Genomic DNA, 288,358 nt, shown 5'->3' on the forward strand with positions numbered 1-288,358 from the left:
ATATTTACGGGAGATCTTTTGGTGGAGTAATATGAAGAAGGAAATTGTTGGACACGTGGAGCAGTGTTTGAGATGCCAGCGGGTTAAAGCTAAGCATCAGAGACCGACAAAACCATTGATACCACTTCACATCCCTGAATGGAAGTGGGAACATATTTCTATGGATTTCATCACAAGATTATCGCCGACACTTCATGGACAAAATGCCATCTGGGTAGTCGTTGACCAATTGATGAAGACGGCCCATTTTCTTCTAATCAGAGTTAACTACTGCAGAGACCCGGAAGATTTAAAATATGAAATTAAAGAAGGAAAGGAAATTTTCAAGAGTAATTCATATGGCTTCGTCGTCGATTGCCCTGGACTCGTCAACGAACTGCCTTCTGTGACTTGTCGACGAGGACACGTGTCTTATCGATGAAGAGCTACCGAGAGGGGAAAATTTTAGACCTTTGGTTCGTTGATGAACTCATTACCGTCGTCAACAAACTCCCTTCATACGTTCATTGACGAGTCCACGTATCTCTTCAATGAAGCCACATGGCTAGCCACCTATATATACACAAAAAGTTGGATTTTGGCGAAAGAAAACAGTCTCTTCTCTCTCTCTCTCTAGAATTTAGTTCCCCTCACTTCTCTCTACGATTTCGGCCCCGATTTTCCCTATTTTGACGATCAGAAGTTACCACGATGATCCTGGGGAAATTCTCTACAACTTAGCCGCAGCAGCATTTTGGTTTGAGAAGTTCAGGCACCATCCCAAAATCAGGGTAAGTTGGTTATTTTAGAATTTTCTTCGTTATCAGGCTTTTCTGAACTCAGATCTTGTGTTAGATGAAATTATACTGAAGTTTGAGTTGATTAAACTAGGGTGTTGTGATTTCAGAGTTTGAGTTTCCAAACACCACAGGCATGGGTTGAGGATCCCAGTGGGTGTTTTCTTGAGATCTCAGGTAACATTGATAAAAATTAGTAGTTTATAATTTTATGGATAAAAGAAATATGTGAGCTTGGCGAAAAGGCGAGTATAGTTATTGTTCTGAGTTTGGGTTGATTGAATTAGGGAATGTACATTGTTTCAGGGTATTGGAGTTTGGTACGCTGTGGGCATAAGAAAAGTGGGAGTCAGGCTTCCCAGTCAATTAGGTAAGGGAAATATGCTATGCCAATTAAATCAGAAATTTTTACTAGTAAAGTGTAGTATATATTTACTAGTTTCCAGAGTAAGAAATTATACAGTTTTATATATTATAGTTAATGAGTTTTATTTATTTGTGTGGCATGAGAAGTTTTAGTATAAAACAGAATTCTATACAACTTTCACAGAATTATGATTACATAGTTTTATAGAATTAAGATACACAGATTATATGGTTTATTTACAAAACTATGGCTATTCAATGTTTTAAAAAATTATGATTTACACAGTATATTCAGATATTATAGTTTATTCAGATATACAGTTTTCATAGTACCATGATATACAGATTACAAAACCATGATAAACAGATAATACAAAACCATAACATATAGATATTACAGTTTATATAGATTAGTTTATTTCAGTGTTATGGTTAATATAGTTTTACATAATCATGGTTATTACAGCTGAACAGAATCATAGTAAACCAATAAGATATATAGCAGTATTATATAGTATCAGACCTTGATGGATTAGATCAAATTACAGAGCATGATACCGTAGCTAATTCAGTACAGAGTGTAACCATATATTTCAGATAGTGTGTGAATTTTATGAGTAGTCGATCGTGCCTAGGGAGAGCTTGCAGACTCCCCAGTAGTCCGGGTTGAGGCGGTCGATCTAACGATAAAGGTTTCAGTTCACTTATCTTGGCAAGCGAACCAGTGTTAAGTCCCGTCTACGGGCCACACAATCCTGTCATAAGGGGTTAAATCATGACACATAACCATCCAAAGAAGTTTTCACAGTTTTATATATATAGATTTACAGAAAACAACAGTTATATTTAGAGATACTAAAACTATGACTAAATAGAAAGTTTAGAAACAATTGTATTTTAAGTCACGTAGGTGTGAGTTATATTGTATTTTATTTTACATGTTATGTAAACTCAGTTGTCACACACTGGTAATAGCATATTTCGTCTTACTGAAAGTTGTCTTATCCTAGTAATTTAACATATTACAGGTGATCCAGCTAGACGAGCAGATCAGGCTCGAAGATAGAGGGGATATTCTTGTTGCCCTGTTTATAGGGTAAGTGTTTTTTAGGGATGTATTTATTAGTAGACTCTAGATGATCTGGTGGATAATACTAGAGAGATATGTATATAAATGTTTTGTGAAATACTAAATTTTGGTATTGTAATTATGGTTGTATGATTTTATGTTTTCCGCTGCATAGGTGTGTTTTCTTATGAACAAGGATTCGTTGGTGCCCACTTTGGGACTGAGAAGTTATAGTAGATGTTATCAGAGATATCAGCATAATATGATTGTATAGCACAAAAATAATAATAATGATAGTAATGGTAGGAATTTTTGGGTCGTTACAACTACTCTATGAGTAGATTGGCGGAGATGTACATGTAGAAGATAGTTAGACTGCATGGCGTGCCAGTGTTTATCGTATCTAATCGGGACCCATGGTTCACATCACAATTCTGGAAGGGTTTACAAGGAGCCTTGGGTTCTCAATTGACATTCAGTACAACATTTCATCTTCAGATCGATGGACAGAAAGAGAGGACTATATAGATATTAGAAGATATGTTGCGGGCCTTTGTATTGGACTTTGGTGGTAGTTGGATCCAGTATATACCACCCGTTGAGTTTTCTTATAACAACAGCTACCAGGCCAGTATTGGGATGGCACCGTACAAAGCATTGTATGGTCATAGGTGCTAATCTCTGTTAAAATGGGACAAGACTAGTGAAAGACAGATTATGGGGCCAGAGATTGTTCAACAAACTTTTGAGAAAATCAGACTCATTCGAGACAGAATCAAAGCAGCTCAGAGTCGACAAAAAAGTTATGCAGAAACTTGCCAGTGAGAGCTGGAGTTTGGTGTAGGAGATCACGTGTTCTTAGGAGTTGCACCAAGGAAAGGAGTTATGAGATTAGGGAAGACGGGCAAGTTGAGCCCTAGGTATATTGATTCGTTTGAGATACTCGAAAGAATTAGTCGAGTTGCCTACAAGGTGGCAGTACCTATGGCTCTATCAAGGATCCATGACGTATTCCACGTGTCTATGTTGAGGAAGTATGTCCCAAATCCTTCGCACATGATCAGTTATGAATCACTAGAACTCCAAGATACCCAATCATATGAAGAGGTGTCGATTCAGATTCTGGATCGGAAAGGACAGGAATTACGCACTAAAAGGATCCCATTGGTAAAAGTATTATTGCACAATCACGCAGTCGAGGAAACTTTATAAGAGTTGGGGGGATAAAATGCCTCAAAGATAACCACACTTGTTCTGTGTGACCCAATGTTGAACTAATAAAGGTAAAGGTAAATAATTGTTTTTGACTTTTGTCATCTACAGTGTGAGGTAGTTGGTTATAAGTTAGTGTTTTTGGTTCTAGGTTATGAACTGTTTTAGGAGAGTTTTCTTTTTATGTGATTGATTGTAATCTCCCAAGACCTCTATTGTAACGACGGTATTCCTTTTTCATAAGTGAGGGCAATTAATAAAGATTTGGTGGTTTGTTTTTTAATTGATGATATAAGTGATGATTAACAAATTTCGAGCACGAAATTTTTTTAAGAAGGGGAGGATGTAGAGACCCAAAAAAGGAAAAAAAATAAAAATAAATAATGAAAATGGTAAAGAAAAAGAGGGAAGTGGGTTTGGCACAGGCCAAACCGACGACGGTTTTCTGAGCTCAGGAAAAATCGTCGATGATTTTGAATTACTTGACCCTCAGTAAGGGTCAAACGGTAAAAATCAAGTTGGTTAAAAACAAAACCATCAACGGTTTCAAAAAAATCGCCAACAGTTTTGTCTGGGACAGTGGCTTATAAATGGGGCAGTAGCACATTTTGTTTGGGATTTTAATCACTCTCTCTCTCTCTTTCCTCCTCCTAGGATTGCGAAGCTTTGCTTCTCTCTTTTCAATTTTTTTCAAAACCATTTGCTTGATTGAAGATCAGATGCCATTTCTAAGGCTTAGCAGCGATCCTCACCAATTTAATCGGAGTATATTAGCGGTTTGGAGGTCCTAGGCTCCACTCCAAAGTTAAGGTAAGGAGAATGAATATTGTAAGTTGTTTTTAAAGATTAATTGGTTAAACTAAGATACGAGAACCTAGGAATGTTATAGGGGTAGTTATCCCAAAATAAAACTGATTAAACTAAGGTATATGAATATAGGGTTTTGTATGAAGGCCGCGGGCACTGTTTTAGGATCCTTGTAGGCATTTCTCTAGAAATCAGGTAAAGGGAATGAATTATGTTAGGCATTTTGGAAATTAACTAATTAATTTAAAGCATGAGAATATGAAAATATTGTATATGATTTCCTAAAGTATCAGGCATTTGAAAAATACTAGTTTGGATTATCATATATTTTTCTAGGCAATTATAATATTATGGAATATTTACGGGAGTTCTTTTGGTGAAATAATATGAAGAAGGAAATTATTGGATACGTGGAGCAGTGTTTGAGATGCCTATAGGTTAAAGCTGAGCATTAGAGACCGGCGAGACCATTGCAACCACTTCACATCCCTGAATGGAAGTGGCAACATATTTCTATTGATTTCGTCACACAGTTACCGCTGGCACTTCATGGACAGTACGCCATCTGGGTAGTCGTTGACTGATTGACAAAGACTGCCCATTTTCTTCCAATCAGAGTTAACTACTCTATGAGTAGATTGGTAAAGATATACATGCAAGAGATAGTTAGACTGCATGGTGCGCCAGTGTCCACCGTATCTGATCAGGACCCACGGTTCACATCATAATTCTGAAAGAGTTTACAAGGAGCCTTGGGTTCTCAATTGACATTTAGTACAATATTTCATCCTCAAACAAATGGACGGACAGAAAGGACTACACATAGAATGCCCCAAGCCTCTAAGTGGGCCCGGAGTGCTACTAATCCATTTATTTACCTGATAATCCACATTCCAATGTCATGTACGCAGCGAAAAACATAAATATAATCTCCCAAAAATATAATACCAGAGTTTTCTAAATCTATCTACCAATCATAATAAATTAATCATCCACCTGTATTCAAATATATACATATCTACAAAAACATAACCTACACGTCTAGTATTCACCACACCAGTATGTTTCACATCCATTCGTAAAATCTAGAAGACTTAAAACATAGAACAAAAAAACATGAATTTATACATCACAAAATTAACATTAAAATATACCATTTTCACATTTTATTTCCCAAAAATGGTATAAAATATCGAGCTCTCTAAGCTCGATCTCAAGGAAATCCTAAAAAAGATAAATTCATATTCAGGTGAGACACATCTCGATAAGGGAAGAAATAATATATTAAAACAGTGTGTGACTAACATGAGGTTCATAAATATCATTTTAATAAAATTTGCAAAATGTTATCATAAACACTAAAATCATTCTGTGAATCAAACACATGCAAAATATTTAACCCCACGAGATTACCCAAGGATAAGGGTGATTACCCGCCCATACAAGTAGCACCCCTCTGCTCTGATACATTTGGCAACCTAAGGGTCGCTACTGACACATACCGAGGCACTCACCTTACTCAGTAAGCCCTAGAGTATTAGATTGATCACGTACTCACACAGTTCAAACAAAGGTTTACCAATGAAGGCCCCAAGGATAGGGAAATCTACCCGCCCATGCAACTAGGTTCCCTCTGCCCTATTACATTATGCAACTACTGCCACATCTGAAGTTACTAGAGCACTCACCTTTCTCAGTAAACCCTCAGGCGAAGAGTACGCCTCACCCAATCATAACATGTTCTACAAGTATAGATACTTCTAGTATCATAATACATTGTTCTTTCTGTTATTATTCAACCATTCACCTACATTCATGTTCATAACTTTAACATTTCATTTCATTTCACTTTAAGTGACTCTTTTCCATTTTACATTGTTCACATTTCACATTTCACATTTCACACTTCACACTTCATTTTCATTTCATTCATTTCTATTTTCATTTCATTTCGTTATATACCGAGCATCTTTCAGCTTTTTTACCCAGCATCTTTCAGCTGTTTTACCCAACATCTTTCAGCTATTTTACCCAATATTTTTCAGCTATTTTACCCAACATCTTTCAGCTCTTTTACCCAACATCTTTAAGTTGTTTTACCCAGCATATTTCGCTGTTTACATGGTTGCATTAACACATACGAGTAGCACAGTTCATATCATATTTCATTTTCAATGCAGTACTTACTTAACCTGCATCTCATACATTTAACATATATTTGCGCAAAACTTACATTTACTCATGCCACACAATTTAGTAATAAAATTCATATACTGCTTATAAAATAAGTCAACCAACATTTAATGTTTATATACTGAAATATATTTCATTTCTTATATAATTATCCTGAAAATATTTTCCACTTTCATCAGTTTATTTTCGCATATGCATGTCTAATAAACAGCCACAAACTCGAAAAAACAAAATTTAAATAGTTGGCATTTTAAACACATACCAAAACATACACACGTATATATAACACAATTTATTTTCCATCAAATTCATAAAAATTCTGGTTTAATATATATATTTCCCCTTACATGGTTTCTTGAACTACGCCAACAAGGACCCCAAAAAATACCTACGGCGCTCACCCGAGCCCTCAATCAAAAATCCTAATTTCATTAAATTAACCCTAAATAAAATATTATTTTAATATTTTCTAAGCCCATAAATTCTAAATAAATAATTATACCCTTAAATATAGCCAATTTACCTAATTTTTCAAATCTCACATCGCTTTGGAGTGGGGCCTAGAAAACCCCAGTTGGAAATTTACTCACATCAAAATGACAACGATCACGACTAGAACCCTGTGGTGGTGCCTGATCGTCGATTTAATAGCATATTTAACGAGAAATTAAGGATTTAGAGGAAACATACCTTTCCCCATGAGTGGTGCCTACACCGCTCCCACGATAAATCCGCCCAAGAAAAATGTCGATGGCGGAGCTAGGAACCCAACAGTACCTTCCGTCTCCCGATCAATTGAATATACGCCGAGAAATTAGGAAAGAGAGAGACGGAGACGGAGGAGTGGCGAGACGCTGGCGAGCGTTTTGCCTCTACAATTGAGATTTGAGATTTCAATCACAAATCTCCTCCAGCAGCTTCGTAAAGAAGCCTTCTAATATATATATATATATCATTATTCCAATTTTTTTACTATCTTATTTCTTTATTTAATAATGTTTAATTAATTAATAATTACTTTTTTTTCATACAATTTCTTTTTATTTGTTTATTTAATACATTAATTTAATAATGTTTAACTAATTAATTGATTAATAATTTTTAATTAATTAATAATGTTTTTTTATTTAATAACTCCTTTTTTTCCGAGTTATTACAATACATATATTAGAAGATATGTCGCGGGCCTATGTATTGGACTTTGGTGGTAGTTGGATCCCATATATGCCACTGGTTGAGTTTTCTTATAACAACAGCTATCAGACCAGTATTGGGATGGCATCGTATGAAGCATTGTATGGTCACAGGGGCTGATCTCTGTTATACTGGGACAAGACTGGTGAAAGACAGATTATGGGGCCAAAAATTGTTCAACAGGCTTCTGAGAAAATCAGACTCATTCGAGATAGAATCAAAGCAGTTCAGAGTCGACAGAAAAGTTATGTAGACACTCGCCAGCTAGAGCTGGAGTTTGGTGTAAGAGATCACGTGTTCTTGAGAGTTGCACCAAAGAAATGAGTGATGAGATTTTGGAAGACGGGTAAGCTAAGCCCTAGGTATATTGGGTCGTTTGAGATATTGGAAAGAATTGGTCTAGTTGCCTACAGGGTGGCATTACCTCTAGCTCTGTCTAGGATCTATGACATATTCCACATAATGCTGAGGAAGCACATCCAAGATCCTTCACATGTGATCAGTTATGAATCACTGGAACTTCAAGAACCCTATCATATGAAGAGGTGCCAATTCAGATTCTGGACCGAAAGGAATAGGATTTATGCACTAAAAGGATCCCATTGGTAAAAGTATTATGGCGTAATCACACAGTCGAGGAAACTTCATGAGAGTTGGGGGATAAAATGTGTTGGAGATATCCACACCTGTTCAGTGCGACCCAACGTTGAACTGAAAAAGGTAAAGGTAAATAATTGTTTTTGACTTTTGTCGTGTACAGTGTGAGGTAGTTGGTCATAAGTTAGTGTTTTTGGTCTAGGTTATGAAGGGTTCTAATAGAGTTTTCTTTTGATGTGATTGATTGTAATCTCACAAGACCTCTATTGTAACCACAGTATTCCTTTATCATAAGTGAGGACAATTAATAAAGATTCAGTGATTTGTTTCTCAATTGGTGATATAAGTAATGATTAACACATTTCGAGGATGAAATTTTTATAAGGAGTGGAGGATGTAGAGACCCGAAAAAGGAAAAATAATAATAATAAATAATGAAAATGGTAAAGAAAAAGAGGGAAGTGGGTTTGGCACAGGCCAAACCGACAACGGTTTTCTGTGCTCAGGAAAAATAGTCGACGATTTTGAGTTATCGAGGCTCAGTAAGGGTTAAACGGTAACAATCAGGTTGGTTAAAAACCAAACCGTTGACAGTTTTAGGAAAACCATTGATGGTTTTGTCTGGGACAGTGGCTTATAAATAGGGCAGCAGCTCTTTTTTTTTTTTGGAATTTTAATCACACTCTCTCTCCTCTCTCCAAGGGCTGAGAAGCTCTGCTTCTCTCTTTTCAACTTATGTCGAACCATTTGCCTGATTGATGATCAGATGCTCTTTCTAAGGCCCAGCAGCGACCCTCATCAATTTAATTGGAGCATATTAACCGTTTGGGGGTCCTAGGCACCACTCCAAAGTTGAGGTAAGGAGAATGAATAATTCAAGTTGTTTTTAGAGATTAATCGGTTAAACTAAGATACGAGAGCCTAGGAATGTTACAGGGGTAGTTATCCCAAAATTAAACTAATTAAACTAAAGTATGTGAATACAAGGTATTGTACGAACGTCGCAAGCACTATTTTAGGACCCCAGCAGGCATTTCTCCAGAAAATAGGTAAAGGGAATAAATTATGTCAAGCATTTTGGAAATTAACTGATTAATTTAAAGCATGAGAATATGAAAATATTGTTTATGATTTCTTGATATTTCAAGAATTTGAAAAATACTAGTTTGGATTATCATATATTTTTTTGGGCAATTATAATATTATGGACTATTTACGAGAGTTCTTTTGGTGGAATAAGACGAAGAAGGAATTTGTTGGATACGTGGAGCAGTGTTTGAGATGCAACTAGGTTAAAGCTGAGCATCGGAGATCAGCGGGACTTTTGCAACCACTTCACATCCCTAAATGGAAGTGGAAACATATTTCAATGGATTTCATCACATGGTTACCACTGGCACTTCATAGACAGGACGCCATCTGGGTAGTCGTTGACCGATTGACGAAGATTGCCCATTTTCTTCTAATTAGAGTTAACTACTCTATGAGTAAATTGACAGAGATATACATGTAGTAGATAGTTAGAATGCATGGCACACTAGTGTCCATCGTATTTGATCAGTACCCACGATTCACATAATAATTCTGGAAAGAGTTTATAAGGAGCCTTGGGTTCTCAGCTGGCATTCAGTACACCATTTCATCCTCAGACCGATGGATGGACAAAGAGGACTGTATAGATATTAGAAGATATGTTGCAAGCCTGTGTATTGGACTTTGGTGGTAGTTGGATCCAGTATATGCCACTGGTTGAGTTTTCTTATAACAACAGCTACTAGGCCAGTATTGGGATGGCACCGTATGAAGCATTGTATGGTTGAAGGGGCCGATCTCTGTTATACTAGGACGATATTGGTGAAAGAAAGATTATGGTGTCAGAGATTGTTCAATAGACTTATGGGAAAATCAGACTCATTCGAGACAGAATCAAAGAAGCTCAGAGTCGACAGAAAAGTTATGCAGACACTCGCTAGAGAGAGCTGGAGTTTGGTGTAGGAGATCACGTGTTCTTGAGAGTTGCACCAATGAAATGAATAATGAGATTTGGAAAGAAGGGTAATCTAAGCCCTAGGTATAGGGGGCCATTTGAGATACTAGAAAGAATTGGTCCAGTTGCCTACAAGGTGGCATTACCTCCGTCTCTGTCTAGGATCCATAATGTATTCCATGTGTCTACATTGAGGAAGTACATCCTAGATCCTTCGCACGTGATCAGTTATGAATCACTGGAACTCCAAGATACCCTTTCATATGAAGAGGGTTTGCATGTCTTTGTTGACTTCGCATATTTCATCTTGTCATTTATGATGCTAACACACACTGTGCTCTGATACCAACTGTCATGGACCCCCAATTTAGACTCATCTAAGGGGTTATGCGGGACTCGTCGAGGCTCTCCCTCAACAAGGTCAACAAATAATCACTCGTTCAAATCTGCAAGCGTAAGCTTCACATAAGTCTCATCAACCGCTCATAATCGTGAAATATCAATATAGGCACCGATGGATAAGGCAGGCAAGAAACATTCATGCTTAACGATAACATAAAGACCACTTATTTTATTCAAATAAGAGAACACAATACAAGCCATGACACAAGTAATTTTATATTCATTTACAAATCCCTAGAGAAAACATGTAAAGCCATCTCTCTTCCCCATTAAATCCCCATTACATTGTGACCCCCTAATACCATGCCTTTGTCCTCTCATTCTCTCGAAAAATGGCCATGCATGCATCATGACCATGTCAACTACCACCGTTTAGTTGGACAAGAATTTTGACACCATCATCGGAGTTGAATAGTTTCCCTATCTATTTTTCGAACTCCACACTCTTCACCTCTCCTCTCTCTCTCTCTCTCTCTCTCTCTCTCTCTCTCTCTCTCTCTCTCTCTCTCTCTCTCTCTACTTTGCTCTTGTTACTACCAAGTAGCCATCACACCCTGCCCAATGCTTGCTCAAGCATTTGCGCCGCTGGCCATCCTCAGCTTACTTTTGCCACAAGCCACTTCTCCTTGGTCCCTATATTCTTCTTGCTCTCTTTCTTTTACGTCATTCCTCTCTTTCTTCTAGATTCTCTCTCCTCTCTTACTCCTTTCTAGCTTTCTTTCTAGCTTTCAAAAAACTCAAACAAGTGAAACCCTAGGAGATGATGAATCTAAGACTATCAAACACACACACACACACACACACACACGTACAAAAAATAATATTTTTAAAAGAAAAAATTCAACTTTAGGCATCTATGAAATATTATTAAAATAGAAAGAAACTATCAAACTCCATCACCTAATTAGTACAATGTCAACAACATAATCTCATCTTGCTAAAATTATATTTCATGTTATTCTAACAAGATTCTAACCACAATTAGAGCAAAGCAATTAGTGATTTACACTATCCATATACTACCATATATAGCATAAAAATTACACTTTTATGAATGTTGGTTTTATAGAAGTTTACATCTAAAAATAAGGATACCTTTGTCAACAAATTGATTTACAATTACATCTTATAGGAGCTTTGGCCTTTCTTTGGATATTTTTATCCACAAAATGATTTCCACTATTCATAGTATTATATATAGTATAGACAAGGCTTTTCTATTTGACCAATGAAATAAATAAATAAATAACTAAGAAGGAAATTTTCACTATTCATAGTTTTATATGTAGTATACACTAGGCTTTTCTATTTGACCAATGAAATAAATAAATAAATAAATAAAAACCAAGAATGTAAGGTTTTCCTTTTGTATATAAAGAGTTGATTTTTCTATGTTCCCTCCTTATCTTTTTTTTTTCTTTATCTTGGGAATAGTGGAATATTGTGATTTAGGAAACTTGTACTATAACTTTATGTAGTAGCCTCTTTTATATTATGGTAACTTCGCATAGAGTCTTAGTTTCCATTTTCTGATAGGTTATTATAACTAGTGTTTCTGTTTTTTTTTTGGTTAAGGGTAAGTTACAATTTTCCCATTGCTTATGTAACTTATTTTTTGTTATGGCATGTGTTGGGTTCCTCTTGTCGGATTAGTAAAAAGGTGCTCATTATTTCATGAATTTTAATATCGTTAGGTTTCTTGTTTAATCTTGAAAAAAAAACTTAAAAATTTTCATTTGAAAAATCGGGACAAGATCGCTTAAACGAGAAAGTAAAGTGGATAAATTGAAACCTTATCAAGCAATGAACAATCTTTCTGATGCAGAGGATCAACCAATAAGGTTGCAACTGCAGAGCATACTTATGAAAATAAAGAAAAGAATTGTGAATCAAACAAACTCGTTATTGTATTTTAAAGCTTACTTAAGTTTGATCGAATTTTACATGACAGAAATCCTAAGGACGAAGTATGAGAGAGAGAGAGAGAGAGAGAGAGAGAGAGAGAGGGAGAGAGAGAGAGAGAGTTGAGTGGAGCTCGAAGCTTAGGTTTTCCCTAGAGGAAATTAAACCCCATACTTGGTGCGAGTTTACAATGGAAATGAAATACATATTTATAGACTCAAGGCTCAGACTTCAAACCATTTGAGAGTAAAGAAAAGAATTGTAAATCAAACAAACTCTTTATTGTATAATTATTTTGACTAATTAATTGATCAAGATCATTATTTACTGGTGTAACTTCTTTTTATGGTGAGGCTATAACTTTTGTTCCTTTGTAATCAATTTTGAAAGAATTTGTTGGCGGATGTGTTGATGATATATAATTATTGTCTAACAACTTCCAATGCTTTTTGTTATTATGAATAACATTAACATTTTGTCTATCTTTTAAATATTTAAAAAATAGAATATCCTTTTGAACCTTTTGCATTTCTTCTAACCATTCAACTTTTATTTTCTCCCTTTCTTCTTTATTATTTTTTGCAAAGAATTAATCTCGATTCTTTTTATTAAGTTTATTTTTGTAATCTTCTCTAAGGACTTGATTAATGGAGATTTTTACTTGAGTGTGCCATTTATGGATATTGACTTTTTCAATTTTATTTGAGGGTTTTCCCAAGTTCTTCTTTGAATGAATCTTCAGTTTTCATATCCAATTTTTCTTTTATTGATGATATTTCATTTGTCACGCCCCGAACCTGCCAAGTGGGGCCTGGGGTATGATGTGATCCAATCACTTGTGTCTGATACCAAAACCTCAATCACGCAGCGAAAAAATAAATAAACATCCTTAATAATATACCAGAGTTCCATATAAACATCCAAAAAAACTAAAAACATAAACCCAAAAATACATCAAAGATCAGTACCCTCTCACAAAAATGCTATGCCAATAAACCCAGCCCCGAGCTCGCTAAGCTCGATCACGTGGAGGTCCTGAAAAAGATGAATTGTATAAGGGGTGAGACACATCTCAATAAGACGAAATAGATTAATACTAGTGTGTGGCTATCATGAGTTTAGTGTATACAAAATATCATCAGTTGTTAATTAACCACAGTTATAAAATCATTCTCAAACCATACCCACTCACACACACAATTATTTATAAGTGAAAGTTCCCGAGGATAGGGGAGATTACATGCCCATACATGTAGCTCCCCTATGCTCTAATATGTTATGCAACATGGTATGGCTACAACCGATACCTATCAAGGCTCTCGTCTTTCTCAGCAAACCCTTAGGCGGAGAGTTTACTTCGCCCCAAATACATATAATACTACTATACACACACACACATACACACACAATTATTTGTAAGAGAAAGTTCCCGAGGATAAGGGAGATTACATGCCCATACATGTAGCTCCCCTCTGTTCTAATACGTTATGCAACCTTGTATGGTTATAACTGATACTTATCAGAGCACTCACCTTTCTCAGCAAGCACTCGGGCGGAGAGTTTACTTTACCCCAAATACATATAATACTACTTATTTAATACATTTAATTTTTTGTTACTTTACTCTATATATTGTTATCATTGTAAAACTCAACTCTTCATAATCTCTGTTTTCATATGCTCTGTTCTCCTATCACAAACTCTGTTATCACATTTCACATCCTCTGTCTTTATATATTTTGTATTCACATACACTATTCTGTACTTATATGCACTGTTCTGTTCATACTCTATTATCACATTCCACATCCTGTATCTTCATATATTCTATACTCACATACATTGTTTTGTATTTTACATGCACTGTTCTATTATACTTTGTTATCACATTTCACATCCTCTGTCTTCATATATTCTATATTCACATACACTGTTTTGTATTTTACATGCACTGTTCTATTATACTCTAGTCAAATCTATAGATATAAATTTAGAACTCACTGCCAGATGGATAAAAACCGACATGCTTCCCCCCATGACGGGTTGTGTGGCCCGTAGGCTAGACTTAACCGTGGTCGGCCCACCAGAGTCAAATGAATTCCTAACTCTTCAGTCTGTTAGTCCGATTGACTTTCCTATGCTGGTGTAGACTTTAGGGGGAACTCTACCCTTCACATCTCAATCGACTATTCAATACCAACACTCTCTCTAAGATGTGTGGTTGCACTAAGCTCTCCATAACTCTCGCAACGGTACCGTGCGTACTATGGTCCACTGGAGTTCTCAAACCAAACATTGCAATTTAACATTAATATTCTGCTCTGAATAAACAATTCCAAATGCAGTATAATCCCAACACATTTTAGTATTTCCACATGTTAGACAGATTTCATAACTCAACACAATATTTTCATTTTTCCTCATGCCACATAATTTGAATAATACACATATTTATAAAACTTCTTAAATAATAAGTCAATCAGTGTTTATTATCTGCTTTTCTAAAAATATAGGTTAAAATATCTCCACAATTTATCATCTACTCAAAATAAGCATTAATAAGCAAAATGAAGATAATTAACTCTACTCACTTTGACCAATTTTTAGAAAATGTAAAATAATTCCAACCAATCATTTCTACTAGTCAATTAATCCAAAAAATTCATTACTTAAATCCTGTAACCTTTTTCTTTATTTTAATCAGTTCATTTTCAAAAATAATAGTTATTAACACAACCCTAAGCTTACAAACCTCAATTTAAACGGTTGGCTTTCAAAACTTGCATGATAATCATATACATACACATATAATTTCAATTTTAACTAGTAGAATTTACAAAACAACTGGCTTAATTTATTCCCCTTACCTTATTCACGGAGACTGTGCCTGTAAGATTCCTAAATCGACGCCGACGGCGTTTAGAGCACAATCCTTGTAACCACATATTTCAGTATAATCAGCTAAGTCCTTGAATAATAATTATTTTAATATCCCTAAGCTCTCACACTCCCGTTAACCAATTAAATTCTAAAAACGAGGGTATGATCTACTTCTCATATTTAAATTTAATCTCTAATATATTAAAAATGAATACTAATACAATCAAATCCTCGCATTTTAATCTAATTCTAAAATATTCCCAGAATTCTAATTTAATACAATCCCCGCAATGTAACTTAATTCCAAAATGTTCCTCAAAAATTCTATTTAATCAAATTCCTACAGTTTAATTTAATCTCAGGAATATCTCCAAAATATCCAATACAATCAAATCTTATAGTTTAATTTAATCCTAAGAATATTTCCAAAAATCCAATATAATCCATTCCCTACAATTTAACTTATTCCCAAAACACTCCCAAAATCTGATATAATTAAATACTACAATTTAATAATTAAATACTACAATTTAATAGGTTAAATTTTTAAAATAACCCACATAATTTGTACGCCTCACCTTAGCCTCGAAGTGGTGCCTAGAAAGTCCACTTCAAAAATCAACTCCACTAGATTTGTAAAGAAACGCTCCTAAATCATTGTGGTGGTTTCTGATTGTCAATTTGACTAAAGATTGGGGATAAATTGAAGAGAGAGAGTGGGTTTACCTTATCTCAAGAGTAGTGCCCACGACACTCCTACAACAAGTCCACTCTGGTTAAAATGTCGGTGGCGGAGAATGGAACCCAAGGGTATTTTCCATTTTTTTATTGGTGCACGTTTGACCGAGAAAATTGAGGATGGAGAGTGAGCTTACGGGGGAGAGAGAATGGCAAGAGAGAAGGAGAGAGAGAGAGAGAAAGTCGTCCAAATGTGAAATCTTCTGGAGGTCTCTGATTTCAAGAACAAAGAAAACATTTTATCCTCAAGCTTCTTCCATTAAAATATAATATATTATATTACTTACATATATATATATATATATATATATATATATATAACCATCATATTACTCAATTTAATTAATTCAATTTAAAAATATTTAATTAATTTATTTATTAAAAATTAATCTTAAATTTTTTTTCCCGAATTACTACATCATTTTCGATTTCTATTCCTTTAAATTGAATATAGTTATTTTGTCGCTGAAGTTCTATAATTTGAGTTTTTATTTCTTTTATTTCTCTTTGAAGATCTTGGATACTTACTGGTCTTTCTTCTTCAACTTTTTTATATTTCTTTGAGGTTGTATGTAATAAATATTTTTGGTTTTTCTTCTTGGGTTGTTGTCTTTTTTATTTTTCTAAATATTTTTTGTATATGGATATTCAACTTCATCTATTAATTCAAGTATAATTTCTTTATCTTTTGAAATTACATTGATTGTCTTAATATTGCAAACACAAAGACCAAGGCATTCATAATCTTGTTCTGACTGTTCCGAATCCGAATAATATTGAGAACTAACCATTACAACGATTGAATTAATGTCTTTACAATCACTAATAATAACTAAATAAATAGTTTTTCTAATTATTAACAATAATTGAATTAAGAATTTATGTAGCCATTAATAATTATTTAACTAGTAATCTTCACAGTTGTAATTGAATTACTTTATCAAATAATAAATTAATTAATTAATATTCTAATGCCATCCCATATATAAATTCAATAAATTAAATTACAAAATAAGTAATATTTTAAAACCCCCATAACACAATAATTATTATCTTGAAACTTTCGCATAAATTTATAATTTAATTTATCTAACCATTACAATGACTGGATTAATGCTTTTACAATCACTAATAATAACTAAATTAATAATTTCCCTAATTATTAACAATAATTGAATTAATAAGTCATGTAGCCTGTTGGCTTTTTGAGTCCGATCCCCGGTTTTGATAATGACAAACCGCAAGTTACTCATGTGTGTTTCTAGTGGTTGAATAGGTTATAATTTACCACACACATAATAGGTGTAGATACCGAAGAATTATGTCATTTAAATAATAAAAGAGAGAAAAAAAGGAAATTGTAAAAGGGGTCACAGCCGGTCCTCGTCGATGAATGCGAATTATTGGGATCATCGACGAGGACACATGTCACGTCGACGAGGAGTTACCAAGAGGGCTATTTCAGGCGTGAAATTTGTCGACGAAGGTTATGAGTTCATCAACGAAATCCCTTTTTGACCTCATCAACGAAGTGATGTGTCTCGTCGACAAAGGCCAGTGTATAAGTATGCCAAATTCGGATTTCAGCGAGGAAAATGGCATGCAAACCCTCCTCTTTCTCTCTCTTCGTCCCCCCACTCCTTCTCTCTAAGATTTTGGGTCTGTTGTTCATCGGATCGACGATTTGAAGCCGCCATGCTACTCTTGGGGAAGTTCTCTTCAAGTTTGTTGGAGCAGATCATTGGCAGGGCTAACTTGGACTCCATCCCAAGTTTAGGATAAGGCTTTACGTTGAGTATTTGGCTTTCCTACAATTGTAGAAAATGTAGCATTTGAAGAAATACTGAAGTTTTGTTCAAGGCAATGTTGTTTTCAGGGTATTCAACAAGGAAACCTGCGGATGCAGGACTTGTTATTTTGTGGGCTTTTCATAAGTCAGGTAAGGGGATAAACTAAGTCAGGATTTCATGAAAATGCATTTACTAATTTACAGCATTTAATTCAGATAAATATGTATATTGTAGAATTATGTTCGGAGTAATGTTGTTGATCATAAATATGGATTTCATGTATAATGTCAGAAATATGATTTTAGAACAAATTTTAAGTTCTGATTATTACCTCTTTTGTGTGGCATGAGTAAAATTTACCATGGAAATTATGATGATAAAATATTATGTTTACAAAATAAGTATGTTATTACTGCTTTGAGGAAAATATTAAAATGATACATGGATTTTTCAAACTAAGGAATTTATACGATAAGTCGGCGTAAGGGCCGAGGATATTATATGATATGTCGGTGTAAAGGCCGAGGTTTTATATGAAATACCGGCGTAAGGGCCGAAGGTTTTTATGATATGCTATACCGGCGTAAGGGCCGTGATTTACCAGATACAAAATGCCGGCGTAAGGGCCGTGGGTTTTATATGACATGTTATGCAAAGTTTTATGAAGATATTAACATGGCAGATATTATTATGAAATAGTCATGTATCATTATGTGGAAATATATTATATGTTATCATAACCTGGTTGGTTTGGTTTAGGCTTTCACGAAGCACGGTACCGTAGCTATATGATCACGATCTTGTTTATGTTAGTGCTACCGTTTGCCGTAAGGGGCAGTGGGAGATCGACAGTCGATGTGGTTTATTGTAGTTTAGGCGGCCCTATGGTGTTCGGACCAGGAGGGGCAGACCCATCGTACTTATAGACTTATGTTGATCTAGCGTGGTCGGTTAGCCATTGCTAGGTCCCGCCTTTGAGCCGCATAACCCAGTCATGTGGGGGTAAGACATGACACCAGCTAGCTATCTATTTAGAGTGTTTTCTATGTACAGTTATATGAGATGATTTATATGTATAGAAATTCAGTATGTTATACCATGTTATGATAAATTACACTTTTCCCAAATATGATACAAACAGTTTTATCAAGTTTGATTTATGTACTGTTATACATATAACATGAAAATACTCATGTTGTCACACACTAATATTAGTTTATTTCCCTTACTGAGAGGTGTCTCACCCCAGCTATATAAATATTTCAGGAGCCCTAGATAAAAAAGCGGATAGCGTTCCGTAGCATTAGAGTTCAATTGTTCTACCCTGCCTGAAGGGTAAGTCATTTTGCTAGGGTCTGACAAAATTTTGGGTGGTGACTCTAGGCCACTTTTGGATATTTTGGGATACGTGTATGTACATGATAGTGATAGTAAAACTTTGGTATTGTGTTGGTTGGATAATTTGATATGTATATGAACTTTGGAAAGATAGAAAACCAAATATATCCTACTTTCATGTATTCGGTTGCAAATATTTTATTTTAAATACTAAAAATGACCTAGGAAAATTTGATGCAAAGTCAGATGAAGGTATTTTCTTAGGTTATTCTACAAATAGTAAAGCCTATAGGATTTATAATAAAAAAACTTCTACAATTATGGAATCAATTCATATAACCTTTGATGAATTAAATTATTATAACATAAAAAATATGAATGATGAAAAAGAAGTCACTCCACAAAAGGAAGAAGTTCTTAAAATAAAAGAAGAAAAGGATAATGATGCATTAAATGAAAACCTTTCAGAGAAACTGAAACTTCCTAAAGAGTGGAAATATGACAAAAATCACCCAAAAGAACAAATTCTTGGTGAAACATCAAAACGACTAACTACTAGAGCCTCACTAAAAAATGTTTGCAATCATTATGCTTTCTTATCCCAACATGAACCAAAAAATATTGAAGATGCCTTAAATGATGACTTTTGGATTATAACTATGCAAGAGGAATTAAATCAATTCGAAAGAAGTCAAGTATGGGAACTAATACCAAAACCCAAAGATAAATCAATTATAGGAACAAAATGGGTGTTTAGAAATAAAAAGGATGAAAACGGAGTAGTTGTGAGAAATAAAGCTAGGTTAGTGGCACAAGGATACAATCAAGAAGAGGGAATTGATTATGATGAAACTTTTGCACCAGTGGCAAGGATGGAAACCATTAGGATGCTCTTAGCCTATGCAGCCCATAAGGACTTTAAGTTATATCAAATGGTTGTGAAGAGTGCATTTCTGAGTGGATATATAAACGAAGAAGTATATGTCAAACAACCACCAGGGTTTGAAAATTTTAAAAATCGAAACCATGTATTCAAATTGAAAAAAGCTCTTTATGGGTTGAAATAAGCTCCAAGAGCTTGGTATGAGAGATTAAGTAAATTCTTACTTAAAAATGAATTTACAATAGGAAAAGTTGATAGTACCTTATTCATTAAAACTAAAAACAAAGATTTGTTACTAGTTCAAATATATGTGGATAATATTTTATTTCGAGCTACAAATAAAGATCTATGTAAAGAATTTGCCACATGTATGCAAAAAGAGTTTGAGATGAGTATGATGGGAGAATTAAATTACTTTCTTGGATTACAAATCAAACAAGCAAAAATGGAATCTTCATAAATCAAACTAAATACATTAAAGACATGTTAAAAAAGTTTGATATCGAAGAAAGTAAACCTATAGGAACTCATATGAGTACTTCAACTAGTCTTGACAAAGATGAAAAAGGGAAATAAGTTGATACTAAGCATTATCGAGGAATGATAGGAAGCCTACTCTATTTAACAGCAAGTAGGCCAGATATCATGTTTAGTGTATGTATGTGTGCAAGATCTCAGACAGCTTCAAAGGAATCACATCAAACAGCAATCAAAAGAATCCTTAGGTATCTCCTAGGTACACTTGAACTAGGATTATGGTATCCAAAGGAATCTAAATTTGAAATGATTAGTTATTCAGATGCAGACTTTGCTGGATGCAAAATAGATAGAAAAAGTACAAGTGGAACATGTCATTTTCTAGGACATTCTTTAGTTTCATGGTCTTCAATGAAACAAAATTTTGTAGCATTATCTACAGCAGAAGCAGAATACATTGCTACAGGAAATTGTTGTGCTCAAACATTATATATGAAACAACAGTTAAAAGATTTTCAAATACAATATCAAACTATCCCTATCAAATGTGATAACACAAGTGCTATTAATATTTCAAAAAATCCAGTGTCTCACTCAAGAACAAAACACATTGATATAAGACATCATTTCTTGAGAGATCATGTACAAAATGAAGATATAGTACTGGAATTTGTAAATACACATGATCAATTAGCATATATTTTTACAAAACCTTTGTCAGAAGAAAGATTCATATTTATAAAAAGAGAACTGGGCATGTTTCACAATCGTGAAGTAATTTAGGAATTATTATGGTTGGCAGGCGACTGCCTGGCTACTGTCTTTCAAAATTCCACAAAGACAGGTGCCTACCACATTCAAGCAGGCGATTGCCTCGTGGTGAGTAGGGTTAAAAACCCTATTTTAAGTCATTTCAAAACCCACCAGGCACCTAACCATTCATTTTTCTCTCTAACCTTTCATCTCCATCACTTTCCATACACAAATCCTGCTTAAAGCATCTTGCAACCTAGCATCAAATCCTTCCTCCACAAAAACCGAGCTTAACTTAAAGTTTCCTTGATTTTCTTCTTCATCTAAACATGCCTAGATCAAAATCCGTTGGTGTTAAAGGATCCTCCTCTTCCATAAGAATAAACAACGATGAGGTGGAGAAATGGTTGGTCACTCCACACGCCAAGCACCTTTACCGAAATCAAATTACTTCAGCAGAACCAATATTAGGTAAGGTACTCGATGTAACGTTCTTCAATTCTAATTTCCCCGAAATCTTGGAACTTTTCAAGAACATTGGATGGGATAAGTTTATCACCTACCAAGCTAAAGGCTATTATCCTAATGTTGTACGTATTTTTTACGCAAACATGGAGCGATGCAAAAATGGAATCAAAACAAATTTGCTTGGGAAAGACATCCATCTAAATCCCATATCTTTGGGAAAGATTCTTCGAATTAAGCCAGGGGATTTTGAGATTCATATTATTGAGAAGCAATGGATTATGGCTTAAGGTTTTACACCACAAGAGTTTTTGCCACTGGTTATGACTGCCACTCCAGTAAACTTTGGTCATCCTCCTCTTTATAAGCAGCTTAGTTTGAAAGCCCTCACTTTGCACAAGCTTATTACAAACAACATTTTAACACGATCTGGTTCTCACAATCACATTTCATTTCTGGACTGTTTTGTAATGTGGTGCATTCTGAAAGGGAAGAAAATGGATCTTCCAAGTTTGATCATACAGTGGATTATCATGAAAGTTAATGCTCCCCATGTTGTCCGACCATATACGGGAATATTGAATATGGTTTTCGCTCATTTTAATGTTTTAACTCCATCATTCAATTTTACAAGTAAGACGTACTATGATATCTTTTCTAACACTATTCTAAAACATATAGGCTATAAAAATTCTCCTCAAGGGTGGTTCTGTAAACGACATAGGAATGTCCCATTTGCACCACCACCTTCTTCATCATTTATTTCCACACCTTCAGTTCGGCTTGATCCAGATACTCCATCATGGTTTGTTCCATTTTTAACCATTATATGACATTTAGTGATGGTATGAGATCTGGTCTTGGTACTTTGCAAGAAAAGGTTACATCCATAGAAACTCACTGTTCACAAATTGATAAATGGGTTGAAAAGATTGAGCAATAGTTAGCTAGCTCCTCTAAAGGAAAATCTCCTATGAGTATCAGCTCTGCCATATCTAGTGAGGATGAATCTGGAGAACAAGAAGAAGGAGAAAATGACAGTGAACAAGAGGAAGGAAATAATGAATCAGAAGAACAACAAGAAGAAGATGATGAAAGTGAAAATATGGAAGCCTCTGACTTATGTATTTTACCTATCACTTTTATGTGTTTTTATGTATTTAAGTTTTATTGGCTACGTTATCTTTGGTGTTCTAAAACTAGTACTTTGACTTGTAGCATTTCTCTGTTTTTGTCTCTCTTTCTCCTTTTTGATTGATGTCCAAAGGGGGAGAAAATGTTTAAGAGAAAGTTGTGAGTGCAAAAATATGATGGGGGTTTGTAAACCTTTATTATGATTTGTGTCTTTTAAGAGAAATGTTTAAGAGGAAGTTTTTTATGGATGGATGTTTCTTTGTACTTATATGCATAACTTACACCTTTAAATATATCATGCATACTGATAGGGGGAGCCATAAAAATTAAAAGCTTATTATTTTTGCTCTCGATTTGTCATCATCAAAAAGAGGGAGATTGTTCGCCTAATAAGGCTTTCAATGATTATTTTGATGATAACAAATCAAATGATATGTTTAATATGTTTCAAGCAAAAGTTTTTCAGAAAAACAGTAAAACTCAAGTGCAAAAGGAAGATTATGAATTACGAAGGATTCTTGAAGAATACAAAGTAAAGCCTATGGACTATAAAAAGCATGAAGAACAAAGTTATACTGTGAAAAGCTCAAAGGAAAGATTGCAACCACAAAGCTGATGGAAAAATAAGTTTGAAGACTAAAAGAGTTATATTAAGGATATTCTAATTGTAAGTACTTCAAGGTTAAACTCAAATATAAAGTGGTTTGAAGCTCATAGAAAATCAAAAATATTTTTTTTCCTAAAGAATATATAATTTTTTTTAAGAAGAGAAGATTTTTTTTTTTAATGAAGAGCCAGGCGACTGCCATGATGAGGCAGGCGACTACCACATTAAGAAAATGATTTCTCAAAAAGTTAATAGCTAAACAGGCGACTGGCTAACCAGCCAAGCGCCTATGTGAACAAGCCAGGCGACTGCCTACATTCTGTGTTGAGAGTGCCTTGTGACAGGTGACTGCCACTCGAACGTTGGCATTAATTCTCTCAACGGGAAGATTTTTTTAAATCACATTTTTGAACATATTTATTTCAAAATATTTGGAAATAAATTTTAGGAATCTTTGGGAGTTAACATCTATAAATAGTCAAAAGCTTCAAAAGTTTGAAACTATGATTATAGAGGCAATATTGAAAGGTTTTTGAAATTAAGCAATTCTCAAAAGCCTTCAGATCCACCAATCTTCAAAGTTCTCAGATCCAGCAATCTTCAAAGTTTTTAGATCAAGCAACTTTTCAAAGGTTTTTAGATCAAGTGATCTTCAAGTATTCAAATTTCTCAAAAGATCTAAAACTCTCTTGTGCTTAAAAATTCTGATCTAATATTGATTTATATTTGAAGCAAAGCTTTCAAAAATCAGAATCTTTCATCTTTATTTGAAAAATTATTTGGTAATTCATACTAAATTCTGAGCTTCAAATTTCTTATATTTGAATTACCTTGAAGTATAAGTGAGCTGATCATTGTACTAATTTACTCTGTTGTGAGAGTTCTCTTTTGTACACAAATTTCTTTATCATCATTCTTAAACGATTTAGAGTTGTTGAATCGTTGGACCAAACAAGAGTTTATTGTTTGTAGAGGCGGGCTCTAGCCTAACATAAGGAGTGGTTGTAAATAGGTATTGTTCCACCAGGTAAAGGAACTGATATAGTGGAATCCTTTGGTGTTTTGCCAAAGGTAAGGACGTAGGCTGTGTTGAAGCCGAACCTTGCAAAAATTCTTGTCTCTTTCTCTCTACTTTATTTTACATTCTTTACTTGCAATTGTTATAAGATTTATAAGTGCAGGTTGTAGGTTCTTAATTGAGAAAGAAACAGAGGTACTTGATTAATAGAAAGTACGTTTTGATTAATTGTTTGCGGAAACCCAAAAAGGGAGTACGTTGGTTAATCTACGGAAATCTTAATCAAGTAAAGTGAATACTAAGAGACTACAAGGAAATCAACAAAAGCTTAAATATTTTTTATTGATTGATCTCATTGATTAAATTGTAATTTTAAATTTCAGATTTCTTAAGTGTGGTTATTGTTCATATATATCTTGATTTCTGGGTTTTTAAAATCAGAAAGTTTAAAAATCACTAATTTATAAAAAGAATCCAATTCACCCCCTCCCCCCTCTTGGGAAGCTATTCCTCATTTTAGAAAGGATTTGAGGTTTTGTTCTACATGTTAGAGACAGGACTTCTGTTAAGGTTTTTGTGTCTTTCCTAGGGTGAAGATCTCAGGAAAGCCATAGTGAACTATTTGCAAGTTGTGTTCTATAGTGTAGGACCGAATTTTGAAATAAGATAAGGATGTCAAGATAGAGGATTATGTTAGACGCATAAATTATAAGGAATAGGGTTTATAAATCATGTTTATTGTTTTTCAGGATGGACCCTGGAGGAGGTGGTGCCTATGTGAGCGGTAGTGACTGTGTAGGGCCCTCGAGTGCAGGCGGGATTAATTCAAATGCAGTACTACGCAGCGTAGCTGAGTAGGTTATAGCTGAGATCGTTAGGAGCTCCAAAGAGCAGGGAGGCCCGTCTGCAGGCCGTGGGTGCACGACAGAGAAATTTACCAAGATGAATCCTCCAACATTTTTAGGAGGAGCTGATCCTGCAGCCGCCGAGAATTTGATGCAAGAGATCGAGAAAGTTATGGCGGTATTACAGTGTATGGAGGAGCAAAGGGTTCTCTTCGCCACCTATAAACTGACAAGGGAGGTCTAGAGGTGGTGGACTATGGTGAAACTTCTGGAGAAGCAGAGGACGATGCCGATAGTTATGGCGTGGGACCGATTTAAAGAATTATTCTTTGACATATATTTCTTAACCACAATCACGAAAGTTAAAGTGAAAGAGTTCCTAAATCTGAAGCAGGGACAGCAGTCGGTCCAGCAGTATGCGGCGCAGTTTTTAGAGCTTTCCCGCTTTGCTCTGTATATTTTCTTGATGAAGTAAAGAAAGCGAGATAGTTTGAAAGAGAATTGAGGAGAGGCATATACAAGCAGGTGGTAGAAGTGAAGATACAGGACTTTACTGAGTAAGTTGACAGAGCAGCCTTGGCCGAGGCTAGTGAGCATATGGAAGTAGAGGAGCAAGGACAAAAGAAGAGATCTGCGCCTTCAGGCTTCCAGCAGGGACCTAGGCAGGGTCAGTGAAGGAGAGAAAACTATGGCAGAGGACAGAGGCAGGAGACTAGAGGTCATGAGGTTCAGGTGGTGTAAAATTTTCCTATCTATCAGACTTGTGGGAAGAGACACTTGGGAGAGTGTCAAGTGGGAAGAGTTGTCTGCTATCGTTACGGTAGATAGGGACATTTGGTAAGAGATTGCCCTACACCACCAGATACCGCTCCTGCTCCCAGACCGTACTGAGTAGGCTATCAAGCACCCCGTGGTGGCCAACAAAGGAATGTAGCTCTAGTGAGGGTCTATGCTTTGACGCCTGTGGATGTTGAGACAGTTGGCGATGTGGTGATAGGTATGATTAACATGTTTTCAATTAAAGTTATTGTATTATTTGATTCAGGAGCCACACACTCGTTTGTGTCTATAGAGTGTATTAGACTATGTGGGGCAGAAACTCTGTTGTTAGATACCAAACTATTAATCACTACACAAACAGGGTCAGTAGTAAGGTGTAGTAGAGTGCTCCAAGGTTGTCCAGTTGATATTCGGGGGAAAATCTTGCCAGCTGATTTGATAGTATTGGATATGCACGAGTTTGAAGTAATTTTTGGTATAGACTGGTTGACTGCCAATTACGCCAGCATAAACTGTCGTTTGAAAGAAGTAATATTCAGACCTCTAGAAAGATCAGAATTCAAGTTCATAGGGTTGCGTGTACAATCCCCGCCTCAGCTTGTATCAGCCATACAGGTGAGGAGATTATTCCTGGATGGTTGTTAGGGGTTTATGGCTTTTGTAAAGGAGGTGTCAGAAAATGAATTGAAGTTGGGCAATACACCAGTGGTTAAGGATTTCCAAGACGTTTTTCTAGAAGATCTACCTAGGTTACCTCCCGACCGCGAAGTAGATTTTGCTATTGATCTACTTCCCAGGACGGCACCTATTTCTAAAGCTCCTTACTAAATGGCTCTAGCCGAGTTGGGAGAGCTAAAGGATCAATTGCAAGACTTGTTGGATAAGGGTTTTATTCAGCCCAATGTATCACCATAGGGAGCTTTAGTGTTGTTTGTAAAGAAAAAGGATAGGTTTATGAGGATATGTATAGATTACAGGGAAATTAATAAGGTGACGATCAAGAATAGGTATCCTCTACCCCGTATAGATGATTTATTTTATCAGCTTCAGGGTACACAGGTCTATTCCAAGATTGACCTCAGATCAGGCTACCATCAGGTGAAAGTAAAAGCAAAAGACGTCTCGAAGACAGCTTTCAGAACCAGATATAGGCATTATAAATTCCTCGTTATGTCGTTTGGTTTGATGAATGCTCCTAATGTATTCATGGATTTGATGAATAGAGTTTTTCACCAGTATTTGGACCAGTTTGTTATAATTTTCATTGATGATTTACTAGTCTATTTGAGGAGTTTTGAGGAGCATGAGACGCATTTATGACTAGTACTTCAGACGCTAGGGGAAAAGAAGTTGTATGCCAAGTTTAGTAAATGTGAATTTTGGCTAGAGAAAATGTCATTTATGGGGCATGTCATTTCAGGTGATGGTATTTCAGTGGATCCTAGCAAGATTAAGACAGTGTTGAATTGGGAAAGGCTGAAAAGCGTTCAGGAAATTATGAGTTTCTTGGGACTAGCAGGTTATTACTGTCGGTTTGTCGAGGGGTTTTCAGCTTTATCAGGACCTCTCACACGGCTGACCTGGAAGAATGCCAAGTTTGAATGGGATGAGGATTGCGAGCAGAGCTTCTAGGAACTGAAACAAAGGCTTGCCACTACACCAATGTTGATCATTCCATTAGGGGGTGATGGTTACGTAATTTATACTGACGCATCTTTTAAAGGGTTCGGCTGTGTATTGATGCAACATGGTAAAGTTGTAGCTTATGCCTCCCGACAGTTGAAAGAATATGAAAATAACTACCCTACCCACTATCTGGAATTGGCTACAGTGGTGCATGCGTTAAAGATTTGGAGGCATTACTTGTACAATGAGAGATGCGAGATATTCTCCGATCACAAAAGTTTGAAGTACTTCTTCACTCAAAAGGAGCTAAACATGAGATAGAGACGGTGGTTAGAACTTATTAAATATTATGACTACACTATTAGTTACCACCTAAGGAAGACAAACGTGGTAGTTGATGCTCTGAGTAGGAAATCAGTAAGACCAACACTGGCAACTATGGAGGTTCAGCATCTGATTCAGATGGATCTAGAGAGACTCGGTGTAGAGTTGGTAGAAAGTGATCCTCAGACATTTATTGCTAGCCTGGTAGTACAGCCTACTCTATAAAAAAGGATTAAGACAACTCAGAGAGACTACACAAAATTAACAGACCTGATAGCCAAGGTGCAGGACGGATAGGTAGATGAATTCAGTATTTATGGTGATGGGGCCTTGAGGTTTCGTTCTAGGTTGTGTGTGCCTGCAGATATGGACATCAAGACGACGATCTTAGAGGAGGCTCACAAGTCCTTATATACGGTTCATCTAGGTAGTATTAAAATGTATAGGGATCTGCGAGGGTCTTACTGGTAGAGCGGCTTGAAGAGGGAAATTGTCGAGTTTGTATAACAGTGTTTGATGTGCCAGCAGGTAAATGCTAAGCACCAAAGGCTAGCGGGCCATTTGCAGCCTTTTTACATCTCAGAGTAGAAGTGGGATCATATATCTATGGATTTTGTGGTAGATTTTCCACCGGCATCGTATGGTCAGAACGCTACTTGGGTGGTCATTGACAGATTAACGAAGATCGCTCATTTCATCCCTATTAAAGTCAATTACTCCATGGATAGACTAGCGGAATTACATATTCAGGAGATTGTACGATCACATGGAGTTCCAGTGTCTATTGTATTAGACTGAGACCCACGATTCACGTCACGGTTTTGGAGGAGCTTTCAAGAGGCTCTGGGGTCTCAGTTATCTTTCAGCACGGCGTTCCATCCTCAGATGGACAGCCAGACTGAGAGGATGATTCATATATTAGAAGATATGTTACAAGCGTGCGTGCTAGATTTTAGGGGTAGTTGGACCCAGTATATGCCACTAGTAGAGTTTGCATATAATAACAGCTACCAAGCCAGTATTGGCATGACACCTTACGAGGCACTCTATGGTAGGAGATGTCGTTCTCCTTTAAACTAGGATGAGTGGCGAATTGTGAGACCAGAGTTAGTAAAGCAAGCAAATGATAAGGTTCGGCTCATTAGAAATAGAATCAATGCAGCTCAGAGCCGACAGAAGAGTTACGCCAATACCCACCACAGGAAATTGAAGTTTGATATTGGCACTTATGTGTTTTTGAAAATAGCTCCATTAAAAAGGGTTATGAGATTTGGGAAGAAAGGTAAACATAACCCTAGGTTCATTGGCCCATTCAAGATTCTAGCAAAAGTGGGGTTGGTTGCCTACAGGCTAGCTTTACCACCTGTGTTGTCTAGGATACATGACATATTTCATGTTTCCATGTTGAGGAAATATGTCCCAGACCCTTTTCACGTAATCAAATATGGTGAATTAGAACTCAGTGATTCACTAGTTTATGAGGAGGTACCAGTACAGATTCAGAACAGAAAATAACAGGAATTATGTAATAAGAAGATTTCTCTAGTGAAAGTCCTGTAGAGAAATCACACAATAGAAGAAGTTTCTTGGGAGCTTGAGGAACAGATAAGGCAGAAATATCCGCATTTATTCAGTGGGGTTCAATTATAATCAAAAAAGTGTAAATTGTTAGGAAATGTTTCTTTTGTAGGTTAGTCAGTATATGCAGTAGTTTAGTTAGTAAGTAGTATTTTAGTTTTGGGAGAATTTTATTTTATATATGTAATCTCCTAGAACTCTGAATGTAACCACGATATTCCTCCGTCATAAGTGAGGGTAAGTAATAAAATAAGTAGACTGTTTGTCTTTAGGGAATGGCGAATCATATGGATCGTAAATACCGAGGACAAAATTTTTATGAGAGGAGAATGTAGAGACCGAAGAATTATGGCATTTAAATAATAAAAGAGGGAGAAAAAGGAAATTATAAAGGGGGTCACAATAGGCGTTCATCGACAAAGTGGCTTGTCGGGATCGTTGATGGGGACACGTGTCTCATCGACGAGGAGTTACTGAGAAGGCTATTTCAGGACCACTAATTCTTCGACGAAGGTTGTGAGTTCATCGACGAAATCCCTTCTTGACCTCGTAAACGAAGGTCAGTGTATAAGTATGCCAAATTCGGATTTCAGCGAGAAAAATGGCATGCAAACCCTCCTCTTTCTCTCTCTTCGTCCCCTCACTCCTTCTCTCTAAGATTTTGGGTCCGTTCTTCGTCGAATCAACGATCTGAAGCCGCCACACTACTCCTAGGGAAGTTCTCTTCAAGTCTGTTGGAGTAGATCGTTGGTGGGGCTAACTTTGACTCCATTCCCAGTTTAGGGTAAGGTTTTATGTTGAGTATTTGGCTTTCCTTCAATTGTAGAAAAGCTAGCATTTGAAGAAATACTGAAGTTTTGTTCAGGGCAATTTTGTTTTCAGGGTGTTGAACGGGGAACCCTGCGAGTGCAAGACTAGTTATTTTGTGGGTTTTTTCATAAGTCAGGTAAGGGGATAAACTAAGTCAGGATTTCATGAAAATGTATTTACTAATTTACAACATTTAATTTCAGATAAATATGTATATTGTAGAATTATGTTGGGAGTAATGTTGTTGATCAGAAATATGGATTTCCTTTATAATATTAGAAATTTGATTTTAGAACATATTTTATGTTCTGATTATTACCTCTTTTGTGTGACATGAGTAATATTTACCATGGAAATTATAATGATAAAATATTATGTTTACAAAATAAGTATGTTATTACTGCTTTGAGAAAAATATTAAAATGATACATGGATTTTTCAAACTAAGGAATTTATATGATATGTCGACGTAAGGGCTTAGGATTTTATATGATATGTCGACATAAGGACCGAGGTTTTATATAAAATACTGGCGTAAGAGCCAAAGGTTTTTATGATATGCTATACTAGCGTAAGGGCCGTGATTTATAAGATACAAAATGCCGGCGTAAGGGTCGTGAGTTTTATATGACATGTTATGCAAAGTTTTATGAAGATATTAACATGATAGATATTATTATGAAATAGTCATGTATCATTATTTGGAAATATATTACATGTTATCAGTAGCTGGTTGACTTGGTTTAGGCTTTCGCGAAGCATGGTACCGTAGCTATATGATCACGATCATATTTATGTTAATGCTACCACTTGCCATAAGGGGTAGTGGAAGATCAACAGTCAATGTGGTTTATTGTAGTGCAGGCGTCCCTCTGGTGTCCGGACCAAGAGGGGTAGACTCATCGTACTTACATACTTATGTTGATCTAGCATGGTCGCCCAGCCATTGCTAGATCCCGCAGTGGGGCCGCACAACCCAGTCATGTGGGGGTAAGACATGACACCAGCCAGCTATCCTTCCAGGGTGTTTTCTATGTACAATTATATGAGATGATTTATATGTATAGAAATTCAGTATGTTATACCATGTTATGATAAATTACACTTTTCCCAGATATAATACAGACATATTTATCAAGTTTGATTTATGTATTGTTATACATATAACACGAAAATACTCATGTTGCCACAAAATGATATTAGTTTATTTCCCTTATTGAGAGTTGTCTCACCCAAGCTATATGAATATTTCAAGAGCCTTGGATAGAAGAGCGGATAGAGCTTGGCAGCGTTAGAGTTCAGCTGTTCTACTCTGTCTGAAGGGTAAGTCATTTTGCTAAGGTCTGACAGAATTTTGGGTGGTGACCCTAGGCCACTTTTGGATATTTTGGGATACGTGTATGTATATGATAGTGATAGTAAAACTTTGGTATTGTGTTGGTTGGATAATTTGATACATATATGATTTTACGTTTCCTGCTGCTTAGGTATCTGTGTTGTATTTCAAGTATATCCCTGGTACCCATGGGTCCATGTTGATTATGATTTGTCAGGATTGTTATATTGGATATTATTATGGAAAAAAATTTTTGGTAAACTAGGTAGGTCTTTACAAGAGGTCTAAGATGGAAGTCAGACAAAGCTCAAAGAACACATTATTTGGCATATTCCATGAAGATGAAAGAGCAAAAGAGGAAGAAGAAGAAATGTTTTCAGTTGTATATGCTTTTAATTTTTCTATTTTGGTCTGTAATAATGCATACATCTTTCATGATATATTTTAAATGCTCAGATGACCGTAGATTGGCCATAGGGAACCAAATGACTGTAGGGCACCCCGAACCTCCCTAGGGTCAACAGTTTGACCCTTCGATCGACCGACCATAAATGTAAAGCAACGCTCTGGTCGACCGAACGGACACGTGTTAAGTCCCAACATGCTGGTCCACCGAACCACCAAGTTCAAAAGAACTTAATCGACCGATGATCATAAAGTTCGATCAACCAAACTTAGTCTGGTCGATCGAACCTCCAAGGGTTCAAAATCGCCTAGTCGACCGAACTTGGCAACCTGGTCTACCGAACCATGAAATTGGTCGACCGACCCTCTTGGGTTGCTTGAGTTTTACAAGGTTAAAACACTATTATTTTTTATTAACCTCAATTAAACTTTTATGAAAATTCCCAATAGGTCCTTAACGGTTATATTTCTCAAAATCTTTATATATACTCCCTTCATTTGTTTAAATTGTAACTTTGATTAGCAAAGTTCTCTCTCAAATCATTTAGTTAATCAAAGTTTCCCCAACTACATTTTCATTTCAAACATCATTTTGGGGCAAATATTTTTACTCTGCAATAACTCTCTTTTATTTATTTCTTGAAAATCATTTTTACAAGAGTGTTTATTTGGGCATTTTGTTTTCATTCAAAGCTCTATACTCTCATTTACGTTTTACTTTGAAAATTATCTTAAGAGTAAGTTTTGAGATTTCTCCACATATTTCCATGGTAAATATGTTGTTGGAGAAATATAGTTTTGCATTCATGCTCAATGAAAAATCTTTATAGTGTAAAAATAATTTTAAAACACCCATACTCTATTGAGCATTTATTTCATATCTTTTGAGAGTGGATGTTTTATGAGCTTAATGTGTACATCTCTGCTTGCATGTTTTAGAAGCAATTTTCATGTACAAAAATGTTTTCCATGTACTGGTTGGGTTCAGCCCATTAATTGAACTAGGGAGTTTCAGCCCCGTAAGTGAGACCGGTTCGATTCAGCCTGAAAATTGAATTGGAGAGTCTCAGCCCCGTAAGTGAGACAAGTTCGGCTCAGCCTAATAATTGAGTTGAGGTTTTCCTAGCCCTATAAGGAGAGGATGTAAATGGCTTCTGCTTCGTCTGTTTAAGTGAGTAGGTATAGTGTAATCCTTAGGGGGTATGCCCAAGGCGGGGACGTAGGCTGATTTGGTCGAACCTCGATAACAAATCTTGCGTTTCTCTCTCTCCCTTATGTGTATGTCTATTTATTTATTGTTATATTTAGTTGCATGCACACATTTACTTTGAATGAGATATGCATGTTTACATGAACCAAATAGCTTAATCTTTTTACATACACGCGTTTAATATTGAATGAGATATAATCGGCGAAACATTTAAATTAATTGAAAAGTTTTAAATGTCCAATTCACCCCCTCTCTTGGAATCACACCAAAGTCAGCATAGTCATTAATAACATTTGAATCAATAATCTTTACAATTTTAATTGAATTGCTTTATGAAAGAATAAGTAAATTAATTAATATTTTAAAGCCATCCCATAAATAAATTAAATAAATAAATTTATAAAATAATAAACAAAATAATTAATATTTCAAAACCCCAATAACACAATAATTATTATTTTGAAACCTTCGCACAAACGTATAGTTTAATTTATCTAACCATTACAAGACTGAATTAATGTCTTTACAATCACTACTAATAACTAAATAAATAGTTTCTCTAATTATTAACAATAATTGAATAAATAATTTATGTAGCCATTAATAATAATTAATTGAATAAATAATCTTTACAATTGTATTTTTTTTATCAGTAAATGTAATTTTATAGATCAAAAAGTATATGTACAAGACTCAAACATACCCAAGCATGAGGAGGCAAAGCTCCAAAACAAGTAACAACCAAGCATTACAATCAATAAACGGATTAATATTTTAAATTTTTTTACAATTTTTTAAGTTTAGTTTTTAATATTAAAATATTTCATTTTTTATAATATGGTCCAAAATTAGCCAGTGTCATAATCAGTAATTGAATTCGGATTGCTAATCTCAAAACTCAGCTGGCCTATGCTTGTCATACCACCAACGAGATATCTCCACGTCTACCCCATGATGTGTCTACAAAACTAATATACGTAATTCGTCAAAATACCCCTAATATTTTACCAAAAAGACAGAAAAGTCCATATTACAGATATGTTTTTATGAATTCTATCATAATTTTACCTATGGGCTTCTAAATCTTCTAAACTCGGGAGTCTCTTTTGTTGTCTAGTTTCATTAGTTAAAAATGAGATAGACTTATTAACAACTTTGACAAGATATTCCTCATGAATTTCTATTGAACCCTTTTGTTTAATGATTTGAAATTCTATTCTGGACATTTTCTAGATTTTTTTTGGATCTTGTTTAGGTAAATCTTTACCGCTCCAATTTGCTAGTCTTTTTTCAATCTTTCCTAATGAAATTTGAGTTTCTTTTTTGTATGATTGATTGCTTGAAATAGAATAGATTTTCCACTTTACTTTCTTGTTTAAGCGATCTTGCCCCCGATTTGGTATCAGAGCCAGTTACTGTTCATCATCTTCTTCCTTTTTCTGGAAAATTGCATGTTTTAATTTTACTAAGTGTTGGTCAACCTGTGGAAATCCAATGGTCAGCCCATTAAGCCAAGAGAGTGTCTAGGGTGGTCCCGGTAAGTGGTCTCGATTAGAAAATTAAAATTTGTAAAACTAAGAAATTTTAAGAAAGATAATGGATAAATTGATTAAAAATATTAAACGAACAGGAAAATTTTTAAAATAAATTAAAATGGATCAAAGAGAATCTACTTTAAGCAATAAATCAAATAAAAAATAAATTCAAATTTCATTAGGAAAGATTGAAAAAAGACTAGAAAATTGGAACGGTAAAGATTTACCTAAACAAGATCCAAAATAAATTTGGAAAATGTCCAGAACAGAATCTCAAATCATTAAACAAAATGGTTTAATAGAAATTCATGAGGAATATCTTGTCAAAGTTGCTAATAAGTCTATCTCATTAGTAACTAATGAAGTTAGACAACAAAAGCGACTCCTGAGTTTAGAAGATTTAGAAACTCATATGTCAAACTATGATAGAATTCATATCGGAATTGTCAAGTAGGACTATTCCCTCTTACAAGAGCTGGTCTTAATAAGCCAGTATGTGTCTTACTCAGAGACACCAGACATCATGAGTTCAATGATTCCTTATTAGGAATGTTGAAATCAAACATAACTGAAGGTCTAATATATTTTGAATGTTATCCAAATATTAGAGCAAACTTTTGTGCTGAATCAGTATACAAACTTTTAACATTAGACATTCAAACAAAAAATTACAAGCTAATAATGAACGTACATCGTTAGTATCTCAACCAAAGAAACTTCTTTGGCATGAGAATCAAATTGGGGGAGAATGAGAATTTAATGAGTTAAGTGAAAATAATGATGAAAAAATTCAATCAATTCAAAAGACAATGGCTACAAGTATTATTCAAGATCCAAGTGGAAATGTAAAAATCAATTTTCGAACCAAAAGTAGAAGTCTAGGACAATCAAGTTCAAGATAGTCTGAAGATTTAGGCAGAAAAAGTATTTCAAGAGTTTATACAGAACCAAAAAAATTCTACAAACTTAAAGAGGTTAACTTTGAACCAAAAATCCCACAACGATATTATCAAGAAGATTTTGAAGAATCAATTTCTCCAACAATGTCTCAAGCATTAGATGAAGATCAAAGAAAAGTTTTAAGAGAAAGTCAAAGAAAGAATTTATTAACCATAAGCAAGAAATTTGAACCAAATATGGAAATTTTTAGAGAAGATTTTAAGCATAAATTGAATCAAAAGAATAAAGATGAATTTTTCAAAAGATATAATAAAGAAGAAAGAGAAAAAATAAAAATGGATTGGTTAGAAGAAATGCAAAAAATCCAAAAGAATATTTTATTTTTCAAATATTTAAAGGACAGGCAAGCAGTCAATGTTATTCATAATAATAAAAAAAATTGGAAGCTTTTAGATAATAATTATCTATCTTCAATACATCTGCGTACAAATTCAATTAGCATAGACTATAAAGGAAGCAAGGCCATAGCCTCACCGTACAAATAAGACAAAAAAACAAACAATGAAATCGATCAAATAATAAGTCAAAATAATTATACAAATCAAATACTACAAACAATTGCAAATTAATCTACAAGAATTGAAAATCTCTTGGAAGAATCAATAGATATCGAATTTAATTCTACTTTTGAAAAAAGGAGAATCAAGTAAACAAGTTAAGAAGCAAGAACCTATTTTTAAACCATTTTCAATCAAAGATATTAATTTTAGTTTTGAAACCCAAAATGATCAAATCACAAGAAAGATAGAAGAAATTTTAGAAAAACATAAAAACATTAATACTTTAACAAAAGAAGAAGCTATTCATAATTTAGAAATGAATTTTAAAGGAGAAAGTGATTTTGAAGTAAACAAAATTAATAATTCATGGAAAAACAAAAATGTCAGAACTTATTACAAGAAACCAACACCTCCAAGTTTATTATTTGAAGATGAACCTTTAAAATCATAAAGAAGTTTTAGTGGCAATTCTTTACATGAGTGGAATCTTGATGGGTTTACGGAATATCAAATAGTTCAATTAGTTCAACAAATGACTTTGGCAACCACTATCTTCAAATTAAATAATCCAAAAGTTGAAGAACCTACAATAGCAAGTATTATTGTTCAAGGATTTAATAGATCACTTAAAACTTTGTGGGATAATTATCTCACTCCAAATGAAAGAAATGAAATTTATACTGCAGTAAAAATAGAGGAAGTCAATGGTCAACCAACTCAAGTTAGTGATGCTATTTGAGCATTGCTTTGGTCAATATTCAAAGCATTCATAGGAGAACCAAACAATGTTGTAGAGAAAAATAGTGTTATTTTGGTCAATTTAACTTGTCTAAAACTATCTGATTTTTCATGGTATAAAGATATCTTTCTTGTAAAAGTTTTACTAAGACCAAATGGTAGAAGTGGTTTTTGGAAAGGAAAGTTCGTAGGAGGATTACCAAAATTATTTGCTCAAAGAGTTAGAGACAGAATTAAAGATACTTTAGGAACAAATTATGCAACGATCACTTATGGTCAAATAATCAATGCTATTAATCATGAGGGTTTAAAATTATGCAATGAATTGAAAATACAATCTCAAATGAAAAATAAATTCAAAAGAAATAAAAGTGAATTAGGAGATTTCTGTACTCGGTACGAGTATGAAAAAATCCAAGCACCATCAAAAAAGCATAAGCATCATAAGTCTCACCATAGAAAACCTTGTAAAAGATATTATAAAAATTATGATAAAAACTATCATAGACGAAAAAAGAAAAATTACTCAAAACCATCAAAAGATAAGTATAAACCAAAATATAAAGATAAAAGAGAGGTTACTTGTTTCAAATGTGGTAAAAGGGGACATTATAGTAAAGATTGTAGAGTTAAGAAAGAAATTAATGAATTAAAATGTAGTAATACTCTTAGAGACAAATGCTTTCACTAATTACAAATAGTGAATTAAAACATCTGAATCAGAAATATCTTCTGAATTAGAAAAATGATTTATTAATGAGTTTCAAGGAAGTTCATTAGATTATTCAAAAGAAGAATCATTATCTGAAGAAGAATCATGTAATGAAGATGTAGGATTTTGATTTTGTAACAAATGTTCAAAGTCAATAAATGTTATTTCAAAAGAAAGTGAGGTCATGTTAGAAATGATAGAACATATAGATTACCCAAAAGTTAAAAATAAATATTTAACAAAACTAAATGAACAATTAACAAAATATGGAAAACCAAAATTTCAAAAGGGTTACAATATTACCGAGATTATTAACAGATATAGAGAAAAAGAAATTTTAGCCAACAGTACAAACAATCAACCCACTATACAAGACTTGCAACGAGAAGGTAATAATACAAAAGAAGAAATAAGTAAAATAAATATAGAAATGAATAATTTACAAATTAAGGTTAATTCATTTTGTGATAAAGGAATGGCCAAAATTGAATTTGAAGATGAAAAGGAAGATGAAACAAATGATTTTCAAGTTGATTTTGAGAGAGAAGCATTTTTAGGATATTTGTCAAAAGTTAATACACACAAATGGTATACAAAAGTTAAAATTGTAATTAATAAGACATTTGTTTTTGTTGCTTGTGCTTTATTGGACACTGGAGACGGCATGAACTATGTACAGGTAGGATTAATTCCAACACAATATTATGAAAAAACTACAACCCAATTGTATGGAGCAAACAATGCAAAATTGCAAATACAATACAAAATTTCAGACGTACATATCTATAATCAAAAGATTTGTTTAAAAACTACTTTCATACTTGTCAAAAATATGCAACAAGAAATTATAGTAGGAACACCATTTTTTACATTGATTTATCTATTTCAAGTTAATGAAGATGGTATTCATACACAAATAGGTGGTCAAGAGGTATTATTTGAGTTTATTGGTAAAATGAAAGAAAAAGGAAGTAAATACATTAAAAGATTTAGCAGACAAAATAATTAATTTAATAAGACAAAAAGAAAAACATATAAAGCAATTATCAAAAGAAATTTATCATAAAAAAATTGAAGAAAGAATTCAAACTCCATAAATCAAAAGTAAAATTTATCAATTTAAAGAAAAATTATAAAAAGAAGTTTTTTGGAATTTACCCAATGCTTTTTGGTAAAGAAAGAAACATCTCGTAAAGCTACCTTATACAAAAGATTTTACAGAAGACAAAATACCTACTAAAACTCAACCAATACAAATGAATCATGAATTACTTGAATACTGTAAAAAGGAGATTGAAGACTTTTTAGACAAAAAATTAATAAGGCAAAGTAAGTCTCCTTGGAGTTGTTCAACTTTTTATGTTCAAAATCAAGCTGAAATTGAAAGAGGAGCTCCCATATTAGTTATAAACTACAAACCTTTAAACAAAACTTTACAATGGATTAGGTATCCAATACCTAATAAAAATGATTTATTAAATAGGTTATGTAATGTTGCAATATTCTCAAAATTCGATAAGAAATCAGGATTTTGGAAAATTCAAATTGCTGCAAAAGACAAGTATAAAATTGCATTTAATGTTCCATTTGGACATTACGAATGGACGTAATGCCCTTTGGGCTAAAAAATGTACATTCAGAATTTCAAAATATTATGAATGAAATATTCAATCCTTATACAAAATTTACGATCATATACATTGATGATATCCTTATTACCCAAAATCAATAGAACAACATTTTAAACATCTTAACATTTTTCTTGAAGTTGTCAAAAGAAATGGTCTTGTGGTTTCCCAACCAAAGATTAAATTATTTCAAGTAAATATTAGATTTTTAGGCCATAATATTTATCAAAATACAATAACTCCAATACAAAGATCATTACAATTTGAAAACAAATTTTCAAATGAAATAAAGGATAAAAATCAACTTCAAAGATTTTTAGGATGCCTTAATTACGTGACAGATTTTATTCCAAATATTAGAATAATACTCAAACCATTATTCAAAAGATTATAAAAGAATCGACCAACATGGTCAGATGAACATACTCAAGTAATCATTAAGGTTAAAGTTTTAGTCAAAACTTTACCTTACCTTAGTCTTCCTAATCCAAAAGCATTTATAGTAGAAACAGATGCCTCTGATATCGGATTTGGAGGTATTCTCAAAAAACGATTAGGATCAAAAGAAACTTTAATTAGATTTCATTCAGGAGCTTGGTTAGGACCACAAGTCAACTATTCGACAATTAAAAAAGAGATTTTATCAATAGTTTTATACATTCAAAAATTTCAGGATGATTTATTTAACAATGAATTCTTACTTAAAGTTGATTGTAAAAGTGTAAAAGATATTTTATAAAAAGATGTCAAAAATCTTGTTTCAAAACAAATTTTTGTCTGATGGCAAGCCATACATTCAATTTTTGATTTTCAAATTAAATTTATTAAAGGAACTTCAAATTCAATTCCAGATTTTCTTACATAATATTTTTTACAGGGAAAGAATACCTCGACAAACAACCCGTGACTATTATTCAAAAGTCACCTGTAATAATCCCAAAAATGACTATACAAGATTAGTGGGGTAATTCCCAAAAAAATAAAATAAAAAAATTAATTAATTAATTAATTAACTAATTAAATTTATAAAAAGAAAAAAATAATAATTAAAATTTATTTTTATTTTTATTAATAAAATATAATATTATTAATATTAATTAACTATATTATTATTATTATTATTATTATTATTATAACTTACCTAAAGCTTCAAAGAAGCTTTAGGCAGGTTTCAGAAGGTGCAGGAGCCCCCACCCCCTTTTCTTTCTCTTTCTTCTGCGTAGTCTCTCTCTTTCCTCTCATTCTTTCTCCCTCTCTCCTCAATTCCATGACGGAGTCTCGCCCGATCGGAAATCAGAAGATACCACTAGACTCCATTCTCTGCTGTCGTCATTTCTATAGGAGCAGATTGACGAACGGACACCACCACGAGAAATTAAGGATGATTATCTACAAGTCTAGTGAGACGGAATTCTCGTGGGGTCGTCGTGGGCATAACCCCTGACGTCATTTCAACCGCTGCCGCCATTTGGTGGTAGGAGCAGCATAGGCGTATCTCCTAGAGGTAAGCTAATTTCTCCTTTTTTCTTAATTTCTTGCAAATTATAAGTCTGATTGACGAACGGACACCCCAAGGAGAATCTAAGGATGATTTTTTATAAGTATAGTGGGACGAAATTCTCGTAGGGTCGTCGTGGGCATAACCCCAAATTTGGGATAAGGGGGTCATTAAGGGGTTTATTTTTAATTAATTAGTATTAATTTAGAAATGTTAGAATATTGAGTATCTGAGGTTGAAATAGAATTTTTGGAATTTAGGGCCCGGGTGAGCTACATGCATAGTTCAGAAAATTAAGTGGGGGTGTTAAATATTAGTTTAAATATTAGTTTGGGATATATGGAGCTTAGGAAAAGTTAGATGAGTATTATTTTAGGGAAATGAATTAATTAATCTGGGGAAAATGTAAATTGTAAGATTTGAGTTTCGGGCGCTAAGGGCGTAGGATTTGGGGTTCTATTGAAACTCTTAATAAGTCAGGTAAGGGGAATAAATTATAGCAACATTTTTAGAATTACTGTTTAAATTAATATGTGAAAATGAGCATATGGTATTTTGCTTGAAAGTTATTATGATATAAATATTAGACAAATTGTGTGGCATTTGAGTAATATTAAATTGTGATGTTTTGGAGTGTGAAATTAATATATTGTGAATATTAGATGAAAATTGTATGGCACATGACATGTGTTGAAAAATGTGAAATATAACGATGGATATTTTATAAGAAAATATTGAAATGAGAATGATTGATGTGATTAGTGGAAAATAATGAAATGTGGTATTTGTATGTGAGTAGAAATGATTTGCATGAAAATTGAGATTTTGCGAATTACTGATATGAGTATTTTGAGAAATGTTGAAATACGTGAAACACGATACATATTATTATGAGATGATGAAATGTGCATAGAAAATAATGAGAATATTTATATTGAACTAAATTGAGATATATTGAAATATGATTGATGAAATGCCAATACCGCATAATAATTGCGGGAGTGGTATTCCTTTCCTACTGATGTCGTTGGGGAGGTATGCTCAGTAGAGAGATTGTGTATGTGAAGTTCCTACTGATGCCGTTGGGGAGGTATGCTCGGTAGGGAGATTGTGTGTGTAAAATTCCTACTGATGTCGTTGGGGAGGTATGCTCAGCATGGAAATTGTGTGGTGAAATTTCTACTGATGCCGTTGGGGAGGTATGCTCAGCATGAAAATTGTGTGGTGAAGTTCCTACTGATGTCATTGGGGAGGTATGCTCAATATGGAAATTGTGTGATGATGTTTCTACTGATGCCATTGGGGAGGTATGCTCAGTATGGAAATTGTGTTGTGAGGTTCCTACTGATACCATTGGGGAGGTATGCTTAGTATGAAAATCGTGAATTTGTTGAGAGTGGGAATTATGTGATCTATTGTATTATGTAAAGTACATAAATGTGAATTTATGTATATATAGATATGTAATGAGTTAGAATGAGAAATGATTATGAGAAATGAAAGAGTGTGTGTTTTATAAAATAAATAATTGAGGCGAAGTGAAAGTCTCCACCTGAGGGATTACTGAGTAAGACGAGTGCTCTGATAGGTATCAGATGTTGTCATACCTGATTGTATAACATGTTAGGGCAAAGGGAAATTACCTGTATAGGCGGGTGATCTTCCCTATTCTTAGGAACTTCGCGAGTAAATATGTGATGGAAATAATTGAATTTGAGAAATGATTTTTAAAAGCTTATAAAAGGTTGTTTTGTATATCTATATGATTATGAGAATATGTTTATCAGGGTATGTTTTTCGGATAAAATGTTGATTTGAAAAGTAAAGTGTATTATGACTGAACTCTTATGACCACACATTGTAAATAATTTATTCCTTCTTACTGAGATGTGTCTTACCCAAATTATCTAAAATTTTCAGGGAACAGGGATAGGCCAGGTGATAGAGCTCTGTGACCATAGGGAGTTAGGACCCTGACACACAGGGTGAGTTTTTGGACTAGGGGAGGTGTAATTTCCCTAGAGTTGGGTTGTTTTGAGTTTGTGATAATGATGTATATATATGTATGTAGATACTCTAGGTATTGTATTCTGGATGATATAAATATACTGTTTTCTGCTATTAGGTTGTAATAATGAAATAACTTTTTACTCGGTACCTAATGCGGGTCGAGTCATATAAATGGTAGTAGGGTTGTTGACGGGGCCAATCTATACATGTTGATTGATGACGAGTGGATATTTATTTATTATTGTAAAAAAAAAAATGTACGAAAATCGGGGCGTCACACCACCTCCTCAAAAGATGTCCCAATTCAAAACAGATATTCACCCCTTATCAAACATTTAATAGTTCAAACTCCTGTGTTCAAAGAAATTATGGAAGGACAGCAAAGTCCTTCTTCTTCGTCTCAAAAGAAGACTGCAAAATGTTATATTACAAAAGATATCGAAGATTTGTTTCCCATTGAACCCGAGTGGGATTCGTCTTCTCCTTTCAAAGTTATCAAAAATTATTTTTTTAGAGGATGTCCCTTTGACACTCATAACCCTCTAAAAGATAGAAAATTTTACGAATTAATCCTGATTGAAACAAATTATGTTTTCATAGATCATAACTATGATCTTCAAGATGTTTCAAAAGTCAACTTTTCAAAAATCAAAAGTTTGAAAATAATTACTCATTCCGATTGGGGTTAGCACTCACGCGTCTTAAGAAGGTTCACGGGAGTTTTTTGTCCTCAGAACTATGACTACAAAGATTACATTAATGCTTGGTTCAATACAATGTTCGTTCGAAATTACAGTTATTCATGGTTTATTCATTTTGATAAAAAAATTTTAAAAAGCTTTCCTAAATGGTTTTTATCCTGGTTCAAGTTATTTGGTCATGAAAACTGTATTTTTCCAGAAGCAATTCAAAATGATTTTGAACTATTTTAAAAGAATTTTCATCCTCTTCATGACCAGTATGATCCGTCTTTCAAGCTCCTACTTTTTTTGCTCATATTTCATGATTATCTGGATTTTTTGCTGGGATTATATAATTGTTTCCCTTGAAGAAAACTCAAAACATACTCAAGTAATCATTAAGGTTAAAGCTTTAGTCAAAACCTCACCTTACCTTAGCCTTCCTGATCCAAAAGCATTTATGAAAGAAAACATTTTATCTTGAAGTTTTTTCCATTAACATATAATATATTATATTACTTATATATATATATATATATATCATCATATTAATTAATTTAATTAATTCAACTTAAAAATATTTTATTAATTAATTAATTAATAATTAATCTTGTAGTTGAAGTTCATTAATTTGAATATAGTTATTTTGTAGTTGAAGTTCTTTAATTTGAGTTTTTATTTCTTTTTTTTTTCTTTGAAGATCTTGGATATTTACTGGTCTTTCTTCTTCGACTTTTTAATATTTCTTTGAGAACTAACCATTACAATGATTGAATTAATGTCTTTACAATCACTAATAATAACTAAATAAATAGTTTCTCTAATTATTAACAATAATTGAATAAATAATTTATGCAGCCATTAATAATAATTAATTGAATAAATAATCTTTACGTAATTGAATTCCCGCGCTGCCATGGAGGATCGCTCCTATGCCCGTCATACCACCAACGAGATATCTCCACGTCTACCCCATGACGTGTCTACAAAACTTATATACATAATTCGTCAAAATACCCCTAATATTTTACCAAAAAGACAGAAAAGTCCATATTTTCGAGGAAATCATACGTTTGGGTCACTCGTGGGTTTACTCCACTTCCAAGTCGTCCTGTTCAAGTTCAACGCGACGAAGCTACGGTCTCTGCCCAAAGCTTTAGCCAACGGTGACGAGAACACAGCCCATACCTAAGTCTTAAGCTCTGATCCGATTCTTTTCATCAATGGCCGATCTTGCATGACCTAGAATTCCCCGAAGCACGTTGCATTCTGCCTGGTTTTGGCAATGGATGGTCGTTTCAGATCTGTGTTCTGCGTCTTGTTCGTTCTGGTTTATGCGAGTGTTAGTGGGAGTTTGGTTTTTGGGGAGAATCGTCAGCCCAAGAACGTGCAGGTCGCGCTTCGTGCAAAGTGGGCTGGTACCCCACTAGTTTTAGAAGCTGGGTATGTTAGTTATTTCTTTGTTCTTTTCTTTTCCTATGTTGCTGGGTTTCGGCATTTGATTGCTTTGGTTTTATTTATTGTGAAGTTTCTTGTTTCATATTACATTTTACGTTAATTTCTACCTTGTTTTTATAATCATAGCAGTGGCACGCTGCCAGCTTCTATTGCCGCCATCAATTGGTGGGCTGTCTGAAAAAAATGTGTTAGTTGTAAAGACTCTAGAGACTAGAGAGTGTGACAATAAATAGTGACAAAATTGCTAAGTGGTGACGATAGTTTTCCTAGTAAGAAAAGTTGTGTTATGTGTTATGGCCTGTGCTTGTGCGGTAGAGAGAGAGAGAGAGACAGGAGAAAACAGAGAATGGAGGGAAAGAGAATCCAATTACAAGAAAAAGTTCAAATTGAGGAGTTTGCTGGCAACGGCTACATTGTAAATTTTCTGAAGGTCATAACACAAAAAACATCAGACAATCAGAATGAAAAGTGAAGAGTTTAAGAGACTACAATTTGGGTTTAAAATTTTGTGGAAACTGACTCCTACTTCCCTTGACTTTCCTGACATTCAGCGGCCCCCTCTATTGACATTTCTGAAATAACACTGCATTGAACTTCCCCTAAAATTAGCCAATTTTTTTTTTTTAGTTTTCCAACAATAGCAAATACCAATCACATCACTACATTTTTTGTTCAAAAGGATGATTTTTTTTTTTTTTATCACAATTTGACTTCTTGACCTAGAGAATGATAGGAATTAGGCCCGTTTCCCGTTAATGAAGAGTTCACTTTATGAAGGGTGAAGTTATTTTTTAGTCTTGGTCAATTGACTGAAGAAAATGATGGTTGGTGTGACCTCCTTTCTCAAAATGCATGTTCAAATTCTATATATGTTGCTCATTTCTGATGAATTTGCTGTCTCTAGATTGACAAGTCGAGTAGATGTGATTTTGCAAGCTTGATATTTATAATGTTTATGATCTTTTCATTTAGGAGCTTCCTTTGACAATGATGGGATTTGGGTTGGGATGGAGGAAATGGACTTAGTTTTTTATAAAAAAAAAAAAAAATTTGTTAGGAGACAAAAAGAGAATGCAACAAAGAAAACAAATGATAACTCTTCTTGTTCGAATCTAAACACATTACATAACTGTCTAGTCCCAAATATTCCCCCAAGTACTTCTCAGTGGATTTATACTCCCAAATAGTCTATCCTTGGTAATGGTTGTCCAACCATATTTCTTTGTTCATGTAAAGGTCTTCCATAGGGAATCCCCATTCCCTGTCTTTTTGTCTTAATTCTTAGTAAGATGCTGGGGACGTTTTTGAAGAAGATCTCCTCCATGGCTTCAAATTTGGGGGAAGTGGGGGATACAAATGGGTATATTTCCAGTTTTCCTTTTGTTAATTAAATACCATCACCTTTTGTAGTAGGGTGGAGTGTTATCAAATCCACCCTTAGAACTTAGATGTTTCCTTTGCCTTGAATTAGTCTTTGGCTTTACAGTTAAGGGTTAAAATCTAGTAATCTCCCCCAAGGCTTCCAATATGGCAGCTCACCCCTTAAGGTCTTACTCTTAATAAAGTCCAAATTCCTTTTTTCTTTATAATTATTAGAAAATGGTGTATATCATGATAAATAAGAAAGTAAATCTTCAGTTTGTACTGTTTAATTGCCCATTGTTACTTATGCATACATATAAGCTTTAGATAGTGAAATCAAACCTAGAAATGAAAATATAATTCCTTGTAGAAGACAAAAAAATTTATTTTTGGCATGATGCATGGTGCAATCGGGAAGTTCTCTGTGTTTTATTTCCTGCTCCAGTCAGCACCACCAAACCCATTCCTTTCCTTAGAAATGTGGATGATTGGGAACTCAACCAGTTCACAGACTTTGACAGTTTTCTCTACAGCTTTCAGCACCTTAATAGTACTAATCTTCCAATTTGGGCCTTAGATGAGAAGGGGGTCCTCATTGTTAGATCCTTCTACAGGAAGCTCTTTCATTTGGAGTCAAACAACTTTAATTTCCATTGGACTCAGATTTGGAAGACAGCTGCCCCCACGGGCCCCGCAAAACCTGCCTTTCTTGCCTGGGAGGCAACTCATGGCAAGATCTTGACTTTGGATAATCTGCAAAGGGGTCTGTTAGTTGCCAACAAATATCCCTTTTGCATGGTTGACATAGAATCAGTAGAGCACATTCTCCTTCATTGTACTTGGACCTGGAATCTTTGGAATATGGCGTTGACTCTGATTGGACAATGGTGGGTTATTACTAAATCTGCTAGGGGGGGGGGGGGGGTGGTACTTTGGGCCTGGAAAGGGATTTGGGCAACAAAAGAGAAGAGAAAGACTATGCTTCTCATTCCCCTTTCAATTTTCTTGTGCGTTTGGAAAGATAGGGATAGGAGAGTGTTTAAAAATTCAACCTGAGCACTCCATATCAGCAGTGAGCACTGGTTTACTGTGTTCAATAGCTGGCATAGTGGGACTGTTGTTAATGACTACAATGTAATCTTTGATTTTTGTGACACCCTTCAGGGTGCTTGACTTGCTTTACCACGGGCTGGCATCCCATTGAGCCTTTTCAATGAATTTTTCTTTACTTATAAAATAAAATTTCATTTAAACCGCATTCATTAAACACCTTACAATTCAAAACTTGCTCTTCAACTAAGAGAAGAAGTCCTTCAAAACTAAAATTTTCATTGGATTTTTATTCTATAAGAGAAGGTTTGAAAAGATAAACAAATTAAAATAGAGTAACTGAAACTCATTTGACAAAAGACCTGTTGGTAGGTTGTTTTTTTCTTAACGAAAATCTTCTTTTTTATTTTTTATTTTTTTTGGGGATGGGACGTTGGCTGTTGTGGAAAGGTGATGAGCTCAGCCAATGGAGGTTTAGGGAAGCAAGAGTGATGCAGCACAAGCAAGAGTTATTCTTTCTTTTCTAATTTTATTATATTTTCGTTTGTTCAATTTAGGATGTTTATATAAAGGTCATATCTTTGGAAATCTTGGATATTGTAATTGAGAAAGCAAGATTTTATTGCATTATTATTTAAGGATCTAGACTTTAGTTTATTTATTTATTTAAAATTAGTTTGCTTATCTTTTGAGAAATGTTTTAAAAGGCGCCTTTTATGCCTTTTTAGTTGTGGCTCACACATTTTGAATATGTGATTCTCAAGTTAGATTTGGCTAGAAAATTTTAACTCCATGTTTATGTGAATGGAATGTCATAATATGAGTTGATAACTTGATTTCTAAAACTCTTGAATCTCAACCTTTCCAAAATTATTGAGAGTTGTATCATAGATCTTGAAAATAATTTGAACTTTGTAATGTTATAGCTATCTTTTGTCATGATTTACATAGTGAATTCAAGTTAGAAATTTTTTAATGACCAACAAGTAGTTTGCAAATTATATTTAATCGCTTAATTTTTTCTTTATTTTTAAAAGATATATAATTTATTACATATTTTAATATAAATTTAAATTTCTCAAAAGGCTGACGCCCCAATGCCTTGAGGCTTGCGCCTTACCTTTTAAGGATTAAAACAGGCTTTTAAAACATTGCTTCTAAGCATTGAAGGCCTATACATAGACCTTTGTGTATTAGTTTTAGGGAGATTGGAAAGGAGAATTGCGGTTGGTAGACATTGGCCCTCCATCAAGTGGTGATTTGTAACATTTGTATTTGATAGGGTTTGCAATTTGAACTCAAATTGTCACATATGTCAATGTTTGACAGTATTGTCTCTGAGTTTCCACTTAAAACTTGCATACTGCGATAATTTCAACCTAAATCGCCTTGCATTTGCCACCACCTCCACCCCCACCACCATTCAACATTGACTTCTATTGTCCCTCAATGACTTCCAACAAGCTGCAAGAAAATTAAAAAGAAAATCGTGCAGTACCAGATCCTCCCCTCCAACCCTAAGTGAACCAACTGGGCATCAAAGCCTTTTTTGTTGCAATTTTTCCTAACATAAGCACCTCTTAATCTTCATCGTGAGCCTTACCGGTGTTTGTAAAGACCCTGCAGTTCGCAAACCTTTGTTGCATTTCTCAGCAACTCGTAACAGCTCATCATCGTGGCTCACAACTGCCTATTGCTGTCAGCCTCACTCCTGGACTCTTTGGAGCCGGTTTTGTTCACCACAATCACTTGAAACTTCACATCCGAATCTGTTTCTTTAGTCTCCAAGCATTAGATAGAGCTAGCCAAAACTCTGCATGTCATTGTTGAAATCATTTGCATACACTCCTGGATGAGTCATTGATGCGGGAACAACATCCCTCTTCATCAATCATTGATTCCACTCATTGATGCAATCTTGTTGCTTAGTGTCTTTGCCTATAGTATCGAACTATTAGGTTTGTGGAGTGTCGAATACAGCCCTAACTCTCAATCATGGGCGGATCCACATTTGCTTGAGCATGAGCTATTGCCCCCACTCAAATGACAAAAATCTGCTCATGTTGTATTTGTAAGCTAAAGCTGCAGATTTTTTTAGAACTACACCCACTCAACTTGCTGCTACACGGAGTCTAAGTCCAAATAAACAAAATTTGGGGGCCTATTTTTAAAAGATAAAAAAGAGGATAAGGAATCCAATGTAGTGAAAAGTTTTCTCTAATTTTTATTTTTTAAATTAGTACTCTAATGCTATGATTAAAATGATATTATAATAATGATTAAAAATGAATAAATATACAAAAAAATTATCATATAACATTTTTTTTTTTAAAATAATGTGTTCTGCCTAAGAGCCATAGCCCCCATTGACGCCAGGGTTTAGATCTGACACTACTCTCATTTGGTTTTGATCTAAGGAGGAGGAGAATTTTAGAGAATAGGACTAAAAAAGTTTTTTTTAGTCAGACCAAACCCTGTTTCAATTAGACCGAAATGGACTAGCCAAAGCCAAGAAAAAAAAAACATGATGCTTGAAATTGACCTTGGGAAGTTCTATTTTGAGATGAAAAACCTTGATTCTATGCTTGTTCTTTTATACTGATAGTTGATCCTAATTGCTGTGAATTAGAAGACAAGCCTTCTTTTCTGGCCATTGCAGAGGAGGTAATCTAACAAGAAGAGGTAGTTGAGGAAGTGACTTTTGAAATTGTATGACCACCGTCGGGAGCTTGAGGAAGCTACTATTGAGAATAAAGAATGTCAGGAGTCTGATCCTTAACTTGATTTAATTCATCATTCCAAGTAAACTTTCCAGCTACACCTTCATGAGTTTCTCCAACAACATTCATGTGTTGTTTTGAAGTCGACAAATTGCCATGGTTGTCTTCAAGCTTACTTGCACTATTTATTATTCATCCTTCAAATTTTTAAAATTCAAGGTTGAATTCTTTCTAATAAAGGGAAGAATGATGCAACACACGAGCAAGAGTTATTTTTTAGTTTCCTAATTTTATTGTATTTTTGTTTGTTTTATTTAGGGTATTTTTTTATTAGGGTCATATCTTCAACATTCTAGGATATAATTTATGTAGCAAGATTTTAGGGCGTTAGTATTAAGGAACTATTATTTTAATTTATTTTGGTTTCTTTGCGATTTTAGTTTATTTTGGAAACTAGTATTTTAGTTTATTTAGGTTTCTTAAATTACGTTCCTTGTCTTCCAAGCATTGTAAGGCTATAAATAGGCCCTTATATTAGAATGGGGAGTTAGCGTTGCTGGACGTTGTTCTTGCATCATGTCCCCATTGTCTGGCCCTTCTTGTTCACGTCCAAATTCAGCAAGATGAAATGATCAGATATGATGACTCAACAATAGGAGATAGCATAGACACGAACACTCTTTGGAATAGGTTAGTTAGTTTTGCTAAAAAGACAGTGAAAGAGGTTTTATGGGGTTGGTGGTGGGATCAAGACATCCTAAAAGCTGTGAAGCCAAAAAGGAATGTGGCTTAAGAATGGCAAAAATATGAAAATATGGAAAACCTTGAAGAATACGAAGAGGCAGTAAAAGATGCAGAAAAGACCCTTTGTAAAGCTAAATATAGAGCATATAATAATTTATAAAATAGACTAATACAAAAGAATGGGAGAAAGACATTATTAACTTGCTAGAGCTAGAGAAAGAAAGAAAGACATAATTAAACTTGCTAGAGCTAGAGAAAGAAAGAGCAAAGACTTAGGAAACATGAAATGCATTATGAATGATGATGATGGTGTTTTGGTTAAAGAAGAAGATAGAAAAGAAGGATGGCAAAGTTAGGTTAATATTTAATGAAAGCCATGTAGAAGACAAACTTAGAATTGACGAATGAGGAAAAGGCTATCAAATTGAGATTTATCTATAAAATTAGAGTTAATGAAGGTTGCATTAAAGATGAAAATTGGAAAATTTGTAGGACTTTATGACATCCAATTGAAGTTTTGGAATGCCTAGATGATAATGAAATTATTTGGTTATCTAAATTATTTAACACATTTATCTCTACTAGTCTACTATTAAATGAAGGAAGCTTAGGCAGCTCTCTATCATCCTAATTACTATATTTTCAAATCATGTGTGTATAATAAATTTAATAAATTACTTTTTAATTTAAAAATTTAGTCAAACCTTATGACTTCCTATTATCTTCTTAATTAACTCCTCCTTATCCCCTAAAAATAGTAAATTCTTAAAAATGTGTGAAAATTGAGATAAATCTTCTCATCTCTATATTTTCTCCTAATAATATTAAATTTAAAAAGGTGAGGTGCTCACATCTCAACTTGTAAGTACTAAGAAAATATAAGATGAGTGGAGGAAACACACTTCAATACTTGTATGCAAAAAGGTGATTGTTTTATTTGGTGCCCGACCTGGGGGGGGGGGAGGATAAGGTCTAGGAAGGATGTGCAGATGATATCCAAAGGAATGCTGATGATGAGGGGGATAAGCCTACTGGAAAGGGAAGGGGTTTTGAGAGGATTTATGCACGATGGAAGTCTACTATTAAGTCTATGTGACACCACCTCCTACTGAAGGTTTATATTTCAATGTTTGAGGAGGATGGAATGGGTAAGGAGCAGACAGCGAGGATGGGCTTTTGCCCACACCAGTAAATGAGGTTAATAGGGAGGACTTATAAGCTCAACAATTGTTGGATGGATTAGGATTGTGGCTATTGGTCCCGAAGGCAATGGAGGTTTGCTTTAATGGAGGTAAAAAAAGGAAGTTGAAGAAGCGACAGTGTGAATTAGAAAATTTGAAGTTCTTAGTGAATTAGGATGGCAAGGGCTTAAACAGGGGGTTTCTTATTTGAATTGTTACTTTTCTTTTCTCTTATTTTTTTGGCTTTTTTCTTGTTTATTTTATCTCGAGGATTGTTTATGCTCATTTAGATTGTAATCTCTTTTTCCTTTTCTAATGTATCTTCTTTTAGTATATCTTTGGTTGTAGTCAGGAAATTATTTTCAATTCCCATGGTTTTTTTAATGACATTATATGAGATAAATACCTTTCTTATAACTGATCACATGAAATCCTTGATTTTGAATTCGTATAAATTAAACTAAACTCTTTATTTTGTTTATTTATTTAATGTGAAAACATACTAATTTTCTTGGCCTTACTATTTATACCTGCGCTTTAGCTTACCTGAACACTTTTTCCAATTGTCTAGCATTGAATGACTCCCAGGATTATGTGACAGGGAATTGCTATCAAAAGAATGGAAAGACCTTTTTTGGGAGTTCATTGAGGCCTGGCTACATGCTGAGAATGAGAATGCTGATTCCAATTCAGCCAAGGACTGCTTAAAAAAATTTGTGACATATGGGCGCTCTCTTCTTAATGAACCTTTGGCATCAGTTTTTGAATTCTCTCTCATTCTTCGATCAGCATCTCCTAGATTAGTGTTGTACCGGCAACTTGCAGAAGAATCTCTAACTTCTTTCCCACTAGCTGATGATATTGCCATTGGGGAAATTTCAGAATCAAATGAAAATATGGGAGGAAAAAAGATTGATCCCCTGCTTGAGGGAGTTAACTCAAAAAATCCTGCTGGAAAATGCTGCTGGGTTGATACTGGTGGGGCTCTGTTTTTTAGCGCTACAGAGTTCCTTTTGTGGCTTCACAGCCCTATGGAATCGTAAGAGATTTAAAAAAAAAAAAATTATTTTCATATGGCTGTTATCAATTTCTGAATTCATTTTCATTGTCATATACTGTGCAGTTTGTATCCTTATCTGTTTCTACTTCTTATTTTCAGAGCCAGCGATTCATTTCAGCAGCCTGAACTTTTTGATTTTGATCATGTCCATTATGATTCAAGTATTGGAAGTCCAGTTGCCATTCTTTATGGAGCTCTTGGAACTGATTGCTTTAAGGAGTTTCATGTTATCCTAGTGGAAGCAGCAAAAAAGGTTTGGCACTAAGTGCTAAAGTATATTTTGTTCCCTCTTTCTGTTTATAGGCACACGTATATAATTGTCTGGTGTCACCAAGTTCAGTAACAGCTTTTTTGCTGGGCACCACATGAGGCCATAAAAGATGATCCCAATAGTTGGATTGCATCTCATGACAATGTTGCATTTTTATGTCAGATGGGCCTGGATTGGCACTGTCAAACTTAGAGTATTTTAAGAACATTAAAAAAATATAAGAATTAGAATTAAAATGTTGATTGGGCCCATCTGCAGATGGGAGCGAAATTCAATTAGCAAGCTATGGATATGGGGGGGCCTTTTATCCGATGGCTGGGATTATCATTTGTAACTGCATATAGGCCCCAAAGAAAAGATGTCACCGAAATTGGTGCATGTGCCACCAAACTTGGTGACACGTAGGTTACGTTTGGTTTGTGGACTGCCTATTCTCAGGAATAGATTAGTTTTAGTGGGTAAGTTACACTTAGTTATACAAGATATTATATTGTTACGATGAAGCAAATAACAATGTGAAATATTTTATTAGTCCATAATAAGGAATATACAAGGAATAACTATTCCCAAATTTCATCAGGGGGTTGTCTATTCCTTTTTTATTACATGTTGAATGAAGTAATTAGGAATATATAAGGAATAACTATTCTTTTGATTCCTAAAATTTAAACCATATTCCATCTTATTCCAGTGAGTAGCTATTCCATCAAACAAAATGAGTCGTTAGGTGCTAGCGGGCATTACTGTTTGTGCTCCCACACACAATAGCAGAACATGTTTTGTTTGCAGAATGTGATAGGGTGGCAATAGAATAGTTATTGTATAGCGATATAATGGTTGACAAAAAAGGTAGTATCACTTTTAGCGAATGACCATGCAAAAGTTGATGTTGTTCCAACCAACAAAGAATAGCATAAGAATATATTTGGAAATAGTCATTCATTGTATATTCCATACACCCAACTTTTGTATGGTTATTTATCTCGAACTTGTTTGTTTGTCTGCTCTTCGTTTTCTGTTTGTTTTGCAAACTATTATATATTCCTATTCCAAATCCCATTTCATTCTGCAAACCAAATGTAACATGAGATTAGCGAGTGAGCCAAGCCTTCTTATATGAGCAAACATTAATGGAGTCCACCTGCAATTCTAGTAAGGGATGCCCATAACTTATATTCTGCAAGCTAATCGAATTTGGATACCATTTGGTAACATATGGGATCCAAGAAAAATAGTCAAAATTAATGTGTTTTTAAAATTTAAGCAACATAGTCAAAATTAAAGTAAAAAAAAGGGCAGCCCGGTGCACAAAGCTCCTGCGTATGCAGGGGCCGGGGAAGGGGTGGACCACAATGACTTAAATTTTTGAAGGAGATGCTTCTCAACCATTTTTACTGGGTTAAGCTTCTTATCTAATTCTAATGGGATAGAACCTTTTCAGTTATATTACATGGACCTTATATATACTCCCTGATATACGACCGAATGACTTGCTCATAATAGCATGCCATATTTGTGTGTGCATGCATGCCTATAAAGCATACGATTACATGAAAATTTAGAATTAATCCATAGCATAGAACATACAATGAGTAATTGTTCCCGATTTTACTATGGGAATGTCGATTGTATGATGGAATAGCATAGAATTTTGCATGTGTGATTTTTTTATAAATTAATATATCCCTATATAATTTTTACTACATTCCGATCTTGCTTCATTCTATTCCTAAGAATAGAAATTCTGTGAACAAAATGTAACTATAGTATCTACTTTATCTTCTCTTGTCCATCACTATCATTTATTATTTTATTTTTAAATTTTATTTTGTCTTCTACATCCACCACCTTGTTCGTTTACCGTTCTCTTCCATTTTTTAATGCATATATCTAACAGTGATGCTACACGATGTGCAATTAACCACACATTAGACAAACAGCCCCTTAACCACTGGCACCAACCTTCACCAAAACCCTTTCTCACAGAAATTTTATCGAACAATCTCCGACTAACTCTGTCCTTGGCCTTCTCAAAATCCAATTGAAAAATGAAACCCCTCTTCTTTCTCCTACAAATATCCTCCACTTCATTTGCCACCAAAATAGCATCCATGAGTCGTCTACCCCCCCCCCCCCTCTCCCACAAAAGCACTCTTAGTTGTTAATATAGTCTTATCAAGCAGAGCATTCAGCCTATTGACTAAAACTTTGGTGATAATATGAACACTAGAAACTAGACTAATAGATCTGGTGTCCTTTACCTTAATGGATCTAGATTTCTTAGGCGTGAGAGTAACAAAAGTGAAATTAATGCTCTTACTAAGAATCCCATTCCCATAAAATTTGGCAAAGACTTTAAGCAAGTCATCCTTAATAAGATTCCAGCAATCTTGAAAGAAAGCTAAATTAAAGCCATCTGGACCTGGAGCCTTATTCCTCTCCATCCAAAAAACTGCCCCCTCAACTCCTCATCAAAAGGTCTCTCTAACAAAAGCATCTGATCCGTTACAATGAGGGAAAATATGATTAGTTCTTTTTTCCTCAGAATAAAGATCACGAAAAGAATTGTTGATCTCAAAGGCAATCCTACGTGGATCGGTAATAGTTCTTCCTCCCCCCACCTCCAACTCCCTAATCATATTTTCCCTCATTTTCCGTTAGCTAGACTATGGAAAAAACCAGTATTACAATCACCTTTTCTGACCCATTTAAATTTGTTCTTTTGCCTCCAGCTCCTCCTTTCTTTGAAAATCACCTCTTCCATTTCATTCTTTAGAGAGGTCCTTTTTTCCTTCCTCACTCTTTGAGAGATTAGTCTCCTTTTCCTTTCCATCCGAAAATTCCAGCTCACCTTAAATGCTGGATTTTTTAATTTTAACATCACGATACAGCTTTTTATTCCAAATTTCCAATTTCTCCTACTCCTTTTTATGTCCTCTTCGCCATAGCTCCTCACTAATGGCTTAAAAGAAGCTTGGTCCAGCCACGTATTCTCAAACATAAAAGGAGCAGGACCCCATGACACTCTACTTGATTCTAGCAAAATAGGGTAGTGATCAGAAGTAGGTGTTGGGAGAACAGTTTTGAGAACGGTTAGAGAATTTTGTCATCCCAATGACTACAAAACAGGAATCTATCCAGTTTACAAGCCACTGCCATAGCCGGTCCCCCAAAGACTTAGTAGCAGTACTCGAAGGAAGATCTCTCAGGCCACACTCCATAATAAACAAGTCAAATTGCTTCATACTAGCATCAACTCAGCTCCCCCACCCACACTCTCCTTTTTTTTTCTCCCCTAGAAACCCCACAGCATTAGAGTCACCCCCCACTACCCAACTAGGGGAGTAAGACCTAAAAATGTAATAAAGATCATTGCAGAAAAGTAGTCATAAGAGTTGGTCTAGGTCCATATACAGAGGATGCCCACCATTGTCCTCTCCCTTTCACTTTGAAAAGAATAGAAAGGGGAAATCCCTCGTTCAATCATCTCTATTTTAGTTTCCTGTATCATAACAATATCCAAGAAGTACTTAAACAAAACTTCCTTGATCATGCTCCTCTTCCTCACACCCCCTAAACATCTCACATTCCAATTGATAATATTCATATCTTAACACGCTTACCGCTCTTCCCCAGCCCCTTGCCACCCTTATAGTTAATAGAAGAGACCAAATTTTAATTCGTTTTGGACTTTCTTTTCTTCCTCTTGTAGGTCCTGCAGCTCAAACCCAAACTCTCCTCCTTATTGAAGGGTCCACTAGTTTCAGGCCCAGTATCTTAGGAGTTTGTGCGGGTTAAATCTTTAACTTTTCTCTGACCTCCCTCATACCTAAACCCACGGCCCTCCTCCCTACAAGAATCCTCCTTTTGGCATGAAGTATTAGAAACCAGAAGAGGCTGAGCTAGAAGGGGAAATATTCCATTACTAGTTCTGGAGAAACACAGATCCCCTGAAGAAGCGCATCTACCATTTCATCATTATAACCCCCAGCACCTAAGGAAGAAACATTCAAATTACTCACATGAAGGAGATCAAGATGGGTTAGAAGGCGAACACCCCTTACCATTTATGGCAATCAATTTATCTGAAAAATGATTAATAGAATCTTTACCTGCCTGCGTACACACAGGATCCTGATGACATTCTTTCTTCATTGCTGTGAGGTGTTTCCAATGAGTGCATTGCCTCAAGCCAATCAAATCATTGTCTCCATTCATTTCAAATAGTTGAAATAGACCCCTCTCGTTAGCAAGTTTGAACTCAGCTCTTAGCTGGTCAACTGACAGTTCCTTCTCTGATTCACACATACCGCTCATATCATCCTCCAAATCAAATGAAGAGTCAAAATCTGTTTCCTCTTTAAAAGTAGCCTTCTGATTCTCCTTAAAATCTGACTTTATAAGAGAACATTGGTCAGTCAAATTAGGTTGAAATCCCGTAAGCCAATCCAAGAGTTTCTGATTGAACTAGAGCTTTCCTCCCTGCTGTGAAAAGGATCATCAGTCGCTGAACCTTTACCATCTGCTCTGCCTTTCTTTTTAGTGACTGCAGCCTTCTGTCCATCATTACAAATCAGCCATCATGAACATGAATACCCTTCTCTCCTCCCTCAGTTCTGGTACGCTTCGTGCCAGCGGTTGGAGCACACCTGCTGGACTTTTAGAAGAAGAGGCCCTCTTCTTTTCGACCCACACCAGTTTGGTCTTAATATACCCTATGGACTTGAGCCTCTGAACATAAGGCCCACTTGTTTTCAGCCCTTTAAGCCCACTATGATTTTAAATTTGTTTATGGTAAAATGCTCTGGAATGCTCTGTAATGCTTTTCCAAAAGCAAAAGACCCAATTTTCTGGAATGCTCTTTAATGCTTTCCCAAAACTAGAAGTTTCAAGTCAATTCAATTAAGTACTCTCTTCCAAGGTATCACACATAAAATGTGATTTTGATATATAGATATTTCATATTTTGTATTTAATGCATATTTATATAAATATTTAAATACGTAATCATATATATGATATCATGGGTTTTCAAAACCATGCTATCTACCATCCTAGTTGAGAAGAAAATTTGTACTTTTATCTGGTCCATTCTTGAAAAGTTATTTGGGTGTTCTCTCTTCTTAAAGCACGCATTCATCGTTTTAAGATCTGGCATGGTCAAGTCTAAGATCGTATCACCAGACTTAATACCTCCATATCCATGTCCTCTATGTGTCCTCTCAATCCCTTTATTGGCCTTCCATTGTGACCATTCAAATGCGCTCTGAATATTTTCTCACTTCCTAATATATTTTTGTGTCTATACGCACAGAAAGAGAGAACAGAATGATGTTAAGCTTTCTTCTAACCGTTGTGTCAATTACCTTGACCCCTTTCCCAAGTGTGTGTACCCTGAGTTTTGAGTTGCTAAACTAATCTAGTAGCCTTTGCCCCCCCAAACTAGCTTCTTTACTTGCTCACATCCATAATAATGCGGGAACCCTCAAATATTTGATATGGTGCTTACAAGCTGTCATGTTGCTTCAGGGTGACTACCGAGCCCAGCCTTCTTTTCGATACTCCTAGGTGGTAAAAATGCAATATGTTGTAATATTAATTACCTCCAGTTTTTGGAAATTGGAAAGGTGTTGATCATTAGTTGGAGGATGTTCGGGATATTAGCAATTTAGATTCCAATCAAGTTTGTTGAGTAAAAAGTGTGTCTAGGACTGTAAATGGTTTGGAAGGTGGTGCGGAAAAGAGTAAAAAAGAAGAAATGTGGTCGGGAGAATTTTGATGATTGTCATTTTTATCTAATAAATTTGAAGGTAATAAGGTTTATGCATGTTGAAAGGCAGCTTGTTTGGGTGCTGAAATGAAGAAGATATTTGAAGGAAAAAGAGAAAATTTGGGTGACTTAACAACAAAGTTACTAAGGGGAGGTTCTAATGGAGATTTCAGTATTGGGGAAGTCTCTAATGCTGAGAAGAATGTTGGATGTAGGAATGAGAATAGTAACGGCATGGTGGTTAAGAAATGGGGTGATTTTTTAGACTCAGAAAGTGATGTTAATAGTGATTTTGATTGTAGTGGAGGTTTGTTGTTGGCTGAGATCTGAGAACAATACAGCTATATTTTTGATTCCTGTGACGAAATAGATTTATCTTATGGCCATCCATCTCTGTTGGAAGGTTTGGAGGGGGTTTTTATTTTTCATAATAATGGGTTGGTAAATAAATTTCTTTGTGCGGATGGAATTTTACCTACACCAGTGGAGGAGATTCTGAAGGAGGAGTTGGAAGCTCAAATTCTTTTGGATAAAATGGACTTAAAGTTGAGTGATATTGGAGGGAATGACGTGCACTTGGATGGTGGCAAAAGTTGAAAGGTGAAGGGGTAGAGGATATTAATGAATTTGTAGAGTTCGGTAAATTATGATGGAAAGGGTTTGAGAGGATGGTTTCTTTGTTAAATTTGTTTAGCTTTATTTTGGGATCTTGTGTTCTCTTTGTTTTCTTTTTGCCTTTTCCCTTTTGTAAGTGTCTTTTTGTGGTGGACTTCTTGTCCCCGCATGCTGTTACTTCTCGTCTTTCTATCTAACATATGTACTTTTGTTATAAAAAACACACACACACACAATACGTTGTTAGAAGGGGACAGCCTGTTGGAAAGTTTCCAAATTTATCCAGTCAAGTCTCCTTGATTATAGGAGAAATTTCTGTAATTATGTAAATATTCTTAGGAGATATTCTAGGATATATTCTTAGGAGATATTCTAGGAGATTTGTTAGCAATTGTCATTTTTTATTTTGTTATTCTTTCCTTTGTTATTCTTTCCTTTTAGATTATCCTTGTAGTCTATAAGACATTCAGATTGTACCATATTTTAAAATAATAAGAAATACTGTTTTCAATTCTTCTCCACTTCTAGATGGTATCAGAGCCTGGTTTTCTTTTCCTTTCGGCAGTCAGCCTCTAAAACCTAGGCCTTATTGCCTTAACCCTGTTCAGCCTCCATTATGTCTGAAATTTCCGAAACTTCCACCATGGCCAGACCTGAACCTGTGGTCAACACCAAAATTGAAAATAGTATTTCATATTATTTTAAAATAAGGTACAATCTGAATCTCTTATAGACTACAAGGATAATCTAAAAGGAAAGAATAACAAAAGGAAAGAATGACAATTACTAACAAATCTCCTAGAATATCTCCTAAGAATATACCCTATAATATCTCCTAAGAATATTTACATAATTACAGAAATTTCTCTAATAATCAAGGAGAGTTGATTGGATAAATTTGGAAACTTTCCAACACTCCCCCTCAAGCTGGTTTGAAGATGTCTTCCATAGCCAGATCAAATTTTCAAATTGCTTTCTGGTAGTCCTTTTGTAAGTATATCTGCTACTTGTTCAATAGTAGAGATATAGGGTAAACAAATCAGTCCACTGTCCAGATTCTCCTTTGTAAAATGCTTGTCGACCTCAACATGTTTTGTTCTATCATGAAGCACTGGATTGTGAGCAATGGGTATGGCAGATTTGTTATCGCAATACAGTCTCATAGGTAGTGGATTAGTGACTTTCAATTCTTCCAATAATTTTTTAATCCACAACACTTAACAAATTCCATGAGCAACTGCTCTAAATTCTGCCTCTGCGCTACTCCTAGCTACCACATTTTGTTTTTTGCTTCGCCATGTGACCAAATTTCCACCAACAAAGGCACAATAACCAGAAATAGATCTTCTATTGGTTATAATCCCAGCCCAATCTGCATCAGTGTATACCTCAACTTGTAGATGTCTATGGTCTTCAAACAATAGACCTTTTCTTGGAGTTCCCTTTAAATATCTCAGGATTCTATAAACTGCATCAAAGTGGTCAGGCCCTGGTGAGTGCATGAATTGGATTACCATACTGACAGCAAAGGCTATGTCAGGACGTGCATGTGATTGATAAAGTAGCCTTCCAACCAATCTTTGATACTTGTCTCTATTGGTTACTTCTTCAGGCTTGGCAGGTTGTAGTTTAAGATTAGGCTCTATAGGTGTCTCAGCTGCTTTACACCCTAGTAAACCTGTTTTTCCAAGCAAGTCAAGCTCATATTTCCTTTGTGAAACAAAAATACCGTTTCTTGACCTTGCAAATTCCATACCGAGAAAATGCTTCAAGTCACCCAAGTCTTTAATCTCAAATTCATTAGCAAGCATCTGTTTTAATTTCTCAAGTTCCTTGCTGTCATCACCTGTCAAGATAATATCATCAACATAGACAATTAGAATAGCAACCTTCCCTTCACTTGAGTGCTTATGGAACATGATGTGATCAGCTTGACCTTGGCTGTAACCATGACCCTTTACAGCCTTCCCAAAGCATTCAAACCAAGCTCTCAGAGATTGCTTGAGCCCATACGATGATTTTTTCAATTTACACACCTTATCTCTGCCAAGATTACCTTCAAAACCTGGTGGTAATTCCATAAACACTTCATCCTCTAGATCTCCATTTAAAAAAGCATTCTTTACATCCAACTGGTTTAAGGGCCAGTTAGAATGTACAGCTAAGGAGAGTAACACTCAGACTGAGTTTATCTTGGCCACTGGAGTTTCTTGATATTCAATTCTGTATTATATCTCTCAATATTGCCATCAGCCTTGCATTTAAACACCCACTTGCAACCTACAGTTTTCTTTTCCTTTGGTAAATCAACAATTTCCCAAGTACTGTTGTTCCGTAGTGCATTCATCTCTTCAAGAACTGCTAACTTCCTATCTAGATGACCCATAGCTCCTGAATGGTGCTTGGAAAAAAATAGGTGAGAAATATTGGATGTAAAGGCCTTATGATTATGAGAGAGTCTATGGTATGATAAATATTTGGCAATGGGGTGTGGTACAGGTTCTAACTCCTTTCCTAATGGCTATAGGTACATCAAGGTCAGTAGATTGATCAACTGGAAGTGTTAGGATTACCCGGGATTTCCAATTGACCAGTTTTTGGAGGTGATGATTGATTCTGCTCTGAAATTGTAGGATGATCCTTATTATTAGAATGATACCTGCCTCTAGTATAAACACGAAGCCCAGAAGAGGGATTATTCTGTAGCAATTCTCCCCCTGTTTGTGATTCCCTTATGCTTTGTACAAGCAGATTGGGATTTCCATTTTTTTCACTATTTAAAATTTCAGTTCCTTGAATGTTTTGTAGAGGGATGTCAATGTCAAAGAAAACATTAGGCATTGGTATAGAAGTTTGCTAAAACTGATCTTCACTACTCTCTCTCTCCCCCTGAAGATAGTTTTGGTTAAAGTAAGGCTGATTTTCAACAAAAACGACATCCAGCTTAAAGATAAGCCTCTCTTTGCCCCTCCTCACATCCTCTACTGCCTCGTTGGCCACCAAAACAATGTTCAAGATCTGTTTCTTTTATGAAGGCATTCTTGGTTGTGGCCATTGTATCTCTTAAAACCCCTCTCAACATCATAGATAAAATTTTAGACAAATATTTTTAAGTTTTAGTAACCATGCTAATAGGCTTGAAATCCCTCACCCTCATTGATCTCTCCTTTGGAATGAGGGTAAAACAGTTGAGATCACACCATTACCACCACCCCATTTCTATGGAATTCCTCAAAAGACCTCATAATGTCCTTTTGTAGCATCTCTTAATTCTCCTGAAAAAAGGCCATCATGAAATCATTAAGGGTTTTCTCCTTACCCATTTCAAACACTGTCTTAAACTTCAACTTTAAAAGGCTTCCCAAGCTACTGATTGGAATTTGTGTACTTCAGTTTTTTCATTAGTTTAAACCCCTTCCATCCTTAAACCAGACACTTCCCCCACCAAACCCTCACAAATGAGGGATGTGTCAACCACATGTTCTCTAATCTAAATGCTACGGGATTTCACTACCTCAAGTTGGGATCAAGGAGCATTGGACAAATGATTTGAGACAGATATCGCAATGGCCTACATTATGTTTTGAAGGAAGTGTTCCCACACGGTGAATAATAATGTATCAATATGTGAGGAAGCTTGTCTATCTCTTGATTTCCTATACTATCTAGGTAAATGGCTATGACTAAGAGGAATATCCTTGGGCCCATAGTCTCATATGAAGAAATGAAACCTCCTTATGCTACTAGTGTCCCGGGAGCCCCCATAGTGACATGGAAATCACCCCCAACCACTCACCGCAGGCTACACAAATTGAAAACACCAACTCTTCAAAAAAAGACACCATATTGAGGAAGAATTTGGACCATAAACAAATGTAAACCACCACACCTTAGAACCTCTACAGTTGAGCAAAACTGAAAGAGAGAAAGACCCTACTAAACAATCCTTCACAGAAGCTACCCTGGAGTCCCAAATTATAATTTGACCCCCTGAGACACTCGAAGAGGGGAGAACCATACAATTTCCCCCCCTCAATTCCTAGATGCTACGAATAAAATGTGTCAACTTCTTGATGCTTAGTCTCTTGTGGGAGTAGGATATCATGCTTATTCTTATTAATTAGCTCCTTTTAACCATTCTTCTCTTCCTACCTCCCCTTACAACCTTCACATTCCAAGACAAGTTCTTCATTTGAGACTCTTAGGGGCCTTGGACAACCCACATTCCTTCTCATAATTAACCAATGAAGCTAGTCATCCCAACTACCTAATCAATGTCTTAGATTTTTTCCTAACCTTAGGGGTCCTTTGCCCTTAGGCTAACTCTCTCCCCACTAGAGCTCACCAGAACCCAACTCATATAGGAGATCCTACGCATCTTGGTATTCCCTCTCATCGTCTAAAAGGTTCGCAAAACCCCTCATTGGCACTCCTTATGGCACAATGGTGATAAAAAAATTGTTTGGGAGAGCATCAAATTCTTGGAGAATTCTATCAAAAGAGACTTTGTTTACCTGGTGGGCCTCTGGTTGGTTGTTGCTGAGGCATTGACTCCAGACTTGGGTTGGAGATAGGGACCATGGAAAGCTGGGTTCCGATGGAGAAAGACCAGGTTCTATTTGATTTGAAACATCATTTGAACCTGTGCTTCCCTGAACAGAATTACCCCAATCTTTGTTAGACTCAGCTGCCATTTAGCCTCTGCAATCTGCCCCCTTTGTGCCTTGCAATTTGTTTGTTTACCTCATCTTTGACTTCATCCTTGTGCAGTCCTCTGACGGTTCAAGGTGTAGGTAGGCAGTTGCAAGTCTTAATCCTGTGAGATCCTCAGACTTCCTAGAACTTGATCTGCATCTCTTGATTGCCGTTGGCCACAATGCTTGAAGTGCCTATGGTTCTTTCCTGCTTTCTTGTTTACACATGCCCAAGTGGTCTGCCCTTGGGTGAGGCATCCTTATTGGACGTGGGAGCCCCCAGCATCAGTGCCGCTCTATAACTCAGATGAGCTTTTGTATGGGCCTCTTCCATCCGTTGTTGGGCTTCTCCTCTCCGTTGTTGAAGACCCCCTTAGCCCATCTTAATATTGGGCTTGATTGTCTTGTCAACCTGCGTGATCCCTTTATTGGGCCTGAATGCTTGAAGATCAGGCATACTTGTGCTGGCTAACTCATTCAAGTTTGAGTAACTTACCTGAAGTGGGTATTTGCCTTCTGTATCTGTACCCCTTGTGTCAGTTTTTCCATTGTCTGCAACTCCCCCTTCACGAACCACTGCCCTGGAAATTCTCCATTTCCGGTGATGCTGTGATTCAAATCTTGAAAAGACTGACCGTGTTCTGCCCTCATTCATGGAGCCACAGTCCCGGCACTGCGACATTTGTTGTGGGTTGGCTAGACTTCTCTCCTCTGCTTTCCTGTGTGCTGCTTCCCAAAATTTCTTTGAGCCCAATGCCTCTGCTCCATCTGGTAAGAATGTTCTCTGGATGGCCCCCTTAACAGGTATGTACTCTTTCCATCAATATGAATCACACAGAGGCATTAATTCTCAAGAGAACTAAGACGACATGGTTGGGCGCCTAAATGTCTTCACCCAAAGATTCAAAGCTTTTGAGAAAATAAACCATCGTATATCCTTTGACAGCCAGCGACGTTCCTCAACTGTGAATGTTATGGAGAAGAAGCCGCTCTTGGTTTTCTCTCTAATCCTCCAAGTACTCCCTTTTCATTCAACCAGGAACTATTTTCTATTGATCTAAACAGAGCTCTGTGCTTCATTGTCCCAATTTGGAATGATATTGGCTGGCTTTGAGATGCTGGGTTTGGAAGGATTCAGAGAGAGAAAAGCAATTCTGGTTATGTATTAGGGAAAAAGAACAAACATAGGAGGTAGTGATGTGAGGATCTTTGATGAGAGGTTCTTATTTAGGGATGAGTGTTGTAATAGAAGCAGTTCTGGTTGTGTAAAAGGGCAAAAATTACAGTAGAAGGATATGGTATGAGGAACTCTGGTGAAGGGTGCTGCATTAGGGATGATGTTGTCCAAGGCAAGATCACAAGGAATTGTACTTGGTTACTTGTGGATCTCCCCCCCCCCCCCGCGATTTTTGCCCATTGAATCCACCTTTAAAAATAACTTGACCATCAGCACCATCCATGACTTTGGAGGTTCACAGTGGAGTGTGAACATCTTTGGAGAAAGATTATTGTCACTAATTGTGGCACTGATCATAACAAGTGGGTTTGGAAATGTGGGCTGGGAGGAGTTCTTTGCTTTGATATTACATTTGATGCTGGTATACTCCTTCCCAGATCTTTTCAGCTTGGCCTGTCATAAGGACACTTTGGTGAGTCAGGATGTTGTTATATCGGATAACGGATGGTGTAGATTACCCTTCTGAAAGTATTGCTCAAGTATGGGAATTGGAAACCTTTTCTGATTTTTTTGACTGTCTACAGAATTTGGCTTTGCCAGGATGTTCATGACGAACATAAGTGGAAGTTGAGCGATAATGGTAATTACAAGGTACGATCATTAAATAAGATGCTGGAAAAATCAAACATTGCTGTTGGCTGATTAAACTTTCCTTGTAATGCTATCTAGAAATCAGTCGCTCCTACCCAATTTGCCTTCCTGGCTTGGGATGCTGCTCTGGGCAAAGTTTTAACCATAAATAATTTACAAGAGGGGGAATATTCTGGTTAATAGGTGTTTTTTGTGTTATGAAGCAGCTGAATAGTGTAAGTTTGAATTTGTTTATATTTTGGAATAGCGTGACTTTTTTTCTTGCATTGCTACTTGCTATAGGCTATAGCTCTCTGCAAATGGCTTGTTTTGGAATGTTTAGGATTGTTTATATAGAAGAGTTGGACTGCCTTACTGCAATAGAGCTGTGTTCTAGATATTTTTCTTTTCATTTTTTCATTGTCTTGTTGGAGGATGTCTTGTTCTTCATGCTGTATTTTCTTTTGTCATGCTTTTATTCTTATCCCTTTCAATAAAGTTCTTTGTTTATAAAAATTGTTAATGTTCTATTGTCATTTATTTGTTTATAAAAAAATTGTTAATGTTCTATTGTCATTAGTAAGCCTTTTTCCTGACAAAATGGAGCAAGATTTTTGATACAAAAGCTACATTTGTATTGAGTTGGGACTTGAGGAGATCTCTTGGGCTGTAACTGATTTGTTTAGTTGATTGGAGTCCTGTTGGATACTTGTATAGCTGTATGTTACAAGTGGTGGGAGTGTACATGTTAATATTACCAATTGTTCTTTCTTTTCCTTTGAAATAATCATAGGCATGAAAAATAGTGGGCTATTCTGTTGGTACTTATGTTAAAAAATTATTGCAATGCTTGCTGACTTAAAGAACTTCCAGGGAAAAGTTAAGTATGTTATTAGACCTGTATTGCCTTCTGGATGCGAAACAAAGTGTGGTCATTGTGGTGCCATTGGTACAAGAGATCCCCTAAATTTGGGTGGCTATGGTGTTGAACTTGCTTTAAAGAGTATGGAGTATAAGGCCATGGATGACAGTAAAATTGAGAAAGGTTAGTCATTTAATTCTTACATCATCTCATTTCAAACTGTGCTCAAACTTTAGAATGCTCTGCAAAAGTTTGCTGTATATCCGCATGGTCACTTTAGATTAGTGGTGAAATTTTCTGATGTTGTTTGTGCTGTTGTAGGTCTCAAAACATACTGTATTCTAAGTCCAAATTATGTATTATCTTATTAGTTTTTGTTAATTCTGTAAAAAAAAAAAAAAAGTGAATTAGTTTTTTTTGTTTTTACAGTGTGTCTGAAGTCCTCATATCCTTCTCAAAGATTTTTTGTTCATGTTTCACTTTGACCCATATATATTTTTTTCTATAAAAGAAAATGTTATTTACTAGATAAGAAGAAAAGTACAAGGAAGAGGACAAAGCACCCTCCAGAAGAAAACAAGAGCAGCTGAAAGAGAAAACAAACTTCAACTCAAAAGAGGTCTCCTATCATTCAGAATATCAGAGAAGCAGACACACTTGAAGAAACAAAAGCCCTGGACAAGAAGGATGCAAATAGTCCTCTCCCAAAGCAACTGCATAGGCATGAAGTTCCCCTTAGAGAGCTTTGCATTCCTCCCCAACCAGATCCACCAAATGGCACTAAAACCCCTACTTCCTCCTAAATTCCTAATAAGCAAGAATGCCTCCATAAGTATCTGGGCAAATCCATTGTTTTATTGCAAGTAACAAAATGATGTGAAAAGAGGTGAGAATGAGTCTCACCAATGGAAAAAAAAAAAAAAAACACAAATTACACATATTAGAGAAATAGATTATTTTATTTATTTTATTTTATTTTTTTATCGCATGAGAAATTTTGTGAGGAAGATGAATATAAACTAACGGAGGACAAGAAGTCCTTGAAGCTACAATGGATAAAAAAGGGAAAAAAAAAAAATGACTAAGACCAAAATTACTTATTAAAAAACCCCCTTCTTAACCCTTTCCCTCCATAATTAATGGAGCATTCAAATTATCTAACCCTATCTGCTCATTATTTTTATTGCCTTATTTTTTGATAGAAAAAGAAGATTTTATTCATTGTAAAAGAGGAGAGTAAGGGTCTCCTATAAAAAGAAGAAACCAAAATAGACTAGGGAACAATTGAAATGAAATGGCATTCCAATCTCTCTGAAGATCTGAGAAAGTTACACCTTTAAGACAGCCAGCTGCAAAAGACCAGAGAGAAGCCAAGTACTGAATTCTATCCCAAAGGAGTACCAGAACTCCTTTCTCTGAAAATATAGGAGCATTCCTTTCCCTCCAAATTCCTCATAAAACTGCAAAGATGCCACAATTCCACAAAACTGAACTATCACCACTCTTTCTGAAACCTGCAAAAGAGATGTAATGATTCCCCACCAAGTCCGGGCAAACCCAGTTCTCCCTCACAATAGCAAATAACTTATTCCAAATGTAGGTGTAGAGTCTCGCCAGATCTCCTGATCTGCGCTAGGTGTTAACCCAATTCAAAAGCCTTGCTCTTAGATGGAACTTTGGCAAATGAGTAGGAGAAGGTACAGGATTTAAAAACGCTAGAGGTATCTAAAGTCCAAAGTGTCCATTTTCTCTAGAAGAAGGAATTAAGGACTTGAGCAAATTATGATCAAAGATAGATCCTACTGAAGGAAAGTATGAATGGGTTGTTGGGATTGGGATTGCAAATAAATTGTGCCCCTTGTGAATTGTCATCTGTTCAGATCTTGGTTTGGTAAAGGTTTGTTTGCAGCTCATTCATCATGGTTAATGAGGCAAGTGCATGACTAATCTTTAAGCCTGTTTAATATACATTCAAAGTTTGAGCAAGAGTTAGGTTACACTCCACTGTTGGGATCCCCAAAAAAGAGTATGGACCCAATATTCTCCTAAAATTACCAAAAAAAGTTTTCCAAAGTACCTAGGACTAAGAACAGTGCGATGCAAATCTTTCCACTCCAAAAAAGAGCATGTTAGACAAGGCTTTAACACAGTACATATCTGGGTTCATGTTCTTTTCCTAGTTCATGTAGTTTTCCAAAAAAAATTATTTATAAACAAAATATCCTCTATGAATTGCAAATTATTTTGATTTTGAATATCATTTTACAAGACCCGAAAAAAAAAAGGAAGAAAGAAAAAAAAATACAACACTAAGTGTGCAAAGATCCCAAATCATATCTTGGTTTGAGGGCAGGACAACATTATAAATATGTTATACAATTTATACATGGCAATGTTAAATAAATATGTCATTTTGTTGAAATTTCTTGAATCATATTAAAAGCTCTTGAATAAAATTATTTGTAGAGAATGAGAATGAATCAATTGTATATTCAATTGTGTATTCTTTACATACTCGGGTCCCTATTTAACATGTACACATAGAATAAAATATGGAAAAACAAAAGAGGACACAACTTGTAGTTGAGATGTGTAGTTTAGCTTCGTTGGGGGGGGGGGGGGTCTCAATTTATAGCCTCTGGCTTGTGGCAAGATCTCATGGTAGGTGGTGGTGGTGGTGGCTCACCCACCGTGGTTGGTGGCAGAGGCTCACCTACCATGGTAGGTGGCTGTCATTCACCAATCGTGGCCGTCGTTCACACTATAGGGATTTCTACACTCCCCCTCAAGTTGGATCATAGATGTTGATCATATCCAACTTGCCAATGAAATCCTCAAAGAGTTGCCGAGGTAGTCCCTTGGTGAATGTGTCTGTATTCTGCTCCTTAGTAGGGACATATGTCATGCAAATAGTTCCTTCTTCCACCTTTTCTTTAATGAAGTGTCTGTTAACTTCCACATGTTTGGTTATGTCATGCTGGACAGGGTTGAGAGAGATACTGATAGCTGCCTTATTATCACAGTACAACTTGATAGGTTACTCTAACTCAGCATGTAGTTCTTCGAATACCCTCCACAGCCATAATCCTTCACATATTCCCTGAGCAACAGCTTTGAATTCTACCTCTGCACTACTCCTTGCTACAACATTTTGTTTCTTGCTTCTCCAAGTGACTAGATTTCCCTATACAAAGGTGCAGTATCCAGTCGTGGATCTTCCATCCTATGTAGAGCCAGCCCAATCAACATCAGTGAATATTGCCACTTCCTTTTGTTCACTTCGCTTGAACAATAAGCCTTTCCCTGAAGATCCCTTTAGATATCTTAGGATCCTGAAGGCTGCTTCCTAGTGTGCTTCTTTTGGAGATTGCATATGCTGACTTGCTAAACTAACTGCAAAAGCTATGTCTTGTCTGTTGTGTGATAGGTAGATTTGTTTGCCGACTAATCTTTGATATTTCTCCTTATCTACTGACTTCCCACATCTTTTGTTCTTTTTCTAGCTTCAATAGGTGTGTCGCCTGGTTTGCAACCTAGCATGCCTGTTTCGATCAGCAGATCAAGGGTGTATCTTCGTTGTGAAACACTAATTCCCTTCTTTGATCTAGCTACCTCCATCCCTAGAAAGTGTCGCATTTGCCCCAAATCCTTCACTTCGAATTCTGTGGCTAGAACTTTCTTCAATCTTCCCATTTCCTCAATGTCATCTTCAGTGAGGATAATGTCGTCTACAGACACAATTAGAACAGTCTTCCCATTTTTTTGTTTGAAAAACATAGTATGTTTGGACTGTCCTTGGCAGTATCCCTCTCCTTTTATCACCTTTGTAAATCTATCAAACCATGCCTTGGGAGATTGTTTGAGTCCGTATAAGGACTTTCTTAGTTTACAGACTTTGTTTTCCTCACCCCTTTTACTGAACCCAAGGGGTAATGTCATGTACACTTGTTCTTCTAGCTCACTATTTAGGAATGCATTTTTGATGTTGAGTTGTTGAAGTGGCCAGTCTAGATTGGTTTCCAGGGATAGGAGCACTCGGATAGTGTTCAACTTTGCCATGGGTGCAATGGTTTCTGTGTAATCAATACCATAGGTCTGAGTAAATCCTTTGCGACCAACCGGGCCTTGTATCTTTCAACTGTCCCATCTATTCGGTATTTTATAGTGAATACCCATTTGCAGCCTACTGGTCTCTTTCCACGTGGCAAATTCATATCTCCCATGTTCTATTCTTTTCCAAAGCCCTTATCTCCTCTATTACAGCCTCTCTCCATTTCGGAATTTCAAGTGCCTCCTCAATTTTCTTTGGAATTTTGACCCTGTCAAGGTTAGAAGTAAAGGCATGGTATCCTATGGACAAGGTATTGTAGGACACAAGTTTTTCAATTCAATGAAGGGTACATGAACGAGGATGTTTTCTGAGAGCAATGGGCAGATCAATATCATCAGATTTATTAGGAGTGGGTTTTATTACCTGTTCTTAGTTGTTGGGAGGTTCTTGGTTGGGCTCTTGGTTGCTCAGAGGTGCCACCAGTTCTGACTCTCTTGGTGCTTCGGGTATGAGTTTTTCATTACCACTTGGCTTTAGCCTTTGTGAGTAGACTAGTGTTTCCTTGTTATTCCATTGTTCTATCTCTGCCTCCGAGTTTAAGTTTCCTTCTGTGACTAGCAAGGAAGTGGAGGAGGATGGTAGATTGGTGAGAGGAAAGTCTAGGAAAAACATGTCACCATTGGAATTATTCCGAGTCTGAAATTGGCTCACATTCTCCCCCTAAATAGAAGACTTGGGATAGAATGGAGTTGTCTCGGAAAAGGTGACATCAAGGCTGATAAAGATACGACGAGAAATAGGTTCATAACACTTGTAACCTTTTTGGGATGGAGAATACCCAAGGAAGAGACACTTGGTGGCCCGAGGATCCAGCTTGGTGCGTTGGTGAGGATGGACATGCACAAAGGCAGTGCAGCCAAATAAACGAATAGGGAGATTGAAGTCTACTCGAGAGGTATGGAAAAATTTGAGAAGAGTGCCAAGGGGTGTAGCATAGGATAGAACACGACTGTGCATTTGATTGATAAGGTAAGTGGCTGTTAGAACAGCATCACCCCAAATCACCCCAAAACATTGTAGGCATGTGGGTAGTGAGCATTAAGGCTCATGCTACCTCAAGAATGTGTCTATTTTTGCGTTTAGCAACCCCATTTTGTTAAGGGGTGTCAATGCATGAACTTTGATAAATTATCCCTTTTTCTTGAAGGAAGAGACCCAAGGTGTGGTTGAAATATTTCGTGCCATTGTTAGTACGCAAGATTTGAATCTTGATGTGAAATTGTGTTTGGACCATGGCATAAAAGTTAATAAACACCGAATGTACTTCAGACTTATCTTTTAACAAGTAGACCCAACAAGTATGAGTAATGAATGTCACAAATCATTTTGTGTGGGTGCGATTAGAAATCCGGGAAGGTCCCCATACATCACTATGAATGATTGTGGAAGGTTTTGTGGGTCTGTATTTGGATTTTGGGAATGAAGTTCTATTTTTGCGAGTTCACACACTTCACATTGAACATCAAGAGACATTTTATTCAAACATAGTGAAGGAAATAAATGATGCATGTACTGAAAATTGGGGTGACCCAACCGAGAATGCCCTAACATTAGGTCACTTTTCTTAGGGATAGAGACAAAATTACTTTGACACTGATCACTCATTTTGGCTTCCTCGAAGTAGTAGATTTCCTAGTATTCCTTAGCAATACCAATCGTCGTCCTCGATGATAGGTCTTGAAAAACACAATGGGATGAAATAAATTTAGCCGAGCAATTGGAGTGTTTAGTGAGTTGGCTGACAGACAAAAGATTACAAGATAATTTTGGAACATGAAGAACAAACTCTAAAGTAATTGAGTTAAAAATCCGAATACTCCCTTTGCCGCAACAGGAGCAAGAGATCCGTCAGCAATTTTGACTCTTAGGTTACTAGCACATGAGGTATATGATAAGAAAAGGTGATAAGAGTTTTTCATATGGTCAGATGCTCCAGAATCTATAATCCAGGGTGTATGGTTACGAAAAGTGTATAGGGCCTGTGAGAAATTACCTTTGTGTGCCAAATTATCAGATGGAGTATTTTTTGGTGACTGACCCGAGGCTTGGAGAGCAGATAGCATCTCCATGATTTTCTGTAGTTGGTCATGGCTGGAGGTGCTGCTGCTGCCACTGTCAGAATGGTTGCTTGCCACTGTTGCCTCTCGGGTTGAGTCTCAGAACAAGCTTGATAGCCTTTGGTTTTGGTGCCCTGCCGTGGTTTCCAATCAACTGGCCTGCCATGAATCTGCTAACAATTATCCTTGGAATGGCCAGGATGTCGGCAATGTTCACACTAGAGGCGGCCCTTTGGTTGCTTTGTATTTGGCCCACTGTAGTTCCCACGGGATACAAATGTTGAGCCCTTTGGTACCGTGGCTGTAGCTTCCTTCAACATGACTTTGTACCTTGCCTCTTCACGTGTCACTTTAGCAAACCCTTCTCGAGTGGATGGTAGAGGACTGCGGCTGAGAATCCTTCCTTGTACATCATCTAAATCTCGATTAAGGCCTGCAAGGAACTCAAAAACTCTCTCCTTTTACAATCTCTTCTTGAACAACGCACTATCCTCAGCACAACGCCATTCTTCTTCGCTGCTTAAATCCAGTTCTTGCCATAGTGCCAACATCTCCATGTAATAGTCTGTTACCTCCCTCTCGCCTTGTTTCATCTGCCATAGGCGTGTCTTAAGTTCAAATACTTGGGAAGCATTCTCCTCGTCAGAGTAGGTTTCTCAGATTGCATCCCACACCTCTTTTGCTGTGGGTAGGAACATATATGTTTTCCCGATAATTGGCTTCATGGAGTTGATAAGCCATGAGGTAATCAAGGAATTCTCCGATCTCCATTGCTGGAGTGCCACAACATTCGTTGAATCAAGTTTCTTTGAGTCGCAGGTAAGATACCCGAGCTTTCCTTTGCTGTCGACTGCAAGTTTCATGGGCTAGGCCCATTCTCGAAAATTCTTCCCGTTGAGTTTTTCTACCGATAGTTGGACAGAAGAGCCATCTCGTCCATTCGAACTGATGATGGCATTGGTTCGGCTCGTTTGAGTCTCTGAGGTTGTCGACTCTCGACTGTTGATGGAGTTGTCCCCCATAGTTAGCTTGGTTTAGGAAAAAACCAGCTCTGATACCATGTAGAGAATGGGAATGAATCAATTGTATATTCAATTGTGTATTCTTTACATACTCGGGTCCCTATTCAACATTTACACAGAGAATAAAATATGGAAAAACAGAAGAGGACACAACTTGTAGTTGAGATGTGTAGTTTAGCTTCGGTGGGGGGGGGGGGGGGGAGGGGTCTCAATTTAGAGCCTTTGGCTTGTGGCAAGATCTCATGGTAGGTGGTGGTGGCTCACCCACCATGGTAGGTGGCCGTCATTCACCAACCATGGCCGTCGTTCACACTGTAGGGATTTCTACATTATCAATGGTATCGCAGATAATAAATTAAACACTAGAAAATGGCTCGCAAAAATCCATTCCCTTTCATTTCTAGGTCACTGGGGCTTCGGCCTGTTGCTATGGCAAGTGTGGGCTACGAAGGAAGAAGGTTGCAGAAGATCAGTCCAACCCTTGGATCTGAGAGTGGACAAAGTGGGTCGAGGTGAGTTTTATTTATGCCCAAGCTAACCCAAACTGGAATTGATTCTTGATATTTTCTTTGGCATTGGTGCAATGGTTCTTGGAGGGCGATGTTGGCAGCATTTGCAAGGTTGGGAAGGGATTTTGAATCATGTGGAGTAGCAGTATCAAGTTTTGACTTGCAATAATTTGATTAACGTAAATGGGGAAGTTAGGAGATGGATGGTGATGGTTTGTGCAGGAATTTCATGTGCAGACTAAAGAATTTCCTGTGATGGAAAAGGATTCTGGTAAAGGTGGTTTTGGCAAGGGAGTCTAGAGTAAAGCTCGATCATGGAGCCAGGTTTTGACGGCAGGAAGGAACCAGGCCTGTGTTCAATGTGGGTTTGACGTGTTGCTTGTTAAGGCTGATCATGCATCATCTCCTATTTCCCATTTGGAGGGGTTGACATTCACTCCAGAGGCACCTAGGGTTTCTATGGAAAGTGGGTGTGTGAGCAAGATGGAGTGGATTGGGCCAGGTCTTGTAAAAAGTAGGGCAGGTGAGTTCAAGCGGAATGGTGTGGGCTTGGAATGGGGTGGATTGGTTATTATTAATATTTCATTGGATTTTGGGTGGATTTTGTATGTAAAAGATTCTGTTTTGAGTCATGGGTAGAGTTTAGTGAGGCCCATAACAGGTGCAAGCAGCTGAATTTATATGAAGATGAATGAAAGGTCTAGCACCTCTCATAAGGTGGCTCCTCTTGCTTTGCATACGAAGGACTACTTAAATATTCTGAAAAATGGTGCTCCGTAATTTGAGATAGAATCAATTACAACTTCTTCATAGGTCTTGGTTGGCAGATTTCAGTAAAAGACAGGAACGGCTCAGAGAAATCTGGAAATTCTGCTGCTATATCTGCTTCCTTAGTTGGTGAAAATTGTGATCTTGATGCAAGATTGGCTAATGGCCAATGTGCATCTTTCAGTTTCTACTGATGGGGGCAGGGGTACAAATGTTAAAGCAGTTTGTGGGGATGATATGAGTAATCGGAGTAGAGATGAGGGAATTAGCTGTGATAAGGGAGGGGGCAGTATGGTTTATTCTTGCTTTGCAGGGTTGAAGGTATGTAAATGGCCAGAAGAGGGATTTGAGCAAAAAAGTTATTAAGGGTGAAAACAATGGGGAGATATGATGGAAGAAGAGAGTGATTGACGTTTTGTTTTTGGATGTATTTCAAGAACAGCAAGGCTATATGTCTGAAGTGTCTGATTTGCTTGGGACCGGTCATTTATGCCTCATCTCCAATAGAGGAATGGGAGGGAATTCCCTTTTTTTTTTTTTTTTTTTTTGAGTAGATGGACTGGGTAAAGAGCAGCAATGTAGGGATGTGATTTTGCCTATCCCTGTGGAGGAAATTAATGGTAAGGATGTTGAAGCCCATGTAATTTCTCTTTTTCCTTAATATATTTCTTTTTCTATAAAAAAAATAAAAAAATAAAAAAACAATGGTATCATTCATAGCTGAGAAGCTGAGATTGGTGAGGGCTGTTTAATAAACAAACTAAGCTTATGCTCAATATTATTGCTTGATATTGAGCAAGCCCAGCTTAGTAATCTAGATTATTGCTTGATATTGAGCAAGCCCAGCTTAGTAATCTAGATGTCTTCACTGGTCCATTGTGGTGTCTAAGCTGCAGTGGAGTAATATGTTTGGTTTATTGATGAGGTATGGTGCGCCCAACTAATGTGGAAGGTTTTCTAAGGATTAGGTTAATGGGTTTTAAGGAGCCAAGAAGAAGAGGATTGTGGGTTGTGATTGCTTGAGTGTTGTTTGGGACCTTTGGGTGTTTGTGGCTACATAGAAATGAAGGAATCTTTGAGGATAAAAATTTACTCATGTGGCTTTGCTTTGGGATCAAATTGTGTTCCTAGCCTTTTTATGTTACTTTATTTCAGGGTCATAGGGGCCTCTTTGGTTGATTCATGGTGTGATTGAAGGCTTACTTTGAGGTAATTGTTTTTTTTTTTTTTTCAGGGGATGCTTTGTCCTTCCCTTGCCTTTAGCAGGACACTTTATCCTCCACTTTTTGTTTTTCCTCCATGTTAATAAATCTTCTTTTTTCAATAAAATAATGATTAGAAGAATGATAAAAACAAGCCTCGAGTCCCGCGAGGTGGGGTTGGCTATATGAATCCTCTTGAACCATCTATGAGATCCAGGGCAATATCCACTGACAAATGGAGGATTGTCCAATCCTTACCTACTATCTCACTCCAAGTTATTCAAGGATATCCTCTCCCTCCTACTACCACAAACATTAGCTAGCTCAATCTTCCTAATTGGTGCTTTATTTGGCCTAGTACATGCCCAAGCCAAGTAACCACCCTTATCTTATCTTCTGTAGTGCAAAGCCTAACTTACCAGGAATGTCAAAATGTGTTCATTCCTTAATTTATCTTTTTGGTTATGTCATTCATCCTCCTTGGCATTCTTATTTCAAAAACTTCTACCTTTTGTATTTGTTGTTTTTTAGATGCCCAACTTTCTAATCCATATAGCATAGTTGCTCTAATAGTGATCCTATAAACATTCCTTTTAATTTTAAAGGTATTCTATGATCACACAACATGCCTAAAGTACTACTCCATTTTGCATAACCTGCTTTTATGGTTACACTTGTGTAATTTCTCCTTCAGTTTGCATAATAGATCCAAGGTATCAAAATCTATTAGTCCTAATTTTTTGACCATAAAGTTTAATATTTTCTTCAATATTCCTTTTAACCTGACTAAAATTACAATGATAAAAGATGGTTATTGGATATTGGAAATAACATAGAAACAACAGTCTTTTAGAGTAGGATGGCTAGTTCTATTAAAGAGATAGGGAGATTTTTGGTAAATTTAGAGGAAGATGCTTGACAAGTAGTGTGAGTTGGTGGTGGGATTAAGATGTCCAAAAAGTTGTTTATGACAAAAAGAATGCGTGTTAAGATCTACAAGAAATGCATAGACATGGAAAACTTTGAAAAGTATTGAGGCATGAAAAGATGCTAAAAAAGGTTGTTAGTGAAGCTAAACATAGAAAAAAAAGGATGTCCTTGGGCCACAAGGCGCTCCACTTATCGAGGGTAAAAGAAGGGGAAAAAACATTTGTAAACTTGGTAAAACTAGAGAAGAAAAGGGTAAAGATTTTGGAAATATAAATGTATAAAAAAATGAGGACAATAATACTTTAGTTAAAGAAGAAGATATAAAAGAAAGGTGGCAAACTTATTTTGATAAGCTATTTAATGAAAACTAAGTTGAAGGCTTAATTTTTTTTTGGATAATAAAAGAAGGTATATTAGATAGAGAAAGAGAAGTTACAACGAAAGAGGACTAGAAGTTCACTAAAAAAAAAAGTAAAATAAAAAAATGAAAATATAAAAAATAAAAAATAAAATTAGCAATTAAATGAGGTACCCCTTCTTCAATCCTTTTTTTTTTCATAATTCACCGAACTCTTCAAGTTAGCTAACTCCCTTTGACCCTTTTTAGCTATGTTTTTACCTTCGTCAAAACACATGTCATTTCCCCCACGATCACAAAACTTTAAATCCAGTTTATCCATGAGATCTTAAACTTCAAAATCCATCCTTGAAATCTCCTCCACTGGTGCTGGTAAAATACTGTCCTTGCACTGCAGCTCATTAACCAAATCATCATTTTCAAATATAGAGACCCCCTCCAATCCTTCCAAAGGGGATGGAGGTACATATAATAAATCCCTTAAAACGTCACTAGAATCAGGAACATGCTCATATTGTTCCCTAATTTTATCCAACAGTAATCCCTCACCACGATCAAACTCACAAAGACCATTGCTTTCATTATCTAATAAATCTCCCCATTTCATTACCTCCTTTCCTTTGCTGACCCTATCACAAGAATTGCCCATCTTTTTCTTGGCATTTATGTCTTCCACAATAACTAACTCTTCTAAATTCCTTTTTAAAAATATTTGGCACTGCCTCACTAGAGTGCTTTCTTCTTTCTTCTTTCTTCAGACAATTTTTTCATGTCCACACCTATCTGTGCAGTCTTCCGTCGAGTATAAACCTTGGGACCCTTAGATCCCTTTGCCTTAAGGTCTGAGGCATATGATTGTCCTACTGAAAACACCATCACATTTGTAATCCTTTGATGCAGCATCTTCTTGCTCCAGAAACTCCGGAATTGCTTGAAACAAAATTTTCCTTCATCGCCTCTTTCTCTTTAACCCTTTCAGTATTGTTGTTTTTTTATAATGAAGTTGAAAACCCTCGTCCATCAATAATCTGGTTAGAAACTGAGCATTGCAAGGTATGGTTTGTATTTGGAATTTGCTTGGAAGAGAGCATACCTGTTGAGTCCCTTGTCTGCCTACATCAATTAATGGTAGAATTTTGGGTTTGAAATGCAGGAAACTTCCAATCTTCCTCAATTTGACCTCCAACTACTGGTAGCTGCTGCTTCAGCTGGGAAGATCCTTCCATAACAGCTACACGCAAGTGCTCTCTTTTAAATCCATCACTGCCAGCCTGACATCGCTGGTCTTTAGAAACTCCATTGGAAGGATCCTCTTGGGTGTTTTTTGAGATCCAAACATTCCTTGAACATTTACACCAGCCTCTTGGGCCCAGTCCTCATTATTCAAATAATGGGCCTGTTTAAAGGAATGACCCATGTGATAATGACCCAAATAAGAAGAAACCTCCCTTGTTTCCAAAGAATGGCCCAATTCTTTTTTACCAAGACTATTGGGCCTGTTCAATAAGTTGGCCCAACTTAGTTAAAAAAAACTGCTCCTTTTTCAATTACTTGGCATAGGTCCAAGACGAATACAAAACTTCTTGATCCAATATTCTTTGCCTCGTCTTCCTTAAGCACAACCCTAGTCGCCTCTGCTAGCTTCCAAGCTCCTTGCGAAACCCTAGATACCTAGATTGTGTGGACACTCTTCTTTGATTGAACAGCTATGGTTTCTGGCAATGAAGCCCTACTGCTTCAGTGGCAACTCACACCCACTGCTGAAGTAGGTTTTGGCTTTCCCATTCTCCTCGCTTTGATTCCATGCTTGTACATGACTTTTTACCATCGGTAATTTTTCCTTCCATCACCACCTGACTCCACTGGGAGCCGAAAGACTTTCTTCACCTTTGCCTTAAATTTTGAATTGACAAATGAGCGAAAGACTAACAAGTTGAGATTTATCTGGAAAATTAGAGTAAATGAAGTTAAGTTTGCATTAATGAAAAATGGTGAAGCTATAGGAAGAGATGACATTGTAATTGAAGTTTGGAAATGCCTAGGTGATAATGGAATTACATGGTTTTCTGATTTATTAAAAAAAAACTAAAAATGCCATGGTGGAAAACCACTTTAATACCTATATACAAAAATAAAGGAGATAATCAAAATTGTAATGACTATCGTGAATTGAACTTATGAGTCAATTGATGAAACTTTGGAAAATAGTAAAAAGAACAAAGACTTAAGACGAGGGTTTTAGAGAATCAATTTGGTTTTATGTTGGAGAGATCAACTGCAGGAGCTATATATATTGTATTTTTTTTTGTAGGAAAAGAAAATTCATTAATAGGGAAACAATTTACAAGGAGGGAGAATAAGAAATCTCCCTAAAAAATCTGGAATAAACTAGAAAAAAACTGAAGCAACAAAAATAAAAAATCAAGCCAACCAGTTCTTGCAATCCCTATTTATATCCTGAAAGCTAGCTTCCCTGAAAATTCTAAACCCTACACTCCATAAAGAAGTCAAAAACTGAGTCTTTTCCCACACGAAAGATGAATTCAACTTCTGCCCAGAGAAAAAAAAAATGTCTGTTAAGTTCCAACTATAAACCCCAAAAGCTGCCCTATCTTTCCTTCTGCCAAAGCCAGCTAAAGAAGTGACTAACAAGTCTTCCACTGAACAGGGGCATACCCAACTCTCTTCCATAATACCGAAAAATTTATTCCAAATCCTCCATGTAAAGTCACAATGCAAAAAGGGATGGGAGGTTTTTTTGGAATTCCTATAACAGAGCATGCAAACATCTAGAGAAAGATCCTTCAAAGTTCTCCTAATCTGCAGCAAGTTGTTGGTATTAATTTTGTTAAGCACAACAAACCAAGTAAACACTTTAATTTTTGGGGGAACTTTAACCTTCCAAATAACAGGATAAAGATGGAAGGTAGAGTTTGAATAGGTCAAAAATTCAAAGAATGATTTACAAGAAAACACACCTGAATGATCCAAACACCAATAATGAACATCTCTACCCAAGGATAATCTGCAATTGTTCAGTATGGACAACAAGGAAGACTACTCCACCATCTCTCTATCATTTAGAGGTCTCTGAAATGAAAATTCCAAGAGGTCTTTTGTAGATTCTTCTATAGAAGCTATATATTTATTAGTAAGGTTAATGAACAAGTTTAGGACAAAGAAGACATATCGACACATGATTTTATTAACCTTGAGAATAGGGAATGTCTATGTTTTTTCCTACAAAAAAGGTGAGTATGCAGTGGTTATATGGATGCCATTAAGGATTTGTATGATAGTGTAATGACCAGTGTAGTCTAAGGAATCTTCAATTACAATACGTTCATCAAGGGCTGCTTTGAGTCCCTATTTTTTTGTGTTAGTGATGGATGAACTTCTGAGAACTTTACAAAATGAGGTTGCATGATATGTTGTTTGGCAAGTGACATTTTTTTGATTGATGAAACTATTGGTGGAGCAGAATCTATGTTAGAATTATGGAGTGAAGCTTTAAAATCTAGAGGTTTTAAGATAAGTAGGAATAAGATAAAATATTATTATGCTTTCTCCCTTTAGATTCTACCACCTTTGATCAATGTTTTATCTCCATTTTTTAATGCATATATCTAACATGAATAAAATTTCACCTAGAAAGAGATGAGGGATTGATTTTGAGAGGAGGGGAAAAATCTTTTTATTTCAACTTTCCTTGGTTTTTCATTGTAGCAGAAGAGCAAAACGTTAGAATGTATCAATGATAAATTTGAACTTGAAGACTTGGTAAAACCAGTGCTGAGTCCTGATGGATGAACAATATGATGACCTTTTGCAGAATCTGTTGAGATTAGTAATTGAAGCCCTTATCTAATCATGGGTTTGAACCATATCTGAATAGTTTGATGAACAGAAATTACCAGGTAGCTATTGTAGGAAATTTGGTGAGGAGAACTATGAATAGCTTGTGTTAAGAGGGAAATATCGTTTCAATCAACAAAAAAGAAAGTTTTATTTTCCATGAAAAAGGTAGATTTTGTGGATAACTGAGAAAACCAACTGTCATCTCATCTTCATCTCTCTGTTGTAGGAGGAAAGCTGACGATTATCGAAGAACTGAGGTTCGTCGTCTTTTAAAAAATATTAAATCCATGGAACCCCAACAACTTTGTCATTGTATGATTGCTAGTGGATGCCTTTGGTTGATTTATATCAATGGAAAGGATACCGGTTAAGGAGGTTATTTAGGTGTGTAGTGTATGAGGCAGAATAAAGGTGCTTGGTTGGAAGAAATTCTGGGAAGCTATGCTGGGATCAGTGAAGGAAAGTAACCTAAGTAATTACAAGCTGTAGCTGGTGCTTCAATTTGGTTCTTTAAATGTAGGCAGCAAACATAGGCATGAACAATAGTTTGCTTTTTTTTTTTTTTTTCTGCCTTTTTAATTTGAGAATTGAAGCTCTGTCTCTCCAACAACAAGCGAGTTTGGTAGGGAAAGGAGGATATACTGGAAAGCAAAGCTTGACCAAGCAGGCTGTGAGGGGATTTGAGAAGGGAGATTGGCTTTTGCTGTAGGAAAAATTTCAAATTTGAATTTTGATTCTGATGAAGCTACTCACAGGGTGTATAAGTGAAATACCCACTAGCTCAGGCCCAACATTGAGAAAACCTAGGGCAACATGGCAACCAACCCTGTGGAAATGATATTTTTAAGAATAAAATGAGGGAACTTCATGGGCTGCCAAAGGGGTGAGCTCAATTTACCTATAGGAAGACGCTCAAGGGGATCCAAATTATACGAAGTGTCTTTTCCAAGGCATAGACTTGCGCACAAAATGTGCAGGCGAAAAAGGGGAAGTCCAGTGGAAAATTAGTTGCGTCTCAAGGAAATACTTCAGATGGTATTTCAAAGTGCTGGATTTCAGAAGGGGGACTGATGTGTCCTGACTAGACTTTGCAAAGGCTGTTGGAGGTCTATAAGAAGTTGAAATTGGGGCTGGCAGCAGTGATAAAAAGCTACTGGGTCAAACGGAAGATCTACATGGGTGATGGATGAAGGTGTGAACTCTTCCATTTTAGCCTTAATCAAAGGAGAGAACTATGAGGGTAAGGGACTTCAGGCCCATAAGTCTAGCCACCATAGTAGTCAAATTGTGATTGAAATCGTGAATTGAAATTTCAATTTAGTGAATCATGAATCGTGAATTGAGAATTGAATCGAATAGTAAGGTTCTGTAAAAAATTTGAAAAATTGATTCCAAATGACATGCACTTATGTACAAAAAAATAAAATAGCAAAATACATTGAAATTTCAACAAAGATATATCAATCATGTTGTTAACTGGAATCACGCTTGCTGTTGAAGCAAGTTTTGTAGGTCTGACTCCAACCATGATCTATTTAACTCTACATATATTTATATAAAGGAAAAACTAGTTGTATACAAAAAGATTTACCATGATCTATCCATCCCATCTCTATCAAGTATCAAATTACATTAGTTTGCCACTGTTAGCCTTGGTGGCTACACCATCATTGTTTAAAGGGCGATCTTGGTGTCTATGGAAAGATTAGAAAAAATCCGACAACTTTCATGTTGATGGCTTTGACGGTTTCTGGAAAACCGTCGACGGTTTGCGTCAGAATTTCTGCCCTAACGACTATAAATGGCTAGTTTGCATAGTTTTTCATTGTTTTAAATTCCCAACGGCCATAAAACGGCTACTAGCCCATTTTATCCTATAAATACAAGTCCAAAGACTTGTTTTATTATCCGCTGTGGGGCACACATATATACTCCCGGGCTATGACGTCTAACAGCTACCAAACTATAAGTCTTAACACGTGTTATGAGATGTCATCTCCAAAAACAAAAATGATATTTAGAAGCTCACATCTCATATTCATAAAACAAAACAAACTAAACTCTAAACCAATTATAGAATATAGACTACTAATGTGCAATGTGGTGCTTCATCATTTATCATCTCATTCCCTTAATGTAAGTTCATCGCCGTTGCCATCGTCATCATCATCTTCATTGTCTACCACAATCATCTCTTCTTGTTCCTCTTCTTCTTTATCTCCTTCCTCATCATCAATCAGCTTTAACATCATCTTCTTCAACATTTTTGCCTATTCGTCGACAAATAAATCTCAGGTTTCTTGATCCTACATTATCATATAACATTATAAAATTATTAAGACATTTTTAAAGCTCCATCCTTCATTCATAAACTAATTACTTAGAGAGCAGCAAATTTTTCTTGCTATGCTTGACTCCTCCATTATCTTCAAAGCACTCATTCATTCATTCATGAAATGTCTCTGGTAGACAAAGGCCTTCCTTTTCAGTAATCCATTCATATATGACAAATAAATTGGATCATATGTCTCACCACTTTGTTGCATCATTGCTTTTCTTTGCTCTAGTTGAATGTTTTACTTAACAAAGACAAGAGCATTTAGTATTTATTGTTTCAACTGGTTCCTTTTCCTGGAGTGGACATAATGAAATGTGCTCCAATTTCTCTCACATCTTGTGGCATTACATGTGAGGTTAAGGACTCGTATTGCAAGTCTTTGAAGCTCCTTGCACTCCTCACTATAACTCTCCCACCATAAAGCTATACATATGATAAAAAAAAAAAATTAAATAAACATCATATCATATATATGGTTATGAACCAAAAAGGAAAAACTAATAATTGAAAAATTATCATAAAGGCAAGTACTAGTAGACAACTATCGGATTGATATAATACCAGGTTGTTTTTGTCTCTTGTTATGGTAGCCATGCTTAAACCGGACATCCCTTCGGCTTTTTTGAACTTCTCTAATTATTGATTGATCTTGATCCTTGTTTCAACATCTGGATGCATTTTTTCAATTGTGTTATATCGACTAATTTTGACTTCCATGTCTGCATTAAAGACATCACTATATTGCAACCTTCAAATAAAAGAAGTGATAAAGATAAATGCATAGTTAATAGGCTCACTGCTCACATAACATGTTGTCAAGTTTATTTAGTTTTTGGACACTGCAACTTACCCAGGATTAAGGAAATATCCTGTCACATGAAGTGGTCTATGGAGTTGCAAAGCCCATCTTGTATCAATGATGCTCCAAATACGATTATATCTGGTCTTTTGATGATTAAAGTTTTGGGCAATTTGTTTCTTTGCTTTATCCATGGCTTCATATAAATACCCCACTGCTGGTTTCGCATCAGCGTCAACAGGCCTCAAAACTTTCATAAATAGGCTCACACACTTCAAGCAATACTTTATTGCTTTCTAGAACTTATCATCACACAATAATATGACCTCCGCTTTCTTAGCTTTAAACCTCAAAGCATAGTGACACTTGACCCTCTCCTCTGATGCAGACATGGCTTGAAGAACAAGCTTGTTTTTCTATCAAAACTTTTCAATGTGAGAAAATATGTAGCAAACCTTGTAACCCCGACTCATCAAATTTTTTTTTTTCCTTGAAAACTCCCTAAACATGTTAAGCACCCATATGTGTCATAAGACACACACCTCCTTGGCCTTTTTAATTGTATTATGAAAGGTAGGGAAATATCCAATATCATGCAATTTTAAGTCAATGCAATGGGCTTTACATGATGACCAAAATATATGTTTCCTCTTCTCCATTAGCAGCTCACTGGCACACACATAAGTCAAGGCACTATATATCACCGTTTGAACCACATTTTCCCCTCCAATCTCTTCCACTAATGTGTGAAGCAATTTATACAATATAAGCATCCTTCACCACACTTGAAACTGTCTATTGATTTGAGAAAAACCGTGCCACTAGGACTATTAATAAGAAAATTTATGAGATGCCTTTGTTTAGTGTCAGTCCATCCATCCGACATCGAAGTACGTCTGTTCTTTACCCATTCTTTCTTATATTTTTCCATAATTTCTTTGACACTATCAACTTCTTTCTTCACAAATGTTCCTCTAGCCTTATGATGAGTTGGAAGCTTCAATCCCTTTCCATATTCCCCAACCATATTCATCATTGATGCAAATAATGGACTCTTCACCAAGTTGAATGGTAAAACATGTTCATATAAAAACCAGAAAATGCTTTGAACCACTGGCAACCTATTTTTCACCAATCCATTCAAGGTTTGTTGCTTAAACTCTTTTCCCTTAACTCCTTTACCCTTAGTTACAAAGGCATCCATGGTGCCTCTTCTTTGCCCTCATATAATTTGAACTTTTTTTTCTTGTTATTTGAACTCTTCTTGAAAAATTTCTTTTTCATTGTCAACATTCTTTGGTTTTACTCCTTCCAAAAGATTCACAAATTTTTCCCTCACCTCTTTTTGATACCTCTTACAAGGAGCAACTTTATCATGATCTCCCACAAGAGGATGCTTCATTTTAATTATGCCACCCCATATTTCAAGCCCACAATAGTTGCGCTTCAAGTGCATCCTAATATCATTGATTGAGGAACAATGATCCCAAGTAAGATCTTCACTCTTTGTGTTGGGAATAGGCTTAGCACTTGAACTAGAAGCCATCTTCCCACACTCCAACACTCAAATAAGCATAAACTTTCCAATTCAAATTTTAATTTTCAACCTATAAATAAACAATGAATAACATATTCAAAAAATGTAAGAAAATACTAAAGAAGTATAATATAAATGTATAATAGTATAACTATATTGCTAATTTATTATAACTCTATATTCTTTAATAATAATAGCATAATACTATAATGAATAATTGAGTATTATAAAATATTACAAAGTTCAATAGGCCATTATAATATTCTGTTAAAATGTATGATTTAACAATAAAAAATCATGTATATGTTTTCTTTGAAAAAAATAAGAGAATGAATCAAGAAAATATTAATAAAAAAACTTAACTTTGTGGGTTTTAAGACTGTATTTTATGAGTGTATTATCAATAGCAATAAAGATACTTTATTGTGTTTTATAAGTTTTTAATGCATAGGCTTACTCTAAAGCTTTAACAAAAATAAGAATAAAAAGTAAATTAAAACTATAAACAGAACTGATTAAAATATAAAAAATTAATAAAATATAAAAACACATAGGCAACCAAGTAAAGTTACATACCTACACTGTACAGACGAGTATTTTTTTTTCTCAGCCAGCTGCTGTTCTGGTTCTCTGCAGTCAAGTGCCAAGTCTTCTCCTGTCATGAGATTCACGACTGTTTCACCAATGGCAGAAAGGTTAGAGAATAAGAAAGCCCAGAAGAGATGGTCTCTGGTCTTTATTCTATGGCAGAACAGAAGGATAGAGTGAAACGGTTTGCACTCTGCAGTCCTTCAAAATTCAATAATCATGGCAGATGCAGAACACAGAGGAATGGCTGAAGGGAAGGCCAAAGGTCTTGTTTCTTCTTTCCTTGGGGACAGAAGCTACATAAAGGGCACAACTAACTAAATCATGCACAAAAAATGGGGTAATAATGGGTTTTTCTTGGGCTTTGAAGCAGTCGGAGGTGGACGTCTGCCGAGAGCATTGAATTGATGAAATTGAACAATTTGATTCAATTCATCGATTCATAACTTGAATCATTTAATTCTCTTTCGATTCAGCTACATATTTGATTTCCCTAATGATTCAACTCGATTTCCTTCCTATTAAATTCGAATCGTATGATTCTAACAACTGCACTAGCCTCTTGCCTTTACAAGATTCCTTTTAAGGTCTAATCTAAGAGGCTGAGAGAGGTTTTGAGGGACAGTCAAATTGTATACATTTTGCTGGTGGCCAATGAGGTGGTAGCAGATGTGAGGATGAGGGCAAGAGGGGCTAATTTTAATATGGATTTTGAGATTCTGAGAAAGCTTATGATATGGTGAAATGTTTTTTTTAAATAAATATTTATTTTTTTATTTTTTTTAATCTTCTATATTTTAAGAATAGAGGTGATGATAAGGAAAGACATTGGGGCCGTGTGGAAGAATTGGATTAGAGGCTGCGCATGAGATCACTTATTTTTTGGTTGTTGTTAGTGGTCAGCCTAGAGAGTGGTTCAACTATTCAAGGCTTTATGGGCTTAGGCATTCGGATTCATTGGCTTTGTTTTTGTTTACCCTAGTAGTGTATGTTTTGAGCAAGATGCTTTTGCACAGTTGCACACCCATAATATGAGGCTGATTAGAGGTCTTTTAGGGAGGGAGGAGGTGGAGTATCTTATCTATGATACTGAGATTTTCCTTGCGGACAATGTTGTGAATTTTTGGAAGGTTATTATTTTTTTGAACATTTTTGATATGATTTTGGTATTAGGTATCAATTTATCCAAAAGTAGGGAGGTGGGCATTAATTTGGAAGGCAAGGTTTTAGAGGGCTTTTAGGCTTTGGTACATTGCATTTCCTTAGATTTGCCACTTTCGTATCTTGGCCTCCCCTTTAATGGCAATTCTAACTTTTAGCCTTTATAAGACCCGGTAATACAAAGGGTTGGTTGGAGGTTGGAGGGATTGGAAATGGTGTATGCATCTCTTTTTTGAGTGCCCATGAGTGTTGCTAATCACCTCCATAGGTAGGTGGTAGTTAGATGACCTAAATTTGGAGGGAGACTGGGACTTGGTCATACGCTTTCTAAAAACATCCCTCTAATTGGTTAACGATTGAGGAGTTTCCTATTAAAGGTTAACTCCATGTGGCACAAGGTGATAAAAATTATGTGGTTTTCGGAGCATTTGCGAGGGTATTATGAATTATTGGTTGTCGATTAGGTGGGTGAAGGTGGAAAAGTTTCTAGAGTTAGGGTTGGGATGGAAAGGTAAGAGATTCTCTGTGTCCATTCCTGGCAGCACAAAGGGTGATGAATGGCGAAGATTTGCAAGTGTGTTTTGTGAGCTAGCTAAGGAGTTATAGAAAGATTTGGGTGGTGTACTTGCAAATTGTCATCTATGTATCAGATTGTGGAGTCACATGGTGCTGGAAGGCAATATAAGTGAAGGCAAGGGTGTCGACTGTGAAGCTCTTCATGGAAATCGAGGTATGGTGGCTGAAAGGGAAGAGAGGTATTGTAGGTATGGTGGTGTGTTTCAGACAAAGAACTCTGAGCTTTCAAAGATAGCAGTTGTTGCTAATCAACCAGAATTGTCCGAGAAGGAAGCTAGGGTTTTGGGGGGGGGGGGGGGATGCAAAGGGAAATGGACCGGGAGGAATTCTCTAGTATTGGACTTGGCCCAACTAATTGAAAAGAAATGCATCTTTTTTTTATATTAATTGGGCCATTTACTTGAGCAAGCCGAAGGCTTAGGTAAATCTGAATTGGGCTCTAATGAGGAGTCTAAGGGAGGACTTCATTCTTCTGGCTCCATATAGAAGGTTAATGTTGAGAGTCAGGATGCTGGTTGGGGAAATGGAGAACCTGTTAAGTCAGTGTCAGATCTCAAGAATGGGAAGGTCTAGATTTCAGTCCCTCGAGCTCAGGAAATGAGTTGTTTGTAGGAGGATGCTAGACTTTGTTCCCAGTCTCCAGGACTCCAAATTTCAAATCAGGCTGACAAACTTTGGAACATACGCAGAATATTAATAGTTCAGAGTTAGAGTTAGATCGTGGTGTTAAAAATGTAACCAGCCTCGAAGAGAGTTCAAAAGGTGGGGTGTTAAGATGTCAAAAACCAGGAGCTATTTTTGGGGAGATTGATGTTGTTTTGTGTCCAATCTCTGACAGATTTGACTGTAGTAAGGTGTATGTTTGTTGAAAGGCAGCTCGTATGGGTGCTGAGATGAGGAAGGTGTTTGAAGAGGAGAGAAAATTTGGGTGTAATAGGGACAAAGTTTTTAAAGAGAGATTCTAAAGGAGAACTTAGTATAATGGAAGATTCTCTTATAAAGAAGGAGGGTGGGTGTAGCCATGGGAAAGAAAAGAAAAGGAGGTAAAGAAATGGGGGGATTTTTCAGATTCAGAAAGTGATAATTTTAGTGAGTTTGACTATGGTGGGGGGGGGGGGGTGATTGTTGTTGGATGAGCTTAAAAAACAATATAGTTATCTGATTCTTGCGATGAAGTGGGGGATTTGTCTTATGTTCATCCTCCCCTGTTGGAAGGTTTGGAGGGAGTTTCGATTTTTGAAAACGATGGTTTGGTCAGTAATTTATAGTGTAGGGATGGAATTTTGCGTATTGTGGAGGAAAGTTGATAGCATTGGAGGAAATGAAGTTCGCTTGCATGGTGACAAAATTCATAAATTGAAGGGGCAAAGGAATCAGCAAATTTGAAGAGGTCAGTAAGTTATGGTGGGATGGGTTTGAAAAGGGGTTTCCTTGGTTAGTTTTGCCTAGTTTCATATCATGATCTTTTGTTTCTTGTTTCTTTTTTCTTTTTCTGTTTTTTTGGTGGACTCCCTTGTCTCGCATGTTGTAAGTTCTTTTTTCTCCATCTAATATACTTTCTTTTATTATAAAAAAAGTATAGTATGAGTTTTAATGGAATGGGTGGGATACTAGGGGAAGGGGCATTGTTTCTCATGCAAGTTGCTGGAAGTTCATTTCCTAGGCTTTTCTTTGTTTTTGTTTTCTTTTCTTTCGACTTAAGCATTTCGGACTAGTGGAACAGGGTTCACTTTTGGGCGTATGCTTGAGTGGGTGAGGGCTTCTTGGCGTTGATGGTGCATGGTTTTTGTCGTGTCCTTATTCTTGGTTGGTGACAACCCACTCCATCCAAAATTTGATGGAGGTACCAGCAGGCCTGGGGAAGTATTTATTTTGCTAGGCCATCATTTGAAAGCAAGTAATAAGCCAGTTAAAAGAGAATATTCATTAAAACAGAAGATACATGCATATATTTCATAGTGCAACCAAAAAGGTGTTAGGTTACGTTTATTTTGTGAAGTGACTATTCCTAGGAATTTTTGAGTTATATAGGTTAGTTACAATTAGTTATATAAAAAATTATGTTGAAAACTATAAAGCAAATAACAATGCGAAACTTTTATGAGTCCATAACAAGAAATAGACATGGAATAACTACTCCCATATTTCACAATGTGAACGTCTATTCCTTTCTTATTGCATGTTGAATGAGATAATGAGGAACATACAAAAAAAATAGCTGTTACCTACATTCCCAAAGTTTTCATTATATTTCATCTTATTTCAAGGAATAACTATTCTGTGAACCAAATGTAACCTTACTTTCATTTCCAAGCTCTTTACATTGGGTTTTACTTAATATCCAAAATTTTTCATAAAACATAGGCTTTATGTTTTCTTGCCTATGTGTAGTACATGTCAAAATGTCGCTGTCTCTTTGGAAAACTAAGTCAGTGGGGGCTTTCCTTGAGTCCAATTGAACCCAACATTGTTGTAGTAGGGTGTGCAACCACGAGCTTAATCTAGATTCTTAGTTCTCCCTTGTTGATTCAAGGATTTCACTATTTTAAGATGTGATTTCTTTATATGCATGCAAAATCATGTTGTGCATGAACACATCCCTTATTCTAAGCTATTTATTAATAGAGCACAATGGAATGGCGATCATGGTGGCAGTGGGGGTGGGGGTGGTCAAAGTAGTGGCAGTGAGTGAAGAGGAATTGAGGAGCTTTGTGAACAAGAGTGGGGGAGGTGCCTTTCTCCAAGAATAGGAAGACAATGTTGAAAATTATTGTAGTGAGAGCAGAGAGCTCATTGGAGGGAGCTACCAGTAGAAGAGAGAAAGGGGAGGAGAGGGAGTGAACTCATAAGGGAAGCACTGGGCTGTAACTGTGGTGAGTTGAGAGGTTCTTCCCCAAGTAGTCCAATAACGTGCTTTTGGGCTTTGTTGATGTTTATGATTTTAGTAGTCTAATCGATGGGTATTAACTTATTTGTTGAGGGTTATAATGGTTCTCTAAAAAAGACGGGAACGGAATGGTGATTCCCTTGGGTTAGAGGCAGAATCACCATTTCCAAAAGGAATTAGTATTCAGACCGAAATATGATACCATCCTTGATTCTGCACCAAATGCAGGAATTTGATTCCATTCATAAAACTTGATACTGTTCCAGCTCTAATTCCGCAAATCAAGCGGTGGGTTAGAGAACTCTATGGAGTGAGAGCTTGGACATGGATATGGAAAAGCTGGAAAGACTTTTTCACTTTTATCAACTTTGAAATGGGGAATGCGTCAATGGGGAAAATATTTATATTTGGCATGACAATTGGTTTGTCCTCATTCTGTTCAGCACAAGATTTCCCAATTTCTTCAACTTAGCCTATGACTAAAATGCTATGATGAGCATTCCGCTGCGACTGGGACACTGTGGTATTTATCTGGGACATTCCATTTGTGAGGAATTCCCACGATTGGGAGAGTGATAATTTTGCAAAATTTTTGGCAGCCTATATAAAATTCCTTTTCATAACAACGCCAATGAACCAAAGTTGATATTTGACAAGTATGGAGCTTTCCAGTCAGCTCATTCTGCTTTCCAGTCAGGACATCCCCAAAGAATCTTCCTCTGGATTACCACTCACTGGTGGGTTACAGGGTATACTGGTTTGTACTGGAACTATTATAGAAGGAAAAATATTTACTAATAAAATTAATATTAAATAAAAATAAAAATACTTGTCAGAAGCTGAGCCTCAAAGCCGATTTCGCGCCTACGGAGAACATTTCTCGGTGCTTGTAGTCACTGCGTGCATGACCTCCAGGATTACTCAGCTGGCTTGGTTTTGTGTGCATTCACAAACACTAAAGCTATAGAGGATGTAGTGTCATTTAATTACCCAACATAATATACATCTCAAAAGAGGATAGAAGATAGAGTTGTTTTAAAGAAGAAAAACGTATATTGAAATGAAGCTGGATCACAGTATATATAGGTAAAATTAAATATAACTTCCAGCATCATAAATACGAAACCGTTAAAGTAGTTTAATATTTTAAAACGTTAAAACTAATGTATTAAATTTAATGTATACTTAATTAAAATAAAAACTGATGATTGTTATATAATATTTATTAAACAGATATTTTTTTTAATTTGAAACTTCCAACATTAATATCCACAGTTTGCACATGATAGACACTTGCACAATTCTTGGCCTTTTTGACATATTGTGTTATAGGTGATTCTTTTTGTCTTAGTTAGCATATGTTTGTGTTTGGGGCTTCCACTTTGCACCTTTTAGTGAATTTTTTTTTTGCCAATAAAAAAAGAAGTATAATACCAAGTGTTCTAGCATAATACTTGTGAAAAAGCAGTATTGTCCCTTTTATCTGTTAGATTGCTAGATCCAGTGGGTTGAGCTTTCATTATGTGCCTATTGTTCGTAATTGATTAATGTTCCAGATTTTTCTTCATATCCATTGTTATTGTTAATTCCGTGTACAATGTAGTTTAATGAATATTAGAAGGTTAGACTGGCTTAAACTTATTATCAATTCACTGCGAATCTCAATTTTCTTTAAGCCGTAGGTTGTCGTGACATCTGTTGTTCAGCTTAGTGGTCAAATCTATATTTTCCAAAAAAAAAAAAGCACAATTAATTTGCTTAAAAATCGTGCTTTCCACAAATAATTTATTCTACATATGGAGTGGTCTTCGAGTAAGTATAGTTATACAGTTTATATTTTCTATGGATTTATCCCATGTATATTTCTGCATTGAGTTCTCTGTTTTAGATACAAAGCGTGATCTTTGGAATCTTCTCTTCTTTTTTCTGGTGGATGATTGTTAAGAATCTATTGTCTGGGTTGCAGGTGTGACTCTTGAAGATCCTCACACTGAAGATCTTAACCAAGATGTTAGAGGGTTCATATTTTCTCGAATTCTGGTTGGTCAATTTACTATTAAATTTGTTCAGATTGCTAACATCAAGTTACAACTACTTTAATGGGCTGTAGTCGCTTTAATGGGCTGTAGTCGCTATTATTACTGCTTTAATCTCTTTCAAACATATTTATTTATTTTTTCTTGTTTATATTTTGTGCTTTTTATTCTATAAAACTAAAGCTTTTCTTGGGATTATTTCAATAAAAAATTGGACAAGATCTTTGCTAGAGAGGGTTTTTGGGAAAGGCGGCATGGTTGCGTTAGGGCGTGTTTGTTGAATGCCATCTACTCAGTCATTAGTAATGGTGAACCTAACGAGTAATATAATATAGGGCTTCTAGAGTGGTAAGGTTAGAGGATCATCTTTCCTTTGTTAATTGTTCTTGTTCTTGTTGCTGAAACTTTGAGTAGATTGATGGATAGGGCAATGGATAGAGTTTATGTGAGAGGGATTGGGGTGCGTGGCAGTGGTGCGGTTTTGTCTCATATTCATACTATTTCCTTAAATGTTCAGAGTCTTTTTTGAATGTTTTCACAATTCTCTAACTTTCTGAGAAGATTTCAGGTTTAAAATAAATTTGGGTAAAAGTGTGATTTTCCTATCTGTGCTAGTAATTTTAGATCTTTGAAATATTATCCTCCTTAGCTGGGGTTTGATATCCTAGAGTGGCCCTTAACTTATTTAGGAGTTCCATTTTTGTGCCGTGGGGGGGGGGGGGGGGGGAGGCGAGGGTGTCTTATGCATTTGGATGGTTGGGACAGTGCTCTGTTCTCTCTAGGTGGTTGTATTACCTTTATTTTAGTTTGTATTTCTAGTATCCCTCTTTATTATTTGTCCATTTTTAGGTAAAATTGAGAAAGTAATACGATATTTTCATTGATCTGAGGTCACGGGACAAGAGGGATCATCTAATTAGTTGGGAGAGTGGGCTGGGGGGTAGGGTCTTGAGAAATTGGTGCCTAAAAACTCTGCCATTATGGCCATGAACCCACAAGATCAAACTTGCTCTGATACCAATTTGGTGCAAATAGGTGTAGGAATAGAAGAAAAATATGTGAATTTAGAATAATATTTTAACCACCTTGTTTGAGTCAAATGACTATCCAAACCTGAAAATAATAATAAGAATACTGATGCGAAATTCCAGTCCTGCATATAACGCAATTTCCAGGCAGAACGGCAACTTTATCTCAAATCAGTACCCAATACAGGGTGATGCTTCACAGAGAATTAAGAAAACAATCAAGAAATATCAAGCCTAGGACAAAATGGACCTTTACTTTATAGTTAGAGGTGCAAGCACATCAAATCCGCACTAGATCTTAACGAGCTACTTGTTTTTTGGCACTGTTTCAGACTGGAGATCAAACAGTAGCGGTTTTCTGCTAGCTTCTCGTGCATTTAGCAGCGATGGAGGGATTGGTAGACACTGTAGGGGTCTTATTGTCAGAACCTAAGCCTCCAAATTTTCACTAGCCTTGCTGGTCTGGACCTACTGTGCTTTGCGGAGAAATCTTCTAAAAGACAAAAAGAATTTCCTGGAAAAGTGACTAAAGGCTCCTACTCATATGCACAAGGCTTCCAAGAGAAGCCAACTCCCATTTTGCAGTTTGCCCATAAGCCCTTCTGAAAACCTCTTATCTTCTAAAGGCCCACCAAAAATAACTCCCATCACAAAGTTTCCTTTGAATAATATACTGACCCCAAAAAGCTAATTTATCCAAAATAGATCCTACAACATCAACAACAACAAAACCAAGCCTTAGTCCCACTAAGTGGGGTCGGCTATATGAATCCTTTTCCGCCAATTTATGCGATCATGGACCATTTCTTTTGATAGATTCAAAGATATTAAATCCTTACTCACTATCTCCTCTCAAGTTATTTTAGGTCTACCCCTACCCCTTCTACTGCCCCCCACAGTAACTAAGTCACTCTTCCTCACAGGTGCACTATAAGGCCTACGTTGCAAGTGTCCATACCATCTGAGTCGTCCTTCGTTTATCTTATCTTCTATAGGAGCTACACCTAACTTACCACGAATATGTTCATTCCTTAATTTATCTTTCAATGTTATACCACTCATCCATCTAAGCATCCTCATCTCGGCAACTTTTACTTTTTGGATATTGTGTTTCTTCGTCACCCAACATTCTGATCCATATAGCATAGCTGGTCTTATAGCTGTCCTATAAAACTTCCCTTTCAATTTTAAGGGTATTCTACGATCACATAGAACACTTGAAGAACTTCTCCATTTTACCCAACCTGCTTTAACTCTATGCATTACATCATCTTCAATTTCTCCTTCAGCTTGCATAATACATCCAAGGTATCGAAATCTACAAGTGCTATTTATTTTTTCATCATCAAGTTTAACTTTGTCTCCAATATTCCTCCTATCATTACTAAAATTACATTTCATATATTCTGTTTTATTTCTACTTATCTTAAAGCCTCTAGATTCCAAAGCTTCTCTCCATAATTCTAACTCAGCCTCTACTCCATCCCTAGTTTCGTCAATTAATACAATATCATCTGCAAACAACATACACCATGGAACCTCCTTTTGAATACTCTTAGTCAATTGGTCCATCACTAAAGCAAAAAGATAAGGACTCAAAGCAGATCCTTGATGTACACCTATGGCAATTGGAAATTCTCTAGTTTCTCCATTTATAGTCTTTACACTAGTCATTACTCCATCGTACATATCCTTAATGACATCGGTATACCTACAACATATACCCTTTTTTTCTAAAACCCACCATAGAACTTCCCTAGGTATCTTATCATATGCTTTCTCAAGGTCAATAAATATCATATGCAAGTCCCTCTTCTTTTCCCTAAACTTTTCCATTAATCTTCTTAAAAGATAAATAGCTTCTGTGGTAGATCTCCCAGGCATAAAACCAAATTGATTTTCTGAGATCTTAGTTTCTAACCTTAATCTTTGTTCAACTACTGTTTCCCATAGTTTCATCGTATGACTCATAAGTTTAATTCCACGATAGTTATTACAATTTTGAATATCTCTTTTATTTTTGTATATAGGTATTAAAGTACTTTTCCTCCATTCATCTGGCATTTTCTTAGTTTTTACAATTGTATTAAATAAATTAGTTAACCATATAATTCCGTTATCACCCAAGCATTTCCAAACTTCAATTGGGATGTTATCTGGTCCCATAGCTTTCCCATTTTTCATCTTTTTTAGTGCAAACTTAACTTCGTTAACTATATTTTTAGTCTTTTCCTCATTTGACAATTCTAAATTTAAGCCTTCTATTTGGTTTTCGTCAAACAACTTACTGAAGTAACTTCGTCATCTTTCTTTAATATCTTCGTCCTTAACCAAGACAGTATCATCCTCACTTTTTATGCATTTTACATTTCCTTAGTCCTTGTTCTTCCTTTCTCTAGCTTTAGCAAGTTTAAATATATCTCTTTCCCCTTCTTTTGTACCTAATCTATCATACAAACTATTAAATGATCTATATTTAGCTTCACTAACGGCCCTTTTTGCATCTTTTCTTGCCTCTTTATATTTTTCAAAGTTATCGCTGTTTCTACATTTTTGCCACGTTTTATACCAAATTCTTTTTGTCTTAATGATTTTTTGTACATCTTTATCCCACCACCAACTTTCTTTGCTATTTGAGAATCTTCCCCTTGATTCGCCTAAAATCTCTTTTGCTATCTTTTTAATAGAGCTAGCTAATCTATTCCAAAGAGTATTTGAATCTATCCCATCCTCTAAGGTCCAATCCCCATTTTTGATCATTTTATCTTTAAATTTTATAATATTTTCTCCTTTTAGGTTCCACCATTTAGTTCTCCTACACTGGTTTATTTTATCATTTTTCTTCCATTTTTTAATGCATATATCTAACACTAAGACTCTATGTTGTGTGGTTAGACTTTCACCTGGAATGACTTTACAATCCTTGCATGATACACGATCTACCCTCCTAGTTAAAAAAAAATCTATTTGACTTCTATTTTGTCCACTTTTAAAGGTTATTAAGTGTTCTTCTCTCTTCTTAAAGTAAGTATTCATATACTAAAATCATATGACATAGCAAAGTCTAAGATCATCTCCCCAGACTCATTTTTGTCTCCATATTCATATCCTCTATGTATCCTTTCATAATTTTTATTATCTCTTCCAACGTGTCCATTCAGATCTCCTCATATAAATATTTTCTCAGTCCCTGGTATGCCTTGTATAATACTATCCATATCTTCCCAAAATTGTCTCTTAAGATTTTCTGCTAAGCCAACTTGAGGAGCATAAGCACTAATGATATTTATTATCTCTTGTCCTAATACCATTTTGATTTTTATAATTCTATCCCTTACTCTAATTACATCCACAACGCTATCTTTTAAATTTTTGTCTATAATAATGCCTACTCCATTCTTATGTTTTTCTTTTCCAGTGTACCAAAGTTTAAACCTGATTTATCGATTTCTCTAGCTTTCTCCCCCACCCATTTAGTTTCTTGAAGGCAAATTATATTAATTCTTCTTCTAATCATTCTATCCACAATTTCCATGCTTTTACCTGTAAGTGTCCCTATATTCCAAGTTGCTAATCTAATCCTAGTTTCTTGAACTAACGTCTTTACCTGCCCACGTCCAGAATGATACAGGAACCCTCGCATATTTGACACCGTACCCGGGCGCCGACACGGTGCGTCGCTTCGAGGTGACGACCTAGCCCATCCTCGCCCACTTTTCGCTACACCCGGGTGGTTCAAGTGCAAAGCGTCGCTCGTAGGGGACGCCCCAGCAAATATTTCGCTACAAATTTTGCAAATTACAGAAACACCTCCTGCAACTATAAATAACAACATTTGATATAAACAAAAAATTACATAAAGATTGCAGACTTGCATCAGATCATCAGAAATGAGTCATCTCAAAAGGTCTTCTCATTTAGGAAGTTTTGACTTCTCACTTGTTCATTTAATCTATTTCACTTAAGAATGAATTTGCAACATATGTAACTGAGACTCATTGCTTCCATTTATACTCCAAAATTCTGTCAATATATTCCCTACATTTGAAAATTGTCCATAATGAATCAATAATATTCCATAAGTTTAAGATTTGAATTTTGTTGTAAGACAAGAAGCAAGCCCTTGGGAAGATCCTTGTTGGAGAATAATTAAGATGAATTGGATCAAGGGATTGTCGGGTTTAGTTAATATTTTATTATGTGTGTACTTTATTAGTATAGTATTATGTGAATTTGGGGGCTTTTTTGTAATATTTATGTATTATAATTTATAAGGGTATGCTTGTAATTTCATGTTGTTTTAGGGTTATATGTGTAATTCACGTATTAGAGGCTTTCTTATAAATAAGCTTTGTAGATTTAGGTTGATGAATTTGAATTTGAAGTGAAACGAGAGTTTCCCCCTTGGATCTCTTCTCTCCTCTCTTCCCTTTCTCTTTAATTTCTTCTCATCTCTCCCATGGCTGCAGATCCTTGATGCTGCCCCTGCGTCATTTGGTATCAATGTCCAACGATGATCTCATTCTTCCATTTCATTTCCTTCATCTTCTCCTTTCGCTCTTCGTCCTTCTATCCTCTCTTTCTGTAACTTTTCTATCTCCCTCCCTGCTTCTTCTTCCTTCTTTCTCTTTTTCTTTCCCTTAATTCTCTTTGCTCTCACTCAATCTTCTTCCTCTTTTTCTTTTCAATCCAGCCCTCTATTCCCCTTTGTGACCATCAAAATCCCGCAGAAGCCGCAGAAGCCGAAAACCAGCGTACTTGCACTGTTCTGCAACTTTTCAGAAAAATTACAATCATCCCCCTGTTTCAAAACACTAATTTCCAGACACTGCCTTGCAATAACACCACTGCCATCAGAAACAGACATCACTGAAAGGCTTACCTGCAAAGTTTCATTGCTGTCCGATAAAAAAAAAAGCTCCACATGCCGGATGAAGATTTCCCATCTGGCCCTTTTAAATCTCTCACTTCCTGTGCTTTTCTCATCACATCACCACCACCACCATTGCAATCCTCACCTCCTGTCTACCCTTGCCTGAATACTGCTGGAGGACCCTTGCTGGAGCCTCACATGCCCCACGTGCTGGCGACACGCGATTGGAACTTTGCCACTCTGTTATGTTATTTCTAGTGTTGCGAGGAATTGCCTGGCGATGATATTTGGGTTTCTTCGATGATATTTTGATCTGTGATGTGATATTTTGCTTGTAGACTTGATACACGCAACTTGCACTGTTCTGCAACTTTTCAGAAAAATTACAATCATCCCCCTATTTCAAAACTCTAATTTCCAGACACTGCCTTGCAATAACACCACAGCCATCAGAAACAGACATCACTGAAAGGCTTACCTGCAAAGTTTCATTGCTGTCCGATAAAAAAAAAAGCTCCACGTGCCGGCTGAAGATTCCCCAGCCGGCCCTTTTAAATCTCTCACTTCCTGTGCTTTTCTCATCACATCACCACCACCACCATTGCAATCCTCACCTCCTGTCTTCCCTTGCCTGAATACTGCTGGAGGACCCTTGCCGGAGCCTCACACGCCCCACGTGCTGGCAACATGCGAGAGGAGGAACTTTGCCACTCTGTTATGTTATTTCTAGTGTTGCGAGGAATTGCCTGGCCATGATATTTGGGTTGCTTCGATGATATTTTGATCTGTGATGTGATATTTTGCATGTAGACTTGATACTTTGCAAAAAAATGAGATAATTTGTTACAAAAAGCGAGAAATTGTTGCTGCCAGCAGTGGACATCAGTTTTTGTTGCTGCAATTTTTTGTGTTTTATAAGTGAATTTGTTTCATTTCTGCATGATACTCAGGATTAAAGGTGACTTGAAGATAGCATTTGAAAATTGAGAGTCAACTTGTGGTTTTACATGAATAGATTGGGAATTGTGACCAATTTGTGTTAAGGACTTTTGGTGATTTATAGTTGCAGATATGCAGTGGTATATGTATAAATCCAGCAATATGGTGACAAATTATTGGAAAAAGGAATGGCATGTATCATACCTTCAAGATTTTTTCACACCTTTCTCAAGTGTGGAGGAAGTGTTTGCCAAATCATCATTGATGTAAGATGCCCTATGAATATGGTTTCTACAAATGGATCACCTGTATGCAACTTCATCCAGAACCTCACCTAGAGCCTTATAAGATTTCTTGGATTGATAACAGTACCTTACATGTTTATGAAAGATGTATGGTTCCCATCCAAATGGGTGACTATTTTGATTTTGTTTGGTGTGATATCATACCCATGAAGATTGGTCACGTACTTCTTGGTGCTCCTTGGTTAAATTATTTGGGCGTGACTCTAGGACATGAGAATACATGTCTTCCATTATAATGGTAAGAAAATCATCTTGAAGCTTGCACTACCAACCAACCAAGACAAAGAATTTGTTAGAGTTTGTCAACTTGAAGACACTACACTACTATAGGGAAGGAAATGCATGTGTTTGAAGACATCCAACGTTTTTCAGACATTCCTATTGTAGAAGTTGTCATTCCCGATGAGTTCCTTGATGTCAATTCTCAATTCAAGTCAATGGTGCTGCCAATGTAGCATGGTTTCTTGTCTTACCCTAGTGCTTGATTTCAAAGAGCAATTTGTCGTCTTACTTATGATCCTAACATTTTAAAATTTGAGGCCTAATTTTTTCTAACTGGGGGAGATTCGACGTAGTAGAAGAAGCTAGCCCTTGGGAAGACCCTTGTTGGAGAATAATTAAGAAGAATTAGGTCAAGGAATTGTTGGGTTTGGTTGGTAGTTTGTTATGTGTTTAGTTTAATTAGTATTGTATTATGTGTATTTGGGGGCTTGTTTGTATTGTTTGTGTATTATAAGGTCTTTGTAACTTCATGTTGTTTTAGGGGTATATGTGTAATTCATGTATTAGAGGCTTTCTTATAAATAGTGTGTGAAAGCCATGTAGAAGTTAGGCTGATGAATTTTAATTTGAAGTGAAATGTGAGTTTTCTTTTTTGAATGAGTTATCCTCTTTTCCCCTTCCCTCTCTTCAGTTTCTTCTCTTCTCTACCAAGGCTGCAGATTCTTGATGCTGCCCTGCATCAAATTAATTTCCAGATAAGAAAAATTGGATCATTTAATTTTTGTAGATGTTCTCCCTTAAGAAAAGGAAAGGTATGGTTGCCTAGGAATAAACAAAGAAATTTTCTTCTTATCAAATTGCAGAAAATTTGAATTTAAAATCTTTCCAATTTATGGTATTAAATCACATTTGAGAAAGTTCTCAACTAGACCAAAAGATATAAATGTAAGTCATCTGAGTAAGAAAGGAGGACTAGAAAGGAGGATTTAAATGAAGTCTCCTTAGACCCTTAAGGAGGATTTAAATGAAGTCTGATTTATGAAGTGATGGAGGACCGTCTACATCCTATAGGCCACCCATTTGGCACACCTATTTTAGGTGTAGATTTTGGAAACTGTACTTGTATTAGGATCTCTTTTGTATTGTTTAGTGACTTTCTTTGGTATCTGTAGTTATATGTTTAGTTGGGGTTATTTTGTAAATATGTGTTGGTAATTGTAGTGGGTATGAATGCTGGACATTTAAGTTATTGTACAGTTGCCACTTGAAATCAGAATTGCTGCAGTTTCCCTCTCTCTCTGCCCCTCTCTCGCAGGTTCCCCTTCTGCCTCTCCCTTAATCCTTTCAATTTTTTTATCTCTGAATTTACAATTCTCTCTCTATCTCTGAATTCTAATACTCGTCCTACATCATGAAGATTAAAATAAAAAAAATGTACACTATATATTATTTAAAATATCAGTCAAAAGCACAAATAAAATAATGTTTCAATTGTGCATGGTAAAAATTTGCTTTGGCTGTGAGTTCAGATTGAGTAATCTCATGCAATTCTCTCCCCTAGTTCTCTCAATTCTCTCTTTATCGCTGAATTCTAATACTTGTCCTACATCATGACGATTAAAGTCAAAAAAAGAATGTAGACTATATTATTTCAAATTTTAGTAACAAGCACAATTAAAATAATGTTTCTATTATAAATAGTAAAAATTAGCTTTGACTGTCAGTTCAGATTGAGTAATCTCATGCAAATTATAGGGTGATGCATTTGCCGATACCAGAATGGGTAATTTCATCCTGCTGCCCATCAAGGCAATATTATTTGATTCAAAAAAACTATTTTAACGCATAAACATAACACATGTTTTGTTATCATCAGAATCAAATCCTTGGGTCAAAGGGCACAATTAATTTCTGTAAGCTGTGTTCATTCTGAAAGTGCAGATTTTAGGTCATGGTTACTGTTTTGTTTGAGATGAGTTTAATTGGTTCTAATTTTTATAAGATCAAGGAAAACAAGATAAATGTGCAAAATTTTGGAAGAATTTTAAAATGCGTTGTTATTTTGAAAGAAGCTTGAAAATGTATTATAATACTTGAGAAAATAGGAAAGAAAAAATAAATTAATGCAGATGTAAAGATGAACTCATCAATCAATAAATTGAAGATATTGGGGCTAATATGTTCCTGGCATGGTCGTTCCCTTTATCATCAGTGCGAATGTACTTGCTTTTACACTATAGTGCACATTTACGGTTTCTTTTGTGTTGGCATAGAGAGAATTCATTAAAGGGCAACAAGGAGGTGGCAGCCATGTACAACCTTGTATCAAAAGAAAAGAATCACCCATAATACAAGATGTAAAAAAGGTTTGGAATTGTGTTTCTATCATCTACAAACCAATATACCAACAAGTTTGTATGGTAGTCCTATCTTGATAATAGAGAGCAATGTCGCTGATCCTGCAATGGCTATTCTATTTCTTTCCTTCCACAAAATCCAACAAATTGCAAGGGAAATTAGATTTGAGGCTTTCCTTCTTTCCTTGCTTGACCGAATGCCTCTCCACGCTCAAATTTTGTTCTCCACTGTCTTAGCAGTTGCTGATGCCTGATCGGAGCTGTGATTAGATCCCAAGGTTTCTGGTCCTAGAAGAGCGCACGAGGATATGCTCAATAGACCAGCATCTTCCTCTCACAAAAAAAATATCTTTAGACCAGACGCAGACTACTTTTCTTAAGGTTGTTAATTGTGAGAATCTTCCCAAAAATTTCCTTTCAGATAGAAAAATTAGCCTTTGTTGGGGCAGGTGGCTACCAAATAGGTTTCCAGGGGAACTTGCTTCTGGTTTATGCAGGAGAGGTAAGTTTCCCATAGACAGAGCTGACGTTATAGCTGCCAGTCATTAGCAAAAAATTGTTTTTGTTTTTGTTTTTCAATTCAAGGAAACAAAAACCATGAATGATTCTGGTTGGGTAAATGAAAATACTGTCTCTTTTATGGAATTGTTTTTTTTTTTTTTTTGGAAATTTATAGGGGCTTGCAATTTCTAATAATGGTTGTTTCCTCTAGAAATAGTCCTGACTATGTGATCATTGTAGTTTAGATAAATTTAATTAGGTACAAGCTATGAACCTTGTATTGACAGGGCTAATAATTTTTTGCCTCTGTATGAAAAATAAACATGCAGGAACGCAAACCTGAGCTGGCGTCTGAGATAATGGCTTTTAGGGATTATCTTTTGTCGTCATCAATATCAGATACACTTGAAGTTTGGCAATTGAAGGGTACCTGTTGATATAGAACTTAATTTGTTTTCAAGGTTCTGTTTTGGATAGAATTCTGAAATGGGAATGTGGGCCAATTTTTGACAGATTTAGGACATCAAACTGCACAGAGGATAGTTCATGCCTCTGATCCTCTGCGGGTGATGCAGGAAATAAATCAGAATTTTCCTAGTGTGGTTTCTTCCTTATCCCGCATGAAGGTAGATCATCTCTCTAGATTTTTACTGGTTCAATGGAGTGTGTCAAATTTTTCAGAATATATTTTTATGTTATTGCGTCTCGTAATTAATGTGCATAAATTTTAACTTTTTTCAGCTCAATGATTCAGTTAAGGATGAAATAATTGTGAACCAGCGAATGATCCCTCCTGGGAAGTCCTTAATGGCACTGAATGGCGCTTTAGTCAATATTGATGATATTGACCTTTATATGTAATGATTTTTCTCCCCTTTTTCTAAACAATATCTTTTTTCTGTTTTTGGTACCCGTTTTCATGTGACAAATTACCCAATTTTTCTTAAATCTTCACTGTGAATCCATGTAGATATGAGGTTTGTGATTTTTGTCACTGTTGATATTATTTTTATTATTATGTTTTGCTTGAAATTTGATTGCTTGAGATTATATTTTTGTGTATCAATGATAAAATGTTGTGGGAATTCCATAGCCTCTTAATTTACATTGAAGCTTGGAAATTTTGTAGCGTGGGTTGGATATTTTAATGCTGGTAGTTTTTGCTGTTTATTGGCAATGATTTAAAAGACGAAGCATAAGGCGAGGCGTTTTAACCATTAAGAGGCTATGCTTAGGCCTCAAGGCGTTGAGTTGTAAGCCTTTTGAGAATTACTTTTTGATAAAAATGTGTAAATAAACAACACATATTTTTAAAAAATAAAGAAAAATTAGGAAAGACACAAATAAAATATAAAAAAGAAATTAAATATAATTCGTAAACTACTTGTTAGATTCACTTAAATTCATTACATATATCATGGCAAGAGATAGGTATAACTTTACAAAGTTCAAATTATTTTCAAGAGTTAAGATATAACACTCAATTAATTTGGAAAGGTTGAGGTTCAAGAGTTTTCGGAATCAACTTATATTACGACATTCCTTATATTTAAACAGGTGGTTAAAATTTTCTAATCAAATCTAACTTGAGAATCAAACTCCCAAGATGCATAATCCTCAACTTAAAAGGCGCAAAAGGTGCACCTTCTGTACAAATTTATAAGCCTCAATGTGTAATGCATTAGCCTTTTTGGGATTGGTATTTTAGATTGAGCCTTTTAAAACATTGTTTCTTTGTCAATTATTGGAAACTTTTGGTGGTTTTTGGTGCTTCTAGGTGAGTGATTGTGCATGGCTTGCATTTACAGTCACTACTAGCAGGGAAGATTTAGATAACATCATTTCTGGATCTGAACATGGTTTGGGCTGATTCCATATGCCTTATATAATTCAATTAGGTGGTGTTTGGTAATGGATAATTAACTGTAAGAATCAGAATTGGAATGGTTGATTATCATTCCTAACATTTGTTTTACGGTAATCTTTTTCCGATTCCCGTTCCATGCAAGAATGGGATTCCTCCTTTTACTTACATTTTGATTCCTGACTTTGATTCCTGATTTTTACTCTGGAATCAAATCCTAATTCCTGGGAAACACTATTTATTATAATATGATGATTTATATAATATAATATATATTACATAAATTTAAAAAATAAAATTAATATTATGATATCATTATTAATATTTAAAATATTATTATATATTTCAAAATAAATATTGAACCATCATTATTAATAATTTTTATTATATATAATAACATTATAACATATAAAAATTAATAGACCAATATTAGATGCTAAAATATTACAATATACTTATGGTATGATTATTGATTTATTATACTATTATTTATAATCATAAAAATAAAATAAAATAAAATATTATTATTATCATCAATTATAAGTACAAAATAATATTTAATCATATAGTATAAAAAAAATACTATTGTATATTAAATATATGCAGACACATATTATAATGTAATATTATATATAGTATAATAAAATATATATTATATAAATATAAAAAAATATTAATATTATGACATCATTAAATATAAATATATAATATATTATATATTATAATATAAACATATTTTAACCATTATTATTAATATTTACATTATATATATTATATAGTAATGTTATAACACATAAAAAGTAATAGAATAGTAGTAAATTATAAAATACTATGATGTAATTGTGTTATGATTATTTATTTATTATGTTATTATGTAGAACCTTAAAATAAGATTAAATTAATATTATTAAAATCAATAGTACAAATATACATTAGTAAATTTTACTAATTATATAATATGCAAAAAAAGAATAAAATACTATTGTGTAATAAAATATCATGCTATGGTAGTTGTTTTATTATACTGCTTATTAATATTATTAATATCATTAATACAAATATATAATAGTAAATTTTACTAATTATATAATATAAAAAAAGAATAAAGTACTATTGTGGAATAAAATATAATGCTATGGTGGTTGTTTTATTATTATAATTTTATATTAAATAATAAATTATGTTCTAGTGTTATAAAATACGATATTTTTATTTACATGTGATAATTTACATATTAAACTATAATACTTATAAAATATAAGATAAAATATACCAAACACTATAATACAATTTCGATTTCAATTCTGTGTAGAACCAAACGTGAGAGAGAAATCTAGCATTCCATTTCCGTTTCCAATGAATTCTGATTCCGATTCCAACTGCGAACCAGACACTACCTTAGTGGAACTGAAATATTTGCTCAACCTGCTTTCCATTTTATGCTGTTAACTGGTTTGTTTTGGGCCATGCAAACTAAGTCTAGTGTTCAAAATTTAATTCTTTGCACAAATAGTCCTAAGATAGCTTGTGCTCATAAAATAGAGGAAGGTTGAGTAGTTTACGGCCTATTATTAAATCCTCTTGGAACACAAACCCTGCAGGTGCTCTCTCCTAGCTGCATAGTTAATAATCTGAAAATCACTAGATAGCCCATGACAAATGCTGCCTAGGCATTTGGCCAATGGTCAACATGCCATGGCCATGTGAAGTGATCAAGGGGCTGATAAACCACCCTACCAGAAGACACCAACGTCCTAAGTGGAAGATTAAGGTAATACTCAATTTGATTCTCAAATTGCCATAATGTTAGATCCCTTTCCTAGCTTCTGCCCCTGGCAGTCTCATCTACTTTACTAAGTGGTAAGGACTCCTATCTTTCCTACTTAGAACTCTTAGCTCTGTGATCTGTAATTTTATTAATATTCCTATCAAAAAGTTACTTGATCATTGGCCACGTTCTTTTCGTTGTTCTTCTACCTGCATTTAGGAGGTCAGCATAGAAAGGTTTGGGGAAATTGACATGGAAGATTGGATGTATCTTCAACCTGTCTAGCAACTTGAATGTGTAGGCAACATTACCCCCTCATTTCTGTATTTCAAACGAGCATCATACTTGGGAATCAATCTTTTATGAACCATTTTACCGTAGATCTTGTTGCATATTTGTGGTGTTAATTTTGGCAACGCCATATCCACCTTATGGAATTGCGCATCTCTTCTTTTCTTTCCTGCATATGCCAACTGCCTTCACTGCCTTTGACAAAATGTCACTATCTTATTTAAAGATCTTCTGCTTGCTTTTAAGCAGGACATATGCTGCACATGCACCTCATGTGGAGCCAGAGGCTGAAAACTCAAAAGCAACTTGAACAGGATCATTCCAGAAGACATGCAGGTTATAACAAAATTAGGCTACATTGAATAAATCAACCCAATTTTTTTTAAACTTGCACTTGCATTGTGCCTCTGATACTCCTCAAGCCAAAGCATTCACCTTTTCTTTCTAACCATCTGTTTGGGGGTAATTGCTTGTAGAGAACTTCAATTTAGTCTTAAAGATGAACAAGTGAGCTAAAAGTTTCATGAACCTTGTGTCTATGTCACTCATAATATCCTCAAGTATCCAAAGTGTTTCACCACATGCTTGAAAAATAATTCTGCAGCCACCTTTGAAGGACAAGCATATGGCACTGCAGTGAAGACTGCATATTTTTAGAAAATCAATCTACCGCAACAAACATAGATGGCATATCCTTTGGAAGTCCCCAATGCAATCCATAGACAAGTTTCTCCGTAGGTTCTCAGATAGGTAAATATTGTACAAACCCTGCTTCCTTTTGCCTTTCTAATTTATCTTATTTGCAAACAAGGCATCTTTTGAAATAAGCTTCCACATCCTCCTCCATCTTAGGCCAATGGAAGGACTGTGCTAACAAAGCAAGTGTCTTTTCTTCTCTTGGATGCCTAGCCCCCTCTGCATTATGCACTTCCCTCAGAAACTCATTCTGCTGCTGTAAGAGGCATAAAATTTGCTACCGTTAGCTTACAATGAGCCATCCTCCAACTAGTAACAATGCGATGTACGTTGCCATTCTGCATCATTTGTTGGAATCTGTTATATTGAACATCAATCTTTGCAGCATCCTTGATCCGATCAACAAAGCTGCATTCTAACGCCAGGGATGCTATATAGGCTTCTATTTCTTTTCAAATGAGCGCCTTCCTCGTCTACAGACCACTTAAAATCAAACTCAGCCAAAACTATTGCTAGCAGACTTACTTTGGCATAAGCTTCTTCTGAGTTTTTAATTTAGTACTGCATGCAATAAGGCACTGCTGTAACCTGAGTCTGAAGGAGGTAATGTTTTCATGTGCGACAGTGCATCGTCAACTGCTTTCTTATTAGTGAAATACCATGTCTCAGCATCCTTCAGCTTTCTGCTTTCGAAGGCTATGAGATGGCCTTCTTGGACTAGGACACCCCTAGTTGCAGTATCAGAAGCATCAATATGCACATAGAGTGGCATATGCATTCAATTGTAACCCTCGTTATGAGGATACGGTCCGTATTCAGTTCATCAAAGGCATGCTCATACCTATTTCTTATCCTTTTTCAGTGAATCACTCAATGAAGCAACCTTTTTTTTGAATACCCTTGAATGAATTTCTTATTTAGCCAATTAGCCAACCCCACGAATGAAGGCAATTCAGCAACCTTTGAGGGTGAAGGCCAATCAAGAATGTCCATGGTTTCCTTCCACCCATTTTGACTTGCCCTTTGTGTACGCAGTTCCCCAAGGACATCACCTTATGGCAAAAAAAACTTCTTTTCCTTCTACACGCAATTGATTTTTCCCATTACTTGGTTAACACCTTTCTCAAATGCTACACATGGTCTTGCAAGGGATCACTATAAATTACTATATCATCTAGATATATAACCAGAAATGGCCAATGTAATCAATGAATATACCATATATTAAATTATAGAAAGTAGGAGGATTTTCCAAACGGAATGGCAACTTATAATATTCATCTCTAGTCATGCAGGCTGTTTTGCACTTGTGCCCCCTTCGCAATTTGCACTTGCCAATGCCCTAGCTGCCAATCAAGCTTTGTGAAGTAAGAGACTTTGAATGGCCGTTCAATGAGCCACTCCACATTTGGAACATGGAACTTATTCTTGATGCTGACCTTGCTTAACACTTGGTCTACGTACACTCTCAGAGAACTATCTTTTTTCTTTTGAAACAACATTGGGGCACCTTAGGGGCTTTGGAAGGTTGGGTGAGTCAATCCAACTGTTTCCTCAATTCAGCCAACCCTGAAGATCCCATCTTAGAAAAGGCTTGTTTAGTGGGTCTAGTGCCCAAAACCAATTTGACTTGAGGATTAGTTGCAAGTTGTGGTGGTAGAGATTTGGGAATGGATTGCATTAATGAATTTTGCAGTAAGTCATTGATCACATCAGGGACTTCCATTCCACCAACTAATCCATATTGGCTTCCTAAGATTAGCCAAGAATGTCGAATCCCCCTTTTGCAATCCAAATCGTACCAACTTTCTGCATTCCTTCCTCTTGCTTGGGTCTTTACATTTTTGGAACAAAACATAAGGCCTAGTGTCCTGCTCATGGGCACTAACTTGGCCTTAGCTTTCATGAAGAATTTGATGCCCAAGACAATATCAAAGTTGACCAACAGCAGAGTCATTCACTTACATCGTCCTTCCCCACAATCCAACTTTAGCCATTCCATGAATGGGCTTGGGTTCAGGGTTTACAACCTTGATCCAACCAAAATTCTGAGAGAATTCAAGCCCCAACCTTGTTATTCCCTTCTTGGTGACAAATTTATGAGTCATGTATGAATCCACCATTGCATCCACCCCAATCCCATTGATCTTCACCCGCGTGTACATGAGCCTCTTTTCCAGAAGAGGCTTCTTTTTGGTAAAAGCATTTAACAATTGCAACAGATTGAGACATGTGATGTTCCCTCACCATCAGAATCGCAATCTTTTGACTGTGAGGCTACCATAGCATTCAATTTCTCTCATTTGGGACAGTCACAGGCTTGATGAGCACCATTACATATGAAGCAACAATAATTTGGAATTTTGTGAAGCTTGCTTTCCCTTATTTGATTACTCCCCTCCACCTTGGATTTGCCCCCATTTTACCTTTTCCTTCCCCCTTGTCTTCCTTGGCCTTGCCTTTGTCTTCCTATGGCATGGCTTTGGAACTCTTGATTTTAGAATTGATTCTAAAATAAACGAACCTGTTATCTACAGCTATGGTTTTACGGAGGTCATTCACTCTCTGTCTCTGCAATTCCACCAGTGCCCAATGTTGAAACCTGAATAGAAGTTGAATAGCTTATGTTCCTTTGACTTGCTCTTGACATCTAGCATAAAAAACTAAAGTCCTTGACATAATCACAAACTGTGTCCGTATGCTTCAACAGTCTCAAAGGCATCTCTTGCAACTCATGCTGCGTTGCAAAGGAGGAATTGAGTTTTCAATTCCTTTAGTGTTCCTCACATTTCAGTTCGAGGCCTTCCTACATTGGCATCATCTTTGTTCTTGTGCACCACCCCAATTTAGCATCATGTGCCTAATACATTGAGGTAATTGCAACTCTTTCATTCTCTGGAATATGGGCAGCCTTGAAATATTGTTCCATATTCCACAAAAAATTCCCCAAGTTCTTTGCACTTTTAGTACCTTCAAGGAACATAGGTTCAGGAACTCAAACCTTGTGAGAAACTTCATCCCCGAGATCTTGAAGACATGGCCTACTTTACAATATTAAAACCAAGCCTTTCCTTATTTAGTCATCAAAGAGGGTATCTATCATGATCACAAGATCAGTATGCCTCTGTCACAAGTCAATCAATTCTTTGTTTGATCATTCACATTGCACTGCTAATGTAACCGCCTCATCCATGTATGGAAAACTAATAAAGCTTTCCAATCAATTAACTCTCTCCCACCAACTTAAAATTTCCATAAACAAACCAGGCTCTGCACCAATTGTCATCTTGGTCTAAAACTCTATACTACCTATGAATTTTTCCTGATCATCATGACACCATGTCCCACTTGGTTCAGTCAAATTTCTTGCAATCAAACTCTTTGATTTATGATCCTGCAGGTAGAGAGACAGAACAATATGCAGTACACAAATTATAGGACCAATACCTCCCAACCTTCAATCTTTTATTAAGATAAAAGAAATGCACTCTAAAGCATGTACGAACTTTACCAGAATTTCTTGGTGCTTCTGGTAAATAACATGTTTATTTAACACCGTTGACAAGCGTAACTGTCGAAGGATTGCAGTTGATTACCCCAACTGCATTCGCTGTGCTAGATGTTACCAACATGTGCCAACAAGGAACTAACTCTAATTCTTGTTGCACGGTTGGAGTACTGCCTTCATGTTGGAAACCCATGAAATTCCCTCAAACAAGGGAGTGCAAGTTGGCCATTACATAAAATTGGCAACTGCCTGCTCCGCTGATTAACATGTCAGCAAGCTGCCCATGTTTTGACCAAAGCACATGGTCTAAGAGTCAAATATCTGGGTTGTGCCTGGATTCCCCTCAATCATGTCATCTACCACACATGAGGATGTAGACACATGACATTTGATGCATTCGGCAAGTTACTGAGTTAACCACCCACCCATCCTGCAGCATAATCAAAACCGGTCACTCTAATAATGTGATTAGAGACCATGACCCCAACCATGTCCATCTCTAACCAATTTAAGTACCAACCGAGGCACCCCAACAACCAGGAATGAGAATCTTACGTGGTCCTTCCTAGGAGCATAGTTAACAATTCGAAACTACAATATAGCCCATGCTCTTGATGCTGCCTTGGCATATGGCCTAATGGTCTACATGCCCCTGCTGTGTCAGGTGGTCAAGGGTCTGACATGAGGCCATTCAGCTTTAAAATGTGGACAAGCAAATGCTGACCATTGATTTTTTTTTTCTTAAATTTAATTTGTCTTAAAATTTAGGTTGATGATGCTTTGATACCCATGTTGAAGAACCATGCAGACTAACAGCTTAAGCCATTATGCAAATGCCCAACAATAGGCTATCTTACAGTTGCAATATGGATTAGGTTGATCTGAGTTGTATCCTTTGCTAAATCAAATTGATTGATGAGGTGCTTCTGATTTATTCTTTGTAAAATATTACATTTGTTTCATGCTGAATTGTTTTAACTAAATGAATTGGATATATTGTGCACAGTGCACACATTACTTAAAAGGGTGATTCACACTTGAGCTTTTGCTGGCCAAAATTGTTCCTTAAATTTACGCCCAGATGTGAACAATAATTGCAACATCTGTTTTTGATGATACAATTATTTTGCCCTATAGGTTGGTTGATACGATCCATCAAGAGATATCGCTGGCTGACCAATTTTTGAAACTGAAGGTAAATCATACATACTCTTTACACAGCTCTTGCCATTCTTTTCTTCACAAGCATTTTTTAGTGGCTTGTTGTCCTTCGCATCAGACACTTTACTGTTATACTAGGGTTTGGTTTTATTGATCAGGCCATAGTTTCCTACTTTATAGACAGTCATTAGTTAGCTAGAGGTTGGCATTAGTAGCCCATTTGTACTTTTCTGGAAAAAAGTGCTTCTGAAAAAGTAGTTCTCTAATAAATGTAGTCTGGGATTACTTACTGTAAGTACTTTTTCTTTAAATTTTTTTTTTAGACAATTCTTATTTTCCTAAAAAAAAAAAGTAGTTTGGAAAAGTACTTTTTAAAATAAGTACTTGTTTAAGTGTAAACCAAACACTACTTATTGACACAAGTACTTATAAAAAGTACTTTTTTGAAAAAAGTACTTGCTTTTTAAGATATTCCAAACAGGGGCTAAACTAGTTTTCCTGATGCCAGCTTGAATCAAAACTTAGCTAATAACTAAGGGCTTGAATAGAATTGTAGCCAAGGTCTTAGATTTCGATTTCCACTCAAATTTCGAAGCTCCCAAAGTACAGAAATTTTGATGGAAATTTCAATTTCAATTTGAAAAAACAGCAGAAATCAGTAGTAAGACATAGAATTCTTTTATGAAACTTTAGAAATGGTTAATAGATATAATAATGCAAGTTTTAGGACTAACATATTACAAGTTAAATACATTTATGTTGTGTATGAGGTGGGAAAAAGGTGTAATATAATGTGTATCAAACATACTTGTAAGATAATGTGTGTTAAACATATTCAGTTAATACAAATGAAATTCATAAATCATTTAAATTTTATTTGCTATACAAATAGTGATAATTTAGACATGAATGGTCAAATAAAATGTTGTTCTAAGTTTATATGAATTTAAATATTATTTATTATATAAATAATGATAATTAGACATGAATGGTTAAACAAAATGTTGCTGTAAGTTTGTTTTTTCATATAATTTCAAAAGTGGTCCAATAATCTTTTGTTTTGATTAGAAAAAAAATTAAGAGAGAAATTTCACTTCACTCCAAAGTCTCATTTGAATTTCAAGAAAATTTCGTTCTATAGTTACATTTCGATAAGTTTCACTAAAATTTTTAGGTTTCAATAAATTTCGGATGATTCGTTGATATTTTGATGGAAATTATGTAAGATGGAAATTGACTTCCATTTTGATTTCGAGGGTGATGGAAACCAAAAATTTCGACAATTTCGTGGAAATTTAAGACCATGATTGTAGCTTAACTGCTGTGTGGACCTGTTGGCTCATCCAGATAGAAGTTCCTATCGTATCAATGCAGAAAGGGATTAGGGATGATTACTATTTTTATGATAATAAAAGAAATTCAACAATGAGAAAAAAGAGTAATACAAAATTTGGAGAATGAGTCATTTTTGTACTGCTATTTGATGTCCTTTTCTGTATAAATGAGTCTAATGTTGTATGTTTTGTCTAGATATTCATTCTGACCTATGCTATGTTTAAATATTTTTCCATTCTTTCTTTTTTGGTGTTTCCTCTATGCCTTAAGTGTTCAGGAGCAGAATCTGCATAAAATGCTTCATTGTAGCTTGCTTAGTTTTTGTTTCATCTGATCATATGCTTAAGAGGATATGACTTTGGAGACCCAAGCAGTTTGGTGATGATGCCCATAGTTCTTCATGGAGATAGGCCCAGCCCTGGAAGCCCTATGCATTGTTTAGAAAAGCACACAAAAATATTTTCATTTTCATCAAACTATCTTGAACAAAGAACACGTGTTTTAATTTTGGAAAATATTTCGTGAATTTTTATTGCTTGTATGGTGTTGTAATCACTTTGGAAGTAGTTTTCTAATTGAATTGAGAATTTTGTTTTATCCCTTTTCCATGTGCGTGTTCGTCCTGCACCAATTTGTATTAGAACTGCTACTGCAGCTGCCATTGCACCACCATCCCTGCCTTTGCAACTCAATCAAAATCACCTCTTCTCCACCCCCAATCAAAACCACCAATTAAGCCCTTAAATTTTCAACTTCTCCAGGTCATTTATCTCTCGTTGGATTGGGTTTTGATTTCTTGTGGTTTTCATTCCTTTAGAAATCTCGAATGACAGGGAAGTAGAGAAGTTAGATCATCTAATGGAGGTCCTTGTGCTTTTCATCCTTCATTTGAGGGTGGATGTGGGGATTTTGATTGGGCATAGTTTTGGTCTTTTAATGCATTCATTGAAAGATTCTTCTCTTCCTACCTTCTCTGGTCTTATCTAGGAAGCTAAGGTTTCTTGTATTCAAGACATTAACCAGGACTTTGATCCTTAATGGAATTATTTTTGATAGAAAAAGAAAGTTTATTGAATATATAAGAATAACTAATCGGTAATAGAACTAATACTAACTGTAGAATACATCTCATTCTTTATTGTGAGGTTGGTAGGCTTTTGTGGAGTTATTTGTTTGGTGTTCTTGGCAAGGCATGGGTGTGCCCAGCAAATGTGGAAATTTTTCTAATGATTCTGTTCTATAGGTTTGAGAGAAGGAAGAAGAAGAAAATTTTATGGAGATTTGCTTGTTCTGTATTCTTTTGTTGTGGATAGAAATAAGTGAAGATTTTGAGACATAAATGTGCTCTTCTTTTGCTTTGAGATAGAATAGTGTTTTTACTGTCCATTTAGGGTGTTTTTTTTTTTTTGATAATTTTACGAGTATTTCTTTGGGTGATTTGGAGAATGATTGGAAGGCTGTCTTGATGTAATCTGTGTTTTTTTTGGTTCGATGATGTTGAATGTATAGCTAGGAAAACTTGCGTGACACAGTTCTGAATGCTGGTATGGTTGGGTAAAATTGGGTATGGGTTATGCCAGCACGAAAGACCTTTTTTCTTAGGCCATGCTTGTATGCTAAAATTGAGCTTCAACTAGCTTTGTGACGCATGGAGGCAATTTATATATTTCCTATCTAATACCATTTTCTTTGTTTTCCTATGGCTGTCGTTTAAAAAAAAATATGTGTGCATATGTTCAAACTGAGAAGTAGATGTATGAAGTATGGTGTTTAGTTTATTTTATTCAATTTATATTTTTTATAATAGCCTCTAGATTAGCTGCATGCTAATGAACTTCAATATTAAAAAGTTTAGATTCCTCAAAGCACTGTGCGAAAACTTCTATCGACTATACCTCCTCCCGAGGCCAATATGTTTCGTGTGGATTTTCGATCAATGCATGTTCATTACCTCAATAATTTAGAGGAGGATGCAATGTACATGCGATGGCGGAGCAATATAAATGAGGTTTGTTATGTTTTATTCATTTATTGCTGTCTTTAGTTTGTTTCATGTTTGGACGAGTTCTTTTAAAAGCTCTGTTTCCCTGTATTTTATTGGTGTAGATTTTGATGCCAGTCTTTCCTGGACAACCACGTTACATTCGCAAGAATCTGTTCCATGCAGTTTATGTTCTTGATCCTGCTTCTGTTTGTGGACTTGAGGCAAGTTTTTTATTTTTATTTTTTTATTTGACTGCCAAATTTCCACAAACAAGGATGAATCCTTAAATTTTTTTGTTCTTGTTCAGAAATACCTCATGCAACTTTTCTTCCTTGGTATCTTGCAGTCTGTTGACATGGTTATTTCTTTCTATGAGAATAATTTTCCCATGAGGTTTGGGGTAATACTTTATTCTGCAAAGTTCATCGAGAAGATTGAAATGAACTCTGGTGAACCCCCATTAGATCCTCTGAAGAATGATAGTCCAATTGCCGAAGATATATCTAGTCTGGTACTAGCTTCTATTTATCTCACTCCAGTATTTTTGTTTTCCCTTCTTATTTCTCTTTTAGATATGTTTTTGTTATGTTATCAATGGAACTATATTACTATATAACTCTGTGCAAAGTGAAATTTTATAATAAATGCTTATTCATATGCTGGATTTTTTTTTTGACAAAGATGAAGCTGCTAGAGTGATTTTGTGATTACTGAAAAGCCCATATGTTCCATCTATTTTGGTCCTAGCGTCTCTCTCTCTCTCTCTCTCTCCCAATTATTTTTTTTCCTTTTTCTATTTTTTTTGTGTGAATGATTTCTTTTGTTATATCATCATTGGAACTATATACTATATAGTCATTTATAAAGTGATATTTTGTAATAATTTCTTTTTTTCTATGCTAGATTTGTGGATAAAGACGAGACTATCATAATGATTTTGTGATATCCAAGAAGTCATATTTTCTGTTCTACTGTTTGGGCTGTTATTATCAGTGATCTTCTTTTTCTTCCAGAAAATTGTTATGGCTTGTGTACTTAGCTCCATATGTATTTGTTTACATGCAATTTCTAGAGATTGAAGCTCTAAGTCTTTTCCTGCATTAAACTAGCATTTGCAATTTGCCCATGATGATTAGCCCAACGTCATGGGTAAAAAGTTATTTCTGCAGAACTGTACTTATTGATTCAACCTGCTGGAAGATGGATAAACGCCTGCTCAGTTGTTACTTGATGGCCCTTTCATTGTCACAAGAACCAATTATAGTTTTGAGAGTATCCTTGTCTATTTTAATGAAGGTTGACCTAGGAATGAATTTTTTAAAGTTGCTTTGTGGACTTACTAGGGGGAGGAGAGATTTCCATATAATTGCTCCATAATTTTTTGGTCTGGTCATTACGCTTGTGTGTGTCTCTCCTGTGTTCAGTGACATCATTTATTAGAAAATAATATTCTTGTTTGTGTTTAAAAAGAACAAAAAAGAGGCCAGAATAATGATTGGGATTGTTGAATGAAAGCTTTTATTGTGCCTAGCTTGCTGGCTTGCTGATTAAATTTGGGCTTTATCCTACAACTTATAAAATTTTAGAAATATGAAAAAACCTCAAAAATAAAAGTAAAATCTTGAATGCATTGACTAGGGTCTCTCATTATTGGATCAGGCTCAAATTCGATTACTGAGTTAAGAATAAGATGATCTTTCAATTTAATGGTATTTATTTATTTATTTGTAAATAAATGTCACCAAGTCACTAGTATTTCATTAAATGTGTGTGTTTGTATCTCTCCATATATATATATATATATATATATATATATATATAAATTGATAATAAAAGAAATATTAAGAAAGAGAATGTACAATCATAGGGAGGATCATGGTTTTAAATTGCGCTAGCGGGTAGGATAACATAACGGTAATGGGAGTAACGGGAAGTAGGAGTAGCGGATGTTACATAACGAGAAGCGGGTGTAACGGCTGTGAATTTTTTTGAAGCACGCACAACCTTGTGCATATTAGCGTACTTGCATATTTTAAGCTTTTAGCCTTTCGAAAGAGTTTTAGTGTATTTTGGATCCTTTAGTTCGAGTAACTAAGTTGTTTGGTAAGGGCAACAAGTTTACTTTTGTTTTTAACCACCACTAATAAAAAAATTACGTGTGTGTGCTTATTTATCCTTCTCATTGTTCTTATCTATGATAAATTCTTATGTGTGCTAAATTAATTAATAAAACAAAATACATTATACACTCCATTATTCTATTAGACACATAAGACATATGAATAATACAAATATAAAATAGCTAGAAAGGAAAGAAGGTTAAAGTTGAAAAATATAGAACATAAATATCACATTACTAATATTATCAAAATAAAATATTTTACTAACAAGTTAGTATTTTCAAATTGTTAATTAATGCATCTCTTGTGAGTATTTAAAGAAATAGTAGGTTTTGTATCATTGTCATCCTCATTATAATCTTTTCCCCCTCCCGCCACATGGTATATTGAGAATGATTTGTGAAAGAGAGGGAAAAAGTGAGAAAAAAAAGTTAAAAATAAATTAAATTTTTTGGTGTAACAGTCCTATAGCTATTATGTAATGGCCGTAGCGGCAGTCACAGTCTGTAATGGCCTCTACAGCCGTGATTTTTCTTCCCACCGATTTCATGGTGTGTAACGGTATCGGTAACCTAGAAAAACCATTACGTTGCGGCTGTTATTTAAAACCATGGGGAGGATACTAGATTCTCAAAAGGAAAAGAAAAAGCAAGAAGCAAAAGAAAAAAATAAAAATGAAAACAAAAATAAGACCTGCAATCAGCCAAGAAAAACCTCTTTTTAATCCCTTCTCATCAGAGTTCACCGAACACCTCAAATTAGCCAATTCCCTCTGACCCTTCCTAATCTTAGATTTACCTCCATCTAGCCTAACTTCATTTCCTCCTTGATTAAACAACATGAGGCCCAAGTTATCCTACAAACTCTAAGTTTGAAGGTCTTTCCCTTAAATTTCTTGAACTGGAGTAGGCAGAATTCCATTTTTTACCTTTTGTTCTTCTTCAAAAACTTCATCCTCAAAAATATTAATTCTATCTGAACCTTCTAAAGTAGGAGGGAGCACATAAGATAAATCCTTGAGGTGATTAGAAGAAGAACTGGCAAAAAAAAATCCATGCTAATCCCGAATATGATCCAAAAGTAATCCCCTTTCACATTCAAAATCACTATTTCCTATTCTATCATCATCCGATACATCCTTCCATCTCTTACTATGCTGTATTAGCCCTCTCATCGATTAGCTCCTCGACTATAATAAAACCATCTTTGGGATCTCTCTTAATAATTTATTTGTTTTCTCACCAAACAAATCTCGATTATCTTCAATATGTTTCCTCTTTTTAAAACCCATTTGCATTTCCTTATAGCAAATGTAAACATTTCGACTCAAATTATCCGAATTGGATCCCTTACCAACTGGATTTCTTTCTGAGCCAACAATATAGTCCTGATTTTCAACCTCACAACCATTAAGATTCTTATAAAAAAGAACCCTCACTTTAATCCTTGGAGTTCCACCTACATTGTTCTTCTCCTGAAGAGGAGAAACATCATTCTTTAAAATATTAGTAGAGTTTTAAAAACCAACGTTTCTGCTTCCATCTCCTTCTCTTTATTGTTTTTGAGTATCTACTTCTCTTCTCATGACCACCATGGATATTGTTAGAAGACAAGCGCAAGCTCTGAACCGAATGAAACACCATGTACCTTGTTCAAAGATCATCACAGCGCTGAATTGAACTCTTGCAGCTTCTGCTCTGAAGGAAGCTACCTCCTGTAGCCTCTCATGTTTTAAATAAAAGGGTTTCATTGTTTGTGAGGATCCGTAAAGGATTTTGGGCCTGCCCATTCATTTGGTCCATCTATAAATAACCCTGTTTATTTGCTTTCTCACTAACCAAACACAATATAGAGTCATAAGACTGTTATTGGGCCTCCTTAGCCAACAAGCCCAGCAGACATTTTAATAGGCTTTTATTGTTTTCAAACAACTGGCTAAAGTCTATATTAATTGACAATGACCAAGCCCAGGCCACTCTGATCTCAACTACTCAAGTCTATATTAATCAACTGGATCAAGTCGTCGTCATCCTGTTGTCGCTGCAGTAAACCCTAGCCGCCTTTGATCTCTACTGCTCAGCCATACCTGTTGCCCTTAGCGCCGCCAATTGCTTGTGCATAGCAGACTGATGGAACTCCTCTTGCATCTGCCCCCACAGTGAGCACACACCACCTCTGGAACACCCTTAGAAATCGAACAAACTCCACCAGCATCTATGCTTCCTGATACTACCTGACTCCAGGATCGATTCTCATTGATCTACTTACTGCCTACTTCATCAGCGCCTGACTGAAACAAGCTCGTCAGGGCAATGAATTCATCCCCAAATCGAGACCACCCATCACCTTTTGATCCTTTGGGGACAAAAATAGAATATCTTTTACTCCTCTATCCATGCCCTTATTCCAGGAACTTCACTGCCCTGGTCACATGAATCCCCATCCAATAATCAACATAACCCACTCAGAAGCTTCAAAAACCCTTACTCAACCTTCTAGCAAGAGACGAGAAACCCTGTGAGAACCATATTGCTGCAGCTGAAGAAATTCATACCCACCGATTGCATTGATGATTCTTCTCAAGAACTAATACAGCTCTGACCTTCTCCACTTTATCCAATTTTAGATTGAAGGATTTCCCTTCAATATGGATTGAACGAACCTCGACCGTCGATAATTAAGAGCACCATGGTAATGAGTGAAAGTGAGAAGGGTGACAGAGAATTCTTTGCGCAAGAGAGAATAGCATCACAAGAGTAATTACATACATACATGTATATATATCTATATGTATATAAATATCTATCTATCTATCTATATATATATATATATGAAAAAAATGTTTGCATTGAACTTATAACACCATGAGAACTTTGATTGCTGTAATGGCTGCAAATGGGCTGAGATCTAAGCATAAGGTGTCTAAGCTCAGCCCTTACAAAGCTCAGAAATTCACGATCAAGCTCAGTTCGTTTGCCTGTTTGGGCTTGAGCTTGGCCTTTGATTTTTGATTTTAGAATTCTGATTGGCTTTGCTTTTAAAAGAGCAAAAAGAGGAACCTGGTTGGGGTTCTGTTTTGCTGTAAGAAGACAAAAGGGTGCTTGTCTTCTTTAATGATGATCACAAGCTTGCACAAGGTATTTCCTTGTTTAAGCTCTATCTATCCATATAGAAAAGAAGAAATAAATTATCTAGCATTTTGATTAGATACTAGTTAAAATTGTGTTACTGCATTAGAAAAAAAGGATAGCTATACTGTTTCAGTATGCTTTAAAGGCAACTTCGGTACAATTTTGATGATCTCACAAAGATTCATTTTGAGTCAATTGACCACATTTCCCTCCCATCAATTGGTATTAGTTGAAGTAATGGAAATTCCCATATTGATAAGAAATGAGAGACAAAAGAAAAAAGAAATTATACATACGTGACTCCTGGATTACTAATTATACACTAATAATAAAAATAGAGAGACTAATTAGAGATAATTGTTATTATGAGTAAATTGAACATGCATCATGGTACTTTTATCAACTAACAGGAAAATAAATAAAAATTTAAATAATTAGTAAAATGACTTTTCCATGTCTTGGTATTTGCACTTTGTTCTTGAAAACAATGAATCAATTCTTGCCTAAGGAAACTGAAGAACCGTTGCTTTATGCAGTTTGATGGTGGGGTAAACCTTGGAGATGCTTTAGTGGGCAGAGGAGCTGTAGATGGCCAGAAAATGAGTGGCATGTGTAGGCCAAGTGCGGAGTACAAATCGAGCTGGAACATAGAGGCAGCTTTGCAAGAGTAAAAATCACCGAAGAAGATTTGACTATGAGAGCCTGAAATATTGACTGTAGATTTAGCATTTTGGTTGAGACTTGAGAGAGAGAGGCAGAGGGAGCTGGGGGAAAGTTGAACCCAAAAGTTTAGGAAATCAAAGAGTGAGTGAGAGACTTAAACACTCCAGCTCCGCCCTCCACCAAAAACACCCCCCCTCGGTTTGGGGAATGGAATTGAAATGGAAAAGGAATTGAGGAAGGAATGAAATAAAGGCAGGAATGGAATTGCTTTTGAAAAGCAACAACTGCATTTTCTTCATAACATGGAATGTCTCTAGGAATCGTAGTTTCGAAATACGCGACTGTAATAGTTTGAAAAATAAATCATTTTGCAAAAATACTGACAAAACAAAATTATTTATGTAATTTTTCAAATATATGACTTAAATTCAGCATTATTTATTATTGATTTTTTTTTTGCATTTTTTAGATCATAATAATTTTTTTTACATTATTTCTAATTATAAATAATATTCATTTTTGGATTTTCTTATTATTTTTCAGAACTAAACGATAATAAGAATAGTAATTTACTTTTGCCAGATCTTCAGAGGAATTGGAGGGGAGCATTATTGTAATCTCTTTTTATTTTTGTTTCTCTATGAGGATCTCTTGTCCTCCACTTCTTGTAAATTCTTCTTGAATTAATGAATTTTTTTTTCCATCTAGAAACAAAAATAGTAAACTTTTATTTTTTTTTTTGTTGTTTCTATCACTGTTATTTTTTCATCATTATTTTATTGTTGTTATTTATTTGTATAGTAATATTTTATTAGTGTAATTTTTTTCATTATTTTTGTAGTAATTATTTTTCTTATAATTATTATTATTTGTCGATTTTTATTAATATATTATTGTTGTTGTGTTGCTATTTATTATTATTATTATTATTATTATTGGTGGTTTTGGTACATTTAGGAGTCAATCAATTTATGCTTTCTTAAAATTTACTATTTTATTAAGATTATAATTATCTCTAAAAGGAAGAGGCAGGAATGGAATCACGATTCCTGCCTATAAGAGGGGGAATCACCATTGCATTGAATGGGGGAATCACCATTCATGCAAGAATGTGAGTCCACCCTAATTTACATGAACCAAAGATGGGAATGGAATAAGGATTAGAATTTTGATTCCATTCAAGCCTTGATTCCAAAAGCCAAATGGAGGCATATGGTTTCAATGTAGATCTCAGGGATAGACTATCCACAATAAAGACTTCAGATTAAATAAGCCCACGCTTGAGCAGCCAAGCCTTTTAGGCTAAGTAAGTCCACCACAATCTTCTGAGCCTTATTTGAGTCATGAAGAAGCTTAATCCGAGCCTAGTGAACATGTATCGAGCTTGTTACTGAGCTGGTCACAAGTTGAAACGATCCGAGCCCATTCATGTTTAGATTTGGCTTCTTTATTAAGTGATCCCTGAAATTGGGCTTTGGAATTAGTAATGAACGAGCCTGATTGAGCTTTTATAGAGCCAAGGTCCCAAGCCACTCTTGGCATGCATGTACACTTTAATGAATCTATTCTTTGGAGACGCAGCTGTGCAAGCTAGTTTTGTGCATACTCTATAACAGATTTATTTCTTTAGTGTTGATTTTCATTTACAGAATCTTTAAAAATGTGACATCTCTAATGTGGAAAGGGTCATGATAATGCATCAAATATATAGATGTTCCCATGTTAAAAACTTGTGTTCAGGTCTACTAAGATGTTATGTTGAACTTGTGGTAACAGAAAACTGAGACTTCTGAGGGCAATTTGTTGCTAACTGTTTTTTCCTTGGGTTCTTTATGCTTATTTATTTATTTATTTATTTTTTTGGGGGGGGGGGGGGGGGTGGGGTTGATAATGTTGCTAAGTTGGTGCTTGTTTGGGGGGGTCATGTTCCTCTAGAAGTAATAAGTGTATCCTTCACCTTCCTGCTCAACCTCTTCTTGTTTCTAATACTTTTTGCCAAAGGTAGGATTCTTGTAAGAGGGAGGGCTGTGGATTTAGCTCTGAGGGAGGTGAGAGAAATTTTAAAGACTTACATAAGCTCCTAGAAGACCTGGGCTTGAAACGAGTGGACCCCTTAGGCAAGTAGACGAGGTTGGGTTTGAGCTGCAGAACCTACATAGTAAGAAAAAGATAGTCCAAAAAAATTTAAGAATTTGGTCTGTTTTATTATCTATGAGGGTGTTAGGGGCTGGCTTGTGAAGGGTGGTGTGTTAAGTTATGAAGGCTATCAGTTGGGTGCCCCTTTAGGTGGGGTGTGAGGCATCCGCTTATTTAGGTGCCCCTTTTGGGGGGGGGGGGGGGGGGGGGTGGGTAACCCTAAATCTCTGGATTTTTGGAATCTGATAGTGAAAATGGTGGCGAAGCTGTAGATGGTTGGAAGGGGGTATTTTTTTCTCTCCAGGGTAGAATCACTCTAATTCAGGCCTGTATATCTAGTATCCTGTCATATTATCTGTCTATTTTGAAGATTTTAGTGGGGACTGCAAAATTAGATCGAGAAAATAATGAGAGATTTCTTGTTGTCTGGAGTTGGGCGTCTTTGGGATCATTTAGTAAGTGGGATGAGGTTTGCATGTCTAAATTGGAGGGAGGGCTAGGTCTTGGAAAATTGGTGTCTAAAAACATCTCTCCCTTAGCTAAATGGTTATAGCATTTTCCCTTAGTAGACCATTCCCTTTGGCATAGAGTGATTAGAAGTATGGGTTGGGTGAGAATGGGTTAGATACCAATGTTAGTTTGCGATGTTCATTGGAGAGTCCATGGAGATCTATCTCTTAAATTTATCCCTTATTCACTCCTCAAATTAAATTTTTCGTGGGGAGGGGTTCTCGGATTTTTTTTTCCCTCCTCTATATTCACTATTTGCAAGGGCAGAGCTCCCCTAAAAATTAAGGGTATCATTTGGCTGATTGTGCTTAATAAAATCAATACTAATAACCTGTTGCAGATCAGGAGACCTTTGAAGGCTTGTTCTCCAAATGTTTGTGTGCCCTGTTATTTGAATTCTGAAATTGTATCTCATCTTTTTTTTTTTTACACTGATTTTGCTTGGAAAATCTGGAGTAAATTATTTGGTGTGTTGGGAGAAAATTGGGTTTACACGGCATTGGTGGAGGGACTGTTGGTTATTTCTTTTGAGAGTTTTGGAAGAAGGAAGGATAGGGCTGTACTTTGGAATGCGGTATCTTTGCAGTGCTGTGGGGATTATGGTTGGAGCATAATGTGCAGATTTTTTGGGGAAAAAATTGAATGGCAGCTGGTGTGCTGGTTTCGGAAGTTCAACGTGAATGGAGGAATCTTTTGTTTTGATTTTTCCTAGTTTTTCTTTGATTTTTTAGTTTCTTTCTTCTGGTTTGTTCTAAAATTTTAACAGGAGATGTCGTATACTCCTCTTTGTAAATTCTACTCCTATTAACGAAATCTCTTCTTTTGATACATAGGCTATTGAGATTTCTTCCATGTTTTCTTAAGAGAAGAGAGTGACTATTTAGTGAACCATGTTTGTATTGCTCCATTGCCTCCATTGTTCTGTGACAGGGCTACGCCCGTGCAGACAAAATTTATTGATGCCTGTATTGAAAGGTAATTTTCTGAGGAGTTGAGTAGCGGAAGAGTCCTCTGTAGCTTTGGGGTTTAAGAAAGTGAGAATTCTTAGAGTAGACTTAGGACTGCTGTAATTTTGCTTCTGCTGCATAGTATTCTCAAGATTTACATCATCTCTAATTTTTAGAGATTTGAGAAGTAGTTTACTCCTTTAGATATGGTGATTGCTTAAACCTATCTTTTTCAAACGTAGGGTCTAATTTATCTTTGTACAGAGAGGAAGAAAGTCATTTGATGCACCTGTCACTCAGTCTTTTCAATGGCGTGGAAAGGAAAAAATAGAAGAGCATTTCAAGGAAAAATTTCACTCATCATTGTCAAAGGCAGATGCCTTTGGTTTTGGGGAATCTGGGGCCCAGGGCAGTTGAGGAAAATTTTGAGCATCATAAATTCTTTATTGATAATGGCAAAACACTGCATGCCTTCTTCTTGGTATTGGGGAGATTTTTGGCCTTTCTAGCCCAGAATGGGGCTCCCCTAGTGTGTTTAAATATGCTGGGAAAGAGGCAATTGGAAGATATTCAAAGAAGGCTTCCCTCTTATTGTGGTTCTTGACTGGAGGAATGGACTGAAGATTTGACTTGGTATGATAGAGATTGCAGACTTGACCGGGATATCAGCATAGAGATAAAATGCAGTAGTCTTGTTTTCCTGTCATTTGTATGGAAGGAAAAATTCTTACACTTGGATCAATTTGGATGGTGAGTGCTGATAACTTGGAGTTGGTTTTGAGGTTTGGAATCTTTGTTTTGAGCAGTGTTGCTGTGAATTTTACCCCATACAGACTATGTGACTAGATTCATGTTCCAATAACTTGTTTTCAATTTTTTATTTTAATTGCTATAGATGTACCATATTCATAATCATTCTGATGAATTCATGCTCTCACTGCTCTCTCTCTCTCTCTCTCTGTTTATATCCCCCTTCCCTCACTGCCCCATCAAAAAAAGAAATTCTTTTCCTTTTGCTCCTGTTAGTAATTTCTTTGTGCTAATGGAAACCGTTGATGACATTGTTTTGCAGATCATACGCCTTTTCATTTATATTAAGGACAATTATGGGACTCTCACAGCTTTCCAGTTTCTTAGCAATGTATGAAACTGGTACTTTTGTCTTTCTTATAGTTGTCTTGCTATATTGTTCTTGCTGGTTTTGTTTATGGTTCTGTTGTTATCACCTTTATTTTTTATTTTCTTTCTTGTTCTAAAATTATAATTTGCAATCAGTTGACATGCAACCATAAAACATGCTGCTATAAAACCAAATCATCATTTAAAACTCATGTATATGACAAAAGAGGTGTGGTTCAGTTCTGAAGTCTGTATGCTAGGTGGAAATACCTCAATTTCTTTACTACTATGTTAAGGAATTGGATATGGCAGTGGAGAAGGGAGATTACCATTATTCTTGAACTGAAACATTATCTACTCGTGCTGATTCTACATTATTATGTTTAAAGATAGTAGGCATATCACATTGGGACAGCAATAAATAATAAATCAGCCTTTAATAAGTTTTGTGTTGAACGCCAGGTTTTTGTTTATTTAGACACAAACTGCATGCACACACACACATGCTTCTTTTTTGTCCACTTTGTAGTTCTCAATTTGTAGCCTTCCAAAAAAAAAAAGAGAAAATTTTGGACAAGTAATTATTGTATATTTGTCTTAGAAATTAGTCTTCCACAGATAGCATAAATAAAAAAAAGACCATGTTTGACCATGCCATTTGTGTCGCCTGGAGGATTTGGAGTAATTTGTTTGGCTTATTTGGAGATAATTGAGTTGGTCACGGCTCGGTGGATGATTTATTGAATATTTAATTTATAGACTTTGTGAAGAGTAGGGATGGTTCAATCTTATGACCTTGTGGAATCTTTTCAATTTTATGGGGAATTTGTTTATAAAGGAAAGCGCATTTTTCTAGGAAGAAGACCACCTATCCTTTGCTTTGGAAAAGGATTCAGTATTTGGCATCTCTCTGATACGTTGCAGCTGGCTGTTTTGAATTGATATCTTTTTTGAATATGCAGTGTGTTGGAAGGCTATCTTATTCCGTAATTCTTTCCTTTTTTGTTTCCTTTTTCCTTTGGAGGGTGTCTTATTCTCCTTTTTGCTCTTTCTTTCCTCTTCAATAAAATCTCTCCTCTTTCTTTGAAAGATATGTTTAGAGAAATATTTGAAATTAGTAGTATAATTTAAATTGGTGATGTATTTGGGAAATGCTAGACATATGTTTTAAAAAGTGTCAGAGAAAGTTTATTGTATAAACGTTTCGTATTATTCTGATACCTATTTTAAAAATGATTAGAAACTGTGCTACGTATTCTGTTGTTAGGATAATGCTGGGGAAAATTTGCTTTGATTTTGGAAAGAAGCTTCCAATGCTTTTTGTCCATGAATTATATGAAATGGCTGTCAATCATTTGCGCCTACTTTTCTCAATGGCCCTAGTGGCATAATAATGTTTGTCTAGAAATACAGATGTTTAAATTTTTTTTTCTCCTTCTAGTCCACTGCTTCATTTCTCGTATCCATCTTGACAGTGAGCCTTAACTCAGTAGTAAGGGTGTTACACATTACATCCCCAAAAAATTCTCTCTCTCTCTCTCTCTCTCTCTCTCACAAATCTCCTCCTTTCCCCATGTCTCTCCCACAGAATTTTTCCAGGGCTGTGGTAGGAGATGAAAGGAGAGCTCACAAATGTTCAGTCCAGATCGGAGGGAAGACCTTGAATCTGAGGGTAGATAAAGTAGGTGAGGATATCTCTTTTTGTTGTGGAGCACAATCTGTCTTTTAATATGTGGTTGAGGTTGTCTTCAGTTGCTGCTATGTGGTTTTCTGATAGTTTGTGTCACTTTTGGAAGGTTGTGCAGGAGACTTGGGAAAGTTTTTGGAGTTAGGCTTGTTTAGAAAGAAGTAGGTTTTGTAGTGTTTGTTCCTGGTGGGTCAAAAGGGGATTGATGTCAATGTTTTGTTGAAGAATTTTGTGCATTGGCGAGGGATTGCCTTCCTACTGCTGGTGACGCAGGCGAAGGAAGTCAGCAAGGTAATCATTTGTGTACCTAGGTTGTGTTGGCAGAGAAGAATCACTTCACTGTGCATAGCAGTTCTTGTCCGGAGGCTATGATTCCCACAGCAATGCGGTCAGGGTTCACTCGGGGATGAGAGCCAGATGAAGATTGGGTGGAGTAGGCCTGGTTGTTTAATTATTGTTCTGGACCTGGCCAGTTAGTGGAAGGGAAAGGAGGGTCATTTATATCTCAGTTAGGCCAGTTAAATGAACAGGTCCTGAAACCAGAATGATGTTGGTATGGACCTGGGCTAGTGTCTGGATAGGGAGGCCCATTCATTTTCCAGTTGACCTAACAAGCCCAAAATTCTAATGCTAGTAGGTCCAGGCGGCATTTGCAATAGCCCATGTTTCTGATCAAACTTCAGGAGACCTTTGAAGGCCTCATATCCAGATGTTTGTGTGCTCTGTTATTTGAATTCTGAAATGGCATCAACCCCTTTTCTTTCTGTGTGATTTTACTTAGAGAATCTGGAATAAATTATTTGGTGTGTTGGGAGAAAATTGGGGTTTCCTGGCATTGGTGGAGGGACTGTTGGCTATTTCTTTTTAGGGTTTTGGAAGAAGGATAGGGCTGTTCTTTGGAAATCCAGTACTTTTGCTGTGTTGTGGGGATTATGGTTGGAGCCTATTGCATGGATTTTTACAGGGGAAAAAATTGAAGAGGCTGCTGGTTTGGGTGAAGATAAAATACTTGGCCTTTTAACGGTTTGTTGGCTTTGGATGTTTTAAGGGAGTTGGTTTTTTGGAAGTTCGTTTTTAGTTTCTTTCTTCTGGTTTGTTCCAGAATTTTGATGGGCAATGCCTTACTCTCATCCTTATAAATTCTTATCTTGTAAATGAAATCTCTTCTTTTGTTTTGTTTTGATTTTTTGTTTTTTTTGTTTTTGTTTTTGTTTTTTTTTTTCAAACGGGCCAGGGGACTTTTACATATTGGGGGTTCATGTAGTAGTCTCAGAAGGTTCAAACTGCAAGAGCTCTGGTGACAGGAATCCATGCAGGGAGCAGTGCGATTCACACAATTTTTCTAATGGTGGGAAGGCATCTTTAACTGACAAAAATGAGGTAATACTGAACAAGGGTCTTGAGCTGTGCAGGCAGAAAAGAGGCTAAGGGCTGCTGATTGGCCTAGTGGGTCATCTGGGGTTTGATCAATCTTCTCTTGATCAGTTGTCAAGAGAGCTTTCTGTGAAGGATGCTAGTTTGTGAAGAACTCAGGTGGAGCAGGAGTTTCAGCCGGTTGAATGTCAGGCTATGGAGCAAATTGGCAATGGTTTGCAGTCACAGCTGCTGCGTTGGTATGTGGATAGCAAGGATGGAAGGAACGTAATAATGCCTGATTATATGAACAGTGTATGAGCATTGTCTAGTGAGGCAAGGGAGGCTAGGTAAGAGAAGCCCTCTTATTGGCAGACTCAAACATGCGGGCAAGCAAACTCTTAAAAAAGAGATTCTGTAGGGAAGTTTTACATGAAGGAGTCTCAGAATTGTTCTGAGCTAGGTTTGAGATGAATAATGGAGGGATCATATCCAAAGGAAAAGAAATGGGGTGAAATTTCTGCAAATGACAGAGCATATAGCCGTTATTTTTTGTCTGTGATAATGGTTTATTGTTGAGTTGCGCAAACAATTTTAATATGTTTCTGATTCTTCTGATTGACCCAGGGTATTTCTCATATGCCTTCTCTGCTTGATGTTTTAGGGGATGTATAATTTGAGGAGGTGAGGTTGGGTCAAGACTTGATGCTAATTAATCAATTCTGGGATGGGATTTAAGTGCGAAGGACGTCAAAGCTCAAAATTTTTTGTTTTCTTTCCTTTTTCTGTTTTTTTCTCCCTTCTTGTGTAGGTTGTAATTTCTCTCTTCTTTTCATGACATATTTCCTTTGCTATTAGGAAAAAAAAGAAAAGAAAAGATATGGTTGTGCATGTGTACCAGAATTTGATGTTGTTCTGAGCGACGCTCATCTATATCTACTGAGGACTTTTTAATATTTTTACTGCAGGTAAATAAATTCAGGATTGAATCAGAAACTTCTGCAGAAGAGACTCCTGAATTGTCCCATGTGGAAGGAGCATTTGTAGAAACACTCTTGTAAGATTTAAGTTCTAGACGGTGTATGTGAATAATGTGCAACTATGCTCATGTTTAGCTCTGTTGGATCACAAATATAGATTGTGGATCTTTTATTCAATCTAGATCTAATGAAAACAAAGTGATTTTCCTACGCTAATATATTTATGTGTTTCTGCAGACCCAAAGTAAAATCGCCACCTCAAGACATTTTACTTAAAGTAGAAAAGGAGCAAACCTTCAAAGAACTGTCAGAAGAGAGCTCCATGTTTGTTTTTAAGTTGGGTTTGGCTAAGCTGCGCTGTTGCCTCTTGATGAATGGGCTGGTCTCTGATTCTAATGAGGTACCATTGGAGCAACTTTCTTGATTAGGAAAGGAATAAATACTATTGCCAAGAAAAAAAAAGGAAAAAACACTATTAAAGCAAGGATTGCGAGAAAGACAACGTCAAAGTGCAAAAAAAAAAGTTATAATTATATAGGAAGGGTGTATTGATGGTAACTTATTAAAATTTTTTTACAATATACAAATTTCTATAGATAAGAATTAGTTTTCCCCAAAAATAAAATGTTTTGATCTATCTACGCTTAAAGCTTTTTTAAGTTTGGAAAATCTTCTCTATCAAAAGTTCTTCAATTGTTCTCTGTTCTATAATCAGAAAAACTGCACAAGGTTTGAAGCTTAAAGACCATATAAACCTTGCCTGGTCTGAGTCTTCTCTCACACATACTTAGAGTAACTCCACCCGATACCCAAAAGGCTATGCATCAACTCAAAATAACTTCCGGCTAGAGGCCAATGAAGTAGAAGGTGGTTAAAGGACTCTTCGTTCTTGCTTGAGAAGGACTAATTCTCCACCACTAAATTTACCTTTGGAAGTAATCAATTGTAAAAATTTTTTCCATGTTGTTTCCCTTGTGAAAAGGCAACCTTGTGAGTGATTTAGATTTTGAAATAGCCATCCAAGGGAAATTCTCTAAACCCATGCCATTGCGAAAATTCTATTAAAGAGTTCTCATCTAAAGATTTTATCAAGTAATATCTACTGCTAGTTAAGTTCTAGTTAGCTTGGTCTTGTACATCTTTCCTCATGAGTATTTGTTGATGCTCTTAAAAGAAAATGCTAAACTATGCATGCCTAAGGAAGATAGGGTTCCGCTGGCACTTTCCCCATGATTTGAAAGCAATCCCTTACCAAAGCCTCTTCATTGGTATTGTGCTCTAAGGGAGCTTTGTCTATTGAAAACATTATTGCAAAACATGAGTACCCATCTTATTCCAACCTTGAAAGATATGAAGCATCCCCAAGAGTGAATTGGGTATACAAATTTCAAAAATAACGTCAAAGAAATTTAATCAAAGTACATAATATTATATTATTGCCAAATTGTTTTTGATATAAATCACAATTATTCAACACAAGAGAGTGGTGATGAGGGTGTAAGCAGATTATGTAATATTAAAATATTTTGACAGATTTTTTTTTTTGTTTTTTTTTGCTCTCTCATCATTTCATCACAAGTTTGAATATTTCATGTGCCTTTAGTTTGATAGCTTTTGGTTTTGGAAAGGAATCCTTTCACATAGTATGCAAATTTATTTTATATGGAAAAGTGCTAGATAATTGTAATAGTACTGTTGCCTATTGTAGGCTCTTGTAAGGGTATTTTTCTATAAACAATTAAAAAAGAAGGATTTTTTGTTAATTCTTAGGGAAGGTATACGTGATGATATTTATTGTGTGAATAGTTCTATAAAGTAAAGATATTTCCATCAATTAAACAATTGCATTTTTTTGCACTTTTCATTGGCCATTAAATGGATATTGTTTGAGAAACAAAGTTAAGTCTAAAGATATTATTTTCAAAATCATGGTTTACACCTTAACACATTTGTAGAATTGTACTTTTTATACGTAGCGTAGATATATATATATATATGGGTTGGGCCTTTGTCGTGTATATGTAATAATCTTATGCATTTAATTTTGTTTCATTTGTTTGGCTTCTCTTAAAATGTGTGATATGAGTTATTTAATTAGATAATTTTTTAATCTCTTATGATCATTAGCAAATGAATATTTGACATGGACATTAGGAAGTTCAATTTTGAGGTTTACCCATGCCTGGAATTTTATCTTTGTTGTAAAAGCGTGTATAAAGAATTAAAAAAATAAGTTGTTCTTTGCCTTCCTGTTCAATTTGTTAGCGCTTTTGACAATTCATACCACAAAGAGGGTTTCTTTGGATTAGGGGTAGTGAGAGAGACATTCTCGATCCAAATAAACACCATAAGGACCTAGGTTTGAAATTAGTTAGTCCAATAGGGATTGAGATGAAATTGCTTGTTAGTCCTAGAACTTTAGAGCGAAAAAAAAGATGTAGAGAGAACTTAAGAATTTGTCTTCTTCTATTTATGGGGGAGGGAAGGGAGTTCGGAAAAAGGGGGGGGGGGGGGTAAAACGAGTGAAATTATGAAAATCGTTAGCTAGAATGTTAGAAGGTTAGGAGATTATGGAAAAGGGGGTTAATAAAAGAGGTCTTGCTTAGATACTCCCTTGATATGGTTTTATTTTAGGAGACCAAACTTGAGAATGTTGGAGGTGGGGGGGGGGGGGGGTTGTTAGGGGGATTTGGGAAGGTCGCAATAAGGACTTGGCCTTTGTACCTTCTAGAGGGTCAACAGGTGGCATTTTGGTAATGTGGGATACTCGATCTATTGTTAAAGCAGATAGTCTAGTAGGTTTCGTCTCTCTTTTTGTTTTAGCAGATTTGAGAGGTGAGGGTCAACGGTGGGTTTTGTCGGTGGATGGTCCATCTAGACCAACCCAATGAGCTTGGTTATGTGTACGAATTTTGTGCTCTCAATTGGATCATGGGAGGTTATTTTAATGTGGTGAGGTTTCCTCGGGACAAGAAAGGAGGTGATAGAGTTACTGCTACTATGTTAAGCTTTGATTCTTTTATTAGGGAATGTGGTTGAGAGTCCTTCCTCTTGATAATGCTAATTATATGTGGTCGGTGGGTGGGGCTAGAGCGGTGGCAAGTAGGCTTGATAGATTCCTTTTTTTGTATAGAGTGGGAGGACGATTTCCCTAATCTCTCTCAATATATTTTGCCTAGGCCCACTTCTGACCATTTTCTCATCTTGTTGGAATTGAGAAAGGTTGCTTAGGGATCTATTCTTAGGTTTAAAAATATGTGGTTGGATCATGATTCCTTTCAGCCCTTAGAAATTCTTGGAATGAAGATGTGGATATGGTTGGGAAGGTTTTAGTTTCATGAAAAAACTTAAAAGGTTAAAGTAGAAGTTTAAAGATTGGAATAGGGAGGTGTTTGGAGACTTAACGTTTAGAAAGGCGAATATCTTAGGAGAGTTGGTTGAGACAGATAGGAAGGAGGAAGATAATACTCTATTAGGGGAGGAAGAGATGAAAAGAGTGTCTTTGAAGAATGAATTGGAAGAGGTGATTTCATGGAAATGAGAAGTTGGAGGCAAAAGATGAAGTTTGAATGGATCAAAGATGGTGATTATAATTCTAGATTTTTTTCATAGGATAACCACAGGGAAAATGAGGAAGAATTTGGTAAGGGTGTTGGAAGTGGTTAGTATAACCAATCAGAGTCAAATTGATGTTGAAATCACTAAGTTCTATTCTAATTTGAATTGTGATGAGGATGTTAGTAGACCTATGATTGAAGGATTAGAGTGGGATCCTTTATCTGGAGAGGATATGGGTGGGTTGGAAAGACCTTTCGAGGAAGAGGAAGTTAGAGCCACCGTTTTTGGGATGGATAGGGATATTGCTCCAGGACTAGACAATTTTAATATGGCTTTCTTTCAAGATTGTTGGAAGTTGGTTAAGGATGATTTGCTTAAGGTCTTTAATGAATTTTACGGGAGTGGGATTTTAAGCAAGAGTATTAATTCCACTTTCATAACTCTCGTGCCAAAGAAGAATAAATCTATAAGATTTTGGACTGTAGACCTATTAGCTTAGTTTCTAGTGTTTATAAAATCATCACTAAAGTGTTAGCTAATAGGTTGAGTAAGGTGCTTGATCGGACTATTTATAAGGCTTAGAGTGCTTTTGTGGGGAGTAGGCAAATTGTGGATGCCATTTTGGTTGCTAATGAGGTTGTGGAGGATATTCGGAGAAGGAAGAAGAAGGGTGTCATCTTTAAATTGGATTTTGAGAAAGCTTATGATAGAGTGAATTGGAAGTTCCTAGTTAAGATCTTTGTGAGGAAGGGGTTTGGAGGGAGATGACAGCGTTAGATTAGAGGCTGTTTGCTTAATGTGAGTTACATGGTATTAGTAAATGGTGAGTCTAAATTTTGGTTTAAGGCTAAGAGAGGGATTAGGCAAGGAGACCCCCTTTCCCCATTTTTGTTTGTTTTAGTGTTTGATTCTTTGAGTAGGATGGTGGGATAGGGCAGTGGATAGAGGTTTAGTGAAAGGCTTGAAAGTGGGGAGAGAGGGTCAAGGTTTCACACCTTCAGTTTGCCGATGATATTATCTTTTTTCTAGAGGATCATAAACCATCCTTTAAGAATATTTTGGGTCTCCTTCATGTTTTTGAAAAGGTTTTTGGGCTTAAGATTAATATGGGTAAGAGCATTATCGTGGCTATTAATATGGGTGTTGAGAATGTTAGGGAGCTTTTTGTGGAGGTGGTGTGTAGCGTTCTGGATTGGCTGCTGTCCTATCCTAAGGTTCCTTTAGGGTGTAACCCTAGATGTGCTAGTTTTTGGGATCCTATTGTGGAAAGGGTTCCTAAGAGATTGGATGGGTGGAAAGGTGCTCTTTTTTCGCTTGGTGCCTCATGGTAGAGTTACTCTTATCCAAGCCTGTCTTTCTAGTATCCCTTTATATTTTCTCTTGATTTTTAAGATTTCGGCGGGGGTTGCTAATAAGATTGAGAAGATTATGAGGGATTTTGGTTTGGGGTAGGGGGCAGTAGGGATCATCTGGTTAGTTGGGGAGTGGTGGGTAGCTCTAAACAAGAGGGTGGTTTGGGTATTGGAAATCCGGTGTCTAAAAAAGGCTAAATGGGTTTGGCGGTTTCCAATACCCAAACATCCTCCTGTTTAGATCTACCCACCACTCCCCAACTAATTGGCTTTGGTAGTTCCGCTAGAGAATTGGTCTCTATGGCATTTGGTTGTTAAAAGTATGGATTAGATGAAAATGGGTGGGATACTAATTCGAGATTTAGATGTTCTTCAGATAGTCCATGGAAAGAAATCTCTCAGAGTTATTCCCTCTTCATTCCCCATATTAAATTCCTGGTGGATAGAGGTAGTAATATCTGGTTTTGGAAAGATCCTTGGTTGCGGAATGTAGTTTTGTCCACCTCTTTTCTATGCCTTTTTTGCCTAAGCTCAAGGCAGGATGAGTGCATTTCTTCTTTTGTTGTTGATTTAGGTGGTCCTTTGCCTTTTTGGAGTTTCCACTTCCGCAGATTGTTAAATGATAGGGAGATGGGAGAGGTATCCTCTTTACTAGTCTTGTTGAATAACTATCGTTTTTCTTTCGAGGAGGATAGGCGGTCTTGTTCTCTGGATCCTTTGGGGGTTTATTCATGTAAATATTTTGGCGATATTTTGAATAGGTTGAATTTTTATTTTCCACTCTATAGTTCAATTTGGAAGGCCAAAATCCCCTTTAAAAATTAAAGCGTTTATCTAGTTGGTTGCGCTAGATAGAATTAATACCAATAACTTGCTGCAGGTTAGGAGACCTTTGAAGACCATATCTCCAGACATATGTGTTCTCTGCTTTAATGGTTCAGAGTCATCATCACATCTGTTCATTCATTGTGGTTCAGAATCATCATCGCATCTCGTCATTCATTGTGACTATGCTTGGAGTGTTTGGAATAAGCTATTTGGTATTTTAGGTGAATGTTGGGTGAGTTCTAAGACAGTGGAGGATTTTTTGGCAATGAATTTTGCTGGATTTGGTAGGAAACAGGAAAAGGCAGTGCTTTGGTAATGTGCTTTTTTCGTAGTTTCTAGGGAAGAAGTCAGCTCAAGTGCTGGGGAAAGGATACATAATTTGGCTTCTCTTTGGTGTGTGAGACAAGGGATTTTTAAGGCGATGTGCTTTTTTGATATTCACTGCGATAGGCGTTATGTGTTGGAGTGCTAGTTTGTGATGTTTTTTTCTCTTTTTTAACGTAGTGTTTAGGTTGTTCCTTTATGCTTTTTTTTTTAATGGATTTTCCAGACTGCGCTAAGGAGACGTCTTATTCTCCTAGATGTATATTCTTATTCTATTAATGAATTCTTCTTTTATTATAAAAAAATAGGATTTTTTGTTCAAATTCTCAGGGAAGGTCTATGTGATGATATTTTTTTGTGTAAACAGTTTTATATAGTAAGGATATTTCCATCAATTTTACTATTGCACTTTTAGGCACTTTTGGTTGGCAAATAAATGGGTATTTTTTCATTAAAAAAGTTTAGTCTAAAGATATTATTTTGAAAAATAATGGTTTACACCCTTAGCACATTTGTAGAATTGTACTTCTATATGTGGCATAGGTATGGATATATATTGGTTTGGTGTTTGTAGTAAATGTAATAATCTTCTACATTTAATTTTGTTTCATTTATTTGGCTTCTCTTAAAATGTGTGATATATGGGCTATTCAATTAGATAGTTTTTTCACCTCTTACAATAATTAGCAGAAGAATAGTTGACATGGACATTAGGAGGTTCAATTTTGAGGTTTAGCCCTGCCTGGACTTCTATCTTTGTTGTAAAAGCATGTGTAAGTCTCCTTATCCATTAGCTGTGCCTGTCTTATCAATTAATTTGACTTTTGTTTCTCAGCATGTGCTATCTTTGTTTAATTTACCATTCTTAATATATGTGCTTCTTCACATTGTCCTGATGAATTATGCCAATATGCTTGTAGTGCTATTGTAGTTATCTCTGAATTTAATTGCCAAGGCATTTCAAATTTTTGGATTTAATGTGGTCAGGAGGCTCTTATAAATGCCATGAACGATGAGCTTCCTAGAATACAGGAGCAAGTTTACTATGGGCAGATAAATTCTCGCACTGACGTGTTGGACAAGTTCTTATCTGAAAGTGGTATTCAGCGCTATAATCCACAGGTAAGTTTTTTTAAAAAATTTTGGAAAGAATAGTTTCCTGGCACAGAATCAAATATATCCGTTTTTTTTTTTTTTGGCATTATTTGGTGCATGTAGATCATTGCGGATAGAAAGGTGAAGCCAAAGTTTATATCTTTGTCTGCATCCATCCTTGGAAGTGAATCAGTACTAGAGGATATCAGCTACTTGCATTCTCCAGGAAGTAAGAAGTACTTAAGTTGACACTGTCGGCTGCATTCGTAGTTATGATTTGTCCTTATCATCTGACTTGCTTCCATTTCCCTATTTCTGTTCCAGCTATAGATGATTTGAAGCCTGTTACTCATCTTCTTGTTGTTGATGTGACAACACGTAGAGGGACAAAATTGCTTCGTGAAGGACTACATTACCTGGTTATGTTGACAAAAATGCTCAACAATTTTTTTTTTTTAATTATTATTTAAAGTATGTTATCATTGATGACTTCTCCATATTATTTATGATTTTTGAATGATTGCATTTTGATGCAGATGGGAGAATCTAAAATTGCACGCTTAGGAGTGCTATTTAGTGCCAATCCCAAAGATGACTCACCTAGTTTTCTTTTAATGAAGATTTTTCAAATAACTGCATCTTCATATAGGTTTGTTAAGTTGTGAAAAGCATTATGAACTATATTTGATCCATTCAGTAATGTGCTTCTATGTTTCATGATAGTTTCTGCCTTATTTATGCAAGTACAATTTCCACCTGTAACATTCTATACTGGTACTTATGGTATCCCAGTCAAAAGAAGACGGTGTTGGACTTTTTGGATCAACTCTGTGCAGTTTATGAGGACAACTACATGTTTTCATCTTCTTTGGTTGCTGAAAGCACTCAAGCATTTGTGGACAAGGTCTACGAGCTGGCTGATGCAAATTCTTTAACATCTATTGACTATAGGTCTGCTTTATCAGAATTTTCAGATGACAAACTGAGCAATCATCTGAATAAGGTATATTATTATTTGTTACTCTTGGGATTTTGGATGTTTTTATGTCTTTGTGAATGCAAGTTATGCTTACTTTTTTTTTTCATAATCTTGCCTTATGTTGTTATGTCCTTGTGGGGGTACTGGTCTCAGATCGATAACAGCAGCAAGCTTATTGCTCTTAATGTTTTTATTTTTTCATGCATTGAAACCGTTCAAGGTTTCCTGCATACTTTTAGTGTGATCACTCTTAAAATGTTTCACATGTCAATTTTGACATTTCTCATCTAGATGCATTAGCTTATCAGTGTGTCCTGCAGGTGGCTCAATTTTTGGTCAGGCATATTGGACTTGAGTTGGGTGTTAATGCCATTGTCACTAATGGAAGAGTGAGTAAAATGTACATTTTTTTGCTTGTTGGAAGCCCCTTAAAATAATAAATTGTTTTTCGTTAGAATCATTAAATAAGCTGAGATTATTTTCTCATTTTTGGTTAATAAAGACATTTCCTGCTGTGTAAGCTTATTACTGTTTGGTATTTGCCCATTATATACCTTGCCCATTATAGGTGATGCTTCCTGTTGATGAAAGCACCTTTTTGAGCCATGATCTGTCTCTCCTAGAATCTGTTGAGTTTAAGCAGAGAATAAAGCACATAGCTGAAATTATTGATGATGTGAACTGGCAAGACATGGACCCTGACATGCTAACGAGGTACATTTGTGCTCTGTGTAATCTTTTTTTTATTTAATCTTAGTATGAATGAGATAGATCCCCTAAAGGGTACATGAATGGATATGACAGTTTTTTATTTTTAAATTAAAAACCAAAAAAAAAAAATGCATCTCTCTTGTAAAAGTTTACACTGATGCTTTAAATATTATATTGGTGTTAGTAAGCTGACCTTAAAGTTATCAAACTGGATGTTTGTGATTTCACTGAGGTCCTTTGGATAAGATGGCCGCAAAAATAACCAGCAAAAAAAAAAAGAACTGAACTAGAATTATAGGCATGGACGGGTGCTGGGTGCCAGAGAGAGAGAAAGCTCTTCGGATTGCCATTCCTCTTTCAGTTTTCTGGCTTGTCTGGATTAAGAGGAACCTCAGAGTTTTTGAAGGTGAGGAATTCTATGGAAAGACTAATAGGAAGATGGTTCTCTGTCCTTAATTTTTTTATTTTTAGTTTTCCCCTTTTTGGGGATGTGGGGAGGGCAGTTAAGTTGATATCTTTGATATAGTTTAATGAGTAATGAGGATTTCAGTGATGTAGTTTGAAATATAATATTTAGATTAGCATCCAGTTTCTATATTCCAGCTTTTGGAATGGCCAAATGCATGGATATTTTATCTAAATGGATTTTCATTTATTGATGGGAACCTTAGTTCCTTTTCTATTTCAAATTTGAAAGAGAATTTTGATAGGATTTGGATGTAATGTCACTGCTGAAGACTTGCCTCCTTATCCAAAATTAATTGTTCTTCAAATTTCCCCTTTGAAGTTGCAGAAGGTTGTTGTGGGTGCTCATTTCCAATTTATTTAAATTTTTGGGTGAGAGTGTTCACCATTTAGTGACTTAAATCCTGTGCAAATTTAGAGTTAAAAACAGCATCTGGGCTTCAGAAATTTTAAACTTTTAGATTAGCTTCCTTAATCCTTTATCATCCTTGTGGGGAACAGGGATGCAGATTGTAGATAAAAATTTGGGCGCACACATGCACTTTCACACTTGCATATTTCATCTGCATACACATATGATATATGGCTTTAACCCATGCTTGAGTGATTGCCTCTCATCCGCAGTTTATACATGATACTCTTCGTTTTTTCTCTGTTGATAATAGGTCATCTTTTTGCGATAGCGATATTATCACAATTTTACTGGTTCTGGAGTTAATCTCCGGGCATTTAATTTAGGGAATTTTTGTCTGTTACCAGAGATAACATCTAGGTATGCTGCTCTTGGATTTGAGATATACTGTGGCTTTTGACTCATTTACAAGTCTTGCGAGGTGGGAATCCTTGATCTGGTGATTGTTAAGGTGTCTAAATCTTGATGGGTAGAAAGGGTACTGTCTTCTCTTTGTACTGCATTAGTCTAATACAGGCGTGTCTTTCTTCAATTTCCCTGCATTGTTTGTGTCTTTTTAAGATTCCTGTGAGGGTTTCTAGCAGACTTGAAAGGATCATGAGAGGTTTCTTTGGTTAGGGGTGGATGAGAGGAGGGAACATCTTGAAACTTGGGAAGTTGTTTGTAGGTCTAAGGAGGAGAAGGCTTCAGTTTCTATAATTTGATGTCTAAAAACATTTCTTTGGTAAGTCATAAGTGGTAATTGGTGGGAAGCTAAAAGAGTAATGATTTTATGAGGCCTCTGAAAATTCATTTGTTGGTAACCAATTTCTTCATTCCTTGTACTAAATACAAAGTGGGAAATGATTGTAGGGTTTGTTTTTAGATGGAATTCTTCCTTGGGAAGTCTGTTTTTGTTGGTTTGTTTTCCTTCTTTTATGGCTTACTCTGTGTCCTAAGGCACATATTTCTTCTTTTCTAATTACTGATGGTGCAGTTGTTTCTTGTAACTTCCAGTTCTGTTGGTATCTGAATGATAGAGAGACAGCAGAACACTCACTTCTGAGTTTGTTGAATTCCTATCGGTATTCTCATTCTGGGGGTTTCAGGATTTGATGTTTGTATCAGTCTTTTCCTCTTGCTAATCATATGTGGAACTCCTTCAAAGGTAAAGGCATTTGTGTCAAGAGCCATTCTTCATAGAGTTGACACTGACAACCTGCTGGAAATCTGGAGGCCATATTTGACTCTTTCTCCTGATGTTTGCGTTATAGGTTTTACTAGTTGGGAGGATTTTGTTCAACTATTTCTCCAATGCTTGATTTGGTTTTTATGGAGCGAACTTTTTGGATTGTTGAGAGAGTGTTGGGTTTGCCCTAATTCTTTGGAAGTTTTCTCACTAATTGACCTTAGAGCTTTTGGGAGATGCAAGAATGCAACAAAATTGTGGCAGAAAGCATTTTTTGCTACATTATGGGTATTATGGCTTGAGAGGATTCTTAGATAATTTAGTATCGGGCTTCAACTCGTGATTTTATTTGGGCAGAACTGTATTTTTATTTTCTTTTGGATTTTCTCTGCTGGGTGCTTTTATAGCATGGCTTTTTTACATATCTGGTGTGATTGGTTGGATTAGTTCAGTTTTGTTTTTCTATTGTTTTAGCTTTCCTTCTATTGTGGACGTTTGTCCTTTATTTATTTTTTTCTTTTGAGGATTTCTCATCCTCCTTGTGCATTCTTCTCTGTTAATAAATTTTGTTTTAAAATAAATAGGAAAATAATTCATTGTGCTTACATTGCTTTCTTGTTGATTGGGTCACTGAGCTTTTTAAAACGTTCGCTAACAATTTTTTTTTTCTTATCAAGTAATTCCATCTAAAACTGTTTTAAATCCTGAGCTGTAACTTCGTCCAAAGCGCCATGTGGTAGTATGTGATGCTTATGTTGCAATTTTTGGTGATGTGTCTTTAATTCATTTGTGGTGTATAATTTAGTAATTAATCATATTCTGTTTCTAGAATATTATGGTTCATCTCTTTGTCCTCAAAACAGCGATCATATACCACAACATGCTAATTTCTGACAATTTTTTTATCCATAATCACCTGCAAAATCCATTTCATCCTTGCTAGCTTTGTTTTAAGGAGAGCTTCCATTTAAGAAACATAAGGCTCAATCATGTCGATATTTCTACTTGGACCCAGTTAAAGGTTCCTCTTTCAAGCCAAGGTGCATTCACATAAGACAATAGAAGTAGACCCCTACGAGCAGCCCTCTTCATTTTCTCGTCTTGACTATGCTCTTGATTTTTTTTCCCCACACTGCAGCAAATATATATTTGGTGAATATTATTATTTAAAATAAGCTATATATTTGGTGAATATTATTATGTAAAGTAAGCAAGATAATTTATAAAAATTGCAAAAGATCTTGCTAGCATCGCTCTTCTTCTTCTCCATGTGGTGAATGTACACACATGTGAAAGCATAAGTGATTTAGAGATAAATTGCAGAAGAAGAATTGCTTCTTCCTTGTTCTGCATTTATGTTTTGATCGCCACCCCCACCCCCCCCCCCCCTCCCCTGAGCCAAAAAAAAGAACTCCAATAATTTGGAAAAGAAGAAGAAGAAAAGCAGCAAAGATAAAAAGGAGAATAGGAGGAGAAAAAAAGTAGCTTTGGCCATTGGTGAAGTCTGTTGGCAACCAACAGCAGCAAATGTTTTGGTGAAACCCCCAACTATCTGATGTTCTCTCTCGAGTATGTACTCTCTCTTCTGAAGTTCTGTAACAAGGTGCTTGGGCCGCTGGCAAACATGGAAAGACATTGGCTGTTGTTGCCTTATTTCCTTGGCATCAGATATATTGCAAGTGTTTTGATGCCTTTTGGAGAGAATTTGAGCTGTAGAAGAATCATCAATGGATGTTTGTGTTCATCTATGGCAGCTTGAGGAGTGGCAGTGTTGGCAGGTGGCCGACATTGTGGCAGCTTGATCTTCTCTCTTTACCAGGCAGTTTTCATTCACAGGGAAATCCTCTCCCTCGTGCAAGAAGGTTAAGTTTGACCATCTTGAAAGTCATTAACATCACAAAAAACTTGCCACGAGTATTCATGTGTCATCCAGTAATGCTCTGCTAAAAAATTGTAGCTGTTGGCTTTGATTAAAAAAATTAATAAAGTAGAATTATTTGATGAGAATATTTTCTAAGTTGGTTACCAATGGAAAGTTTTCATTGTTTAAGTGTAGGACGTTTTAAAAAGTCAAGTGATCTACTGAGGGTTTTGTTCCCATATGATCCTCATTTTAAGAATAGATCTGTGCATCAATTACTGAATCCCCAGTCAATGGAACATTAGAATTCCATCCCAAGCTGATTTTATTCCTTCCAGAAACAAAATTTTAATTGCCACTATTGGGGAATAATTGTGTTACTTGAGACTTGGGGGAAGCTTAAAATAGTACAGGCTACAATATTACTGTCAGGGACTTACAAAAGTAGAAGCTTACCTAATGGGTATTTCTTCACAGTCATTTTAATCAGTTGCATTTATGAATGAGAGAAGCTCCTGATGGCAATTTGCTTTTCGACATTTTGTAAAAATCTTGTTGAAACTATGGTTGGTTTGGTCTATTATTTTGAGTGAAAATTTTCCAAGCACTAAGATATGAGAGGTCTAGATAATTCTCATATCCTGGTCACTATAAGTGTTCTCATTTTGCTCAGGATTTGATTCTCTCTTTCTCTCTCTCCCCCTCCATTTTTATTCTCCATTATATAATGTTTATTTTGTGCATTCTTGACTTATTTTTCACTTTATTTTAAGAATGTGAATTAATGTATTTGATATTTGGCATTATTTCTCCATGTTTTCTTATAATTCAATATTTTGAGGTGCACAGCAAATTGATCCTTTTTTTTTTCCTTTCCAAAATTTTTCTTGCAGCAAATTCATTGGTGATGTTATTATGTATGTATCTTCTTCAATGGCTACGCGGGATAGAAGCTCTGATAGTGCTCGCTTTGAAGTTTTGAATGCAGAATACAGGTGTGGATTCAAATGCTTTAATCTGTGTATTGATCACACTTTATTCTTTTGTAGGGTACATAACATGATTGCAAAACCCAATGTTTATTTTTACTTTTTTTTTGGAGTATGGAATTATTTGTTTTTGAAGTATGGTGGGGATGCAAGTTTTAAAATTTGGGTTTAACTAAAATTTTGAGACTTGACTAATATGGAAAATTTGATTGAAATATCAATTTTAAAATGATGGGAATTAGTGGATTTTTTCTGAAGGAAATTTCACAAACTATTTTTTTTCTTACTACAAAAAGAAGAAATATCATAATAATGCAGTAAAAAAAGCAAACATCTTTAATTAATAGAAATGAAATTTATAAATTAGTTAAATATTGGTTCTTATACAGCTGCTGCAACAACATGAAGTAAGCTTCAAGTCTCGCTATGTGGTGGGCTGAATCCTCTTCTGCCATTTTGCATGATCTAGGACAATATCCTCCAAAAGCTAGAGTATTGTCAAATCCTTACAAGCTCAGTCCAAGTTATTCTAGGTCTACCATCCCCTTCCTACCTCCAGTAAATAACAACTAGCTCACCCTCCTCACTACTGCATTGTTTAATTTGTTTGGCCTATGTTGCAAATGTGGAATCCATCTTAATTGCCAATTTGCCATTCCCTTATATTTTCTTTGGAACATGCAATGCCTAACTTAAAATATGTTCATTTCTCAATTTATGTTCTAGAGTTCTTCCACTCATTCATCTTTGCCTTCTCATTTTTTTTTTTCGACTTTTAGTATTTCAATATGTTAATTCTTAGTTGCCGAACTTTCTGAGCCATGTACCACTGGTCTGCAGTTTTCTTATTGAACTTTCCTTTTAATTTTGAGGGTTCTCTACGATCTTATGACATGCTTGGAACACTTTTAAATTTTTTCTAACCTACTTTAACTCTATATTATATCTTCTTCAATTTCTCCTTCACTTTGCATAATAGATCCAAGATATCGAAATCTACTACTGCTAATAATTTCTTGACCGTTATAATGTTTTCTCCAATATTACTCACGAAATGACAAATCACATTTCATATATTGTGCTTAAACCCTCTAGACTCTATAGCTTCTCAGTTTTTGTAACTTAGATTCTACTTGACCCCTAGTTTCATTGATCAAGCAATATCGTGTGCAAATGTACACCATGCAACCTCATTGTGGATATTCCTAGCAAGTTCATTCATAACTAAAGCAAAAATATGGGGGCCCAATGTTGACTTCTTTGTGTGATTGAGAGTTCCTTGTGCTCTTTCTCTAGTCCTAATGCTAGTCCTTACTGCTTGCAGTGCTGAACCAGTCAACTAGTAGTTAATTTTCTCTTCTAGTCACTCCATTCTTTGCCTTGTTAATTGCAATAATAATTATTAGTCATTGTTATCTAGGTGTCATAATTATGGTCTTGTCAAGTGTGTCATTTTTTAAGTCCAAGTTTATTATTTGCAAAGTTCATTTTTTAGTCTAGTTTCAAATTTCATAAATATGGTCTTTCGAATCTAGAGAAAATTTAAAAAAAAAAAATCATTTTTAGTCAAGAATAGTCATTTTCCTACGCACATTTAATGTGCAATGCTTTCATGTACTTATAATTATGTTCGTCCAAATAATGTAGTACAGGATGTTTTATCTTTCATTCTTCCATAACAATTCTGATCTGATTGGAATCTTCTTGAAATCTTGGTGAGTGAGTTGACGATTCACCTAGTGACACCTTCTATAGCATCCGCCACTAATGAACACCCGCCCTCCCCTAAAGAGCTTTATATATGCTACTCTAGTTTTGACTCAAGGAAAAGTGAAACTTACAAAGGAGTAATACTATCTTCCCTTTGGATGCAAACAACTTTATTTTCCCCTGTACTCAAATTTGGAAGACATCAGCCCCAAAAAAAGTTTCCTTCCTTGCTTGGGAGGCAACCCATGGTAAGATTTTGACCATGGATAATTTTAGAAAAGGGGGCTATCGGTTGCCAATAGATGTCCCCTTTTCATGGTTGGCGGAGAGTTGATTGAGCACATTTTCCTTCACTGTGTTTGGACAAGGAATCTCTGGAATTGGGCACTGACTCTGATTGGACAAGTGTGGGTTGTCACTAACTCTGTGGGAGGGGAACTCTGGGTCTGGAAAGGTATTCAGACCACAAAGGCAAAGTGAAAGGCTATGTTCCTCATTCCCCTTGCAATTTTCTGGTGCGTTTGGAAAGAGAGGAATAGGCGAGTGTTCAAAAAGTCATCCTCAACAAACCAAATCAGCAAATAACACTGGTTTACTGCGGTCAATAGCTGTCATAGTAAGACTGGAGCCTAGGTGCAACAGTAAAGTTGTCGTTGTGTGACCTGGAGCTCACGAGTTTGAGGCATGGAGACAGCCTCTTGCAAAAATGCAAGGTATGGCTGCGTACTATAGACCCATTATGGTCTGTCTGCCCTTTCCCCGGACCCTGCATATGTGGGAGCTTTGTACACCAGGCTGCCTTTTTTATTTTATTTTATTTTATTTTATTTATTTATTTTTTAATGTAATCTTTGATTTATGTAACACCCTTAAACGTGCTTGATTTTGTGTAACATGGGCTGGCTACCTCTTGATTGATGCCTCTTTAATTAAGTTTCCTTTTCAAAAAGAAAAGAAAAAATACTCCCTTTTTTACATAGAGGCACAAACACACTCGATGCATAAAATTTATACTACCATTTACATGATGGTTATCCTTCCAATGTATACACCAGGCAAGCAGTCATAGGCAAGCATAATGCCTTAAGCAAGCTTGGCTCATGACATGTGCCACGACCCTATGCACACTGTGTTCTAGGTAACTATGGGCATGTGTAATAGATTTGTATCAATTTTTTTGGTTAGGATCGATTTTTCCTGAAGGCAGTGGATGAGTCTTTGGGTATTTCTTTCACTAGGTTTGGAAACAGGAAGGATGCCTTTTGCTTTATGAGGGGTGCATTCTTTGCTGTTTTGTGGGGGATCTGATCAGAGAAAAATGCATGCATTTTAATGGGAGGAAGTTGCCTTCAGATTTGCTTTGGGACACAACTCTGTACTTGTCATCTCTTAGGGCTTTTACTGCAGGTTGTTTTAAGGATACCTCATTTGAGGATTTTCAGCGGGATTGGACAGCCCTGTTTTCATGATTGTACTTTTTTTCTTTACATTGTGAGGATCGCTCATCCTCTTTATATATATTCCTTTTTCTCTCTTTAATAAATTTCTTTTTATATATGAAAAAGAAGTCCTACATTTTGGACCAAGAGTATGGGAAGTTGGCCCAGTGATTGTAACAGGTGGAATGCTGAAGCCTGAACTAGGGTTTTAGGGTTGACATCAAGCAGGAGTGGAGTAAGGGGAGATTCAAAACAATTTTAGCCCTAAGGAGGTGGAGTAGGGGCTGATATGAAGCCTGTCCTCATTGATTTTGTTGAATAATTGTTACAGTTCTTTTGGAATGGATTTTTGTTGTTTTTGGTCCTTGGATCCTTCGGAGGTGTGTTCATGTAAATCATTTTGTGAGTTCTTGACCCATTCTAATACTTCTTTTCCTCATTATTCTATTATTTGGAAGGCCAACGTCTCCCAAAAATCAATGCTCCTGTCTGGTTGGTCATGCTTAATAGAACCAATTCCAATAACTTGTTGCAGATTAGGAAACCATTGAAGGCCCTTTCTCTAGATGTTTGTGTGCTATAATAATTCAGAAACTGCATTTCATCTCTTTCTGCATTGTATCTTGGAGAGAGTGGAACAAATTATTTGGTGTTTTGGGAGAAAGCTGGGTTTGTCCAGAATCAAAGGAGGACTTCTTGGCTATTTCATTTGTGGGTTTTGGAAGGAGAAAGGACAGCACTGCTTTGTGGACGTGGATTTTTTGCAGTGTTCTGGGGGTTATGGTTGGAAGTATCTTTTGGGGGAAGAAGATAAATTGTATGCTGGTGTGGGAAAAGATTCACTACATGCCATCATTGTGGTGTGTTCGTTAATCATTATGGGAATTTCAAAGGAGTGAATGATTAGGACAAGAAGCAAGACGTTGGGTAGATCCTTGCTGGAAAATAAATAAGAGTAGGGTTAAGGAATTGTTGGCTAAGTTAGTATATTTTGTGTTTAGTATTAACTAGAATAGGATTATGTGTATTTGGGTTTGTTTGTAATATTTGTGTAAGTGCGGGTTTGTTTGTAATGTAATGTAGGGGTTTATTTGTAATTTCATGTAAAGAGGCTTTCTTATAAATAATGTGTGAAAGCCATGTTGTAAGCAGTTGTTGATGAATTTGAATTGAAGTTGAACTTGAGTTTGACCCTGGTATCTCTCTCCCTTCCCTTTTCTTCCTCTTCTAATTTCTCCATGGCTGCAGAACCTTGATGCTGCCCCTGCATCAGTGAGCTATATGGATGTTCAGCGAGACTTGTGCAATCTGATGGCTCTATTATGGGAGATATGGTTTTTGCTTGTTTCTCTTTTCATTCTTTTGCTGTTTTTGTATTTTCATTCTGGTTTGTCCCAGGTTTTCTATAGGGAGATGTTTTATTCTCTTTTATTCATATTTTTAATCTATCAATGAAATTTCTTCTTTTTCTATCAAAATAAAATAAATCTAAAGCCATTCAGCTCTCTAAAGGAGACAATGATACCAAACTTTTTCAGAGTGGCCAATGCACACGAGATTTACCTAAGAAGAACAGCTTGCAAATGAAATTGTCAGTACTTAGAAAACCATTTCCAGGGAGACTGCTAAATGGAGGCCTTGATTTGATAGGATAGACTTTAATATGATTGGGAAAAGAATAGTGTGGCTAGAGAGACCATTTTATGGGAGAGGAGGTGGTAAAATCAACTTACAATGGGGAAAAGTCATCAAGTTCCAATGCAATGAACATGGAATACCTCAAGCACTGCTGGAGATTCTGAATTGAGAGCCAGTGGAGGGACAGACATGAAGCTGGTGCATCTGCTTTCTGCTGATGAGGATATATTGTTTTTCTGCGATGCAGATGAGGATCAATTAAGATTTTTTAGATGGTTTTTCTTTGGCTTGAAAAATGGTATTATCACTTTGGAGGACTAAAGGGGGTGGATGGGCTTACTGCCGGCCGTGGTCGTAAGACTGTTTATATTCTAACCACTTACCTTTGGATGCCTCCTGGTGCTTACTTTAATTCCAAGGCACTGTGAGATAGTGTTGTTGAGATATATGAAGAAGACTCGTGCAGTGGGAAAATCAGTACTTATCCATGAGGGAGATTTACTTTGATCAAAAGCGCCCTTTCCATTCTACAAACCTATTTCATGTCTTCTCCTAAATGTTCCAGCTGTGTTAGCCAAGAAGTTGGGAAAGGATCCAAAGAATCTTCTTCTGGGAAGCAATCATGAAAGGAGGAATTTCCACTTGGCTAAGTGGGAAACAGTCTGCTGACCAATCAGGTATGGAGGGTTGGGGTTGAGAGATTTGCAAGTTTTTAATTGAGCACTCCTTGTAAATGATCATGGAGATTTTTTTTGACCAGAAGTTCTATCTAAATATGGCTGCTCTGCTGGGGGATGGTTTTCCAAGGAGGTGAGGATCCCTAAGGGGTTGGTATTTGGAAAGTCATTATGAGGAGGAAAGAGGATGTTATGAAGTTCATGGGCAGTGAAGTAAGGAATGGCAATTGAATTAGGTTCTGGATGGACTTAAAGTGGTGATATGGCCCTGATGGATAGATTTCCAGCCTGTTTGAATTGTCAAATGATAAAGTAGGGATGGCGGATGCTATTTATTTCAGCAGTCACTTGATTTCCTGAGAGATTCTGTTTCTAGGGAATGTATTGACTCAGACATCAGGGATGTTGAAAATTTTTTGTGAATTTTGCATAGACCCGAACCTGACAGATTCAAAGAAGACATGATACAGGGAAGGGTAGCAAGAATGGCGTTTTTTCAGTGAAGTATTTCTACAAGCTTTTAATGAAGAGGAAGGCTAGGGTCGTTCCTTGTAGGTCTATTTGGATTCCAAAATCCCCAGAAAAGGTAGTTCCACACCTGGAAACTTGCTTGGGAAGTACAGGGGACTAATTACGAAAGCTGGAGCTAATGTTTTTCTGCTGGTGTTTCTTGCTCAAGGAAATTGGAGAATCTTCAATTCAGCTTCTCTTTTTCATTGTAAAGTTTAGCTGTTGTTTCATTTGCAAGGAAAGTGGAGAATATTTTAATCACCTTTTCCCTCATTGTAAAGTGGTGCAGGAGCTTTGGAGTTTTATCATGCTGTGCTGTAGCCAACAGGACACACCAGGTGGGAAGAAGAAAATGTGGGCCTGGATGCTCCATGTTTTTTGGTGCGTTGGAGTGAAAGGAAAAAAGAACCAAATTTTTGTACTTGGGTTGGCACCTAGTTGGTTCCTTTCATGTGATAGTCTTCTACTTCAAAAAGAATTAAAAATACTATTTTTTCTTCATTTTCTGGTGCTGCTTTTTTGTCATTATCCCCGGCTGCACTTCTGATGAAATGAAGAGGCCAGAAAAGTTTTATAATGGAAATTGGAAATTTTATGACTAATTTCTGTATTGTTAAAATTATAATACTAATCTCACGCACAGATGTAGGTGCAAGTAAGGCAAGTGGTTTGGCAATCATAGAAGTGAACCAGCTTTAAATTAAATTTGTGATTTGTTGATCTGGTAGGGATTGCATCATTTCTGTGGTTTTGGCTTGTATCAAGTATCAACACCCGTGTCCTGGATATATTCCTAAACTCAGGTATCATGGACTTGGCAAACATGTTCCATGGTTTATTTATTTATATACTTACTCCAACTATTAAAGTTTGGGTTTTTTTTTTTAAATGTATATAAAATTTAAAGACCAATACCAAAATAATCAGTGATATTATTGTATTACAAGCATCCTTATATTCTTTAAATCATCTGAGTCATACTCCAAAGTCATTATTTTTCATGTGGGAGTTCAGAATTCCTTTGGATGCCTTTAGGTTATGTTTCTATACTGCTATGGGAAGAAAAGAGGGGGTTTAGCGGCGGGTGGGGGGTTTTTTGGAGGGGGGGCGGGGGGGTAAAATTTCATCCATGATGCTAAATGCTTACTTATTTACTGCTGCTGTAAAGAAGTCTCGAAAATCTGCTCTTAAACAGGGATAAATATGTTTGTGTCTTGGACCACAATTCTTTCTATTAAAAGCTATTCAAAAAATGAGTATTAAGAAAACCATCTGTTTTCTCTTTTTGTCCCCCCGTTTAAAAATTCACTGGTCCATGTGGCCAGGCGATTTGTTTCTGCAGCGACAGTAGTCTATTGTTTTTTTCTCCAGAGTAACTGTTTTCAAAGTGATCGAAAAGATCCATTTCTCAATGAGAGCCTTGTTCTTTTGTGTGTGAGATCTTCATATGTAAACTTATTTTGAACACTACACAATTGAAACCTGCCAAAGTTTTACATCACTACTTCATAGTTTAACTTAGGTTACTAGAGAATTGTCAAAGAACATCATCTTGCAAATGCAACTAAACACGGTGCAATTCCTATTTCACTATTTTGTCTTTCAGTTATCATATACTGATTTAGAAATTTTAAAAAATATTTTTGCATGATTTATATGATTTTTCAGACACTCTCTTCCCTTGTCAAAACTCTCAACTTTTGCTATCCTGGTTAAGATCATGCCAGGAATGTTATGGTCAAGACAATAGAAATAACTGTAATTATTTCTGCTGTTACAAGTCAATTACATTGGCTCTAATGCCAATGCTTTTCCATTATCCTGATCTGTCAGTTATCATCTATTTACTTAAAAGTATAAAATAAAAAGTAAATTTCATGTGATTTCTATTTTCTTTTAGCCAATTTCTTCCCTTCCTGGAACCTCCAACTTTACTATTGCATTTTTTTTAATAGTGCTATCAAGGTTCAATACACACCTAGATTCTTATTGTGCTTGCAGATTTTTGTGGGCATAAGTTTGTAATGAATCTAACCTAGTGGTTAGGAGTCAAGGTCATTCCAATTTGGAGATTATAATTGCTGTGGTTTGCTGTGTAATCTGCTATCATAAGCAAAATCGCTTTTGGATTCGCCTTCATTGTCAGAGGTATCACCCCAATTTTTTATATCCTCACTTCTATCTCCCTTGCTGCCCATGTTTACACTTTTTTATGAACGATTCAAAACTTTCACAATAATATGACTGCCATCCATATTTCATTTAAAAAATTTCCTCACTTGATGAGTATAGACTTTGGTGGGCTCAAAGCCTTCGCGATCCTTCTTTGCAGACTATTCTTCTCTATTATGTCCTGCATTAGCAGTTTATACTTTCTACTGTGCAACTACATTCAAACCTTTCACTGCTGCACACACAACTCTTTTGCAGACTACTGTCGTTCCTGATCCTTACCGTGAGTCCCATGATCACCAGCAACCAACTGTTGATTTCTGAAAACTGGTGTCATATGAATGCTGCTTTCCTTTACCCGTTTAAGCCATTTGACAGATCTTTGAGAGATCCATTTTCACAATTCACTTTCACCTGAGAACAAGTTGCATTATGAGCATTTGAGGAAATCCCCTGAACAAATGATGCACTTATATTATGGGCCTGCACAGCCCTTGTCTTACATGACATGCACCCTCCATCAGCCTGAGCAACTCACAGCTAAACAAGTCATATTGTCGGCTTTTGTGAAATCCTCTGAACAAATGATGCACTGCCATTATGGACCTGCACATAATTAATTTAATTGTAGGCCTGCTCTTTTGAAACATATTTTCGGATCTCATTAATGCTGTTCTGGTATGAAAAGGGGTTGAGGTAGGCCTAAAATGACTTGGAATGAGGCAGTGAGGAAGGATTTAATAGCCCTTAACCTAATACGCAAAGCATTGATTCATATAGCCGATCCCACCTAGTGTAATATAAGGCTTCTTGTTGCTGTTCATTGTTGATTAATGCTGTTCTGGTCCTGTATGTTAAAGCAAACTCTGCCGGCCCACTCGAGAATTATATCCCAAGATGTGGCCCAAATCCAACACAATAGTCAAGCATCCCAGCCCATTCCCCACCCTGTCTTCAATGTGTGACCACCTCCTATAGAAAACATAGCCACCACTATGCTAACCCTGTATTCGCCATATGCAAACTCTTTCCAATTGACACTGAAGTGCCTCCTGCTTCCATCTGTATCCATCCAAAGCATTTTGTACATAATTGTTCTTGATTTGCTGTCAAGTTCTCCCTGCAGGAAGGAGTTTTTAGTCATTGAAATGCAACTTTTCATTGTTCTTCCTCAAATATTGAACCAACGACACCAGTAGCAGGAGGAATCAACTCAACCAATGAGCAAATTCATGCTTAAATCTATTCCTTCCAACACCTTCTGACCAACCTGGTACAAGCTCAAAAATTGATTCCTGTTCTGGCTCAGCCCTTACGCAAAGGATTTAGCCATTTTTATGCCTCTATATTCCACCAGTACATCATTATCCCAACCCTAGTACTTTGATAACATTTTCTCAATCTACAAAAAAAAAAAAAAAAAAAAAAAATAAAAGATAATCCATCTGAAAATTGCTGGCTGCCACCACCAAAGTGGGTTATGCTCAAGAACAAAGAGAAAAATCCTTTCCTTTCTATATCAAATCTCAGATCATTTCTATCTAGAATGATTGTAAACCTGGTGGCTCTTCCTGTCACAGCCATAGCAGAGAACATCAGCAATCAGGATAGCTATTAGAGTGAACACGTGAGGAGCTGTTAGAAAATTTTCATTAATTCCCTGCATTTTATTTATTTTGACTCAATTCCATGCGTCATGCATCTGATAAATTCAGGTTCATTTTTTATAAGCCTTGCCTATTTTTTTGGAGAATACCTGGTTATGAAAATCTATGTGAGATATCTGAATAAATTCTGTAATATTATCTCTAATGGTACATAATCTGTTTATTGTATGACTCAGTGGTTTGCTAGACGCTTTTGTTTTAAATTTTGTGCTTTTGTCAATTTTAAGAGTTAAGACTGTTGTGCCTTTTCAATTTCTGATCTAAGATTTTCTTATTGTCCTAAAGTCTATATTTTTTGATTGTGTGGACAGCGCTGTTGTTATAAATAATGAAAATTCTAGCGTTCATATTGATGCTGTTGTTGATCCCTTGAGTCCATCAGGTCAAAAGCTATCTTCACTCCTTCAGGTTCTGCAGAAATGTGTTCAGCCAAGCATGAGGATTGTACTTAATCCATTGGTGAGCACTTGTTTTGTTTTATTTATTATGTTTTTCTTATTTTGTCCTTTATTTGTTAGCTTCACTTGCATTTGGATTGCTTCTCACTTGCTCATTGATTGTTTCATGTTACATCTATAATTGCAGAAACTAGCTCTTCTAATTTATATTGTAGGAAAAACAAACTAGCACTGCTAACACTATTTCTTCTGTTCTCCATGGAATGAAGCCTATGAGAAAGCACCATTTGTGTGCTTATGTTTTACGTTGATAATATAATTTTGTAGTGTCCTTTATCTAAAGGTTAAAGTATGAGTCATACCTGAACTGGAAAATATGTGGATGTATCAAATCTGTTCAAATCTGTAATTTCTTAAGCTCCTTTGAGTGCACATGTTAATGCCTATCCACTGACACCTGAATAATATTACATCTACCCACAGTTTAAACAGCTTTTAGTAAAATTTCAGATGAAAAAAAACTCGATTTTTCTTAAAAATAGAAACAGGCATTGTTAGATCCCTTTTCCCACCCTCAAACCATGATCTGAAGTCAGATTCCTTGTGGTACTATTCATGTGCAGATTACAATTTCCTAATCTGAATTTCCAAAAGTAGCAACCGTATCTGTGAAAACATATTAACTTAAAGAACACACAAAACAATTAGAAATTAAAGTAGAGAGTAAAAAACCAACTAAGCCTTAAGCATAGTTAGAATTTTACAATACAAGATTCGAATTGTGTAATTCTTATTAGTTACACACCAGATCGATGCAAATCTTAATAAATAAAAAAAAATGAATCATTGCTGAATCAATCAATTCACCCTTTGAATCTTTAGAATCAATCAAAATTGATCAACTCAGATGATTCTGAACCTACCAAAACCAATCAAATATGACTGGTTTAAAACCTCTGAAAGAGCCTTTCTTTTATCACTTTTTTTTTATGCGGAGGAAGAGAAAATTAAAGTTTAGGTCTTCTATTGCCTTCACAAAACCTTTTTCGCTCTTCGAGGGGTATTGTGTTTTGTTATGATTCAAGGTTTTGTTTTTAAGTAGTTTTTTCAATTATTTAGTAGTTTTTTTTTTGGTTTTAAGTTACCTTTTCTTTTTAAAGCATATGCATGAAATATGATTTTTTTTTTCAGTTGTTGACAAACACCAAAAGTATAGATCCTTCAAAATTTTCTTGACTGCTTATCTTAAATAACATGCATTTTAAAATTTTTTTTTTTTTTGATTCCCTTGGTCCCTCCCTTTTCATTGCTTATAGAAAGCATACGCATGGAAACATGATTTTTTTTAAACAATTTTTTTTTAAGTATTTTTCTATTATGTTTGTTGTATCTATATTAGTATATGTATGTCATTTGGAATCAGTTTTGGGAATTTAAGGCGAATCTTGCAATTCAATTCAATTCTCAGTTCCTCTCATTCCAAAATTGGGACTTCAATCCATTGTGTTAAATTACTATACCTAAAATATTAAGCACTTTGGTTGGCGGCCAACAATGTATATCAAGCTTTAACACCCTGCCACAGATGCAGCCCGACAGCACGTGGAAAGATAAACGTGCGATAAATAACACCCATTAAAGGGGATACAATAATTTTTTAAACACCACACAATAAACATGGGCAACAAGACTAGAACCTTGGATCTCTTGGTAATAAGCTCTAATACCATGTTAGATAACCACTTTACTTAAAAGCTAAACTATTAGGTTGTGGGCCAACAATGCCTATCAAGCTTTAACATGGTATGAATCTCGATTTGACAACTATGACCTTAAACCCCACTAGGTGTGGTTAGTTGGACAAATCCTCTTCCGCCATTGTGTATGATCTAGAGCAATATCCTTGTTAAAATTGATGGCTATCAGACGTTCTAAATTATTTAAGGTTTACCCTCTTCCTCTTGCTAATGTTAACTAGCCCACTCCTACTTAATGGCGCATTATTTGGCCTACATCCCCAGTGCCCAAAATGTCTTAACTGCCCTTTGTTTATCTTATCTTCTACGGTGATATGCCTAACTTACCACAAGTTTGTTAATTCCTTAATTTTTCTTTAGGGTTACACCCCTCATCCATCTTGGCATGTGTTGTTTTGTTCAATGTTTTCACTCATATAGTATAGTCGATTTTATTGTTATTATATAGAGTTTTTCCTTTTCAGTTCAAGGGGATTCTACGGTCACCACAACATGCCTAAAGAACTTGTCCATTTTACCCAATGTGCTGTAACTTTATGTATTACATTTTCAATTTCTCCTTCAACTTGAATAATCGATCCAAAGTATTGAAATCTATTAGTGCTATTATTATCTTAACCGTCAAGTTTAATATTTTCACCATTGTTCTTCCTAATATGACTAAAATTACATTTCATATATTTTGTCTTTTTCTACTTATATTAAATCCATTAGATTCTTAAGCTTTTCTCAATAAATCTAACTTACATTCTACTTCACCTCTAGTTTCATAAACCACGACCATATAATTTGCTAGCAACATACAACATGGAACCTTATTTTGGGTATCGTTGTAAGTTCATCCACCACTAATGCAAAAAGATAAGGACTCGAAGCAAACCCTTGTGTATATCTATTGTGATTGAACATTCCCTAGACTAACTCCTTATAGTCATAACACTAGTCAGTATTTATTGTACATATCCTTAATGACTTGATATACCTACTGCCTCCTACGTTTTTATTATTATTTTTTGGGTCCACTCTTGAATGTTATAAGTGTTTTCTCTATTTTTGAAGCCATATTTGTTGTTATAAGATCATATGACATAGTAAAATCTATGATCGTATTATTGTACTAATGTTTATTTCCATGTCCATGTCCTCCATTTGTCCTATCATAACCTTTATCACTCTTTCTAATTGACAATTCAAAATATGCTCCAATTAAAATTTTCTCACTGCCTAATATTCCTTTATAATATTATCCATGTTTTCCTCAAAATTTCTTTTGAAGGATTTTCGTTAAACCTATTTTTTAGGAGCACAAGTATTAATGACATTTACTGTCTTTTATCTATAATGATAGGCCTCATTCTTATAGTATTCTTTTTCAATATACTATTTAAGTCCTGGTTTTTCAATTTCTCTTTCTTTTTCCGCTACCAATTTAGTTTCTTGAAGACAAATTATGTTAACTTTTCTTCTAATCATTGTGCTAACTATCTCCTTGTTTCTATGAGTAAGTTCCAACTTGCTAATCTAAGACTAGTCTCTTGAAGTAGCTTCTTTGCCTGCCCATGCCCATAATAGGGGAAACCTCAAATATTTGACACCTAACTAAGTGCTGACAGAGCATGCTGCTTTGAGGCAATGGCCTAGCCCCACCGTTGCTTACTTTTAACTACACGCAGGTGGTATAAGTGAAGCACATTGCTGGTAGGGGATGCCCTAGCCAATAATTAATAAGGATTCGTTTCTTAGAGATTTGACAAGTTTCATACTAGTTGTCAGCTACCCAACACAAGCTTTCTGTTTTCCCCAGGCTTGGGGCCAGCTGTGCTGTGTCCTATGTGTGGAAAGAATTAAGATATTAGTGCATCATAGGCGGAATTAAAGAAGAGAAAGTGAATTGAATATTGATTATGTACATTCTTCAACCTTGGCACCTGTTAAGGCCTGATGTACATTGTTGGACCACTGCCTAATAGCTTAAGCTTTTAGGTTAAGTGATATTCTCTCATGGCTTCTGGTCTAGTTTCCCACATTTACTGTGTGGTGCTCAAAAAATTATTGTATCCCCTATAATGGGTGTTAACTATTGTGTGTCTGTCTCCCCTTGTGCTGTCAGGCTGCACATGTGGGGGAATGTTGAGGCTTGATATACATTGTTGGCCCATAACCTAACAGCTTAAGCATTTAGGTAAAGTGGTATTCTAATAGCACCATAAATATTTTAGTTTCAAACCAAATATGAGGCCATTAGGTACTACACACTATGGTCATTGGCATATATTCCGTCCTTGTGTCGTACCATGATCAGGAATGTATCATGTTCCAGGTAACCATTGACCTATGGCTGCAGAGCACTTTGTTAGTATAGCTGAAGACCATGTGGTATTTTGTTTCGTACATACCAATGACGACAATATCCTTATTGACTCATACTAAGATAATACTAACGCACTAATAATGCTATAAGACCAAAATAACCACTAACACTCCCCCTCAAGGTGGACCATTGACATCATATGCTTTGAGCTCGTGACAAATAAATTTAACATGATTACCCCCCAAATCTTTAGTAAACAAGTTAGCAAGCAGTTGTAATGAGCTTTTGCAGAAGTTTCTTGTGAACAAAGTGGCAATCAACTTCAATTTGTTTTGTCCGCTCAAGGAATATTATATTGGAGGCAATATGAAGAGTAGCTTGATTGTCACACGTCAATTCCATAGATCGAGAATGTGGAAAACCTTGTTCTTTCAATGTATTTTTTTCAACCAAATAAGATCACATGTTGTGTGAGCCATGGTCCTATACTTCGAATCAACACTTGACTTAGCTGCTATAGTTTGTTTCTTACTCTTCCAAAAAACCAAATTACCATCAAGAAATATACAATACCTGTCTATAGATCTTTTGTTAGAAGGTGATCCAACCCAATATGCATCTGTATTTCCTTGAACCTTTGAGATATTTGAGGATGCTAATTACTGCATCCCAATGACTTGCTCTTTGAGAATCCAGAAATTGACTCACAACACTTGTTGCAAAAGATATATTTGGTCAAGTGACTATAAGATAATTCAACTTTTCAAAAAAGTGGGGTACTGTTCTGGGTTTGGCAACAATCACCCATATTTGGCACTAACTTGCTACTAGGTACCACGGGTGTATGGTTTGGATCCCAACAGCCCAGTGTCCTTAAAAGATCAAGAATCTAATAGAATGATGCTCATACGAGGTCTAGATGCTGCTATACCTATAAGCACCTCAATGATCCCAAATCTTTGATCTAAAACTTAGTCTGCAGAAAGTGTTTTAGGCCCCTGAATACCTTGATCAATATTGCTAGTAATCACAATATCATTGACATACACAATAAGTTGAATACTACTGGATGGATGACACACTATGCTCGACTCCTAAGCAACAAACCAAGTGGTTGCTCCATATAGACCTCCTCCTCAAGATCACTATGCAAGAAGGCATTCTTCACATCTAACTGATGCAAAGACATTGGTGATTGGTAGCCAAGGAGACAAACGTCTAAGGTAAGTTTGGCGACTGGGGAAATGTATCGAAATAATCCAAACCATACACCTGCGTATATCCTTAGCAACAAGACGAGCCTTCTTGTAATGCACTCATCTCTTCGACCATTGCATTACTCCACCCAAAGTGGGATAAGGCTTTAGAAACAGATTAAGGAAGAGCAATAGAGGATATAGTAGTAACAAAATAATAAGTGTGACAAGAAGTCATAGAAAACAAAGTTGGAGATGAGTTGTTGTGTACATGTTTGTTTACCTTTCTAGACAACAATGGTAGGATCAACATCATATGAAAAATGTGATCATCAAATGAGGAAACCAAAGGCATAGTATTAGAAGCTAGAGGGAACTCTTCTCCTTGGACCCGCTGTTGTGAATACACTTGTAAATTAGAACGATTGAGCCAATGAGGACTCAAACCACATGGAGTCACAGGTGGATGACTAGGTAAAGACAATAAACTGGAATATGGAAGATTAGATTGAGGAAAAGACTCATTGAGGTAAGAGGCACTCAATAATTGAGAGTAGTATGGTGTAGACTCAAAGAAGGTAACATAGGCAGAGACAAAAAATAATGCAAAGTAGGACTGTAACTACGATGAATAGCCTAGGAAGAAACATTTTATAGCACAAGGGTTCAACTTATTAGGGAAGCGAACCGAGTGGGGAATTGTACCATTAAGAACAGAGAATGGCATCTTGTTGATAAGATAGTAGGCAATAAGTACATCACTCCAATACACTTTAAGAACCTGCATTTAATAAAGGTGAGCATGGTCTTAAATTTCCACAAAATCATCGAAATTTTCGTCGAAGTTTTTGGTTTCCGTCACCCTCGAAATCTAAATAGTAGTTGATTTCCCTCGAAATCTCAATGAATCATTTGAAATTCATTGACATCTTGAAATTTTAGCAAAACTTGTAGAAATTTTAACTATAGAATGATTTCTCGGAATTTAAATGGGAGATTTAGGAGTGAAGTGAAATTTTTCTCTTAATTTATTTTATTGAAACAAAAGATTTTTACGACCGCTTTTGAAATTATATGAAAAAATAAACTTAGAACAACATTTTATTTAACCATTCATGTCTAAATTATCATTATTTGTATAGTAAATAAAATTTAAATGATTTATGAATTTCATTTGTATTGACTGAATATGTTTAATGCACATTTTCTTGCAAACATGTTTGATGCACATATTATATGGCAACTTTCCACCTTATAACTAACATAGATGTATTTAATTTGTAATATTTTAGCCCTAAAACTTATATTATTATGTCTATTAACCATTTTTAAAGTTTCATCTAAGAGTTCAATGCTTTACTATTGATTTCCGTTGTTTTTTCCAAATCAAAAGCAAAATCAAAATTTAAGACCTTGGGTGTGAGTGATTTCAAGGATATGTCTAGATTTCCTCTCTAAAGCACTTTAGTACCTATATACAAAAATAAAGGAGATATTCAAAATTGTAATAACTATCATGGAATTAAACTTATGAGTCATACGATAAAACTATGGGAAAGGATAGTTGAACAAAGATTAAGGTTAGAAACAACGGTCTCAGAAAATCAATTTGGTTTTATGCCTGGGAGATCTACCACAGAAGCTACATATCTTTTAAGAAAATTAATGGAAAAGTTTAGGAAAAAGAAGAGGGACCTGTATATGGTATTTATTGACCTAGAGAAAGCATATGATAGGATACCTAGGGAAATTCTATGGTGGATTTTAGAAAAAAAAGGAGTATGTTGTAGGTATATTAATATCATTAAGGATATGTACGATGGAGTAATGACTAGTGTAAGGACTATAGATGGAGAAACTAGAGAATTTCCGATCACCATAGGTGTACATCAAAGACATGCTTTGAGCCCTTATCTTTTTCCTTTAGTGATGTACCAACTGACTAAGAGTATTCAAAATGAGGTTCCATGGTGTATGTTGTTTGCAAATGATATTGTATTAATTGATTAAAATAGGGGCGGAGTAGAGGCTGAGTTAGAATTATGGAGAGAATTTTTGGAATCTAGTAAGAGGAATATTGGAGACAAAGTTAAACTTGATGACGAAGAAATAAATAGCACTTGTAGATTTCGATACCTTTGATCTATTATGCAAGCTGAAGGAGAAATTGAAGATGATGTAATGCATAGAGTTAAAGCAGGTTGGGTAAAATGGAGAAGTGCTTCAAGTTTGCTTTTGTGATCGTAGAATACCCTTAAAATTAAGAGGGATGTTTTATACGACAGCTATAAGACCAGCTATGCTATATGGATCAGAATGTTGCGCGATGAAAAAACAGAATATCCAAAAAGTAAAAGTTGCCGAGATGAGAATGCTTAGATGGATGAGTGGTATAGCACTGAAAGATAAATTAAGAAATGAACATATTCGCGGTAAGTTAAGTGTAGCTCGTATAAAAGATAAGAGAGGGATGATTCAGATGGTATAGGCACTTGCAATGTAGGCCACATAGTGCACCAGTGAGGAAGAGTGAGTTAGTTACTGGGGGATAGTAGAAGTGGTAGTGGGATTTACGATCCCTATTCCCTTAGCGAAGTTGGACTCATAGCCAAGAATTACACGAGGTAAGTTTGTAGGATATTGGAGCATAGAGAATACCTATGATGTAATCAATGGCAACTAAATATATAACCTAAGGGTTAGGATGAGAGAAGTATTGTATAATAGGCAAGCTGTAGGGTTACTTGTCTAAGCAAGAGATGCAATGGGAAGAGAAGCTTGCTAGGATGCTTGATACTACTGGAATTTGAAATACTCTTCCTATAACATAGACACAATATGTTGCCCCCCACATGGGCTCAAAAGTGTGGAATCTGTGGTGGTTGTATTCAAGGTCTTAAATTTCGATTTCGATTCAAATTTCAAAGCTCCAAAAGTACGGAAATTTCGATTTCGATTTCGATTTGAAAAAATAACGGAAACTAGTATTAAAGCATGGAATTCTTTGTGAAACTTTAGAAATGGTTAACAAACATAATAATATAAGTTTTAAGACCAATATATTACAAATTAAATACATCTATGTTTTGTATGTGGTGGAAAAGTTGTAAAATATTATGTGTATCAAACATATTTGTAAGATAATGTGCATTAAACATATTCAATTAATGCAAATGAAATTCATAAATCATTTAAATATTATTTTTTATACAAATATTGATAATTTTGACATGAATGGTTAAATAAAATATTATTGTAAGCTTTTTTTTTTTTTTTAATATAATTTCAAAAGCACTTGTAATAATTTTTTGTTTCAATAAAATAAATTAAAGAGAAATTTCACTTCACTCCTAAATTTCTCACTTGAATTTTGACGAAATTTCATTGTATAGTTAAAATTTTGACAAGTTTCACTAAAATTTAGAGGTTTTGATAAATTTCAGATTATTCATTGAGATTTTGACAGAAATTACGCAAGACGGAAATCGCCTGCCATTTCGATTTCGAGGGTGATGGAAATCAGAAATTTCGACAATTTCGTGGAAATTAGGACCATGATTGTATTGGCGACATGAGGAGGTTTTTTGTGGAGATCCCAACACTGCTTAATTGTTTGATTTCCTCATTCACAATGAGCACATTGTAAGGAGCACCTCTACCTCATCCATCTTTTCCACCACGGCCATTTGAGCCACCTCGAGAACTTTTGTGACTCCCTCGTTGGGAACCGAAGTCACCTTGTGTAGCAAAAGTAGTCCTCATAGAACCAGAGGTTGAAAAACTAGATGCAAGGGTTTGGGAATGTGTGTTGGAAGAAGCACAAAGTATGCAAAATAAACATCAGCGAAGGATGGAAACTTTGCACTACTAAGAATTTGGGACCGAATTGCCTCAAACTCGGGTTTCAAACCTGCTAGAACCTGAAGAACTATCATTTGCTCCCTTTGCTTTTGCATCTCATGAACATTGGCGGTTATGTGTAGCACGATGTTAAGCTCCTCATGAACGCACTTTAATGTTATTGGAATATAGGTGCTTTACTTAATCCCAAACCCCCTTACATGCATCTAGATGCATGCACATCTTGTCAATAGATCTTGGCAGCCTTAGACCACTGTAGCTTATTCTTTCCGTCTAGCTTCTCAGTTGTCATTTGAGGCTGGGAATACGACCGATACGATTCATTGGTTTGTGCACCTCTCTTACTACTTTTTCTGTCCCCTTGTTCCTCAAATACAATTCAATCCTTCTACAGCCAAATCTCAATTTGTGGAAAGCCTTCGATGGCTTTCTTATGAAAACATCAATTTTTATTTGGGTATAGATGGTATCTCTTTCTTCTTCATGATATTGACCACATTTCTGATTCCTAGTTGCATTTTAGTGGGTTGGTGTGGTATGAGAAGTTATGGAAAAGAGTATATTAAAGCATCTTTAATCTGTGAATTTCTAACGATCGCTGTGTTGTGCATGCTGGATCCTCTACTATTCTATGTTCTTCCCAAAAGAGTGAAAGGGGATATGGGTACGATAGGAGGATACATTGAGCAGGTAAGCGAAGGCTCTCTTCAAGGAAACATACTTTTGGGATTCAAGGACTCTATCTCAACACTTTCAGGCTTAAAATGAATGATGACAAGGTTAATCCAGAACAACCATAGACAAGGTGACCACCATGAATAAGTAACAAATCAACTATTACAAGGCTGCCACAGCACCAAGAAGCCAACACACACCCCCAAGAAACCAACACACAGCCCTAACAGTATCAAACAAGCACTACCAATGTGCTACAAGTGGACAATCGAAAAATCTTCAATTTTTTTACCAAAATCCATGACCAATACCTATATATTATGATGTATGGGAGTATTTAGGGAATTGTAAAAGAAATCAAACCTTGCTCATAGCATTCACCTACCAGTGTGTGGAGTCGGAGCTTCCAGCTTCAGGTCTGCATGTGGCTGCATATGGGGGGACATTCGGCAATGAAATTTTGCAGGCAGGTAGATTGCCAAGTTCTGGGGAGATTTATGTGGGTTTTTTTATTTGGGGTTGCAAATATGGAGTATTTCTTTGAGTTTCTGAAAGGGCAGCAGCATCCAATTTTTTTCCAACGACGAGTTTTTTCCTGGAACTCCTGGACCGCCTTCTGGTGTTTGGTGGTGTGTATGATGTTCTACAGCAGCAGGTTTGAGGTTTAGGGTTTGATTTTGGTAGTAGTTTTGAGGTTTAGGGTTTGATTTTGGTAGGGGGTTTGAGGTTTAGGGTTTGGTTTTGGTAGTGGCTATGAGGCTTAGTGCATAGGTTGGATCTTGCTCTGATACCATGTTGAAATATTTGGTGAATTGAAAGACCCAATCACAATGATAGGTCTCTCCCTCTATTTGTAATATATGTTGAGTAGATACCAATGACCACAATACCATTACTAACTCATACTAACATAATACTAACACACATTATGCTGTAAGACCAAAATAACCATTAACAGTGCCCTTGCTTTATCACCTTTTATATTAATTATTTAGTGAAATACTGAGACATTGTTACCTTTTCTGGTCAACAAACAAATGGGGCCATGGATTCATGGAGTACAAAAATAAACAATTCATGTACATGTATTCTTTAATTTGTGAAGTACTTCATTTGTTAATTCGTTTCCCAGTGTACTTGCAAGAGTTCAGCATTATGGACTCCATGACGTTATTGGTACCATATGCACAGTATTAGTTTAGTGAACACTTGTTTCTCCATTGCCTGATGGCTTTGCAAGTGCTGTAAATTTTTTTCCCATTTCTGGCGATATCCATGCCTTATGGTGTAGGTAATTATGACAGTGAAGTATTGGGGGTTTTGGAAGGACTAAGGAAAGGCGCTGCGGCAGTGTGCTTGCATGCTATTCTTTGAGTTTTTTGGAAGTAAAGATATAGACATAGTATAATTTTTAAGTATTCAACTTATAGATGTCCTCTTGTTTTCTGGTTATCCCATGCTTCTTGGACCTCAGCTTCTGGGGTGATTTTTTGACTCATTTGCAAAGGAAATGGGGGCAGTGGAGCAGCTTTTATGTATTTTATTTTTTCTTTGTTGTTGGACACCTGTTCGCGTACTCACGCACTTTATTCTTCTTTCTCAATAATTTTATTTTGATTAAGAAATATATATACCGTGTTATTATTATGTCACATGAGCAGAACTGCACCTCAGGTGATCTTTGTACTCCTGGATTATTGTGGTGTATTCTGTAAGATTATGTTTGAGGTTGACTGATTCTAATTCAAAATAAAATAAAATTAAGCAATTGGCTGAAATATCAGTGCTCATCTGTTCAATACCATTTTAAGAAGTTTGCTGTGTGACTGCAAGGCACTCTGCCCATCTTTGTTACATTTCAGGAACACAACCAAAAATAAAAAATAAAAAATAAAAATCTTAATTCTTAGTTGTGATTTGTGATTAAACAATGAAATCTGGTGGTCTGGAATGTTCTATGTACTGCAATATTAAACCATTTAAGCATTATAAAAGTGAATGTATTTGTAGCCATACGGCATGCTTGGCAGGAGAAAGGAAAACGGCCTTGAGGGAGGAAGGTGTAAGGGAGGGAAAAGAGGGGGAAAGAACATAAAAAGTGTGTTTTCCTTCCCAATTTTGGTCTGGAAAGCATACTTTGCTGTTCCTCTTGTTGTTTGCTAAGCAGAGGAAATTGGAAGGAAAGGAGATGATTACAACTCACCATAATGGTCAAGTCTCTTTCCTACCATTTCTTTCTAGTTTTGGTAGGATCAATTTATTAAGTCTCGTTTCCATGCTGCTGTTTAAGGGAAAAAAAATATAGAGGGTTCTGGATTCTTGTTGTCATTGTTGCTAACTTTACACACTTCTTTAAGTGTTGGGTTTCTTTATTTGCTTTTTTGCATTCTAGTATATTTAAAGGAGATGTTATCCATGTTTTCAAGAACTGCACTTTTTCTTTTGTGACAGAGTTCTCTTGTGGATCTTCCTCTGAAGAATTACTACAGATATGTAATACCAACAATGGTATCGCCAATGCCTTTTCTTCTTAGAACGTTTTGACCTTTTCCTGTTTCTGTTCTTGTATTTATCCCATGATTTTACAGGATGACTTCAGCAGTATTGGCTATACAGTAAATGGACCGAAAGCATTTTTTGCAAACATGCCGTTATCCAAAACCCTCACCATGAATCTTGACGTTCCAGAGCCTTGGCTTGTTGAGCCTGTCATTGCTGTGTATGTCTTCTGGAGCATGCACACACGCATATACACACAAATTATATAAGCATGTCCAACATAATGCCTTTTGTTCCTTAGTTTTCATAAATATATATTTTCTTCATTAATTGCTTTGATTGATTTTTCAGCCATGATCTGGATAATATTTTGCTCGAGAATTTTGGCGACATGAGGACCCTGCAAGCAGTTTTTGAACTTGAAGCTCTTGTCCTTACTGGTATTGGTTCCATCATTTTTATTTTGATTTTTTTTTTGATCTTTTTCTTTCTTGTAATTCTACAAAAGCTGAACAATTGATACTTGCTGCATTCTATCATTATTCCAATTTCCTTACGATGAATCATCAAAACCAGGTCATTGTTCTGAAAGGGATCATGACCCTCCTCGAGGCCTCCAGCTGATTCTTGGAACTAAGAGTACACCTCACTTGGTTGACACCCTTGTGATGGCTAATTTGGGTTATTGGCAAATGAAAGTTTTCCCTGGGGTTTGGTACCTGCAACTTGCTCCAGGTAGAAGTTCAGAGCTGTACTTGCTAAGGGAAGATGGTAGAGGGCAGGATGTACCTTTGTCAAAACAGATCACTATAAATGATCTACGAGGTAAATTAATTCATTTGGGAGTGGTTAAGAAAAAGGGGAAGGAACATGAGAAATTGCTAGTTTCTGCTGATGATAATCCGTCACGAGAGAATAAGAAGGTGAGCTCTAAATTTCATTGATTGATATTTTCCTTCAATTACAAACTTTTTAAGGTGGTGTTTGGTTATTAGAAATCAACTCTAGGAATTGGAATCAGAATTGGAATAGTTGATTCCCATTCCTAGCGTTTGTTTGACTATAATCTCATTCCTATTCTGATTCCATGCAGGACTGAGATTCCTTTTTTTGCCAACTTTTTGGATTCCTATCTTTCTACTAGGAATCAAATCCTAATTCATGAAAGCACAGTATTTATTATTTTACTCCTTGTAATGCATATACATGCACATACATATATGCGCGTCTGCATATTATAATATAATATAATAGTACATAAATCTAAAAAATAATCTTAATATATATTTTAATATGAATATTAAACACTCATTATTAATATTTATTATTATATATGATAATATTATAACATATAGAAATTAATAGAATAGTATTAAATATTTAAATATTATGTTATAATTTTGGTTTGATTATTGTTTTATTGTATTATATTTAATCTTAAAAATAAAATAAAATTAATTTTTTATTATTATCATCAATTATAGATATATAATAATAAAATTAATAATGATATAGTGTACCAAAGAATATAATACTATTGTATAACAATATACCTGATAATATTACAATATAATATTATATATAATATTCATTATGTAAATTTTTAAAAAAATATTAGTATAATATTATATTTATAATATAATATTATATAATATTTATTACATAAATCTAAAAATAATCTCAATATTATGATATCATTTAATATAAATATATAACAATAATATCTTTTAATATAAATATTGAACCATCATTATTCATATTTATTATTGTATAATAATGTTATAGCATTTAGAAATTAATAGAATAGAATTAAATTATAAAGTCTAATAATATAGTTGTGGTATGATTATTTATTTATTATATTATTATATATAATCTTAAAAAAAAGATAAAACATTAATTATTAATATCGTTAATACAAATATATAATAGTAAAATATATAATAATATAATATACAAAAGAATATAATACTATTGTGCAATGAAATATAATGCTATGGCTGTTTTATTATATTATTATTTTATAAGATATATGTTAAGATCTAATATTAATAATATAGTTATAACAAAATACTAATAACAAAAAATATGATAAAATAATATGCAAACTATAATCAAGGACGTGACTATCAAAATGATTTTAGTGTAAAAAAATATTTATTATATAACTTAATAAAACAATGTTATATAATAATTATATATTTATAATATTATTATTTCATATTTAATTAATGAAATAAATTTTTATACTACAACGTCATAATTGATAAATTGGACTCTTTTTTTCTATATATACTAAACACTACAATACAATTTCGATTATGATTTTGTGTTGAACCAAACATGAACGAGGAATTTGACATTCCATTTCTGATTCTGGCAAATTGTGACCCCGATTCTGATTTCAACTGTGAACCAAACACTACCTAAAATAGTTCTCTTTAATTTTGTGCCTGTAAAACTGGTTCACCAGCTGAGCACATAAGACATTATGGTCATATCAATGCTTTTTGTATCATTCTCCTACAGGGAAATCACAATAGTTGGAACTCAAATTTTTTCAAATGGGCATCTGATTTAATTGGTGGCAGTGAGCAGTCAAATAAGAGGGAGAGCACTTCAGTGGTTAGTTTTTTCTTTTGTTTTTTTTTTTTTTCTTTCCCACTTTTGTTATTTATTTTTAAATTCTGTATTTTCACTGTTTTTTTGTGAAAGCTACTAGGTCACTAAGTAAAGGCATTAGCCATTTGTTGGTTGTCTTACTCTTCTACTTCTACCTTGGTCCTTGAAGAAAATTTCTAAACAAATGTCTTTCTAGATTATTTTTTTTAATTAAATGAAGTTTTCCACTCCAATCAATTTTGACTTCAGTGGATCTCTCTCTCTCTCTCTCATCCTTTCAATTGAGTTGGGGAATACCACTAAGATAAGATTTCGGTTACTAAAGAAAGAAATCTAGCCCAATCTCTCCACACTGAATATTTGTTTTTTGTGTAAAAAATGATCATCCTTGACTCTAATTTTAGATTGTCAGTTAGCTGGCGATGTTTAACTCACATGACCTTCATTCTTTATGAGAAATTACATCATCATCAAAATAAAAATTCCACTTCATAGAAAAGGCCATGTAACTGTTCATGTGCTGTTGCATGACATATTGTTCAAAATGGATTGAAGCCATTGCCTTCAATTAGAAAAATGTCCAAACAGCTATTTGGTTAGAAAATTTTCTTTGATGGGGAGCAAAGTAGACCCAATAAAGAGTACAAGGACAGTTATTCCCAGATTGTTAGTGTCCACCCCTTCCATTTGTTCGCAGCGTACCACTCTGCAGGTGTTATTTGTAGGATTTTGGTGCCCCAGCTGCTTGCTCTCAAAATCTCACTCTTTCTGCTTGCCAGCTGGGCAAGAGCCCCTTTTTAATGTTTTCTGAATTCTTCCTGTAAAACTTGTTAATTTATTAATAATGAGTAGAGTTGAATACTGGTAAATTTGAAGTTACTAATTGCTTCTTGTTATGTTCTCTGATGTTTGCAGTGGCTTGAATCTTGAGCTATTTTCTTGTCCTAATGTCGTGTAATAATCTTGTATAAGGATTCTAATGTGTTCTTACTTGACAAAAATTAAAAGAAAAAAAAAAAGGAGGATAATGATGTGTTCTTTAGGAACTGCCACTTTTATTCAACATTGTACTTGTATATAATATAAACCAATGTATGAATAAAGCAAGGAAAGAGGTCCAGAAAGGGTTTTACATAGGACATTTATCTACTGTGTTTTAGATGGTAACTCTGGTATTTTTTTCTCTCTTTAGGAGCATGGAAAAGGTGGGCGGCATGGAAGAACTATTAATATATTTTCTATTGCTTCTGGACATTTGTGAGTGTTTTACTCCTTGAACTCTACTTTTTTTCTGTTGTTTTCTTGGATAGTCAATATTTTCTTTCCGTAGCAGTTATGTTGTATGCATTCATTTTTAAATTTTCTTCCTCTTGATTAGCTGCTTGTTAAAATCTTGTCACATTGAGGAAATTAATGCAAGGAAAATCACAAGAAATAAATGGATTTCCCTGAAAGAATAATAGTAATGTTGCTAAAAAGCAATATTGAGCTGCTCAAGTGCACTTGAAATTTGAAACTGGAACCCCTGTTCTGACACTGCAAAATTGACTATTAACTTGGGGTTTTCAGCTTCAATTTATCTCATTTAAACTGTCTTTACATGTGTTAGAAGACAAAATATCTGCATTTCATCAAGGTGCACAATCTAGCACACTTACCTTAAATTTAGTTGGGAGCTCCCACTGACTGCATAGCCAAGCATCAAAGTTCAGTAAGAACAAAACAAAACAGAAAAGTATAATTTGTTTATCCTTTGCACCTATGATGTGATTGGATGGATTGTAGTTACTTTGCCTTTGAAGGAAATCATGGTAAAATTCATTAACATCTTCTAAATTGGTGGTATTCGGTGCCTTCCACAGATGGTCACTGGTTACTGATGAAGTTTTAGCTTTTAGCATCATATTTGGTTGCAACAATCACCAGCACCACCTTAGAGCCTTTAAGTCTTCCTAGTTTGGGTCTGCAATACGAATTCTTCTCCATCATTCTACATGATCTAGGGCAGCATCCATAAAGAGTTCTGCCAAGTTATTCTAAATCTACATCTCCCTTTCGTACGGCCTCTAAACTTACCTAGATACTCTCTTTGGAGCATTATGTGGTCTACAGTGGAAGAGTCCGTACCATCTTTAACCACCTTTTCCTAGTCAAGTCTTCTATGGGTGCTATGCATAACTCATGATAGATATTTTCATTCCTTTATTTTTGAGAATTATTTCACACATCCATCTTTAACATTCTCATTCTGAATACATTTATGTTTTGCGCATGTTGTTAGACTAAGAAGTTCCCCAAGACTTTGAGCCATAGCTGATGTTTTATAATTAAGAAATAAAAAATAAAAGAAAAATCTGTGGACCATAAAACAATGACATAATAATAATTTTTTTTTTCCTTGCTTGCCATGAAAATTCAGCTCTCACAAATAAAACTGCGGACGGCAAAGTAAGAAATATAAAATAGTTGGTGGCTAATATGTTTGATAGATTTTCTAAACTTTCCAGAAATGTACAATAGCTTCATGTGATCCATCTGGCATGGCTCTTGCTTTTTTTTATTTTTGGGGGGCGTGGGTGGGGAGGAACACATTCACTGCCCCCTCATGAGGAACACTTTTAATAGAAATAGTTTTTTGGTCAAATGCAACTGGATATGTAAATAACTGTTGTGAAACTTCTAATAGAAATGTTTTTGTTGGTAAAATGCAACTGGATATGTAAATAAGTGCTTGAATTATACGCATTAAGTTTATATTGACATCATAGCAGCCTAATTTTCATGAAAACAGGATTTCCTAGGTCTATGGCTTTGCCCTCTATGGTTATATTGTGAGGGCCAAGTTGCCTTGATATGCAAGGAGGAAGAAGATTTTCTTCTATGTTCCTATATTTTACGGCCTGCTGATGGTTTTTTTTTATATGCTTATTATAAAAATATCCCAGACAACTTCAAGGAGGTGCCAAGTGGGCTGACCCTCCAATGGAGAAAATGGAAGAAGAGAACAAAATTTTGAAAGTTGCATATGATGTATTTTTTCTTGCAAATGTCATTTGATTCAGTATCCGTTTTCTTTCTAGTACTTAGTTATTCATTTATATTGAATATAGTCTCTGGTAACTTTACTATTTATCCTTTTCTTACTTCCTGCTCTCCTTTTATGAGAAGATCAAGTGCGTGCTTAATTGACAGTTTCTTGACACGCTTTCTACAGATATGAACGTTTCTTAAAAATCATGATACTCAGTGTTCTTAAGAACACCCATCGGCCAGTAAAATTCTGGTTTATAAAGAATTATCTTTCTCCTCAGTTTAAGGTCTGTTCTTGGCCATTTTCCCCCTTTGACTCGACTTCTTTTGTCAGCTTGAGAATAGAACTAAGATTATTTGATGTGCAAACATTATATACATTTTTTGACTTACCATGCAGGATGTAATTCCACACATGGCACAAGAATATGGTTTTGAGTACGAGTTAATTACTTACAAATGGCCTAGTTGGTTGCATAAGCAGACAGAAAAGCAGCGGATTATCTGGGCATATAAAATTCTTTTCCTTGATGTTATTTTCCCTCTTTCTTTGGAAAAGGTATTTTGGTTTATTACTCCTGCTTAAGCTGAATATGCCAGATTGCTGGCTCATAAAGCTTGCAACTTCTCTTGTATGAACTTATGATTTCAACACAATACAAACACAAATTTCTGCAGGTTATATTTGTGGATGCAGATCAGATTGTCAGAGCTGATATGGGGGAGCTGTATGACATGAATATCAATGGAAAACCTCTTGCATATACTCCTTTTTGTAACAATAATAAGGATATGGATGGCTATCGATTTTGGAGACAGGTATACACCTCTCTCTCTCTCTCTCTCTCTCTCTCTCTCTCTTTTATTTTATTTTATTTTTTCAATCTGTAGTTTTTACAGGCCTGCTGGCTGCTGCTAAAGAGTAGTTTGATTTCCTGCATATTGCTTTTTGACCGTTATCAATATAACATCCTTATTTTGTCACTGTATATTCTATTGAACAGGGATTCTGGAAAGAACATCTACAGGGTAAACCATATCATATAAGGTAGGTGACTGCTTTCACATTTTTTAGTATGTTGGTTTATTGTTAGATCTGAAGCCTTGACAAGTGGCATACTTCTTGCAGTGCTTTATATGTTGTTGATTTGGTGAAATTCCGAGAAACTGCTGCAGGAGATAACCTCAGAGTTTTCTATGAAACCCTTAGCAAGGATCCAAACAGTCTATCCAATCTGGATCAGGCAAGAGTCTACATTCATAATTTATGGTTTTATCTTTCGATCGCAATTTCTTCTTATGTGGCTTTTTGATCCAGTATTGACTGCTGTCGTGTGTCAATATGATCTTCTTTGTCACAATTTCGTCTTATGTTCCTTTTGATATAGTATTGACTGCTGTCAAGTGTCAACAAGATTTTGTTTTCTTGTCTTTCTGTTTTGTTTGAATGTAAATTACATCACGTTTTGGATGTGATGTTAACCACTTCCATTGGACTATAGGATGATATAGATACAAAAACTCTTTGGAGTAGGATAACTAGCTCTATTAAAAAGATAGCAAAAGAGATTTTAGGTGAATCAAGAGGAAGATTCTCGAATAGCAAAGAAAGTTGGTGATGGGATCAAGATGTCAAAAAAGTTGTAAAGACAGAGAATTTAGTATAAAGCATGGCAAAAATGTAGAAACCTAAAGACTTTGAAAAGTATAAAGAGACAAGAGAAAATGCAAAAAAGACCGTTAGTGAATCTAAACATAGATCATTTAATAATTTGTATGATAGATTAGATAAGGGGAAAGAGATATATTTGAACTTGCTAGAGTTAGAGAAAGAAAGACTGAAAGAGTAAGGACTTGTATAATGTAAAATGTATAAAACAATAAGGATGATATTGTTTTGGTTAAGGAAGAAGACATAAAAGAAAGATGGTGAAACTACTTTAGTAAGCTATTTAATAAAAACCAAATAGAAGACTTAAACTTAGAATTGACAAATGAGGAAAAAACTAAAAATATGAGATTTATTTTCAAGATTACAATTAACAAAGTTAAGTTTGCACTAAAAAAATGAAAAATGGAAAAGTTGTGCGGATAACATTCTAATTGAAGTTTTGAAATGCTTAGGTGATAACAGAATTACATGGTTAACTAATTTATTTAATATAGTTACAAAAGCAAAGAAAATGCTAAACATATGAGATTTTTTTGCAAGATTACAATTAATAAAGTTAAGTTTGCACTAAAAAGGATGAAAAATGGAAAAGTGATGCAGATAACATTCCAATTGAAGTTTTGAAATGCTTAGGTGATAATAGAATTACATGGTTAACTAATTTATTTAATACAGTTACAAAAGCAATGAAAATGCTAGATGAATGGAGAAAAAGTACTTTAATACCTACATACAAAAATAAAGGAGATATTGGGAAATGGTAATTGAACAAAGATTAAGGCTAGAAACAATGACCTCAGAAAATCAATTTGGTTTTATGGCTAGGAGATCTACCACAGAAGCTATATATATTTTAAGAATATTAATAAAAAAAGTTTAAGGAAAATAACAAGGACTTGCAAATGGTATTTATTGACTTAGAGAAAGCGTATGAAAGGGTACCTAAGGAAGTTCTATGGTGGGTTTTAGGAAAAAAGTATGTACGTAGTAAATGTACTAATGTCATTAACGATGTGTACGATGGAGTAGTGACTAGTGTAAGGACTATAGGTGGAGAGACTAGAGAATTTCTAACCACAATAAGTGTATATCAAGGATCAACTTTGAGCCTATACCTCTTGGCTTTAGTGATGGATCAACTAATTAGGAGTAATCCAAAATGAAGTTCCTTGGTGTGTGTTGTTTGCAGATGATATTGTATTAATTGATTAAACTAGGAGTGAAGTAGATGCTAAGTTAGAATTATGGAGAGAATCTTTAGAATCTAGAGGTTTTAGGATGAACAGAAATAAGACATAATGCATGAAATGTAATTTTAGTAATAGTAAGGGGAATATTGGAGACAAAGTTAAACTTGATGATGAAGAAATAAATAGTACTTAGAGATTTCGATACCTTGGATCTATTATGCAAGTTGAAGGAGAAATTGAAGAGAATGTAATGCATAGAGTTAAAGTAGGTTGGGTAAAATGGAGAAGTGCTTCAAGTGTGCTTTGGGCGACTAAGACACAACATATCCAAAAAGTAAAAGTTGCCCAGATGAGAATACTTGGATGGATGAGTGGTATAATATTAAAAGATAAATTAAGAAATGAACATATTTGTGGTAAGTTAAGGGTAGCTCTTGTAGAAGATAAGGGAGGGACAACTCAAATGGTTTGGGCACTTGCAACATAGGTCACATAGTGCGCCAGTGAGGAAGAGTGAATTAATTATTGTGAGGGGTAATATAAAGGGTACGGGTAGACCTAAAATAATTTGGGATGAGATAGTAAGGATTTAATAGCCCTGAATTTGTAGAAAGAAATTGTCCATGGTCACATAAATTGGTGGAAAAGGATTCATGTATCTAACCCCACCTAGTGGAACCTGAGGCTTGGTTTTGTTGTTTTGGTGTTGTTAACCACTGTACCATTCTGCTTTAAATACATTTGGAGGTATGAATTCACACATTGAATGAGTTCAACTGAACATAGCCTTCTTCATTATGATAGCCAAAATTCAAAATGTCTCCTAGCTTATGAATTTATAAATTACGGGCAAAAAAAAAAAAAAAATCTTACCCCAAACACTATCATAAAGAAAGTGCACTTATTTTTTATACTAATGACTTTGAAAGGAACGTTTCTTTGCGGCTTCACTATATGTAGTCACGCCTAACCCTGAGGCATTGTTTAATGACATGGCTGGGTGGAGAAATAATGTTACAGGCATCCATCGCTGTGGTACTCCTATCCATGCTTTCCATTGGACATCCTAATGCCCCATTTTTATCATATGCTCAAACATTATATCCTGTCTGTGTTGTTCCAACCATCGTCGATCATATTTCAGGATCTGCCTAACTATGCTCAACATGTTGTACCAATCTTCTCACTCCCCCAAGAATGGCTATGGTGTGAGTCATGGTGTGGTAATGCAACAAAATCAAAGGCAAAAACTATAGATCTTTGCAACAATCCCATGACAAAGGAACCTAAGCTTCAGGTATACACTTCTTTAATTCATTGCTTTCTAAAACTACTTTGTCAGTACAATCCCTGTTTATTCATTGATATTTTCACTTGATTAGTTCCTCTTTATCTCTCATAGGGTGCAAAACGGATAGTTTCTGAGTGGCCAGATCTTGACTTGGAGGCAAGACAAATCACCTCAAAAATTTTGGGTGAAACTGTTGATTCCCAAGAGCCAATTGCATTTCCAAATCAAAGAGATGATGTTGATTCCCAAGAGCCATTTGCATCCCCAAATCAAAGAGATGATGTTGATTCCCGAGAGCGAACTGCATCCCCTAATCAAAGAGATGTAGTTAGTGCTGCATCAGAGAAAGACACAGAATCCAAGTCTGAATTGTGATTTAAACAGTATAAATGATGTTAGTTTTAGTTGATCTGGTGCTGGACCTCTGCCTTTTAAACCTGCAGTATAATGCATTAGACAATTTTGGCATGGCATTTTTAGCTGAAAGGAAGACGCAAAATGCAGGCAAGTCATTTGTCTTCCTGCCTGTAAGCATTATAGGTTTCTTGTGGAGACTACTGCCATTCAGGGGATCAACTTAAAAGGAAGTCCCTGTTCGCCATCAGCTTTAGGCAATTAGTTACATAAAACCACTGGTTCAAGAAATGAGCTTTAGGAGATTATATCCCATATTGATTCGAGTCCTAACCATTTTCTGTTGAGTAGACACATTTTCTGTACGACTAAAATTAGCAGCCAATGTTGTAATCTGCTAGACTATAGGATCCCTTGCTGATGCCTTGGAAAGTAAAACCCGACCTTTCTGATGCTAACCCCTTTTGGAGTTAATATATGAAATTTTGGGAGAAGTGGCGACTACTGCATTATAATTTTTTATGGAAACAAGCTGAGTCTAATTTCAAGCCCATTGCTTGACATTTCTTTTATTTGCTTGCTTAATGATCAGTTTTTGCATACTAATTGAATCTAGTTTTCTTTGGAAGTGAAGCTTTGGTTAATCGAAAATTGTTTCATAAATTTCCAGTTTGCATTTCCTTTCTGATGTTGAATGAAATTATTTTATGCATATTGTGCATTAAGTTAATAAAATTTAGTTTATTAATGGTAGGAGGGGCTTAGATGAAATAATTTTGGATAGATACATTGTTTGGAATAACGAATATGTTCATGAACAATCATTATTATGTGTGAATGTAATGAAAAATTAATGAATTTCGTTTATAAATGCTCTTTGCTATGCGCATTACTTGAACCACTGATTTTTGTGAAACTAGTTCTTCCCTGGCCTAATTAAGAAAATATTTTTTTTAAAATGTAGTTATTTGAAAAAAGTACTTGTATAAGAAATAATCTTAAAACTACTTTTTTAATAAATACTTCTTTTATAGAGGCCTTTTTCTTAGAAAAGTACTTCCTAAAAGTAATTCTTATAAATATCGATAATGAGTACTGAATTATAAGTATTAAGTACGAGTACTTTTTAAAATAAGTGGTATTTGCATGTTCACTTTTAGTATAAGTATTGTGTGATTACATGTAATAGTATTATTATATTTCAATATATGATTAGTATATTATAATATATAAAATTTAATATAAAATTATTAAATTTTATCGACATTTTAATTGATGTTTTTATTTAAATTATGTTTAAATTTTTAATTAATATTTAAGTTAATTAATATTTTTTAGTATTTTCTAATTTCATTGAATTTTAAAATTTTATTATTAAAAATTAAGCTAATATTTGTGTGCTAAAATTTTAAATATTGCCTAATCAGCAAGTTAATTAAAATTTTCACTAAAAGCTTCGTATTGACTTTTAAATAGTTTTTCACTAACAATATACTGAGTATTGACGTTAATTTCGCATAAAAATATTTTAATTGACATTTTAAATATTTTTCTATTAGATAAGCAATATATTATGTCTTGTCAAAAAGCACTTATTTTGTTCAAGAATAGTAGTTTTGAAAAAAAAAAATTGTAATAATCATTTGAATGAAAGCCAAACAGTAATTATTTTGTAAATTTACTGTTTTTTTTTTTTCAATGAGTACTTGTTGAGGTAGTTCCAAAAGGAATTAGAAAACCAAGATAATTTTTTGCCTTTGACATGGCTTAATTTTCATATTTATATGGACTTGTTTTTGGAAGTGTAAAATTTAAATTTTAGATTTAAATTAATGAGAATTGAATGAAAGTTTTATTAGCAACACACCCCCCTCAATCAATTCCATAACATCAATTCCACCTCTGAAAATATTTCAGCAAATCATGAAGAAATCAATTTTACGAATGAAGACACTTCAATTCCACCCACATGAAGAAATTAATTCTGTTAATTTAGGTGTAACCGCAAGAGAAGGGGTGAATTGGGAATTTAAAAATTATTTAAGAATATTTTATCACTTAATTCCTAATTTAAGATTTAACAAAATAATCACAAGTTATCAATTTATGACGCTATCTAATAAAATTAATTAAAATTAATATCTTAACAAATTCCGTGATGCCCAATTGATCCTCAAATGCATGTATTATTTAGCAACGTACATACATATAAGATTGACAATTAAATGCAAGCGGAAATTAAAAGGAGATGAGGGAGGAGAGATGCAAACACAGATTTTTACGAGGTTCGGCCTACCTTGGCCTACGTCCTCACCTTGAACAACCTACTTAAGGATTCTACTAATCTGCTCCTTTAACTGGGACAAAACTTCCCTTTACAGTCCGCTGCTTACAAGAGGCGTAACTTCCTTTTCACCCCGGTTCACAACCCAAACCGTCAATACAATAGACAAATTAAGATTCCTGAAAAAACTCAGATGCTTCTCACAAGATAATAAGTACAATTAAATCTTAATTCATACTTAGATGATATAACTTGAAGCTCAGTTAAGTGTATGTAATATGTTCAATGAAATTTTTTTCAATAAACGATGAATGATCCTTATATAAAAATATGTATGACAAATATGCTCCAAAGGTTTAATCAAATGTATGATTTTTATAAAAATATTTGAACGACAAGTTTGCTTCAAAGATCTAATCAAATATTTGATCTTTATGAAAATATTTGTACAAGAAATTTGCTTCAAAGATCTAATCAAATATTTGATCTTTATAAAAATATTTGAATGACAAGTTTGCTTCAAAGATTTAAATCCAATATGTTTTGCAATAATAATGCTGAGATGAAATCTTTGAATAAAGAATAGACGTGATAACTTTCAAAGATTCAAAGCTTTAGCAAACCCTTTCCTCAAAGAAAATGTTCAAGCAATGTGTGTATATATATCTTGCTCTCAAAGAATATTTAACAATAAGTTTATGAGAAGATGAACGCTTTGAGAATAAAGATTGAATATCAAGATACAATACTTTGTTTACCAAACCTCCAAGAATATGATCTTGATTGCAACAATATGAATGAATGCTCTTTGATATTTAAAATCAACGTAGATAATGCCCCAAAAGAGATTTTAATCTGATAGAGTGCAGGAAAGAGTGTTCAAGAGTTATGCTAAAACTCTATTTTAGGGTTTTTAGGTTTAATATTTATAAGCATGGTCGGAAGATGCGCGCACCTTGACCGTTAGATCAATCAAGATATATTTTAGTAAAGAAAATTTTGCCCGTTGTGCACTTGAGTGTCAGTCTGCCCGATAGACTCGTTCGTCGACGAGTGCACACATTCGTCGACGAGTGCACACATTCGTCGACGAGAACATGGGTTCGTGAATGGGTGGGCTGTCTGAGATTTTAGAGCTCTCGGTATTTTCTCGTCGACGAAAGCAGAGCATTCGGCGAATCGTCAACGAGTGGCCTTCATTCATTCGCCAATGAGACTAGGAGGTTCGTCGACGAGGCCTCTAATTTTCAGATTTATTTTGCCTCTAACGTGTTCATTTAACCTAGGACTGATGTAAATAAATTTTTTATGAAATGCATGAGTCCTAAGGTCAGTCTAGGGTCTTTTGAGCTTCCAATTACATCATACGAGATATGTAAATACAAGTAATACTAAATACCCATTACAATTGAAAACTTTGAACTTCTTCATCCTTTTGCTCTTCTAATTCCATGGAGTGTGCTAGGTTGTATATGCTTTAAGTTCCTCATGGCTTCCATGACATCCTTACTTTCCGTGCATGCTAAGTAATGATCTTGTTCACAAGCTCAATGCACAGGTAAGATACTATGTGATTTGTCATTATCATAACGGGATTAGACTTGTAAAGTCAACAATCTCCCCCTTTTTGATGATGAAAAATACACAAGCAAAAATAGGTAGTCTAATAATATGACAATGTAATTCAGAAAATATTATAAAAAATTTTGCTCTAATAAATATCCTCTCCCTTTTTTGACATCAAACAAAAAGGTATACAAAAATATACAAAGTTAAATATTTTCTCCCCTTTGTTAAAAGAAAATTTATCTCTCCCCTTGTGTTAAACAATTTATCTATCCCCGTTTTAAAGATATAGCTGTTTTGTGAAGTCAAATTTCATGTTTAACATACAACAACATTTCAATTGACATTGATATAGGTAAGCAATTCAGTTCTTTTATGTCCAAAGATCATGCGCGTATCAACATGTATGATACATCCATAAAATATAAAACATGCAATAGCCATTACCAAATTTTAATTTAAGTTGCTCCCCCTCAGTTATGTATTCTAATATATGTCTAGGCAACTTCTCTACTATGCATCGGGCCTAATTTATGTCTAATTTGGATAAACCTATCCTCTGAAAGTGGTTTCATGAATATATCTGCCCATTGTTCATCTGTGCACACAAACTCAAGTGTTTAATCCCCCCTTTGCACATGGTCACATAGAAAGTGATGTCTAATTTCTATGTACTTAGTTTGTGAATGTGATATGGGGTCTTTGAGATGTTTATTGCACTTGTATTGTCACACTTTATAATAACAAATTCATAGTGCAATCCATAGTCCATTAGTTGTTGCTTCATGTATAGCGTTTGAGTACAACAACTTCCAACCGCTATGTATTCAACCTCAGCTATGGATAATGCAAATGAATTTTGTTTCTTGGAAAATCAAGAAACTAAGGATTGTCCTAAAAAGTGACAAGTGCTGCTCGTACTTTTTTTATCCACTTTACTACCGGCAAAGTTAGCATAAGAATAACTAACAATCTCAACAGAAGTGTACTTAGGATACCATAATCCAAGTTCAATAGTTCCAATAAGGTATCTAAGTATTCTTTTAACTGCTAATAGATGTGACTATTTAGGTGCAACCTGAAATCTTACGCACAAGCATATGCTAGACATGATATCAGGCCTACTAGTAGTCAGGTATAACAGGCTACCAATCATTCCATAGTAGAGATTAACATCCACCGGTATACCTTGCTCATCTTTATCTAATTTTGTGGAAGAGCTTATAGGTGTTCCTAAAATTTTACCATCTTCCGTGATAAACTTTTTGAGTAAGTCTCTATTATACTTTGATTTATTTATAAAAATCCCATATTTTTCCTATTTGATCTAAAGTCCTAGAAAGAAGTTAAGTTCACCCATCATGCTCATTTCAAATTCACTTTGCATGTAGATGGAAAAATCATTACACAATTCTTCGTTTGTTGCTCCAAAAATGATATCATCTACGTATATTTGTATTAGGAGCAAATTATCTTTTTTAGTCTTTATGAAGAGTGTTGTGTCAATCTTCCCTCTAGTAAACCCATTATCTAGGAGAAAACCACTAAGCCATTCATACCAAGCTCTAGGAGCTTGCTTCAATCCATATAAGAATTTAGTCAAATTATAGACATGATTTGGAAATTTGTGGTTTTCAAATACTGGGGGTTGTTCAACATAGACTTCCTCATTAATATAGCCATTTAGAAATGTGCTTTTTACATCCATTTGATATAATTTGAAGTTCTTAAAAGCAACATATGCTAGCAACATTCTTATGGGTTATTCTAGCTACATGAGCAAATGTTTCCTCAAAATCTATGCCTTCCTCCTAGTTGTATCCTTGAGCCACTAGTCTAGCTTTATTTCTAACTACTATTTCATTTTCATCTTTCTTGTTCTTATTTGTCCATTTTGTTCCAATGACTGTATGACTATTAGGTCTAGAAACTAATGTCTAGACTTTATTTCTCTTAAATTGATTTAATTCCTCTTGCATAGATATCACCCATGATTCATTCTCAATTGCCTTACTCACATTCTTAGTTTTTTCTTGTGATAAGAATGCAAAGTGACTAACCATATTTCTAAGTGAAGATAGTGTAGCTACTCCACGTGATGGTTCACCTATGATTTGATCAATAGGGCGATTCCTTACATACTTCCACTCCCTGGGTCGCTCGTTAACCTCTTTTTCTACTTGATTATCTTCAGAAGATGTTTCCTTAACTTCATTGCTCTTATCTAAATTATTTTTAATAGATAGTTTTTCTAATCCCTTACTTATCTCAATTTCATCCTCATTAGGCTTTTTGGAGAAGGGATTTGACTCATCAAACACTACATAGATGGATTCAATTATAGTCAACGTTCTTTTGTTATACACCCTTGTTGGCTTTTTTTTTTTGAGTATGATCCCTTATTTTGATAATGATAAACTGCATTTTACTAATGTGTGTTCCTTAGTACTTGAGTAGGTTAATTATTCAGAACACACACATGAAAGTGAAGTGGATGCCAGAAAGACCTTAAAAAGCACATACTCCTAGCATATTCAATGGGAAAATGAAGAGCAAAAGAAGAAGACATGTTGTGCTTCATCATATTGCATTTCAGTTTATTTTGGGTCTGTAATATTTATATGGTTTGTAATAATGCATCTGCATACATGATAGGGTTTTAATGCTCAAAGGCCATAGATTGACTGTAGGTAACCTAACCAGAGGTTGACCGACATTGGATTTTTTGGGTCAAATTTAGGGCAAAATAGTAAATTCAAAATGCCCTCAGTCGACCGACCACCTCGTGTTATATTACCACAGTCGACTGAACCACTGTGCCACGGAGTCAACTTTTGACCAAGCCCCGGTTGAACGAACCCTTCTGGTAATAACCATCTTGGTCGACCGAACACATTGTTGGCTGAAAAGGCTAAGTCTTGGTTGACTGAACCCCAGGTAGTGTAAAAGCCTTGGTTGATCGAACAAGTCAAAAGTCAACATGTTGACTTCACGCTGTTGACCGTTCTAAAATGAATGTATCATCCTTGGTCGACTAAACTGGAACGTGTCTGACCCCCAACTGTTTGGCCGACCATTTGTGTAGTTCAAATTGACCACGGTCAACCGAACCAAATGAGCAGTCAATCGAACCTTAGCTATGGTTGACCGAACCTACGAAGGGTTCAAAATTGTCTTGAGACGATCGACCAAATCCCTAGTTCAAAATTACTATGGTTGATCAAAGTTAGCAATGCAGTCGACCGAACCCTGAATACGGTCGATCAAACCTCTTGGGTTGGTCAATTTTTTACCGCAGGTAAATGAGGTTATTTTTAATTAAACATTATTAATCTTTTTCTAAAATGACCTCCGTGTCCCCAACGGTTATTTTTTCATGAATATCTATAAATACCCCCTCTTTTGTTTTAATTAGAAAAAGATTAAACTCCTTTACAAGTTGCAATTGGTTTGCAACCAAGCAGTAAAACAAATAATTCTCCTTAAGAGATAGTTTTGCAAATCAAGGAACAAGGAGTATGTGCTCTTTAAGGTCTTTGAGCATTAAAGACCTATCGTGCATGCAAATGCATTATTACAGACCATATAAATATTACAGACCCAAAATAAACTGAAATGAAATATAATGAAGCACAACATGTCTTCTTCTTTTGCTCTTCATTTTCCCATTGAATATGCCAGGAGTATGTGCTCTTTAAGATCTTTCTGCCATCCACTTCACTTTAATGTGTGTGTTCTGAATGATTAACCTATTCAAGTACTTAGACACACACATTAGTAACATGCAGTTTGTGCTTATATCTCATACATGTTATTGGTAGCTTACAACTCTCTCATTGTGCATTGTTTGAAATTGATTTTATAGAAGTAAGCTAGAGTGATTCTTATATTATTTTATTCATTAATACTATTCGGGAAGAAATCATATTTTGGCTTCTGAGTCTTGGCACTTTCATTGCCAGATTCAAGGGCTTGCTTGTGTTATTTACTAAATACATATATTTTTGCAAGCTAGAATCCATTATCTCAATTACGCTTAATACTTGATATACATTGTGCCGAGATATTAGCATAGAAATTCAAGGTCCTTTGATTAGTTGTTTGTTGAATATATTATCTTAAATCAAAGTTATCACTCTCACGTATATTCAATATATACACATTGGTTGAGAGTTAACATATAACTTGACCTTATCTCACTTAAGCATAAATCCTTATCATATGTGAGTGTATTGAGCTTACTGTTGTACATCATCAGCTTAGAGTTAGAAGTACATTTGCTTGTGCACAAAAATTTTTGATTATCTATTGTATTCTCGATGGGTTGTCGGAAAAGGGAGACTAGCCCTGTGAATAGTCCCGAAATTGCTCAAACTTGGTTAGGAGAGCACCGAACTGGTTCAGACCCGGTTAAGAGAATTATGTGCACCATCCTGGTAAGGTGTTGTAAACGGTATTGCTCCACCCATGAAGTGAGCAATTACTGGAATCCTCTTGCTTGTGAACTTGAGGCAGGGACATAGGTAGTTTTGGCCGAACCCAGATAACATATCTGGTGTCAGTTTTATTTTTTGCAATTTACTTTCTGCACCTGTATGTTAATATTTATTACTTTGAATGTTTGATATACTGAGATTGCTTTAATTGCTCTTATATGTACTCAGTAGTTTATCTGTTGAATTGGTATGTGTTTTAGACAGACCCTAGGTTGTGGTATACTGCTGTTGGATTAGTTATACCTAGGAAGAAATAATTTTAAATTTCCAATTCACCCTCCCATTTGGGAATACACCAATTTGAACAATCTTGTAAGCTTTACTATCTAATGCATAACCTAGAAAGATACCCTCATCTAATTTGGCATCAAATTTTCCCAAGTGTTCATTATCTATAAGAATAAAACATTTGCAGTCAAAGACATGAAAATATGAAATATTTGGTCTATGGCTATTCCACAATTCATAGGGAGTTTTATTTAGAGTGGGTCTAATCAGAACTCAATTCAATACATAGCAAGTGGTGTTCACTGCCTTAGCCCAAAAATACTTAGGTAATTTATGTTCGTTAAGCATAGTTCTAGCCATTAACTGTAAAGATCTATTCTTTCTCTCAACTACCCCATTTTTTTGTGGAGTCTTAGGTACTGAAAAATTATGTGATATTCCTAGTGAGTCACAATATTCTTCCATACCTTTGTTTTGAAATTCTATACCCCTATCACGTCATATGTGTGTGACCGTATAGCCTTTTTTATTCTAAATTCTTCTACACAATTTAATAAAATTTTCATATGCTTCATCTTTATGGGCAAATAAATAGTACCCATGTGAATCTAGAATAGTGGTCAACAATGACAAATGAATATAATTTACCACCTAGACTTTGAGTTGGATTACGATCAAATAAATCTAAAGTGCAATATTTGAAGTGGCCTAGTGGTGGAGATAACTTTCTTCTTCTTAAAGTTTGATATTATTTGTTTTCCTAGTTGACATGCATCACATATTTCCTTTTTCACAAATTTTGTCTTAGGTAATCCCTTAACTAATTCTCCTTTAGTTGGATTGGATAATAAGTCCATGTTTGCATGTCCTAATCTCCTATGCCAAAGCCAACTAGCTTAATTTATAGCAGAAAAGTAAGTTACATGTTGAGATGCAAGATTATCTGTTGGCCTCACAAGACTTAGAATCTTATTTTGATGATAACAAATCAAAGGAACTTAACATATTTGGTTAAGTGAAGTTTCAAGACTCAAGTATCAAAATCAAGTGACTCAAGTGAAAGCTTATACTTCAAAGACAATCAAATGAAAGCTTAATGTATATTAAAGCTTGAAGTCAAGAAAGACTCAAGAAAAAGACAATTCATGAAGGAAGGCAAAGTAAATGCATGAAGGTATTGGGAAGCAAAGCAAATACATGAAGACTTAGTGCTTAGAAGTTTATAAATTTTGAAGAGTCTCATGTAAGTACTTCAAACAATTTCAATATAAATGCATGAAACTCTTAGGTTAATTACTCAGACCTAGATACCTTTTAAAATACTTGGAAAATATTTTTATAAGGTCAAAAGTTATTTCAAAAATGTTAAAATTATTTTTGAAATGTAAAGCACCGAAACAGGTTTTTCCAAATTCCGTTATTTTTTTTACATCTGCATTGATGAGCAATTTTATCCATTAAAAACTCCTTATCTTAAAAGGTGTCCAACATGAAAGTTGTGGGATTTTATCTTAACTTTATGTTGATACCAAGAACGTTTAAATCAAATTTGTATAGTGAAAGTTATACCCAAAATATTGAAAGCTGGTTGAAGCTAATAATGCCTCTTTTTGACAAGCGAGTGACTTTCCAAATTTAAAATAAAGTAGCATGGGAATGTTTCCAAAAATAATTTTTTGGACTCCAAACTTTGTAAAAACTTAGGAAATACTCCAAGCAACTTGGGCAACAAGAAAATATGTTTTTTAACTCTATAAATACATACTAAACCTAAGGATTTTTACACACCAACAATTGAGCAAATCATCTATTGTTCAAATTCTTCCATATTCAAAGAGTTCTTGCTAAGTATACTTTGCTAAAGCTATTGCTGCAAATTTTCTAAATTAAAGCTTGAGGTTCTTGTGCATAAATTGAGATCTTTCAAATTTAAAGAATCTCGGTGATATCTTCTCGAGCTTCATCTGTTTATATTGATTTCTATTGAAGCATATTGTGCTTTTAATTGTACTAATCAGCTTTTGTTGAGAGTATTAATTGTACACAAGGCTCTAGTTCTTTTTCTTATTTTTGACGTTTAGGTTATTGAATCGTTGGACTAGCGAGAGGGGATTCTTGCTAGGGAGATTTGTTGACGGTTCTGGATTGTAGAATCGTTATATTACTGAGCGTGGGGCATCACTTGGAGAGGAAGGTTCCATCCTTCTTGAAGGAGTGTGTAATCGGTTTGCTCTGCTCGGTTAAGGGAGCGGTATACTAGTCCTTGGATTGTTTGCCTAAAGCGAGGACATAGGCGGGTATAGTCGAACCTCATAAAAATCTCGGTGTCTTCCCTATTCTCTTTAAATTTCGACACATATAAATTGCGTGGATGCTTATTTAAATTGCTGAAAATTAATTTGTTTTTGGGAATTGCAGAAAACATAAGGGAGTACGTTGATTGATCAATATTATATGGTGGAAACGACAAAGGAGTACGTTGATTGATTCATAACAAGGCTCAATAATATATTGGTTGGTTATATATTTAAATTCAAGATACTTATTTGAAATCAATATTTGAATTTTGGAAGCTTGGTTGAAGTTTATATTTTATTTCATATTGTTGTATCAAGCTCATCTCATTAATTGGATTGATATTGAAAAGTTGGAATTTGAATATTGAAGTTTTGATTATTACCATCATTCATCATTAAATACTAAATCTTAGATAGAGTGTTGGTTATTACAAATCAATTATACTTGTGAAGTTGTTGTGTTATAAAGTGTGATTGCAAATTAACTAAAATTGAAAAAGAGGTTAATACTTAACTAAAAGAATTTTTAAATCAAGAATTTACAAAAAAAGTTTTAAAATCCCAATTCACCCCCCTCTTGGGAGTATACCATAGCTTTTCAATTGGTATCAAAGTGGGGTTGTAGTAAATCTTAAACTAAAAGCTACATAATGATCCCTATGGCACACCTAGGAGTATCTCCCTTTGCCGAGGGTCAATCTTCTTATAGACCACCCCTCTTTTGCGGTGTCAACTATACTTCTGGAAACAACAAATGAGGATATACCCGCAAACCATGGATTGGAAAGCATGGAAAGCTTTCACACAAGGTGACCTCATCCCCACTAAAATCGTGGATGGTAAAGAAATACCTAAAGAAGAAAAAGAGTTGATCGACAATGACCACAAGATGTTACAAGTAAATTCAAGTGTTATGAATGTATTATATTGTGCTCTTGATATAAATGAATTCAATAGGGTCATGGTATGTAAATCATCTAAAGAAATATGGGATAAATTAGAGGTAAACTATGAAGTAATAATTGATGTTAGAGATAGTAGAATCGACATGCTCACAAGCGAGTATGAAGTTTTTAGGATGAACCTTGATAAAACTATCACTAGTATGTACACTAGATTCACCCACATAATAAACTCCCTCAATGCCTTAGGGAAAAACTACTCAACATATGAAATGATCCGAAAAATCCTTAAAAGACTTCCACCAATTTGGGATCCTAAGGCTACAACAATTACGGAAGAAGAAATCTTAAAAACACTTCTCTTGATGAATTAATAGGATCTCTCCTCACTTATGAGATGACAATAAGTGAAAGAACTAGAGGAAAGTCTAAAGCCAAGGAATCCATTGCATTTAAAGCCTCAAATGAAAACTTTAGCGATGAAGATGAAGAGGTATTGGATGATAACTTTATAGCTTTCATAACCAAGAAACTTGCAAAAATCTTATAAGGAAGAACAAATCTACAAGAAAATTTTGAGACTCCAAATCAGATGAAGGATAAACCAATAAAAAAGTAAACCTCCTACATGCTATAATTGCAAGAAAGTAGGCCACATAAAATCGAATTGTCCACAGCTTAAGAAGGATTCCAAGAAGAAAAATAAAAAGGCAATGAAGGCCACTACGTGGAACAATATAAGTTCCATTAGTTCAGAGAGCAAATCAAGTGATCAAGATGTTGGAAATGGTTGTCTTATGGCATGGGAAAATGATGAAGTACAAAGTTCCTCATTCAAATCATTTAATGATTCTTGTGACGATTCATCTGATGAATCTAGTAATGAGAGTAGACCATCTTATAAAGAACTACAAATAGAATTATTCATAGTTCATAAGATTTTAGTTAAAGTAACTAAACGATATACTTCATTGAAAAATAAGAATGAAACTGTAATGAAAGAATTAGAATAAAAAGAATCTTGTTGAAAGAGAAATGGATTTAAAAATCAAGAGATTGGAAAGCAAAAATGAAAAAGTAATGAAAGAACTAGAAGATTTAAGACCTCAAACTTCCATTAAAATAGAAAAGGACCTAGTCATTGATGAACTTGAAAGAAAAATAAATCAGAAGACTAAAGAATTAGTAAGGATGCAAGCAAACTGCAAAGGAATAAAAGATTCAAAAATACTTTGCCTTGAAAGTAAAATTGAGGATCAAAATAATATAATTTACAATTTTACTAGAGGAAAAGAAAACCTTGATAAAATGATTGGATCACAAAGAATGTCTTTGGATAAAGAAGGCATAAGGTTTAATGGAGTTGAGAACACAAAGAAAAGAACCACTACGTGGGGTACTTTGCAAAAGCCTCCAAAGACTATGCTAGAATCTCCTTAAATGCTTAGACACATACCACAAGTTTTCTATGTAAGGAGAAAGGACACATAAAATTTGAATGTCCATTAAAGAGAAAGGGTGTGAAAATTAAACAAGTTTGGAGAGTAAAAAAAATGTCTCTTGTTAAACTATCAAGACCTAAGAAAGTATGGGTACCAAGATGAAAGTCTAGTTCACAAACCAAGGACTCCATAGATTTTAGGAATAGTTGTTCTTTTTAGGAATTGAGAAAGATAAATTTGTACTTAAATATGGTAATGCTTCCATAGCCTACAGGGTTTAAAGTAGTCAATCTTAAGAGATTTAGCGATGACTATAAATGTGCTCGGATAGTAGATAAAAACTTAAAAATGTAAGTTATCAATAGTTGAAATATCTGCTATAATAGAGCACCTGAGAAGCTGAGAAAATCTAAGAAATCCAGAGAATTCAAAAATTCCAAAAAGAAAATTTATCCTTGGATATTGAACAAGTTGAAACAAGGTATGAAAATCTAAAAATGAGCTTTTGAACTTATTGACAACTATTATATTGAATTAAAAGAATATAAAAACATGGCACTGTTGGCCACCATCAAAGGATAGATTATACAAGGCTTATCTTCAAAGTTAAAGAAGTCATATACTTCAATAAGCGAATTTGGAAAGATATTTGAAGCTTGGTAAAATAGAAAAGAAATAAATCAAACGAGAGAAATTTTGAAACCAAAAACTAATCCAGGTTGTAATATTTGACACTACTATTTAGTTTTTTCTAGCTCTTTTATTTGTCTCTTTTGACCATCTTAGTTCACATGCTGATGTTGGATTATATTATATATCTTTTACATGCTGAATGATGGATGACCATGTTATGATTGAAATATATGCTGGCTTATGGACTTTGTTATTTCGATCTAAATGCAAATTTTTCAGTCCTTAGTACATTTGCATAATATTTCTTTCGATTTATCCTTTTTTATATATATTAAAAGGGGGAGAAAATTTAGCAAAAACTAAATGTGAGCAAACTGAGCATGTGCATGGCATAATCAATTTAAAAGCATGATTGATAATGATGATTGCTCATGATGACTGATAATGATGATAACTTCGCATGATATTAACACTCATACTATTCATGGATACATAGTTTATACTTCATGAATGAAATTCTAAATCTATTGAATATGAAATATACTTTATTCAAGGGGAGTTAAACTTGTTAAATAGTGATATCATGATTTATGTTCATTGCTGAAAATCATTGAAAATTATGAGATACAATCTTTTGTATTTTCTCGTGCTATTTTGGGACTTATTGTCTATCCTTTTATGTATGATGAATGCAAAGTTTATGTTTTGTGCCTTCACTTGATATATACTTTTGCTTATGGTTGCTCGTTGCCTTAGTATTTATATGTTTTTCTTGATATCTTACTCTTTTTGATTGATGTCAAAAGGGGGAAAAGTTTTGGGCAAAAATTGAGTATGATAATTGATCTTGAATTATGACATGATGTGATATTGAGCTAATCTTGATATATGAGCATGATATTGAAATTGATTGCAAAATTTGATATGCTTATTGAAATTGACATATATTGTTAAGTTGATACTTATTGTAAAGGGGAGCCTTTTTAAGGCTTACTCATTTTTGCTCCTTGTTTGTCATTATTAAAAAGGGGGAGATTGTTGGCCTCACAAGGCATAAAATTTTATTTTGATGATAACAAATCGAAAGGACTTAACATATTTGGTTCAGTGAGGTTTCAGGAATCAAGTATCAAAATCAAGTGACTCAAGTGAAAGCTTATACTTCAAAGACAATCAAATGAAAGCTAAATGTATATTAAATCTTGAAGTTAAGAAAAACTCAAGAAAAAGACAAGTCATGAAGGAAGTCAAAGCAAATGCATGAAGATATTGAGAAGTAAAGCAAATAAATGAAGATTTAGTGCTTAGAAGTTTATAAATTTTGAAGAGTCCCATGTAAGTACTTCAAACGATTTCATTATAAATGCATGAAACTCTTAGGTTAATTACTCGGACTTAGGTACCTTTTAAAATACTTGAAAAATATTTTTATAAGGTCAAAAGTTATTTCAAAAAGGTTAAAATTATTTTTGAAATGTAAAGCACCAAAACAGGTTTTTCCAAATTCTATTTTTTTTTTACATCTACATTCATGAGCAATTTTATCCATAAAAAACTCCTTATCTTAAAAGGTGTCCAACATGATAGTTGCGTGATTTTATCTTAGCTCTCTATTGATACCAATAATGTTCAAATCAAAGTTTTATAGTGAATGTTATACCCAAAATACTGAAAGCTAGTCAAAGCTGACAACACCTCTTTTTGACAAGCGAGTGACTTTTCAAATTTAAAATAAAGTAGCGTGGGAATGTTTCCAAAAATAATTTCCTGGGCTCCAAAATTTTTAAAAACTTGGGAAATACTCCAAGCAACTTGGGTAACAAGAAAATATGCTTTTTAACTTTATACATACATACTAACTAAACCTAAGGATTTTACACACTAACAATTGAGCAAATCATCTATTGTTCAAATTTTTCCACATTCAAAGAGTTTTTGCTAAGCATACTTTTCTAAAAGCTATTGCTGCAAATTTTCTGAGTTAAAGCTTGAGGTTTTTGTGCATAAACTGAGATCTTTCAAATCTAAAGAACCTCGATGATATCTTCTTGAGCTTTATCTATTTATATTGATTTCAATTGAAGTATATTGTGCTTTTAATTGTACTAATCTGCTCTTGTTGAGAGTATTACTTGTACACAAGGCTCTTATTCTTTTTCTTGTTTTTGACAGTTTAGGTTATTGAATCATTGGACTAGAGAGAGGGGATTCTTGCTAGGGAGATTTGTTGACGATTCATGATTGTTGAATCGTTGGATTACTGAGTGTGGGGTATCGTTTGGAGAGGAGGGCTCCATCCTACTTGAAGGAGTGTGTAATTGGTTTGCTCTGCCCAGTTAAGGGAGCAGTATAGTAATCCTTGGGTGGTTTGCCTAAGGCGAGGATGTAGGCGAGTATAGCCGAATCTCGTAAAAATATCGGTGTCACTCTCTTCCCTATTCTCTTTAAATTTTGACACATATAAACTGTGTGGATGCTTATTTAAATTACTGAAAATTAATTTGCTTTTGAGAATTGCGGAAATCATAAGGGAGTACGTTAATTGATCAATATTATATGGAGGAAACGACAAAATAGTACGTTAATTGATTAATAACAAAGCTCATTAATATATTGGTTGGTTATATATTTAAATTCAAGTTACTTATTTGAAATCAATATTAGAATTTTGGAAGCTTGGTTGAAGTTTCTATTTTATTTCATATTACTGTATCAAGCTCATCTCACTAATTGGATTGATATTGAAAAACTGGAATTTGAATATTGAAGTTTTGACTATTATCATCATTCATCATTAAATACTAAATCTTGGATAAAGTGGTGGTTATTACAAATCAATTGTACTTGTAAAGTTGTTGTGTTATAGAGTGTGATTGCAAATTAACTAAAATTGAAAAAAGGGGTTAAAACTTAACTAAAAGAATTTGTAAACCAAGAATTTACGAAGAAAGTTTTAAAATCCCAATTCACCACCCCTCTTGGGAGTACACCTTAGCTTTTCATTATCAAAACTAGTGGTGTAAACATTTTCATGACGATCCGTAGTAAACAATATTTTGTTTTTCGATTTATTTTCGGCAGTGCATTTGTCATATTCAAAGGAAATTCTATAACTTTTATCACACAATTGACTTATACTTAGTAGGTTATGTTTTAGACCATCAACTAATAACACATTATCAATAACAAGGGAAGGTTCCTTACCAACCTTACCAACTCCAATGATTCTACCTTTTGTGTTGTCGCCGAAGGTGATGAATCCTCCATCCTCTGGTGTGAGTGATGCAAACTTGGCTTTATCTCCGGTCATGTGTTGAGAGCATCCACTAACCATATACCATTTACCCTTTGAAGAGGATGATCTCAAGCACACCTACAATGGACATTCATTTGACTAATTTTGGTATCCATATTTTCTTGGGTCCATGGGGGTTAGAGCTAGACTCTCCTTTGACTTTCCAGACTTTCTTAATTTTAATGTCTTTGTTCTTAAAAAGACACTCAAATTTTATGTGACCTAACCTTTTACATTTAAAGCATGTAGTATATCTATAAGCGTCTTTAGTTAGAACATAAGATTTTGATTCTCTCACAAAGTATCCCATGAAAAGATGTTTCTGTTTGAGGTTTTCCTTTCCATTAAAACCAAGACTTTCCTTATCTAGGGTATTTCTTTGAGCTCCAAGAAGTCTTTCAAAATTATTTTGACCCTCTATGAATTTACAAATAATTTTAGATTTAACTTCCAAATTTATTTCTAACTCCTCAGTTTTCAAATCATTATCTTTTATTAAAGATGCAAGAGATTCATTTTGTCTTTCCAACAACTTTGAAAATTCCTTTAATTTTAATTTCAAATTAGAGTTTTTCTTAGTCATTTTCTCAAGCATGTTAAGAGTATACAGATATTCCTATTGCAATTCATCATACAAAATTATGCTATCATCATTATTTGAATCACTAGAATAATATGATGAAACTGAACAAAAAGATTGTACATCGTGGTCTTCGTGAGCCATTAAACACAAATTTGCGATGTGGTTGTTGTTAGATTTAGAGTCTGAACTTCTGGTGCTGTAAGTGTCCCAACCGACCTTTAGTGCCTTCTTCTTCTTTATGGATGCTTTCTTTAGTTGGGAACAATCCAACTTGATGTGCCCAACTTCTTTGCAGTTATAGCATATAGGAGGATCATCCTTTTGCTTCATTCTGCTTGACTCCCTTATCTATTTTTGCGTTCCGAAATTTTCTAGTATTGTTCTTTTTCAGGAACTTCCCAAACTTCTTGGTTAGAAGAGCCATATTATCTTCTGATTTTGAACATCTTTCTTCACTGGAATTGCTTGAGGATGCTTTAAGGGATAGTTTTGTTCTGCTAACTTAGTCTTTCATATATTGTCACCTCATATGTGATAAGCGACCCAATCAACTCATCTAGTGTCATTGATTTCAAGTTCCGTTCTTCTGCTATGGCTGTAGCCTTTGCCTCCCTGACTGATGGTATAAGTGGGGTAAGTTTTACCAAGAGCATGCAATGAATTCGTGATGTGTGTGAACCTGGTGTACATGGATTGGATTGATTCACTATAAGACATTTTAAAAGCTTTGTATTCAGTTGTTAGCATATCTATTCTAGTGTCTTTTACATCTTTAGTGCCTTCATATGTGACTTCTAATTTATCCCATATCTCCTTAGCAGTTGTACATGCCATAACCCTATTAAATTCATTTACGTCTAAAGAAAAATATAACATATTCATTGCAGTAGCATTTATTTGAAGAGCTTTCATGTCCTTATCTGTGTATTCATCTTCAGTCTTAGGTATATTTTCTCTCTCTACAATTTTCATAGGAATATGATTTCCTCTAGCAACTTTCCATACTTTCCAATTAGATTTTGAAGAAAGATTCTCATTCTTTGTCTAGTTAACACCACAAAAGATAGGTGGTCGTGTGGATTAGTGTCCCTCACCAAATGGGGTTATACCGGTGTGTGCCATTGTGATCTTTTATAAAAAAAAAAAATGTTTTAAGTCTAGTATAACCTGTCTTTGATGCCACTTGTCAGGATCAAGCTCTACTAGTTCTACTACCACCAATTGGTTTTAGGAGATCTGGTAGCGCTTGTGTAACGCCCTGGACTCGCCAAGTGGGGCTCAGAGTGTTATGAGACCAAACACGCATCTCTAATACCATTCACATAGCAGAATTAATTGAATAACCTAAAAAAAAATACCAAAGTTTTATATTTACATCCGCAAACCCATAAAATAAAATCTCATTCTTTATATTAGAACACCAGAATAAAATATATTAAACGTAAAACTAAATACATATTCGTTTTTTTATCCAACTCACAAAACTAACCCCGCCCTGGAGCTATCTAAGCTTGATCACCTAGAAAACATGAAAAGATTGATAAATCGATGGGGCGAGACACCTCTCAATAAGGAAGAATTAAGTTATAATAGTGTGTGGCTGAAGTGTTTGATATAATTACAAAATACATATACAATCGTATTTCACCATCAAAAGTGGCTGAGAGAAAATGCACCCTTAAATCATATCATTGTTAATTTTTCGGTCACCCAATCACATACACATATACATCATTATTTTTACTGATAATTCTTGTGAATAGGGAAGTCTACCCGCCCATACAAGTAGATTCCCTCTGCTCTAGTGCTAACATCGAGGTACTCACCTTTCTCAGTAAGCCCTCGGGTTATGTGTCTAGCTAAAGTCTCCGAGAATAGGGAACACTACAAAAAAATTGGTTTTTAGTGACGAATTCAATTTTGTCGCTAAAAGTCTGTATTAGTGACAGATTCTAATATCTTCGTAACTAAAAATTGAAAAATATCATGAAAAAATGTTTTTTCAAGCAGAAATTATCCCAAAAAATATTAGTAACAATTTCTGCTGTATTAGTGACGAATTAAATCCGTCACTAAAAGACAATTCTTAGTGACGATTAAAAAATCGTCACTATTGTTGGCCCAGATAAGCATCTAGAGGGGGGGGGGGTGAATGGACATTTTTTGCGAATATGCAAATTTTATACAAACACAAAAAAATCTTGCCAAGAACAAGAGTATTATATCACAATATAAAAATAAAACAAATGACAATGGATGAGAAACACAAGAGAGAAAAGAGAAGAGAAGCTTAACAAAGCGATGTTAACGTGGTTCGGCACCCCGCCTATGTCCACGCCTTGAGACCAACTCAAGGATTCCCCAAATCCACTATATGATCCTCCTTCCGGCGGTGAAGCCTATACAAACAGCTGCTCACAAAGAGCTCTTATAATGGTACTCACCTAGAGACACCTTACAATGGCTCACAAAGAGCCTTACAATACAAGTAGTTGAAGAGAGGTAGATACAATCTTAAATGCTCATCTTGAGCTGAATATCACAATGTAATCCTCACACTATATCCTCTTTTTCAATGGAGTGTAAAAAAAGCCAAAAGCAAAGGGGCAAGTGGTTGCACAATGAAACCCTAGAGTAAATGCACAATGAATGATTTCAACAACTAATGAGCTTCACAATTTTTGAAGTTGATGCAAGAGACCTATTTTAAATACCAAAGGGGCGATTTGGGCACTGGGGAGCCATTGGGAATTTATTGATATGAGACAAGGTGAGAACTAATCGTTCTGGCACATTAAATGAGGTCTGCAGCTCGACATTCGTCGACAAGGTCTCGCCTTTGTCAATGAGCTCTTCAGTTATTTCGTCCACAAAGCCCTATGTTCATCGACGAGTTACTGGTTCTGAATTTATGTAGGTCTCGATTTCTTTTCATCGACAAGTACCCTGTGTACGTCGACGAAATGTGCACAGACTTTGTCGTTGAATCCCTTGTATTCATCGACAAAGGTGCTTTGAACTTTTAGGTACTCTCGGTATATTCTTGTCGACGAGTACCCTGTGTACGTCAATGAGGGTTTGTGTTGTTCTCGTTGACAAAGTGGGGATCAGAGTCGGTGGGGGTCTGCTGAGGTGGAGCGGTGGGAGGATGATGAGATGATCCCTCATCAGCCTCAGTTTTAAGGATTTGTTGCTTAGGGTGGGGAGCCATGGATGGTGGGAGGCAAGCTTGTAAGTGGGAAGGTAGAGAGGAGATGGGGTGTTGGTGATTGCAGTCACACGTACCAGCAGAGTGGAGGGTGCATGCAGTTGTGAGGGAGGGAAGGAAGCTTGGAGGGTGTACAGGTAAGGTGAGGGTAGGAAGCTTGGAGGGTGTAAGGGTTTTGAGGTGCACAAGAGAATGTGGGACGAGGGAAGGAGGTAGGAGATCTTCAGAGGGTCTATAGGAATAAGAGGAGTCAAGGTGTGAAGGTTAGGGTTTGAAAATGAGTGAGGTGTGCAAGCGGGAATATGAGGTATCCCCTTAGATTTCATTGATGAGGACCCTGTGTTCGTCGACAAAATTAAGGAAACTTTGGCGACGAAACTCCTGTGTTCATTAATGAAGATGATGGATTCCTCGGCAACAAATACCCTGTGTTCATCGACGAGGGCAGGAAGAAACACTGAGTTTTACTTGGTTTAAGCTTTAGCACAAAGGAGGAGAGGCAACGAGAAGATCCTACTATAGATCTAACGGAGTACACATGCCTAGGGAATGCCGGATTTTATTAAATCTTTCTTCATTGAGAGGTTTAGTCAAGATGTCAGGTAGTTGATTTTTAGTAGGAACATAAACTAACTCAACATCTCCCTTATGGACATGATCTTGAATAAAATGATGCCTTATCTCGATATGTTTGGTGCTAGAGTGCAGGCATGGGTTTTTTTAGATGTTGATGGTATTAGTGTTGTCACAATGAATTGGAGTACCCTTAACTAAGATTCGTAAATCCTCAAGCTGTTGCTTCATGTATAAGGCTTGAGCACAGCAACTACCGGTTGCAATGTATTCAGCCTCGGTTGTTGAGAGAGCTACGGAGGTTTGATTTTTGCAAAACCAGGACATAAGTGAGTGTCCTAGGAAGTGGCATGTTCCGCTAGTGTTTTTTCTATCGATTTTTCAACCTCCATAGTTGACATCCGAGTAGCAGGTGAGATCAAAGGGAGCATGCTTAGGGTAAAAGAGTCATAAGTCATGTATTCCTGCTAAATACCTAAAAATTCTTTTGACGGCATGAAAATGAGATTCTTTGGGACTTGATTGGAATCTAGCGTATAGACAAACACTAAACATTATATCAGGTCTGATAGAAGTGAGATATAACAAGCTACCAATCATTCCGCGATAAAGTTTTTGGTCTACATTCTTCCCTTTTTCATCAGTGTTAAGTTTTGTTGTGATGCTCATAGGGGTTACTTTAGATTTGCCCATTTCAAGACTGAACTTCTTTTGCATGTCCTTAACGTATTTGGCTTGATTTATAAAAATTCCATGTTTCATTTGTTTAATTTGTAACCTTAGGAAGAAGGTTAATTCACCCATTATACTTATCTCAAATGTTTTCTGCATGGTTTGAGCAAATTCTTGGCACAAAGTTTCATTTGTAGCACCAAAAATGATATCATCTATGTAAATCTGTATAACTAGCATATCTTGTTCTTTATGTTTTAAGAATAATGTAGTGTCAAACTTACCTCTTGTGAACCCATCATCTAGGAGAAACTTGCTTAAGCATTCATACCATGCTCTTGGTGCTTGCTTAAGTTTGTAAAGGGCTTTTGAGAGTTTGTATACATATTCGGGATGTGTGTGGCTCTCAAATCCTGGAGGTTACTTGACATAGAATTCTTCATTTATGTATCCATTTAAAAACACACTTTTTACATCCATTTGAAAAAGTTTGAAGTTTTTGTAGCAAGAGAAAGCAAGTAACATCCTAATAGCCTTTAGTCTTGCCACAGGGGCATAAGTTTCATCATAGTCAATACCCACTTGTTGGTTATAACCTTCAGCCACTAATCTAGCTTTGTTTCTAATAATATTGCCATCTTCATCCTTCTTATTCCTAAACACCCATTTTGTGCCTATTATTGTAGTATTTTTGGGTTTAGGAACTAAGTCCCATACTTTGTTTCTTTCAAATTGGTCTAGTTCTTCTTGCATGACATTTATCCAGTTTTCATCGTTTTCAGCTTCCTCAAAGTTCTTTGGTTCTAGATGGGATACAAAAGCTATATGATTACATCCACTTCTTAAGTGAGATATAGTGCTAAGTCCTTGGGATGGACTACCTATGATAAGGTCAATTGAGTGATTCTTGACAAATTTCCAAGCCCTAGGAAGTTCATAATTTTCTTCTTCTGGTTCACTAGACTTTTGAGGAGATGATTCTTGATGATCAGTTTTTGTGTTTTGACAGTTTCTATCTTGATCATTGTTTATCTTAAGTTGCTCAAGTTCTTTTTCAATTCTAAAGGTAGTGACTCGATTATCTTCTTCCATGTCAACAGTTGTTTTGGATGTGTGAGGGTCAATTTCATCAAACACAACATGGGTTGATTCTTGAACAGTTTGAGTTCTTTTGTTGAACACCCTATATGCTTTGCTATTCATGGCATATCCTATAAAGATGCCCTCATCGGATTTTGAATCAAATTTTTCCAAATGATCTCTATCATTTAATATGAAACATTTGCATCCAAAAACCTTAAAATGTGATATGTTAGGTTTTCTACCCTTCCATATTTTGTATGGGGTTTTTCCTAACTTGGATCTGATGATGACACGATTACTAACATAACAAGCTGTGCTAACGGCTTCAGCCTAGAAATATTTTGGCAAATTATGTTCGTTGAGCATTGTCCTAGCCATTTCTTGGAGTGTTCGGTTTTTTCTTTCAACTACTCCATTTTTTTTGTGGAGTTTTTGGTGTGGAGAAGTTGTGTGAGTAGCTATTTTTGTTACAAAAATCTTCTATTTCTTTGTTTCTAAATTCTCTTCCTTTATCACTCCTAATGTGAACAATTAACATTCCTTTTTCATTTTGAATTTTTCCACAAAAATGGATGAAGGCATTACAAGTGTTACTTTTGTTTGTAAGAAAAATTACCCATGAGAATCTAGAGAAGTTATCAACTATAACAAAGGCATACAGTTTTCCACTAACACTAGCAATATCATTAGAACCGAACAAATCAAGATGGATTAACTCTAAAGGTCTTGAGGTGGATATAATTTTCTTGGTTATCAAAGAAAATTTAACTTGTTTTCCATATTGACATGCATCACAAACTTTGTCTTTTACATAATTATCTTTTGGTAGGCCATTTACTAGTTCCTTAGATGATAGCCTATGTTATAAATTCCATGCTAGCATGACTTAGTCTTCTATGCCATAACCAACAATTTTCATTAGTAGCTGCTAAACATCTAACGTCGCAAGTTCTAATGTCATCAAACTAAATTGTGTAAATGTTGGATTCACGTTTTCCTACAAGTATGGTTTTTCCATTTAAATCATTTATCAAACATTGGGTGGATTGGAATGTAATGTTTAACCCTTTATCACATAGGTGACTAACGCTTAATAGGTTCTGTTTGAGTGTATCTATAAGAGAAACATTTTCAATAGCCAAGGATGAATTACCTATTTTACCTTTACCGATGATTTTTCCTTTGACATTGTCTCCAAAAGTGACCAATCCTTCCTTCTTGTAGGTGAGTGAGAGGAATTTGCTTGCATCTCCCATCATGTGTCTTGAGCATCCACTATCAAGAAACCATTTAATTCTTGTGGAGTTGGTCTTTAAACATACCTGCACACAACATTAAGTATTTTGTTTTGATACCCACATTGTCTTGGGTCCTATGGGGTTAGTGTTCTTAATCACCCATTTGTATTTCATGTTTTTTCTTCTATTAAAGTGTACATGACCTTTTCTTTCGCAATATAAGAAAACTTTATTAGCATGTGAGGGATTTGGTTTAGGTGTAGGGATTTTCTTTGACACGGAGCTTCTTTTAGAACAAAAATTTGCAAAACCTATTGATTCAGATGACGATAAGTCGTATCCTAATCATTCTTTGAAAATTCCAAATCTTTGGACTCTAAGTAGCCTATCAAAATTCTCTTTACCATTTGTAAATTTGTAAATTGTATTATTTTGATCTTCCACTTTCCTTTTCAATTTTAAATTTTCTTAAAGAATTCCAATAATTTCCTTTTTTAAGCTTCCAACTTCTTTTTGAAAAGACTCCTTGTAATTTTTACATTCCTTAGTAAGCTTTTCATTTTCTAAACTAAGAGATACATTTTCTTCTTTCAAAGTATCACATGAGCAGATTTGTTTTTGCTTACATCTTGCATGAGTTTCTTTTAAAAGTTTATTTTTATTTTTAGCAGCTATCAATTCAATGTAGAGTTATTACAACTTTCTTCTAATTCTTCATAAGATGGAAGATATTCGTCATCAGAATTTACGTCACTTTGTTCATCCGCCGTAAGGCATAAGTTGGCAACTTCTTTTTCGATTTCTTCGTCGGTTGAGGTTCCATCTAGTTCATCCCATTCGGTTGCGTTCATGATTTTGAACTTCTTTTTGTCTTCTTGTTGATTGTTGCCTTTGTTTTTGAAGAGAGGACAATCGGCCATGCGGTGCCCGATCTTTTTGCAATTGTAGCACCTTATGCTTGATTCTCCTTTCTCCTTTTGTTTGCCACCTCGTTTGTTCATCAAAAAATTTCTAAATCTTCTTGTGAGGAGAGCGACTTCGTCATCATCGTCATTTCCTTCCTCTTATACGAGCTCTTTTTGTTTTCCAGCTTTTAGAGCAATTTCGGTAGCTTTCTTGGGTGCTTTAGCTTCTGCGGTAGCATTTTTCTTTTTGATTTCATAGGTCATGAGAGATCCAATCAGCTCGTCAAGAGTGACCTTTGAGAGGTCCTTTGCTTCCTTAATTGCTGTGGACTTGGTGTGCCAGGATCCCGCTACAGAGCGAAGGACTTTCTGCACATTATCTTCCATAGAGTATTCTCTACCAAGAGCTTTTAGTCCATTTGTGATATGTGTAAAACGAGTAAACATAGCAGTAGTTGTTTCACCCTCTTCCATTTTAAAATTTTCATATTCTTTAACCAACATATAAATTTTTGACTTCTTTACCTAGGTTGTTCCTTCATACGTTATTTGAAACTTTTCCCACATCTCATTAGCCATGTTGCATCCACAGATTCGATTGTACTCTTCATCGTTCACAGCATAATAAAGGAAGTTCTTAGTCTTGAAATTTAGTTATGCTAGCTTTGCATCAACCTTGGGAAGTTTCCCAATTGGTATGTCACCGCCTTCCTCATTCTTGAAGGTGTAGTCTCCTTTGGTGATGACATTCCACATTCGGTAGTCATAGGCTTGGATGAAGATTGACATCCGATCTTTCCATGCCAGGTAGTTAGTTTCGCAGAATTTGAGAGGATGGTCCACAGATTGACCTTGGGCAAACATATCCACCATATTGATCTTTGCGCCTAGGAGTTACTCAAAATATCTAGTGACTGACGCTCTAATACCACTTGTTGGCACGAATAAGCGTCTAGAGGGGGGGGGGTGCATAGACGTTTTTCACGGATATGCAAATTTTCTACAAACACAAAAAAATCTTGCCAAGAACAAGAGTATTATATCACAATATATAAAAAAAAAAAAATGGTAATGAATGAGCAACACAAGAGAGAAAGGAGGAGAGAAGCTTAACACAACGATGTTAACATGGTTCGGCACCCCGCCTACATCCACGCCTTGAGACCAACTCAAGGATTCCCCAAATCCACTATACGATCCTCCTTCCGGCGAAGAAGCCTATACAAATAGTTGTTCACAAAGAGCTCTTACCATGGTACTCACCTAAAGACACCTTACAATGGCTCACAAAGAGCCTTACAATACAAGTAGTTGAAGAGACGTAGATACAATCTTAAATGCTTCTCTTGAGTTGAATATCACAATGTAATCCTCACACTATATCCACTTTTTCAAGGGAGTGTAGACAAAAGCAAGAGCAATAGGGCAAGTAGTTGCACAATGAAACCCTAGAGTAAATGCACAATGAATGATTTCAACAACTAATGAGCTTCATAATTTTTGAAGTTAATGCAAGAGACCTATTTTAAACACCAAAGGGGCGAGTTGGGCGCTGGAGAGCCATTGGGAATTTATTGATATGAGACAAGGTGAGAACTAGCCATTCTGGCACATTAAATGAGGTTTGCAGCTTGACATCCATCGACGAGGTCTCGACTTCGTCGATGAGCTCTTCAGTTAGTTTGTCGATGAAACCCTGTGTTCATCGATGAGTTATTGGTTCTGAAATTAGGTAGGTCTCGGATTCTTTTCGTCGACGAGTACCCTGTGTACTTCGATGAAATGTGCACAGACTTTGTTGCTGAATCCCTTATATTCGTCAACGAAGGTGCTCTGAACTTTTAGGTACTCTCGGTATATTCTCATCGAGGAGTTCCCTATGTATGTCGACGAGGGTTTGTGTTGTTCTCGTCGACGAAGCCCTATGTTCGTCGACGAGGCCGCTTTCACTGTTTTAGAAAATTTACTTTAACAAGGTTTGTGTTTGAAGTAAAAAGGTCCTTATTTTGAGAAGTGATCTCTGATCTACTTTAAGATGTCTAAGGTTTAATAAAACATGTTTGAGGATTTTTAGACATCTTATGTAGTTTTATTTGACTAGTTGTATGTGTGTGGGACTGTGCCTGTGTTCAAGTGATATGCATGTGATATGCCCATTTCTTACTTGTTCTTTTGAGTCACACCATACACAAAGGATTATAGAAACATTTTCTCTTACTCTCACACTCAACTTAGAACATGTGCTTTGCTATGTAGAGTCCATGAGTGCTTTGGTTTGAGTGGCCGAGTTCTGGTCATGTCACATGTTGCTTTTGGCTGGTTTGAAACTTGTTTGCTTTGGAGTGGTTTTGTGCAACTGAGCTGGACTAGAGAAAAAGGTTAGTAACCTTAAAGAACTGTTAATGGGTTGTTGTCATCAAAATACAGTTGGAATGAAAGACCCTTAACCACTTGGTCTAAAAACTATTATTATTTTAAAAAAATAAAAAAAAAATTATTTCATAGTATTACTGACAAATTTGGAGATTCATCACTATTGTCCCCTTATTAGTGACGAATTTGGGAACCGTCATTAATATTTCTTTTATTTAAAAGAAATGGGAAAAATTTATTTCATAGTATTAGCGACGAGTTTGGAGATTCGTCACTATTAGCTTGTTATTAGTGTAATGCCCCGAACCCTTAAACCTAGTCCGATGCGTTATTCCTGAATAAATCCTGATAATCCATAACTAAATCATACATACACAGTGGAAAACATAACTATTATCCTCAATCATAAAAATAAATACCAGAGTTTACTAATTCCATCTGTAATCCATAATAGCCATTCATCACCTGTGTTCCCATATATACACACATCTCCAAAAACATTCAGTATTCATAACGTCAGTATGTTCCACAACCATCCATATCATAGAAGACTTAAAACATAAAAACATAAAACATAACTTATATACATCCCATAATTATCATCAAAATGTTTATACCCTTTTCTCTTTCTATAACCCCAAAAATGCTATCAGCTTCGAGCTTCTCTAAGCTCGTTTATGTGGTGGTCCTGAAAAGAATAAATTCATAATCAGGTGAGACACATCTCAATAAGGGAAAGAAACAATATATATTAAAAACAATATCATAGAAGACTTAAAACATAAAAACATAAAACATAACTTATATACATCCCATAATTATCATCAAAATGTTTATACCCTTTTCTCTTTCTATAACCCCAAAAATGCTATCAGCTTCGAGCTTCTCTAAGCTCGTTTATGTGGTGGTCCTGAAAAGAATAAATTCATAATCAGGTGAGACACATCTCAATAAGGGAAAGAAACAATATATATTAAAAACAATATGTTGTCAACATGAGATTATAATCAACATTTTAATATCATTTGAAAAACCATTAACATATATTCTAAAATCATTTTCTAAACCTAATCATACAAAAAAAAAAAAAAAATATTTACCCACGAGACTACCCAAGGATAGGGGTGATTACCCGCCCATACAAGTAGCACCCCTTTGTTTTGATATATTAGGCAACCTGAAGGTCACAACTGAAGCATACCAAAACACTCACCTTACTCAGTAAGCCCTCAAGTGAAAGATTAATCTCGTACTCACACAGTTCATACAAAGGTTTACTAACAAAGGCCCCAAGGATAGGGAAGTCTACCCGCCCATACAAATAGATTCCCTCTGCCCTAGCACATTATGCAGCCTACTGCCATATCTGATACTACTAGTGCACTCTCCTTTCTCAGCAAGCCCTTAGGTGAAGAGATTGCCCTGCCCTAAAGTAACTTGTTTTACTAACATACATACTTGATAATACCATAATACATTATTCTGTCTGTCGTTATTTAACCATCCATATCTGTTCATGTTCATAACTTTAGCATTTCATAACATTCCACTTTACGTAACCTTTAACATTTTAAATCGTTCACATTTCATATTTCAAATCCATTTCATTCACATTTTCATTTCATTTCATTCATTCATACTATAGCTCTTTTTAGCTGTACATCAGTTAGTCCACATAGATATGCACTAGAATCTGCTAACACAGCTCCTCTTAGCTGTCATAAATTATTCTATAGCTCCTTTTAGCTGTCATTGCATACATGGTTGCATAATCAAACACAAGCAACATGTTCCGCATAACATTTCATTAACAATGCATTTCTTACATAGCTTGCATCTCACACATATAACATATGTTTATACCGCATTACCATCTACTCATGCCACACAGTTTTGTAGAAAAATTTCATACATTGCCTGTAAAATATGCCAACCAACATTTAACATTTATATATTGAAAATATACCTTCATTTCTTATATAAATATCTTGAAATACTTTCCAATTTTATTAGTTCATTTTCATATATACGTAGCTAAATAAGCAGTCCTAAGCTCAGAAAACATAATTTACATGGTTGACATTTTATACCCATATGAAAACTCATATATATATATATATATATATATATATATATATATATATATAACATAGTTCATTTTTATTTAATTCATAAAAACTTGATTTAATATATATAATTTCCCCCTTACCTGAATCCTCGAACTACACCAATAGGTGTCCCAAAGTGATTCCTGTGATGCTCACCCGGTCCCTAATTCAAAAACCTTAATTTAATCAAATAAACCCCAAATAAACTACTATTTCTACATTTTCTAAACTTAATAACCTTAAATAACCTTTTAAAAACCCAAAATTAAGAATTCAGACCCTTATCTCAACTTAGGAGTGTTTCCTGAAATACCCAGTTTAGGAAATTGATCCGCTAGATGTGTAGAGAATCTTTCCTAGAACACCGTAGCGATCTCCGATCATCGATTTGGGTTGAATTCAGACCGGATTCTTAGAGAGAAGTGAGAGAGACGATTTTAGAGAGAGATAAATGAAGGAAAATTAATTTTCTTTGCAACAAAGCAACCTTCTATTTTTATATACTCGTCCTTGCCAAGTGGACTCGTCGACGAACCACTGAAGAACACTCATCGACAAGGCCATGAGCTCATCGATGAATTTCAGAACAACCCAAACCCTCTTGGTTAATCCTCATCAACGATACATACATGCTTGGTGATGAGTTTCTGAAGATTTCTCATCGATGAGAAAATCTTGCTCATCGACGAGCACTTGCTTAATATCCTTTTACAATTTCTTTTTCCTTTCTTCTATTTCCCCTTTTCCTTTTATTTCTTTTTTATTATTTTGAATAATTAAAAATTCTCTAGGTTCTTACAATTAGTGACGAATTTGGGAACCGTCACTAATACTTCTTTTATTTTTAAAAAAATTATTTCACAATATTAGTGACGAATTTGAAGATTCGTCACTATTAACCCCTTATTAGTGACGAATTTGAGAACCATCACTAATACTACCCTTTGTTTGTAAAAAAAAAAAAAAAAATTAGTTCAGAATGTTAGTGACAAATTTACAAATTCGTAACTATTGGTCAACTATTAGTGACGAACTTGAGAACCATCACTAATACTACAATTTATTTAAAATAAATAAAATTATAGTTCGGAGTATTAGTGAGGAATTTATAAATTCGTCACTATTGACCTACTATTAGTGACAGATTTGAGAACCATCACTAGTACTACCCTTTATTTAAAAAAAATAAAAAAAAATTTAGTTTAGAGTATTAGTGACAAATTTACAAATTCGTCACTATTGGCCAACTATTAGTGACGAATTTTAGAACCATCACTAATACTACCCTTTATTTAAAAAAAATAAAAAAAAATTATAGTTTAGAGTATTAGTGACGAATTTACAAATTCGTCACTATTGGCCCACTATTAGTGACGGATTTGAGAACCGTCACGAATACTACCCTTTATTTAAAAATAAAAAAAAAAATTCAGTTCAAAGTATTAGTGATGAATTTACAATTTCGTCACTATTGACCAACTATTACTGACGAATTTTAGAACCGTCACTAATAATACCCTTTATTTTAAAAAAAATAAAAAATAGTTTATTTAAAAATATTAGTGATGGTTTTAAAACTGTCACTAATTCTCAAAATCTAAATCCCTTAACCGGCATATTTTCCCAAATTTCCCAAATTCCCTCCATGCTCCTCCCTCGTTCTCCCTCTTGCCATCTCCTTACTCTTCCTCTCAGCTTCTCCTCCCTCCTCCTCCCTCCTACCCCTCCCTCATTCTCCCTCATACTCCTCATTCTCCCTCCTACTCCTCACTCCTCCCTGCATGCAGCGCCGTCCTGCTGCCATTGAGTCTCAAGCTGCCGCCCATAGCCTCTCCGCCCGTCATAGCGTCACAACGTCACCCAGTCGCCACCTTGCCCTGTCGTCGTTCGTTTCCATTGTCTTTCCTTTCTGCCACCGCCACTCTTAGGTAAGACTTCTTCCTCCTCCTCCTCCTATTCTTCTTCTTCTTTTTTCCTCTCTGATTCTTCTTCTTGTTCTTACCCTCGTCTCCGGTCTACTTTATGGCGTTTCTTGGCCTCAGGTCCGTTTTCGTTTTGCTTCCAATGAATCGAAATTTGTTCTTTGTGTTCTGCATTGTACCTCCTGTTGTGTTGCCGAGTAAACGTAGGTGAAGAAAGGGAAGCAGACTTTTATTTATTTATTTTTAATTTTTATTTTATTTTATTTTCTTTCTTTTAAAAAAGTTTTGGTGTTGTTTGGCTTTTTGAGAAAGATGGGTCTGCTCGATGGAACTGGGGACTTGTGCTTGGTCTGAGTTAAGTGGAGTCTTTTGTCTCACTGGGTAGAAGCAGGAGCAACATTTTACGATATCCGCAGTTCGTAATTTCGTTTTCATTTCCTACGTTTTCTTGGCAACCAAGCATAGGATTTTGTTTGTGAAGATTTGAAATTTGGAGTAGTATAAATGGTGGACTGTTTGATGCTTGGTTTGGTGTTTGATTTTTGTATTTGTTGTTAGTGAGCTATTCTCTTGTTATTGGAACCGTATGATTTTTTGGTCAGATGCTATTGGGTCTTAGCTAAGGCATTGTTTGGTTAGTAATTAAGAATGGGATGACAAACAATTAGGTTGCTTGTTATATATATATAGTCTGCTTATTTTTAAAAATTTTAAATCTATAATTTCAAACATTATTTTATTTTATTTTTTTATCATATCTAGATAGTTAAAAACAAGCATCTAAGCATAGTTTTAACTATTTTATATAAAGTAAAATTTAATAACACTCCTTGAATTTTCTAAATACGACATGTTGCTCATTAATTACGTAACAAATCTTGACATTTAATTTTCTTGATAAAGTAAATCTTTGTTAGTGAAAAGTTATTTAACCATTAAGTATATGTGAACAAAAATAATTTTATCCTTCATAAAATGATATTTTTTTTCCTTTCACCATTCATCCAATTTGGATAGAAAATGACATTAATATGATATACAGAGTTTAAAAAATCAGTCAATTAAGTATAATGTCATCCGTATTTATTTTGTGGTACTTAAAAATTTAATGTGTGTTATCTATCCACGTGCTAGTCAATTAAGTATAATGTCGTCCGTATTTATTTTGTGGTACTTAAAAAATTAATGTGTGTTTATCTCTCCACGTGCTGTCGGGCTGCATGTGCGGGGGAGTGTTGAAGCACTTGATATACATTGTTGGCCTACAACCTAACAACTTAACCTTTTAGGTAAAATGGTAATCTAATATAAAGGTCCAACTTGAGGACCATTGGCCCACCTTTTCACAACTTGATCTTATGCATCTTTATATTCAAAAGAGCTGTCTAGGTACATAGTTTTTTACTAAAATAAACATATTTTAAATTTTGAATACTTACTATCTCATTTTGAGTTATTTTTTTCCTTCTAAGTTTCTAATTTATGAATTGTTTTCTACACAACTTGATGCTATGTGACATTTTACTTATGATAGTGGTATCGATGCATGGTTTTTTAACTTAAATGTGCATATTCTAACTTTTTTTTTTTTGTTCATTGCATATTGATTTGCATTTAGGTGGTGTATTTATTAATTTTTAATTTGGATTTTGGCAATTGGCATTCTGTATTTTTGTGTTCCTGAGCTGAAATTAGGGTAATAAGTTACCTACAAAATTTAGAGTTTTAAATTATTCTCGCATCATAAGAGTAGGAAGAAGATCGTCACAATATATGTAGCCTTTAAGCTCGAATTCGTGACTAACGAACCAATGACATAGCTGGCGTGTGTATCGGTTCAAAAAAAAGAAAAAAAAAATTAATTTGTCTCAAACTCATGATAGTTGGGAATTGAAAAAAGGGGATGAAAACAAGGGGAGGGGAGAATGTTAAATAATTTAGAGACATGTTAAATAATTTATCTTTTTTCTTGGTTTGTTGGGAGAATTATTAGGCTATACCAATCATAATTTTTTACATTGTTGAATTCTACCTCATATTTACTCAAATTGTTACAATCTTATACAAAACCTCATTGGCGGATGTCAAATGTAGCAATTTCTCTTGGTAAATGTGAGTTTATTGAGGTCGTTTTAAAAATGTTTGGTCTCCTTGTGAAAAATGAGCAACTAGAAAGAAAAAGTTAGATTTGAGTATTTGATGAAAAAAGTTGTAAGGTGTTTAAAAATGTATAATAACTAGAAAGAATATGGTCTTTTTAGAAAATATAATTAATACATTGACCGTGTTATAGTGTTAGAAAAAATTAAGGACAACAACAGAAAAAATAATTTGTTCGTGAAAAAAAATTAGGTTCTAGCTTTTCAATTTTTAATTTTGTAACTTCTAAAAAAGTAAAATTTTTTTTTTAGAAACTAAAAAAATTATACCAAAAGATAGACCTACCTTTATCTTTTAAAAAGGACCAGACAAAAGAGGAGCATCAAAGTCACCCTAAACAACTTAAATGTTTACCTTATTATTTATGATCTAATATATTATAATCATATATATATATATATATATATATATATATTAAAATGAAGTGCTCACCTGAGCCATCCGTAATGATTTTATTTGGTTTAGTAAATGAGTTTTTAAATTATATTATGTTGAACTTTTCTAATTAGTAGGTGTAAATATTTTCTCGTAATGTTATTGTTAAGTATGCCCCTCTAAATTTTTTTTTTGTTTTCAACATAAATCATAGGGTTTCATCTTTACTAGTTAATGCCTCTGCGAACGAAGCCTCTAGCTACCTCAAAGCATAGCCACTCACCACGATGCGCTGCCAAGCGGTAGAGGGTTCAGAACCCGCCAAGGGGAGAGTCTTCTTCCAGGGGTCGAGTTGTACTGAGTGAGCATGAAAGGGTTTTGGATGAGATGAGAGTACCAAGGGTGACTCTTGAGGATGTGTAGTTGCCCCTGACACGTTCTGCTGCGCCACCCATTGGAGAGCAGTCCTTGTATGATTGTGAGGCTCCGCCTCTGGTGGACATTCCTATTGAGTTGCTACCTTGGGTCCTCAGGCCACACAAACCACCACCCTCCCCTCTTACCCCTAAATTGCGTCATCTTCGGGAGGAATGGCACGGGACCAAGACCCCGCTAAAGCAGCAGCAGCCCCGCCTTGCTCGTGCAGTTCCGATTCTGATTTTGACTCTGATTAGGATAGATTAGATGTTTGGGATCTTTTTACGCGCTTTCTATTTTGCTTATGTATTGTGCTCATACACCCTTTGCTTTAATTTTATTTTTTTTTCTTTTATTTGTTTTTTCTTGTATTATGTTTTACCATGCTTTTGAATGGTTGTACGTGTGCTTTAATGTGTCTATCTACATTGTATTGCCTCTGAAATTAATGAAAATACATTGTGCTTTTGGTTTCTACCTGTATTTTGTGCCTCACTATATCAGCACGTTTTTCTAGCTATTTTGGAATTTATGTGGAGGTTACTTTCATAGATAAGGTAGGCAGATAAATGTTCACTTTTTTTTTATCCTTATTGTGCATTCATTTGAGATTGTGCACAGTTAGAAAATCTTTGGAACAATAAAATATAAAATACGGTGCTTAGGAAAAGCCAACTAAATGCCATATGAAGTAAACTGCCAAATTAATTACTGTCATTTATTGTGTTCATTGAAGCTTATACCCATTCAAGAATGGTTACTATACATTCATGCCTCATCATACATGTGAGACAAGACAATTATTGAAATTCAATTGATTATTAGTCATACTATGTTGACTAATAATCAATTGAACATGTGAATTATTTGTTTCACTTACAATTAGTAATGTTTGTATTTCAACCATTCTTGGATTGTCCAATGTGGACAATTTAGGAAGTTGTATTTACATTGTTATCATCGTTCACGCTTTGTCAATTGTCATTACATATTTTGAGCGCGTCTCTACTTGTGTTCTCTGGGCACATAGTGGGGGTGTTGTGACAATTTGGTAGTGATGAAAAACTAGCAACATGTTCACTTCCCCCATCTCGTGTACTTAGAGAGCCATGAGGAGATGCTGCTGAAATTTATAATGACTACGACAAAGGAATTTAAGTGATCGATCGTAACGTAAATGCAACATTCCTGAATGGGATAGGATCCGTACCCTTTAGACGGAAGGTGGTCAATTATAGGATTCATGATGCATGTGTCATAAACATTATGAGAATGTAATCGATACCATTTACTTGCACATGTTATAGGTAATTAATGAACATGGATAAGAGTTGGATGAATGCTCGGGGTAGGTTTTTGCCGGAATACGTGAAAGGGGTACTTAATTTCATAGAGTTCGCGCGTCCTTGTGCAAATAAAGCCAATAGAATAAGGTGTCCTTGCAAGAAATACCAAAACATAACATTCAAACACATTGATTTGGTTCATACACATTTATTAGACTTTGGAATGGAGAAAAATTACACAATATGGGTGTTCCATGGTGAAGATTACGCAGTTCAGAGCGATGATGATGGTGATGCAGATGAGGGGGCAAATATAGTAGGTGGTGATACATGTTCGGAAGGGTCATGTGACATGTTAGGTGACTTGCAAAGGGGGATTGCAGTGAACACGGATGATGTCAGTGCGTCGCGTACTAGTGATGAATCTACTTCAGCAGGTACCATATCTTGCAATCCTAGTACGTTGAATTGACTCAGTAAACCATTTTCTAATCTCGTGAGGGATGCACGAGTGCCCCTATATTCAAACTGTAAGAAGTTCTCAAAACTAGAGTTTCTGATAAAGTTGCTCCATGCAAGGACAATGCATGGGTTATCTCAGAGCGCATTCAACATGCATTTAAGCCTTATTAAGGCGGCACTGCCTGATGGTGAAACACTTCCGAAGTCCTTTTAAAAGGCAAAGACATACATGCGTGAATTGGGTCTCGGTTACACTCTAATACATGTGTGTAGGTATGATTGTGCACTCTTTTATGGTGAACATGAAAATGTGAATAAGTGCCCAGAATGTGGTGAATTGAGGTATACAACTAATCAAAAGAAGAGTAAAAAGGTCCCCCAAAAAGTTTTGCGATATTGTCCATTAATCCCACGACTGCAATGATTGTACATGTGCAAAAAGACTGCTACTGATATAAGATGGCATCAAGAGAAACGTCTTCAAGATGGAAACACCCTTAGCCATCCAGTGGACTTCGAAACTTGGGGTGATTTTGATAAAATGCATCCGTGGTTTGTGAGTGATCCTCACAACATCATACTTGGCCTTGCTTCAGATGGAATATTTACAGTAACATGAACAATCCGTATAGCATGTGGCCAGTTATGATGATGTCATACAATATGTCGCCATGACGATGTATGAAAGAACCTTTCATTTATATGTCTCTGCTTATTCCCGAACCAAGGGCACTTGGTAATGACATTGACGTGTACTTGCGTCCATTAATTGATGAGTTGAAGGAACTACGGGAGAAAGGAGTGGAGACATTCGATGTGGAAACTGGGACAACATTTTGGATGCATGGTGCAGTGTTATGGACAATTAACGATTTCCTTGCTTACGCAACTTGTCGGGTTAGAGCACAAAAGGTTACTTAGCATGCCCAGTTTGTAATAAGAATGCTGGGTCCTTATCCTTGAAGCATGGATGCAAGTTATTCTTTATGTGTCATCATCATTTTCTACGACCTGGACATCCTTGGAGGACTCGTGGTGTCAAAAGCTTTAATGGAAAACCTAAACAAAGGTTGCAGCCAAAGCGACTAAGTGGGGATGAGATATTAAACCTGCCCAGGTTTGTTGGAGATGTGAAATTTGGGAAACCACTAATCAGTAGAAAAAAGAAAGCGTGCTGAGTGAGAGTTAAATTGGACAAAGAGAAGCATCTTCTTTGAGTTGCCATATTGGAAAGATCTTCGACTAAGCCACAACTTGGATGTCATGCATATAAAAAAGAACATTTGTGAGAATGTCATTTGTACATTGTTGGATATGAATGGGAAGACAAAGGACACCGCAAATGCTCGCCGGGATATGGAAGACATGGGAATGCAACCTGAGTTGCACCTATTTCGTGATGGGGACAAACTTCTCATGCCATCCGCTTGTTACAAATTTTCAAATGATGAGAAGAAAAAATTCTTCGAATCGTTGAAATCAATGAAGTTCCCTGATGGATATGCATCAAACATAGCTTGATGCATAAACACCAAGGAAGGGAAGATGTTAGGAATGAAAAGCCATGACTGTCACGTCTTTGTTCAACGGGCTACCCGTTTTCTTCATGGACACTTAACCGAAGATGTTCGCTCGGTGCTGATTGAGCTAGGGATCTTTTTTGATATTTTTGCTCCAAAAAATTGAGCGGAAACATACTTGAACAGTTAGAGGATGACATCATGATCATACTATGCAAGCTAGAGAAAATATTTTCGTCGGCATTCTTCGAGGTGATGGTCCACCTAGCCGTCCATTTACCAAGGGAGGCCATAATTGGAGGACCGGTCCAATATTGTTGGATGTATCCTATTGAGAGGTAAATTACAAAGTCCTTCAATAATGGTCACATGATTTCCTCGTTCTTTTTTTATTTTTTCCTTTTTGTATCGACAAGTCAATAATGCTATGTAAAATGCACAGGTTCTCATCCACTTTGAAGGGGTATGTGCGCAATAAGGCACGACCTGAAGGTTCAATCATTGAGACATACATTGACAGTGAATGTCTTGTGTTTTTCTTAATGTATCTACATGATATTGACACAAGGTTCACTCGTGAGGAGCAAAATGTAGACGTTCATGCTATTGATGCCGAAGATAAAGAACCAAGGAACTTTATATTTCGAGAAAATAATCGGTCGTTCGGTGCATGGGTTTACGATTTCATGGATATGGTCGACCTACAAAAGACACATTTTTAAGTCCTCAATAATTGTGATGAAACTATTCCACATATCGAGTATGTGGTTCAAAACTCTTTACTATTATCGCATTGTATTTACATATGCATATTTATATACTTACTTGACATTAACATGTACTATTGTTGCATATAGCGAACATAAAGATGAACTTCTGGACCAAAATGAAAGGAATGCTGATGAAAGACATAAGAAGGAATTTGTCAATTGGTTTGGGAGCCATGTAAGTAACAAATACTGGCTGAGTACGAAGCAATGTACATTGTCAATATTGACGGTTTTCTCATCTAAACTCCTATTTATTTAATAGATAAAAGTCATGTATTACAATAAAGAACCAACAACAAGTAAATATTTGTATGCATTGGCATGTGACCCCGATCAATGAGTTAACCGCTATAGCGGTTGCATTGTCAACAGGTTATGATTTCATGCAAAGTCCCTTGAACTGAATAGAAGAACCCGAAATTGCGGGGTTGCAGTGCTAGGCACAGAAGGAGATGAATAAATTGACTACTTTGGTGTATTGGATGACATTATAGAGCTTAACTATGGAGCCAACAAACTTGTCCTCCTACTCAAGTGTACTTGGTGGGACATTTGCAATAAAAATACTAGGATAAACACGGATGCCCACTTTACCAGTGTCAATTTTAGCAAGACATGGTATCAAAAAGACTCTTTTGTTCTAGCAACACAAGAAAAACAAGTGTTTTACCTTAAAGACACAAAATTGAAGGGTGAATGGCATATGGCCCAAAGATTCCTCCCCGAAGTTTGTATGCTATTACAGAAGTTGCAGATGGGGATAAGAGTGCTAGTGACACTGCATTCCAAGAAGATGAGCTATCTGTCAGTGCAGCAAGGTAATCTACTTTCAATGTTGTCGAAGAAGGAGTCGATCCTATACCATTGAATAGGGTTTGTGCCACAACAGAACACGTAGGGACTGCTAACATTACAATTGAACCTTCTGTAGACGTTCACTTCATCGATGATAAGGAAACTGATGGGAAAGATGAAACAAGGGTCAAGTACTGTAGTGAAGAGTAAGACACTTTAGAAAGTGAGAATGATATCGATATAGAGGACATATAGGGTGGTAAGCATGTTATGTTTGTCTCTATGTATCTGACATGTGTAAATAACTAAAATTATATTTATTATGCATTCATCTAATATTCATACTTCTTATATTTACTTGTCTAATATTTTGTAGACATAACACCAAGAGGTTGATGTGGCCAACTTTCTTTCAGGCACTCGACTACATCACATGAGGATAATCTGACATCCTCAAGACCGACGGAGCCTATCAGTCTTGATGCGGTGACACCATTGTCTGAGCCATTGGCACCTCGGCCAGATGTGGATACCTCGACTTAGGATGACACATAGGGTGAGTTGCCCACCATGATCAGCAACGTTGGTAAGGTTTTCTTTTATCTATTTTGATGTAAACTATTGATTTTTATTCACGTGTATGATTAAAATATTAATTTTTTAATTTAACTCTTCTTTCAGCATCGACATCCATAGCCAGGTCAGGCCGTGGTGTTGCGATGAACATGGCGCTGAAGAAGCACCTGCTGAGGATGGGGCAGCGCATTAGGATCGACATTCCTGCAGGCTTCACCACCCTACGTGGAAGTTGGTGTCCATCGTGGATGTGAGAGCTCGGCATTATATGCCGACAATATGCTTTAATCACCACCTTCAGGTGGCTGCAGGTGACTGAGGCATAGCGCATGGTTCTTTACATGCGCATCATCTTAATAAGTAATCCCAAACCTTTTTTTTTTTTTTTTTACTTTTAATATACTAGTCAAACAACTGTCTAACATTCTAAATGTATTACCTATGCAGGAGGAGTTCGATATGGACATTCTCTATGCGGACCATGGGAAGAGGGTGGTGGACGTCCAACTTTGCAATAAATTTAAGTCCTATCGTGCCAAAATGGGTGAACATTTTCGTGCGATGGGAGATGATTCGCGACCCACACTATCAGGTGATGTGTTTGTATTATAATATCTACTTTAAGCTTTCCTGTGGATAATAAGAATTCATTACATTTTTTTTGTAGACTATATGTGTTAAAAATGCTGCGAATCGCAGCAAACTCCCTACGACGTGTTGTGGTGGGTCGAGGTTATTCGTAAATCATCGACGGGTAATTGCTATATATAACACTATCTAACGATTACCTAAATTAATATTAATGATGTTTTATATGATAATTTTGTGTGATCCCGCGATTGGCGCTGAGGAGCCACTGCCAAATTTTTATTAGAGGATGCACCAAAGGCTATCGGGGGAGTGGTGCGATGGTGCGCAGAGCAAACATGTAAGTCAAATTAAATATGTGGTTTATAATTTGATTCAAAATATCGAAGTTTTATTCTTATTTCTTCTTTTTTATCATTTTCATGATTGAAAATAGGCGTGGATGGCTGAGCTGAGAGATGCACCTATTGAAGAGGGGAGCCAGCAAATGACGGATTACCAAATAACCGCTCAGGTGCTTGGGGAATGAGCGGGGAACGAGCGGGGAGTTGGGTGAAAGGGCTTGGAAGTGGATACATTGCCATAACAACATCGTCTTCGATGGGTGCGGCGGCTCGTGCTGAGATAAAACGAGCACGTCAAGAGGCCGAGGCTCAGGCGGATGAGATGGTTCAGCAGGTGCATATAGTGGAGCTGGAGAACCAAGAATTGAGACACATGATGTCTAACATCACAGTGGAGAACTAAAGTTTGAAAGAAAAGGTATCCACCATTGAAGCCATGCTTGCAGTAGTTTTGAACAGGCAAGCACAGTTTGAAGAAATGATGTGCAAATGTCGATCAAATGATGCAGGTGGCTCCTCTCATTAGAAGGTATGTCATTGTTCTATTCTTATGCATTGAAAATTTAGCATCTATGCCTCATAGAGTGGGAATTTTTAGAGAATTCTGGAAAATATGGATGTTTGAACTAATAGGTAAATCTGTCTAGAACCATATTTTGCTTTTATTTTTTTTATTTTAACCAAAGTTTTAAAAAGTGAAGGCCTAAGGCGAGATGTTTTAAAGAGGCAAGGTGTAAGCCTTAAGGCATTGGGACATAAGTCTTTTGAGAATTTTTTTTAGATAAAAATATGTAAGTAAATTACATATTTTTACAAGTAAATAAATTTTTTAAAAAAGCACGAATATATAAAATAATTAAATATAATTTCCAAACTACTTGTTGCAACTCAAAAATTGCTAACTTGAATTCTCTGCATACATCATGATGAGATTGCTATAGCCTTACAAAGCTCAAATTATTTTCAAGATCTAAGATATAGCTTTCAATTATTTTGAAAAAGTTGAGGAACAAAAGTTATACACTTCAACTTATGGACATTCCTTTTATATAATCATGGAGTTAAATTTTCCAGCCAAATCTAATTTGAAAGTCACACACCCAAAAAGCATATGCCTCAATTGAAGACACACAAAAGGCGTGCCTTCTGTATAAATGCATAAGCCTCATCTTGTAATGCATTAGTCTTGGGAGTTGGGATTTGGTATTTTAGGTTGAATCTCAAGGTGTTGTATACATGCCCTGCCATCAGGTAATATACATTCTAAAAATGTGCCCGTGTGTGCTTGTTTGATTCTATTCATATATATGCTGAATTTTGTTAAAACTTTCTCAAAAATGAAATCACAAATGATTTTTCTAAAACTGTTTTTGAAAGAATGAGTGCAAAACCTTTATAGAATGTTGCATGCTTGAAAGGGAATACTTGCTTGTCTGATTCTATTCATATACATGCTGAATTGTGTCGAGTTGTGAATATACTAGATTGACTTGACACTGGTAGTATAAATATCATCTGCATGGCTGATGTAAATTTGTGTATTACATGTTAATAGTGAATCTAGGATTATCGCATGCCCTTTTATATATATCTATGAACTCCTTTTTAGGTTAATTTTTTTTGGAAAATTGTTCAAATTACAGTCGGCATGCTGCCGAAATTTTGTTAAAACTTTCTCAAAAAAGAAATCAGAAATGATTTTGCTAAAATTTTTTTTGAAAGGATGAGTGAAGACACTTTATAGAATGTTGCATGCTTGAAAGGGAATACTTGCTTATTTGATTCTATTCATATATATATATATGCTGAATTGTGTCGAGTTGTGAATATACTAGATTGACTTGACACTGGTAGTATAAACGCCATTTGCATGACTGATGTAGATTTGTGTGCATGCTGGTAGTGAATCTATATATATGAACTTCTTTTAAAGTCAATTTTTTTTTTTTGGGAAATTGGTCAAATTATAGTCGGCATGCTATCAAAATTTTGTCAAAACTTTCTCAAAAATGAAATCAGAAATGATTTTTCAAAAACTGTTTTTGAAAGGATGAGTGAAGACACTTTATAGAATGTCACTTGCTTGAAAGGGAATACTTGCTTGTTTGATTCTATTCATATATATGCTGAATTGTGTCGGGTTGTGAATATACTAGATTGACTTGACACTGGTAGTAAAAATGTCATTTGCATGACTGATGCAGATTTATGTATTGCATGCTAGTAGTGAATCTAGGATTCTCACATGCCCTTCTATCTATATATATATAAATGAACTCCTTTTCAAGTCAAATTTTTTTTGAAAAATTGTTCAAATTACAGTCAGCATGCTGCCGAAATTTTGCTAAAACTTTCTCAAAAATGAAATCAAAAATGATTTTTCTAAATTTTTTTTTGAAAGGATGAGTGAAGACACTTTATAGAATGTTTCATGCTTGAAAAGGAATACTTGCTTGTTTGATTCTATTCATATATATGCTGCATTGTATTGGGTTGTGAATATACTAGATTGACTTGACACTGGTAGTATAAATATCATCTGCATGGTTGATGTAAATTTGTGTATTGCATGTTAGTAGTGAATCTAGGATTATCACATGCCCTTCTATATATATATATATATATATGAACTCCTTTTTAGGTTAATTTTTTTTTGGAAAATTGTTCAAATTACAGTCGGCATGCTGCCGAAATTTTGTTAAAACTTTCTCAAAAAAGAAATCAGAAATGATTTTGCTAAAATTTTTTTTGAAAGGATGAGTGAAGACACTTTATAGAATGTTGCATGCTTGAAAGGGAATACTTGCTTATTTGATTCTATTCACATATATGCTGAATTGTGTCGGGTTGTGAATATACTAGATTGACTTGACACTGGTAGTATAAATGTCATCTGCATGACTGATGTAGATTTGTGTATTGCATGCTAGTAGTGAATATAGGATTCTCGCATGCCCTTATATATATATATGAACTCCTTTTCAGGTCGTTTTTTTTTAGAAATTGTTCAAATTACAGTTGGCATGCTGCCGAAATTTTGTTAAAACTTTTTCAAAAATGAAATCAAAAATGATTTTACTAAAATTATTTTTGAAAGGATAAGTGAATACACTTTACAGAATGTTGCATGTTTGAAAGGGAATACTTGCTTGTTTGATTCCATTCATATTTATGTTGAATTGTGTCGGGTTGTGAATATACTAGATTGATTTGACACTAGTAGTATAAAAGTCATCTACATGACTGATGCAGATTTGTGTATTGCATGCTAGTAGTGAATTTAGTATTCTCACATGCCCTTCTATATATATATATATATATATGAATTCCTTTTCAGGTCAAATTTCTAAATAGTGGATTGTTGGAAGATACTGGAACTGTATTGCTTGTGCTATTAGGACTTGATTTAACTTTTTTGCAATTTCGTACATGCATAGACATACCCTAGGTGTTGTACTTCTGCCGCTGGCTTAGTTAAACTTAGGAAGAACTTTTGTTACTTGCAGCTTTGGGAAATGTTCTATTTACAGACAGCATGCTGCTGAAAATTTGTTAAATTCCAATGCTTTCTTAACCTCCTTCCAAATGAATCTTTCAAACACTAGACTACAAGTAATACAGGAGCCTCCCAACTCCTTAACTGAAGATCTAACAACATTAAAGTCCTAACTAAAGACCCAATTAGGGAAATGAAAATCAAAACTTCTATAATTTTGGAAAATCAAATCCTATGGACTTGCATGCACATCATTGTCTTTATTTTTGAGTCATTAGGTTGTCTTGAGCACATTGAGCATTTGTATGATGCAAAAATCTTTTGAATTGCATGCTTTTGTGACTTGCTCATTTGGAAAATGTTCTATTTACAGACGGAATGCTGCCGAAAATTTGTTAAATTTCTCCCAAAATAATCAAAGCCATATACCATAGAACTATAGTCTGATATAGATCGTTTGTGGGATGCATAAACACATTACATTATTTAATGCTGATTATATGAAGATCTTGTGCACTCATAAAATTCATTAATTACTGGTTGGATTATTATAAACTGTTTGTGTAAACACTCAGGTTTCAAACATATCTCTATGGAAAATGTCCTATTTATAGGGGAAATGCTGCCAAAATTTCTCAAAATTGATAAAACTTAACAATTTAAATTAGTATCATTTTTTTTTTTTAACTTTGTCCGAATGTCTGATTATTTTTCTATCAAATTATTGATACTTACAGTAAGCATATGGTAAAAAATCGTATACTAATTTTTTTTTTTTTTTATAATTTTTAATTTGTAGGGTTTGCAATTGTCACACCATCCCATGCTATAGAAAGATGCTGCTTTTGACTTTTTTTTTTTTTTTTGTATTTTTTTTGTTATCTGAACATATGGGATTTATGTATAAAACATTTTGAATTTGTATAATGTGGTATTTGATTTTGAATTATAATTTTTAATAATTTATGAATCTTTTTTATATTTATGGTTCAATGTTATCTATGCAAAAATGTAATTACAGATTTTCATAGGAATTAATGATTTAAAAAATATTAATTTTCAATTAATTAGTAATGGTTTCTATAGCTATTAGTGAAGGATCAAAACCATCACTAATACTATACTATTAATGACGAATATTAATCATTCACTAAAGGCCAAGTATTAGTGACGGTTTTGATCCTTCACTAAAGCCAACTATTAGTGACGCATTATGATCCTTCACTAAAGGCTAGTAAGAATTAGTGACGGTTTTGATCCTTCACTAATACTCCACTATTAGTGGTGAATTTTAAAACTGTCACTAATACTACACTATTAGCAACAAATTATGATCCTTCACTAAAGGCCAATAAGTATTAGTGACGACTTTGATCCTTCACTAATATTGCACTATTAGTGACGATTTTAAAATTTATCACTAATACCCAACTATTAGTGACAGTTTTGATCATTCACTAAAACTACATTATTAGTGATGATTTTGAAATTCATCACTAATACTCTTCTATTAGTGATGAATTTGTCCAGAGCCTTTATAAAATTTATAGTGACAGGATTGGGGTTTTAGTGATGGTTATAATCCGTCACTAATACTCTATTATTAGTGACAGTTTCAAAATTTGTCACTAATAATTAGTAGTAATGACAGATATAGCAACTAATTTAAAATCGTCACTAATACTATTAGTGATGAATTTATAAGTATTAGTGATGGTTTTGATCCTTCACTAATAACCTTATTTTTTGTAGTGGAAGGTCACCTGCCCATACAAGTGGCTTCCCTCTACTCTGATAATCTGGTATCCACAAATAATTACCAGAGTATTCACCTTCCTCAGCAAGCCCTCGGGCGGAGTATTCTACTTTACCATAAATACTTGAGTAATTAAAATTGCACGCAACCAATGCCAATCATTTCACAGAGTTCTACACATATACACATTATCCATTCTCACCCACATAGGGTCTATATCCACACAGAATGCAACATCCACACAAGACTCTAGTACACACAACATACATGTCCACACAGGACTGGTCCACATAGGACTAATCAACCACACAGGTTACATGGTCCACACAGGACTAATCATCACACATATTACAACACAAACACCCTGTTCATGGTAAATAGGTAAACAAACTCCTCATACCACTACCAATGTTTACCCCCCCCCCCCAAATATAAATGCACATATAACGACCTCCTCATACCACTGGCAACGTTATATCACGGTTATATCAGGTATGATATAACGACCTCCTCATACCACTACCAACACTATATCGCAATTTACATAAACCACAACACAAATCAAAAGCAAATCCAACCACTCAAACATATCCACACATCTACCAAAGTATACACAATTAAACAGTATCCACAATCAACCAGTATTTCCAAATAAATAGAAATCACAACCCAAACAGTATTCACAATCACAATAAATCATCATCCCACAGTACTTGCAACCATTTAATTTTTCAAAGCTATTTTCATGCCACACAATTTTTCCCAACATATTATATATTCAAAAGTAGTATTTTCAATACATGCACAATTCAAAAAATTATACCTAAATATGTAGAGTTTATACCCAAAATTAGCCGATTTAAAATTAATAAAAATGCTGTTATAGAATATTTCCCCTTACCCGCTCCTTGGGATTCTTGCCTAAACCAAAAAAAATGAGACCCTGTATTCCAAAAATCCCAACTTTCTCAAAGCTCAAAAAAATGCTCATTTAATATTTCTTAGGTCCCATATATCTCAAAATGATAATAAAACCTTAAAATATCCCACTTACCCTGGTTTTGGGATGTTTCCCAAACTTTTCAAATAGAAATTCTGCTCCACCTATGTTGCAGAGAATCTTCCTAGGAATCTCGTGGTAGCTTCCGATCGTTGAACCGAGGAGAAACGGGGCCAGAAACCTAGAGAGAAGGTGAGAGGGTTATTTTTCTAGAGAGAGAGAGAGAGAGAGAGAGAGGCTACATGCAGAAAATTCTCGCTGAAAATGAAAGGATTCGCTATTTATAGGTAGGGATTCATCGATGAGACACGTGGACTCATCGACGAGTCCAAGCACACCGTTCGTGAACGAAATCGGAAACTCGTTGACGAATTTCAATAATATGAAACCCCTCTCGGTAACTCCTCGTCGACAAGACATGTGCCCTTGTCGACGAGCCAAGGTAGAATGCTCGTTGACGAGACCTGTTGGTTCGTTGACGATTTCTTGCTGACACCCTTTAAAATATTTATTTTTCTTCCCTTTTCTCTTCTTTTATTATTTTTATTAATTAATTTTCCTGGGTCGTTACAGCTTGATTCGGACAAATTCCACCCATGAAGACCACTTCAATTTCATCCATGAAAACACTTTAGCAAATCCCTCACCAATTAAAGAAGAATTTAAACATTCAAATAGTTGTTGCATACTTAATGAGGATCTAATTCCAATCTTCAAGGAGCCTCAAGCAGCCAAATTTTTGAAATTCAAAATACCACAATTGTATCATTCATCCCCTATAAATACCCATGCTTGTGTTGATGGGGATCAACATTCCCCAAATATAACATTCGCTAAGATGGTGTCACGTGGATGCATTTGCTAGGATGAAGGCAACTCCGCACCTGTACAAGAAAATGCATAACTTCATCTACAAAGGTCCAAATAACCCGATTCCAATTGGGCTGGAAAGAAGACTCCCATACCTTTCTTTGGGTATAGGGAAAACCATGAGATTCAAATTGTGCATGGCTTGGCAGCCCAATAACAATAGGCATTCATTTAGAAATTCTGCATCACATGGACATCAAGTATTTTGAATTGAATCAAGATTTATTGCCTTGTGCTTAAGCTTTAAGCTTGTTCTCTCTTTGTGAGTGAGTGGTGAGAGACCACATCCCTTCTCCTTTGGAGATTGAGTGGTGAGAGGCCACGAGATTATCATTATCCATTTTCCATATTACCATTCCAGTAGCTATTTTGTGAGATTAGTACTTCAACAGTCAAGCAGATCAATCACAACCCCGAGAAAAGCCGAGAATCACCATTCGAGATATCGAGCAAGGTTCAAGTGTGTTGTGTTCATCATTCCAAATAATTTCAGTAAGCTCATTTCAAATACTTCCAAAAGAACTCCTAGATAGCCAATATGATATTTACCTTCCATTAGCCTTTGCAAAATATCCATTACATGTCTTTGAATAATATCTGCAGACAAACTCTTCAAAGTCCAAAATATTTTCATACTTGAATGCCTAATTGTGTCTTATTCTAAGGATATATAATTTGCATGTTTAGGCTTAATTCTAAGGCTTGAATTTACCATCTTTCAAGTAATTATCTTATCCTACTTGATTAGGTCCTTAAGGACAAGTCTACATGAATCCTATAATTTTTTGAATTTTCCACAACCTGTAGTTCTCGCATATAATTTATATTGGTCATTGCGGTTAATTAAATTCCCATCTTAAAGTGTATCTGGTGTGTGCATTTGTGAGAGGATCTTTGGTAAGACTAGGGTTCCTAGGATTGTCCTACATCATATTGGTATCAGAGCCTAGGTTTGGCTAGGTTGGCTAGTTTACATAGCTCGACTAGTGGATTGACCCTCCTTTTCACTTTGGTTGAATGACCCATTGGGTGTTCCTTGTGTTGGTCTAATACCCATTAGATGGAAACTAGGTCTGGAAATGCATACCGAGGTCGTAGATCTGATTATAAACGGGATAACCTCCTTGATGATCTCCAAGAACAAGTCCTTAGATTGAATAGGGACCTAGAAGAGGCCTTAACTAGAATTGAGAGGTTGGAAACTCAAAACCAAAAAGACCCACCTCAAGGAAGCATAGAGCAGCCCTTAGAACAAGAAAATGAAGGCCAAGGGAGACCTCCATCTGGGGAACGACCTTTGTCCCCAAGGATTCGACCGCACTCTCTAAGAGGACGACCTCCTCCTCCACCAACACGACCTCCTCCCCGAGCTAATTATGGAAGACCCCAACATCGTGATCCTTATGACCCATACTGGGATGATGAGGAATATGACTTGGATGAATTTCAAGGTCGGAGACCACACCATACGGATCGACATGGTCCTTATGAGGACATGACTAGGAAGGTGAAGATAGAAGCCCCTACATTTGATGGTCAAATGAATTCCAAACTTTTTCAAGATTGGTTAGCTGAGATGAATGCCTACTTTGAGTGGTACAGGATGATTGACCCTCATCGGGTCCAATTCGCTAAGATGAGGTTGATTGGACAAGCAAAACTCCATTGGATGAATGTGGAGAGGCAAGAGGCTCGCCTACGTCATAGGCCCATTGAACATTGGGATTTGACGAAAGATAGGCTCACTGAAAAGTATGTGCCTATTAGCTACCAAGAGCGCCTTATGGATCAACTCTACAGCTTGCGCCAAGGTAATATGACTGTTTTTGAGTATATGACCCAATTCGATGAGTTGTCTATTAGGTGTGGAGTTGATGAGATAGAGAGCCAACAAATTGCTAGGTTCCGCACTGGATTAAGGCCTGAATTAAGGAGAGAGATGTTTCCCCATCATATAACATCTCTTGAACAAGCATTTAATCTAGCTCATGACTTTGAGTAGATGAACAAAGGGCAAATGGGAAGGCGGTATGGCAACCCCTCAAATGAAACCTATAATAGGAAAATCCAGGGCACTGATAAGTCTAAACAAGCATCTGCAGGGCAAGTCACTTCTCGTGGGAGCAACCCCACAGTCCAACAACCAATGGACAAAGGGAAAGCCCCGATAACGGGATCCTCTCGCCAAAATTCTGGCAAAGAAGTATGTTTCAAGTGCCAAAAAAAGGGACACTTTACCAGGCAATGCCCTAATAGGAATTTAGTAATTGAGAGAGAAGAAGAAGAGGAAGAGGAAGAAAATGATGCACCATATGATGCTGCAAATGAAGCGGGTGAAGATGTGCTAAGTAGTGAGGATGATGAGAATGTGCAGCTAAGTGTGATGAGACACATTATGGTAATGCCTAGGGGAGAGGAAGATTGGCATCGTACTTCTATTTTCTACACTTATATCAAGTGTGGGAGTAAAAGTTGCAAGATGATCATAGATGGTGGGAGCTGTATGAATGTGATTTCAAAGTCAGCAGCTAAAAAGTTGAGATTAAAAACAAAGCCTCATCCCAACCCATATAATGTTGCATGGGTCAATGCAATGACCATGCCGGTAAGCCATAGGTGTTTAGTCCCCATTAAAATTGGAGAGTATAAGGACCAAATTTGGTGTGACGTGCTGCCTATGAACGTTGCTCATATTCTATTTGGGAGACCTTGGCTATTTGACATGGATGTCTCACATAATGGGCATGCCAACACCTACTCTTTTAAGTGTAATGGAAAAAGAATTATTCTCAGTCCACTTGAGCCCAAGAGTGGAAAAAGCAAGAAGAAAGAGGAGACGAAAGGAAAACAAGTTGGTCAACCCTTACATATTCTAAACAAGAAGGACTTTGAGTTTGAGAGTCAAGAAACTCAGGTCATTCATGTGGTTGTTGCCAAGGAAGCAGAGCAGAAAATTCTTGAACAGGAGACACCTCCAGAAGTATTTCTTATACTTTTTGAGTTTGAAGATGTCATTTATGAGCCACCGAGTGAGTTGCCTCCGATGAGAGATATTCAACATGTTATTGATCTTGTTCCTGGTTCATCTCTACCTAATTTGCCACATTATAGAATGAACCCAAAGGAACATGACGAGCTAAAGAGGCAAGTGGATGAACTAAGGGAAAAGGGTTTTATTCAGGAGAGCATGAGTCCATGTGCATGTCCTACCCTTCTCACTCCCAAAAAGGATGGCACCTGGAGGATGTGCATTGATAGTAGAGCTATCAACAAGATCACCGTCAAGTATCGATTTCCCATACCTAGACTTGACGACATGCTTGATCAGATGGTGGGATCCAAAATATTTTCCAAGATAGATCTTAAAAGTGGATACCATCAGATTAGAATCCGACCAGGGGATGAGTGGAAAACTGCTTTCAAGACAAAGGATGGGTTATATGAGTGGTTAGTGATGCCCTTCGGCTTAACTAATGCACCAAGCACTTTCATGAGAGTTATGACCCAACTTATAAGACCTTTCATTGGGCACTTCCTAGTAGTCTACTTTGATGATATCTTGATCTATAGTCAGACTAGGGAGGATCACCTTCTCCACTTGAGGAGCGTCTTTGAGGTCCTAAGAGAACAGAAAATGTATGCAAACCTAAAGAAGTGTGTCTTTATGACCACACAAGTCATCTTCTTAGGGTTTGTAGTCTCTGACAAGGGAGTTTCTGTTGACCCTAAAAAGGTCAAAGCCATCAAGGATTGGCCCACTCCTAAAAACATTCACGAGGCAAGGAGTTTTCATGGGTTAGCCACATTCTATAGAAGGTTCATTAAAAACTTCAGCACTCTCATGGCTCCTATTACAAACTCTCTCAAGAAAGGTGATTTTTCATGGTCAAAATCTGCAACTAAAGCTTTTTTGGATATTAAGGATATGATGACTAGAGCACCAGTGTTACGTCTCCCCGATTTTCAAAAACTATTTGAGGTTGCATGTGATGCATCGTGAGTTGGCATAGGAGGAGTGCTTAGTCAAGAAGGTCACCCAATTGTCTTCTTCAGTGAGAAGTTGAATGAGGCAAAACAGAGATATTCCACTTATGACAAAGAGTTTTATGCTGTAGTGCAGTCATTGTGACATTGGAGACATTACCTTCTTCCCCAGGAGTTTGTTTTATACTCTGACCACCAGGCCCTTAGGTATTTGCATACTCAAAGGAAGTTGGGGCATAGACACATAAAATGGGTTGAGTACATACAACAATTCACCTTTGTGCTCAAATACCGAGCTGGTGTTGAGAACAAAGCAGCTGATGCTTTGAGTCGGGTTGTAGCCACATTACAGACACTTCATATTAAGGTTATTGGCTTCAAAAGCATCAAGCATGAATACCCTCAGTGTCATGACTTTTCTAATATATTCTCTGATCTGCTTCAGGGTACTTCTATTACTCACCCTGAGTTTGTCATTCATGATGGGTTCCTCTTCAAGGGAACGAGATTGTGCATCCTATCCACGTCTTTACATGACCAGTTGATTGAAGAGTTACAAGCGGGGGGTGCCGCAGGTCATTTTGGTAGGGACAAGACAATTGCTATGGTAGAAGATAGGTTTTATTGGCCTAGTATCAAGAGGGATGTTGCCAAAATTGTTTCCCACTGCCGCACATGTTAGTAGCTAAGGGCAGGAAATAAAACACTAGGTTATACACTCCATTACCAGTACCACACGTACCTTGGCAAGACATTAGTATGGACTTTGTGCTAGGACTCCCTAGGACTGTGAGGGGAAATGATTCAGTATTTGTTGTTGTGGATAGATTTTCCAAGATGTCACATTTTATTCTATGCAAAAAAACACATGATGCATCTAAAATTGCCACCATATTTTTTCGAGAGGTAGTGAGACTTCATGGTCTTCCTAAGACTATTGTTTCTGATAGAGATGCTAAATTTGTTCGCTACTTCTGGAAAACTTTGTTGGCAATGCTAGGTACCAAGCTCAAGTTCTCAAGTGCATACCATCCCCAGACCGATGGACAAACTGAAGTGGTAAATAGGAGCCTTGGTGACCTACTGCGCTGCTTGGTTGGAGAGCATATCACCACATGGGATCTATGTCTTCCTATGGCAGAGTTTGCATTCAATAGCTGAGTGAATAGGACCACAGGACTTAGCTCTTTTCAAATCATCATTGGTTATAGTCCTAGGAAGCCTATAGACCTCATTCCATTGCCACCAGAGTCTAGAGTTAGCGAGTCAGCTGATACTTTTGCAAAACACATACATGACTTACACTCTGAGATCAGAATGAAAATTAATTTGAGCAATGAACATTATAAATCTATTGCTGACATACATCACAGGTTGTAGGAATTTTCAAAAGGTGATATGGTTATGGTTCGAATTCGTCCTGAACGAATTCCTTCAGGAAGGGTAAGAAAGCTTCATGCTAAAAAGATGGGACCATTTAAATTCCTAAAGAAAATAAGCTCTAATGCATACATGTTAGATATTCCTCTTGATTATGGCATAAGCAATGTATTTAATGTTGAGGATCTAACCCCTTTTCTTGAAACCAATTCTTTTTCAGAGCCTAGCCATACTAACCCTGCAAGTGATCTTTCCCCATTTATAGACACAGATACTATGAAAGAGCCAAAATTGCCTTTGCCACCACCATTAATTCCATCCAAGAAACCTAAGCAAATTGAAAAAATTTTGGATGATAAAACAACACACACACGGGCTGGATCATATAAAAAATTTTTGGTCAAATGGAAAGGCAAGCCCCTATCAGAACGAAGTTGGATCTTAAAGGAAGAAGTTCTGCGCCTCAACCCAAACCTATACATCGAGTATCTTCAACAAAATTCTTCGGGGCAGAGTTCTTCTCAGCCAAGGAGAGATGATGGGGATCAACATTCCTCAAACATAACATTCGCTAAGATGGTGTCACGTGGATGCATTCGCTGGGATGAAGGCAACTCCGCACCTATACAAGATTATGCATAACTTCATCTACAGAGGCCCAAATAACCCGATTCCAATTGGGCTGGAAAGAAGACTCCCATACCTTTCTTTGGGTATAGGGAAAACCATGAAATTCAAATTGTGCACGGCTTGGCAGCCCAATAATAGTAGGCATTCGTCCAGAAATTCTGCATCACATGGACATCAAGTATTTTGAATTGAATCAAGATTTATTGCCTTGTGCTTAAACTTTAAGCTTGTTCCCTCTTTGTGAGTGAGTGGTGAGAGACCACATCCCTTCTCCTTTGGAGATTGAGTGGTGAGAGGCCACGAGATTATCATTATCCATTTTCCATATTAACATTCCAGTAGCTATTTTGTGAGATTAGTACTTCAACAGTCAAGCAGATCAATCACAACCCCGAGAAAAGCCGAGAATCACCATTCGAGATATCGAGCAAGGTTCAAGTGTGTTGTGTTCATCATTCTGAATAATTTCAGTAAGCTCATTTCAATTACTTCCAAAATAACTCCTAGATAGCCAATATGATATTTACCTTCCATTAGCCTTTTCAAAATATCCATTGCATGTCTTTGAATAATATCTGCAGACAAACTCTTCAAAGTCCAAAATATTTTCATACTTGAATGCCTGATTGTGTCTTATTTTAAGGATATATAATTTGCATATTTAGGCTTATTCTAAGGCTTGAATTTACCATCTTTCAAGTAATTATCTTATCCTACTTGATTAGGTCCTTAAGGACAAGTCTACATGAATCCTATAACTTTTTGAATTTTCCACAACCTGTAGTTCTCACATATAATTTATATTGGTCATTGCGGTTAATTAAATTCCCATCTTAAAGTGTATCTGGTGTGTGCATTTGTGAGAGGGTCTTTGGTAGGACTAGGGTTCCTAGGATTGTCCTGCATCATGTGTCCTCTCTAAAGTATGTAGTGTTCACGATTTAGCTATTTGAATAAAAATATCATCGTTCTTCATGCTTCAGTTTTTTCTTTAAGTTTATGTAATTTTTATTATTATTTATATTAAATTTATACAAATTTGAATTCAAGTTACTGTTATGTTGTCAAAAACAATAAAAAATAAATAAATAATAAGACCACTTGTTGGCCAGTTGGCAATCCAAAAAGTGGGGGTGGGTAAATTGAATTTAATAAAAATTAAAGTGTTTTGCACTCAATTTAAACCAGTTTAAACAAAACAAGCAAATACACACGTATAAAGCAATAAATCAAAGGAGAGAAGAGAAATTAAATTACAAATTCTTTTATAGTGATTCACAACCACCACTCTCTCTCGAGCCAAATCCACCTTGAAGTTCCATTAACCTACTATTTTTTAGAGACCAAGGAAACCACTTACACTACTCTTTTTGCTATGAAGACAAGGGAACCATAAACCAATATAATCCCTTGTTTTATAAGAAGACAAAGCAATTGAATATAAAAATGCTTATAAAACAAATTTCCTCACAAGGAATGATTTACAAATTGAAGCAAAACAAATAACTCTTAATGGATATGCAAGATTATAGTACTTGAATTTTAATGTGTCTTTCAAAAGTAAGCAATTTAAGGTTCAAGAGAGATCAAAATAGAATAGAGTCTAGACACTTGAAATTAAATATAGATATATTTTCTAATGTTCTTTAGCTTTTAAAGCACATATATATAGAGTTTAGAGTAAAACTAGTCATTTTCTACTCGTTAAAGTCAGTCTAATATACAGATCGATCAATTTGGTTCATAGGTCAATCAACCGGACACTAGCTAATAGAGAGGAAAATTGATTGTTGAAGCCTTTGAAAAGCTAAATTAGTCGACTGACCCCTTAGGCTTATCGACCACTCCAAATTTCTATCAAAGTCAATTGACTTGCTACCAAAGGGTGGTTGACTTCCTGGGCATTCTACTAGGCCGATCGACCACCCCTTCTAGCAAGGTAGCCCGAAATAGTCTCTTTATTTTGTGTGTTTTTTGCATGTTTAAGTGCCTTGGTGTCATGACCTTCATATTCTTAATCATATACAACATAAAACACAATACAATTTAAGAAAATGAATACAAATAAAGAAAATAAATTTTTAATTTTTTTCTCAAATAGTCAACTTTAATGGCTTAATCCTGTCACTAACAATTTAAGCCTAAAATCATAAGTACCAAATAGTTTGTTATCATAAAATTAAGTCAATGAAACCTTGGAACTAACATTCTCCCCCCCTTTCTAATGATAACAAATTATTCTTGTAGAGACCCAAAAAAATGATAATAATAAAAATAAAAGAAAAAGAGGAATTTGGTTTGGTGTAGGACCAAACCGTCAACGGATTTATCAAGCTCAAGAAAACCGTTGACGGTTTTGAGTTACCGAGGCCCAGTAAGGGTAAAACTATAGAAAAAGGTTTGGTTAAAAACCAAATCATTGACGGTTTCTTCTAGGCCACCAGCCTATAAAAGGCACTTAATGTAATGAACCCAAAAATTGTATGCATGGTAATGTAAAAAAATAAAAATAAAAATAGAAAATAAAAATTAATTAATTAATTTTTAATTTTAAATAATAATAATTATTAATTAAATAATATAATAATAATAATAATAATAATAATAATATAATATTATTATATATATATATATATATATATATTATAGAATATTATATATATAAAAGTAAATCCTGATTTAACTTAATTGAATCCTGCAAATAGAACCCCATTTGCGCCAACTCTCAGCTTCTCTCACTCTCCGTCTCTCTCCTCATCTTCTCTCTCTCTCTCTCTCTCTCTCTCCCCTCGATTTCCTTGGCCAAACGGGCACTGATCAAAAAACGGAAGATACCCCTAGGTTTTATTCTCTGCCACCAAAATTTTAACCGGAGTGGATTTATCGTAGGAGCGGCGTAGGCACCACTCCTGGGGTAAGGTAACCTCTCACTCTCTCCTCCATTTTCCCTTAAATCTTCAGCCAAATTGACGATCGAACACCATCACAGGGTCCTAGGTTTGTTTCTTATCATGTTAGTCGGAGCAGATTTTTAATTTGGGTTCCCTAGGCACCATTCTAAGGCTAGGCTAGGATAGTGGAAATATATCCGTTAATTATTTTTAAATTTTAATTAGTATTGGGAGTGTGTGAGCTTAGGAAATATTAAAATAATTATTATTCTGGGAATTGAATTGATTGATTTGGGGGAAATGTGAATTTCAGGGTTTTGAGTTTTGAATGCCGTGGGCGTGGGATTGGGTATTTTAGCATACCTCTCTGTAAGCCAGGTAAGACGAATAAGTTATAATAGTTATTTTGAGAACTACTGGTTCAATTAATACGTGAAAATGAGAATATGATATTTTGTCTGAAATTATTATGATACGAATATCAAATAAAATTGCTTGACATATGATTTATACTGAATTGTGATCTTTTGAGATTTGAAATATGGGAAATGATGAAAAGTGGTAAACAAAATTGTTTTATTGAGAATGATGAATTATGTTATACCAAGGTGTATTATACCGGGAAGTGATGGAATATAAGATATGAATATAGAAATGTTTTTTATGATAAATGAGAAAATATGTAATGATGATATGTTTGATTGAAAAATGTCAAAATACGTGAAATGGAATGTATACTGAAATGTGAATACTGAGTTGTGAATACTGAAATGTGAACATCGAAATGTGAATATTGCACCGTGAATATTGCAATGTGAATAATGGAATGTGAATACTGAATAGTGAGAATGGAAATGTGGAAATGAGAACCCTGATGGACTGGAGTATTTCTGAAAGAACGGTATCGTTACTAGTGGGATGATAAGTGAAACCACACTGTCCTCATAGAGAGTGTGGTGTGATAGTCGATTGAGCCAGTAAGAAGGGTAGTTTTCCCCCCTGGAGTCCGGTCCAGGGTTAGGCGGGCCAATCGTACTACAGATGATGGATTTTGTATTTTGATTTCTTATTTTGATCTAACTAGGTAGGCCAACCGCGATTTAGATCCAACCTTCGGGCCACACAACCCTGACCATGGGAGGAAGCATGGCATGGAGAATATCCTCAGGGTAGCCATAAGTTACAGATAGCACATGTATTGGTTACCGAGGACATTCATAAGCTAGATTATGAAATGAATATGAGAAATGGAAGAGTGTGAGTTTAATAACATAAATAACTAGGGAGAAGTAAAACTCTTCACCTTAGGGCTTGCTAAGTAAGGCAAGTGTCCTGATAAGTATCAGTTGTAGTCACACTCGAACTATTCGGGCAAAATTATAAACGATATCAGAGCAGAGGGGAGCTATATGTATGGGTGTGTAATTTCCCCTATCCTCAGGAATTTTCGATGATAAATATGGGTTGCATGTGCATGAATTTAAGAAATGGAATAAAACTTATAAATTGTGTTTTATATCTATATGATTATGAATACGAATTTGTATATTTTCTCAGATGGTATTATCACTAAAATGAGTATATTATGATATAACAAAACTCATACTGCTACATACTATAAAAAATTTATTCTGTCTTACTGAGATATGTCTCACCCAAATATCTAATATTTCAGGATACCATGACAGAGTAGGTGATAGAGCTCCGTGATAAAGGGGAGCTGGTACCCTAGTAGACATAGTGAGTGTTTTGTTTAGGGATATATAATTCCTAGTGTATATTGTTGGTTTTTAGGGATGTGTATGGTTGTATAGAACTTTGGGTATTTGTATTCTATATGGTTTGTAAATATTGACTTTCGCTATTAGGAATGTATGTATATGGTGAACTGATTACCTTGTACCCCACTTCGGGTCGGGTTATGTTTAAATGGTATTAGAGTTTTTGACGTTTTCGATGTTTGATTAATATTTTTATTTACTGGAGATGAAAAAAAATGGTATGAAAATCGGGGCGTCTCAGTTTGGTATCAGAACCTAGGTTGTTAGGTTTTGCAGACTTTAGTAAACAGCAGAATACAATACCAGAGTATAGGAATGGATTTTTATGAGAGTAAGAGATGAGTGGATTGAGATATGAGTAAGTTATTGTTAGAGGATGAGATTGGGGAATTTAGGGTTCTAACTTGCGGCTTGGAGGCAGGAGTTCCGTGATTGTTTCTGTGATTTTCTTGGGATGACGATTTCAGAAAAATCATAATAAACTAGCGCCGATTCTTATTTTTGAATGGTAGGATTGAATCTTAAGTTGGGAAATACAAGGATATTAAGATGAGTGGTTATAGAGGAATATTTTATGGGTTATAATCGGACGTGTATATAGGTTGTGTTATGATGATAGGATTCTAAGACTGTTTTGTTCCCTTTTCAGAGATGGACCCTAGGAATAGTAATACGAGAGCAGGAGGTGATGAGGTAGGGCCTTCTTATATGGGTGGCGGAGATCCCGATGTAGTGTTATGCAGCATCACCTGATAGGTGATGGCAAAGATGGCCAGGAATTCAGAGGAGCTGAGCTGCATGATTCAGCAATTCACGCGTATGAACCCCCTATATTATTCTGGAGAGGTTGACTCATTCAGGGCTGATGATTGGATCCAGGAGATTGAGGAAATAAGGGCAGTACTCCCATGTACTGACGAGCAGAGTATCGTGTTTGTTACTTTTAAATTGATAGAAGAGGTTAAACATTGGTGGAGATCGGTGAGAATGTTAAAGGAACAGAGGCCTGAACCTAAAGTGATGACATGAAGCCATTTCAGGGAGATATTTTTTGAGCGGTACTTTTTGCTACTAATAAAAGTGCAAAAGCAGTAGAATTTTTGAGTTTAACACAGGGACACATGACGGTGCAACATAATGGTGCCAGATTCATCGAGTTGTCCCGCTTTGTTTCATACCTAGTGCTAGATGAGGAAAAGAAGACGAGGAAGTTTGAGGAGGGCCTAAGCTAGGGATTATATGAGCAGGTTGTAGGCTTCTGGGCCCAAACTTTTTCAGAGATAGTTGATAAAGTTACAGTGATTTAGAGTGGCCTATAGAGAGGCATTGCGGCATAGAGTCAGAGGAAGAGGCTCGCACCTCTAGATTTTCAATGAGGACCTTGGCAGCTAATTTGGTAGTTTTGGATATGTATAGTTTTGATATAATTCTGGGGATGGACTGGCTAGCTGGTAATTACGCCAATATAGACTATTATCAAAGAGAGGTAGTATTCAGACCTCCAAGAAGACACGAGTATAGTTTTGTGGGGTCATGTGTGCACACCCCACCATAGATGTTATCCGCCATTCAGGCAAGGAGGTTATTGCTGGATGGTTGTTAAGGATATTTGGCCTGCGTGAAGGAAGTATCAGAAGGGGAGTTGAGGTTAGAGGATATCCCAGTTGTGAGGGATTTTCCTGATACATTTTTTGAGGATTTGTCAGGACTACCTCCTAATCGTGAGATAGAATTTGCTATTGAGCTAGCTATGGGGACAACGCTGATTCCTAAAGCATCATATAGAATGACACTGGCAAAATTAAAAAAAAAAAAAAAGTTAAAGGAACAACTACAAGAATTATTAGATAAAGGGTCTATCAGGCCCAGCATGTCACCCTAGGGAGTGCCGATATTATTTGTGAAAAAGAAAGATGGGTTGATGAGAATGTGCATCAACTACATATTTTCATATTTCCATAAGTCAGCCAAAATAGTGGGGACAATTTAATCCCAAAATTAAGATGCTCATAAGAATAAAAGATACTAAGTGGGCAACAATTGGACTCCTATGTTTTGTGGAAATTCTTTATTCCCTAGCAAGTGATGTTATCACCATAACGTGAAAACAAACATGAGAATAAGATGTCATGGGCATCACATTGCCAAGTATCCCAAAGGATCCTGTGAACTAAATAACACCTAACAGAATCATCTTTAGCAACTTATCTAGAAGAAAAATCACAATGATACTCAGACATTTAGCAATTTGCTATCCAAAAGGAAAATCACACATGCTAGGACCTGGAGCTTTATCTTTTCGCTCTATCCTATGCAAATCCTACTTGGCAATAGGACACCAATTTAACCGCTTAGGCATCGGCTCGGTTGGGATTTGATTTGTATACAGCCTAATGTGGAATCTTCTGCTGTTGTCTACAATTAATTGTGGCTTTTGAAGCCATCTTCAGAATATAATCCTTCTACCATTAGTAACTCTCTAGCACAAATAAATATCACCTTTCCTTCTTGGTCCATTTCACATAAGATTTATGCCGTCAGACAATGTCCAATCACTGATCATAGCTGACTAAACAACTTCATTTGTATTGTATTTTATACTGAAAAACCAATACATGTGTTTATTGCATATTTTTCTAGTCACTAGAGCAAGATCATGGTTGACTTGAAGTCAGTATACCAAGACTTAGACTTGACATAATTGCGTTTCGTGTTTTTTATTGAGGATATTTTCCAACTATGTTTTGATAGTCAATGTATGCCACTATAGGTTCGAAGTTGAGTTTTAAAAACTGTTTAAAGTAAGAAAAAAAAAATCTAGAAACCAATATGGTAGGAAAATGATACTTTACCCTTACTTAAAAATGTAAGCCTGCGTATTAGTTTGGCAATGAAAAGGAATTGGGTGATTAGAATTCTAGGGAATGTTTAGAAGCTCATATAATTTTTACTCAAATGAATTACAAAGCTAAGATGAGAGTTTTGAAGTGGCTTTCATACATTTGATCTGACTGGCAAATGATTACCTATCGTGGTCTAAGATGTCCCAGCAAGTATGGTCCTTGATGAGTATGATTCATCATTGCAAGTTCTCTGTTTAACAATGAGGCTAACCATTGGTGGTTATTTATTTATCATACGCCTAGTTAAGTGTTTTCAAAAGAAAGTAGTACTCAAAGATCCAAATGGAGTGATGGTTTCTTTCCAACTAACAAGTTCTTATATTTGACATGTTGAGTGCTTGGGAAAGGATAGAATTTGGGCATAGGTTTGGGGTTTGTAATAGCAATAAAAGAAATATACGAGTTAACGAATCTCAAACTTCTTTACCCAGAGGTGATAAATTTTTAGATATTCTTTTTAGAAGATTTATTGGGGCAACCTCCAAGAGGAGATTGAATTTAATATTGATTTGGTGCTAGGAATGGAGCCTATGTCAACTACTTTATATAGAATGACATTAACTGAATTAAGGCAACCTAGGGTGCAACTAGAAGATTTTCTCGACAAGAGATTTGTTCAACCTAATATATCATCATAGGTTGCACCTGTGTTATTCACTAAGAAATATAATGGGACCTTGAGGCTACGCATTAATCAATGGAATTTGAATCACGTTACATTAAGAATTGGTATCGACTTCCAGGGATTGGTGGATTATTTGATTTATTGGTAAAATCCCAAAATTTTTTAGGATTGATTTGCAATTAAATTATCACTAATTAAGATTTGGAAATTACACATCCCAAAGAGAAAATTGAGTACACAGTAAGATTGCTATAAGTTTTTGGTGTTACCTATTGGCCTAGTTAGACTTACAAACTCTTAGTTTTGATGATAAAAAAGCAAAGTTATTTAATGCAATTTCAAGTGATATGACTACAGGAAAAAATGATTTGCTCAAATTACATATACCCTGACATGAAAGCTCACAAGGATTAAGGAATAAGGAAAGTCATGTAAGAACACCAAAGATCCACAATGAAAGCTCATAGAATACTGAAAGATTGAAGAAGCAGCATTGAAAGGTCTCAAAGAAAAGAAAGTGTCAAAATAAGCTTAGGACAAAGCCTTTGTAAATACTTCTAAGTATATTCAAATATGAATCTTTCATTTTGAAGCTCATTAGGCAAAGAGACTTAGAGACCTTAGTATAAAACTTGGAACATGTTTTTCAAAGTTAAACAAACTCATATTCCAAGATTAATTGAACAAAGAAGAGAGAATTCAAAAATATCTTGAAATGAGGAAAATATGCTGACAGACGACTGTCTGTTCAGAGACAGACGACTGACATGTTTTGAAGTGTTTTAATACAAATCAAAAGACTGACAAACGACTGTCAAGTAATGGACAGACGACTGCCAGTGACTAGTGAGCCGTCTATGTGTTCTGCCAGATGACTGTCAACCTTCTTGTATATTGAAAAAATTGACTTGTTCATGGACAAACGATTGTCACCATATGGAAAGACAACTGCCACCCTATTGTGTTGTATTAAAACTAAATTATTCTAGTGAAAGAAGACTGCCAATCAAGTGATAGACGATTGCCACCTCTCAGCCTATGAATTTTATAGTTATAATATATGGAAAGATGACTGCTAGGACTTCACAGTCGTTTGGCTTGCGGTAGTTTTCAAATTTCCAACGGATATATTTTTTGAAATTCAAATTATTTGAAGCTTAAATAATTTTAAAACTTGGAAAAAACTCTAAGTACACTTGGGGAATAAGTAAGGAGGTTTTCTATCTCTATAAATACCCTCAAGGATGATTGTTTTACATACCAAGAAATCAATCCAGCTCTAATTCTCTCTCAAAGCCTACTGAAATTCTGAAAGTGTGCTATTGCTCTCATTACTCACGAAATTCTCTGAAAACTTTGCTGAATTTCTCGTGAATTTGTGCATCAAGTTGTTGATTCTTTCATCCATTGAAAGATACTTACGGTGATAAGTTTCTAAGAGCTTCATTATGAAATTCATGTTCTGAATTTACTGAAGTACATATTGTTTCAATTTGTACTAATCAGCTCTTTGAGGAGCAAGTTCTTGTACGCCTTATTTTATATCTTTGTAATAGGTTAATTGACAGTTCAAGTGCTGAATCGTTGGACCAAACAAGGGGATATTGTTTGGAGAAGGCGGGCTTTAGCCTTACCCAAGGAGTGTTTGTAACTAGTATTGTTCCGCCTGGTAAAGGAATGGTAATAGTGAACCAAGGGCGAGGATGTACGCTATGTTGAAGCCGAACCTCGTAAAAAACCCTGTGTTCTTCTCTCTTTACCCTACTCTTTATTTTTCAGCAAAAAATATAATCAGTGTGGTTGCTTTAAAATTAAAATCTGAATGTTTGGTTGTTAAATAGATCGAAAGGTAATTTGTTTTGGATTAATCAGCATATATTGCGGAAACCGAAAGGGACTATGTTGGTTGATCATCCCTGACTTATTAATCTGAAAGTTTATTTAGAAGCTAAACATTAGGAAGAAGAATAATTGTGATACAAGACTTATCAAGTTTAGCAAATTTTCACATTTATACAGGGCTTTTGTTACGAAGAATGAGTGATTGATCTTATTGTGTTGATTGTGATTGTGTTTAAGTTTTGATTGTTGTTACAACTCAAAAGAACTAAGAATAAAGGGAATAAATTTAAAAAAAAAACCCAATTCACCCCCCCTTTTGGGAAGCTATTTCGATTTCAATTGGTATTAGAGCCAGATTATAGTAATTCCTAACAAGAAACTATAAAAAGATCAAATGGCAAATATAGGAGTAGCACCCTTCGGTGAAGGTCAATCCTCAACAAGTCCACCAATCTTTTGTGGACATAATTATACGTTTTGGAAAAAAGAGAATGCAAATCTATCTCCAACACATGGATTGGAAAGCATGGGAAGTAGTTATAGATGGAGACCTTATTCCCACTAAAATAGTAGATGGAAAATAGATTCCTAAAAAGCAAAAGGATATGACCGATTCAGATTATAAAATGCTTCAAATCAATTCAAGCGCAATAAATGCTTTATACTGTGCCTTAGATGCTAACGAATTTAATAGGGTCATGGCAGCAAGACGGCTAAAGAAATATGGGACCAATTAGAAGTGACACATGAAGGAACTATAGATGTTAGGGACAATAGGATAGATATGTTGACAAGCAAATATGAACCATTCGACATGAATTTAGATAAAACAATATCGAGCATGTACACCAGATTTACCCACATAATAAATTCCTTAAGTGTCTTAGGAAGAACCTATACTACCTAGGAAATGATTATAAAAATTTTAAGAGGCCTTCCCTCCATATGGGAACCAAAAGCTACAGCCATTACAGAAGGTAGAAACCTTAAGAACACCTCTCTAGATGAACTCATTGGTTCACTACTCACTTATGAGATGACTTTAAAGGAAAGGAATCCTGAACCCAAACATAAAAGATCCATAGCATTAAAAGCCTCTAGTAACAGCTCGAGTGAAGAAGAAAGTGAATCAAGTGACTTAGATCAAGATGAATTAGCATTCATCACTAAGAGACTAGGAAAGTTCTATAGGAAAAATAAGAGGTTTCCTAGAAAATTTAACAAAAAGAAATCTGAAAAAGGAGAGATAAGTAGAAAAGAAAATAAAGGTAAGAATGAACCTCCTATATGCTATCACTGCAAGAAACCAGGTCATATCAAGCCGGACTGCCCGTTGCTCAAGAAAGACAAAAAAAAAAGAAGAAGGAAGCGATGAAAGCCACGTGGGATGATTCTAGCTCCAACGAGATAGAAAATGAATCAAGTAGACAAGAGATGGCAAACATATGCTTCATGGCTAATAACGAAGAGGTAAACTCCTACTATTGCTCTACAGAATCTTGCAATGAGTCGTGTAATGAATCATGTGACAGCATGCCTTCCTATAAGGAATTACAAGCTGAGTTGTTTTCTTTACATAAGAGATTCATAAAAATTCCCAAAAGAAATATAACCTTTAAAGATCAAAATAAAGAACTATTGAAGCAACTTGAATCATTCAAAACCATTGAAAAAGAAAAAGACTCTTGTATTAAGAAGTTAGAGGAGGAAGTAAATAAATTAACACAAGAGTTTGGCAAAACTCATGAAGGTTATTTGAATAAAAAGGATTTTGAAGTAAATGGACTTAAGAAATTAGTAGAGGAGAAGGAGAAAATTATATATAACTTTACCAAAGGTAAAGAAAATTTTGAAAAGATGATTGGACAGCAAAGGTTACATGGAAATAAAAAAGGGACATGTTAAAACGGTAAAACAAATAAAAAGAATAAAAAATTGTACATGGGATACTTCATCAAGGAAAGCAAGCACTATGCTGGCACCTCCTCAAACAACAAACATGAACACACCACTTTCTATATGTGCAAAACTAAAGGGCATATGATGTTCAACTGCCAATTAAAAAGAAAATATGTTAAAATTCAAGAAGAATGGAGAGTCAATAATGGAACTAAAAACAACATAAATAAATTTAAAAGAATTTGGATTCCAAAGACTAACACAATGAATTCCTCATTGTAGGTATGCTTTAAGACTACACTGTCAATGGATAAATGGTACTCAGACAAAGGATGTTCAAGGCACATGACTGGTGACAAGACCAAGTTTACCACACTAAGACAAAAGGATGGGGGATACGTCACCTTTGGCGACAATGCCAAATGTAAAATTATTGGCATTGGAAAAATAGGTAAAGAACCTTCTCTTTCCATTGATAATGTGTTATTGGTAGAAGTATTAAAACACAACCTTTTAAGCATAAACCAACTAAGTGACAAAAGGTTCGAAATAACCTTTAAGAAATAAAAATGTGTTGTCCAAAATCATAAGAATAATGAAACCTTGTGTATAGCCAATAGGATAAATAATGTTTATTGTATAAACCTTGAGAATCTAGTAAATCAAAACGTAACTTGTTTGACAGCAATGAATGAAATAAGTTGGCTATGGCATAGAAAATCAGGACATGCTAGCATGGACCTATTATCCAAATTATCAAAGAAAAATCTTGTAAAAGGATTACCAAATACAAAATTCATAAAAGACAAGATGTGTGATGCATGCCAAAAGGGAAAGCAAGTCAAAACAAGTTTCAAAAAGAAAAAAATCTACTAAAAGACCTCTAGAACTACTGCACCTAGACTTATTTCATCCAACTAGAACCTTAAGCCCAGGAAGTAAACAATATGCTTTTATAATAATGGATGATTATTCAAGATTCACTTGGGTATTATTTTTTTAGCAAACAAAGATGAAGCCTGTAACATGCTAATCACTTTATGTAAGAAATTACAAAATGAAAAGGGCTATAATATAACAAACTTTAGAAGTGATCAAGGTAGGGAGTTTAAAAACCAAAATGTTAAAAAATTCTGCAATGAATATGGAATAAACCATAATTTTTCAGCACCTAGGACTCCATAACAAAAGAGTTGTAGAAAGAAAAAATAGAACTTTACAAGAAATGGGAAGAACTATATTAAACGAAAATAGTCTACCTAAATACTTTTGGGCAGAAGTTATGAATATAACTTTTTACATTATAAATAGAGTATCCATATGATCTATTTAGACAAAACACCTTGTGAATTATGGAAAAGAAGAAAACCCAATATTTCCTACTTTCATGTATTTGGATGCAAATGCTTTATCTTTAATACTAAAGATGATCTAGGAAAGTTCGATGCAAAATCTGATGAAGGAACTTTCTTAGGTTACTCAACAAATAGTAAAGCTTATAAGGTTTACAATAAAAGAACTCTTACAATTATTGAATTAGTACACAAAACGTTTGATGAATCAAATGATCATGACAACAAAATTAAGATTGATGAAAAAGAAGATAATTCACAAAAAGAAAAAGATATTGAAATTAAAGAAGAAAATAATAATGAAGCTTCAAAGGAAAACACCTTTGAAAATTAAGAACTACCTAAAGAATGGAGATATGCTAAAAGTCACCCAAAAGACCAAATTTTTGGTAAACCATCAAAAGGAATAACCACTAGAGCCTCATTAAAAAATATTTGAAACCATTATGCTTTCTTGTCTCAAGATGAACCTAAGAATACAAAAGAAGCATTAAAAGATGATTCTTGGATTATAGCTATGCAGGAGGAACTAAATCAATTTGAAAGAAATCAAGTATGGGAACTTATACCTAAACCTAAAGATAAGTCAATCATAGGAACTAATGGGTGTTTAGAAATAAAAAGGATGAAACTGGGGTAGTTGTAAGGAATAAAGCTAGGCTTGTAGCACAAGGTTATAATCAAGAAGAAGGTATCGATTATGAAGAAACCTTTGCTCCTGTAGCAAGGATGGAAGCAATGAGGATGCTTCTTGCCTATGCAACTAATAAAGACTTCAAATTATACCAAATAGATGTAAAAGGTGCATTCCTAAATGGATGTATTAATGAAGAAGTTTACGTTAAACAACCTCCAGGTTTTGAAGACTCTAAAAATCCAAATCATGTATTCAATCTAACAAAAGCCTTATATGGATTGAAACAAGCTCCTAGAGCTTGGTATGATGGACTAAGCAAATTCCTACTCCAAAATAATTTTTCAAGAGGAATGATAGATACCACTTTATTTATAAAAAACAAAGAAAATGATATGCTTATAGTACAAATTTATGTTGATGATATTACATTTGGAGCAACTCATGAAGACTTGTGTAATGAATTTGCTACAACTATGCAAAGATAGTTTGAAATGAGCATGATGTGAGAGTTAAATTACTTTCTAGGATTACAAATCAAACAAGCTAAAAATCGAACTTTCATAAATTAAACTAAGTATATTAAAGACATGTTAAATAAATTTGATATGGAAGAAAGTAAACCTATAGGAACTCCCATGAGCACCTCAACTAGTCTTGACAAGGATGAAAAAGGGCAACAAGTAGATACCAAGCATTACCGAGGCATGATAGGAAGCTTACTTTACCTAACAGCAAGTAGATCATATATCATGTTCAGTGTTTGTATGTGCGCTAGGTTCCAATCAGCTCCTAAGGAATGACATAAAATAGCAGTGAAATGAATTCTTAGATATTTGTTAGGCGCACTAGATTTAGGATTATGGTATCCAAAAGGAACTGATTTCGAAATTATAAGTTATTCAGATGTAGATTATACGAGATGCAAAATAGATAGAAAAAGCACTAGTGGGACTTGTCACTTCCTAGGACACTCACTAGTTTCTTGGTTTTCAAAGAAACAAAATTTCGTAGCATTATCTACAATTGAAGCGAAATACATAGCAGCTGGGAGCTATTGTGCTCGAACTTTATACATGAAACAACAATTAAGGGATTTTAAAATTCAATATCAAACAATCCCCATAAAATGTGATAATACAGGCATGATAAATATTTCAAAGAATCCAGTATCACATTCAAGAACTAAGCATATTCATATACGTCATCATTTTTTAAGAGATAATGTGGATAAGAAAGAAATAGTACTTGAATTTGTTAATACCAACAATCAATTGGCTGATATTTTTACAAAACCATTAGCTAAAGATCAATTTGTATTTATCATATGGGAATTAGGTATGTTACATATAAGAGAAGTTAACTAAAAGAAAACAAGAACAGCTGTTCAGGGCAGACAACTACCAAATAGCTGGCAGGCTACTGTCTGTGTAAAAAGATAGTGGACAGACGACTGTCAACTTAGTGACAAATGACTGTCTCACAACGGGTAGTGTTCATTTCACATAAAAACACTATTTTTAAACCCGCCAGACGACTGTCTATTCGTCTCCCCTTCTCTAAATCAACTTCTATTCATTCTTTCCAATGTTCTTTCTCTCTTAAACTCCTCCCAACGATCATCCATCATAACCGTAATCCATATACATCTAGGGTTTTCTGAACTTCAACTGTTTCAAAATGGTTTGTACCAAAATCATAGGAAGAAAAGAAAAAGCCTCCTCATCTTCTTCAAAGCCTAGAAGCAACGATGACATAGAAAAATGGCTGGTTTCGTCGCATGCGAGAGCATTATATCAAAATCATATCTCGACAATTGATCCAATGTTCTGCAAAGTAATAGATGTTACTTTCTTTGAAGAAAACTTCCCTGAAATTCTTGAAATGTTCAAAAATATAAGATGGGATAAGTTCATTCTTCACCAAGTTCAGGGGTATTACCCAGATTAGATTAAGATTTTTTACTCAAACTTGGTAAAGAAAGATGTTGGAATTGTAACTGAAATTTATGGCCATAAAATAACACTTACCCCACACTCTTTACGAAAAATTCTTCACATCAAGCATGGGGATTTTGAGTGTACTCTAGTAGAAAAACAGTGGACTATGGAGCAATGATTTTCACCACAAAAATTTTTGCCCCTGGTAATGAATGATGCACCCGTTTATTTTGGACATCCTCCACTATACAAACAGCTAAATCTCCAAGCACAAATCTTGCACAAGATCATTGCGTATAATATAATTTTGAGGTCCAGATCCTTTGATTATGTGTCCTTCTTCGATCGCTTTGTAATGTGGTGCTTATTAAAAGGGACGAAATTAGATTTAGCAAGAATCATCCTAAAATGGATGGTCATGAAGCTCGAATGTCCAAGAATAGGGCTTCCATATGGAAGCATTCTCTCCTTGGTCTTTGCTCAATTTCAAGTCTTTTCTCCAACGTCAAAAATAGTAAAGCAAACCGATTACCCTGTCTTTTCCACTACTACACTAAAAAGAATAGGTTACAAAAAGTATACCGAAGGATGGATGTTTAGAGGCAATAGATCGGCAAGGCCAATGCAATAAGAAAGGGATCCAACTCCTAAAGAAGTTGATATGCCACCTTGGCTTGTTCCAATTTATCAGAATTATACCAGCTTCAGTTTTGAAATGTGGGAAAATTTTGCTTCTCTTTAGGATAAGATCTCGAGCATTGATGACATATACACTTTGCTAGATAATCACATTGCCAAAATAGAACACCATGTTGCACAAAATCAAGAGAGCAATGACAATGATGATGAAGAAAAAGCTGTGAGTGAAGAAGGAGAAGATAAAGAGGAAGGTTCATAACAATCCAAAGGCAAAGGAATTGCTACAGCTAGTGCCACTAATTTTGATACATAGATATCGTTTTTAACACTTTTGCTACACATGCTCAGTTTCTGAATGTTTTATGATTTTTTGTTGATGTCAAAAGGGTGAGTATGTGTGTTGAGCAAAGTCTTTGAACTTATGTATGCATTTTCTTATGTATGTTTGTATTTCCAGTATGATGTACTACGTTTTTATTTCCAATATGATCTATGAAGAATTTTATGAATCTTGGAATCTTGGAACTTATGCCTTAATGTGTTTTAATGAGATTATTTTAAATTTATGCATATTGACAAGGGAAGCATTAATTTTAATTTGACAGTCGGAGCATTAAGTTTAATTTTAACATCTTTACTCATTCTTTGTCATCATCAAAAAGGAAGAGATTGTTGGCCTAGTTGGGCTTACAAACTCTTTGTTTTGATGATAACAAAGTAAAGTTATTTAATGCATTTTGAAGTGATATGACTACAGGCAAAAATGATTTGCTCAAATTACATATACCCTGACATGAAAGCTTACAAGGATCAAAGAACCAGGAAAATCATGAAAGAACACCAAAGATCCACAATGAAAGCTCATAGAAGACTGAAAGATTGAAGAAGTAGCATTGAAAAGACTCGAAGCAAAGAAAGTGTCAAAATAAGCTTAGGACAAAGTCTTTGTAAGTACTTCTAAGTATATTCAAATATGAATTTTTCATTTCGAAGCTTATTAGGCAAAGAGACTTAAAGACCTTAGTATAAAACTTAGAACACATTTTTCAAAGTTAAACAAACTCATATTCCAAGATTAATTGAACAAAGAATAAAGAATTCAAAAATATGTTGAAATGAGGAAAATCTGCTAATAGACGATTGTCTGTTCAGAGACAAACGACTGGCATGTTTTGAAGTGCTTTAATACAAATCAGAAGACTGACAGACAACTGTCAAGTAATGGATAGATGACTGCCAGTGACTAGTGAGCCGTCTGTGAGTGTTCTTCCAGACGACTGTCAACCTTCTGTGTATATTGAAAAAGTTGACTTTTTCATGGACATACGACCGTCACCATATGGACAGACAACTGCTACCCTACTGTTTTGTATTAAAACTAAATTATTCTAGTGATAGAAGACTGCCAATCAAGTAACACACGACTGCCACCTCTCTGCTTATGAAATTTATAGTTATAATATACGGACAGACGACTGCCAGGACTTCACAATCGTCTGGCTCGCGGTAGTTTTCAAATTTCCAACGGATATATTTTTTGAAATTCAAGTTGTTTGAAGCTTAAATAATTTTAAAACTTGGAAACAACTCTAAGTTCACTTAGGGAACAAGTAAGGAGGTTTTCTATCTCTATAAATACCCTCAAGGAAGATTGTTTTACATACCAAGAAATCAATTCAGCTCTAATTCTCTCTCAAAGCCTACTGAAATTTTGAAAGTGTGCTATTGCTCTTATTACTCATGAAATTCTCTGAAAGCTTTGCCGAGTTTCTCACTGAGTTTGTGCATCAGGTTGTTGATTCTTTCATCCATTGAAAGATACCTACGGTGATAAGTTTCTAAGAGCTTCATTCTGAAATTCATGTTCTGAATTTACCGAAGTACATAGTGTTTCAATTTGTACTAATCAGCTCTTTAAGGAGCAAGTTCTTGTACGCCTTGTTTTATATCTTTGTAACAGGTTAATTGATGGTTCGAGTGCTGAATCGTTGGACCAAACAAGGGGATATTGTTTGGAGAAAGCGGGCTTTAGCTTGACCCAAGGAGTGTTTGTAACTAGTATTGTTCCGCCCAGTAAAGAAACGGTAATAGTGAAACCAAGGGCGAGGATGTAGGCTATGTTGAAGCCGAACCTCGTAAAAAACCCTGTGTTCTTCTCTCTTTACCCTACTCTTTATTTTTCAGCAAAAGATATAATATGTGTGGTTGCTTTAAAATTCAATTCTGAATGTTTGGTTGTTAAATAGACCGAAAGGTAATTTGTTTTGGATTGATCAGCATTTATTGCGGAAACTGAAAGGGACTATGTTGGTTGATCATCCTTGACTTCTTAATCTAAAAGTTTATTTAAAAGCTGAACATTAGGAAGAAGAATAATTGTGACATTCAGCAAATTTTCACATTTATACAGGGCTATTGTTACGAAGAATGAGTGATTGACCATATTGTGTTGATTGTGATTGTGTTTAAGTTTTGATTGTTGTTACAACTCAAAAGAACTAAGAATAAAGGGAATAAATTTAAAAAAAAAAAAACCCAATTCACCCATCCTTTTGGGAAGCTATTTCGATTTCAATTGGTATTAGAGCCAGATTATAGTAATTCCTAACAAGAAACTATAAAAAGATCAAATGACAAATATAGGAGTAGCACCCTTCGATGAAGGTCAATCCTCAACAAGTCCACCAATCTTTTGTGGACATAATTATACGTTTTGGAAAAAAGAGAATGCAAATCTATCTCCAACACATGGATTGGAAAGCATGGGAAGTAGTTATGGATGGGGACCTTATTCCCACTAAAATAGTAGATGGAAAATAGATTCCTAAAGAGAAAAAGGATATGACCGATTCAGATTATAAAATGCTTCAAATCAATTCAAGCGCAATAAATGCTTTATACTGTGCCTTAGATGCTAACGAATTTAATAGGGTCATGGCAGCAAGACGGCTAAAGAAATATGGGACCAATTAGAAGTGACACATGAAGGAACTATAGATGTTAGGGACAACAGGATAGATATGTTGACAAGCAAATATGAACCATTCGACATGAATTTAGATGAAACAATATCGAGCATGTACACTAGATTTACCCACATAATAAATTCCTTAAGTGTCTTAGGAAGAACCTATACTACCTAGGAAATGATTATAAAAATTCTAAGAGGCCTTCCCTCCATATGGGAACCAAAAGTGAATCAAGTGACTTAGATCAAGATGAATTAGCATTCATCACTAAGAGACTAGGAAAGTTCTATAGGAAAAATAAGAGGTTTCCTAGAAAATTTAACAAAAAGAAATCTGAAAAAGGAGAGATAAGTAGAAAAGAAAATAAAGGTAAGAATGAACCTCCTATATGCTATCACTGCAAGAAACCAGGTCATATCAAGCCGGACTGCCCGTTGCTCAAGAAAGACAAAAAAAAGAAGAAGGAAGCGATGAAAGCCACGTGGGATGATTCTAGCTCCAACGAGATAGAAAATGAATCAAGTAGACAAGAGATGGCAAACATATGCTTCATGGCTAATAACGAAGAGGTAAACTCCTACTATTGCTCTACAGAATCTTGCAATGAGTCGTGTAATGAATCATGTGACAGCATGCCTTCCTATAAGGAATTACAAGCTGAGTTGTTTTCTTTACATAAGAGATTCATAAAAATTCCCAAAAGAAATATAACCTTTAAAGATCAAAATAAAGAACTATTGAAGCAACTTGAATCATTCAAAACCATTGAAAAAGAAAAAGACTCTTGTATTAAGAAGTTAGAAGAGGAAGTAACTAAATTAAGTCAAGAGTTAGGCAAAACGCATGAAGATGATTTGAATAAAATGGATTTAGAAGTAAATGAACTTAAGAAATCAGTAGAGGATAAGAAGAAAATTATATATAACTTCACCAAAGGAAAAGAAAATTTTGGAAAGATGATTGGACAGCAAAGGCTACATGGAAATAAAGAAGAGATAGGTTATAACAGTAAAACAAATAAAAAGAATAAAAAATTGTACATGGGATACTTCGTCAAGGAAACCAAGCACTATGCTAGCACCTCCTCAAACAACAAACGTGAACACACCACTTGCTATATGTGCAAAACTAAAGGGCATATTGTAAAGACCCGAAAATTTAAAAGGATTAAAATAATTAGAAAAGAAAATAAATAAAATAACAGATAAATAAATAAAAGGAATGGTGTGGGAAAAAGAAGAAAAAAAATTAATTAAAAAATACATAAATTAAATTAAATTAAGATGAATTAAATAATTAAATAATTAGTTATTAAATTAAATATTTTTACATTGGATTTAAAAAAAAAACTAATTGAAATAAGAGAAATATATATATATATATATATATATATATATATAAAATAAGTATAAGATAAGGTTTAAAATATATAAATATGTATAAAGTAAAAGAAGATAAGAAGAAGAAAGAAGAAGAAGAAAAAAGAAGAAAAAAGAAAGAAGAAGTTGGAGAAGAACTAAGGCACGCAGCACCCACCCACCCCCCCCCCCTGAGATTTCTTCTGTGCGGCCACTCCGTCTCCATCTCCGTCTCTCTCCTTCTTCAATTTCTTGGTGAGTTTGCGACGGATCGGGAAACGGAAGGTGCCATTGGAACGGCTTAGGTACTGCTCCTGGGGAAAGGTAATTTTTTCTCATTTTCTCAATTTCGCTATTAATATGCGATTAAATCAACGATCGGACACCACCACGGGGTTCTAGTCATCGTCGTCGTCATTTTGGGGTAGGTAATTTTTCAATTGGGGTTTTTTAGGCCCTACTCCAAAACGAGATTGGAATTTGGGAAATTTGGCTATATTTAAGGGTATTATTATTTATTTAGGAATTATGGCCCTAGGAAATATTTAAATAATATTTTATTCAAAAATAATTTATTGGAACTAGGAATTTAATTTCAGGGTTTGGGTGAGCGCCACAGGCATCTTTTTGGGGTCTCTGTTGGCGTAGTTCAAGAAACCAGGTAAGGGAAAAAATATATATTAAATCAGAATTTTTATGAATTTAATGAAAAAATAAATTGTGTTATATGTACGTGTATATGTTTCATTATGGGTAAAATGTCAACTGTTTAAATTATTTTTTTTTCAAATTTAGGGCTATTTATTAGATATGTATGTGTGAAAATGAACTAATGAAAGTGGAAAAATATTTTTAGAATATTTATGTAAGACATGAAAGGTATTTTTAGTATATAAACATTAAATGTTGGTTGGCTTATTTTACAGGAAGTGTATGAATTTTATTACTAAATTGTGTGGCATGAGTAAATAGAATGTTGCGTGGAAATATATGTTAAATGTATGAGATGCAGGTTAAGTAAGTAAAGCAATAAGAATAAAATGTGATATGGACAATGTTGTCTGTGTATGTTAAATGCAACCATGTAAAGGTACGACAGCTGAAAGCCGGGTTAGCAGATTCTAGCTCATTTCTATGTGGACTAACTGATGACAGCTAAAAGGAGCTGTGTTAGATTTTAGCGCATTTCTATGTGGACCAACAAAGGACGGCTAAAGAGCGGTTGTAGTACAAAAGAATGAAATGAAAATGTTATGAAATGAAATGACAAGGAATGACAATGCAATGAAATAAAATGTAAAATGTGAATGATACAAATGGGAAAGAGTCACTTAAAGTGAAACGAAATGCAAAGTTAAGTTATGAACAAGAATGAATGTGCATGAATGTATAATGATAGAAAAGAATGATGTATTATGATATTAGAAATATGTTTGCACGTAGAACATGTTATAATTGGGCGAGGCATACCTTTCGCCTGAGGGCTTGCTGAGTAAGACGAGTGCACTAGTAGCTATAGATATGGCAGTAGCCGCATAACGTACTAGGGCAGAGGGAACTTACTTGTATGGGTGGGTAGATTTCCCTATCCTTAGGGCCTTTACCGGTAAACTTTTGTATGAACTGGGTGAGTACGAGATCAATTTATCACTTGAGGGCTTACTGAGTAAGGTGAGTGCCCTGGTATGCTTTAGTTGTGACCTTTGGATTGTCAAATGTATCAGACCAGAAGGGTGCTACTTGTATGGGCGGGTAATCACCCCTATCTTCGGGTAATCTCGTGAGTTAAACATTTGCATGTGTTTGATTAGGATCAGGGAATGATTTCAGAAATTATGTTAAGGATTTTCAAATGTTAAATATTATGTTATATATAAACTCATGTTAGCCACACACTATTTTAATATATTGTTTCTTCCCTTACTGAGATGTGTCTCATCCGAATATGAATTTATCTTTTTCAGGATTTCCTCAAGATTGAGCTTTGAAAGCTCGAGGTTTTTATAGCATTATTGGGAAATAAAAAAATAAAAAGGGTATACCTCTATGTTAATTTTGAGATGTATATGTTATGTTTTATATTTTATACCTTTATGTTTTAAGGATATTGAGTAAGGAATGATTATGAAAATACTGAATTGTTTTGGGAGTTATGTAGATTTATGGAAATGCAGGTGATGAATAATTTATTATGGATTATAGATAGAATTTAGAAAACTCTAGTATTATAATTGGGAGATTATATATATGTTTTCCGCTGTGTATATGTTAATTACGGATTATCAAGGATTTTATCAGGTATAACGTGCCAAACCCGAGTTTAAGGGTTCGGGGCGTTACACATATAATGTTCAACTGCCCATTAAAAAGAAAATATGTTAAAATTCAAGGAGAATGGAGTGTCAATAATGGAACTAAAAACAACACAAAGAAAGTTAAAAAAATTTGGGTTCCAAAGACTAACACAATGAATTCCTCATTGTAGGTATGCTTTAGGACTACACCGTCAACAGATAAATGGTACTTGGACAACAGATGTTCAAGGCACATGACTGGTGACAAGACCAAGTTTACCATACTAAGACAAAAGGATGGGGGATACGTCACCTTCGGCGACAATGCCAAAGGTAAAATTATTGGCATTTGAAAAATAGGTAAAGAACCTTCTCTTACCATTGATAATGTGTTATTGGTAGAAGGATTAAAACACAACCGTTTAAGCATAAGCCAACTAAGCGACAAAGGGTTCGAAATAACCTTTAAGAAAGAAAAATGTGTTATCCAAAATCCTAAGAACAATGAAACCTTATTTATAGTCAATAGGATAAATAATGTTTATTGTATAAGCTTTGAGAATCTAGTAAATCAAAACATAACTTGTTTGACAACAATGAATGAAATAAGTTAGCTATGGCATAGAAAATCAGGACATGCTAGCATGGACCTATTATCCAAATTATCAAAGAAAAATCTTGTAAAAGGATTATCAAATACCAAATTCATAAAAGACAAGATGTGTGATGCATGCCAGAAGGGAAAGCAAGTCAAAAAAATCTTCAAAAAGAAAAAAATATATATATCTACTAAAAGACCTCTAAAACTACTACACCTAGACTTATTTCGTCCAACTAGAACCTTAAGCCTAGGAGGTAAACAATATGTTTTTATAATAGTGGATGATTATTCAAGATTCACTTAGGTATTATTTTTAGCAAATAAAGATGAAGCTTGTGACATGCTAATCACTTTATGTAAGAAATTACAAAATGAAAAGGGCTATAATATAACAAACTTTAGAAGTGATCAAGGTAGGGAGTTCAAAAACCAAAATGTTGAAAAATTCTGCAATGAATATGGAATAAACCATAATTTTTGAGCACCTAGGACCTCCACAACAAAATGAAGTTGTAGAAAGAAAAAATAGAACCTTACAAGAAATGGGAAGAACTATGTTAAACGAAAATAGTCTACCTAAATACTTTTGGGCATAAGCTGTGAATACAGCTAGTTACATTATAAATAGAGTATCCATAAGATCTAGTTTAGACAAATCACCATATGAATTATGGAAAGGAAGAAAACCCAATATTTCCTACTTTCATGTATTTGGATGCAAATGCTTTATCCTTAATACTAAAGATGATCTAGGAAAGTTCGACGCAAAATCTGAAGAAGGAACTTTCTTAGGTTACTCAAAAAATAGTAAAAGTTATAGGGTTTACAATAAAAGAACTCTTACAATTATTGAATCAGTACACATAACTTTTGATGAATCAAATAATCATGACAATAAAATTAAGATTAATGAAAAAGAAGATAATTCACAAAAAGAGAAAGATACTGAAATAAAAGAAGAAAATAATAATGAAGCTTCAAAATAAAACACCACTGAAAATCAAGAACTATCTAAAGAATAGAGATATGCTAAAAGTCACCCAAAAGACCAAATTCTTAGTGAACCATAAAAAGGAATAACCACTAGAGTCTCACTAAAAAATATTTGTAACCATTATGCTTTCTTGTCTCAAGATGAACCCAAGAATACATAATAAGTTTTAAAAGATGATTCTTGGATTATAGCTATGTAGGAGGAACTAAATCAATTTGAAAGAAGTCAAGTATGAGAACTTATACCTAAATCCAAAGATACGTCAATCATAGGAACTAAATGGGTGTTTAGAAATAAAAAGGATGAAACTGGGGTAGTTGTAAGGAATAAAGCTAGGCTTGTAGCACAAGGTTATAATCAAGAAGAAGGTATCGATTATGAAGAAACCTTTGCTCTTGTAGTAAGGATGGAAGCAATAAGGATGTTTCTTGCCTGTGCAGTTAATAAAGACTTCAAATTATACCAAATGGATGTAAAAAGTGCATTCCTAAATGACTATATTAATGAAAAAGTTTACGTTAAACAACCTCCAGGTTTTGAAGACTCTAAAAATCCAAATCATGTATTCAAGCTAACTAAAACCTTATATGGATTGAAACAAGCTCCTAGAGCTTGGTATGATAGACTAAGCAAATTCCTACTCCAAAACAATTTTTCAAGAGGAAAGATAGATAGCACTTTATTTATAAAAACCAAAGAAAATGATATGCTTATAGTACAAATTTATGTGGATGATATTATATTCGGAGCAACTCATAAAGACTTGTGTAATGAATTTGCTACAACTATGCAAAGAGAGTTTGAAATGAGCATGAATGGAGTGTTAAATTACTTTCTAGGATTACAAATCAAACAAGATAAAAATGGAATATTCATAAATCAAACTAAGTATATTAAAGACATGTTAAAGAAGTTTGATATGGAAGAAAGTAAACCTATAGGAACTCCCATGAGCACCTCAACTAGTCTTGACAAGGATGAAAAGGGAAACAAGTAGATACCAAGCATTACCGAGGCATGATAGGAAGCTTACTTTACTTAACAGCAAGTAGACCAGATATCATGTTCAGTGTGTGTAAGTGCTCTAGGTTCCAATTAGCTCCTAAGGAATCACATAAAATAGCAGTGAAACGAATTCTTAGATATTTGTTAGGTACACTAGATTTAGGATTATGGTATCCAAAAGGAACTGATTTCGAAATGATAAGTTATTCAGATGCAAATTATGCGGGATGCAAAATAGATAGAAAAAGCACTAGTGGGACTTGTCACTTCCTAAGACACTCATTAGTTTCTTGGTTTTCAAAGAAATAAAAGTCCGTAGCATTATCTACAACTAAAGTGGAATACATAGCAGCTGGGAGCTGTTGTGCTCAAACTTTATACATGAAACAACAATTAAGGGATTTTAAAATTCAATACCAAAAAATCCGCATAAAATGTGATAATACAAGCGCGATAAATATTTCAAAGAATCCGGTATCACATTCAAAAACTAAGCATATTGATATACGTCATCATTTTTTAAGAGATAATGTGGATAAGAAAGAAATAGTTCTTGAATTTGTTAATATGAACAATCAATTGGCTGATATTTTTACAAAACCATTAGCTGAAGATCAATTTGTATTTATAATATGGGAATTAGGCATGTTACATATAAGAGAAGTTAACTGAAAGAAAACAAGAACAGCTGTTCAGGGCAGACGACTGCCAGATAGCTGGCAGACGACTGGCAGGCTACTGTCTATGTAAAAAGGTAGTGGACAGACGACTGTCAACTTAGTGACAGACGACTGTCTCGCAGCGGGTAGTGTTCATTTCATATCAAAACACTATTTTTAAACCCCCCCCAAACATCTGTCCATTCGTCTCCTTTTCTCTAATCAACTCCTCTTCATTCTCTTCAAAGTTCTTTCTCTTTTAAACTTTTCCCAACGACCATCCATCATAACCCTAGTCCATACACATCTAGAGTTTTCTGAACTTCAACTGCTTCAAAATGGTTTGTACCAAAATCGTAGGAAGAAAAGAAAAAGCCTCCTCGTCTTCTTCAAAGCCTACAAGCAACGATGACATAGAAAAATGGCTGGTTTCGTCACATGCGATAGCATTATATCAAAATCATATCTCGGCAATTGATCCAATGTTCTACAAGGTAATAGATGTTACTTTCTTTGAAGAAAACTTCCTTGAAATCCTTGAAATGTTCAAAAATATAGGATGGGATAAGTTTATTCTTCACCAAGTTAAGGGGCATTACCCAGATCAGATTAAGATTTTTAACTCAAACTTGGTAAAGAAAGAAGTTGGAATTGTTACTAAAATTTTATGGCCAGAAAATAACACTTACCCCACACTCTTTATGGAAAATTCTTCACATTAAGCATGGGGATTTTGAGAATACACCAATAGAAAAACAGTGAACTATGGAGCAAGGATTTTCACCACAAGAATTTTTGCCCCTAGTAATGAACGATGCACCCATTTATTTTGGAAATCCTCCACCATACCAATAGCGAAATCTCCAAGCACAAATACTGCACAAGATCATTGCATATAATATAATTCTGAGGTCCGGATCCTTTGATCATGTGTCCTTCTTTGATTGCTTTGTAATGTGGTACTTATTAAAAGGGAAGAAATTAGATTTAGCAAGCATCATCCTAAAATGGATTGTCATGAAGCTCGAATCTCCAAGAATAGGGCTTCCGTATGGTGGCATTCTCTCCTTGGTTTTCGCTCAATTTCAAGTCCTTTCTCCATCGTCAAAAATAGTAAAACGAATCCATTACCGTGTATTTTCCACTACAACTAAAAATAATGGGTTACAAAAAGTATACCGAAGGATGGATGTTTAGAGGCAATAAACCGGCAAGGCCAGCACAAGGAGAAAGGGATCCAGCTCCTGAAGAAGTTGATATGCCACCTTGGTTTGTTCCATTTTATCAGAATTATACCAGCTTTAGTTCTGAAATGTGGGAAAATTTTGCTTCTCTTCAGGATAAGATCTCGAACATTGATGACAAATACACTTTGCTAGATAATCGCATTGCCAAAATAGAACACCATGTCACACAAAATCAAGAGAGCTAGTGCCACTGATTCTGATACATATTACTATTTTTAACATTTTTCTATACATGCTCAGTTTTTGAATGTTTTATGACTTTTTGTTGATGTCAAAAGGGGGAGTATGCGTGTTGAGCAAAGTCTATGAACTTATGTATGTATTTTCTTATGTATGTTTGTATTTCCAGTATGATGTATTGTTGGCCAAATTAGGTTTTTCAATCTTATTTTGATGATAACAAATGAAGCTAGTATAACTTGTCTGTTGAGTGATCTTGTTCCAGGAATACATATCTCAACACAAGAGAAAGAAGTTATGAATTAAAGCATCATCAAGAGAACAAGCTATGCATTAAAGTTATATCAAGAAAGCAAGCTATGAATATTAATAGAAAGCTTCAACATATTTTCCAAGCAGTAAAGAAAAAGACTTGAAGCCTCAGTACTTAAAAGCTTAAAGATAAAAAGGGGACTTGAAGTCAAAAGGATTATCAAGTTTTGAAGTATTGTGCTTAAGAAAAGCTTGTTGTAAGTACTTTGTATCAAATGACAATTTTAGAGAATAGGAAGCTCTTTAAGACTTAAGAAACTTATTTTTAATCTCTAGAAATATTTTATGAAAAATCACATCATGAGTGTAAAACTAAAATTGAAAAACCAAAAAGAAAAACTAGTTTTTTTTCTGTCCAGCCGACTAACTTAACCAAGTCAAAATCACTCAGTTGACTGGCAATCAGCCAACTGACCCAAAATTTACTGTGTTTTTCCAGCCGACTAACAATTTCTTGAAATAATTTTTGGGAGACAAAATGGTGTCAACTGCCTATCTAGCCAACTGAACTTGTGATTTTTGAACTAACTAGTCGCCTGTCCAGCTAACTAACTTAATGGGTTTTATTTTTTAAACCCCAACGGAAAAATTTCAAATTTTGGTTTTTCAAAATATGAACGTTGTAAAAACTTGGAAACTACTCAAAGACACTTGGGGAACAAGGAAACTAACCTAAGAATGCCTATAAATACTCATTTAAACTCAAGAATTATTAATCTAAGTAATTACTCAGCTCTCTTGAAATTAAAGCATTCAATCTCTCAAAGCTCTCTATTGCTCATACTCCATCTAGGAGAAAAGTTATGAAATTCTGCTGAAATATCAAAGCCACGGTTCATACTCTGAATTTTATTATTCAAAACAAACCCTTGGTGATCTCTAAACATTTGAGCTTTATAGTTTCTTTATTGTTTATTTGATTGAAGTATTGATTGTGCTCTAACTTGTACAACTCGGCTCTGTTTTGAGAGTTTCTTTTGTACACAGATCATTATAGCAATCTTGTTATTTTGTTAATGGTTCAAGGCTTGTTTGGATCGTTGTACTGAGTGAGGATTGCTCACTTGGAGAGGTTTCTCTACCTAAAAAGAGGGAATTTTTGTAAAGGTCTGCTTTGCCCAGTAAAGAGCATACTTAGTGGAATCCTTTGGTAGAATTGACCAAAGGCGAGGACGTAGGCTGATGATAAGTCGAACCTCATAAATCTCGGTGTTCTTCTTCTCCTTACTCTCTTTACTTTCTGTATTATATACTGTGTATATCAAGTGCTAGTTGTAGGGCTTATACATCATATTCAAGGAAATCTCTTGATTTAAGAAAGTATGTTTTTAATTAACCATTGCGAAAACCCACAAGGGAGTACATTGGTGAATTTGCGGAAATCTTGGTTAAGAGATTAAGCAATAAAAATTCATCCAAAAATAGGTTTTGCAATACAACTGCAGGACTTCCATCAAAGGAAAATATTATTCTTGAATGATTGGTTAAGCTTTGATTGGATTGTATTTTGTCTTAAGTTTGTGGTGTGATTTGGTTTAGATTGTAAATTGATAAATTTACTTTTATAGTGTTGAATTAAAACAAGTAAGAATTAAAAAAAATAAGTTTAATCTAAATATTCCAATTCACCCCCCCCCCCCCCTCTTGGTAGCTATTCTAAATTTCATGTACTACGTTTGTATTTCCAGTATGATCTATGAAGAATTTTTTGAATCTTGGAACTTATGCCTTAATGTGTCTTAATGAGATTATTTTAAATTTATGCTTATTGACAGGGGGAGCATTAATTTTAATTTGACAGGGGGAGCATTAAGTTTAATTTTAATATCTTTGCTCAATCTTTGTCATCATAAAAAAGGGAGAGATTGTTGGCCTAGTTAGGCTTACAAACTCTTAGTTTTAATGATAACAAAGTAAAGTTATTTAATGCATTTTCAAGTGATATGACTACAGGAAAAAATGTTTTGCTCAAATTACATATACCCTGACATGAAAGCTTACAAGGATCAAGGAATGAGTAAAGTCATGTAAGAACACCAAAGATCCACAATGAAAGCTCATAGAAGACTAAAAGATTGAAGAAGCAGCATTGAAAGGACTCGAAGCAAAGAAAGTGTCAAAAAAAGCTTAAGACAAAGTCTTTGTAAGTACTTCTAAGTATATTCAAATATGAATCTTTCATTTTGAAGTTCATTAGGCAAAGAGACTTAGAGACCTTAGTATAAAACTTGGAACACGTTTTTCAAAGTTAAACAAACTCATATTCCAAGACTAAATTATTCTGGTGACAGAAGACTGCCAATCAAGTGACACACGACTACCACCTCTCTGCCTATGAAATTTATAGTTATAATATATGAACAGACGACTGCCAAAACTTCACAGTCGTCTAGCTCGCGGCAATTTTCAAATTTCCAACGAATATATTTTTTGAAATTCAAGTTATTTGAAGCTTAAATAATTTTAAAACTTGGAAACAACTCTAAGTACACTTAGGGAACAAGTAAAAAGGTTTTCTATCTCTATAAATACCCTCAAGGATGGTTGTTTTACATACCAAGAAATGAATTCAGCTCTAATTCTCTCTCAAAGCTTACTGAAATTTTGAAAGTGTGCTATTGCTCTCATTACTCACAAAATTCTCTGAAAGTTTTGCTGAGTTTCTCACTGAGTTTGTGTATCAAGTTGTTGATTCTTTCATCCATTGAAAGATACCTATGGTGATAAGTTTCTAAGAGCTTCGTTCTAAAATTCATGTTTTGAATTTACCAAAGTACATAGTGTTTCAATTTGTACTAATCAGCTCTTTAAGGAGCAAGTTCTTGTATGCCTTGTTTTATATCTTTGTAACAGGTTAATTGACGGTTGGAGTGCTGAATCGTTGGACCAAACAAGGGGATATTGTTTGGAGAAGGCGAGATCTAACCTTACCCAAGGAGTGTTTGTAACTGGTATTGTTCCGCCTGGTAAAGGAATGATAATAGTGAATCCTTTGGTGGTTTTGCCAGGGGCAAGGACGTAGGCTGTGTTGAAACTGAACCTCATAAAAAACCCTGTGTTCTTCTCTCTCTACCCTACTCTTTATTTTTTAGCAAAAAACATCATCTTTGTGGTTGCTTTAAAATTCAATTCCGAATGTTTGGTTGTTAAATAGACCGAAAGGTAATTTGTTTTGGATTGATCAGCATTTATTGCAAAAATCGAAAGGGACTACATTGGTTGATCATCCTTGACTTATTAATCTAAAAGTTTATTTAAAAGTTGAAGATTAGGAAGAAGAATAATTGTGATATAGGGCTTATAACAAGTTCAGCAAATTTTCACATTTATAGAAGATTAACTCAAAACTTGTTAGGTTAACGATCAATTTTACTTGGGGTTGTATTTAATAAATTTTGAAGACGAAATTTTTATGAGGGGAGAATGTAATGATCCCAAAAATTGTATGCATGGAAATGTAAAAAATAAAATAAAATAAAAAAATAAAAAATAAAAATAAAAATAAAATTAAACTAATTAATTTTAAAATTTAAATTATTATTAATTAAATAATATAGTATAATATATATACATATATATATATATATATATATATATATATATAAAAGTAAATCCTTCCTGATTCTTCAAGAAGGATTCAACTCAATTGAATCCTGCAAACAGAAGCCCCCCTGCACCAACTCTCAGTGTCTCTCACTTTTGTTCTCTCTCTCTCTCTCTCTCTCTCTCTCTCTCTCTCTCTCTCTCTCTCTCTCTCTCTCTCTCTCTCTCTCTCGCTCTCGCTCTCTCTCTTTCTCCTCGATTTCCTCGGCCAAACGGGTGCCAATAAAAAATGGAAGATACCCCTGGGTTCCATTCTCCGCCACCGACATTTTAACTCGAGTGGATTTGTCGTAGGAGCAATGTAGGCACCACTCCTAGGGTAAGGTAACCTCTCACTCTGTCCAATTTTTCCTTAAATCTCAAGCCAAACTGATGATCGAACACCATCACAGGGTCCTAGGTTCGATCCTCATCATGTTAGTAGGAGCAGCAGATTTTTAATTTGGGTTTCCTAGGCACCACTCCAAGGCTAGCGTAGGATAGTGGAAATATATCTGTTAATTATTTTTAAAGTTTAATTAGTATTGGGAGTGTGTGAGTCTAGGAAATATTAAAATAATTATTATTCTGGGAATTGAATTGATTGATTTGGGGGAAATGTGAATTTCAGGGTTTTGAGTTTTGAACGTTGCGAGTGTGGGATTGGGTATTTAGTAAGTCTCTTAATAAGTCAGGTAAGGGGAATAAATTATAATAGTTATTTTAAGAACTATGGGTTGAATTAAAATGTGAAAATGAGAATATGATATTTTATCTGAAATTATTATGATACGAATATCAGATAAAATTGTGTGGCATATGATTTATACTGAATTGTGATGTTTTGGGATTTGAAATATGGGAAATGGTGAGAAATGGTAAATAAAATTGTTTTATTGAGAATGATGAATTATGTTATAACGTGTATTTTACTGGGAAGTGATGGAATATAAAATACGAATATAAAAATATTTTCTATGGTAAATGAGAAAATATGAAATGATGATATATTTTATTGAGAAATATTGAAATACGTGAAATGGAATATTTACTGAAATGTGAATACTGCAATGTGAATATTGCAATGTGAATACTGAGTTGTGAATACTGAAATGTGAACACCAAAATGTGAATATTGCACCATGAATACTGCAATATGAATAATGGAATGTAAATACTGAATTGTGAAAATGGAAATGTGGAAATGAGAACCCTGATGGACTGTAATATTTCTGAAAGCACGATACCATTGCTAGTGGGATGATAAGTTCAACCATGCGATCTTGTGGAGAGTGTGGCGTGACAGTCGATAGAGCTAGTGAGAAAGGTAGTTTTGCCTCCTGGAGTCCGGACCAGGCTTAGTTAGGCCAATCGTATTACAGACAATGGATTTCAAATTTTGATTTCTTATTTTGATCTAACAGGGTAGGCCAACAATGGTTTAGATTCAACCTTCGAGCCACACAACCCTAATCATGGGGGGAAGCATGGTGTGGAGAATATCCCCAGGGCAGCCATGAGTTACAAACAATACATGTATTGGTTACCGAGGACACTCATGAGCTAGATTGTGAAATGAATGTGAGAAATGGAAGAGTGTGAGTTTAATAACATAAATAACTAGGGTGAAGTAAAACTCTCTGCCTGAGGGCTTATTGAGTAAGGTAACTGCCCTGATAAGTATCAGTTATAGCTACACCCGAACTATTCGGACAAGGTTACAAACGATATCAGAGCAGAGGGGAGCTACATGTATGGGTGTGTAATCTCCCCTATCCTCAGGAACTTTCGATGATAAATATGGTTTAAATGTGCATGAATTTGAGAAATGGAATAAAGCTTATAAAAGATTGTGTTTTATATCTATATGATTATAAATACGAATTTGTATATTTTCTCAGATGGTATTATCACAGAAATGAGTATATTATGATATAACAAAACTCATACTTCCACACACTTTAAATTATTTATTTCGTCTTACTGAGATGTGTCTCACCCAAATATCTAATATTTCAGGAAACCGTGATAGAGCAGGTGATAGAGCTCTATGATAGAGTGGAGCCGGTACCCTAATAGACGGGGTGAGTGTTTTGTTTAGGGATATATGATTCCTAGTGTATATTGTTGGTTTTTAGGGATGTGTATGGTTGTATAGAACTCTGAGTATTTATATTCTGGATGGTTTGTAAATATTGACTTCCGCTGTTAGGAATGTGTGTATATGGTGAACTAATTACCCTGTACCCCACTTTGAGTCAAGTTATGTTTAAATGGTATTAGATTTTTTGACGTGGTCGATGTTTGATTAATATTTATTATTTACTGAAGATGAAAAAAAAATGGTATGAAAATCGTGGTGTTACACTTAAGGTTTTTTTTAATATAAATATTCATCTCTCCTCTTTCTCTCTCTAAGGGCTGGGAAACCCTTGTTGACCTTGTAGGCCATATCCCATTTTGATAATGACAAATATCTTTGTATCTTACCAGCGCCTTGAATTTTTGCACATGACTATTCTCAGCAAGCAATTACAAAGATACAGTTGATGTCATAGAGAACTCAACACCACATGATGGCGTTTGGAGAAACAAAGGGAATGAAGACCACAATTTTCAATTGTATTTTCATTTAAATTTGTTGGTCTGCAATAATTTAAATGGTCTATAATAATTGCATTACATGCATGATAGGATGCATAAGCTCAAAAGACCATAGAATGACCATAGGAATCCCTTAAGCTATAATGTTATACTCACACAAATAGGGAGAAAACTTATAAGGTCAAAATAGGCATTATATTAAATATTCAAAGAGCCTCAGTCGACTGACTTAGTGGCTTTCTAAATGCCTCGGTCAAACGAATAGGGGTAAAGTCAAAAGCCTAACTTGTGTTGGTCGACCGATCTAGTTTTGAACTAACTCCCTTTGGGTGACCAAACCTTGTAATGGACATTGTTCACTTTCCCCGGTCGACCAAAGTATTAGTTAAAACTTGCCATGGTCGATCGAACCTCATGAACAGTTAACCGACCTTTTTGCTTGGTTGGTCGAACCCACGAAGGGATCAGAATCACTCAAGCCATCATGCTTCTCTGGTCAACCGAGCTTTGATTGAAAAATCAAAGTTTACACAGGTTGGTCGACCAGACCTCGCCCTTGGTCGACTGAACCTCTCGGGTTGCCAAATTTTTACCTAGGTAAATAGAGGTTAATTTTAATTAAACCTCATTAAACTTTTTCAAAAATTCCTCCTATGTCCCTAATGGTTATATTTTAAAGGATTTCTATAAATACCAATTCATTTGGTCAAATTAGATGTGATTAGCATTTTGATTAGCAATTTTTTTCTCTCTAAAATTCTTGTTCTAATCTTGATATTTTTACTCACATACAAGCAAAACTTTTGCTCTCTTTCATATTGTTGCTTGCATATCTTTCTAGAAAGATAACCCAAATCTCACCTTCTTCATTTGCATCTTGATTGCATCTTGAAGTTAGGATTGAATATATTTTTATTATTATGAGGTTTACAAAGCATACTTCATACCTTAAAATCTCCCATACTTGCATTTGTTGAATATTGATTTTTTAGAGTAGCATAAAGTTTTTCCCATTGTATTTTACTTATAAATATTGGATTGGGAAAAACTCTTCATAGCTTGAGAACCTGCATCCTTATTGCAAGTTTCATAAGCTTGCCTTGTGTTTTGATAAAAAATATTTTTAGCAAGCTTAAACCCTAATATCTATTGTGCTTGATATTTGAAAAATATTATTGTGATATTGGCTTAAGGTTGTAGAGATTCTTTGACTATACATATTGTGAATATCTTATCGTGAATCAAAGGTCTCACTTACTCACACATATACATATAGATACACATAATGTTGTGAGTTGATATATTGATTTAACAAGATCTCACTTAAGCTTAATATCCTATCATTTTTTGAGTGCATTGTGCTTTAGATTGTACGCATCTTCTTGTTGAGAAGCATTTATCTGTACACATAAATTGTTATATCAGTTGTATTCCCAATGTGTGGTTGGAAGAGGGAGACTAGCCCTGTGAATAGTCCCGAATTGCTCAGACTCGTTTAAGAGAGCATCGGATAGACTTAGACCCGGTTAAAAAAGTTCCAGACTGGTTCAAATCCGATTAGGAGAACTAGGTGCACCATCTTGTAAGGTGTTGTAATCGGTGTGCTCCACCTGTAAGCGAGCAACTAGTGGAATCTTCTTACTTGTGAGCTTAAGGTGGGGACGTAGGTAGTATTGGCTAAACCTCGATAAAATATTATGTGTCTCCACTTTAATTTCTTGCACTTTATATTCCTACACAGGTATGTTATTTTTGATATATTGTGAATGTTGTGCATGATTTAATTTCTGCACATTATATTATCTGCGTAATTAGTATATACTTAGAAAGACCTTAGGTTGTGTATTACTACTACTGGTTTAGTTGAACCTATGAATAAATTTTTAATACACAATTCACCCCCCTCTTGGGAATACACCAAAGTCAACAACTCTTTCTCTCTCTCTCTCTCTCTCTCTCTCTCTCTCTCTCTCTCTCTCTCTCTCTCTCTCTCTCTCTCTTTCTTCTATTTCTCGTACGTTTTAAGCCTGAATCGAAGGATAAATGCTATTTCGGGATCCCAGCGATGAGTCTTAGTAATTTGACCGAAGTAGAGTTGCTGCTTAGGAATCTTAGGCATTACTCTAAGAAAAAGGTAAGAGGAATAGATTATGTCAGGTATTTTTAGAAATCTCACCGATTAAATTGTAGTATATGATTATAAAAATGATATATATGATTTTTCAGAATAATCAGGCATATGAAAAATTGTGATTATGAGGTATTATATGTATATCTTTGGGAAATATGGTATTTTGAGCTGAGTAAACCCTAAAAGATGATTTAATGTTAATCCTCAACAAAATATTTTTTTCTCAGGCAGTTATTATATTATAGTTTATCACTCAAACTGTGTGACATGAGTATGAGTATTTTTATTGTATAAATCAACATGTAGAATATTTTATGATAATACAGAACAAGTAAAATTTTATATAGAATTATTTCAAGATATGATTCAGACAGAAATATGATATAACAGTTAGCCGGCTTTATGCCGTGACAATTTAGCCGGCCTAGTGTCGTGACAAATTTGCTAGCCTAGTGTCATGACAGTTCAGCTAGTTTTATTTCGTGATCAGTAATGAAATGACAGATTTTATATAGAAATATGAATATGACAAATTTTATACAGATGTATGAAAATGAGATTATGATATAGTTATATTATATAAAATGTATTATATGGTAGCAGAACCCTGATGGATTAGTTTAGATCCAGAGCACGATACCATTACTATTATGTTATATCAGTGCCACCTCACTTCTCAAATAGAGTGTTGGTGATTGTATAGTCGATTGTGCCCAAAAAAGAGTAGAGTACCCCTTGGCAGTTCGGACTAGAATGGGTAGGCCAATCGTACTTACAAAAGAGTTTTGTTTGGCTTAGCGTCGTAGGCTTGCCATTTTTAAGTCCCGCTTATGAGTTGCATAACCCAATCATATAGGGGTAATACATGATTTCAATTAGCTATCCATCCAGGGAAAAAATTTCAGTATTGTATAGCTATATCAGATGATTTACATATGTAGAGAAACTTATTATGATTAAGTATGCTTATGTTAAAAAGTATGTATTTATCAGGCTTATAGATGTATGAGTACAGATTTACATGATTTATAATTTAAAGTTAATTATTTATAGAATATGTTTATGATACACTAGAACTCATGTTGCCACACATTGATAATAATCTATTCCTTCTTACTAAGAGGTGTCTCACCCAAAAATTTTAACATTTCAGGAAATATGAGAAATCAAGTCTAGAGTACTCCGAGAGGGATCTAGATAGTTTTGTGTTAATTAAGTACCAGTGAGTAGTGATTTGTATATAATGATGTTTTTGTGCACCACTGGTTGTAATTATGTTTATGGGAGATACTTGTGTGATAATTGATGGTATTAGAACTCTGGTATTGTATCTTGGATTTTATGTATATGTTTCCTCTGTGGATTAGATGAATTATGGACAGTTATGCCCCCACTAGTTTGGGTCAGTATAGTTTTGGTATTAGAGCATTCTTATATTTATAGCAGTATAATTTTCGAGTCGCTACAGTTTGGTATCAGAGCCTAGGTTGTTAGGTTCTGTAGACTTCAGTGGATAACAATATCAGAGTATAGGAATGGATCTTGATGAGGATAGGAAGTGGGTAGACTTGGATTTTAGTAAGTCATTGTTGGAAGTTAAAGAAGAATTTAGGGTTTTGTCTCATAGCCTAGAGGTAGGAATTTCATGATGGTTTCTGTGATTTCCTGAAGACAAAGGCTAATTTTTCCACTAGAGAATCTATCTTAAGGGCAAGTTAGTTAAAACCACAATTATATGAGGTTGGAAGTATGGTCTTAGCTTTCTAGCCATCAAAACTATAGCAAAGGCTAATTTTTCCACTAGCGGATAGTTAACCACTACCCCTTATAATAATCTACTTATATAATATATGGGTTTGTGTCATCTGTCTTCTTCTCGGACAAGAGCTAAACTAACTGTTGTAGTGGAAGATAAGTATAGATACAAGTTCTCTCTTACAACTACATTGGTTAGGAGTTGTGATGAAATGAGGTATGATTTTACTTAAGCAAAATCCTTCTTTTGCTCTTCACCCCATTCAAAACTCCCCATCTTTCATGACACTTTGAAGAATGGTAGGCATTTGTTCCCCGAGTAAGTGATAAATCTACTCAATGAAGTTATTTTTCCTATAAGAACTTGTATCACTCTTCTATTTTGTAAGGCACACATCTCCATCAAAGCTTGTATATTGTCTAAGCTTACCATTATTCCTTTGCGTCACTATGAAACTAAGGAATTTCCCAACTAAAACTCCAAATGCACACTTGGCTAGGTTCAGCTTCATGTGGTATTTCTGAAAGAGTTCAAATGTACTCCTCAAGTCTTTCACATGATTGCTAGGCTCCAATCTTTTCATCAGCATATCATCTACATAAGCCTTTATTATATTTCCAAGGAGATCCTTGAAAATTAAGTTGACAAGCCTTTGATAGGTTGCTCCTATGTTCCTTAATGAATTATGTTATCTCATAGCAATATACCCCTTTTTCAATGATAAAACTAGTTTGCTATTCATCATCTTGGTGCATAATAATATGCTTGTAATATAAGTGTGCATCTACGAAGCTTAAAAGCTTATGTCCTAAAGTTGAGTCCACCAATAGGTTTATATGTTGGAATGGGAAACTGTCCTTAGAGCATTCTTTTGTTGAGGTCTATAAAGTCAATGCACGCACCCCCCCCCCCCAATTTTTTTGTTTTTTGTTTTTTGTTTTTGAGTTTTTTTTTTTACCAGAACTAGATTACTCAACCACTCTATTAATGTACTTCTCTCATAAATCCAGCTTCTAAGTGTTTCATTACCTCTTCATCAATTGCTTTGACTCATTTTGAGGTGAAACTTTTCTTATATTTCACTAGGTAGGGACTTAGGTCCACCTACAATATGTGCTTAATAATTTTAGGGTCAATTCTAGAAATATGCTCTACTGACAAGGCAAAAACATCTATAAATTCGCTTAGTAACTCTACGAGTGGTTGCCTCAACAAGTTGGAAAGAAGTGCCACAATTTGTACACACTTCTTATTTTTTCCTCCCTTCAATTCTATGTTTATCAACTCTTATATTGAAGTTCATACCTCGAAATTCTTCTTATCTCTTATGTCCAGGTCCTTTATTGTTAAGGCTTCTCACACTTCAAAATTTCCTTTAAGAGCCATCTCATAGTAAATTTAGGCTACCATCTAATCTCCTCACACTTCTTCCACCCCATTAGGAGTCAAGAACTTAATCTTCAAAAGACATATGGATGCTTTTTGTTATCAAGTTTCTTACCTCCTCTAACCAGCTCCTCTAAGTTTTCAATATTCTTCCATATTGTAATCATCTCCTCTATGTTTATGTACTTTTTGGCTCGAGTCATTAGCTCCCCATATTAGCCAATGGCTTCTTTTCTAGTGAATTCAAACAATCCCCTAGTTGTTGTATTATAGTCAAGGGCGTATAGGTATTTGATCTAGAGTTATGTTGACAAAATGATGCATAAACTCTTTTAGTCTCTCCTTCTCCCCCTTAACAAGGCTTGTGAGATGAGCAAAAATCTTGGCAATCTTTTGAATGCTGATGAAGTGCCCCACAAATTTCTACTATATATAGACAAAGGGCCCAATTGACCTTGGTTTCAACGTTTGTAGCAAGGTCTAGTGTTCCTCTTCAATGTAGCTACAAATACTCGGCATCTTGCAATTGCATCAACATCTTGAAGGTGTCAAGATTATCCATAGGATTTCATGCCCCATCGTATCCATCCATAGTTGGCATCTTGAATTTGACGAGTACAGAGACGTCCATCACCTATTTTGTGAAGGTAGATCTAAGAACTTAACGAAATGTTTTCCTAATATAGATTGACCAGGAAACTTCTTCACCAACTTTTCAAGCTAGTCAATTTTCTTGAAATCTTTCTCAAACACCAACGAGTGTTGTTCATCAACATCCACGCTATTTGCATCTTCTATATTCTTCATTAGATCCTAAATTATTAAGGTCGCTCCTTTAGGCATCACTGCCACTCCTTCTCTATTGAATTTGGAGGATTTATCTCTAAATTTGGTTCTAGGAAATCCTTCTTCTATTACAAGAGCAGCTTGAACATGTCCTCTATTATTTTTTGGAAAGCTAAGAATTGATCCAATAGTACCATTTGTCCTTGCAAGGACATCTAGTTGTGGTGAATGAACTAATCAAGGTGAATGATTTCTGAAAGTACGACCAGAATTAGAATTGTGTGATGTAGCCATGGTCAAAGTTTATAGAAACTCTTTCGAATCCCCACAGGCGATACCAAACTATTGCTGCTAAAAATGGGTCTAGATTAATTAGATCAATCGTGACCTTGGTCACCTAAAAAAGGAGAATAAGAAAAGGCTTGGAGGACTAGGAGGGGGGGGGGGGGGTACTCCTACTTTGATGCCTAAACCAAGAAAAATGGAAGGGAATGAATGGTATGGCAACAATATGAGATTGGTGGATATGAGATGTCTTAACTCTCTCCAAGCATCTGTTTATAGGGGTGTAGGTTCCTTCTCATGTATTCCTCATTTATGAGAAATTATTAATATTATGGGAGGTTACATATTGACCAAAGGGGTCTTTATTGAGGAGAGTTGAATATGATATTTCTCCTTTTATTATAATTGATTTTGCTTTAATTACACCATGATGGTAATGATTGTGCTCTAATTTCTCGCCATGCCAATGCCTCAATTTTGCGTCACATCAAGTCGCATCTTTAAAAATTTAAATCTAAAATTAGAAATCTATACTCTAAATTATAAAAAATTATTAGATACATCAATGTATCACCCCGGCATGCTAATTAGTACACCGAAAACCAATATGATTTGACAATGTGTATGATTTGTCAAAAAAAAAATCACTTATCATATTTAGTAAGGGGGGGGGGGGGAAACTATTGCTTTTGACCATAATTATGTAAAAGCTTGCAATAATTCATAATAAAATATAAAAATATTATATATAAAAAGAATTAAATTAAAAATAGATAAAATAAAACATTTATCATCAAAAAATAAATAATGGTGTATAAACATTCAACGACTCAATTATCTAAATAAAAAATAGTAAACTTTATTAGTCTTTATTTGGGCAGAAAAAGAAGTAAAAATAAGATATCTAAATAAACTGATGTTACCTTAAACTTTTAGAAATAAAATATTCTAGATTTAAGTACTCCCGACAATATTTTTTACTTTCTCCCCTCCTATTTAGTGTAGGTCTCCCTTTCGTTCACGAGAAAGAATTATTATCCTAAATCTATTTTTGACTAATTTAATTCATCACACTACGTTTTTTAATTTTTGTTTCCTCTAATATAAATTTGGGATTAGACACATATTTTAAATTAAATTCAATTAACCTAATTCACCACTTTTTTTCATTATCGTACATTAAAATTTTTACTTACAATGTGACAAAAGATGTGCACATGCAGATGCCGGTGCAAAGACAGAAGCATGTGAAGACACAAATATTTAATATAAAGAAAGGTTATGTCCATGAAAAAAAAAAAGGCTTGACATCATACTCATAAGGCCAATTTTATAACAACAATTTAGAAATATATCATATTTAATTTTCCTTAAATATGTGTGTGTGTGTGTGTGTGTCTATATATATATTTTTATTAATAAGGAATTTGTTAACTCTTTATTGAATCACTTTAATAAAAAAAGAAAAAGGTTACCAGTCTTTTTAGCCTATTATATTTTTAAAAACTTATTTAAGGCCCCATGACTTAAATATATGTCATATTTAGTATAGACCATCAATTACATCTTTTATTTTAGAAAGTTTGATTTAAACTGGTAATCATTAATTGAAAATCAATCAAATAAAAAATATAAAGACATAATTAATTAGTGGCGTAAAATGTGATATAATTAGACAACCTAACTTAATAATTTTCCTTCATTTAGTTTGTTCAATCTTAATTTTATGTACCGAGCTTTTTAAATAAAATATTACTACTCTTAGTACATGAATCGCATCCCTAACCTAATGTTTGGTATGCTAAACTAGAATGGATTGAGAATATAACATAATGAAAAATTTCATGACTTTGTAAGATTCTAAAGACCGATTTCATTCTATTTCATTTCGTTCCTAAACACTAAAATTCATTATTAGAATTTGGATGGATTTTAAATAAAAAATTATTCATTTATTTTAATAGATCGCAACAAACATTTTAATGATTAGAACTTAGAAGAATTTTCTAGGGAAGGTCCCAACTTCAAATTTTGAAAAGAAATTTAGAGTTGGAAGGAATTTGCATTCAAGATTGAATGCGTTAATGATAAGTCCAGCGTAAATGCAAATAGAGCACTCACGAAATTATTCTCTTCCGGTGAGAATGTATCACAATTTATGGAATAATTTTTCTCTACAATAATTATATCTCCCTTCATTGATAACTCACGACTGCTTAAATAGCCGCCATGTTTAGAATACAAAGAATGACGAAAACAGAGGAACAACCTAAGGCCACTACCAGTGACGGACGGGCCACTACCAGTGACCGACGCGTACCAGTAAGCGACACCTAACAATTGAATTAATAGAAAATTTGACTCCACGTACTAATTGAAATTAATAAAATTCTGAAATAAAATTTAGAACATAACATCAAGCAGAAATTTCTCTAACTGATGTGACCCAGCCCCTGCACTCATGCAAACCATCCCCCCTACACGACATCATTACGTCAATCCATGCGTCGCACGTCTAACGATTAAAGTTTGAAACTTATATTTTAAATATATTTAATTTTGAGAAAATGAGAAAGGACACCAAATGTTAGATCTGGAGTTTACTATTTCCTAGTCCGATTGACCGAATATGAATTAGGTGAAATAAAAATAAAAAGGCTATTATTATTATTATGGCAAAACAATGCTAAATTTTCCTGAAATTCTAAAAATTATAAAAATATTTCTTAAGGCTTTAAGAAATTTACGAATATTTTCTAAAATTTGACAAAAAGATACGTAATATTATAAGTCTTTTTGAGTTGGGATTTGTACCTTTATTAAAAGATTTATAATATTTTTAAAACCTCAAAAAAAGAGAATGATCAAATCTCAGAAAGAAAATTTTTTTCTTTTGACTTTGAAAAAGGGTCAGAATGACTTGCCATTTTTGACTTTGAACTGTTAATTGATGGCAACAACCCTAAATCCTTCACTCTCACTTTCACATTCGCTCTCTCCTTTTTCTCCCACGCTCTTCAAGTGGAGCGTGCCGTGCTGCACCGTTCAGAAGGAGCCGGGACCAAGGAGCGTGTTAAAGACGCGCGAAGAGGAATTGAAAACAAAAGGTAAAAATGAATACAGAAATTGAGCAGTTGAAAATCATGACCTCCACTCCGCCGCCGCTAATCACGCGCCCCTCCCCCCCCCCCCCCCATCGCTTTTCTCTTTTCTTTTTATTCCCTTTCTGCCCTCTTTCTTCTCTTATTTGTTGGGCGTAACTTTTAAGTCCCATTTGCCCATTTGCCCACACTTTGGAAAATAATTTTTTTCAAAGACAATTAATTTTTATAGGTGCTTTTATTAATAAGTAGTGTTTAATTTATAATTAAATAAGTATTCATTTTTAAAATATACATTCAAACTATTTTTAAAAAATAAATATTTTCTAAAAAATAAAATATTTATCTAAAAAAGTATTTATAATAAGTAATCTCACGCTACTTTTAAAAAAAATTAATTTTTTTTAAAAAATTCCCTTTTCTTTTTCTAATATTTACTTAATTCAAAATGGGTCATTATTCTTTTACCTGATCTCTTCTCTGCGTTATGGAAATCTCATTATAAATTACTCATATTGGGAAACTCAACATTACAACAAAAAAATCACAAGTTGATGACATTTTATAATTTGTTATAATATAAATGTTGCAGCAAAAAATTGAACGACCTTCACGATCCCTGATCACGACCACCTGAAAAGAGATAAATAAGCAAGGCTTGGAGGACCCAGGGTGTACTCCGGGGGATCGCTCCGATGCCTAAGTCAGGGATTGACTTGAGAGGTTTTTTTATGTAACAGTAAAGTAGAGTTTAGAATGAGATACCTTAACCTCTTCTCTGAATCCCCATTTATAGTGATGGAGTTTGACCCAAGGGTGATGTGCCATATATTAGCGAATTATAGCGCAAACGTGAATCGCTCCAGTTGTTATAACGTTGGCGTAGATTGCTCTAGTCATCATGGAGCTGGCGTCAATTGCTCTGCTTGAGCAGTTGACTTAGGTGGTAATTGCCCTCATCAATGCTGGGCTCTAGTCTTCTTTGGATTTATGGTAAGTGATATATTTGAGGTATATCAGTTGTCCCCCCTTCAGTTTTGAATTTTTGAAGCTGGCTTCCAAAGTTCGAAAATTGTATTTTTTTTTTTGCCGAGCAGCTCTTCTTGAGGCATTTTGGGCTGCTTGTGGTTTCATGAGTCGCGCTCTTCTTTTTTGTCATTTCTGGCCTAATGAGCTGTGCTCATATTTTGGGCTGTTTTTAGGCCTCACGAGCGTTGCTCGTCAGTTGGGCCGATTCTTCTTTGCCTAATGAGTTGTGCTCATTTTTTGGGCAGTCTTCTGGCCTCATGAGCGTTGCTCGTCAGTTGGGCCGATTCTTCTTTGCCTAATGAGATGTGCTCATTTTTTGGGCAGTCTTCTAGCCTCACGAGCGTTGCTCGTTAGTTGGGCTGATTCTTCTTTGCCTAATGAGTCGTGCTCATTTTTTGGGCAGTCTTCTAGCCTCACGAGCGTTGCTCGTTAGTTGGACTGATTGTTCTTTGCCTAATGAGTCGTGCTCATTTTTTGGGCAGTCTTCTAGCCTCACGAGCGTTACTCGTCAGTTAGGCTGATTCTTCTTTGCCTAATGAGTCGTGCTCATTTTTTGGGCAGTCTTCTGGCCTCACGAGCGTTGCTCATCAGTTGGGCCGATTCTTCCTTACCTAATGAGCTGTGCTCATTTTCTGGGCTATATCTTCAATAACATTTTGATAATTTATGATGTTGGGATGGTTGTTCAATTCGACAGGTTCTTGCAGTTTTGATTTCATTGGGGTTAAAGATGTGAGTTATGGTATTTTCAATATCAGTTCGGATTCTTAATCGGTTCGATATGGATTTGTTTCAAAGGGTTTGGATGTGTATGCACCAAGTGTTCGATCATTTATGGCAAAGGGAACTGCAAGTAAGCGTGCAATTTTATAGATTTCGCAGACTATTTTTGTGTTGTCTGTGTCATATGTGGGGTCTATAAACTCAGATTATTCATTGTATCCCAGTTGATTCGTGAGTCCCATGTTGGATGGGGTTGTGAGTGCAATGGTAGATTAAAGTTTGAGATTGAGATTTGCGAGATGTCTACCATTGACGACGGTGATTTTGTTACCGTTTGTTTTGATTATGGTGTGGATTGTTCGGCTGATTGAGCTCCAGGTGCTCGATAGAATGTCACTAAGGAGCTTGATTTTTTTGCTTGAGGTTTTGCCGATTGTAGTTGCTACAATTGTGCAATTTCAATGTGCATTGTAATTTCAACTCAAATTCCCAATAGCAATTTCAAATTCACTATTCAAAGCACTGTTCAACGCACATGAATGTACAAAAGTCATTATTGCCAAACCCATGGTGCATTCGGCCAACCCATTGGAATTTCAAAGTTTGGCTTTATTTATTTGACTTGCAGTGCAGCTATCATGACCCCACTATGCATTTGGTGCATAGGTCATTGTTCAAATAATTAAATAACTTGAACATCCTATTAATTATTATTAGCCATTAAGATGGAGCTTTTCAAGGGTTGAAACTATGACATCTATTTGTTTTTTTTTTTTTTAGAATTATTATTGTATGATGGAGAAAAAATCATACCTTGAGAATAGGCACATTGGCTACATAAATCTTGCCCATAGAAACATCAATTGTAGTCGGATTCGTATTAGATCCAAAATTTCCCAATATCGCAAGCTGGGTCTCGGTTATTCGTCCGTCAATTTTATTACTTGGCTTTTTCAATGCGAGTAAAGCGTCATTGATGTGCTTGAACGTAATAAACCCGTACCCTTACTTTTCCCGGTGACCTTGCCAAGGATCACGATGGCTTCTTCAAGGTCACCATAGGTGGAGAAGAGATTGTGGAGGTTCTTGATGGTAGTGTCCCATCCAATTTCGCGAATGAAGAGTTTGCACTGGGTAGGGTCCCAATTGGTGATGGATCAGACGGCATTGAGTACGTCTAGGTGTCAGACAGTGGTATTTCGGACGATCTTAATTGAGCCAATGCATCGACCTTCAATTATCTGATATAGTCATGATCAAGGATTGAAAGAGAAAACCTCTCAAGAAGTTCCCACAGACGGCGCCAACTGTTGCAGCCAAAAATTGAACGACCTTCACGATCCCTGATCACGACCACCTGAAAAGAGATAAATAAGCAAGGCTTGGAGGACCCAGGGTGTACTCCGGGGGATCGCTCCGATGCCTAAGTCAGGGATTGACTTGAGAGGTTTTTTTATGTAACAGTAAAGTAGAGTTTAGAATGAGATACCTTAACCTCTTCTCTGAATCTCCATTTATAGTGATGGAGTTTGACCCAAGGGTGATGTGCCATATATTAGCGAATTATGGCGCAAACGTGAATCGCTCCAGTTGTTATAACATTGGCGTAGATTGCTCTAGTCATCATGGAGCTGGCGTCAATTGCTCTGCCTGAGCAGTTGACTTAGGTGGTAATTGCCCTCATCAATGCTGGGCTCTAGTTTCCTTTGGATTTATGGTAAGTGATATATTTGAGGTATATCAGTTCCAAAAATTGAACGACCTTCACGATCCCTGATCACGACCACCTGAAAAGAGATAAATAAGCAAGGCTTGGAGGACCTAGGGTGTACTCCGGGGGATCGCTCCGATGCCTAAGTCAGGGATTGACTTGGGAGGTTTTTTTATGCAACAGTAAAGTAGAGTTTAGAATGAGATACCTTAACCTCTTCTCTGAATCCCCATTTATAGTGATGGAGTTTGACCCAAGGGTGATGTGCCATTTATTAGCGAATTATGGCGCAGATGTGAATCGCTCAGTTGTTATAACGTTGGCATAGATTGCTCTAGTCATCATGGAGCTGGCGTCAATTGCTCTGCCTGAGCAGTTGACTTAGGTGGTAATTGCCCTCATCAATGCTGGGCTCTAGTCTCCTTTGGATTTATGGTAAGTGGTATATTTAAGGTATATCAATAATAATTAAAAAATATTTAATTTCCTTTTCTCTTATTTTTTTTTTCTCTTATTTGGTTGGTTGTAACTATTATCATTTCTTAGTATATCAAATTTACTGACTTACAGAAATCATATTATACCACTCATTCAACTTACCATTCACATTTAAGTAACTTTTACATTTTGCTCATATTGTTTCTTAGTTGTTCAACATTCTAAACCATAAAATCATATTTGGTCTTATAATGTCTTATAAAAAATTTATTTTAATTTTAACGATATTCTATGATCACACAACACACTTGATGCACTCCTCCATTTTACCCAACTTATTTTAATTTTATGTAATACATCTTCAATTTTTTCTTTCGCTTGCATAATAGATCCAAGATATTTAAATCTATTAGCGCTATTGATTTCTTGATTATCAAGTTTAATCTTCTCCCCATTACTACTCCTTACATTACTAAAATTACATTTCATATATTCTATTTTATTCCTAATTATCCTAAACCCTTTAGACTCTCATTTGTTTCTCTAAAGTTCTGACTTAAATTCCATCCATTCCTACTATCATCAACCAACACGAAATATACCAAGGGAGCACATTTTGTATATTTTTAGTAAGTTAATTAATCAATAAATTTAAAAGATAAGAATTCAAAGTAGAACCTTGATGTACATTTATCATGATTGGAAAATCTTTAGATTTACCTTTTATAGTCCTAATGCTAATCACTACTTTATCATGTTTATCTTTAATGACTACCACTATATATCTACTGCATACTCCCTTTTTCCTAAGACCCACCAAAGTCCCCAAGTATACTATCATATGCTTTCTTTATGTCAATAAAAATCATGCAAGTCCCTATTCGTTTTCCTAAACTTTTCAATTAAACTTCTCAAAAGATAAATAGTTTTTTATGTTGATCTCCCAAGCATAAAACCAAATTAATTTTCTAAAATCATCATTTCTAGTTTTATTCTATGTTCAATTATCTTTTTCCATAATTTCATTATACGACTCATAATCTTAATTTCACGATAGTTATTACAATTTTGAATATTTCTTTTAGTTTTGTATAAAGGTACGAATGTATGTTTCCTCCATTCTTTTGACATTTTTTTTTTTTTTTGGTTTTATAATAGTGATGAATATATTAGTTAACCAAATAATTCCTTTTATCTCTTAAATATTTCCAAAATTCAATTGGTATTTTATCTAGTCCTATAAATTTTTCATTTTTCAATTTTTTAATATCATCTTAACTTGAAAGACTCATATTCTTTGTCTTCTCCTCATTTGCCACTTCCAAGTTCAATCTTTCAATTTGGTTTCATTAAATAACTTATCAAAATATCTTCATCATATCTCATTTATGTCTTCTTCTCTAATTATGACATTATTATTTTCATCATTTCTACATTTTATATCACATAATTTTTACATTTTCTTTCTCTAGTTCTAGCAAGTTTATAAATGTCTTTTTCTCCTTTCTTTTTTTTTTATTACATTGGAACTCCAGCCACCAACGAGTCCTTCAGACCTCCCGGTGCGGCACCAAACCTACGGATCAGCATCCTCCGCCCCTAGGTCTCGCTAATCAAGGCAAAGTCCGGAATGCGGACACGACTTATGTGCATCAGTTGGACGTTCGGTCAACCTGACCCCCGGGACACATCTCCATTACCATCAACGGTCCCCGCTGGCTTATAGAGAACTCTCACTATCCACGATCCCCGTTGGCTCACAGAGCATACTCTCACCTTCCACGGTCCCCGCTGGCTTACAGAGTAAACTCTCACCATCCACAGGCACCGCTGGCTCCGTGAGTGTATCTACCTAGAATTGAACCCCCATTGCTCCTTCTTACTTGCTGATGCCTTTCTACCGTGTCATGCCTGTGAGGGCCTTTTTCTCCTTCTTTTGTATCTAGTCTAGTATAAAAAGTATCATAAGCTCTATATTTAGTTTCACTAATAGTCATTTTTTACATTTTTTCTCACCTCCTTATATTTTTCAAGATTTTTTATATTTCTACAATTTTGCCTTATTTTATACCAATTTCTTTTTTGTCTTAATGGCTTTTTGAACTTATTGATCCAACCATTAACTTTCTTTACTACCCAAGTGTAGAGACTCAGAAAATAGTAATTAATGAAATAATAAAGGAAAAAAAAAGGAGTTGGTTTGGCACAGGTCCAAACTGTCGATGGTTTGAGTCTATCTCAGAAAACTGTCGACGATTACAACAACTGAGAGCATTTAAAGTGCCAAACCGTCGATGGTTTCGTCAAGCCTAGGAAAACCATCGACGATTTTGAGTTACTGTGTTAGGTATAGGTAAAATAGTAGAAATGGTTTGATTAAAAAGGTCAAACCTTCGATAGTTTTAGGGAAACAGTCAGCAGTTTCCCCTGTGCCAACAACCCTATATAAAGGGGTTTATGTCATTTTATTTGTTAAAAATCAAAACACTCCCTTTCTCTCTCTCTTAGGACTGTGGCCTCCACTCCTTCTCTCTTCAATTTTTCTCTCGAAATAAGCCCGAATCAACTAATAAACATCATTTCAAGATCCCTGTTATGATTCTCCGCTGTTTAGCTGGAGCGATTTCGTTGTTCAGGCTTCCCAAGCACCACTCCAAACCTAGTGTAAGGAAGTTGTTTTTTCAGGTTTAATTAATTACTTAAATATGTGGGCCTTGGGGATGTTAAAATGATAAATATTTTGGGGTTGAACTAATTGAGTTAGGGTATATGGATACAAGTTTGTGCGAGTGTCGCAGGCATAATTTTGGGATCCCTATAGACATAGCTCCAGGAAACAAGGGGAACAAGTTATGTCAGTTATTTTAGAAAATTGTACCGATTAAAATATAGCATGCGATTACAGGATTATAGAGTATAAATGTCTAGCTGAATGATACAAAGTATGAAAGTTATGGGTATGAAAATTATAGTTTTACGTATATATATGTATTTTGGAAAAAGTCTGGTATTTGGGATTTAGATAAACCCTAGAGATGAGTATATTATTATTTTATAGTAGAGAATTATAGTTTATCCCACACAACATGGAAATACAGTTTTTCTCATACAGATTATTATATTATGAATATTGTTTAAATTGTGTGGCGTGAGAAAGGATAGTTTTAAATATAGAGTTTATATATAGTATTTTACAGAGCCATGAAATTACAGTTTATTCAGAATCATGATGTACAGTTTTATACAGATTCATAGTATTACGGATTTATACAAAACCATGATATTACAAATTTATACAGAACCATGATATTATAGTTTATACAAAATTATGTTATTATAGTTTATACAGAATCATGGTATTATAGTTTATACAGAATCATGGTATTATAGTTTATACAGAATCATGGTAATATAGTAACATTTATAAATAGTATTATATAGTATCAGATCCCTGATGGACCAGAGATTCACAAAGAGCATGATACCGTTGCTATACAGTTATAGTAGTGCAGCCACACTTTCACATAAAGTGTTGGTAAATCTGTCGATTGGGCCAGAGGACAGTAGAGGATCCCCCTGGAGTCTGGACCAGACTAGGTAAACCAATCGTACTCCTAGTTACAGCTACAATTAGAGATACAGATACAGTTTGACTTAACCTGATAGGCTAGTCATGGTTAAGCCCAGCCTAGGGGCCGCACAACTCCATCAAGCGGGGTTAATTCATGATTACAGTTATCCATCTAAGGAAGTTTTCACAATTATAAATATATATATATATATATATATATATATACTTACGAAAATAGAATTATTTATCATAATTAAAGGTAAGTTCAAATAGAAAATATGTATTTTAAATGACATAAGTGTGAGTCGTGATATATATATATATATATATATATATATATATATATATATATATATATATAGATGCCTTTTTAGTTACAACTGAATTAATAGCTATGTTTTGATTATATAAAACTCATCTGCCACACACTGATATTAACTTATGCCCACTTACTGAGAGGTGTCTCACCTTGAGAATTCAAACATTTCAGGAGATCTAGGCAGACAGGCGGAGCAAGCTCCGAGGTAGAGGAGGTTCTGGTACTACCCTAATTTTAGGGTAAGTGTTTGAACTGGGAGATATGTTTTTGTATAATCCCTAGGGTATTTTATGGATTATTGGGGATGTATATGTATATGTATGGAGGTTATAGCACTCTGGTATTGTAAATAAGGTTTGAGTATTTTATGTTTTTCGCTGCATAGATAGTAGGTATTTATGGACAGGTTTATCCTCAGTACTCCACTTTGGGTCTGGGATGACATTGTGGATGTTATTATCGGTATCAAAGTAATTTTATATTTTTAGCAGCATGAAAAGAAAAAAAAAAAGAAATTTATATAGAAGAATTTTTGGGTCGTGACACCAAGTATCTTCCCTTAGAGTCACCTAAAACCTCTTTTGTTACTTATGATAGAATTAATCATTTTATTCTAAATAGTATTTGTTTCTGCCTTACTCCCTACTATCCAGTCACACTTTTTTTTAATTTTATCTTTGAATTTTGCTGTATTATCTTTCTTCAAGCTCCACCATCTAGTTCTTTTGTATTGATTTATATTACTATTTCTCTTCCATTTTTTAAATATGTATATATAATACTAGAATTTTATGTTGTGTAGGCAAACTTTCATATGGTATAATTTTAAAATTCTTACAAAATATACGATCCCTGTTTCTAGTTAAGAAAAAATCTATTTGACTTTTATTATACTCACTCTTGAAAGTTATTAAATGTTTTTTTCTCTCTATAAAACAAATATTTTTCAATATAACCAAATCATTAGACATGGAAAATTTTAATATTATATCATTGACCTCATTTTTATCTCTATATCCGTAGCCTCCATATATCCTCTCATAACCTATTTTTATTTTTTTAATATGTCCATTCAAATCAGGTCCTATGAATATTTTTTCAGATGTTGGAATCCCTTATAAAATGCTGTCCATGTCTTCCCAAAATTATCTTTTAAGATTTTCTACTAAGCTTATTCGGGGAGCATATGCACTAATGACATTTACTATTTCTATCTCTAAAGTTATCTTGAAGTCTTTGTCTACAATAATTCCCACCCTATTTTTATATATGTTTCTCTTTATTAGTGTATCAAAGTTTAAATTCTGATTTTTTATTTTTCTAACTTTCTCTCCTACCAATTTCACCTCTTGAAGGCAGATTAAATGAATTTTCCTTCTAAACATTACTCATACTTATTAGTGATAGCTTAGTGATAGTTTTAGATTGGTAACTAAAACGGCAGTGACAACTAACTATTTGTAGAGACCCGGAGAATTATAGCAATTAAATAATAAAGGAAAAGAGAGAAAAAATTTTTTCCAAGGGGGCTCAGAAGGCCACTCGTCGACGAATGAATAATAAAGGAAAAGAGAGAAAAGGATTTTTCCAAGGGGGCTCAACAGGGTCTCGTCGACGAACACAGAATGTTCGTCGACGAGTGGCCTTCTTGGGAACGTCGATGAGGACACATGTGTCATCGACGAAGAGAAACCAAGAGCAGGATTGATGGCATGTGGGCTCGTCGATGAACCCATAGTCTTTGTCGACAAACTTCTTTCTTGGACTCGTCAACGAGGAGACGTGACTCGTCGACCACGTGGACAATACTCTATAAATATGCTCAAACTACATTTCCAGCGAGAAAACTTGTATGCAAACCCCCCCCTCTCTCTCTCTCTCTCTCTCTCAAATCCATTTCTCTGACTTCTCTCTAAGCTTACAGTTTCGATTCTCGCCAGTTTGACGATCAGAGGCCGCCACGTTAGTCCTGGGAAGATTCTTTATGTTAGTTTTACTGTGATCCCAAGAGGGGGGTGAATTGGTATTTTTAAAATTAATGCCCTAGGTAAGTATCCTAACAACAATATATTCACAACCCTAAAGTCAATCTAGTACAAGTAAATTAAATCAATTGTTATATGTACCAAAAATTAAATAACGCAATTTAATTAACTAAGCATGCACTAGAAAACGGTAAAGAGAAGTCACATGCAGAAGTGTTATCGAGGTTCGGCAAATTTCCTACATCTCCGCCTTGGCTAACAAGTACAAGGATTACCACTATAATGCCCACTTAAACGAGTGGAGTGAAACCTACACAACCAGGTCAATTAGCACAGGGCTGACCTCAACCTTTACACACAATCCTTACCGGGCTACATTACCGTCCCCTCAGGCCACGCCTGGAAATACAACAGTATTCTCTTAATCAAATGGTACAGTGATTATGCTTTCATGTAAAATAGATATATACCCAATACGCGCAGTTACATACACATCAATGACATGGATATAGTGTAAGCTCAATTATGCAAATAGTTGTGCTATCAACACTCAATATGGTATAATCAGTGAAATGCTCAAAAGTGTTCAATACAAGCAATATCTTGGAATTTAACCAAAACACAATTCAGTAGCAAATCAATATTCCAAAGATATGAATAAGATAATCAAACTAGTTCAAGAAGATTTTCTTCAATGAAATAAACACAATACTAGTTTGAAAATATTTTTCTTGTTAAAAAATATTTGCACAACAAAAATCAAAACTATTGGGCACTTGTAATAACAATGCAAATATCCTAAGTTTACTTAGTTTATCCCAACACATGATTTATAATATGAAAATCTATGGGATAAACCTAAGCTAAAACTCTCCAAAACAATGTCACAATCAAACACACAAATGGGAGTTTGTAGCAAATCTAGCAATCACAAGCACTTTAAATATGCTCTCACAATCTCAGAATGTATCAAGGAAGTGAAGATTTGAGAGTATTTGGACAAAGAGTGTATTTTGAAAAGAGAGGATTTTTTGGCTAATCAAATTGCTAATTCTTGCTAATCTTTGCAAATGAGCCTATATTTATAGGCAAGGTAAAAAATATAACCGTTTGGGACTCGTTGGGAATTATTAAAAAAGTTTCAAATAGTTAAAACACCATTAACCCAACTAAACCCAATTTTACTGCAGTTAAAATAATTTTAACCCGCCGAGGTTCGGGTGGCTAAACTGTGGTTTGGTTGTCTGAACAAACACAATTTTAAAAGTCTTTAAATTCAGTTCGGCAGCTCAATTTTGAGTTCGGTGGCCTGAAACAAAGTCAGAAAAATTTCTTCATAACTTCGAGTGCCCGGTCATAGGTTCGATAGCCCAAACTCGTGTGTTCGGTTGCCTAGTGCTTTATTTGAACTATATCTCTCGGTAGCCCGAGTTGGTGGAATGTCCCTTTAGAAGGGTTCGGACGCTTGTGGAGAGTATGCATAAATATGTTCAGTCGCTCAGTTCGAGTGCCCGAGGAGATCTGAACTTCTGGGGTTCGATCGCCGGAGCTCTATCAATTTCCCTAATAATATTCAATTTAAGAGCTTTTTCAACACTCCTGTATTTTGTATGATATGTGTGTGAGTGTTGGGACCTAGAGTCATACTATGGTCTTACTAAGCTTATCATATATCCTATATGCATGATATGCAGGTAAGAAATACATACCATATTCCCAAGTTACTATTACATACCCATATTACATGAATTGAATTGGCAATACAAATTAAAGTCTTTAGGGTCTTCATGTTGCTTCAAGTGTCAATCGTTGAGATGCTCATCTAAGCATGCACAAACCCTTGACAACCATCAAATACCTAAGTATTTGTCAATATCAAAATCGGGTATGACCAATAAGGTCAACATTCTTCCTTTTTTCGATGATGACAAATATATCATGAAAAAATTGGGTATAGCCTTAGAAGGCTCCCCCTAACAATGTGCATCATGTAAAACTCTAATAATAAACTCTAATAATTATTCATGTAAGTTCAATTCAATCCAATTTCCAATTTTCAATAAGTTAACCCAATTTTTACCCTCTCTTATCCATCTCCCCCTTTTGGTAACAGCAAAAAGGGTCATGAAACTAATAGCCTTAGGCATTAGGTATAGAACATTAGTACACAACAGAAGTTTTGGGAATTTTAAAAATTTTGGTAGCATGCCGTTTGAAAATAAGACATTTCCCAAAAATTCCTATATAAAAATGACCTGTTTAGAGTATTTAAGACTTAATAGTTTATCCATAACTAGGCAACTCAAATAGTTCCAGTATGATCAAGATATAAAACATAAGTGTAATCATCATCATGCAGTAAATATGAGAATTATGCATTGCAAACCATAATCAATTAACACAAAGTCTAAGCCAATAAAAGATATCAATAGTTATATTAGATGTTAGACTTTTAAAATTTATTTGAATGCTCCCCTTGAATTTATGCAAACTATGAAATATCTAGGCTCTACTATGCATAAGACCAAATTCACGTCTAATTTATATGAACCTATATTCTAGAAGTGGTTTAGTGAAAATGTCCACCCACTGCTCATTAGTGCATACAAACTCAAGAACCACATCC

At 35.2% G+C, this 288,358-nt stretch overlaps 1 protein-coding gene across 1 annotated transcript; it reads left to right on the forward strand.

Annotated features, from left to right (window-relative positions):
- The first annotated feature begins 44,854 nt into the window (after positions 1-44,854).
- Positions 44,855-178,534, forward strand: LOC131164609 (UDP-glucose:glycoprotein glucosyltransferase). The gene is made up of 37 exons (XM_058121914.1): positions 44,855-45,206; positions 52,880-53,317; positions 53,438-53,591; positions 67,369-67,540; positions 94,025-94,098; positions 104,649-104,745; positions 104,833-104,945; positions 105,061-105,176; positions 113,584-113,641; positions 116,798-116,950; positions 117,049-117,147; positions 117,273-117,437; positions 127,506-127,574; positions 131,561-131,649; positions 131,810-131,972; positions 138,622-138,756; positions 138,853-138,958; positions 139,054-139,148; positions 139,266-139,378; positions 139,522-139,732; positions 140,029-140,097; positions 140,277-140,422; positions 145,219-145,320; positions 155,439-155,586; positions 167,777-167,833; positions 167,914-168,044; positions 168,176-168,264; positions 168,401-168,747; positions 170,354-170,449; positions 171,639-171,703; positions 173,661-173,763; positions 173,877-174,035; positions 174,155-174,295; positions 174,481-174,524; positions 174,606-174,720; positions 177,483-177,635; positions 177,741-178,534. The coding sequence occupies exons 1-37, from the start codon at positions 45,049-45,051 to the stop codon at positions 178,002-178,004; spliced, it is 5,007 nt and encodes a 1,668-aa protein (XP_057977897.1). The 5' UTR covers positions 44,855-45,048; the 3' UTR covers positions 178,005-178,534.
- Positions 178,535-288,358: the final 109,824 nt, after the last annotated feature.

The sequence above is a fragment of the Malania oleifera genome, chromosome 9 (genome assembly GCF_029873635.1).
Source record: "Malania oleifera isolate guangnan ecotype guangnan chromosome 9, ASM2987363v1, whole genome shotgun sequence".
NCBI classification, from domain to species: domain Eukaryota; kingdom Viridiplantae; phylum Streptophyta; class Magnoliopsida; order Santalales; family Ximeniaceae; genus Malania; species Malania oleifera.

Bases quoted from the DNA above. Each gene is read 5' to 3' on its own strand.
- LOC131164609 (XM_058121914.1), top strand. From the start codon at position 45,049: ATGGATGGTCGTTTCAGATCTGTGTTCTGCGTCTTGTTCGTTCTGGTT. The intron at 67,541-94,024 runs GTTAGTCATTTA...TCTGGGTTGCAG, and splicing joins TGACAGTAAAATTGAGAAAG to GTGTGACTCTTGAAGATCCT. The intron at 139,379-139,521 runs GTTTGTTAAGTT...ATGGTATCCCAG, and splicing joins ATAACTGCATCTTCATATAG to TCAAAAGAAGACGGTGTTGG.